The following is a 273,673-nucleotide window of genomic DNA, read 5'->3' as shown; positions in this document are numbered from 1 at the left end:
CAATCACACTCCTGGCCACTGGGATCAGGACTGATATCCAGGCTATAATGACACCTACAAAGTATTTCTCTTTATGTAACGATGAAATATTAACATTAAATTCAAGATGCACACTCAGACTCTTTATTATCATATCTGCACCCAGCTATAAGCCACTTTTGGCCCACCAAAATTAAGTAAGAATAGCTAGAATATAGCACATGCTAGATTTCTCATAGTTGCAAAAGATATGTTCTGTTATTTACAAGGTAAGTGATACATCAAAATAAGTAGTTTCTCCCAGTTTATTAAAAAGGCCACATTATGAAGTGTTTGTGTCATTTTCAACATGTCTATGCGTCTTTTTCACCACAGAAACGGGTTCAACCTGAACAACTAAAACGTGTGTGTTAGCAGCATTTTTGTCCATCATCTAAATGCAGCACGTTGTGAATTTATAGTAACATTGTTATTTTGCTAGATTTATTTTTTTCTATTAACACTAGGATGAGATTCACACAATAATGCAAGGCAGAATAGGGCAGGTAGATCCTTGTTGCTGCATACGGGTAGAGTCTCGCCATTTGGTTTAACCGGCGTCAGCGTTGTGTTACTTTTGCCACTGAATGTCAAATCCAACACCATTTGCAGGTATGATTTCCCCCCCAAAAATAAAGCTGCCAACGTGGTGCTTTGTTTTTAACTGGGGCGTGGGACGGGTGGGGGGTATTTATGACCAAAAGAGACATGTACGTGTTTTTGAAATTGTAATCTAGTACGACTCGGGGAAGAAGTGTTTCAATGTTCTTTACTGGAAGGATGTGTCAGCAGAAAGCTCGGTCTGCCTGCATTTGGCTGTTTTAAGGCCAAGGTTAAAAAGAAGATTATTATTTAAACTGTAATGATATTGTGCAGTGTGTTCATGTGAGCAACTTATTCACTATGATGACTTTGTTTTTGTTTCGTCAGACGCTGTGCCCTCATTCAACATGTGGCTGAACATGTAGTGTCATTTTTCTTTTTCATTTTGCATTAAATAAAATAAAGCATGACATCAGCATGTCTGTGGTGTTGATTGCAAATGAGGGTATTTTTAAAAGGATATGCAAAGAGGGGGTTGTTAATAGAAGCAAACTCTTTTCATGGAAGGATAATATTTAACCATGAAACAGTTTTGGAAATATTAGTCGTAGGGTTCTTTCTTTTTTATATATATATATTTCTAAGATATGGCACTGGACTATTGGTGTTTTCGAAGGGTTTCAAAGCCCAACCTGGTTAATTAGGGTCATTCCATCTGAAATCATCATGGGCCATTTGCATAAAATGTTATGGTCCAAATTCTTTGGTTTGTGTTTTCACACTTTGAAATATGAGGCAATGTTGGAACATGAATATTTCCAAACCTATTAAAGATAAAAGACTGAAATGTTCACTGGTCTTCCCTAACATAAACATGAATGTCTGTATTTTGGGACAAATACATTACAAAAAAGGCTCCACGTTTGAGCAGACATAAATACCAAACGTTTCCATTGCAAAACAGAACTGGTGACACTTTTGGAATGCTATAGTTGCATTTCACAGAAATGCAAAGTGAAACATGAAAAATACTTTTAAACAGAAAAATGAAGAATTCATGCTGTATTGAACAAATAGTCTAAATTGTGCCACGTAAACACAAATAGATCAATAGGTAGTCTAGTCCAGATTTGAAATCATAACATTTTCAAGAGGTGGTTCATCAGAAAATGTTCTACAATTATAATTAGATGGAGTACCTTAGATAACGGCAAAGTTAATGTGTTTAGATTAACTTGTTTCCAGTGAAAGCTATATATTTAGCTAAAGTAACAAGGCTGGATTTCTAGAAGCAACTTTATCTGACCCCGAGTACCTCGGGCCAAAGGCTCCACTGTAAATGGGAGCATAAAATAATTTTAACTTAGTTTATGAATCAGTCCAGTGTCGCTACTAAGGCTGTTAATAACACTGTGGTTATTTGACTAAAAAGAATACACATTGTTGTTTTGCTTAACAAATTATTTTAGCCATGGCCAATAAAATGTAGTTAATGACTACAGTAATGAAAATTTGCCATTAAACAAGGGAACTCAAAGAGTAATTTTAAAAGGGTTCAGCCACTTTTTTCATCATTTTGAGTGAATATATATATATAAACCATTTTCTATATTCTAATTAGATGCCCAACTTTCTGATAAAAAAAATGTATATATTAGCTTGACAGCAATTTAAAAACTCGTCTTAGAGATGTTCAAAGAAAATAGCATTTTTATTGTCTTTCTTTGTTATTTATCTTATTTCTTAAAATAAAATAAAATAAATCCTATCCTTTTTTATCTCCCTGAATTTCCTTTGAAAGTTGTCGCGTCCGTGCTGTAGGTGTGACCGCTGGGCGTCGTTGCTACAGTTGATTGGTGGTTTGCGGCTACGTCCGCATGGCAACCGCGAGCTGTGTACAAGAAACGAGGCAGGAGAAAGGAGCTTTCTGGCAACGCAGTAAAGCCTTTCAGCAGTCAAATACATCCCTGCCGTCTTCTTCGTGGACGTCGCTACATCTGGAGACCGCGGGCTTTAATGCGGCGGGCTGTAGGCGCAGACTGACTGACAGGTGAGATGCTGGCACTGTTTCAAGGCGGTGTTTAGCACTGCGCTGTAGTCTAGCACGGTGTGTCCCCAGTAAGGGAGACAATGATTGGCATGCTTATCATTTTTTGCCCTGCATTTGTGTCCAGTGGTGTTAATAGTCGTCACTGGCTGCCGTGCTCGAATAAACAAGGTGTGTCCGAGGACAGATAAAGTGCTGAGGCTGTCAGGTTTGGGCCGCAGACCTGCTCTCACATCCCGGCCCGGAGCTGGGTGGATGTTCTGTCTGTGTATGGAGGGAACAGGGCGGCGTCAGAAGCTGCTCTCCCAGCCTCTCTATGCGCTTCCTTAAACATACAGGGCAAGTGCACCATACATAATGAAGACCCCTCCATGTCTTTGCTGTAGCTGCCTGGGTGATGTTGCAGTGACTAACCATTTAAAGACCCAACCTTGGAACTGCATCTTTGATATGTTCCAGTATTTAAACTATGAGCCATTTAGGGACATTATGCATATGTGCAGAAACACCACAGATGCCCTTTGAAGCATAAAGCAAGCCTCCAGCAAAAGGGACATCACAGAAAAATACAGTTTAGTGACCGAGTTTAAAAGTGCAAAGGAGTACTACGAACTTACTTGAACCATCATAATAGACTAGAGTAAGAATTTAATTAAAGTGCAAAAATTAGCATTTTGCAAAATTAGACACCAGGATCATCAATGGGAAGGTTAATGTTCTCTAGGCGTTAAGAAAGAAAACACCTAATAACCTCGAACAGTATACTGATCTGGAAATTGGAGTGACACAAGGGAAAAGCATGTAGCATTATCTGTTAACCATAGTACAGACAGTGTGATGAGTCTCACAGAGTCCAGTGATGTGAGAGAGGACGTAAGCAGAGAGATGAATTCTGAAGTGTAGATAAGTTGCAATGTAGGGACAGTTTCATTGTGCTGACGGACAGTGGCCTAAATTATGCTGGAAAAGCTCCCAACAAGTTTTTGAAGGTAGAGAAGTAGAATATTCTACAGTGGCCAGTTTAACCAGCTGGTCTGTATTCTGTCAAGTATGAATTTCACTTGGTGTAAGCAAACCCAAAGGGAGAAAGACACATGAACAAACAACGGCTGCAGTAAAGCTTGTGAAAATAGAAATAATTTAAAACATGGTTTATGATTAAGTGATTGTTTTCCAGTTATATTTTCAATTGGATATGAAAACAATGTGTTGTGTTGGTGTACAGATCGAGAATTATAAAAAATTATAAAAACTGGAATTCACCTCCGTTTTTGTTTGTCATGTATTTTTTGCAAACAGGTGTGAAAAATTTGGGAATGCATAAACCAAAATGTCAAATATAAGGGTCAAAGGTTAGATTGGTTTTGGAAAATGTGAAAGATGAAATACATTTTGGACTTTTAACTGTATTTATATATGTTTTACAGCTTTTCTCACAGAAAAAGAACTCCTCCTTAGCCAATTACACTACAGCAAAGCAAATAAAGTAATAAGTTAACACTTGAATAAAGAAATGTCTTTCTTTAAATGGATCTACAGGAAAAACAGACATTTTCAAACAAAACAAACAAACAAAAACTTTGTTTTATAATTAGAGGACAGTTTGGGTTATGAGCCACCAGAATTTCTGTAATTTTACACATTTATTTCTTACAATTTAAGGCCAAAGAGTCATGCTGACAGATTATTTTTCCATTTCTTTTCACTTACTACAGTATTAATATTACAATTAGAATAATTTCCTTAACATTGGGAACATCAGCATAAGTCTTTCTTCTTTTGCTGTGACCTTTCCATTAACAGGCTTCTGCCTTGTCTCTCTGTTTTCTTTTTTGTTTTTTTTTTTGTTTTTTTTTTTGTACAGCCAGCTATAAGCTGCCCCCAAAAGATCTGCAACATGACAGCAGAGGAGACGATCAACATAAAGGAGGTTGAGGTGATCAAGCTGATCCTGGACTTTCTCAACTCCAGGAAGCTGCACATTAGCATGCTGGCTCTGGAGAAGGAAAGCGGTGTTATCAATGGACTATACTCTGATGATATGCTTTTCCTCAGGTACACACACTCATATGGCACAAGCGGGATAGAGAGAAGTTTTTCACAGGATTCTTAAATTGTTCATTTGTTGTTTTTAATCAGGCAACTCATTCTGGATGGCCAGTGGGAGGAGGTGATGCAGTTCATTCAACCGTTAGAAGGAATGGACAAGTTTGACAAGAAAAGGTGAGAGAAGCTATATGTGGCTGTTTCGTACCGGTCTTCACACAACAAAGAACATTTTTAAGCGTACTTGTTTGTTAGCACGTTTGCACTTGTGTTTCCAGGTTTCGCTACATCATATTTAAGCAGAAGTTTCTGGAAGCTTTGTGTGTTAATAATGCCATGTCGGCTGCTGAAGACCCTCTAAATGTATGTGTACTTTTATATTTATGTCTTTGAAATGTATTATGAACTAGATGCATGTTTCCTAGCAGCTGCTCGTTGCTCAGTATAGCAGCCTGTGGTTATAAAGCTACGTTAATGTAAATTCTCTGCAGTAAAGAGAATTTTAATCTTGACTAAAAAGAAATTACACATTATAGTACTTGTTAAAGTATAGCAAGTATAATCTCTGAGATACTAGTTTAGCAACAGTTTCTTTCTATGATTCGCATTATTTTTTTGGATGATGCCTACTTTTTTAGAGCGAACCAGTGTTAAAAAAACAGTCTGTTACGGGCCACATAAGCTCTCTCTTGAGCACAGGGAAGTAAAATTGACAGGTGGGTTGGTATCTCCTTAAGCTGGTAAAAAGCCAGTTTCACAGCAGGCTTTACTCACTCCCATCCTATTGTGTGATAATCTGTGCTTGTAAGGAACAGCTAATGTCATCCTTTATCTGTCAAAACACCAGTGGGCTTCTGTATTGAGCACCCCAAAATATAATCACTGTCTTGCCCGCCTGAATTTTTCTGCTTTTACAGCTAGAGATCACCATGCAAGTGGCAGTAAAGTGCCTGCACAGTCTGGAGGAGTTCTGCCCGACCAAGGAGGACTACAGCAAGCTGTGTCTTCTCCTCACACTGCCACGCCTCACCCATCACGCAGAGTTCAAAGACTGGAATCCGAGCACGGCACGAGTGCATTGCTTCGAAGAGGCCTGCGCGATGGTAGCTGAGTTCATCCCTGCAGACAGAAAGCTGAGTGAGGCGGGCTTCAGGGCTAGCGGGAACCGCCTCTTCCAGCTGCTAATCAAAGGGATCCTTTATGAGTGCTGTGTCGAGTTCTGTCAGGTAATCTGATGCGCTATTAGTGAAAAGGGTTACAGTTAGGCTTAAGTGGCTGATAAAAGGCTCAAACCTGCAGAGGTGTTCAAAACTACTAAAAAAGGGTTTTATTGCAAAGTAACCTATTACTTTTTTTTTGTTTAAAAAAACAAACTGTCTGGTTTTTGCACATTTGTGTCTCCGAAAAAATAGAATAGGTTTTAAGAAGCTTTTCTGTTTTGTAGAGTAAAGCAACAGGAGAGGAGATCACAGAGGGCGAGGTGCTGCTTGGCGTGGATTTGCTGTGTGGGAACGGCTGTGATGAGTTAGATTTGTCGCTGCTCTCCTGGCTGCAGAATCTTTCCCCGGGTGCCTTCACCTGCGCCTTCCAGCAGAAGACCCTCAACATCCACGTGGACCGGCTGGTGAAGCCCAGCAAAGCTGGCCACGCCGACCTCCTTACTCCATTAATCAACCGTCTGTCCCCGTGCCCTACCTCACCCTTTCATCAAAGACCTCATTCGGCCGACACCTACATGTCGAGATCCCTCAACCCAGCTCTGGACGGCCTGTCTCACGGTTTGGCGGCCCAGGACAAGAGAGGCCTGGAGACAAACATGAAGTTCGCTCTTAGCCGGAGCCTCGTGGAGAATAACGTGCATCAGCAGGACGATTCACCTGAGAGGTAAAGTCAAAGAAACTGGAAAGGGATATTTCGTACATCTTGTTGGGAGTAAATATAAATGTTATTTTGCAAAATAAACACTGAACTTTCCCTGGTGTCAGGAAAACAAATTGCACTCATTCAGCATTCTAATTAGAACTATGCAGTCGAATCAAACTTATAAACCCCAGAATAAAAATGCTGCTTGACCTGTCCATGCAAAGATTCATTATTTAAATCCTGCCTACAAACAACTAACCACGCAGGCTATGATGTAAAACCTTTTCTTTATTTAAAATTCCTCTAATGTATGTTATTATACTTTTTAAAAATATATATATATTTAGGATAGATGTCTGCCAGACTGTTGCTAGTTTGTTTTACAAGGTGACTGCAAATAAAATGTCACAATTCTAAGGTTGAGACAGGATGTTGGCCCCACCTGTTGGATGTAGTCAAGCTGTACAACTAGGCGCAAAAATGCATCAGTGTTGATGTGATATGCACATATATGAGATCATAGTTAATGGATTTTATGCAAAACAGCAGAAATATTATTGTAGCTGACACAAATCTAGACTAATCTTCAATCACAGGTTAATTAAGAGCTTTTTAATTTGACTTTGCTATTATTGTTTGCATAACCCTTATAGATAAAATGTTTTTGACTTGAGATATAAAATCAGATAAACTGATTGATACGTCTTCCTAACTATAGGAAGCACCCACAAGGGCTGGATGGACCAAACAGCACACGCACACCTCTGACTCCTGGAAAAGATGGTGGGCCACCGTGCAGCACAGAAACACATGAGGTATGAACTGCAGGCCGTAAGCAGCAGACTTATGTGCATGGTTTAAGCCTGAAATCAGCCAGTGTCATCTGTTGTTTAAAGGTGAAAGTGAATGAATGCCAGGCTTCACCTCCGGGTTCTCAGAACAAAGTTGTTTCTCGACTGTTACGAAGAAAAAGCAACAGTTAGCTGTCTGGTCACTTGAGTCAAAGTCAGTGAAAGATTTTCAGTCTGGAGTTAAAGACACAGAATGAATCCCCCCTGAACTGTGTGGTCTTAACGCCTTTATTGCATTATAAATCCTGCCTGAATTCTATACTACACGTCCACATAGGGCACTTGCACCTTGCTGCCCCCTGTCCCAGTGTAGCGAGGTGGAGCTCATGGACACTGGAAACACATAATCTGCTTTGATATGCAGCCACATCCAAAGATGGCCTCCTGCTTTCATCATCACTCATCTTTATACATTTCAGGTCCCATCTAGAAGAGCATAGTACTTTAAGATTATATCACCACGTGTGTGTGTGTGTGTGTGTGTGTGTGCATGAAAAGTGGTGAGAGGCCTGAAGGATAATATACTGTTGACTCAATGCAATGAGTTCCTTGAAAACTTTTTTATGGGGTGGATGATGGAGGACAAGGCCTTGGGAGTTGAAGAGTTGTCAGCAGTGGCTCTGGGAACGAGTTTGCCTTTTATAATCTGGTGTGTGTGTGTGTGTTTTGTGTGTGTCTGGACACTTCCAAGCTTTGAAGCACAGAACAGTGAAAGGCACTATGAATTATTCAGCCTACAGGGCCTGCTTTGGTAAAATAGAAAATACAGTTTCAGGGATTTCTACATTTTCTGCAGAAACAATTCAACTGTTTGGGTTTTTTTTTGGGGGGGGGGACTCATTTTGGTGGCTTGTGTCCTTGTCTGTGTCCAGCGTTGTGACTCCACTGAGCACATCCAGGAGTATTACAGACAGCGGCTCCGCGTGCAGCAACATCTGGAACAGAAGCAGCAGCAGAAGCAGCTTTACCAGCAGATGCTGCTGGAGGGGGGAGTGAAGCCCCAGGATGGAGCCCAGCACAACCTCACAGAAACCTTCCTCAGCAGGTGAGGATGTCATTCCTACAGGATTTGATGTCAGCGAGGAATGAAACGCAAGCCGGGTGCTACGACAGAGCTTGTCTTTGTCTAGATCCATCCAGAAGTTGGAAGAGATGAATGTGGGCATCGACCACCGTGGAGAGGACATGATGGCGCAGCTGGGCCAGCAGTGGAACGGGCTGACGGGGAACAACAGCACATCTAGCCCCAGGGTGCCTGACACCCGTCACACTCCAGATAAAGGACCGCCGAGGGACAAGCCAGGTGGGGTGAGCAGCAGCACGCCAGTAAGCACCGGGAGCCACAGCTTGCCGTTGCTCAGTGAGTCCCCAGTTCCTCCCAATAAAAGGTAAGAGCCTCCTGCTATTGGTCTCCACCGAAACATCTTAACTTGTTAGAAGTTAGGCTCACATTTTGCTGGTGTGTAGGGAATGCTTCTAGTGACTGTTCAGCTGCTAATTAATTGAAATAGAACATGTATCAAAAAGAAGAATCAGATTTCAAAAGGCTATGTTTGCTATGTGTAATGCAGCTTTCCTCATAGCCAGCATTTGCTAATTATTATCAAATATTTGAAACATGTCACTCCGAGCTCTTATTGATGGGAACCAAAAAAACCCAATGTTTATGACTTGTTTATGCATTGTTCTTTTTTGTGCTCAAAGAATCACTGGCTCTGGTCCTACAGTCCAGGATGACTCCACAAGCTCTGCAACACGTAGCACACACGAGGTATGTAAGCACGCTCTGTTGATATTTAACTTCCATACATTCCACATACAGTGGTATGCAAAAGTTTGGACACCGCTGATAATTTTCATGATTTCCCTTCATAAATTCATTGGTTGTTTGGATCAGCAATTTTATGTAAATATATCATATAGCAGATGAACACAATGATATTTGAAATGAAGTTTATAGGATTTACAGAAAGTGTGCAATAGTTACTTAAACTAAATTGGGCAGGTGCATAAATTTGGCCACCCCAACAGAAATCTTCCATCAATATTTAGAAGATCCTCCTTTTGCAGAAATAACAGCCTCCAAACCTGAACACTTCCTATAGCTTCCAATGAGAGTCTGGATTCTGGTTAAAGGTATTTTGGACCTTTCGTCTTTACAAAACATCTCCAGTTCAGTCAGGTATGATGGTTTCCGAGCATGGACAGCCCACTTTAAGTCACACCATAGATTTTTAATAATATTCAGGTCTGGGGACTGAGATGGCCAATCCAGTACCTTGTACTTGTTCCTCTGCATGAATGCCTTAGTGGATTTTGAGCAGTGTTTACGGTCGTTGTCTTGTTGAAGTATCCAGCCCCAGCGCAACTTCAACCTCAAGAGACACTGTTTGTGGCATCCTTCGCCTCGGCTTATCTAAGATTTTTCTTGACCTGTCACTTCCAGCCTTAACTTGAACTGTGCCTGTGGTCTTCCATTTCCTCACTATGTTGCTCAAAGCGGAAACTGACAGCTGAAATATCTGAGATAGCTTTTTGTATACTTCCCTAAACCATGATGTTGAACAATCTTTGTTTTCAGGTCATTTGAGAGTTGTTTTGAGGCTCCCATGTAGCCACTCTTGAAAGAAGATGCAAAGAGGAGAAAAACATGCAATTGGCCACCTTAAATGCCCTTTCTCATGACTGGATTCACCTGCGTATGTAGGTCAAGGGTCAATGAGCTTACCAAACAAATTTTATGTTCCAATAATTAGTGCTAAAGGTATTCAAATCAATAAAATGACAAGGGTTCCCAAATTTATGCAGCTGCCTAATTTAGTTTAAGTTACTATTGCACACTTTCTGTAAATCCTAAAAACTTCATTTCACTTCTCAAATATCATTGTGTTCGTCTGCTATATGATATATTTAAATGAAATTGCTGATCCGAACAACCAATGAATTTATGAAGGAAAATCATGAAAATTATCAGGGGTGCCCAAACGTTTGCATACCACTGTGAATGCTTAAACGCAGCTGCAAACTTCATGACAATGTTTGGTTTATTTTTTTTATCTTCCTGTGAAGCCCGCAAAGTGCAAAACACAGTTTGTTAAGGTGAGCCAGCTCGAGGACACACAGGCAGTGCGCGCAGTGGCCTTCCATCCCGCCGGTGCGCTTTATGCCGTCGGCTCCAACTCAAAAACCCTGAGAGTGTGTGCCTACCCGGAAACACTAACTGCCAGGTGAGAGCGGCTTACAGGGACCTACAAATCCACACTGTGAGATATTTAATTTGTAATTGAAAGCCACAGAGATACATGTAATTTTTGTATCTCTAGAGCAATTTTGATGACTTGAACAGCTTACTTCCTTTTCTTACTTTGAAAAAAGACAACGACCCAATATGAGCAAGCATTTGGCGACAGTGGGAAGGAAAAACTCCCTTTTAAGAGGAAGAAACCTCAGGGAAGAGCAGCCATCTGCTGCAACCGGTTTCATCAAAATGAAAAATAAAATTCACTCATGGAAAAAATCCAAAATAGGTGGATTCAAGGAACCTTTTTAATTTTTTTTCTTCATGCCTTCATCATTTTTTTTATCTGTCTGTGTCCATGTTTGTTTGCTTCTTTAGTGGTTCTGGTGGAGTGAAGCAGCCGGCTGTGCGCTTCAGGCGGAACAAACATCACAAGGGCTCAATCTACTGCGTCGCCTGGAGCCACTGTGGACAGCTTTTGGCCACTGGCTCCAATGATAAATATGTCAAAGTCTTGCCTTTCAATGCAGACACCTGCAATGCCACAGGTACACACAATAAGGAAAATATTAGAAAAATAAGTTTAAGCTGATGCAGAAACTCATGTTTCTTCTGTTGCTAAACTGCTTGGAAACATCTGTACTCTTGTGATTCAGGCCCAGACCTGGAGTTTAGCATGCATGACGGCACTATTAGAGATTTGGCTTTTATGGAAGGTCCTGAAAGTGGAGGATCTATTTTGATCAGTGCTGGAGCCGGGGACTGCAACATCTACACTACTGACTGTCAGAGAGGACAGGGCCTTCATGCCCTGAGCGGACACACTGGTATGTCCCCGTTTACCTGCAGCTGAGAGATTGGTCTAAGCAAACTCTGGATAGGGGTTTTCAAAGTGTGGTCCCCAGTAGTGTTTTATGGTATTGTCTGCTTCATTCATCCACTGTAGGTTCTTTGAAACACAAATTTAGCACGAGTACCAACATTTATCGCATTTATTGCAAAGTTGTTGAAAAGAGTTGTTGTGAACAGAGCTCAGATATTATGTGCTGTTTTGAACAGGTCACATTCTGACTCTGTACACATGGGGAGGATGGATGATTGCTTCAGGCTCACAGGACAAAACTGTCCGCTTCTGGGACCTGCGGGTGCCCAGCTGTGTTCGGGTGGTGGGCACAACTTTGCATGGCACAGGTGAGTCATACTGAAACTTGCTACTTTGTTTGATTGGAAATGGTTTTTACCACACTGCTACAGGTTAGAGTGGTTTTACAGGAAGACACTTACACTTTTATGAAGAGCACGACTTCCATAAATTAGAAAGGAAAAAAGAGAAATTAAAGACAGAAATCAACTGACGCTTCAGGGCAAGTCAAAAAATATTTGAAAGCTACAGTTAGTTATTTTCTGAGGTTATTTAATATAAAAAAATAATATACTAAGATATACATGATTTTGTATGTAATTACATCAGTATACATTTATTACATTCTCAGAAATTTAGAACTAATCCAGTAAAAATAGAAATATGGGGAGGAGGCACCAGTTTTTTTGAAATGTTGGCCATGTTGCCCAGCTATCTTGAACACAGTGGATGAGATGGACATTGTTGCTCTGCCTGGTCTTGGTTTTTTATGTATGTGGCTAGAGACCAACTATATATGTTGTTAATCGCAAATAGCTCTTTCACACTATATATTTGCTATTTCCACTTTATCCTCTTCCTCCTCATCTATGGCCTCGTCATGAACTGAAGTGAGAGCTCTAACACACGGAAACATGCATAAATGTGCATTCCCCTACAGCAGCCACTGTAGCTAGGATGATATTTTAAACGCTGTAACTTTTAAAAATATATTGAAATATGCATCCAGTACAGTTATATATTTATACAGTTTATATTTAAAAATAAATGTTTAAAAATGTTAGCTGCAGGTAGTGTTAAAGTTTTACCTTATTTGTAGTATTTTCAGCTGAGTCTGCATTCGTTTTGTAATATTTTGTTGTTTAAATCTAAGCAAAAAGATGACAAAGTTAGCCGCAAAGATGCATTATCGATGGCCCTTTACTCTTAAATGTGGCAAATCCAGTTATTGCTGTTATTTCCAGGCTGCGGCCCTCTCTTTGTCCTGATTGCTCTCCTAGCATTAGCATTACCTCAGCTATCTGTTCTACCCAGTTACAGCAAAAAATCATTTAGATGATGATTAACAGTTCAATAAAATCTTGTTTGCTGTCTGGGTTATTTGTGATAACATTAATCCACTGATATCGCATTATCAAACACCTACCTGTCTGATAGCGACATGAAGGACACCTAAAGTAGGAGCATATCTGCTGCCTGCATGTTTGTAGTTTGTCAGCAGCCTGTCTCTTATGAAACTCTTAATATGAACAGCTGATGAAACCATAATCAAGCGCTGCACTCCAGTAAATTGAAATAATAAAACAAGTGTTTATCACTGTGGTGTAGTATTCGCTGATGACAACTGTAAAACATTTTGTCACAGTTTCCCTTTGCAAATGCAAAATGCCTGGATAACGTTTAAGGCTTTGAGTGTCAGAAACTGCTCCTGTCAGCAAAATACTTTTTAAGCTGTATCCAACAACATGACGTTCTTCACACTGTACGTTACTCAGGAAGTGCAGTTGCTTCAGTGGCAGTGGATCCCAGCGGCCGCCTGCTCGCCACCGGTCAGGAGGACAGCACCTGCATGCTGTACGACATTAGAGGAGGCCGCATAGTGCAGACGTACCGCCCCCACAGCACTGACATACGCTCTGTGCGCTTCTCACCGGGAGCCCATCATCTCCTCACTGGTTCCTATGACAACAGGATCATAATCAGCGACCTTCAAGGTAGCTTGAAATAAGTCATTGTTTGAAGTGAAAAATCAAATTTTGAAGCACTTAAAATTGTGTTTGTAAGCTCCTCCTGTGTGATATTTCCCCCTTCTCTGACCCCAGGTGACCTAACCAAGCCCCTCCCTCAGACGGTGGCAGGGGAGCACTGGGACAAGGTGATCCAGTGTAGGTGGCACCCACACGATCGGACCTTTGTCTCCTCGTCTGCGGATCGAACCGTCATCCTCTGGGCTCCAGGCCCGTGAGATTTAGAGAAAGAGCACAAGAGCACAGTTTCCACATACACCCCAGCTCTGAGGTGTATTGGTGTGCAAAACATGCATATCGTAAACGTCAAGTTGTTTATATGTTTAAAGATAAGTGCACATGTGCGTACAGTAGGGTGACAGGTGCACTTTTGAGCCAGAAAAGCCAGTCACTTTAAGGAGGACACTTTCTACGTATGTGTGTATATGAATGTCCATATATGTCTTTGGGTATGTGCCAATGTGTGCTCAAGCAACCATGAATTTCTGGAAATCTGAGTGTATATGGCTTTGCAGTTTGAGTCAAATTTAAGGAAAAATGTGAGGTTGAATTTCTAAATATACATAGAACATGTCTGTGTTCGCTTGATACCTTTCAGCTTGTGACTTTTATAATTTCAGCAAAGATTAAATGGCAAATGTGATACAGAGTATAAAGATGGTCGCTAATGCCCATCTTAAAAAGCACTTTACTTTACTTTGACTGCGAGCATACTTATCTTATATTGTAGCTCATCTGTCACACTGCCCAAGCAAGTACACTCAAAACATGGAGGTAAACAAAGAAGTAGGGTTGGTGTAATGTGACATTTAGCATCTTAACACAGCAACTCTTTTGATAATTTCTGCAGGAAGGAGCGACAGAATTTAATGTTCTGGAGAGAAGCCACATTTGGTTATGCATATCATAACGTGCCTTTTTTGTAACTGTTGTGTAGTTTTTTGGATGTCTGGATTGATAGATTTGTTTTTTTAATTTGCAGCTTTATTTTAGTATTTTATCACATGCCTTTTGTCAGCTGCAAGTTCAAACAAGGTTAGTGCACCCATCAGCATCACTTATATGCATACAACAGTTTATTCACTTACATGAAAGCTCCAAAAAAAGAGTACCACTGGGTGTGAGTTACAGGCAGCACCCAAACAAGTCGAGTTAAGCTTTAGGAACCTCTTCTTGGGAACTCTGGTTCGAGCGCATGGAAGTGTTTACCTGCAGTCAGTCGATAAGTTTGACAAGAAAAAAAAGTCTTAAATGAGAGATGTGGATTCACGAGAACCCGTGTCCCAGAGAAGGTTTAGGGATTTATAGTGAACTTTACAATAGAGTCCACTAAATGCAGACAACCATGAGAGTCTCTGTATTTTGGATCAGCAGGCTAATGTCAAAACAGTGGTAATGATGCACTTTAAAGAGATGCTTCAGGACTGCACAGTGTGAAACACCAGTGTCATTGGCTTGTTTAACTTTTAGCTTCACTTTTTTGAGCAGCCTGGTGCAAGTGTGAGACAGAGACGAGGGTACAGGCTGAGAAAACGACTGACCTTTGTGGGATTATCGTATTGTGCTTTACATTTTACCTTATCTGTGACTCTTGATGGCATATTCCGTGTCACTGTCCACCTGTAATAGTTACATGCACAAATGTGTCACAAGTAAGACAAGTGCCAAGGGGTCATTAGGGTTCAAACTGTTAAAAAAATAAAGTAGTGGCTGTCTAACACACCTTCTTTTAAGGAATACTTTGAAACAAACTGACAAAATAAAGATATCGAGTGAAGTAATTGATGTGTTTCATCTTTTTTTTTTTTTTGTATCAATCACACACACCCACTGGCTGCTCGTTTAGCACAGCTTGTTAATACTGGGTTGGGTCCAGACATGTCAGCTTATACCTAATAAACTGACTGGTGAGTGTACATCACTGATTTAAATGATCTTAGAGCCTGTGCACACAGGTAGGTGCAAACATAGTTATGTGCAAGTGCAGGGCGCACATGGGTTCACCTTTTCCTCTGTGCAATTGCCAACATAAGTCTGCTACTGCCTATCCCAGCATACTCCCATTGCTACATGGCAGTAATACAGTTTTTGGCCTTTGATAGAAAAGCAATTTATACATTTTCACAGCTTGCCAAGTCTGAGCCAGTATTTTCTAGGAAAAAGTTTGAAAAAAAAATGATAGGAAGTCATACAGCACATAGAGAAAAATCAAGAGCAAGAGTTCAGAGATGCACTGGGGTGATAAAAGGATGGAGGTAACTGCAGAGAAGAGAGCAAGAGGGGGATTTAGCATCACTCACATGCTGCGCTCGATCATTCCCTCTTTTGTGCAGTGGACAATGAGGGCCAGAGGTACGGGGGCTTAAAAAGGATACGCGCACTGTCACAGCCAACAAACCTGGAGAGCGACCAGCCAAAACCAGAGGTATCAGTTTAAAAATGTACAAGTGTAAAAGAACGTAACTGAGTGTATTTGCCAGGAAAATATTAGTCTTTGAGGCCTTAAAGGGAAAAGGACAAAATTGCTTTTGAAGAGGAAAACCTACAAAGATATAGAAGACATGAGGTGTCAAGATTGGTGATTTTTATTTATATATTTATTTATTTTAACTGAGAAAGGATCTGTACAGCTTACAAACTGGACCTGTGACCCCAGTGTTGGTTCATGTTACTTAATAGAAATATATGGGACTCAGGTATAAAATTTCTTTGGATGTTTGGAAATTTTTTGGCGAGAAGTACGGGAAAAGTCAGTGCATGAAGTTGCTGGTTTACTGGCTGGCTGACAGAGCAGCAGTGCTGACGGTTCAGTTACTCAGTGGTGGAAGATTAGTTTGTGGAGCACGGAGGGGAATTAGTGATGAACAATGGCTCTGAACTGCCTGTTAGGCAAGCTTTTTGTCATACAGCAGTTTGAGTCAAGTGTTTTTCTGACTATATCCAATTCTAGAATTAAATTAAAAGCACATTTATCTGATGTGGTGATACGAAATGTAACTTTTCCATCAAAATGCATCAAGATAATGTCTCGAGATTTAAAAAGGAAAACGTGCTTTAAACAGAAAGAGGTAGCTCCTCAGACTCGCAACAAGTTTTGGATTGCCTTTATTGTAGTTATAAGAACTAAGCCACGTGCATGTGTGGCAGGGACTTGCTCTTTGCTGTCTTACTAGATGTAGATTTGGTAATGGATTTCTGTAATTAATGAGGAACTTAGCTTTGTGCATTTTTATGTGATCATCTAAAAGACTCGAGGGTCGACAGGAGAAAAAAACAAATCCAAAGACTGTGTGCAGCTGATCTTTCAGGAAATTAATATGTAAGTGTTGTGCACAAACTCTTAATTCTGTATTTTCCCCAACTCTGTCCTCTCTTCCCCGAGCAGCTGTTGAATGTTTAGGAGGACAGTCTCTTGCCAGGCGTCTCCACAATGCTGTATACTTTAGCAGGAGGAGGCACCCTCTGCGGCGTGGCCGCCCTCGTGCTTCTCATAGTTTCTACAGCGACGGACTTCTGGATGCAGTATCGATACTCTGGCAGCTCGGCCAATCAGGGGCTTTGGAGATTCTGCATCAACCACAAATGCCACGCCCACACCATCACTGTAGGTGAGTGGTCCACCTCAAGATTTTTTGTAACAAACTCATAAATTTAACTGTAACAAAAGTATCTGAATTCATGCAGACTATGTTGTGAGTAGAAAAATTTGTACAGCATAGAAAGCTAAAGCAAGTGCACATGGTTTATATGTAGGCTTAAAGACTGCAGTACCTCAGTTATTCAAAAAATAATGTTTAGCACGTTTAAAGGGCTACATACTGAACTTAGAGGATATTATGCTAGTATCGACCTAATATCAATATCAGTGTTGCTAGCGATACTGTCCACCTACCTCTACACTGCAACTGTGTGCTTTTTCTAAAAGTTAACTGGCTACAATTCTTATTTACAGTTAAATATTTTAAGCAGATGATTCTTAAGTGTTTTACACAAATAATCAAATTCATGGCAGGTTTTGTGACTTCTTGGTGAGGCAACACGAGCTGCACAATCAGTGCAAATGTAAGTGTATATTCAGCATGTGGACATGGTTCTGACCTTTTTGTTTCCAGCCTTCTGGGATGCCACACGGGCCTTCATGCTGCTGGCAGTGCTGAGCTGTTTTGCTGGCGTGGTGCTTGGACTGAGCGCTTTCACTAACGGCACCAAGAACAGGAGAGTGCGCACAGGTGGCATTGCCCTGGTCCTGTCAGGTAAACCAAGAGTGAGCAGATCAGAAAATACAAATTTCAATACAGTTTTATTTACACTCAATAATCACACCAACAGTCACACGACCAGTTGGGGGTGATAGGGGGCAGCCTGATGCCAGCCCTCTGTCTTGGGTTTTATTTTTGGAACTCTTCCCATCATGTAAAAGATTCCAGAAGCAATTATACATTCAAGTCCTGAATGCAAACTAATTAACTAAATGTCTTGTGTTGATTTTTTTCATATTTTGGGGGCAACATACAGGTCTCAAAGAAATATGTCTTCATGTTTTACCCAGTGGATTTTTTCTGTCTCCTCTGTTCTCAGGTTTTCTCGCTCTGCTGGCTTTGGCAATTTACACTGGTGTGACTGTTACCTTCTTTGGCAAACGCTTCTTGGACTGGCGCTTTTCCTGGTCCTACATCATAGGCTGGGTTGCCATTATTTTGGCCTTTGCAGCAGGTTTGAATTGTATTTATTTCTTATTGTAGGAGTCATGTTTAATGTGAGTGAATCACAAGCAACATGCTTTATTATTATTTTTTAAATATTTTATTATTTTTCTAATAAGTAATAAAACCAGAGCCTCAGTGTGAGGCTTTTGTCAAATATCAAACTTGATGATAAAATGACAAAAGGGCATTTTCTGGACACATTTAGGGACTAAGCAGCTTCTTGGCATTTCCTACCTTAGTAACAATTACTCATGGCTACTCTGTCCTTCTAATGAGCTTTCATTGTTTGAGAGCCATCGTTTTTAAGAAGGTATTTTAATACTTATCTACATATCATTTCCTTTTAGGCGTGTTCCAACTCTGTGCCTACCAGCGGACCACTGCAGAACCTGCTCCCCCCAATAACCCGGAGAGCTGAACAGCACTAACGCACTGCTCCGCTTGCAGACTGTTGCTGCTTTTGAGTACCTAGGATGGAATAAATGAATATAGATTCCTTTCTTTCTGGTTTCCCTGTAATACATATTTGACACCACGTGCTAGTACACCACTGCTTTTACTTTAATGTAGATACATAAACTGTAACTGTGTGAATTATTGATTTAAAACCAATTGAAAAATAATATTCCAGTTGGTTTTTAAACACTTTATTTAACCAGAAAGTCAAACTCTTAAAATGAATGTCGTTTAAAGGTTATGTGACGGATTGTCCACTAGATGGCGCTCTAATGCCACAAACAGGAGGTATGTAAGCGCTCTGCTCAAGAGGAGTCTTTTCCTTAAGTTATGCAACTCGGGCTTTAAATCATCTATGAGGTTTCATTAAGTCTTGATTCTGCCTGTTCATCTGACTATTAATATTTACCAACTATATAGATACAAGTCATCAACATATAAAGTAAGCGTTAATTGTTGATACTGCTGGGAATACCTTTATATCAGTATCAGATAATACCAAGAGACAATAATTATTGTAAGTCTTAGTGCACATTAAACGCTAAAGACTCAACCATGAAGTTCCTGCATACAACACTGAAGAATGTGTTTTTCCCATGACTTCCAGTTACAACTCATACCTGATTTTCAATGCCTGTGTGCGTGCTAGTAAATCCCAAGGAGGCGGCCGTGGGTTTAGAAATTTCTCAGCAAACACTGGCATGAATTGGAAATGGGTTTAAAAGGCGTGTAGTTATTTAGATTGGATAGTATCCAAGTTACCTGCCACTCCCAGACTTCATGTTTTCCATCTGTTTACCACGTCCAATTTATCAAAATAAAAAAGGAAAAATATAACAGAGCACAAGATATTATTTACTGAAACATTTGATTTATTTTGAACAATAGCAAAGTCATCTCACAGAGACTACTTTGAATTACACAGAATGCAAATAAATATGGGACAATAATAGAATTAAGGGCGTTAACAAATGATACAAAATTATTTACAACACTTGTAATAGTGCAAAACCTCACAACTACTACCTTCCTCACTGAATTAAAGGAGTCTTTTTGAGGACGGTACTTGCGTGTGTGTGCTGCCCCCAGGTGGGGGAGGGGGGGGTGTAAGAACTGACAGTACTGTATGTGGCATTATGAGAGTAACCTTAACTGAACATCACAAAAGGACTCTCCTGAGAGCTTCCATAAAGGTGATGCTAAATCACTGAGATGGATATGCATTGTTAGTTTAAACAGGTCGTACAAAAGGGGGGGGAAAAAACAAAAAAACAAACAAAAACAAACTAACAAAAAACCAACAGCCAGAAAGCAAACAGTTTTATCAATTGGTAAAGTTGAGTAAACTCAATGAAACAGTATTCTTTCTTTAAGGAACACTGGAGGAACCACAGGGGATAGAATGTGAACCCCACCATGAGAACAAGACTTTGAAATGAGCGGAAAAGTTGACAACCTAAAACCACATGGTGGGTAGTGCCCCACCACCCCTGAGTGAAATCTTTTTTGTTGTTTAAAATAAGGTCTAAGCACCTTTAGTTACCACAGAACACCACTTTTGCCATTTCTTCTCAATCCAAACAGCGTCTTGGATTGTGACAGGCACACCACAAGTTTTTAAAGTGCGCTTGCTCCCTCGAGACGATTCTTTCACTCAATTTCCACGAACCCACGAACATCAAGTTCCATTTAAAAGACAAAACAAACAAACTGCTCACAGAAATTACATTTTGTCATGCAAAACAATTCGTTGCATATTGAAATTTCTTTTTGGGACCACTTGTTTTACTTATGATAATCTCGGACCTTGCAGCAAGTGTGGTTATTTAAGAAGAAGAAAAAAAAAAAAAATCCTCTTCAGGTGACAAAGAGTACACAGAATCAGTCAAGTGCCCGTTTTTCCCCAGACACCTACATTAGAAATATGTTATTGGTGCTACTTTAAATGACCTGAAGAAATGCCACCTTGGTCCCCAACAGGCCTGTCATAGAGAGAGGTTTGCAGTTAACATCAAAAAGACAGGTTTGATTGCTACTCTTGAAGACCAAAGTCAGCGAAAAGCTGTACTCAAAAACATTTCTTTACCTAATACAGCTTCCTAATATTCTTGTGTATTTTGTGCATTGTTGATGCATTCATCCAGTAGAGACTGGGAGGGAAAAAAAAAATAAAAAATCACTTCTGAGCAATGATCATTAAACAGGTTTAAATCCTGCCAAACTCAAGAAGTAATACTGCAATCATTTCTGCTTGGACAGAGAGAGAGAGAGAAAGGACAAGACCATCAGGAAAGTATCGAGCCTCTGCGGGCTGATCTGAAGTTTGGATCTTAGCCATCATCATTTCAACCCACCGCCGATTCAGAATATAAGAACCATTTGAAGAGAAGTACCCGAAAGTGACTGGATTTAAAAGGCGTTTAGACACCACTGCTGATTGAGGGCTAAATAACAGACAAAAACATCATTCCATCATCACTCATGCAAAAGACGTGTGCATCTTTGGCTATGCATAGCACTACGTCGAGAGAGGTGAGGTGCAATCATCGGCACTACAGCAGGCTAATGCTTTAAGCCCTGTTCAAGAATGCATGCTCAGAAAGAAGAGGACAACGTAAATTCACAGATGTGGAACAGTTGCTGCCAGAAGCGTGCCTATCGACTTGACTAATGTGGCACCTCACTAAGAGTCATTTGGCTTTGGTTCAAACAGACACTGCAACCAGGCAGTGCGTGTACATGTTTTTGGCTCGGCTCTATGTGACTGGGTCGCAGCATGTCCTTTTGTTTTGCTGTGTTGTTTACTGCACTTGGAGGAAATATAGCCCTTCAAGTCAACAAGTTGTGTCTGAAATTGCACATGTTGGCCACTCTTCTTTTGTGCAGGCCACATCGAGACCAAAGTCTGAGTACGTTAAAGTTCCCTGGCTGGTTCTGCTGGGAAGAGGCAGAAATTATCTTCCGATCATGAGTCAACCAATCTCTCCTTAAGTTGCTGATTGTTATGTGTCTTGTTGGTACCTGTGAAAAGAAAGAGAAACAGTGCGTTAAGCTACACCTACTCCTGGAATTACATTTGTTTGCTCGGCTGCAATATTAACTTAGTCTTCCTTCGAGCAAACTCGTGATCAAAATGTAGATGACTGAATTCCCAACACTCCCTCTGCAAACAGTTTGGAATTATTAATAAATGTAAAGATGGGAGCATTATTGTCCTTCAAGCAGATCAGCAGCATGTTTCAGGGTAATTGAATGCAACTACTTTATACGGGTTCGGGTCCACTGGTCCCCTCAAAAGAAACAGTCAGTGGAAACCGCGCTTCTGAGTGATCACCTCTGATAAAACACCTATTCTGAGCTGATGTACTAAGGTTTTCAGTCATGATCTGTACTTTTGCAAACGCTTGGCTGAAGATCACACATAAATTTCTATACATAAAGACACTTACAACATCTGACTAAACAGGCAGTGGCCCAGGATAAGTCAGATTTTCCTAGATTATAATACATGTTTCCACCCTTTCTTCCTCTCGTCTACAGGATCGGAGCCAAATGAGCAGGAAAAAACTATGCAAATTTCTCTCTCTCTCATCTCCTGTGTCAAGCTGCAGCCCTCTTCTCTCTGCAAACATGCCAACACACAAGATTTTAAAAAATAAATAAATAAAAAAAAATCAAGGACATTTTACCTGCTCTGCAAGTTGAATTCAGGCAGAGCGCCCAGGGACGTCAGCTGTTCCTCCAGGGCCACGATACGTAAACCGATGTAGCCCGAAGACAGCAGCAGCAGCACCACCCTACAACATATACCGGTAATATAAGTCAGATTCACTGCCTGGGTGTCAAAGAATCAAATGCAGACCTTTCCATAGATTCAACCAACAGCTGCTCAAACAAAACAGACTAAATAGCCAATTCCAAAGTGATGCTAGAGCTAATGCATTTTTATAAAATATGTAATATTATTAAAAACAGACTGAAAATTTTGTTTCTTAACAATTGTCCCATTTAACAAACTAATAAATCACATAAATAGTTGACAAGTTACTTTTGTTGGTATATTCTACAAGATTATCTGCTTTAGAACCACTTTTTACTTTTTCGCCCCTCAAATTGAGAATTTGGGAGTGAAATGCAAGTTCAGATAAAGTCATGAGGATAAAGACAGCTGGGAGAGAAGGATCTACTCACAAAATCAAGTAAATGAAGAGCAGAGTGTTGAGGTTGCTGGCCTCTCTCTGAACCACCAAGGACTTGGCTTTTTCAGTCACATTCCACACCCATGATCCACCTAAAACATATAATAATTTAACACCAATAACAACACCAAGGTTTTAAGGTCCGTTGCAAGCAGTTGTGATATTATAATTTCAGGCCTTCGATATTTATGCAGTTTTCCATATCCTACCAGCATAGGCAAAACTAATGCCAGTAACTAGTGTTAACTGGCCATGTGTTGCTTACCTGACACAGACAGCTCTTCTGTAGATGAACTTTCACTCTGCTGCATATGTAGGCTCTTCAGAGAGGAACCATTTACATTAGGCACTGCCTCTGTAAGCAGGAGAAGCAAGAGAGGGGGGAAGTTAGACTTGTTTCTGATCGAGATGGTAAACGTGCAAAGTTCAAGGTCTGATAGGAGAAGAGTAGATAACGCTATCAACACGTAGCACTGTCAGCTGAGGTCTTGCAGCATTTTCAAGTTATCTTTTAAGAAACAAGTAACAACAATAATGCATTAAAAAAACAAACAAAAACAAAAGACAGCTCAACGCTTAGAGGTGGTGCTGAATTTTCACCTGTATGCAGTCTATGCAGAGGGTGGTCCTCTTGTAAAGTCTGAGACTTGGAGCCATTGAATTGGTCGAAGCTATCGTCCAGACTGGACTGGCTGGAGTTCTGTCAGTAAGATGAACACAGAACAAAAACCATCAGTACAAAAAAAAGAGCGGGAGAAAAAACAAAAAGAAACAATCATGGTTTTAAAATGCAGAAAAGAGTTACTCACCACAAGTTTGTTCTTATCAAAGCTGTTTTCAGCTGAGGAGAAGAGAGGGCTACTGTTTGCACTGACATCCTGAAACAGAGGCATTAAAAAACAAAAAAAGTATTAAGTTGTCATTCATGGAGTTTATATTCTGCACGCTCTGAAAAGGTTTATTTAAACTTGTAGATGCAACAGCATGGCTGGAAAAGCACATTCGTTGCAAGACTTCCAATAAGCCAACAGTGACATGGTATAGTTTTACAATATTGTGATCCATTGCAGAAATTTAGATTTCTTTTGTGACCTCAGCCACTCACCTCTAGCTGAGGACAGACTGAACGCAGCAGCTGAAAACACGACTCTCTATTCCTCAGAGCCACAAAGAGGTACTGCACAATGGGAGGGAATATAAAGAAAACAAAACGAACATTAGCCATCTGCCCAACATAAAAGGTCACCCAGCCACTGACTACATTACATATAAATCAGAGTTCAAAGCTTACGTTTGACTTTGACTGCACACGCTGTGTAGGCTCAATAAGTGTTAACTAAAGATTGTGTGAGGATAAAGGTGAGAAACTGACCTTATCTCCCTCTGTGGTGCGAATTGACAAGGCGTTGGGTACCAGCAAAGCTGTATTCTGCTTTTTCACTCTTTTAATGCAGGAAACTGGAACCACTACCTGCAAAGGCACACGAACACACACAAAGAAAAGGTCAGACTTGCGTCAGACAAATCCCACAACGAGCTAAAAAGAATGATGGGCGAGGTCTGAGCTGATAAATACCTTAGTATCCTTAAGCAAAACAGAGGAAAAGAAACAAGCATGCGTGTCAGTGATGTATAGCCGACCATGGTAGGGCACCTCCTTCTGCAGGGCGCAGATGTATGCTGGGAGAGGAGAGCAGAACCGTTCAGTTTTATGCAGCTTGTTCTTTTAAAAAAAAAAAAAAAAAAAAAAAAAAAAAAAAAACCTTTGATTCTTCATTTAATAATTTTTTTTTTAAAAACTTACCATGAATCAAGTCTTCACTCTCAGGAATGTCTGGAAACAACTTGTGAAATGTTTTGTTGTGCTTTTTAAAACTCTGAAATAATAAAATTGGATTGTTATTTAATTAAAGTGAAATACTTTCTTCATCAGTTTGCTTTTAAAGTTGAGGTGGACTTACACTTTGTGAGCCGGTGCCCTCGGTCTTCTTAAAGTCTTTGCTGTCGACGTCAAAAGTTTGCGCCCTGAGGAGAACATGAAATAAGAGTGATTAAGGCATGACTAAAAAGGAAATGAACACAACATTTTACCCGCATGAACCATATCATCTGACTTTTTCCTGGATTACAAGGCTCATGTGAAGCTGCCCTGATAGGTCCTGTGTCAAATGAGCAGGAAAAATATGCAAAACTCTCTCTGCCATGTTTATATTTCTTGAATTGCAGCCTGTCTTTGACTGCGACACACAAACACACACAGCACTACATAGCAGCGAAGCAGTGATGGAGTTAGAAAGAAAGTAAAAATGACGACAATTACTTTATTTAAATGTAAAACGTTAACAATTACTTTGTTAGGAAACCTGTTCAACAACCTTAAAAATGTTGACAAGTGATATTTTCACCTGCTCCCACGCACCCATGGTATGTTTTCCACAAGCACAGCACTCATATTTAAATTTGTCACATGCTTTTAATCTTTAGCTACGAGGTAAGGCAATGACTGAGATTTAACACTCCATCTGAACTACTAAAACGCTTATTTATAGCATTATCTATAAATGAGTAAAGCTGCCAATACGGTTATAAAAAAAACAAGTCAGCATTTGAATATCTTTGAATCTCTTCAGAGTGTTCACTATGCCCACACAACTAGACAAAAGAAATAATCAAGACTGAATCATCAGGAATCAAACTCATCCCCACGCTCATGCATTTGAATCATGTGAGAAACCAGCCTACATGGGGTGTGTGGTCATGTGTGCATGATGCCTGAGGGGGTCAGGTCTTGTGATATGTGTTCTCAATGAGAGAGTCCACATAACATCAGCTGTGTAACCGTAAGCACCTCCAGGCAGTGAAATACTGTTAATTTATTATGGAGTTTTATTTTTTCACCCATTTAAAATGTTCATCTCTTTATTAAAACAAATGTGAGATTAAAACAATTTCTTGCTCTACCAAATTTAACTGATCTGAATAACAGAGTACACACAAACGTGGCTCTTTGGGAAAGTTTTAATTTAACACATTAAGCCACCGTATTAAGAAGAATTAGACATTTATTTATTTATTTTTAAATAGTAAAGTAAATTTAAAGGTTCAAGTTCAATCTTCTACTCCTCCGTGGCGGTGTATAGAGACAAAATAACAAAACGAGTGTCACTTTCCAAAATTTGTATGAGGCTGTTATTAACCGTCACAGAATCCACGTTTTTGGCTTTTGTGTAATTAGAACTGTGTCCCCATGAAGCCCACCTGACAGGTGCTTGTCTGGTCAGGGTTTTGTGCTGTTGCTGGATCTCGAGCTGGGCCGCCTCTAAACTCAAAGCTTTCCTCGCGTCCACCTTCTTGATGCTGCCATTGCTTAAGGTGCTCCTGCTTTTCCTTACTTTGGCTGGCAGCCCACCACTGCTGCTCTCTACTGGGTAGCTGCAACAAATTAAGGGGGGGGAAAGGGGGAGAAAGAAAAAACAAAAAAAATTACAAAATGAGCCACTTTAGGTTTTAGAAAGACATTCACATGTACGCAAACAATTTAGAAAGTCTCCAAGTAGACGATGACTTTTCACAGTGCAAATACGAGTGATTCTGCTTTGTTGGACACAAAAAGTAAGTCCGAGCATCCACTGATAGCACCTAAACATGCATTTAAAAATAGTTGCACCAGTCTACCGCAGCCATTTAAAAAACAGAACATCTTACCACAGGATGGCAAATGAGAAAACCACTAAAAAAAAAAACAGCACAGGGAAACAACAAAACTCAAACATCTACCATCAAAACACAGGTCAGTTAAACACTGCCAATATGTTAACATGACATATTTTTGCTCTACATCAACTTTGAGTGTTTTAAGCCTCTCTTTTAAAAAAAAAAACAAAACTCCAAATCACTTATCCCTTTCCGCTGAAGTCATCTGTAATGCATAGATGTATCTGACATCTATGTCAAACGATGCCCATCTTTGATGTGCTGGCATCCGCTACCCAATCCAAAGAAAAGGTTTTATTGATAACATTGCATCAGAGCTCAGTTGACCAGAAGCACCTGACTGCTTTACAATCTGATCAACGTAGGTTCATGCTCTCAACCTGACAAGCCTCTGCAAATATACCATTTCAATAAAGAGTCTTGTAAAAAAGAAGATTACAAGTGTCTCTATAGTCCATATGCTCTGTAAGAAACAATGGCCTGTCCTTGACAAGGAACTAACAAAACAGATTCACAGGATAAGACAGTGGAATGATTACAACATCCTGAAATCCCTAAAACACATAGCCCACATTATATAAGACAGTGTAAAGCCTGCATTTCTTGTTCAAAGACAACAACACCACACAAATTAACTTTGAACTTCCACTCACCTGGTAAATTTAAATCGCTTTGATGAACGAAAAGTCATATACCTACTGACAGTAGGCATTTCCTATCCTAATAAATGAACACAATGAATAATTTAAAAAAAAAAAAAGTTTCTTTTTTCTAAAAAGCCTGCGTACAGGCCTCAAGGCAGAAAAGGTAACCAAGAACTAAACAAATATTAAGACTCCCTCCTCCCAGAAAAATCTTTAAAATCCTCTTGACATTATGCATGTAGTTCCAGTTAAGTTGTTGTACATAAGGCCTCTTTACCACATCCTTCTACAGGGGAAAAAAGAAAACACAAAAACCACCCTGTTGCTCACTTGCTGTATGAATGTGCTAGCAAAGAGGAAGCTGTTTCTATATGAGAATGGTGTGACACTCCGTAGCGTGTGACGTCAAACCCAACCACACCCCCAGAACAAAACAAATACAGGCAAGAGCACACACAGTCCCTCCTCTTTCTCGTGTACACACACACACACACACACACACACACACACACACACACACACACACACACACACACACACACACCTGATGTGAAACAAAACAAATCCACAGATCAAAAGCATCAAACTCTAAATCCGACAAGGAAAAAGATCAGCCAATAATTAACAGCCATGTGTATGACAGTGAAGGTGAAATTCTTGTGAAGTGAAAACACTAGCCCTTCTAGAAAGTGGTGCATTATCCATCTCCCCCTTCAGTCAGTGAATCTAACCACAGAGGAAATAACAAACCAAATAACAAAAGTTTACATTTTCTGTTAAAAGTAAGGAAATCACCCAACTGTACCGACAGTATAATATGCTGGCTTCTCTAACAGCGTCAGCCATTTCTGTGCTGTAATGATTTCTTTTCAGCATGACCTTTTAGTAGGGCAAACGTGAAGAAACAAAGAACATGAATGCAACTGCAGTTACCTGCCCTGTTATTTGGAAAGTATTCCGCTCTGTTATGCAATGCAATACAATCAAGCAAGAGTGGATAACATTTCAGCATCTATGTGAATGTCCAGTTTTTAATCATTGATGTAAAACCCATTTTCAGTCAATTGTAGTTGCACAAACTTTATTCTAGAAACTTATTTTTATTGCATATTTAAAACTATATAAAAAACCTCTTTAAAACATTTACCAAAGATTTGGAAACTGTGGGCAAGTAAGTTAATGTGGCTGTTACACTTGAAGGGTGCGTGCTGTCACAACAATTTCAGAATCGGGCCTGAACTGCTGGTCGGGTATTCAAATATGCTCACCTGACCCTTTCCTACTTGGCAGACATTAAAGCAGCAAAGCAATATAGGCATGATTGAAATACTACTAGCTTGTTTGACATTCTTACCTACTTCCTCTATTTAGAGCTAAGCAAAACCATTAAGGTTAAAGCCGTTTCCTCTAAGTCAGGAAGCCACAAACACCCGTACATTTCAACAGTGCAGCCTATCTGAAAATTAAACTCCTCTGTGATATTTTCATTGTCAAGCCTTTGCATTAGTTTGTTAACATATCTTCCAAAAACACTGATAACGTCAATGTGCTGGCAAATTAAGAGAGCAATTAAAAAATAATCATCTAAAAATAAAAATAATTCATGTTTGCGTGCCAGAAGTGTTATCTCAAGATTATCAATGAGGCCTCAGTAGAAGAAACTTGCTCAATGGTGTATAAAAACGGCAAGGCCAAAGCAATCAAGGCTAGTGAGTGAGTACCCAGTGTTTAAAAAAAAAAAAAAGTAATGAAATGAGCAATGTGGGGAAGAAATGATGAAACACCCATGTCCTGCACAGGTTGCAACAGAGGCATTTCTAAATTTCAAAGGCGGTGGTGTTGAGTTATGCGTATGTGTTGAATTAATTAGACTAAGGCGCTGACATCTGACCTACTTTCTTGTTCAAGTAACAAATTACAACTTTTTAGTCTAGTTTAAGTATCACTCGTAATATATCACTGCCAAAGATTTTCTTAAATCTGCTTTTTTTTTTTAGATAAAGTTATGGAGGTATGTTATTCATTAGAACTCACTGTAGAGTACAATATCTGAAAGAAAAGATTCTGTACAAAGAGAAATGTGATATACCTCAGCATAGAACAAAGATTGCCAACAGATATCTTTCTTTATCTGCATTTTTTCCTCTTCTCCCATCTTTAACCAGACAAAGAGCCAACATTAGAGGTCTCAGTGGTTACTAGCTAACAAATCTGAATCCACTGACAAAACAAAGTTAAAAACTGCTTCGGGAAAGTGGTTCATCAAAAAAATAATATAGAGTATGACAAAGATCTCTGCAATTTGACACTAAAAGAAAGTTGCGTATGGCTAGAGCAAGTTCTGCTTTACCTGACAGTCTGAAGATGACTGGCTGAGATCAGTAAGCAGACTCGATTGTTCGTCTTACCTTTTCACATCTTCCGAGCAATGAGAATCCACAGGACCCGGCTGGTTCAACAAGACTTTTGGTCTTTCCATGACCAACGAAATTCTCCGTACTAGTCTTCAACAGTCCCTGAAACCTTTGGCCAAGACAGGCGACTATAACAATGGTAATACCTTTTGAACTTGGACCTAGGTGAGTTAGGAGCCAAATCAGAAGCCAGGGACTAAAGGTCTTTTTAATGGCTTAAAGCACGTGTGCTAGTTCAGCATGAAGACAAAAACACCAGATCCAGAAACACGCAGCAGGACAGGAGATGGGAAACAGCAGAATGAACACAGTAAACTTAAAAAAAAAAAAAAAAAAAAAGGTCATTTGATTTCAAACCCCCAAATCTCCTCCCAAGCTCTCTCCTTTCTAATGCAGCTTTAGTATGCGTTGTCAGGGAAACAAGTAACAGTGGGAGGTAGTTGATAAAAATGTGGAGGCCGAGGGAAACAGTGCCGGGTTATTCTTAGTTTGCATAGGCAAACAACAAAATTCAATAGCCTGTTCTCAATAACAATGGGGCCGTGACTTCAGAAGCAGCCGACAATATGACATGCACGCATGACAATAGCCAACCCAGCCTTTGTAGACGATGTGAACAGGGCCATCAATGTAAGGACATTTGTGTTGAAGGGGGGGGGGGTCCCTCAAAAGCTGTTGACTAACACACAAATTAAAAAAAATTTAAAAAAAAATTTAAAAAAATCACCCCGTAGGTGGAGTGCTGTAAATGTAGTGGAGCCTAGGGTGTTTTTTCATCTATAGACTATTTCTATACCCATGACATCAACATCACTGAGAAAGATAACGTCCAGCTGGGCATGTGACTTCAGGCCTAATTTAGTCACAATACAAAAAAAAAAAAAAAAAAAAAAAAGGAAAAAAGGAAACCACTCCTTCCTTTCTAAATATTGGTTGCAACATTTTCAATAGGAGCTTCTCAGAGCAGAGCTATAGGATGACACATTGTAGAACAGCATGCATTTACCTAATGGAGGCAATTACGCTCCTACTTTACAGTACCAGTAATTCCCATTTCGTAATGACTTCTCTTCATTGTCACCTGGGAAAATGACTACTTTTAGCTGCTCCATCATTCACCACAGCAGGTGGATCATGTCTGATCTGGCAGATTTTTATGCTGGATGACCTTCTTGATGCCACCCCAAAGTGTTTTGTGTCTCATCCCAAGATCAAGATGGGCATTTTCTGCTTATTAGGCAAATGCATATCTCAATAAATTTCAGTTCCTTAGTAATATTCTTAGAGTTAATGTCCTTATTACTTTATCAACTGTCCCTTTTATATCAAAATGACAGAGGGTTGACTAAACATGCCTTGGATATAAACAGTACAAAGGCGTTCCACTGACATTCAGCTGGTCAGTGGGCCACCGTTTTCCCCCTTATCCCTGCTTTTTAAAACTCCTGATACACTGTACAACATCACACAACAAACCCCTTACACAACAACCTTAATCAAGTTATTTAAAAGCTACACAAAGCCAACACCTACACCCCCACAGCAGATCTGGCTGTTAATCCCCTGATGTGTCAATTTGTCCCAGTGACAAAAAAGGAAAAGACACTTTTATTACCTGGCCTGTTAGAATTTCACTGAACATGATGACAATAGAATGCATGTTTGCATCATAAGAATATTAAGAGAACCAAAAATCAAGAGTTGTGCCACTTTACTGCATTGTTCAGCCTAGGTTTCAGCAAAAGATCACCTTTCACACTGTTTGTAAGGTGGTGAACTGCCATTTATTCTCTCGCCTGTGAAAGAAATGCTTTTCAGTATAATAGTCATACAAATGTGATTACCAGTGAATTCTAGTGTGGTGAAGACCAATTTCTCCAGTACAGGACATTCCAGTCATTAAAAGTACTCCTTGGGGTATACACTGCTTTCATTCACTACCCTGAGATGATCCCGAGAGTTTAGCTTCAGACGTCAAGCCAGCGTCAGCTGGTCTGCAGTGACAGTTGCCTTAAGACAAAATTGCTTTAGTACAGAATGCATTTCCATAACCAACACGCAGCCCAAAGTTTACAAGTGAGGCTTGGGGAAGCATTACATGTGTGAATCTCTCAAAGATCAGAATAATTGAGAATATTGAGAACAATTAGAAACACAAAGTGTAAGAGCACCATCTTCTGGAGACCCATGGATCTGTTTTTGTTTGTTTTTTTAAATATAAATGTGACCTACTCTTTCTCCAGCAACCAACAGAACAAGTTCAATAAAAGCACAAGAGATTATTGCAACTGTGTTCGGTGAACCATGTCATTTGACAGCCATAATCTTTTATAATCCACCAAAGCTAGTATGCAACAAACAAATTCATCTCAACTACTTTATGACAACATAGTTAAATTTTTAACCAAAAAGGGAACAAAAAATGAAAAAAACAAAACAAAAACAAAAAAACAACAACTTTCAGACATAATGTCAAAGATGACCTTAATAATATTGTCGGCTGGACTGAAAAGCATAATGCGTCTGCTTGCATACGTGCATGTCTGTGAGCGTCAGTAGAGTACCCAGGAAGGGCAGGGAAGGAAGCCAATGGACATGGCAAAATTTCAGACTCTGTGGCACCCTGCCAGTACCCAGTCTGTTGAAAAAGTGTGTTTGTGTGTGTGTATGCACAAACTAGAACAGAGAGCATTACAGGATAAATGTGTGTTTCTCTGTGGGGAATCACGTGGCCCTGTGCACACAGCATCTCTCCCCACTTCCTCCTGTGCAAACCAGGCAAAGACAGAGAGGTTCTTTCTTCAAGGCAACAAACAGAGTGCTCACAGTGTCCCGGCAGGTGAGCCCTAGTAATGTGCTGGTTTTTTGTTTGTTTGTTTGTTTTTTTTAAAGTCCCACTCAACATTACGATTACAATAAGTGCAAACATATGAAGGATTGCAATAAATTAATTTAGATGTCACAATGCATAAACCCGTCCCTTTTCTACATTTCGTTTCAGACACATATCTCATTATCTGACAGCATCTGGAAGTTTTACAAATCTTCTCTCAAACTTTCCTAAGCTAGCTTTCTGTGTGACTATCACGGTGTGTGTGAATAAAGCCATAGGAAACATTCATGTAAAACATGTTTTTGCGTGAAGGATATAATCCATTTCACTGCAGAGCAGGAAGTGTAGTTGAGTGAAAACTTTCCCCACACATCCACTTCACTTGTGTGGGATGTTAATTTATGCTGATGGTTGCACAAGGACATGTTCCGTTTTAAAAATTCTTTAAACCACCTAGCCGGAAGAAGGCGCAGCAGCACCTCTTCTTTCTCAGGAGACTGAAAAGATTCGGCATGAGCCCCCGCATCCTCAGGACCTTCTATCGCTGTGCCATTGAGAGCATCCTCACTGGATGCATCACCACCTAGTATGGCAACAGCACCGCCTACAACTGCAAAGCTCTCCAGCGAGTAGTGCGGTGCTCTGAACGGATAATTGGAGGTGAGCTTCCCTCCCTCCAAGACATCTACAGGAAGCGGTGCCTGAGGAAAGCGGGGAGGATCATCAAGGACTCCAGTCACCCCAGCCATAAACTGTTCAGACTGCTTCCATCAGGAAGGAGGTTCTGCAGCATCCGGTCCCGTACCAGCAGACTGAGAGACAGCTTTTTCCATCAGGCCATCAGACTGCTGAACACGTCATAGACACCTCAGCTTCACTACTGGAACTTCAACATTATGCACTCCACACTGTATATAAATGCCACTTGTTTTGCACATATTCAACTCTGTATATTTTATATATTTTATTATTATTATTATTATATTTTTTTACTATTTAATTTGTAAAAATGTGTATACACACACACACACACACACACACAGGAAAATATTTAGTATACACATCCAGAAATGCATACACTATTATATATTGTACATATATTTATTAGTTTCAGGTTGGCCATTCTTGTATTTTGCTCGTTTGTGTTGTTGTGTTTGCACATCTCTGTTGCTTGTGGGGCTCGCACACAAGAATTTCACTCGCATGTGCTGTGCCAGTGTGCCTGCACATGTGATGTGACAATAAAAAGTGATTTGATTTGATTTGATTTAATGTTTGTCTAAAAGGCAGGTTGCTTTTGTGGCAGTCTTTGATGTAATTCACCTGTCTCGAGTTTCACACCCTACTCCACAACTTTACTAGCGCAAAAAACCCCCCATCCATTCATTTTACTTAAACAAGTAGCTGTTTTTATATGCATTAAAGCCATATAAACATTTAACAGTGCAAATGCAAATTCCTTGCTGAAAGTTTAACCAAAAGGCATTTCCAGTAGAAATGGGCTGACATATCCTGAGCATAACCATGTATAATATCCACTGAAGTTAAAAAGAGGTGCTTTGCAACATTAAACTGCAGTGTGCCAAATAAAAAAAGTCAAATAGGTATTTCTCGGACCATAAGGTGCACGAGATTATAAGGCACGTTAAGCGAAACAAAGCAGTGAGATAAATCAAACTTTATTCAACTCATTCTTCTTGATTCCTCCACTTCTGTACCATTGATTCATTAATGCTGTATTCTATCACAACTGATCTATTCCCATGTTGTTGCAGTATATTAATGACTAACCTTCTATTGTGGATGGATTATCTCAGTTGTTCTACTGACTGAAGTTTGGTCCGTTTACAGCATCCTGCCATGCGATTGCATTTGTCTCTAACCATCAGGAACCGTCACATTAACTTTTATCGAGTGGAAAAGTGTTAGCATTCATCCTTGAGCTTCACTGTTTATGTTATGCTAACACAGCTGTGTTGATAGCCTCATTATATACCAGCTAGCCCAACTTCAGTAACCCTACAAACGTCACTGCTGTGTCGCTTCCTGTCTTCATTTATGTTGGAAGTGATTTTTTCAGAAATCTCTCAGTCAGAACATGCTATATCATGTTTAGGTAAGCGAAACTAGCGAGCTAACTTCTAACTCCGTTAAATGTAATGAATTCTGTTTTCATGGATGCCTGGATGTTGAACTTCATAGTTACACCTGGTAAAGCAGCAATGCTGATCATTTCATTAGAGATGAAAGAATTTAGACCGTTTTACACTCTCAGCGATGTTCGTTTGACTTCGGGACTTTAAAGGACAGAGTTTAGGACCCAGATTATTCCCAGATTTACAAGCACCTTAGTCCGACAAATACGGCAATAACGACAGCCCGCTTGCATGTTCTACAAAAAAATAAATAAATAAAAAAAATTTAAAAAGTGCTTTGTTGTGTATCTGACGGACAAACACCAAACCAGTTAAGCTGCACCATTTTTACAAAACAATTCTGGCTCATCCGTTTCACTCAACAATCTACTTTCCCCATTCACATTTTCCATTACCGTGCATTCTCCGTGCCTTTTCGGCACTGCGCATGCGCGTTTTACCCATATTCTATTGCGATATGTCATTTTCTTATCGTTGCCTAGCTTTGTACCGGTATAGGGCTTTGGAGTTGACGTCACGCCGCAATGCATTGTGGGAGCGCAGCTCCATTTTCGGGGTCTACGAATCAAAAACACACTGTGTTGGAACGACGACGACAAGAAACACGCTTAAAAGCAGCTCAAAAGAAAACAGACGGTATAGAGACCGATTGCGTCCAGAGGCGAAGCAGCGGTACTTGGAAAAAAAATAGAGTGCATCGCAAATCTGGACCCATATGAAATACGGCAGTGGAGTAAAGACCCAGAAAACTTACCGCCACTGTCCTACCCCGATATCTTCACGTATCTTGTTTGTGGAGTAAGCGCTTACACAGCGAACCAGTTTCGTAATTACAAGTCACTGGAGGCGCACATCCAATTTACAAATGGCTGGGTGCAAGATTTGGCTATTTTCAAGCCGCCAAACTCCTAGTACGTCGTCATTCATACCAAAGTAAGTCAGCTGGAGTGCATCGAGTGAAATAGCCATTTTCCACCCCCCACCATAATTAATGTTATACATTTATCATTGAACTGCTAAAATATCGTTATCATATTATATGCCCATAATTGTAAAGTACATGTAAATTAACACATTGATAATCGGGTAAATTATTAACGCCAATTTGTGTCCTTCCTGTCTCATTTCATTTATTGCCTTTACATCAACCAATCAAGTCACTTCATTCTATGTTTGATCGCAATTTCTATAACTTCCGAGACCACCAACGATGATATTATTCAGCTATAAAGTGTGATGTGAACATATTTAGAACTTACCGGAATGAAAATGTCTTGAGCACATCAACTGATATCTGGAGACGTAACAGAACTGGATATCAGCTCGTCTCACGGCTGCTATCCAGGCTAGACGCCTTCGTTTGGTAATATCCGATACATGAGCTCCTTCATGTTACTTCCAGGTTGGGAAAGCATAAAAAGACAATCGAAACTTATTCCCGTGCCGGTCGTAAGATCGAACATTGCAGCCGACCACACAGCAAGTACGAACCATGGCTATGCTTTCGCTCCTTACTTAGACCCCCAAAATGGCGGATCGGGCCAAAATCCTTTCCATGCCCACCCCCGTGACATCACGCTCCAAAGCCCTATTACCGTGAATGGTATAATATGGCCCAGCCCTAGTAATTATAGCATTTTTGTAGTGAAAAACTGAACACAAAACACATTAACTGGCTCGTTAGGCCCCACAAATGCAGTCTAATACTCTGGAAAAATAGTTCCTCCTACAGCTTCCAATGAGCAGTTTTCACCTTGTCGAAAAGATAAGGTAGTCATAAAAATCAAGGTTTAAGTTCTTTATTGACTAGAGACAAGACATTCTGTCATTGAAAAGCTAAATCAGATGTTATTCTGCTGTTCAAAGTTGAGCCGAACGTAAACAGGCTTTAACTCGTGCATTCAGATAAGCCTGCATAAAGTCATCTCTCTAAAATGAGACTAACCAATGCAAAAACATTAGGTGAAATTCTCCAAGCCACTGCGAGCTCCAAAAAGGTTAAAAAAAAAAAAAAAAAAAGCTAAGAAAAATATAGCCTCTTTCTTGACTCTGTAACAAGGTGGCACTAGACTGATAGAAGCAACACGCAACTTCAAATGTGACCACCTAGTTGGCCTTCAACCTTTCATTTACTGACAAACAGTGGTGCAAATGTGGTTTTCATCTTCTAACTTCAGATTTCCCAATGCCTGCAGCATTATTTAAACCAGTCTTCTCTGCCTACAGTGGCAAGGAAGGTCTGCACTGGGAGCATCCTTCTGGAGTCATAGCTGCCCCACCCAGACTATACTAGGCTCCTACGCCCAGACATTGCAGCTAATCTGCACCAGGTTATTTTACATTGGAAGCAAAGACATCTGACAGTATGCAAAACAACTACAACTTGCAATGAGCTCTGAAGCATGTAATCTGTGTAAAGGCAGAGATTTCACTTAATTCCTGGCTTCAGTCACTTTTTTTGACAAAAATAAGCAGCACATTTATTAAATCTATCTGATACTTTCAACTTCATTCTGGAAATTAATCAATGCAGGGAATTGAATTACTCTGGCTTAATGTTGCAATCGCAAGGCAAAAGTTTTGGTTTTTCTTGAAGCCTTAACCCATCATAAAAAAAAGTGCGAGTTTTGGAAACATAATCATGGTACATGCCATACTGGACACACACAGTAGCTATCCTGATAACCGGCAGGACACTTCAGCTCGGTTGGCACTCGAGCAAATGGCCATGTAAGGGGAAGAACTTAAAGGCAGAGCTCAGAGGACGTGAGTACTCACAATGAAATGCTGAAAGCATTTATATAATACACCATGTACCACCCGTGGTCAACTCACAGGAGCTATAAATAGTTTTTTCTGAGAAGACAGACTTGGACATACTACATGTGACAAGTGTGTTTGTGCGTTTCCCTGAGAGGTTAGAGGGAAACACACCATACTGTAGGCTCGTGTGGGTGACTGTGATGGTGGTAAACGTGCCTCTGCCCACTGAAAAGACTGGATTATCAGTGAGGATGACTACAGAATCAATATGACGCCAATCTGACCCACATTGGTCAGCAGATGAAGTCATGATTTCTCAGAAATGGGCAAAGGCGAGATTAAGAGCCTACAAGTTCTGGACTAGCTTAGTTTACACCACTCTCCATCTGGTAATACTGTTTATTTACGCTTACTGGAAAAGATTAAGGAGCTAATACTGCTCACACAAACATCACAAGGCTAAAATGGGTCGACTACACTGTTCTAGAAAATTTGAAATAAACGATGAAAGACAACAGTTTAAAATTACACCACCCACCCTCCCACCCAGCGTGTAAACCCACACTTCACACATTGGTGTTAAGTTTTAAAGCACATATGTTTACTTCAGAGGACAACATTTCATACATCAGTGGCCAAGTAATTACATTTTAACACTGGAAAACACTTTTACCAAGACTAGCCAGGAAACATGAATGGGGTCAGATGCTCAGACTACCAGCCAAGTCAGTGGCTAAGCTAACAACATCCTTTAGGCTCTTATGCTTCAGTATATGCTGTGCTAATGCACACAAACCAATACTATAAAAGGTGCCAGCGGCTGCAATTATTTACTGGTGCCTAGTGAGCTTTAGCTCTTACCCTTTAACAGCTTTAATTTCGTAAAAATAAATAAATATATATATATATATATATATATATATATATGAATGTATCGTTAGCATTAGTTCATTTAAATATCAGCAGATCTTCGGCCTAGCGAGTGCTACCATGTTAGCAGTAAATCCCCAGTAACTGGCATCACGTCCATCTTAACCAAAATTGCTCCCTTAAACTTATTTAACACTGTTCGGTTAAACAGCACGTCAGCATGAACTCAAAATATAAAATCTTATCGAACAAGCTGCTGTCAAAGGGATAGTGTGCATCCGCCCAGTACTGATGCACACCCGGCAAATAACGGTTCAGCTAGCCGCACCGCATTAATACCGCTTACCTCTCTTTCATGAAGTGTTTTATTCTGACAATGGCCTTCTCGTCGATCTTCCTGAGGAAAGTTTTCAACCTCTCTCTTTTGTTTTCAAGCATTCTTCCCTCAGCCAGTGGTAGTCGATTCGTATAGAAACGACTCTCCACGCCAAACTCCAGCGTTCTTGTTTGGCTTCTGCTTTTTTCCCCCTGACCCCCCTCTTCTTCCCCACTTCAGCCACGGCTGATTATGATAATGAGCTTAAATCGGACCAAGTCGGAGGACCAATCACATTTGGCAAACAAGGTTGAAAAAACGGTCATGTCAGCCCGGTTGTCCAATCAGAATACGGTGGTTTGTCTTGCGTTGACCGCCCATTACCTTTTATGGAAATGGGGTCGTCCCTTTCTGAAGAGCGGTATAAAAACGGGGCCCTGTAACGTTGTTGTGCTGGCATGGCCTTTTCAGTCAATAATTTACACGGTTTTAACATCTCACGTGCGATCAACAGAGGGGTGTATGCCCTGTGGTTTAACAACAGTGTTTCTTGTGTCAAAATATACTGAAGTTAATTTGAAAAAGCTGCAGACAGTTGCCTACTTACTTTTTTCATTTAAGAACTGAAAGCTCAAGTTTTGTTGTGTGATAATGAAACCGGCCACATCAGCTCATATTAAAACAAACAAACATAAGCTACCAGGATCATCTGCGTTTTAAATAAACAATAGCACTTTCAGACAGAGCAGTTGTGTCACTGCAAGTCAACTAATTCCACTGGTGCTGGCATGCAGGGCACAGCAAAGCAAATTTACTTAAATATCACTGCTTATGATGAGCTAGAAGACAAACGAAAATTTGTGCCATTTTATTAGGGGAAATCCAACAACTCAGAAGGTTATAATTCCTCGCTTGGTGTCTTTTCTTGTGGTCCATACCACTTCATTTTAGCCCAGCACTGCCAGCATGCAGTTTCACCTCCCCCACCTCACTGGAAAATGGCACCAACTGCAGCAACAAATGGCTTTTTATACACCTACTCAGCAGACCAAGGTCATAAGGCCACAGTTTAGACTGTCAGCTAAGTCACATTGCAATCACAGTGGATGTCTACGTGTGCTACATGTGACTATGTATGTGTAGGAAAAAAACAGAATATGTTACAGAGATGTCGCGTATCGAAGTGACTCTGTTTGTGTGATAAGACATGAGCAACCTCGAAAAAGTTGTTTTAGGGTTTGACTTTCAGCCTCGTTGTTGAGGCCGCAAGGGTCCATTCTGTCTAAAAATATGAAAAAGTTAGAATAATATTTTCTTAATTACTTGTCACTGCGTTCCCAAGAGTTAAACTCTATTCATAGAGATCTTACACACACAAAACAGAACCATTATCTTATAGCATTTTTGAGAAATGTGGACGCAAATGCCAGAAGCCTTTTTTGGCCTCACTTGGCAGCTCAGGCGCTGCCACGCTACTGTGAACAGAAGACGCAGTGTACTGCCGCATGACACAGCAAACACACCACCCTCACAAAATCTGGCCTACACCAGTCAACCCCCGGTCTCCCCTTCCATCCCCTCTCCCAGGAAACAACACAGATAGAGGGGAGGAAATCATGTTTTGGGGGGTGTACGTGCAGTGTAGGCAGTAACTGGCGTTTCTCTGCTGGCTACTGAGTAAAATAAGATGGATTACAATTGACCAAATAGGAAACCACCCAAAGATTAAAAAAATAATAAAATCCCAGGGTCCCAGGGTATTTGTTAGCCTGGAAATATGCACAATATCTTCCTTCCTGACCTTAAATTCTTACTGAAACGCAGTGTTTACAGCAGGTCTTTGGAATAACCACAAGCAAAACATCAGGTATCATTATTAGAGAGAATATAAATTTAAAAGTAAGTAGCAAGGATTGGGAAATGTAACCTTTGACATAGCAGGGGAATTTCCTGAAAAATGAAAACTGCATAACAAAAAAAAAAAAAAAATTCACATACTGAAAAAAGAGAAAAACAGAATAAAAGCAATGGGTTTTTTTCACCACAGTAAAGGATTTTAGTCTTGTAAAACCACACCTTTTGCTATTACTAAATGTTTGAGTCACATACTTGCCCTTTATCCTTTCAATATTTGTAAAGGATTTTAACATGACTGAATAATAAAAAGAAACGTCATCTCTTAAAAGCTGACGGGCTGAATGGGAACATTTAATGTGCACCACTGCAAACATTTAAAAAAATACTTCCGTTAGCATTCATTTACCGGCTGTCCTTTAGTTTCATTTTTACTTCTGCATTATAGAATCTTATTTGCACGATTTTTGACTGCATGAAGTTACTGAAGTCTCAGTTTTACATGTAACAATGTGTATACGTTAGGCTGGGTGTTAAAGATAAAGATCCAGATTATCATGCAAGTCTGAGCAAGAGAAGAAAGTGAGCTGTCCTTTGCTTAGAGGACTATCTACTATCTGTTGCTAAATTAATGTGTTGCTAGAAAGATTTCTATTACCAAATTCTGGACTAAATACTCGAGAACACCGGAAAGGTTCGCAACATCTTGGAAGGAAGAAAAGGAATGAGCTATATGAAAAGAGTTTTGTCACTTTTAAGCATTGATAGCAAAGTATCAGCAAGTGCTTCCTCATTTATATAGCATTATTCATCCTTAGTATGACCTTTATAAACGTAGATAAATTACTATGACTATAATTTTAATTATGAATATTACTAGCAGTAATGCAGGAACAGTAATAGCTGTAAATGTTGTAATAGTAACAGATGGATAAATATATCTGTATTTAGAAATGACTCACATCCAGAGTCTCAATAAAGTTCTTGTAAAATCTTCTAACAAACACTGAAACTACGGATGTTTCCTTTACATTTTTTAGTTAGTTTTCCAAGTTCACAAAATAGTTTCTGTTGAAATTTTATTCATAAGTCTATTTTTAAATGTATTTAAGTAAAATGTTTTTTTCCACATCCAGTTTTAATTTTTAGTTTGAATTTAGCTATAATAAACTTGCTAAGTAGTATAAACATCTCAAACATTATTTTAGTATGCAAACATTTATGCAGACAGAAGAAAGAACATTGGAAAGAACCACTGTTTGGAGGAAGTCACATTGGCAGGGACATACTGAGTTGCCCATTTGGAATTTCCATATCTGAAAGACAGATATTTTATTGTGTCCAGAGAAGGCAAATTTTTTTAAAAAAAATCCCTGATTTGCATCAGTAGTGCATCACACGGGATGAAGTGAGACAAGTAAAACTATGAGAGGCAGCTGATCACATGGGCACAATGTCATGGAAATATATTGAGTCATTTCACATAAGGCTGTTTGTTGTTTGAACGTCACCTGCCATTCCCCATAAATAATTAGTAGAACATCTTTTACATATTGCCCTGCCTGTTTTTCTCAGATTCGAATGAAAAAAAAAAAAAAAAAGCCCTTTCCAAGCTCGCCCTGGCTTTTGTTTCAGTCTACCCCATGTGTGAAGGGTAAGTTTTCATCCAGTGTTTACTGTTACTAGCTGAGCTTTTCAAGCACTTGATGAAAATTTCCTTTTTATTATTAACTGCATTAATCACTAATACTACACTTCCATCTCTCATGGGTATTATTTGTCCATTTACATTGCCATGAACAATATATGACCAGTGCTTGGAGTTTGATAATAAGATATACTGTAATACTCTTTATTTTAGTGTTTTTTAGTCATGTGTCAACACTTTCTAAGACACTAATTTAGATTGAGTTAATGAGTTAAACATCTATCTTTTGGCTTTAAGTGTAATCTTGTGTTGGTGTAAGTTGTCTGTGGGGTCAGAAAGGTCACTGCATCACCAAGGATTTACCCCAGCAACAACCTCTTTCATTCAATAAGGCCAGCGAACGGGGGCATCTTACAATGATATCATCTTACTGGTAACACTGGGATATTGTCTGTGGCCAACTCCCAGTGGCCCACTTTGGTAGTTATACAGAATTGCAGGTATGCAGGAAATCTTCACACTTAAGAAGGAGGTTTACATATTCTAGGACGTGCTTGTGTGACTTCTCTGGACTGATATAAGGATTAGAATCATAACCATATCACATATATGAACAAAAAACCCTTTGCTTGATATGTTTTTTGTGTGTTCGATATGCGTGAGCTCCCCAAGGCTCAGGTGTAACAAATACAAGCCTCAACTCAAAAGGTATTGGGTTTCTACCTGGTAGAGTCTGGCTGGCTTTTTTCAGCTTCTGTTACCAAGCTGCTCTCATCACTAATTTATGTTTTCTTTGCTGCAAAGCTTTGAGTGGCTGGTTGGTTGGATGGTTGGTCAGCTAAACGGTCGGGGAGGACAGTGTTTTTCTCTCTTTCTGAGCAGTGCACCACCAGGGCTCCTAGGGGAGGACCCAGCTTAAGTTGGGGCTGATGCAGACCGGAGAGGCTATGAGCCCGCAGGACTCCAAGGCAGCAGGGGCCGAGGCCACGGAGGAGCAGAAGGCCCAGAACCAGAGCCAGAGTCAGGGGTGTCCGGAGCCCACAGCGCCTCCGCTCCCTCCCCCTTCACCGCCACCAGCAGGGCCACCAGAATACCCCAGACCTAAGCTCATCTTCCACACCCAGCTGGCTCATGGGAGTCCCACAGGCCGTATTCATGGATTCACTAATGTCAAGGAGCTGTATGCCAAGATCGCAGAAGTGTTCAACATCTCCCCCTCAGAGGTACAACTACACTTGGCTATGGATGCAATAAAATAATAAAGTGACATGTTCAGTTGTGGAAACACATTTTTAAAAACAACCATTTGGTTGTTTTTTTTTAACCAGTAGAAATTCAGGACTATCAGGCTAGTTGTGAACAGGTGTTAGGTTTCCATTCTCTGCTTCTTCTTTTTTTTCCATGAAGCGCAACGATCATTTACTACTTACTGTCAGCCAGCATGTGTATTGGTTTGCACCTTGACCAGGACCAATAGCGGAAAGAAATAACCATATAAGGACTTCTTATCAGTTAACAAACATCTAACGTGACAGGCTACAGTTATAGAGTCCTAAAAAAAACAAAACAACAACAACAGGAGGAAATAATTTTATTTTGAAAGGTGATTAACCCACAAAGTAGGGTAGACAAAAAGATATTGTGTGCTTAGTCACTCATAGGAATATAACACTGCGCCTGTTTTTATGAATAGAACTGAATACCTATTTTTTCTAACTGGAAAAGTAGTCATTCTCAGTAAATTCTAAAAGAAATATTTGACACATTAGATAGTTGTTAAAGCTCGTGTAGACTTAAAAACGTATTAGAGCACAGTCATGTAAAGTATCACAATTTGAGTAGATAATATAACTTACAGTATATATATTTTCTTTTCCCTCACAATAATTAATAGACAACTAAATAGCTCACTTGTAGCTTTGTAGATTACCAAATTGTTGCTTGCAATTAGGTTACAGAAGAATCTGCTCATAAAGCCTGTAATCCTTGAGTTGAGACCTTGACTGGGAACCTTTGGAAGGCCTGGATGGAGCAGTCTGTTACGGCCCTGAGTGCTAAACATGGTAAAAGGCAAATTATTTTAAGATGGCCATTTAGATTAAATTCAGCCAGAGCAGGTGTTAATAGACGCAACAAAGAAAGAGTAGGAGGAAACAGTAAAACAAAACAAAAAAACAACATAATTAATAAAGATATACACAAATGATTTGCACCAGTACACATATATAAACTGAAAAGACTTGAATGCAGCATTTGCTGCTATTTTTGCTTCATTCCATAGCTGATTGAACACACTTGGCAATAGAACATCACTCTTCAACTCTGGCCCTATCAGCTAGTTATCAGCTATAAAGGCCAACCATGAAGGCTTTCAGCATAACTGATAGATATAAACGTAAGATTAAGCCAAGGAGACCAAGTTACATTTCATAGTAAATGACCTTGACGTTCTTGTTGGGCACCCGCCAACCATGACTGTGACACATGCAATCACATGAAAAAACATGCTGCACGCAATGTTCAACCTTGTTAAAGTAACCTTTGACATGCAATATCTGTTTTAGAAGGAAACAATCAACTGATCCTCACTAACACAAAATATGCGATTACTTTAGATAAGTGTTAAAATCATTCCCTTAGTATAATTTTTACTTTATCTTTTTGTTCTATTTACATTGATTTACAATACTAATAATGTATAATGAAATACATTTACATAGTCTGATATTACAAACACAGCCCTGCAACTCAGAAGATCAAGCTGTAAAAAGTAACCTGTAGCTGTAGAATATATTGCAAACACTTCCCCATCTGAAGTTGTCAGCCATGTCATGTCACATCCAAGAATTCAGCAACAAATAAACATACAAACAACAACAAAAAGCTGCTTACTAAGTGAGGAAATAATACAGATTCATGAATTACCTTGCAACAAATACATCAACAAATACGTCTTTTTTTAATGTGAAATATATTTGGTCAGGGTAGACTGCAAAAGAACAAACACTCTCCCTGCTATACAGAGAGACTTTATGATTAAATGTTACTAGTTTATTTACTTTAACAACATGCACTGTATAACTGCCTAAAATCCAATTGCATGCAGACAGTGAAAAGTGTCCTTGAGCTCAGATGGAATCAATAGCAATAGCATAGAGTTATTGTAAAGCCAGGTATCAGAGAAGACTTTGGACGACAGTAAGACGTTTGCCAAGGCAGTTATTATGAAAAAAGAAAAAAGTCAACGCAAGTTATCTCGAATGTCTGTTTATGAAAGAAAACTGAACTTTGACATCTGCTCGCACAGTTTGCGAAAGCTCAAGTTCTCAAATAATCATGGACAAGATATTCTACATTCAAAGGTTCAGTCACACAGTTTTAAACATACTCGTTTAAAACACAATTGTTTCAATGCATGGGTGACGTTAAAAAGGCGATCTTGAGAGCTTTTTTTTTTTTTAGAAAAGGATTTGGATCTGTAGTGTGAATCAGCAACAAGTATGGTTGTGTGATCTTGTAAAGCAGAAGGAAAAAACGTGTATTACTACTCAACCTGCATGTATGTTGTGGCTTAATAGTTTTGTATGAAGTTGAAACTTTTAAATGAAGTTTCTTAATCATTCACCGCTGGATGTGCTGCAGATATCGCACTCATAGCTGAAAACAACATGACCACAAATTCAGCTAAGCTTATTATTTGGCTCTACTGCCCTCTGCTGTCTAATGTATGTACAGCACAGCTTGATAAATTTCGATGCGGTCCATTTGCTTTTGTAATAAAACAAGAGGAAGTTAATGAAAGAACAAGAGAGGCTGCAGGGTTACAGTTTTATGGTCATGCATTCAGTGGCAATTAGATTTTAATACCAACAAATGTGCTTAAATCAGTCCAGTATTAGAAATAATAGAAATAATACTATTAACACATGCTTAGAGATCAGTCCCATAGCTTATTAATTTTTGTGAGTCTTTATACTGGCTACAGGCCTTGCTTGACTCACTTTTTCACTTTACTTTACCTAATATATATATATATATATATATATATATATATATATATATATATATATATATATATATATATATATATATATATATATTCCTTCTCCTCAGATCCTGTTCTGCACTCTCAACTCTCATAAAGTGGACATGCAGAAACTACTGGGGGGACAGATTGGACTGGAGGACTTCATCTTTGCCCATGTAAGAGGGGAGACCAAAGAGGTGGAAGTGACAAAGACAGAAGATGCACTGGGTCTCACGATCACAGACAACGGGGCTGGCTATGCTTTCATCAAGGTGGATGAGAAGTTGTTGTTTTGTTTTGTTTTTTTACCAATTGCTGCAACATTTTGAGTTTTTTGTGATGATTAATAAGACAAACAGAGCAGAAACTCCACTCTTCAGCTGGTCATTGCTACCTTACAGTAAGAGGCCACAGAGGTGTTCGAAAAGATAAAACCAAGGACATTTTTAGGACGTCATTAAAGTTAGATAAATCCACTTTTCTGAGAAACTTTAACAATCTAACCAGAATAAAAGTCAAACAAATTAAAATCCAATTTCCTTTTTTTGGTCATATTGCAATAATAAAAATATGTCATTGTAAAATCTGTAATGATTACACTAGTTGTAATATGTCAATGCAATGTGCTTTCTCCCCCCCCAAAAAGCTGATAACTCACATCATAGTCATATACTGTATTTAGTCAAATCTTTGTCTTTCAGAGGATAAAGGAAGGCAGCACCATCGACCAGCTGAAGACAGTATGTGTTGGAGATCACATCGAGGCCATCAATGACCAGAGCATTGTAGGGTGTCGGCACTACGAGGTTGCAAAGATGCTAAAAGAGCAACCGAGAGGCGTACCCTTCACTCTTCGACTTGTGGGACCCAAGAAAGCCTTTGGTAAGTAGAACATGGTGGATATTTGTTTTAATTTAATTGTAAATTTAGACTTTAATATGGGTGTTTTGACTTGAACTCGCTTAGAGCCTTAGATGACACTGGGTCTGCACACAAAAACTATTAAAATTCAGTAGTTTTAAAAATATTCATACTAAAAGTGTCAGTACTATTACTTCCTGGCCTTTGCATTCACTCACTGACCTACATTAAAGTTTATGTATAGTTATGTGATTCAGTAAGAACCAGCAGGGTTCCTGGTGCTAAAACAATGGGAAAAAACTGTGATTTATAGCATGGCATGGCTATTTAATATTGTAAGCACACCAACTTCCCCTGGTACAACAGCCCACAGAAAGTGGACACTAATAGCTTATTGCCACCCTGCCTGACATTGTCCTCAGCTGTTGATGGGGTTAGTATTCCTCAGATGTTTTTCATAACTCATCAGCAAAAACAGAAAGAGGATGCAGGGATATTTCACTGGCAGTCTGCCAGTGGGCCTTGAACTCCCGTTAAACTTTCCAGCCACAGTTAATTGATCGGTGTTACAGTAGTCAGCTGCAATGACCATGTGTGAAATATAAATTAAGAATGCAGACAAATATAAATGAATTCACTTTGTGTTCATAGACTGAGCCTATAATACTGCAGACAAATATAAACTAATAATGTTTTGCCTTCTCAGTTTTTATTTCTCTTTGTAAAACAACTGTCGTCTCACTTACTGAGTAAAATTTAATGCACATATCTAATAAAAAAAAGGCTGTGAATGATTTTTACAGTTGTTGTTGTTAACCCTGGGGAACAATTAATCACAAATCTCAAAAAGGAATACTGGAAACACCATTTAGACAGGAACACGTGCATCACTTGCATGGAGGCAGACATTTATTTTTCTGTCCTTACGGTCTAATTCTCACTTTAAGCAGCACAACACTATCTGCAGTTATTGTAGTAGGGTCTCTACCTTACAAACTAAAGCACCTTGAGGTGACTACTGTTGTGCCTTGGTGATAAATGCATAACACTGAATTAATTGAATCCTTAATCTGTTAAAGGTCTAGAGTATATTTCACCAAAACCGGGTGTTAGGTTGAAATTGTTAAATGTTGTCATTGTGTTACTTAAATTTGTAAGTCTTGGTTCAAACTGTATAATCAAAGACATTCCTTTGTTTCTAACCCCCTCCCCAGCCTGTTGAATGGTGGGGGAGGCTGTAGTGTTTTATTATAGGCACATCCTAGGTGAAGGTTCTGTTTTCTTGTTTAGTAAACTTCCTGCCTTTATGACCCTTTGGTGAGCAGGTGGTCACACAAATGCACACACTCACGGGCACACACACACACACACACACACACACACACACACACACACACACACACACACACACACACACACACACACACACACACATTCTCGCACATGCATACACACAAATACAAGGGCCCGACACACCACGGGGTTGTTACAATGGGTGGTGCCTGTGTAAACTGTAACTGTATTCAATAAAAAGGCTGCAAGGAAGGCTGTTTATTTGAAGTTGGCTAGGAAACAGGTGAGGAGCGTTCAGCTCTAAGAGCCTGGTTCTGACCAGCCTCCCTTGCTAGCAAGTAAAATCGATTGATTGCTGTTCGTCTTACTTCGTTAAGTCTCTAAACCAGCGGGGCCTGTGGAAGCACAGACCCAACACCGGGCTCCATCCCTACCTAATCCTAAACCTAAAAGGGCTTCAGCTCTGTCCCAGGTCAGGGACAAGTTGCTGCTTCAAGTGGAGGACTAAGTATCTCAGGGTCTTGTTCACAAGTGAGGGGAGCGGGGAGGAGGAGATAGACAAGATAGACAAGCAACAGACAAACTGGTGCTGCAGCTGCAGTGATGGATGCTGTGCCAGTCTGTTGGTGAAAAGAAAACAGAGCATAAAAGCGAAACTCTTGATTTACCGGTCAATCTACGTCTGTACCCTCACCTAAGGTCATGAGTTTGGGTAGTGACTGAAAGAACAAGATCGCGGATACAAGTGGTGGAAATGAACTGGGTGGCCTGTCCCTTAGAGATTTGGTGGGGAGTTTGGTCATTCGGGAGGGGTTGAGAGTCAGGGGTGCTTCCAGAATTTTTTCATAGGGGTAGCAATATGGGGACCACTAAAAATATAACCCCCAAAACAGTTAATGTTTCAGTGCATAATGGGGTGTCTTCCTTTGTGTCGTGCTCATGTTTATTAAAATTATTACCACCATAGGACTATCTTACTAGGAGTGCCACTAGGGGGCCAGCAAATTTTGGGGGGTGGCCAGTGCCCCCTGGTTTCCCCTTAGTTGCACCCTTGTCCAGAAAGGAGCAAGTTGAGGTGGTTATAGCATCTGATAAGGATGCCTCCTGGGCGCCTCCTAGGTGAGGTGTTCTGGGCATGTCCCAACTGGAGGAGGTCCCAGCGGCACACCCAGGACATGCTGGACAGATTACATTACTTGGCTGGCCTGAGAAAACCTTGGTGTTCCCCGCACAAGCTGGAGGAGGTGGCCAGGGATAGGGAGGGCTGGGCTTCTCTGCTTAGACTGCTGCCCCCATGACCCGGCCTTGGATAAGCAGAAGAAAATGGATAGATGGATGGATGGCAGTGCGCTCATGAGAACAGCCTTCTGAGTTACATTCCTAACCCCCTTGTCTCAAAAATATATAGTCAGCTTGTCAACGTTATGTGGACTGAATTGTTGTGTGAGAATTGTTCTGTGGGATCTGTTGCAAAGTAACAGCAAAACGTTCGAGAAAAAATGGAAAAAAGGAGCAAATGTCTTCTAATAAAGAGAAACTGATAGCAGACTCACGGCACGGCAGACTGCCATCTGCCTGGATGGTCTGGGCTTGGAGATGGGAAGGGAGAAAAGAAGACATAAACCATGCTAACACAGCGATAAAGAGTGAAGGGCGGGAGAGAGAGAAAAGACATAGCAGCTCATTTTTCACACTCTTGCAGAGTCACTGCCAAAGAAATTAAGTAAAGTAAATGTTTGATCCAAATGTACATGTTGTGCTTTCACTGTTTTATAGAGCTCAAAAGGTACTTTTATTTACATTTCACTCAAATGTCTGCCAGGAAATAAAAAGAAGTGGTTAGCAGGTTCATCAGCTAATAGTGATTTGACAAGCCACCTTGTGCTGTATTTGCTTTTATGTCATGTTACAGTCTGACAAGCTTGTTTAAGCTGACATCAGCGGCACTGTGGTGCCTCTATGCTACACACATCAAATCTCTGTGCCTTTCAAACAGCAAAGGTCCTTAACAGCATGAAGTATCTCTTTATGAAAAATAGTTTACCTGTCAACAGTTCGGTGAGTTGTTGATTTATTGCATCCTCGTTACAATATATAGAGGAAACACCTTACTCTCCTTTCCTAAGTGAATCTGAGTGGTTTGGAGCCTCATTGTCCACCGCACGCTTATCAGACAGGAAACCAAATCCATGGTTAACTGGCTTACTTCCTGCAACAGATCGGTATCTCGTAACATGTTGTCACATCTCTGTTAACAGATATTCCAGTCATTTTGAGAATGCAATACACATCAAAATACTAGCATAGAATAAAGATGCATAATTATGATTGGAATGGATTACAACGTGGATTAGTTTGCTTTTGAAGCTGTCGTGTTATGTTGTTACTGTTTTGCAGCTATCTCTCATGGTCAATGAGGACATGACAATTTAGAACCCAAGCTGAGTGGCATCCCCATATCAAGCTCCTTTAATAAACCCGGCAACGTTCCAGTATATCACATTGTGCTTTCAGTCTCCACCTCTTTTGTATGTGTGTGTGAACTGTCACAGTGTGGTGTGACCCTCTGCATCACAGTGACAAGAGCAGAAACAAATCCCCTCATCTCACTGGGTAAATCTGTCAATCGGAAGTCTTTCTAGGTGTGTTGGCAACTAAATGACTTGATTTAAAAATGAAAACATGCTGCCAAATGGCATTTTGATGGATTCGATTGAAAGTAAGATGATAAAGTATACTCGAATCCTAAAATTGTAACACATGTTGGTTCTCATACTCACACACATAGAGTTTAAAGCTAAAGTTGTTTTTTGTTTTTGTGTGCATCATGAAGGTTTACTCAGTATTTGCAGAGTCTGTGGCTGGAGCTGCTGTATTACAAGGACAAAAAGTCACATAAAGTTCAGCTCCAATCAAGATGTGTCATATTTATCAATCATGTTTGACTCGCAGCAGGACAAAGATGCTACATACAGTAGTTGCTTCTGGAGTATCAGTTGTTTATACTGTTAGCATGACATAGCTGATGCTGATCTCTGACTTTACCCCTGAACTGTTATTTTCTCTTAGAAATTATTGAAATAACCAGATATGCATTTTAATGCAGACCTCAGGAGACATGGGCTCAAATGATTTCTCTGGGAAGTATTTAAGCATTGAGTTTAGTGTGTTAGTAGTGACCCTCAAGTGATCTGTTTTTCACATAGGGACAGGTAAGTTTGGATAGGTATTTTCCCCTATTACCTTCTAATAAGTAAAATAATAATTTAAAAGCACAATTTTGTAATTTTGATTGCGATCTGAAACATTTACAGTTTTTCTCAGTCGCTTTGGTGCTTTTCTCAGATCAAAATGAAAAATGAAAAGATCAAAATCTCAAAACCGTTAGTGCAACCTCCACAACATTTAGTAATTTGTGCACATCATAGTAGCAATTTCTCCTTCCTCTGAACAAATTGCAAATGCTCTTGGACACGTTTGAGTTGCTTTCATACAGTTTTCTGCCATCGACCACATTATCATTTGCTTATGTCATGTCAGTCAAAATAAACTATACTTTTGGATGCTAAATAGTCGTTCCCAATAAAACCAATAGTCTTTATTTCATTGCTTGAGTCATTACATTCAAAATTGGTGAATTAGTTTTCAAATGCTGTCAAAAAAATGTTATACCTTTTTTCCATTATTTTTTCCTGTCCCTGAAATTGAACAATTTCTCTCATGCCATAGTCCCTGAGAATGAGAGGGGTGGAGGTCAACTCAACAAGTATGTTGTTGTGTGGGATAATGTCCCTTTTCACTACTCACATCTGGTCAGACAGCGGTTTGCAGCACATGACAGAATGCCTGTTGAATATCTCCCTCCCTACTCCCCATTCCTTAATCCGATAGAGGAGTTTTTGTCTGCCTGGAGGTGGAAGGTTTGTGACCAGCATTCACAAATGGCCCTGCTAGCAGCCATGGATGCAGTATCTGTTGTGATGTAGATGGGAATATGTGGCCAGACAGACAGGAACGTCTGAATGTGCCAGAATGATTTACGTATGTTCATTTACAATATATACTGTTATATTGTTCACATTTGTGCACAGCTCTACCAAAAAGGGTGTTTCTCATGTTTATTCTAAATATGCGACTGTTGAGTATTTTTCTTTTGCACAATGTTGTAGAATTACAAACATCCTACACAGTAAAAATGTGAAACATACGTATTCAGTGTCTTGTACTCACTTACTTCCATAACTACAGGAATGTCTAACTCTACTGTAGATTTGATTGTACATGGCTGTGCAAAAAGTGTATAATGCTGTCTTGAGCATTTTCAGGTAGTGTCACCGAGTTCTGACCTTTTTTTTTGCATTGGAAGACAATGAGAGAATACTGTACACTGTCATAATGAAAACATGACAAAGCCATTTGATTATCTTGTTCATCAAGATGGTTCAAGACTTCTCATTTTGATGACACTGACAGTTTCATTGACATGAATACTTGTTTTTGAGGAATGGATTATTGATTTTGAGCAAGTGACCTGCTTTTGCAGGTTATCCACTAGGTTTTGCAGCTTGCACTAGTTGTTTTGAGAAATACACTAACTGCTGTGCAAATGTTAATAGTGATCAGAGATGGGCAGTAACGCGTTACTTGTAACGTGTTACTGTAATCCGATTACTTTTTTCAAGTAACGAGTAAAGTAAGGGATTACTATTGCAAAAACGGTAATTAGATTACTGTTACTTTCCCGTAGGAACGCTGCGTTACTGCGTTACTAAAACCGTGATTTTTTTGCGAGAACTCTCATGACAGTGACGTAAGCGAGTGCGACGTTCGTGACAACAGCTGTGTGCAGATCAACAATGGATCACATATCGACTGTGGGAGAGAGTATGAGCATGCAGCGTTTAAAGCGTGGAAGTACTGACCTTACTTTGAGTTTAATTCCATAAAAAGTGACAAAAACATTAGCGTCCATCGTGCGTGGGAAGAAAACTTCTTTTTGCAGCGAAAAAAACCCCTAAACTTCCAAGCAAGCACCGAGTGCGCAACGACGTAATGGGAAATTCACAGAGAAACTCGCGGATTCTACCACTGACCGCTGCGTCACACCTGCACCAGGGTAAACCTCCGTCTACGCCACTCCTGCTTTACAGGTGAAAATAGAGCAACAGGACCGCTAGTCTTTGATTTTATTTATTTTCTGCTGTGTTTTACTTGCATCTATTTGAAAGAGTGAGTGTAACAAAAAAAAATAAAAAATTATGTGCTGGAATGTGCAGAAAATAGGTTTAAATATTAAACAAATTTCTTCCAGTCAGAGAATGTTGCATATAATTAAATTTTTGCTTGATGCATAAAGTTAAAAGGTTAAAACTAATAAAACAAGTTTTAAAAGGGGACCTTTCCATTTGATTACATTTTGTATGATGGATTATGCAGAAAAAGTAGAATTGGGCTGAAAGATCTATTGCTTTATCACCTATTCAGGTTGTAAATCGTGTTTTAAAAAAGTAACTAAGTAACTAAGTAATTAATTACTTTGAAAATAAGTAATCAGTAAAGTAACGGGATTACTTTTTTGGGGAAGTAATCAGTAATTAGTTACTGACTACTTTTTTCAAGTAACTTGACCAACACTGATAGTGATGTGAGAAAAGCACCAAAGCGACTGAGAAAAACTGTAAGTATGAGAAATAAACAAAAAAGACTAAGAAATCAGGAAGGCAGGAAATTTAAAGTCCATGAATTTGTCTACTTCTCCAACAACTTTCCATAGTTGGAAATATTTGCAGAAAAACTCTTGTGTTTCAGCTCAGGTACCTTTTAATATTTTTAATCTTAAATCTCTTACTTTAGGAAAAGTCATTAAATTTCAGGCTAAAAAAAAATGAAAGAAATATTTTCTGCATTTTTAATGCTATCCAATGTCAAAATGGGTCAAATGTGACCTGAACAATATGTAAAGGTTAAATATGTTTAATTTTTTTTAAACAAAAGTATAAAAAAACACACTGACACTGACTTAATTCCAATTTTCTGTCAGTTATGGAGTCCCCAGTTCATCAACACTTTGCTATTAAAAAACAAACAAACTATATTCTGTAAAAATCAACAGACGAGGGTTATTTGAATGTAATTTTCTTTGTATGTGTGTTAGTGTTTCATTTATATTTCCATGAAATGATTGAAAACCATCATTAATCAGATCTGAACATTTTAGAATATCTCTCATAGGTTCAGGGCAGCATTTCGGTAAGATGAACACAGAATAATCAAGAATGTGTTGTTGTTTAAAATAAAATGGGGCTCAAAATTGCCCCACTGAGGGTTAAAGATATGCACAGCAATGCAGAGACAAATAAAAATACAAATCCATTTGAATTCACAGATGCCGGCAATGTTGCTTTTCAATTACTGTACAGTGCACAGATTATAATGATGCAGGTCTTAGCAAATGATTTGGGGTGAACGTTTTTAACACAAACACATTCATCAACTCAACAGCCAACAGTGACACTGGAAATACATTAGACAAGAACCTGCTAAAGATATCACACAAACAAGACTGACTCCAGCACAGTGGGCTAGAGTTCTTTTAGATTTTCACAGGATGCGATATCACTTCCAAATAAGGAATGGAAATCTTTAAGCATCGTTATAGTTGTCTTTCTTTTCCAAAAAACTGTGTTGACAGTGATGTGTTGGAAGGAACACATCAGCCTCTTGGGAAAAAAATCGAAGAATATATTCATAGTTTGCAAGAAGAAAAAAAATCAATGTTACACAATTAACATCATGCTACTTCTAACCAAATAAGCATTTGACGTTGATTAATGATTGTTGTTCTGCGTGTGTGATTAGACATGATTGGAATGAGGACTAGAGCGCCAAAGTCTAATGAGGGCAAGATGGTGAATGGGAAGGAAACCCTGCGACTAAGGTCCAAGGGTTCTGCTACAGTTCAGGAAGTGGTGAGTTTTACGTCCTGCCGGACAATGACTGATTACATTTTCAGATGTTCTCAGTGTGCGTTTACACACACACAGAGCTCATATAGAGCATTTTAAATAAGTAACTGAACTGTTTGACTCCACTCACACACAAACAAGCAAACGAAACTCTTTCACAGGAAGTGATCTTTATAAAAAAAATTATCATTTCCTCCCACACAAGTGTTTAATGGTTGAACCACCGATCATTTTGTTGACTGCCTTTTTCTAATTATGTCTCATGGTTTTCACACACTTGACACAGAGCTATAGCACCATATTAGTGCTTTTTAGTAATATTTTAAATATGTGGGCTTTAGAGTTTCAGTTTTTCATCAAATAAACCCTGTGGCAGTCATAAGAGACTAGAAAAAGAAGAGAGAACTAGTTGTGCATGTCTACACTTACGTACATGTCTTTCATCTGTAGAGCACGAAATAAACAAGACTGAGTGTGATCAGATTATTTGAGTGAGCAGAGTGCTTCTGCTCACTCATCTTGGAAATCTTGGAAATCATTTTCTTTATGCTGCATATTTTACATTATACTGATCTGGAATGAGATCAAACAGAATATATAAACATATTTACATGATTTCATAATAAGGATAATTACTCTATGGATTTTTAACATTAAGGACTTCATCATCCATAGATGCTCATATAGCTTTATAACAGTAAATTAAAAACAAAGTCCCTGACAAAGGAGCAATCCATGCTGTCTTAGATCCTCTGCCACCATGTTTATCATAGTATTGCACACTTTTGTTCATATGTTTTATGCCAGCAGAATGAATTTGAAGAACGAGCCACCAAAAAAGTGGATGACCTGTTGGAGAGCTACATGGGCATCAGAGACTTGGAGCTGGGTAAGACTTGCCAATTAACATTTTTGTCCTTAAAATAAATGTAATCTTCACTAGTTGATAGGAAAGAGCTGCTAGCAAGGGGTTTCTGTTCAGCATTATTTGGTGAAATCTGATGCAAAGAGGCTTCTGCATCACACTGTTCTGATCACTCCTATTAGTAATTAGACTTGGGAAAATATGATGCAAATTGGAACCATGCAACTTTTGTCTTACTGGTGAAACCAACACATTTCAAAGGGAGTGACTTTTACTTTGATAAGATAAGATAAGATAAGATAAGATAAGATAAGACCTTATTGATCCCACGATGGGGAAATTTTTGCGCCACCTCAGCTCAGGTACAGATATCAGAAGGAAATACAAAAATACAAATAAGTACAATCAATGAAAAAAGTAAGATAATACACTACATACAATGGTAGCATACACAGTATGTGATTATGGATATGGTTGGAAATATGCAAGACATAAACTATATAGCTTGACATAACTATTGTACCACTATTATTCCTATGTATAGACATATACACACACACATGTACACACTAAATATACATATGTATACATATACATACATATATACCTGCACGTCCATACACACCGGTGACCGTGGATGTTCACAGTGTCCAGTGACTTATGACATTGTGATTGAGGAGTATTAGAGTCTAACTGCTGTTGGGATGAATGATCTGCGAAAGCGCTCCTTCCTGCAGCGAGGGTGTTTCAGTCTCTGACTAAAGGAGCTGCTCAGCCCACTCACATACTCATGCAGTGGGTGATGTGGGTTGTTCACGATGGATGTCAGCTTTACTAACATCCTCCTCTCGCCAACCACCTCCACACTCCAGGGGACATCCCAGCACGGAGCTAGACCTCCGCACCAGTTTGTCAATCCTGCTCCTGTCCCTGTCCGTGCATCCACTCCCCCAGTTATATGATAGTCTCTGTTTCCAGTATGAATCCTTCTGATCACTACTTGTTGACTAGTTAGCAGACAAGTCAGCATCTTCCATGCAAATGTACTGGAAACAAAAGTAGCCACAGGTAAAGTTTTTGATGCTGGACCATGAGACTGCCAGCAACCACTTGGCAACCAGTTGTGGACTACAGGGAGTGCAGAATTATTAGGCAAGTTGTATTTTTGAGGAATAATTTTATTATTGAACAACAACCATGTTCTCAATGAACCCAAAAAACTCATTAATATCAAAGCTGAATGTTTTTGGAAGTAGTTTTTAGTTTGTTTTTAGTTTTAGCTATTTTAGGGGGATATCTGTGTGTGCAGGTGACTATTACTGTGCATAATTATTAGGCAACTTAACAAAAAACAAATATATACCCATTTCAATTATTTATTTTCACCAGTGACACCAATATAACATCTCCACATTCACAAATATACATTTCTGACATTCAAAAACAAAACAAAAACAAATCAGCGACCAATATAGCCACCTTTCTTTGCAAGGACACTCAAAAGCCTGCCATCCATGGATTCTGTCAGTGTTTTGATCTGTTCACCATCAACATTGCGTGCAGCAGCAACCACAGCCTCCCAGACACTGTTCAGAGAGGTGTACTTTTTCCCTCCTTGTAAATCTCACATTTGATGATGGACCACAGGTTCTCAATGGGGTTCAGATCAGGTGAACAAGGAGGCCATGTCATTAGTTTTTCTTCTTTTATACCCTTTCTTGCCAGCCACGCTGTGGAGTACTTGGACGCGTGTGATGGAGCATTGTCCTGCATGAAAATCATGTTTTTCTTGAAGGATGCAGACTTCTTCCTGTACCACTGCTTGAAGAAGGTGTCTTCCAGAAACTGGCAGTAGGACTGGGAGTTGAGCTTGACTCCATCCTTAACCCGAAAAGGCCCCACAAGCTCATCTTTGATGATACCAGCCCAAACCAGTACTCCACCTCCACCTTGCTGGCATCTGAGTCGGACTGGAGCTCTCTGCCCTTTACCAATCCAGCCACGGGCCCATCCATCTGGCCCATCAAGACTCACTCTCATTTCATCAGTCCATAAAACCTTAGAAAAACCAGTCTTGAGATATTTCTTGGCCCAGTCTTGACGTTTCAGCTTGTGTGTCTTGTTCAGTGGTGGTCGTCTTTCAGCCTTTCTTACCTTGGCCATGTCTCTGAATATTGCACACCTTGTGCTTTTGGGCACTCCAGTGATGTTGCAGCTCTGAAATATGGCCAAACTGGTGGCAAGTGGCATCGTGGCAGCTGCACGCTTGACTTTTCTCAGTTCATGGGCAGTTATTTTGCGCCTTGGTTTTTCCACACGCTTCTGGCCCTGTTGACTATTTTGAATGAAACGCTTGATTGTTCGATGATCACGCTTCAGAAGCTTTGCAATTTTGAGACTGCTGCATCCCTCTGCAAGATATCTCACTATTTTTGACTTTTCTGAGCCTGTCAAGTCCTTCTTTTGACCCATTTTGCCAAAGGAAAGGACGTTGCCTAATAATTATGCACACCTGATATAGGGTGTTGATGTCATTAGACCACACCCCTTCTCATTACAGAGATGCACATCACCTAATATGCTTAATTGGTAGTAGGCTTTCGAGCCTATACAGCTTGGAGTAAGACAACATGCATGAAGAGGATGATGTGGACAAAATACTCATTTGCCTAATAATTCTGTACACCCTGTATACAGTTTTATTTAGCAACCAAGGGGTCACTGACCGGTCAATAGGTCTGTGTGAATGGGAAATTTACAATTAATTTCACAATGATTGTTAGCAACTCCTAGCAACCACTCATAACCGGTCAGGGAATACACAGTTTTCCTTAATGAATGGATGGTTGCTAACTGGCCTCTAGCCCTGTATCTAGCCCTGTATTAATGGGGCATGGGCAGGGAAGGATCGAGTCCCTGACAAATGTAGAAACATAAAGGAACAAGCCATCAGGAGTTTGTTTTTACTCTTCCCAGTAACTCAATGTAAACAATGTTTAACCATATTTATTGTTTAATTTGACACAATTTTGAAGGATTTAGAATTTGGTGCTTTTATGGAGGAGAAGAAAAATGACAAAAATATCTTGTCTAGATGTGCACATGTTCTCAGCTGAAGGACTTTGCTCAGTTGTCAGGGAGAGTTAATACTTGTCATTTCATGCTCAGCTGAGCAACCTAGAGCTAGAGATGGCCATAAAGGCTAAAAGCTCCTGAAAAGAAAAACATTAAGTGGACCTTTTTATTTAGTCAGGGTTAATAATGGTAGAAATTGGCAACATCACTTGCTTTCATCCTTACTAAATATCACAAGAACTGCACAAGGATGAATAATGAGCAAGAATTGCGTTGAGAAGTTGAGAGTGATAGGAAATTGCCCTTTCCCAGACTCTCAAAGCCAGTGGCCTGATGTTGCATGAACCTCATCTAAAATAGGGCAATGATTTCTTACCCTGCTCTTCGCCCTGTTGTTTGCTTGGATCTCCTCCTAAAAAAATATGTTTAGTTTCTTTTTCTTTTCTTTTTTTGAGAAAACCTGCATTAAAAAAGGGATGATATTTCAACACACATCGACATTCATGAATACACATCATTCCAGAGACAAGCCAATACCCGTGTTACTGTCTGCTTTTGTAAAATTAAACAGAATTGCAGTCTGAGTGTTTCTTGAGAAAAATGCTTGCACATTTTGTTTTTTTTACTTGGTGCCCCACGGCTTAAAGATTACAAGGTTACACCAGAATAACTGTAGATAAGAATTAGTAAATTATATATGTACATTCCTGTGTCCCATTTTCTCTGCAGCAACCACCATTGTGGAAGCGGGCAAAGACAAGAAGAACCCCGATGACTTTGCCGAGGCACTGGATTCAGTTCTGGGGGATTTTGCATTCCCTGATGTTTTTTTGTTTGATGTATGGGGAGCTATTGGAGATGTCAAAAATGGCAGAATCTAGATGTTTGTTGTACACATATGAGAGAAGAAGAGCTCTGTTCTCTGGTATATCAAGCTGCAAAAAGGTAAAACGTAGAAGTGCGTAAATATTGCCTTCCAGTCCCTATATTCATTTTGAATCACTTGCAATCATGGCCGCACTGTGATATTGTTTGAGAAATGGAATATTGCTAATTTGTGCATAACAGATTCTTAATGTTCTACTAAACTGGACTGTCAAATCTTTACAAGAAATACAATGCACAGTAATCTGCAGAGTAGTTTTTAATGCATTTGGCTAAATGAATAATCAGAAATTACTAATTCATCATCATTAGAAAGCTGTGATTGAATGTTTAATTAAAAAGAGATGCATTTAATAGAGGTCTTGACGTCTGCCACCAGGGTGCAACGGTATGTTATGAAACTGCAAGAGTTGGAATCAGCTGAGGAATCCAGAAAAAGCAGTTAGCACCAGTAAGTCTGTTTCACTTTGAAAGGAATTGCTGCGAAAACAGGAAAGAAACATTTACAGGACATTCAATCTTTCTCTCAGTTAATAACAACTAATATAAGGTAAATAAAAATGTGTGTTTTGGATTTTACCAAGTGTTCCAGAAAAAGGCATTGCAGCTTTAAATATTCTCAGTCTTGCAGTAGGTGACTGACCTGACTTGAACTTACAAAAAAAAGTAAAATAAAATAAAATAAAAAATAATCAAAGCTGTCATCTAAAAACTGAATACCAGGGGAGCAATCTAAATGTTCCTGCTCTGCAATACCTGTAGATTCCCACATGTGGAAACTGCTGTCAAACTCCATATTCGAACCATAAGCACCCACAGTCAAAAAGAAATCAAAAAAATATTTTGGTGGATTCTTGTGCTTGTATGTAAACTCTTACTCTTAGTTTTCCTTAAAAAATGGAAAGAATTTCTTGTGGTTGTTGAGAAAAGGAAAATGTTACATATTCATTAACATTGTACCATGTTTCACTGAGGGAGCCTTCAGTCTGTTTAAAAAAAGAGAGAGAGCAAATATACTATAGCAGTTTGTTGCAGCATTTCATTATCACTGCTCTTAGTTTCAGTGTGTAGATCTCGCTTTGTGTTTCTGCATTGGTTAGTATATCCAGTAAAAAAAAGGAAGCATTAACTTAACACTGGAGTGGCATATTTTTTTCTGCCTTACCATTTTGCATACATAAGTAAAAAACCGAATGGCTAAATTTAAATGGTTTGACCTATTACATGGTTTGAGCAATATCAGTACTCTTCTTTGTGTTGCTACTTGACTGCATTTCTGTATGGGAAGTAAAATGGTTAAATATTTAACAGCAACAAATATTTCTGTTTTATTGAGCCTTTATTTACGTGAACAATCAACATTTACTCCTCACTGTCATGGGAGAACTTTTATGGGATAAAAAAAAACTGTTGTGGAAGACTGGTTGAGTTGATTGACATTACAGTGTGCATTACTTTATGTGCATGATGAGTGTAAAAATTGCTCTCTTCACAAAAAATATTCTCAGTCCACATCAACTTTAAAGCTTAGCCTTGAGATCTCAAAGAGGCAGAAGATTTTATAACAATCAAAATAAAATACAATAACGTTCTCCAAATTTAAACTCTAGACAGTGTACTTGTTTAGGTTATCTAATTGTAGTTTATCTAGATGTTTAGGATGCACTGTAATTCCTCCACTAACTGAGTCCTGCTTTTTAAAGGGTGAGTTCATTCAAATTATAAATCTTCACACATGCATTTTCATACTTACTCCCACTTACACTTAACCATACTTCGGCACAATACATCATTTTTAATTAACACCTTCCATTCAGTTGAGCAGCACTTGTGCATTTTAATGGATGGTATACCAAAATAAAACAAATTTATATCTAAGTGACTACATGCCAGTATTTGTTAGGGACAATAAAGAGATGATTTCTGGAGATCATGAGAACGACATACCAGTTATCAGTAAAATTTTCAACTTATAATGAAGTTACCATCTTTTGATCCCTCATTTCTTCACATTTTCCCAATACTAACGTTCAAACACATTGGAATTGCTAACACACTGTTTTCACTGCACATATTCTAGATAAATATACAGGAATGAAAGGTGGGTCAAGACTTTTGATATTTGTAATAATCCATCTTTTTTCGTCTTGTAAACATCCTTCAGCCCATATGTAACAGACAACCTTGAAACAGAATATCTCACTCAGTAAAAAAACTATGAAGTTAAATGCAAGAAACGGATCGTTTAACATTTTTCAATCTTTTATAGGTTTTCAGAGTTTGTGACATGTTCAGTCAGAGTAACTATTAGCAAATGTATGTGAATATAGTATAATATGATATTTCTTGTTAACAATAGGCACTTCTACAATATTACAGTTTCTATATTTCAGGTTCATGGGACTAGGCTGCCTGTGGGTTTCCTCCTAAAATGGTTAGCACAACATCAGGTCTAAGCATGCATCAAACAAAGAGAAAACAAGATAATTTATCCTATTTAATGGTACATTAAATACGGTTAACTTAATGCAGGAGTATCTAGGTAGCAGTGCATATAGTTAACTTCAGTGCGATGTATGGAGCTGAGAGTATATGTCTGATCCCTGTGATCACTCATTTCTGATCAGAGAAACAAACACACACTGTACCATGAGCCTTAGTCAGGTGACTTTAAGGTAGACGGAGAAGTGACATTTGACTTTGTTGTTTCTCCTGTTTCATCTGAGCCCAGGTTGCCCCCTAATGAAGATCGTGTGAATCTGCGTGCAGTCTCTTGAAAATATGGGTACAAAGTCATGATTGAGCTCCGGGACCAGTCAAAGCGGGGGTAGACTCTCTTAAAGACTGCCCTCCGGAACAGGATATAAACCCATGGGTCGAGGATCTGGTTGCAAGTGGCAAAGCGGAGGTACAGCAGCAGTTTCCTGACCCAGAGAGGATCGCTGGAGAACACTGTTTGAGCAATAAAGACCTGGATGTGGAGGAATAATATAGGGACAGACAGAGAAAAGCAGAAGTAAAGAGAAGCATGAAGGAGGAAGCAGTTGACGGGGGAGAAGATGGTAAAGAAAGGAAATAAGAAATAGCAAAAGGAAGAGATTGGAAAAAGCGAATAAGAGAAGGGAGATCAAATAGGTTAATATTGCAGATCTACACAAGCATTCACTATAAGTTATGTCTAGTTTAAAAAGAAAGGCTAGGCTAATTTTGTCATGGTGTCCCTGAGGCAGTGGCTGCTGTAACATAGCCTAATTACCCATTACCCAATTACCCACATTTCATGTGAGGCACAGCATTATTAGCATTACCCCAACTGTCTCCAGAAGGGGGAAAACATGCTAACAAGCTCCTGCAGGAATTAAAAACCAGCCTAGTGTAGCTTATAGTTTCTTTTCAAAATTTAGCTTGTGTCACAGTTCTGTTCTCCTGAGTTTTTGCATCCAAGCAATGCAAGAGACCATGCAAGATGAAGCGTTTTTGTGAGGCAAATGCCTCTCAGTGGTATTGGTACTCCATGGGCTCATGTTTTGCAGAGTGCCAGTTAACATTGGCTTATTTTCATTTTCAAAAACAAAGAAGAAAACTGACATTAAGAATAATAATTTCATATAGGCTCAACTGCAGATAACTGCTTGATTGCATTTGTCCAGTTCGCAGTACTTCCAGGATTTCTGCAGCTATACTCCAAAGGAAAAAAAATATTAGAAACTAAATGAAACGAAAATCTGCAAAACGAAAAGCTACCATGTTTCTGATGACAGAACATACGTGTGTTAATTTTTCCAAATTAAAGAACGTGCAAGGCCAAAAAACAAGCATGATGAAAAGTTTAATGGCTATTAACTGGAGAAAGAATGGAACGAAACTTTGAGCATATAAGTATTGGTTTGGAAGCGGCAGTGCGTGAAGTGGACTGATGAGTACAAATCTATCATTTGGAGATGTTTAGGGCACGTGACCAACTAATTGACAAAAATACGGTGCCATGGGGGTGAGCGGTGATGGCAGATGAGCAGAGTTAGATTTTCGTTTCACGTTTTACTCGCCTTAGTGGGGACACTTGAAACATGATGTAAATCCATGGGTCTAAAATCTGATTGCAGGTGGCCATTCGTATGCCGAACAAAACCACATTAGCATCAGGAACTTCAGAAGTCTTCATGCACACCAAAATGTATATCTGTACAAGGTATCACACAACTAATGTTAGACCAGACTGCAGAAAAATGTGTGCTCCACTCAGGGACTTTAGTCCTTATTATTTTGTTCTCTGGCAAACTCAGTTAAAAAAATGAAGTAGTTGATTTATTTTTTTTAACTATACATAGGAAAGCAAAAGTGTAAAGAACTGAATTATGCAATAAGTGATTCCTATTAGAAGTATAAAAATGATAGGTAGATAATGCAAGATAGGCTGAATGTAACTGAAATTGTCTAATTTTTATACAAATTAAAAATGCATCAGCATCTCATCAGTATCTATAAATAACACCTCCCATAGAAGGTCTGGGTTTTATTTTGAGTCTTGGTTGCCACACTGGAACTTTCTGGACTTTTTCAGTGCTGTTTGACATTGTACTAGATGTTTTCCTTTAAAGGCTCTGCTTCACTCTTGAGTTGAAATATGTCATCTCAAGTGGGGCATTAAGGGGCTCTTTGATCCAGTGTAAGTACAGACGGTTTTCAGATCAGCTAGTAAATAGGCTGCATCACTAAGAAGAATTGAAGCATACACAGAGGAGCAGAGAAAAGGAGCTTAGGACCTTGTGATGCCTCATTAAGGTTCAAACATTTTAAAAGAAGCGCTGGTAACAAAAAACTAGATAGTTAAGGTCATGGCGCGGTGCTTTCAAACATATGAAAACCATTTTCCACACAACAGCAGGTGGACACAGTAAAAGTAAGTGTGTCACCTTGCAGTATCTTGAAGATATTAATTTCCTATCACAACCTCATGATTAATGTTTAGTGAACAGTCTTTATAAATGTTTAGCCCGTCAGGCTACTTTTGTTTTTTATATATATATTCTGAGTATTTCTTTGATCATAAAAAAATAGAAAATTTATTGTCAAGAAACACAAACCTAGCCTAAAAGAAGGTAAAAACAAGAGAGATCTTCTCCTTCTGTCTACAAGAGAAGGCAGTGAAATCTTCCATTGGTCTTATGATCACACAACACACAAATAGACCAGACTGCAATTATGGAGTTCAACACACTGTTACACTGGTTGAAAAAGGGCCAGATGTTTCTGTGGAGGGCAGTGACTGTTGTACAAGACCAGAGTGCTCCATTTATCCTGCAACATCACATCAGTTCACTCTCTGGGTCATCAGATAAATTGTTTCTTTCATATGAGGATTAGATTTGAAAAAGCTGCTACAAATAAAACATTTCTTGACCAAAGACAGCTACTTTATAGAAAGTTAATATGAAGAGACAGGGGTGTACTAGTATTTGTTCAAATGTACACACAGTGTTATGTAACAACTCTTCCTATAACAGAAAGCTTACATAAATTAGTCAAAGAATCAGATGTTAGATTCATAAATAATTTGTCTGGCCCTTCAGTCTGATCTCCATTTCTGCTTGTCTGGAAATCTCCTTGGCTACATGTGCTTGACACTGAATTGCTCTACCTGAAAGTGTTATCTCTTTCTTTCCGGCTCTCTCTCTGACTCCCTCACCTCTTCTCTGGTGTTGTAGAATAAAACAGGAATTAGCCGACTGACTAGTCATTTCCAGTGTCATTTCCAAGCATGGAAATGACATTGCTCGTTAATTATTATTTGTAGACTAATTGAATGTTATTGTCCAGTAAAAGTGCTATAGAGTGCTATATAATTGAAAAAGATACAAAAAGTATTTTTTTTATTAACAGAACAATATAGTACCTTAAATAAAAATAGAAAATTACACCCCATTATATGAGGAATTACAGTGTACATTGTGAACAAGAAAACAGCAGCATTAATGTGACTTTAATTATCATCAGTTATATTTTTACATAGTTTGCTGTTCCAGAACATGAGGTTTACTAACTATTAATGTTATAGACTGGAAAAATGATATAATTCCTCATGCTGTTTGAATAGATAAACAAATAAATAAGAGAAGTGCTAAGTGCCTAGCTTTACATGTTTTTAACTCACCAATTTAAATGTTATCATGGCTAAAAAATGTATAATTTTGCATGTGACTGACAGTTGGGTGCTGACGTAGGTAGCTGTAGTGGGTAGCTGTGTGCTAGGCTTCACCTCAACTGAACTGAGATACGGAACTGGATCTCTCACCTGTTTCTAAGAAGTAAGAAAGTTTAAAATAATAATAATATTTTTTTTAAATAATTCTTAGTAATCAGTTTAATAACAGAAAATGTCCTTGTTTTCCTGTTTTCAAAATAGTTTTTGTTTATTTACGCAATACGAAACAAATTCAGTTTTTTTTAAATTATAGCATAAAATCCTTTGTGTTTTATACCAAAATTAAAAATCAAGATTAAAAACAAAAAAAAAATCAACAACAAACAATACAAAAAAAATATTTAGCCATTAATAATTTGTGTTCATGTAGGTTATTAGGCAATAAAGTAACTGGTGTGACACAAAAGATGAAAATTGGGGCTGTCTGTGTCATGACTTATTGCTTACTGTTATTTATGCTATTTAAGAGTGAAATTGCTAAATTCGGTTCTGTATTACTAGTGTATTACGCATTAGTTATATTAATTGTCATTTTTGCCTTTCTTTTTGTCTATATACAACAACCTACCCAAAACCAACCAACTAACCAAAGAAACAAATAAACAAGCAACCAACCAAACAAACAAACAAACTCACCAGGAGGGGGCACCAGCTGATAGAGGCAATAATCATGATCAAGATAAGTTGCACCATCATCTCGACTTCATGGTCTCGGCTCCGCTGTGTCCTGTCCTGTCCGCAGCACACCTTGATAAGCGTCACCACACTCACTGTGTTCAGTAAAAATGACACAACGATTGAAGTCAACCCCACGAAGGAGAAGAGCAGGGAGAAGACCATATCACTTCCTTTCGAACTGATGTTGAAAAAACACCAAGAACCAGGAGCCTGTATGTGGTAGCTCCCGATGCCTATTAAGGGCAGCAAAGCAATACAGCCAGCAGCCAACCATACCATCAGCACCATGTAGACTGTCCGGCTCTTGCTCATGTTGGTGGAGCGTGCAAATGGACGGTTAATGCCACAGAAGCGCTCCATGGCCATTGTGGCACTAAGCAGCAGTGGGCACAGTCCATAGAAGACCATAGACATACCCATGAAGTTGCAGAAGTGGCAGTTAGGATCTACTTGGCGCCAATTAAAACGTGTAAAATGGAAGGAGACCACAATGGAACCTGTGACCAAAAGACCCATAAAGTCAGTAACTACAAGACCGGCCAGGAAGATTAAGAAGAAAGACCGTGACCGATTCCGCATTCGTCGGAAAGATTTGACAAGAACAATGAAGGCAATGAGATTTGAGGTGATTCCCAAAGTGCTGAAGATGGTTGAGAAGTATGCTGAGCTGATGGGACGTGTGTAATTGAACGGAGGGCTTTTGAGGGAGTAACATTGTGGAGTGTTGTTGGCATCTGAGGTATTCATCGTGGCTAGCTGGTACACACTCGTTGACTTGAGGTGACTCTGAGATGAAAAGACAATACTAGTTAGAAGAGTACAAACAAAAAAATCAATCAATCAATCAAACAAACAAACAAGCAAACAAACAAACAAACAGAAAGTTAAAAAATTACATAAAAAATATAATACATTCATCCAAGCACCAAGATAATAGTAATTGGACAGCCACACAATACCCATTGCAGGGACACTACAATTATTACCAGAAGGATTTTATTTTTTTGACTACTACATATGTACATACATTTTGTGTCATTGTGTATTGCATGGTTAGCTTAGTTGTACCACCAGACAGTCAAATCCTATTGTTCTCGCATGCTGTGGCAGCACTACAACCTCATAGCACCAAGAGTTTGGCTTAAAATCCCTGAGTTTTCTAAGGAGTTTATATAGTGTGAGAAAGAACTGTCTCTGTATATTTTTATGAGTTTTTGCTGGTTGGGTCGACTCTTACAGTATAAACAAACTGAGCAAAGGTGACATAATCTGTCAGAAGAGGTGGACCGATGTTGTTGCACTTTCAGATGTGGTGACGTCCAAGATAAAAAATGTGTTTACTCTAACACAGTTCTAAATGGCACATTCCCAACTCTTTATTTACATCGAGCATACTGCAACACATCATATTTCTAATTAGAGCACCTTTAATGGCTGAAGCCTATCTTATCATGCAAAAAAGCAAAACACATTGAGGTGTCACAGTAGTTCAACAGTCAGTGGTTTAAAAAACCACTTCTGGTTAACGATCATTTCTTTGTTTTTATAATTTTTCATCATTTCATTGGTTGTTATGACATCAGTATTGTATTGCTACAACAGAGGCTGAAAATGCAATGAACAGTTCTATGGACGATTAAACACATAGCAAAGAAAGCTGACAGTGCGTCTGAATTATTAAAAACCCTTTATCTGGAGGTAAAATCATTGTTGCCAGATATCAGGGGATCCAATATTTTTAGTGTCGACAACACTGATTGCCTAAACTATGAAAATAAACCTTTAGAATGCAAAGTAACAGCTCAGACGCAGATGTACACAGCACCCACACAAACGCATGCAGACAGTGACAGTATGGGGCAGAGATGGAATGAGTGACAGAGAGACCGAAATAGACAGAGTGGGAGAGCTGGCATATCCTGCCAGGAAGTTCAGTTTGGTGGCACTAAAAGGAAATAAACATAGAATCAGACATAATCAGCTCTTGGTATTCTTTCCCCAGTAAAAAAAAAAGAAGTCTGAGGATGGTAATATGGAAACAAATATCCATAGCTTTCATTAATCTAAATATTTGTTTCACAGCACATCACCAAGATACTGATTTCATCCTGTGTTAACTAAAGAAACTACAGCAACTGTAGGTTATTGCTTTAAGAAACAAATTTATATACAAAAACCTATGCAGTATGATCTAAGAGAAAGACTTCAATGAGAAACATATGCCTGTACTATACTCTATAAAATTATGCCTGTTCAGTAATGTGTTGTTACCTTACTTACAAACACCCCCAAAATTGGGAAGTTGTAAAATGTAAATAAAAACAGAATCCAAAGATTTGCAAATCTAGTATACCAATATTTTATAGCAAATAGCAAACCTAAAACATACCAAATATTTAAACTGAGAACATTTAAAACTTTAGGGAAAAATATGAGCTGATTTTGAATCTAATGGCAGCAACATGTCTCAAAAGAAGTTGGGATGGGAAGAACAAAAAGTCGGAAAAGTAAGTGGACCTAAAAAAAGAACAGCCAAAGGAATGTTTTGCAGCTAATTAGGTTACTGGCAACAGATCAGTAACACGAATGGCTATAAAAAAACCCCACATTTTAGAGAGGCAGAGGTTCACCAATCTGCAAAAAAAAAAGAAGACAAAAGAAAAGAAGCAAGTATGGAGCAACTTCAGAATATTGTTGCTCAACATAATATTGCAAAGACTTTTTTTTGTCATGTCATGTTGCCATGTTGCATGTCCACAAATGCAGGCTAAAGCTCTGTTGTGCAAAAAAGAACCCATGTGTGAAGATGATAGAGAAATGTTCAAGGGTCAAAGGTAATTTAAAATGTACTAAACTGTTCTGTTGTCAGATTATTTGAAATTTGAAATTCTTTTTTGTAAACATGGCCAGCGATTTCTCCGGACATAAGAAGAAAGAGTAGTTCAAAAGCCTGGGGGTGAATTAGTGCCCATGAACTGAGAGATTACTGATCTGGAAAGGCACCTTCAGCAATGAAAGACTTTTATTCACTTCATATCAGAAGAGTCTGGGCGCTTAAATAGGCCTCCTGTAGCCCAGATCTCTCACCAACTGAAATCATTTGGAGCATCAAGACAGAAAAAATGCTCAAGTAGTCCCAAGACTATTGAGCAGCCACAATAATACATCAGACAAGAATGAGATAACATTCCTCTCCCAAAAGTCCAGCACCCGGTCCCCTCAGTTTTCAGATGTTTATGGACTGTTCTTAAAAGAATGCCAAACAGTGGTAAACATGGCCCAGTCCCATCTTCTTGGAGGTGCGTTGCTGCCATCAAAATCAAAATGAGCCAATACTTTTCTAAGAACTTGTAGATTTTCTCAGTTCAAGTCTTTGATGTGTTTTATATGTTCTATACTTTGCTTAGTTGCATTTGTACTTTGGATTGTCTTTGGCACTATTTACAAAACACATCAGTGAATCCAGTAAAAATTTCTATCACCATCAGAATTTTGTTTGTTTCACTATTTCACTGTTTGGTGTTATACTTGTGCAGTAGCTTTTAAGAAGACACATCATGGGAGGAGGATATACAGAAATGCAACAGAAAAAGACAAATAAAGACAATAAAGGACAAAACGGAGAATTATACAGGTTTTTAAAAGTGAAAAGCTTCTGATGCTGTTATTAATATGTACTGACACTAAAATGCAGCAGAATAAAACTAAAAGCTCTCTCAGACAGTTGTGTATTATTGGCAGCAGCGAATGATCATTGTCTTGACACTTCTAATTTCAATGACTAGAAATTGTGCAAACTAAAATCTGACTGCTGGATTTCCCCCCATAGGGAATTTTCTTCCACTTGTCCATTCTTTTTCCTGTAGTCTATTGATTTGCTTCTACATTTGAAATCATAACAATGCAGAGTGGAATGCACAGAACTTTTAACAGGCAGGAAGACAACTTTAGTAACTTGAAGAATTAGGCTAAGTGCTTCTGTATTGAAGTGAAACAATAAAACAATCCAAATTGTCTAAACTTTGGCCAAGTGGGCATAGACGACCTGTATTGTTTCACACGCCAACTGGGCACAGACTGGTAGCTCGTTAGGAATGAAAACAACTGAACCACTAAAACACCAAACAGGTGTCTGTTTTTAGCCTGCTTTCATGCAGTAATCTTGTAAAGCATCAAATTTATCCTTCAAACTAGTTTAGAAGAACTTAATGCCTAGTGCTGAAAATGCCACTGCCTAAAAGGAGATCATGAAATCAGGTTCGGTACACCAATTATTTGCTCAATCATCAAAAACAACTCAGATGAATATTTTGATGTTGCTTTGATGTTTGTGCGAGTGGTGGAAACCATTATAAATCAGCCATGAAACTAAGATATGAGCCCTTTTCCTTTACTACATCAGAATTTTATAATATTCGTTTAATCTCGTTAATAGAGTGGATACATATTAAGAACTGTAGAACCCAAAAAAACTGTGGCAATATGTTTTTGCCACAGAAAACTGAAGATACAGAAACTGAGACAAGTCATTGCACAGTTTACAAAAGGTAATGAAATCCTTCACGTCCTTAGGAAGTGCTATATGATGAACCTGCTCTCGTATGATCTACAAAACCTTTTTAAAGAACAATTAGCCAAAAGTGCCTGTTAGAATCCAAGATCAATATGTCATACTAAATACTGTTCCACTATGGCAGTAAAAATGCTTTACCAATGGGCCTAATGCAAAACCACAGAAATGCATTCATGAGTTTTCCACTTATCCTGAAATGTTGAGAATGGTGAATGCATGCAAAACAATATTAACCCACAAGGTTTTGCTGGTTTAAAGAAGATGAATAAGAATCATTAATTAACTGTCCTTATGATATACCATAACATACAATACAAATGATAAAAGTATATAAAAAAAATCTCTAGACCTGTGTAGTTTGCGCATATGCAGTAATATAAGAAAAAAAGCTTAGCACTTACAAATCACTGAGTATTAAAGAAGACTTCACAGAATTGTTTTCAAGGATCATTTGTCTTGCAGTTGTAAAGTTTTTACTTCTCCATCGTTAACATCTCTCTTAAAAGATCAAAAATTATGCAAATTATAACAACTAGAAGACATGGGATAGATACCTTACATCACAAGTTCAGCTTGATGACAAAAAGACCTTTAGTAGCAACCCTGGCTCATCTTTACTCCCTTCCCCCAGCTATGTCCTCTCCTCTACTCTTCCTACTCTGATACTCATCTCCCCCTCGTCCAGTCTTGCTTCCTTTTGCACAGTACACTCCTCTCAGGAAGTCAGAGGAGGGGAGGGCTTTAGGAAGGCACTCTTTCTTTTTCCATGCAGCAGAAGAGCATAGAAAGAAAAAGTATGACTGTAAAAATGTTTGCTTTTAAAGGCTGGCAAGTGATCTAAAAAGGTTAACAAGCAAAAAGTAAATGAAAAAAACACGACCCCAAAACACATGGACGGCAATCAGGTTGTTTTAATAAGGACAAAGTTGTCCCTCAAGCATTTTATCTCATGTTTTGGAAAACAGGCTGGAGGACAGATGTTTTGAACGCAAATAGATACCGCAAGGCCGTTAACATTCATTTTAAGACTCTGTTTACAGTCACAAAAACATGTTTTAATTATAAAGCTCTATGATAAAATGAAAACAAGAACTGAATTAGAAACAATGTTCAATTTCTATATTGTCACTTGTGAATACCACCAGAAATTGTTTTGCTGGATGTGAAGCGACACGAACGTAAAGGATTGCAGAGAGAAAAGTACTAGAATCTCAAATCATTATCCTTTATCCGCATCCAGGAAGCCGTGGCAAAGCACGAGTGGCAGACACAAAAGAAGAACAAAGGTCCAATGTAGTTATAATACTTTGTGGGTAGCAACACAGCATTTTTACAAGCGGTAAAATCAAATCAAAACGACAACTGTGTGGCATTGTTTGTAAATATCTCACTTTCTGCCCGTTATTGGCAAAAACCTGGGCCAGCCGCATGTCCAAAAGTCTGTTTTATGGGTCGTAACACACCAGACTCTTCTGTTAATGTAGTTAAAGTTATAGATTTTAAAGCCTAAAGATATCAGTCTGTGTGTAACCTATATAGCATTCGTGCATTGGAAAGGAATGACAAAAACATCTCTGAAAGGATCGTGGGAGTAAAAGCAAGCTTTCCAAAGTTATGATACAAAATTATGTCAGATGCTTGCATTTAATGCAGACACATGCAGGAAAGCATGCAAATAAATACTTGAATATAATCTTGTAGAAAAGCATAAACACTCCAAAGTGATGGAAGGTCCCGGGCCACCGAGTTCTTCCTTGCAGGACTATTGTTTACATGACTGGCCTTGTTTTAAATCTCAATGGCAAGCTGTCTCGTGTGCTTCCAATAGACTCCCTCCTTATTTGTACACCCTGTCTAAACCAGAAACAGAACCAGAGGTGTGATGCCAAAACATCTGGAACGTTCTACTTTATATAGTAACTTTTTAAACTTCTTTTAGATAAACAACATGACTTTCTGACACGACAGTGTATGTTTCTGCCGGAAAAAGAACATTTTTACAGACGTTTATGCAAAGTGTACGAAAACTATGTACACTTTATCACTCAGTAGCTTGTATGCAGCACTTTAAACATGTTGAGCATGTTGATCTGCTGCTGTGCCCTATTGCAATGATCAATGATGTTTAAGCTGTAGGACAGTTGGCCTCACATTTCACACCAGAAATATAAACAGGAGTCCATGGTGAATTACTGCAAGGTGCCCCACCAACATCATTCCCCATCTACCAGTCTGCTTGAAAGTTGGTGTGAGGTGTTTGTGCCGATATGCTGTGTTTGATTTTCACCATGATGCTGTGCATTTCAGTTAATTTTAGTTAATCTGTCTGTTAAGGGTTGTGCCACATTTTGTTTAACTGCTGCACCTGTACAGTATGTCCCATCTCATTCCCTCAGGTCAACAGACCAGATGCTTTTACTCATTCCTAGGTGACAAAGCTTTCGCACTTGTGGCTCCAAAACTGTGGAATCGTTTGCCATCGCTCCTTCACTTGCTGCACTTTTACAGCCTTCAACCCAGCGTGCAAACTGTGAGTTCAAGTGATTTTTTATGTATTCTTTATTCTTTTTTTTTTTTTTTTTGCCTGTCCCGTTTAGCTCTTTTGCCATCAGAATTGTTGTCTAAAGGCAAAGAAAGATGCCCAACGGATTTACTTTACCAAATTGACCATCCCAGCCTTGCCGTAATGGTCCATTTGATTCACCTTTTATTGTTTATTTTATTTTCACTTACTGAATACGGGACAGACTTGACTGGGGGAAAGAAGGGGAGAAAGAAAGAGGGAAAGAGAAACAGCTGAGAAGAGGGACGGGGAGAAGGGCAAAAGACAAAAACCAACAGAATGGGCAGCAAAAAAAAAAAAAAAAATGCATATATCAATCACCTGGATCACCGGGTTGAGCTCCTTGGGGGGCTCAACCCGGGGTAGCGGTCATGTCCGGTTAGGGGCTCTGTTGGCTCTCAGGTGACTGTTTCCTCGCGGCTGCGTGCAGCGGGGCTAGGGGAGGGTCTGTGCTGACGGACGTGGGTTACTGACCTGGTAGCCTGGCTGCCCCTGGGTGGGTCCGGGATGGGCGTGAGGTTCTGGGGGCGCTCCGTCTCTGGGCTGGGGCCCGGGCCGGGCCTCGGGGGCTTGGGTCCTGGTTGGTGTGTTGCCGGGGTTGTGGGCGGGTGGGTGCATGGGGGCCCAGTCCTGGAGCAGGGTGCCGCCGGTGCATCGAGCCACCTGGGGGGCTCTTCAACTGGTGGGGGAGATTGTCACATCTTGCAGGAGCTTTCCTCTCCTCAGGAGCTCCCTCTGCAGGAGGGGGAGATACAGGAGAGGTGGAGGAAGATCTCAGCCTGGGTGTTTATTGTCTTATGTAGTCTGGAAGATGAGTGGATGGTGGGGTGGGTGCAGTTTTCTCTGTGGTGGGTTTGGGTGGACTGTCCCGGGCTCTGTGGGGCCGGGAGGCGCTGCTGCACTGGGCCCCGGTCTGGATGGGCCTGGGCCCCCTTTCCCTGGCGGGTCGCGGAGTATGGGGGTGCCTACTGGGGTCAGCGGGGGAGCTGGCCCCAGGGAGGGGTCACTTGCCCCTCCCTTCCTTCCCTCCCCATCTCCAGCTGCCTCCCTCTTCCTGCTCCACCACAACCACCCACACATGCAGGACCTTGGAGTAGGGGTATGTCACCAGGGTGCAGAGGAGGCTAATCCCCCCCTCTGTCCCCTTCTGGCTGCCTCTGCCTCAATTTTATCCCACAACTTAGACATTCACATTACTCACACTCTCATTACACATACATATAGGATCTTGGGGGTGGGCACGATACACGGAATCCAAAGTACCATCAGGGTGTACACCTCACCCCTGGCGTCGTCGCCCACCTCTCAATTTTAAATACACGTAGACATTGAGGGCTAGCAGGAGGGACCATGCGTTTACCTGCTGCTCTCTGGCAGGTAGCTCCATGCCCTCCTGGGTTTTAAATGCACCTTAGAACACACATGCATCAACACTACAATGAACGGGTGGAGGGAGGTTTGGAGTCTTCTCTCACCCCCATTCTCTGTGGCCTGCTGGAGCGGGGGGGCTGGGAGGAGGAGTTGGCCGTCCGACTCCGGTCTGGAGTGTGGGGCCTCCCTGCTGCTGCGGAGTCGGGGTGGTCTGCCTCCCCCCACCGCAGGGAAAAGGGTAACACCACCTGGGTCTGGGTGCAGTTCCCCCCTCCAGGGGCAAGGGTACCTAGACCCGGTTTGTAGAGTACGCTTGGGGAGTGTGATCGTGTGTACAGCGTCTCTTTATGTCTGTCTCCACGTTGGTTGAGTGTGGAGTAAGTGCATATGAGAGCATGAGGGTGGGAATGGATGTTTGTATATGTGTGTGCCTGTATGTCTGTGTCTATATGTCAGGTTGGGTGTCAGGCGCCACCTCTCTGGGGACATCTCAGGCCCTCCAAGGTTTGGAGGCCTATCTCCCCCTACCACCACTTCCCCTGCCAGTGGCGGACTCCCTCAGACATCGGTGCGTTGGTGGTTCTTTGTGTCCGGGGATGGGTGCACACACCGGCTCACTCCTTGGCGGCCGCTTATCGGGGCCTGGAGCCTGGGGCTCGCTCGGGCCACTTCGGAGGTGGGGTGCCCCCGGCCTCTCGGCCTGGGGCTCGGTCACTCAGGCACAGCTGGCTGCCGGCGGAGCTCACGGGCGCGTCACTGCAACTCCCCCTGGCTTCTGCTCCGCGGCTGCTGAGTGAGCCCTCATCTGGGACTCTCCTCAGCTCTTTCTGGGACAGTGGCGCGGCTGCCCCTCTGTTGGTCTTCCTTGGTCTCTTGTGTTCTGGGGGCCTCTGGATGTCTGGAGTTTTGATCTCCTCCATACCTGCTTCATGCCCTGGAGGATGGGGCTGTGGCCCCCCCACACCCTCTAGCAGATCATTACATGAAGGAACCTTTTAAAAAAACAAGCGCGTCCATGCTCACAGGTGTACACACGGGTGATCACACCCACAAACTACACCCTTTTTGGCTCCTACCTCAAAGCACACTGTGTTCTGTTGATCTTATGTGCTGCACAATAATGTTTAATATTTAGTATTTACTGTCATATTCCCATATATCATTGTGATGTTGTTTTATTACTCTTGTTCTCTTCTGTATTCTTTATTCTTTAACTTCTACAGCTCTTTGACCCTTTGGCCTGTGTTCGTCTCGTATGTTTTGGAGATTCCGTATTGGAATTTCAGGAGCAAGACCACGCGTTCTTCATTTCTATTTAGTACATAGGGATCTGCCAGGCCCCTTCGAGGCCTTCCCCAAATTGCAACTCAATTCATGTCAAAGCATTACTTTTACCAACTGAAACACTGTCACAAATGAGGACGTGAGCCCATTGTATAGCTTACGTGGTTGCAGTGCTACCGGGATTTAAAAATAGTTACGCAAAATGGAGCGTGTCCGCTCCGACCGGCTCTAAAGGGTTAAAGGCAGACTACTTTAGGCCCGGAAGTAGGATTCGTCACGTCATCACTTAAAGACCGGATAGGCTTATAAGGCCTTGAAGGTAAAAAACTACATTTCCGCGAAAATGACGCCACTTCCGGTTTCGGGCAGGTAATGGCGGACATGGGATAGTTCGCGCTGATGTCTATTCCGACTAGGAAGTGTTACGAACAGCTGATCGGATCGGCAAAGCGTGTTTCTGGAATATTATGTTTCTGTTGCTGCAAGTGGTTTATATGCAATTTTTGCTAAGCTATATGTGGAAGGAAACCGTGACCTAGGACAAAGCTGATGGCATAAGATGTAAGTACAACTCCTCCGGTTTCATAGGCAAAAAAAAATTATTGCGCTAGCTTACGTGGTTGCAGTTCTACCGGGATTTAAAAATAGTTACGCAAAACGGAGCGTGCCTGCTCTGACCGGCTTTAAAGGGTTCAAATTGCTTTACAAATACAGTGCTATGGTATGGCATTATAGCCAAACATCTGCATTATATTCTTGTATATACAAAGGACGTCATCTATTGTGTTTGTTCAGATGCAGATTTGCAAAAATAAGTCATGCCACCATGTTTCTTTTGGAGAGAATAGGCTTCCTCTATTAAATGCTGCGACCAGACTATTATTAATTAACACATTCTAGTGAGCGAGCATACATCACTCCTGTTGTATATGTTTTACACTGGCTCTCAGTAGTTTTTAGGATTCAATTTAAAATTGCTGCATTAACATATGGAGTACTAAATGACCAGACTCCATGTTACATGTCTCAGCTCCTTACAGAGTATGCACTACTTGCTGTCTTCCTTCATAGCAGTCAAATTAAAGACCAGAGGGCACAGAGCCTTTCAGTCTGTGGATCAGTCTGCTTTTAAGCTACATGTTTGTTTTATTGTGTCTTATCATATCTTTATATTGGCTATAACACTTAATATTCATATTTATTTGACTTATTTTGTGTACAGGGCATTTTGACCGTCTGTGAAAAGCGCTTCATAAATAAATAAATAAACTTTACTTACAGCTATTCCAAGCAAGATAAACTTTTTCAGTCTTTTTTTAAATTATACCATTAAGAACAAGAACTACCGTCCTGTTGCACTGACATCCGTCATCATAAATGCCTGGAGCGGCTGGTCAAAGGTCACATCTGCTCCTCCCACACTGGACCCTCTTCAGTTTGCCTATCGGACAAATAGAGCCACAGAGGATGCCATCGCCCTCGCAACGCACACCACCCTCACTCACCTGGAGAAAGGGAATACATATGCAAGGATGCTCTTCATCAACTACAGCTCGGCATTTAACACCATCATCCCCTCAAAACTTGCCACGAAGCTCGTCGACCTTGGGCTGGAAACACCAATCTGCAGATGGATTCTAAACTTCCTCACAAACAGGCCCCATCCACATCAACGGTGTCAAGGTCGAAAGGGTCAGTATCTTCAAGTTCCTTGGAGTCAACATCACAGAGGACTTCTCCTGGACCCTTCACACAGACACTGCTATCAAGAAAGCTCATCAGCGGCTTTATTTCCTGAGGAAGTTTGGCATGAACGCCAGCATCACCTCAAATTTTTACAGGTGTGCAATTGAGAGCTTGCTGACAAGCTGCATCACAGTTTGGTACGGAAGCTGCTCTGCCAGCAGCCGTAAATCACTACAGAGGGTGGTGAAGGCAGCAGAGCACATCACTGGCACGAGGCTTCCTGCCATTCAGGACATTTATTTCCAGCGATGCCTCCGTAAAGCACACAGCATCATCAAGGACCACAGCCACCCAGCACATCAGCTGTTCTCCTTGTTACCATCTGGCAGACGTTACAGGAGTCTGTCTGCTCGGACTACAAGACTCAAAAACAGTTTTTACCACCAAGCCATACGACACCTCAACCACAACACTTAAACACACACAACACAGTCCACAGGACGCACCCAGAAGCTACCTGCAGCTTCACAAGTACTCTGTTTAATCTGCACTGGTCACTCCACTTTATTGTTATTGATATTTATATTTAAAAGTGCAATACTGTAATTTTCTGCTGCTCATTCCTGTGCAATATCCCATCTGCCCTCCGTCATATTTCTTTTCAAGATTTTCTTATTTAATCACTAGTGTACATATATTTATATTTATAGATACATATATATTTAGTCATCTTTTCTCTTTTACCACGTCTCTCTAATATTTTGCTCCTTACTATTTTTCTATTTTTTATTACTTTATTTTATTTTATTATATTTTATTATATTTTCTTCTACTGTATCATGCTGCTGAATGACTGCTGCTCGTCAAACACATTTCATTGCAATGTTGACCCTGTGCTAACTTGCATATGACAAATAAAACTGAAAACTGAAAACTGATTTAACATGCTAACAGAGGCCCTCTGAGCATTGCACAATCTGAAAATCTGATTCTGGGAGTGGACTGCTGGGATGTCCACTTTTTGGCGCTGTATTAACACATGTGACTGATTCTGAATACTTGCTGGTCATCAATTAGAACATTTGATTAGGACATTTATTCAACTAACTCCTTGCAGGTATGGTTTATAATTGGTCAGCCTCCAAATAAAGCAATGCTACAGCAACCAGACAGTAAACATAAAGTGTTTCTTTTGAAGCTAATTGAAACTAAATTGCCAACAAACAGTTAGTCCTGAAGAACATCCTTTATCACACTTGAAACTTTGGCATTCTGCTGAAGGGTTCAGACAATAAGCTACTACCTTTGTCAGTCTCAGTTTAAGCCAGCAATCACTCACCAAGCGACATGAGCAAAGTAATCTGGGGAGTTGCCTGAACTTCCCCAAGTATTACACTGTCCTGACCAGAGTCCTTGCTGTCAAGTGAAATAAGCTGCTTGGTGATGCTATGCCTAATGGGCTATACCATTGGTGAGAAAAATGGGAACATTTTTACAAACTCAGTAGGCTAAGTAATAAATCTCCTAGCTAAAGTGTAGAAAGATGCAAGAAACTGGAAACTAGGGAGCAATGACTAGTGGAAGAAAATATTAAATACTCACTGGGAACAAACTGTACGCTGCCTGTTCTAGTCTGCTTCCTCTTTCATGAAACGTTTTTTATTACCTATACATTAAAACACTGATGTGCAAATTTTGCTTTTAATGCTTTTGTGTAATGTTTTATAGGTCTATGTTTTTGATTCTGTCCACAGCAAATTCCTTACACACCAACTTTTTAAAGTGATCCTGATCAGCTATACTGCAGCACATTTTTGTAACTACACTGGATGACAGCGTTGGTTTTATTTATTCAATCATTATTTTGGCATATAGTGCATAATCAGTTTGCCTCTCCTATTTGCTGTTCTTGTCCCTTCAACTCAGTACAAATACACTACATTTCAATAAAGTCGTATTTGTACAGACTTCTTGCCTTGTTATTCTCAGAACAAACATACTCCCTCAGTCCACAGTATCATCATGCTGACTTCATCGCTCGCTCGTTTGTGCTGTTGTGCAACGTAGCATTTTCAAATGGTAAATAGTTGCAATGCAAGTTATTTGGTTAAACACTCGCACGAATACACTGTGGACTGGCCTTACTCTGGTTTTAAAATGCAATCCAACAGATTGGGCTGCATCTATTTCTGGTGTAGTCCATGCACTCAATGTTTTCTTTGGACTGGACTGGACTTTTTCTGAGGGGAAGCACAAACAGGCAGAGAGAAAGGAAAGAAATTCCGAAATCAGGCAAAAAGAATTGCTCCAGTAATGCGCTGCATAAGGAAAACAGAATGGTTTTTTTTTTAACATTGTGAACCTAGTCTAGCAAACTCCAAAATGCGTGATTCATATTAGATATACTGTTAAACTGCAAACAAGTTAAAAACTCCTCTTTACGTTATAATTGAGTCTGTGTGCATCAGTCCCCATCACTCTGCTTAAATTCTATACAATACACATTAGTTTCTACCTTGTAGTTTGCCTACATTGGCTCCGACTCTCTCTCTCTCTCTCTCTCTCTCTCTCTCTCTCTCTCTCTCTGTGTGTGTGTGAGTGCATAATTTTCCAGTAAATGATGTTATACTCCACTCTGGCTGACACCTTAAAAGGATTCTGTGCGATTCCCTCAACATTATGCAAGTGTGACCATAGTAGGAAAATTGGCACCGAGTCTTTTATCTCCCCTAACGCAATTTTTTTCCAACTCTCACAAAAACTTTTTCTCACTCTCTCCTGCATCTTTTATACTACTCACTCTCAAACATACACACAGAAATATGCTCACTTGCATTCACATATTCCTCCCACGGTGCTGATTTATTTACTTGAGACAAGCACATACTGCAAACAGCAATATGTAGACCTACATGAAATGCCTGCAAAGTATTTAACAATATTTTAAATTCTTTAATTCTTCAAATCACAATGATTAAATATTGATCAGCATATTCTTCAGCAAGATAATAATGTAAGTTTGATATTCAAGATTCATATTGCAAAAAAAAATCATAAATCACTGCTGTTGCTGAATTCATATGATAATGAATGTACAAATTCCGAGACCTAAAGACCAAATAAAGAGGATCTCTTAACTTTTGTTCCCACCAAGTTTCAGATATTGCATTTATGTTTATTCATTATATTTCTGGCAACTGAGAGAAATGTATATTCTGTGTAACGTGGGTAAACAGCACCTGTGTGAATTAAGTGATGCTGCATTGCAGTCACGCCATTCACTTTCATTTCACACCTCTTCTTTGGTTTCAGAGCTTATACCAGGATTAAAGGGCATTAGTATTTGTCATTATCTGTTTCTGCAAATAAACAAATGACAAAACTTTTGTACATTTCAAATTCAAATTCAAATTTTATTTTGCAACTACGACTCATGGTATGGTTTTTCTCATTTTTAATTTTTTAACAGTAAATATATTATTTAATATCTACTAAGATGAGCTAGACCACCAACTGCTTTGTATGTAGGTCAACTTAAGTGTATGTCTTAAGCTGCAAAAAAAGAGCCCTTTAACTATCAGAGGTAAATGAAACGAGTTTGTTAGCTCAGTGGAAAGCAACTAATGTTCAGTTTGTCTTTGGATGAACAATGTAAATCAAACTTACATGCGAGCACGCACACATATCCATTTCTTCGCTGACATGCATCCATCCCAGAACTCTAGCCCCCAAGCGTGTTGTTTTGCTTTTAGCCTAACAAGCTGAGTAGAGAAAACGATCCAGGGCATGAAAGCTACCCCAGAAAACAGCCAACTAAACTTTGCCTGAACTTAGCCAAAGGTCATACCTGTAGCAAATGTTTTCATGGATGCCGCAGAAATGACACAGTGAATTTGCTCTGTTCCTGAAATCCCAAGATGAAGCGACATTACATATGACAAGGCATTGTCCCCCAAAATGCCTGAGAGTTGCAAGTGGTTTCTTCTGATCTCCTTCATGTTACAAGCACAACTTGGAAAACATATTAAAAAACAAAGGTCTCCTCTAACTTCATTCCCATCATTCTGTGTAGGCATGTCTGAACAGAAGTGGATAATTCCTCAAGGTGAAAAGTGTGATTCATCCCGCTTGTACTGGGAAACTTCCAATACTAAGAAATAAAGTTATTATTCAAAAAGACAAAATATGTGACACATTTAATAAAATGTGTGATAATTAATACTCGGAGTAGATATTATACTGAATGGTGAGTGGATACATAGTGATACATACTTATGTAGCAAATTGGAAACGAGGTAGTTTATTTGGGTTATTTCCCAAAAACGAACTAATATACAAATGAGAAACAGCCTTGGAGTGAAGAAGATTTCACTGAATTGTTGCTGAATCAGTAAAATGCTGCTGATTGAACTCGATATCTGAACCTGAAGCCTTTCGTGACAATGCTCCAAGTAGTCCTTCCCTCTCAGGTTAATTTAGTTCTATGTCCTGAAACCAAACAACTGGCAGACAAAAACAATTAAGTTCGAAATGCCTTAAGTTGCTGTTGCACTTACTTTAAAATAATGGCTCAACTTCTCAGTTAAATAACATAATTTTATACAGTACTTCTATCTCTGTATGCAAGGAAAGCTGTTCATTATATTTCCCCAAACATAATCCCACGCTCTTATAGTTCAGTGGTATCATGCAGGCCACAGTTAAGCAGCTGATGTGTCACAGAAGTCCACATGGTCACTGGGGGAGGAAGTTGTGCTCGACTCTTTAGGAATGAGACCTCACATGATATATGGCCAATAGCACTCCACTCTGCTGAGTTATCAAGAATGTTGCAAATGCGCTTGGGTTTGTTTTTATTTGAAATACAATGAAAACTGGAACCTACAGCCTGTCTGACTCTTATTTGCACACTAGATCTGTTTTTAGGACTTTTACAGTGCAGTGCAGAAGTCTGGAGCCACCCTTCATGTCTTCTTCCAAGGAGCCAGACTCTTTTGCAATTTTTAAAGCAATTTTGTGTAATAGATCTCAATGCTTTGTTTTTTGGACATTTGCTGCTTTTTCATTCTTTTTCAAATCGGCCCTTGTACTTGACCATTTTCAGAGGAATGCATTTTTTAAAATTTGTTTTGTTAAGCCACTTCCCACTTCAATTTCAAGCTTAGAAAAAGGAGCAAATCAAGGGATGAAACTTTTGGGATGAAATGAAGCTCTTTGTAGATGAGGTGATTCCGAAAGAGCTATTAGCCAAAAACGTGTATTCTTTAAAAATTGAGGAAACTGGACAAGTGAAGTACAAAAGAAGAAGTGGCAGGCCAAAAACTATCCACAGCACAGGAACGGTCCCTAAAAGTCATGTCCTCCAAGTCTGAAAAAAAAAAAAATCCAGCAAAGAACTGACTCAGGCCCTGAGAGATGCATCTGACTCTTCAGTTGATTGCTCAGTGAAGTATCATCCAAAATGGCCTCAGTGGATGGGTGGCTGTCAAGAAGCCGTTCTTAAGGAAGAGAAAAAGCTGAGATATGACGAAAGCAGACAGAAAACTAGTGCCAACAAAGCTTATGGAGTATAAATCATCATCACTGTGTGCTGTATGGAGGAGGTCAGGAATGAAGTACAGCAGTGAGCGTCTACAGCCATCTGTAAAACACAGTGAAGCTCTGCCATGGTGTGGGGCTGATCCCAAACACACTGACAGTGCAGTTAAAGAATACCTGGATAGAAATAGACACAATTGAACACTATCAGTCTTGGTTTGGTCTCCCCGGAGCCTCGACCTTAACACTGAAGCAGTGTGAGATCGTCATCTATCAGAGGCAGCCAAATACAGAACAAGAGCTTTGAATGTCCTTCAAGAAGCCTGGGGAACTATTGAAGACTACTTAAAGAATTCAGCCCCAAACAGGAAGCACTTTCATGCAATGAAACCGTGCACCACCTTTTATGTTAATTACCACACTAGCAGGGTCAGAGGATGGACACCGAATTATATGAGACCTAAGCTTTTAGCATCAGCGGTAGCAAACATACCGACTTACTCTAAACCTATAATGATGACATAAAAGACACAGGCAGTGCGCCCTGTCATTATGTGGTGAACTTCAGTCGATGCAGTGGTTAGTGAACGCCCTCTTTTTATCGGTGCTCATATTTGTGGGCCAGACTGGGACGGCTGAGTGATTACGTTATGCAAATTTGAGATTCACTCGGATGAGAAGTCCAACTCGTAGAGCTCGGCTAGAAGTTCCCGCCTGTATTCCTCGAACTACAATTGTAACACATCTTCATTTTTCATCCTGAACTCATTTTCTCTGCCTCTCACTCTGCTGGAATGTAAGTTTATTATGTTCAGATGGACATGTTTACAAGGAAGCTTTAATGGTTCCATTGCAGACGGTTTCATGTGTCCTTAATCATTAATGGAAAATTCACTGTAGAGCACCGCAGAATGCTTGTTTTGTTTTTTTCTGGAAGCCATCATTCTTATGTTGTGTTTCCCATTACAGAACCATTATCTGTCTCCACAGTACTGAGCATATTTTGAACTGAGTGCTTTAGCTGACATTTGAGACCAGAGTCCAAATGATTTTTTAGAAACATTGTTAGGAAAGCAGACACGAGGCAAAGTTTGAAGATTCTCATTTTTACTGCTCTTGAAGTTTTCAAAGAAGTATTTCAAAGTCAGCACCAAATGATGACCTATCACAAATTTATACCAGAGACATTCCTTGTCCTTGTTTGGGTATATTTTGGAAAAAAAATCCAAGAAGAAATATGTGACTTTCTGTTTAGACGCTGTGCCAAAGCCACTTCCCATTGTGTACACTGGATTAAATGCCCCATTTAAGAATCATCCCAGATCCAAGAAGCAAAATTTGAAAGAGGATGTGCTGTTCTGTGTGCAATATTTATGAGAAAGTTTAGCTTTTTTGTTTGCTTTTCAAATATGTTTTGAAACCAGGCTTCTCAACCTTTTCCAGAACGCTGAATTAAGAAACAAGGTTTAAATCATACTTCTCTAACTGAGCAAACTGGGGATTCAAGCATGCCATCAAATGGATTCAAACTGCTATTTTGTGAAAACCAATCAGTCTTTTTGGAATCAAAAAAATGTCTTTTTTTTTATCGGCTAATTAAAATGGAAAACAAGCAATCCTATTGCTGCCAGTTTTTTTTTTAATTAGTCTCGTCTGGCGGGGTCCAATATAGTTATTATTTCTCTTTTTTGTGGGACTTCATCAACTGGAAACAAAATGTGATATTTTAAATGAGTTAGGACATTCACTAATGATCAACCTTGATATTTTATTCAAAGTTAAAAATCAAATAGCTTTCAAAGATAAAAGGTTCCCCCAACAAGCTTGGACAGGCCATTAGGCAAGGCCAGGGGCCACTGTTTTAAAATAAAATTGGAATAGCAGATGAATGTTGAGACCTAAGAGTGTAGCGAGATGACAAAATAGAACTGGTGGATGAGACTGAGAAATAAAACTGCAAAAGGAAGAAGGAAACCAAGACAGTATCCCCGCTGCTTGCTTTTTTAATAGCAGCAATCAGTCAGTGGAAGAGCCCTGCCTGCACACAGAGAGGCAGAAAGGAACCAGGGAACGTAAGACAGATTATAGGAAATAACAGCACGAGGCCATAAACACAGGAGTCATGTCGCACCACAATTTTGAAATGCCACCGTTTACTGCTGGCAGACGCTCAAACACACTTTTAACAGGAAGGGCGCCGAGTATGAGCGCTTGTGCACGGGGGTCCCTGCTCAATTCGCACTCCAGACTTTTTGTGTTTCAGGTGTATAACGATCTTGCTGCATGGTAGAATACTATATATGCAACTAAAACTGTTAGTATTTGTATGAATGCACGGATCCCACATGTAGATGCATTTAAAATAGAGAAAGTTATTTCTAAGCAGCAGCTCATAATGGTCTAGTTAGCATAGAGTCTATGCTAACTAGACCTTTCTAGGCTTTCTCTATGCCATAGAGAAAGCCTCTGGAGAGGACAATACATTCCAATCCACCATCTATCAATGTGGATCTCTGATTTAATTGAATGGAAACAGCTCTTTAGTGTTATCCAGATGGTGCCATCTTATATTATCCTGCAGATGGCAGCAAAGTCCTTTGACAAAAATACTGGTTTATTTAATACAATATTTGACGTGTGATGTTTTCGTATCTTTCCATGAAACTGGTGCCAGCTGTGTGCTGACATGTTTGAACAGGTTTAATGTTTATAACTCATCTATCTGCTCATCTTTGTCCATCAATGTCATGAAAGTGTTTCTTCATCCAGCACTCCAGTCATGGTCGTGGCATTCAGCGGTGATGATTTGACAGGTTGATGGAGCAGATCCATCTCTTGTGCTTACAATACAAGAAACGAAACAGAGTTAAGACGGGATCCTGCTGCTGCCTCATTTTTATTAATTATTTCTCCTTTTCTGCTCTTTTACATCCTTAACATCTGAAAGCAGCTCTGCCTTCGTCCTGTTGGTTCAGCAGGCATGTGGCATGGCAGCCCTCTGACACCTTTACTGCTCTGGCACGAGTTCAAATGTCACTAAATCTCCAGTTATAAAAGGTGGTCATAAACACCTAATGGCTGGCCATGAATTTTTTAGAGCCCTGAATATCACACAGAAATGACCTCTGGAAAACTACAACCTTAACAAGACGCATCTGACAGACAGATAACCTCCACAGCCGGTGCAACTCGAGGCCCTCCCTCCCGTTTTTGTGGTTCTTTAGCTTTTTTCGTGGCATGATTGGATTGATTTGTCATTTGCAACAGAAAGAGCTTGGCCACGGGGCTGTGGATAATCCAATTTATCGCTTTGCCATTTATTACAAATTTCTGTGGCTTTTGGGTCCACTGTCACATCGATTCGTTGATTGCTTGCTTAGCTGGGTCCTAATGAGCTGCTGTCTGAATCACTGCATAATCGCCACCCTAATTCACTTCCTTGCCTACCCTCACACTTGGTCTGCTGGCTCGCCACTATTAGAAAGGGATGGACTGCAGCAGCTCTTCCGGCGCACAATTAGTAACATCATCCTTGAAGCGGGTTGTCAATCTGCGTACATTACCATTTAATAAATGACAATGCTTTAGTGGCTGTCACAGGGTGAGATGATGATGCAGCGGCATCTAATTTACAGGTGAATCCAACATGGCGTGAAGAGCAAAGTCTTAGGAGAGGCAGATTTTTGCCAATTTGAAACACTCTGATAGCTCACAGTTGTAAACTCATTGAAGTTTAGATCTATAGCTCAGTGTAAAAAACCCAACAACCAACACATTTCTAGTTACAGGTGGACACAAAGGAATATATACAAGGCTTAAAATATAAAGTATAAAATTAAAATATAAATACAGTTTATGTATTCTAAATATTTACAGTATCGTTATCTTGAAAAAGTCATTAGAGATTGCTTTAATGCACAAAAAATGCAGATGACTATACACTGTGCATGCTACTGCTTCTGAAATTCATCATATATATAAAATAAAATACACACTACACATGGCATCCTGTAGAATTTGCAACTAATTCACTCCCATTACCTCTGAGATTCGTCATTCCTACTCCTCAGGGAAAAAAAAAGATTAAAAAACAAAAACAAAATGAGAAAAAATGTTGAAAAATGAATCCTAGCTACCCCCTCATTCCCCAACCTCTTTGTTCTTCCCTTTTTTGTCTCGCTAGAGTTATTGTTACAAATATTTTAGGGATACCGTGCAAATACCAAATAAGCACACGCTGCAATTTGCAGGTTGTAATCTAAAGCAATATCTTTAAGGCAAACACAGTCAGGTCTGGGACCAACACACCCTTTGATTTCCAGAAGCATCACTTCGAGGTTAGCCGATACCCAAAGAGGACAGATTAGAGAGTAAATACCACTAGGTAAGGGTTTACCTCTGCACCAATATCAGCCTGTCTGCATGGCATTTATCAAGCTTGAAGAGGAGCTTAAGGACACACTGGGATGTGTTTGCAGAGAGGCTGGTGGATAAATATAGGAGGAAGCTAATCAAGCCATCTATCAACAAACGATGCGCACCATCTGTGAGTTTCATCACTCGTCCTATAGAACAGATTTTTTTTTCAGTGCAAGTTCCAGTCTGATGTATGATGCGCAAAGTAAGTGCTGATGTACTTCAAGTATCATAGCTAAATAACTCTCACCAGAAATTTGCATATTAACAGATGGGGAAATACTGTAGGCAGACAATCAGACAGGAGGAGAGATATCCATGCTGTAACCAATCTTACCAGCAAGAAACACATGCAAAATGATTTTCAGACAACATTTCTTTAATACAAAGTCAACATATCTACATACACAGTGGCTTTAAACCAATTATTGTTTCAGTTAGAAGTAACAGTTTGAAAGTGATAGCACTTGGCCCTCATACAAAAAAAGTATTTTTCTGAATTTGGGTTGTTTTTTATTTTTTCCAATTTGTCGTACTGTATACGTTCTGTTATTTTGATTAATTGATTAAGTTAGGGTTCATCTTTTGTTATTTCCCCTCTTCCCCTGAAATATTCAACATACTCCTGCAAATTTGGCGGTTTGTTTTCAAAAGCCTAACATCTTCACATTAAGTCAAAAAAAAAACGTAACACATTGCACAAGCTTTGAAAGACTTCCATGGTTTCAGTTTTGGCCTGGGCCCTTTCTCATCAGCCTCACTGAATTCCAGAGTCTTTCATCTTAGGCTTTGAGTTCATTATGAAACATCTCAAGGTTCCCACTGTTCAGAAATGACATGCTGGAAATGTGAATTTGCAGCACGTTTTTGGTTGTCTCAGTCTTTCCTTGGTTGCATCACTCTGCTATCTTTCACTGAGTCCTGATTTCTTTCTGCATCCCAAAATGAAGCATGGTCAAAGACAAAAACAAAAACCAAAGAAAAAAACAGTATGGTTCTGTTCCAGGCTTAAAAAAAATGCACCGGGGAGACAATAAATCAACGTGTCATGTTGGAACTGAACCATGTCTGGCCTTTAGCAGAGCTGTATTTGCTCCTCAGCTAATGATATATTTATGGATTAACACCTTGGCATTTTAGGGAGTTAAACAGTTGCACATCTTCTGGGGGTTTTGTGGAAAGTGTTAAGGAATGAAGGATGCCTCCAGCGTTTTTACCGTAGCTGTGGCTTTAAGAATTTACACCTTTGTGATTAATCCTTTGTTTGAGAATTATTTTAAGACAATATTTCTTTTTCAAAAACACCCTTTAGTTGCTCCACTCTGTCTTACACCGAGAATAAGAATGTAACAGGTCCTTGAAATAATGATTTATTAGCAATTCAAATAGTTGACAGAAAGAACTAACCTCCCAGGCTTGGTCAAATTATACCAGCAGATCACTGGTGCTGATTTCGTGCTCTGTTTGAGGCTATAGGTATGAGAACAGAGGCTGGCATGTTTCCCATTTCAACTGCTAGCAGGGGAAATTAAAGTCAGAAGAAAAGTGAGTGGTAATTAAAGACCAGGGAGGAAGGACTGGAGAAGAGAGGTTTCAGAAAGCAGGCTCTACAACCACCAGGATGTGAGAAGGACTTTGATTTTTGTATTTCTGTCCCCACCTAAAGTATGAGATCTTGAAGGTCAAATGATACAAATACATATAATCTATATATTTGTTTATTTACAGGTATACTCTAGATCATAGTGGATATCTAACAAAATGAATGGCCACATTATGTCTGAAAAATTTAAAAAAGAAAAGAGAACTTGAAGAGGATTTTCTTAAACTGCGAGGGTCATAGCCTGACCATGATCATACAAGATACAGTTCGTCAAGTTGGTCCTATATAGGTAAGAAAAAAATCGTCAGTTTTGAAATATTTGATTGATATTTTGTAGATCACTTCATCAACAGTTGCTCAAAAGAAAAAGAAAAAACGACAAAAAAATAAAAAATAGAAATAAAAAATGGCATCTCCTCATCGGCACAGGTTCTACCCTCAGGTAGAAGAGCAATGGTGAGTGGAGGCAGAGGATTCAGGCATAGTGCTTCCCTCAGCTTCCATTAAGAAACACACAAGGTCTCTAAGATTATATATTTATATATATATATATGTATGTATATATTAAAAAAACCACACACACAAAGAAAAACAAAATGAAATAAAATCATATTTTCAAGCATGAGAACTGACATGTTTAAAAAACAAAAAAGATGATGAGGAGAAACATATAATTCATACTAAGGTTTGGATATATCTTCATATTCTGCATTTAAATATATATGAATGTGTGAGTGCGCAGTACACATGAATGCATACATATATGCGCACAAGCACACAGCCATGTTATACTTAACATTTCTACAGTGAAAAAATAGAATGTCTTTAAACATAATATGAACAGATAAGCTTTTCTCTTTTCCTGCTAATTTTAAAAAATGATACAACATCTGTTAGAAAACTAAACTGAAAAAAACAAAACAACCAAAAACATAATAAAAAGTCAACTATGTAGTGTAAAATAAGTCGTCATAATACAACATTAATGTTTTCGTAATGTTACAATAACAATAAGGCTTTTTTGGAAATAAGAAAAGATTACACACAGTTCTGTCCATCGCTCCGGCTTTTGTGCACACCCACCGGAAACCTGCGCGGGATCCGTAACGCTCGCGTATACCAAAGCGCTGTTCTCGAAATGAAAACCCGGTGATCTCAAAAGCTTGATTTTTCTTTTTAAATCACAACATACACTAGTGTGTCGACCTGCAGTTGTTCGGGGAGAGTAGGGAGGGGTTGGCGGGGGTAATACGTTTAAAGTTAATCTTTTTTTCGTTTGGGGATGTGCAAGTAACTTGTACTGGAGAGTTTCAGGAACGCGTCACAGCGTCGAGATCCATCATGGCTCCTTGGTCTGGCTGTGTCACCCACAGAGACATCACCTTGAAAACGGAGGGCAAATACCAAAGCATCTGTTTTTTTTTTTTTTTTTGTTTAAATGTATCCACCTGTCACCAAAACACACAAACAGTGGAACTAAAGGCCAATTTTTCAACCACATTAATGTGCAGCTTGGTAACTGCAGCAGGCCTTTGCCACTTGAGCGTCTTATACAATGATATAGATGATTATAGAGGAGGCTGGGCGAGAGGGAGGGGAAAAGGAGGCGTGGACGATGACATCAAGTGGTTGCGCTTTCAGTCATGCCAGTTATCAGAGATGGCATCTTTGATTCATCAGTTTCCTCTCCTTCCAAAGTCACACGTACAGCGTACACGAGATAAGCAGCATGTTTGGTTTTGACAGAAAATCATAATAATAAAAAAAAAACGAGAAAAACGAGATAATTCCTCATTAGACAAAGTTCTGGAGGATGACGATGAGCGTTGGTCACTGTACACAAAGAGAGCCCTCACTTTTGCGGCAATCCTTGTTTGGTTGTTCCATTTTTGTTCCAAAGCTTTCCCCCCCCACCAGGTTTATCTCTTGTTCAAAACCGTGGATGTTGAAACCGCAGCCCCACAATGTAGTGGTTCCAAAGACAGGAGCGATTGTTAAAAAACAGAAGAAAGAAAGAAAAATCACGGGACACGGCTGCCGCTTGTCTCACCTTGGCTGCACGCAAGACGACGCGGCGGAAGCTTCGTGCAGCAGGCGAGACTTTTATCCGGTGACTGATCTTTGCACTGTTAATATACTGGCGTGTTGCAACATTCCTGCGATTACCTGGCTGAGGATACTGATTTCACACGAATTCACAACTGATGCAATTAGCACATTTTAAGAAATGTGTCGCTGTTTTCATCCTCACAACTGTAAGAAAACCAAAAAGTGTCTTCTTTTAGCTCTTAGTGCTCGAGAAGAAGTCGCTTTAATAGTCGAGTGTTATCCCACACAAAATACTGTAAAAACTTTAGGTTTTCTTGAAGGATTTGGTGCCGAATGTGAGTGAACTTGTCCTTTTCTGTTTATTTTGTTTCACTTTTTTTGTACAGCTTGATAAATCTTTTATGCAGGCAACCAGTTTCTTCATTTCTCACAATATTACTCACACACTGTGTTGATGGAAATACTTGAACCCCTTTTACACCCGAGCATATCAAAAAACAAGATAGTCACCAAGTCTTGGCTACATCCATCTGCTTCTCAGTGTTTTTTAGATTTTTATTTGTATTTTTTTTGCCTTCCTTTTCCTTCGTCATCTGTCGCTTGTTACTGTTGTGTCACGAAGATATTTTTTGAGAAGAGAAACGTCCACGAATGTTTACAATGTCCTCCACATTGAAACACTTGAGGTAAGGTAAGCAGTCTGACACTTTGATCAAAACCCGCCCCACATCTTGAGCCACAGCATCTGGTTCCTCCCCTGCCGAGGATCTTCTTTTCTTGAGATGATGGACAATTTTCTTGTGTTTCCTTGTGGCATATTTGAAAAGTCAAATTGGACTCTGAACTGGTTGGACCGGGTGTTGTCTTAAAAAAAAAAAATCTAGGAGATCCTGGTTGATGTGGCTGAATTGGCGGTGGCGATGTGGTTGTTTGCTGTCGTTTTAAATTTTAGTTCCTATGGCTCAAGAGGCTGTTGAGGTGGGGGTGGGGGGGGCAACAGGATTCAGAGGAGGGGGAGGGGGGGAGATGGCTTTTTACGTTGCATAGTGATCAAAGCTTCCTAAGTACTCCAGAGCTGCGTGATAGCAGAATTGATACTCATCCTGTGGAGGGAAAAAAACAGACAGACGCATAACAAATTGCATTAGAACACCTCCCCAGGAGTTTAATGACATGAGAGATTACAATTTTCAGACAATTTCAACTTGCAGTAAATTTCGCAATTTGCTGAGGCAGCGCATGTCCTGACAAGATCATTCTATAGATCCTATACCTAAGTAGAAAGCCTAGATTGGCATGAGCAAAAATCTTTTGCTAAATACAAAAACTTGATTTCGCATTTACCCATTTTCACACAGGAAGACCAGAAAACCAATAATAGACCTTATGGGGGTGAAGACACCCACCCAAAAGTGGTTTAATAGAGCGTTGCTAACTTATTGGTGGTCTTTTAAAATTCCATAAGTCTATCCAAATAAGGAGCAGTGTATGTTATTGTGTGTGACTCTGTGATTTCTCACCTCAGTTTGGACCATAGCTGGCCTCTGTGTTCGGAGCATCTTCACCGTTTGGAAGATATCAACCACACCTTCATAACGCATCCTTTCCAGGACGATGCTAAGGGTGATAAAGACTCCGGTCCTGCCCACGCCAGCACTGCAAACACAAAAAGAGAAAAAAGTGTATTCAGAAAGATGTAAAGCACGCCCATTCACACAGCGAGTGAATGGTGCCTTTGTAAATTGCGCCTTTCTTTCGTGTCGCATGCAGCATTTTGTGGGGGACAGTGACTGCAAAGATCTAAAAATACTTTGCACACTGGAAGCTCTAACCACTTAGAGGAAGCAAACTTCCACAGCTGGACATTCTGCTCCACGGTAAAACACCAGTGACACTAGCAAAGGAGGCAATTTGCATGTGAGAACCTCGTGAATCCACTTACATATTGTGGCCACATTCTTGTCTAACACACACACACACACACACACACACACACACACACACACACACACACACACACACACACACACACACACACACAAGCCCAAGGACACATAGGCGCACATTTCAAGTCGCACACAAGCGACCAAGCAAACATTTTGTCTCATTAAGTCCCTCCTCCCATGTGTCGAAAAACTCAGCCTTCTGCTGCTCTCCAGAAATACAGCCCGAGTCTTAACTCAGATCCTGAAATACTTGAGAGCTGCCTCTCTAAGCTGCTTTGCTGTGAAATGACTTCCACTTCACCAATGGAACAATAATTGATATGACAACAGATTTATTTGGGCTTCTTCCAGCCTCTGATGCTATTTTGTCTGAATGGAGAGTGGAAGTGACGGCTGCTGGGAGACACTTTTTTGACTTGTGCGTGAGTTTGTTGACAAGTTTGCGTGTGTCTGCTGGAGGAAAACGGCGCACTTGAGACAAAAGATGACTTGGTATTGTTTGACGCCATTAAATGAAAAAAGAAACAGGAGCCTAATCACCCCCACACTGCAGTATCTCTCAGCCCACCCAAAGCCTCTTCATGGGAGTCAGTCACAGACTGTCACATGGGCTCTTAAACTCACTCAGAGCTCCCCCCTCTCTCTCTTTCTCTCTCACTCTCTTTCAACCTCTCCCACTCCCCAGGAAGATCGACTCTCCAAATCTGAAGGCTCGCCGAGCCACTGCAGACTGAGAGGATTTGGTGTCCCCATTCACAGGAAGTAATCAGGCAATTAATGACAAAAAGCATGTGGGTCTATTAGATAGACGCCGAGGAGGAAGGGAGAAGAATAAAAGAAAAGAGGTGCAGGAGAATGGATGGGCCGAGAGGAAGCGAGAGAGAGCGAGGATTAAGAAACAGACAGGCAGTTGACGAACGGGGTAGGCGGGTGACAGAAGACGAAAGAGTAAGAGAAAAGGAAGCTATAAGCTCTACTCTCGGAAACGATTAAGCCTGAAGGAGGAGGGATGGAGAAAGTTGAGAGGGCTACAATGATTAGATGGGAAAGGAGGTAGCTAGAGTCCCGACAGATAATGCAGCCAACAACTATTACTACTCAACTACTCGAGATACACATCGGTGCAAAATGATTCCCTGATTAATATCATCGAACTCTAATGACATAAAACACTTTGCTGTGTTTACTCGCGCGCACGCCTCAAAATCAGGACCGCATTTGATGAGATGCATCACTTATTTAGGCGCTAAATGCAGCCTCTGTCTGCTTTCTTGTGCATTACTCCAGTCCTGCAATAACCAGGCCTTTCACTTTAAGGACAGCACTCCCATAAAGGCTTCACAGAGGGGTAGAATAACTCAGTCTTAGTGGTGCTAGCCTGACACAAGTCCGAGACAACTCCCAGAGGGTCATTTGATGGCTGGTGACATCATTGCTTTTTAATCCAAAGGACGTTATGCTACATTCGATGATGTCATGGCGCCTCTGCAGTAGAAATGTGGCGCAAAAGTGACACCTATTCTGCTCCAAAGGTAAAGTATTTTTAAGAGACAGCAAGGGAATTATTAGTGTTCGCCCATTTGTATCCTTGGAGCTGAATGCCAATCAAACGTTTAAAAAAAGTGTGTCGGAGATCATATACGAGACATACATTCCGTCTTTGCTTGTCTCGCAGCGTATACAGAACCAAAGCCGTGAAGATTGTCCTCATTTGGCTACTGAGAATAACAAGTCATTCAGACGGATCCCACTCAGGGTTATGAATATTAATAATCTGACGTTCTGCTGGTGACCACTACCAAATATCAATTACTACCTGTAATACAGCATCTCGAGTTAATGGTGAAAGTTACCTTGGAAACTACACCGGAGGTGATAAAAATGCACCACGCAGTGATCGTAAAACCCCCAAAAGAATGGCTGTATCATTTCATATGTCTTCTCCTTGCAAATGCCAAGCCACATCTGAGGCTTATCAATTATGAAAGAGAAGGGCCCGTGGAGGTGCTGAGGTAGTGCACTGCGCTTGGCAAAGAGGAGAAGAGGGATGTTGTTAGAGCTGCGCCTTAGGAGGAGCTCTGCTGCAAAACAATAACCATCTTAAGAAGAGATTTAATCTCGTCTTGAGACTTATATCGCTTTCAAGAAGAGAAGAATGTCTTTAGAGACCGGTTTGAGGCAAAGCAGGCGACAAGTCATCTCCTTTTAGGAAAACAATTATTAATATAAAATAAAATATACAAGCCATATAATGCACATGACAACATTACCTGCAGTGGACAGAGATTGGGCCATCCTGCCCAAACTGCTCCTTGGTTTTATGCACCTGGCCAATAAAATCAATGAATCCTTCCCCCGATTTGGGCACGCCTTGCTCTGGCCAATCAGTAAACTGGAACTGCCTTACTGTTCTGGACTGGCCATCCTGCAAAACAGAGAGAAAATGAGGTGAGCAGCAAAGATACATTTAAGGTTATCTTAAATGGCGACAGTTCCCACCAACAATTCCACAGTATCAGTATCCTTCCACCAACTCTATGCAGAATAAATGCACTACTAATAGAAGGATCCCCTGTTGGTTGTATGCAAGCATGTTTCTGCTTTGTCTCTCCATCTGAATTGAGGGTCTAGACAAAGGTTGTCACTTGCTAGAGATTGAAATCGATTTGACTTGAATTTGTAAAGCCTTGTTTTTGTCGTTCTCTTGTCGCGTAGGTTCAATAAGAGATAAATGCAAGAACATTTGTTCACACGTGTGGCTGAGAAAAGTGATTCTGACAGAACTAAAAGTTTAAGACGGGCATCCATAATCAGTGTGACCAATCCAGCAGGGAACCAAATGTGAAATATGGTTACAATCTCCCCTTCTCTCTCTTTTTGAGTTATTGTGCTGAATAATGGCTAGAAAAGTGTTTTTGCAGAACATTTTGATACTGGAGTAAAATTGTGACCTTTTTGGATATAAAATGTCATCATTTTATCATTTTATTCTATTAGACAGCAGCTTGAAATGTTGTCATTATTAGCGTATGAATTCTTAAGCTATGGCTGAGAGAGGTCACAGTGACCTTGGGTCCTGGTGAACATTAAAGACAAACTTGAAGAAAATCCCTTAAGGCATTTCTGAGATATTGCATTCTTGAGAAAAAAGGACAAAGTTATGTACATCCACACAGAGGACAAACTGAAAGCAAAAAACGCCTTCGCACTAATTAAATATGCACTTTTTTTCTGTATAAGACTAAACCTGCTGATACAGTGACACACATACTGCTCACAACATAGGGACAGTGTGTCCTCTCTTACTCAAACCCAACTGTTTCCATTTTCTTCCCTATTGTGTTCACAGCGCGCAGTCGTGTGTGTGTGTCACAAAAAGGTCCTAGTTATAGCTAATCAATAGTGCATCTGCCATGACAAGCGTCTTCTCCTAGACACCAAGTTGAATAAGATAATCCTGAGATGCGATCAATAGAGCAACGTGATGGATGAGCACGGAGAGGGAGGGAGGAGGGATGTAAGAAGTAAGAAGGACTTATGGAAAAGAAGGCGGGATTGGAGGATGAAAATTGGAAACAAAAACCCTGACACAATGACGTGCATGTTCGAAAAATGTCAACCTTGACAACTCACCATTACAACCTTGTTGTAATGGTGAGGCAACTACATTTGCTTCAACTGCAGTGCAAACAAACGCATTTGAATAGTTTTTTTATCCAATGAAGTGGCATCGCAGGAGGAGAACGGACAGGATCTGCTTTATTATGAGAGAGCTGATTATCCACTCTGAGAATGCACAGTCGATAGTCGTGTCCTTGTAAAGAAACTTCTTTTGATGTTGTCTCAGAGACAGCACATTGCTCGAGAAAGCCGGCGAGCAGACGAGCATTTTCGCAGAGACAAGCTCTCCGCTTGATGCCACCAGTAATTAAGACAACCAGGTGTTCATTTCTCCAGTTGTTTCTCACTTCTCAGCACAGCAGACCTCAGCTTGGATATGAAGTGTCATTCTCGCACATTCTCTATAGATTTTTTCACACACATGGCGGAAGCACAACTGGTTGAGTACTCAGTTGGCAAGTAAACAATTTATTGTTTTTGAAAATCCTGCTATTAGCTGCTAACGATATTTGATTCTAAAATTTGTTTGGAGTAAATTTGAAGTTTGTTACAAATGTTAAAAGAGACAAATTCTCAATTATGTTATTGGGGAAAAGAATAACATTGCAATAACATCTTCATCTGAGTAAATTAAAAGTGTCAGTCAGTAGTTAGCTTCAAGCTAACAGTCAGTGCACATGTACAGTGTTTAACCAGTTTATTAGGTCACCACCCAGTGTAAGCTTTATACCACAGCTGCCCTAAATTAACCTTATTGGTAATTACAAAATCATTTGTATGTTTCTGTAATGGTTAATCCACCAGTAATCATTGTTTTTTTTATGCTAAAATCTAATTATCATTGTTATCCACCAATTTTAAATTTACTGATTAAAAAAAAAAAAAGCTGAAAAATAATAAAAAACATTATTATTTTTTGATAAAGATGGCAAATTATTTACTTGCAGAAAAATGCCTGATTAATTTCTGATGTCTCAGCAAAGTCCACTCAAATTTGGGGTATAAAAATGCTAATTCGGTTTATATATATATATATATATATATATATATATATATATATATATATATATATATATATATATATATATATATATATATATTAATGAAAATAGCATTTTTACTTTTAAAGACATTATTGAAATTTTCCCCAATATTGTTGAAGAAACTGCAGTATGGTGTATGTAAAGAACAAGATGCAATGAAGACATGCAACATGCTTCATGTCATAAATGACAAAAATCATACTGAGCAGAATTCATGGTAAATGTCAAATGTGTTGAAGTAAACAAGTACCTGAGGGTCTCTAACCATCATGGATGGGAGCTGTCTTACATTCTTACTGATTTATTCTGATTTTTTAACCATCCCCCCGTTCAGACGGTGACTCTATGCTGAACATATATACTTTACGTTGTTACTATATGTCAAAGGATTTAAATAATCTGCCTATTGTCACATGGGACTATACGTGCTGCTGATGTGAGTCTGCATCGCTGCTGCCAAGGGGTACTCTTGTACATTTATTGTGCTTGACAAATACAGTGATTTAGAATCTAATAAGTTAGGCCCCGTATACCAGCTCTCTTTGTAAAACACCTCATGTCTCTTTCCCTGTTTTATGACGCATTGCATGTTTTCTTTCTTGTGTTGCCTTTGTTTTTCCATCTCAAAAACATTTAGCCTCAGCAGGGGGATTAAAAATGAAAGAGGGGCAAAGACAACAACACAATAAACTAAGCACGCGAAAGAAAGAAGGGGGGGTGGGGGGGTGGGGGTGGGGAGCAAAATTTAACACACAACCTGAGGGCCCACGCGCCGTGTCAAATTGTGTGATTAAATACGTGACTGGCTCGCTAGATGTGAGTGTTGAAGCGTGGAGTCTATGCTATTACTGCGCAGAGGCATGCAAGAGAAACACACACAGCTGTGTGCACACACACACACAGTCATACATATACAAAACAGACAAACATGTACATGTGATCTGTGCAATAGCAGGGTAAGCCCAGGTCACAGACACTTTTAAGTGCATACACAATCAGCAAGATCGACGCACACGCGCGGCCTGAAAGCACAGACCGGACTATCACCTGCTCCATCTCTCCGCTTTGTTTTCTTAACTGTGTGATAAGCTTTGACTGCCTGTTTGCTAACACTGTTTGCTTTGATGATTGAGTCCCCTTGGACAATCCTCGAAAAGAAAAGCAGCACTGACCAGACCTCGGGGCATCGTGTTTGCATGCACGTTAGAGCAATCTCATACTTTATATGCATTCATATCTTCTTACTAAAACGATGGTAGCGCATGTATGCATATGTACAGTGTTGGGGAGTAACGGAATACATGAGTAACTGTATTCCGTTACAGTTACCGTTTAAAAAGGTGGTATTCAGAATACAGTTACTTTGTTGAAATAAATGGATTACACTGCGGTACTTTCCTGTTTCATTTTGTCACGGGTCAGGACTGTTTGGGTTTTTTTTGACAGCTACGTTCTGTTGTTCCAGGCGGCAGCGTTACGGTTGCCATGGTTAAAGGGCGACGCTCTCTCTCTCTTTCTGCGACTGTGTGTTTCCTGGGTGAGAGAGCGCCTTTTTGTTGTTGTTGTTGTGCTAAGCTAACAGGCAGAATGCTACAAGCATAGCTCTAAAGAATGTAGCATCATGGGCAGTATAGTCCGTGCTGCAGGGAGAATGCACTGCCATAGACGTTATGGGTCTGTGAGCGCGAGGAGGGAGAAAAAGGCGAGTGGAAAGGTACGAGTTGTCGTCGAGGAAAAACGGGAGCTGGAAACATGTAAATATAATAATAACCACTGCAGCCAAGAAGAGTGCCTGACGAGCCCAGTTGTAAGTAAGCTATTAAGACTCGACTGTACACCGTGTTCGTGTTTTCCTCCGAAAACAATAAGTTCCGTTGGAGCAGTCTTTCAACGCCTCTCTCTGTCTCTCGCAAGAAAAATTGACCCACACAACAAAGTAAAGCTATTTTTCGGCTATGAGCCGACAGGGACCCCGCCGTATTAGTCAGAGGTCCCTTTACTACAGTTCGGAGTCGCGGACCTTCAGTAATAGTAATAAATCACACAGCAATAGTACATTCACGTTGTTGTAAAAAGCACGATAATATATTAAGTAATCCAAAGTATTCAGAATACGTTACTCTCATTGAATAACGTAACGGAATACGTTACAGAATACATTTTGGGGCATGTATTCTGTATTCTGTAACGGAATACATTTTAAAAGTAACCTTCCCAACACTGCATATGTATCTGTGTGTATTCAAGCTACTCCGAAACGACTGGGTCAATCTTACCGAAACTGTGCACGAACATCGTCACACTCACAGCGATAACCTCTACAGTTTTGTTCCACTCACTAAATATGGGATGAAGAATTAGAAAAAGCAGGCCCGGCTAGTGTGTTTAATCTATCAGAGCCTTTGGAAGATGATATCTGAACTTATGCGCATGAACTAATAGAAATATACAGAGGAAAGGAGATCGGCATGAGCCTTTTCATGAGTGCATGTGTGCGCCTTAATTGCTTTAATACTAACAGGATGATGCCTGGGAAATCAGTGGGTATATCAGCCGAGACGGGAGATTTTCATCTCTCTGCTAGATTTCTACTGTTGCTCCTTTGAACTGTCTGACCTAATTTGACCAAAAAAGAAATGTTATCGGAGGTAAAGAGATAACTACAAAAGAGCAGAGTAGCTTCTTAACAGTTCAGGGTGAGAAAAGTCAGTTCAGTAGTGAAACACTGTATGGAAATCTATCTCACAATAGAAACAGAAAAAAACTCTTTTAAGGAAGGTTTTTGGGATAAATATGACGAGACTGCGATGTTTTTCTGTTTACGTGGCCTAGTTTTACTCAACTTGCTTAATCTTCGACATTTCCAACACCTCAGTGAGTTGTTGATGGCGCATCTGTCCAAATTATAACATCTTTTTTTTTTTTTTACTCTTATACTTTTAGTCTTTTGAGGAGGCTAAAAATGCGTCATTGGCGCACAACTTCTGATGAACAAAAGCATAAAGAAGAAGACTGGAAAAAGTCCCTCTTGCGCTTTGATACAAAGAAACTGCAGCTGAATATCTATTGAGTGCTGACAGCAATTTAGTACAAAGTTTTCTTTTAAGGTGTGATGGGCAGATTTCAGATTTACGCCCCAGCGTCAACAACAAAAGCCGCTGAACAGAAAAAATACAACATGTAGGCTACAGTGTGGAAACATGTACAGGCTCTGTGTTTATGTAGGCTTTTCAAGGGTGTAATGTATTGTATTTATATATTTTGCATTCATTGGAAAATTTCACATCTTGTGCCCTATTTAACCCTCCCAAACCGCCAAAGGACCCCCTCTTACCCTGGCGTCTGTGACCTTGAACTCTCGGAGGATGTACTGAGGCATGTTATACTCTGCCATGGGGTCTACCACAAAGTACTGATACCTGGCAGAGCGCTCTGCAGGCCAGTACTGGTGACATTTTTCCTGTTTGAAAAAAAATAGTGATGATTTTTAGTGGAATTTTTTATGGCGTTTTACATTTTGATTTTAAATTATTTTAATTTTTAAGCAAAAAGAGACAGATAAATAACATAAATCAGCGTCGTACCCGTCCCATCTCTCTAAGTTTGGTCAACATGACTACAATAGTGGAGTTGTTCTCCCAGAGCATTCTCCAGAAGTCTTCTGTAGTCTCCGCCAGAGGGCCCTGCGTGGCAATGTAGGCTTTCTGTTGCCTGTTTAAACAGTAAAGTCACACCATGTTTACTTGAGTAATTAACTGTAAACACCACTGATGCAAATTCAGAGGGGGAAAAACAAAATCAACCGTATGACACAAACTTGTGGACGATAAGTAAACTTGATGATTGCTTTTACATAATAATACACACGATTACATGACTGCTATGAGGAAAAAATACAAAAATAGAATGAATATTTCTCTCATTTTCTTTATTCCATGTAATATATGTCTCTGATCAATCAAGATGTTTCTTTGCAGTAGAAATAAACACATGAATAAATAAGCAGTTACTTCACTCATGCTGGCGTGCTTTTCTGCCATCTCAACTCTTCCTACCTGTATCCATCAATAAAGCTGGCATTGATGTAGTCAGATCCTTCCAGGCCTCTGATTGGCTGCAGGCAAACACGAGTGGTCTCATAGGGCATGATGTTAACCAGCCGATTTTTGAACTTGTTGCAGGGAAGGTTGGCACTGATGAAGCGCGACGTGTGGGCTTTGGAGTTGGCCAAACGCTGTTGGGGGAAGACAAAGGGATAGTTTAACATACCAGAAGATAAGCAATAACAATAACAGTACAGACTAAGGTAAAAATATAGTATAGTGTTAAAAAAAAAAGAGACATTTAGTAAGACTGCAATGAATGATGCAGAGGAGGAGAATAAAGATTAAAAGCAGAGAAATGTGAGAAGATAGCACTGCAGAGGAAAGAAGTAAAAGAAAAAGGAAGAGCAGGAGAGGATGAAGAAGACAGGTGCAAGATAGCTAGAAAGTGGAGAATATCAATTGCAGAAAGTAATAAAGAAGACCTAATCTAATCTGATCTGTCACCCACGATGCCACAGCTTCAAAGGACATTGTTTATCAGGAATATATTTATCAGAAAGCAATTCAAAACTTTATTCCCGTTTGCAACTTGTGAGGTCCTGGAGGGTCAGATAAAATGACGGAAAATACGTTACACACCCAGACTAACAAGCCTCTGGATCAAGCCTGTATGAAACAGAAAACTTGCCTAAAAGTGGGTCAGTCGCAGCTTTGATAATGGCAGTGTGCATAAAACATAGACTCACATAGGGATGCTCAGAAAGACAAACACACACGCACGCTGCATAATGATCAAAATGAAAATGCCGTACTGCTACATCATCACCGTCATAAGGATCTCAGCGCGAGTTTGTGGGTCAGCAAGTCCTATGATCTCCTCCTTTTGGCTTCGACGTCTCAATAAAGAATATGTGTGTGTGTGTTCTTGCTCGTTAGCAAGCAAATAGAAGATACCCTTGTCAGATGGTTTAGGACCCCTTTCAGACAGAACGCACGGCGCGCTGAAAACACCAGCAGCATCACAAGAAATGAGAACGAGACAAGAGATGAGCTGCAACTGACCCCGGTGAAAAAGAAGGCGGGATGTGAATATATTTTCTAGATTTTCCAGCTCCCAATACTTGTCAAAATACAAAAAGTCAGTGTGTTCATGCTTTTATGTGTGCGCAAACCAGGTCTAACTTTCCATTTTCTCTTCCAATTAGAGTATTCTCGGTCTCTCTTTCTCTTTCCCCCCTCGTATAGCACCAGCAGCTCTCTATCAGTGGCTTCTTGGAGTCCATCCAGTGTTTGCCTCCTCCTCCTCCCATGCCTTTATCCCTTGCTACTGTCTTGCTTTTGATCTGTGTTTCACAGAGGCACCTGGAAAGGCTTAAGGTGGCCTGGCAGTGCTAAAGAGGCCCTCAGCTACACCACAGAGGGTGAAGGGAACTGCGCCAGACCTGGCAGCCTCAATCTCTTCACCTCATACTAGCTCCTTCCCATTTATAGTACAGCATATCTGGTCAGTTTTCATTCCATTTGGCATGTTGCACCGAAACATATATTTGGTTATGTATCAGAAACTAGAGCTTAAAGAAGCACTGTGACCAAAAACGCAGTAGGACCATCCCCAGTAGGCTTCCCTGGACATAACCAAATCTAAGTGGGAAGTCAGAACCCTGTAATAGAAAATACAAGGGTCTGAGAATATTAAATACCATCTGGCATTTCTATAAATCTATAGTAAAGTATTCTGAATATCACTACAGATTTACACATATTTATTCTTTTTAGTACATTTACTATCTATTAGATCATAGGTTTTCGGTTTATTTCTAGTAAATACTATCTTTCCAATTGTGTACTTCTTTAATTATTAATTATGCATTGCCATGCAAAGCCTTGTGAGAGTTTTGTATATGTATAGAACTGTTTCTATATAACTCGAGAAGATTTTTGTATTTTTGTTTGGACTTGGATCCCAATTTAAACAGCTGAATCCCAACTCATACTTGCTTCTATTTAAATTGAAATTTATCCCAGCAGCTCAGTAGCATTTTGTTGTGTGTGTATGTTGTAATCCACATACTGTTGCAAAATACGTTCTACAAGCATGCTATGTGCATAAATCTCCATAAAAATGCACATACTGTGAGCAAGAAAGCATTTTTGTCTGACTACTTCATGACAAAATTATCTTCAGGGATTCCCAACAGTTATGGCTTAACTCTGCGTGACTATGTATCCTACCTGAGAATGACAGTGCCCTCCCACTCTCGCCTATAGTGCAGTATTCTGTCAAATCACTTCCTTACTGCCAACTTAGTATACACTCGTCCCTTTGTTCATTAGCCAAACGTTCCTCCCTCCGCTTGCCTCACCTTCCACCTCCATTTGTCATCATCAAGTATTAATTACTTAGCTCAACCACCCCTTTTCTCACACGCCTACCCCCTCTGTACTGACAGCAGGGTGGATGTTATTAATCCCCGTTCGACTCCTGATGCCAGCTCAGCATTATTTCCCGATACAGATGGCAGTGGAGTTTCCGTCACTGTTGTGCACCAGTGAGAAGACACCCCCCCAAAAAAGACTAATCGCACTGGCACTGTTGTTGTTTCTTGGTAGGGAGGCTGCGTTGATGAAAAGCGATGACGAATGATTCAAGAATCTGTGTGCGTAATCCAAGGTCAGCAGATGCTAACTGGTGTGCCAAAGTTGAGGTGACTTTACTTTATGGACGGGTGACAAATTATAGGATAAGCCCCCCAACTCAATTAACTGGCAGTGACTCTACAAGTAGCATTCTTCCAAAAGATATGTGATGTTTGATGGTGGTGATGGAGAGCACTTTCTAATATGCCACGATGTCTCATAGATGGTCAGCTAGATTGATGCCCGGTGGCTGTGACGAATTGCAACGGCTGTATAAAGGAAAAAGTACACGATGCCAGCTAATATCCCCCCGCTGTAGCAGTCGCCCAGTCTCCCCATCGCAGGATTCAAGGGTTTATGTTTTTCCTTTAATAAGTCACCCCTCTGTACGTAAACACTATGCTTTGCTGTCTTTCTCACCTACTGCTTTTTCATTAATTTTTTCTTTCTTAAAACCGAAAATCCGTGCTGCTCTGAGCCAAAAAATCCTTTGTCTTGCCCCTGCTAGATTAAACCCAATTTCTTAGCCTAAGCATATTATTGCAAAATCCTCAAAAATGAACAATGTGGCCCAACAGCAAAGGGCTTCTTATTTCTCTTTTCTAGCTCTGGAAAAAAAAATACTACACCTCAATAGCATTGTGTACCTAAATGATGAAACGTTTTTTAGTCACCTGTTACTTGGATAGCATCCGTAAAAAACTGACAAATAGCTGCCATTCAAATAAGGCAGTTTAAATATACCTTCTACAGTGATGCTACACTGTATAAACTGCATCTTCACTCAACTAAAATGTTATTCTTTCAGTCCCCCCACCCACCCAGGCAGTGACAGCAACCATCCAATTTGTCTCTTTCCTAGTCTCCTAATTTAGTTTCACAGCTTCTTGTCAGAAACACAGATGCTGATAGTTAAGAACCACTGAAAAAACACCAAAACAAAACAAAAAAACCCCAAATCAAAATACAAAGAAACGTATTATCACAAAGCAAAGAGCAATGACTGAAACCAAAAATTAAGCACACTGCAAATAATGATGAAGAAAAATATGAAAAGCAATGAAATTGGATTTGCATCCAGAATAACTGCTGGGAAGATAAAGCTGGCAGCTAGGCTTATTTAAAAGGCTTACAGTGGCTTAAAACAAGGTGTCAGAAAAACATACCGGTGCCGTCTTCATTATTTAGTTATGATAAGGACTACAGAGAGGAAAGTTAATGTAGACATTGATCTGTGGCTGCTCGTTATTTCCCACTGTCTTGGCAGGTGACTCTGAGGAAAAACTCCAAGCAGGCTCCCTGATAATTTGCATGTCTGACCCCAGCAGAAGTTAAAGTTGATCGGTATATGTAGTTAGGGCTCATTAATAAAGAAACAACAACAACAAAGCAAGGTGTAAAACCCTCTAATTCCAGTGCATAGTGCACTTAAAATGGTCAGAAGGTTATTAAGGTTTTATAGGTTTATTTCCTATACCTTGAACTCCAGCTCCATGCCAGTGACGTGCTCACCGCTCTCCACCTGTGCAAGCTTCTGGATGTAAGAATACAGGCTCCGGGCAGCCACCTCAGTGTTTCCGCAGGCCACCGCCTCCAGCAGTGCGTCATGAATGAAGCTGTACTGGTCTTCGGTCTGCACCATGTAATTCCGCTGCGATCGCATAAGTGTCACATGGCCGTAAATGTCGACCGTCTTCTCGTGCTTGATCCGCTCCAGCATGGCGTCGATGACGATGAAGCAGCCCGTCCGGCCTACGCCCGCACTGGAGTAAAAAAAAAAAAAAAAAGATACAAAATTACTTTGTGTTTTGGCATTGAATATTTTCAGTGTAATTCACTGTGCCATTATAATGTTTTATATACAGCAAGTCCTGTAAGCTCTGTTGTGAAGTCACACTTTGCATAATTGAATAGGAAGACGCAAAGAGAGAGATGTTATGAAAGCTAAGAGAGGAAATAAATAAACAATAAAGGAAAATGACAAATAGAACAACAGGAGGACAGTGATGGAGACTAGGTGAAGCAAGCCGTCAAATTTCAATTTTATTGTGTAGTGCTTTGGACTCACTGAAGTCTTTTTATCTTGACAAAAAGGAAGGTTTCAATTTGAATAAGCCATCTGAGAAATACCACACGTAAAAGGAGGAAGAGCTAAGGAGTGAAATGGGAGACGCAAAGGAGATGGGAAGGGATTACTTTTGAGGCTTTTTGACAGAAAGAGAAGAAAAGAAAAAGGTGGAGAGAATGGCAGCAGGGAAATAAAGCACAAATTAAAGAGAAGGCTGCTGTGACCAATTGAAAATAGAAGAGACAGAGGTCATTTGGGAAAGAGAGTATGCGGTGGTGTAAAGTGTTTTACGTAACCTATAATAGCAAGTACGCAGGTAAAGCCTGCCATTCTGTTGGCTCACGGACACACAATGACCTAATAACAACTGCATTACTGAAGCTGGGATTTTCCATATGCTGGGCTTGACTTCATTTTTGGGAGACCGGCTGGTGCAAGAACCACTCCTCGGTTCCTTTGAAGCACAAAAGTGAATCAAATTACAAACCGACCTGCAGTGAGCAATGATTGGTCCAGCGTCAGGCGGATTGCAAGTCTTCACCCTACGGAGGAAGGCCAGGAACGGGGTTGGGTACTCTGGTACGCCGTGGTCAGGCCAGGCGGTGAACTGGAACTGACGAACCTCCCGCTTCTCACTCGAACCATTCTGCATAACACACAGAGAGGCTGGTTGCACTGTGTTTGCACTGGGTCATTCAGTAGCTTTATTGTTGGTCTATAAACCCAAATGGTGTCTTGATAACGGTGCTGCTTTGTGCAACTTGGCTGTTACAGAGAGATGTTGTACAGTGAGACCACAAAACATTCAGAAAGCTGACATACTGACGTATTTAGTGGATACACCTGCTTACCACAAAGATGGGATTTCAGGTCAAATAAAAAGTTGCACTTTGTAGCCTTGATGAGTAAAATGCACTATAGTTTAGGTTAAAATCATCTATGATGAAATGCTTTCAACACATGCAGCTCATCAATGGCTTCAACAGTAAATCTAATAGAAAAGCTGGGGGACTGTGTAAATTGTATTGATTTGGAAATCATTTAAACCCTGTCCTTGCTGGACTGTCTCACCGAGTTAAAATTGTGGATGAAGCAAAGAAGTGGACCTCTTGAACCTCACTCGTCTTGGCCCTCCAAAACACGGGACGGATCACACATTTGATAAACAGATAAATGCTGTTGCTACAGTTAGTTTCTTCTACCCGAGGCAAAAGGCTAAGCCCTCTCTCTCTTTTGCTAAGAAGGCAAACCATGCTTGAAAAAGAAGGCACTGGACTTGTTCAAGTGTGTGAGGATGTTTCACCTTTCATACAAGAGGTTTCTTTAGTTCTAAAAGATTTTTCAAGCTCCTACGACTACCATGACCTGGATGACTGAGAGCCTAGACGGACTAGTTCATACCTTCATTTCACCCAGGCTTGCTTTTTGGAGTAGTTTTTATTTGAGAATCAGCCAGGCGCTGCGTTCTCCTCTGCAACCAAAATGCAGCAGCTCAAGTCCTGACAGGCACCTGCAAGCGAGCTCGTATTTCCCCTGTTTTTGGATGTTTTAACTACACATTCTCTGAAATGATCATTGAGATCAGCTGACCAGATGCTTCTGGTCTTACTGTGAAGCAGATTAAAGCATAGAGGAGACCTGGCCTTCTCTGTAGATGCCCCTGAACTTTGAAACAGCCCGCGCCCTTGAAATGAGCACCTCAGCAACACTCGACATCTTCAAGAGCCGCTTGAAAACTCATTTTTATTCCTAGGCATTTAAACCAGACCGAGGCTTGGCATCTGTTTTTCCTCTGTCTACTTTTCTGCACTATGCCAGTTTAGTTTAGTTTAGTTGTACAACACAGAGACAAAATATCAAAGACTGAAAGTGGAAAAAATTCAAAAAAAGTTGAAACAAGGGTCCTGAAAATGGTCATAAATATAACTGGGTTTAATAGAAGCATCCACTGGAGTTTGTGAGTAGGTTTTTTAGCAGTTTAATAACTCAGTAACACAAGACTAAGTGTCAGTGTAATTGCAGTGTAATACTGCAAAGAATGTGCCGCTTTCATAGTCTCCAGTACAAAATACATTAAAAAGGGACAAAGCTGAAAACCAGCTACAGTATAAACTTAGAAATTCTGATCACTTATCACTGATGTCCTTTAAAGGGGTTTGGGTGTTCATTAAAGCGCATGGACATTACGGACACAGGAAATGCAGTCCGTCCATCCATCCATCTTCTTCTGCTTATCCGGGCAGCAACCTAAGCAGAGAAGCCAAGACCTCCCTCTCCCCAGCCACCTCCTCCAGCTTATCCACCAAGGTGCTCCCAGGCCAGCCGAGAGATATAATCTCTCCAGCGTGTCCTGGGTCTGCCCCGTGGCCTCATCCCGGTGGGGCAAAACACCTCACCCAGGAGGCATCCTTGTCAGATGCCAGAACCACCTGAACTCGCTCCTTTCGATGTGGATGAGCCGCATGCGGCATGCTGTGAACATCTTATTATTGCAGAACATTTTGAGAGGCTCAAAACCCATCCTCTCAAGCAAGAATGGGAAAACATGTTTGTGTTTGGGGGCTGAGCTGCAGTTTTGAGAGCTCAGTGTTGTTAAAAAAAGAAAGAGGTGATGCAAACCAGTGGTAAACACGCCCCTGTCACGATTTTGTTTTGAAATGTGTCGCTGGCATCACATTAAATAAAATAAGCGTATATTTAAACATTTTACAGCTGTTTAAATCCGCTCTCATTTACAAAATGGGCTTTGCAGTTTTTGGGAAATCTTTTTCTTTCTTTTGATCATGATTTTACACAGTTTGAACTCGTTGTTGTAGTAGATATCATTTTCATGCTGATCAGCACTGATGTGCGTGTGCTCATGTACTCATTGTTGTTGCTGAGAACACTCGGGACATGAGACAAGCGGCAAACACTCATATTACACACCCGTTTGACAGCTCCTGTCATAAAATCCACTATTGAGGCATCAAAACTGGGATCCAGAGGAAGAATTTTGTGAAGGACAAGAAGAAAGAGACTGAGAGAAAGATCAGCCTCGCATCTTCCTGTCCGCTTCCCCCTCCTCACAGAAGATCCTCTAATGTAGGCACTGTTTGCATTTCAGTGAAGTGCTTCTACTTGCCTGACAGAGGGAATTTTTCCTTGCTGAATAAATGAATAAATGAGTGTGGTAATTAAAAGCAAACTGACCTACTTCTTGTTTTCCTTTTTTTTGGACATTCCCCATTTCTGGAGTTGGAAGACAGGATGAATACGACTGCTACCTGGCTGCTGGTTTTAAAGTCTTTTTTTTTTTGTCAAGAATTTATCAGCGGACACAATCCTGCGTCACTGTAGGATACACATACATATAGATATGTACCACAGCAGCTGCTTTGTGAATGTGCCGTGTGTTTGTCTGTGTGCCTCTGCCACCTGATTCTTCACACAAATTCAACAAAGTGAAAACAGCTCAGTGAGAAATCCCGGCAATGGCTTCAGGTATAAGCAAGAGGGAAGAGGGTGAGCAGAAAAAAGAAGAAAGCACCGGCGGGTGTGATAGAGGCTGAGAGCGGCAGAATGTAAATGGCCTGAATGTCAACCAGCTTTAAAGCGCCACGGCTGCTGATACGTTGCTATCTTTACTGTCACTGGTTTGCCTCAGCATCCATTGTTCCATTGACAATTCAGGTAAAAAAAAAAAAAGTCAACAGTGACTTAACACTGGTGTAATCTTGGCAAAAGGAAAATTCTGGAAATGTCTAATCCTTCCAGTGGCTGGTTCAGCTCCTATCACAGAACCTGTCTTTGCAGGTTCTGTGATAGGGCTGCGAGTGAGAACAGGGTGCATGTAATGTATGTGTGCTGGTGCGGTAATAATACACTGGTTTGTGTGTGGCATCATATTTATGCATGTAGCATTTCCGATATTTGTGCAAAAGCATGAATGCAAGCTTGGATGTGCAAAATCTGTCTTGAGAATGTGCTCATTCACATGGAGAAAGTGCACTGCAATACGTCATATGAAATATCTTAATTAGAGGGAATACACACTATGCCTCCCCTCTTATTTTAGAGCATTTTACTATTATAAAATTATAAAAACAAAAACGTGATTATAAAAACAGTTTCTTTAAGCATCCCTTTCACATATTGATATGAATGAAACAGTCGCGTGTTCCTGCCACTAACAGTACACAACAAACCTTTCTGCCTTTTAAAGTCAACGCAGATGATTACTGGAGTAATATCTTATTTGGGAAATTAATACACCGTTACATTGCTCTGTCATAATTGAATCACATATGAAGAGTCACATATCTAAATGGACTCTTCATGCCCCTTTAAGCAGGAGATTTGTGGTAAAAGCACATCTATTTTTAGTCAGGATTTGTTATTATAACAAGATCATAATGGTTAATGGATATTTGTTCAAATACTATCATTTTTTCTGTCAACCTCCCCAGTAGCTTTTCAGACGTATCGATAAAGATATTTAAAATTGCTTCTTTGTATCAAGGCACGGGTCCCGCAGCTTCTGATGTAGCTCTTCTGCTTTTAGCATATAAACATATAGTGTTATTTGAAGACAACTATGCTATTACTTACCAAATTTGATAAAAACAAAACAGTCTGTTCAATGCGATCATGTTTTTTTTTTTTTTACTTGTTTTTAAAAGCTAGGTAAGTAAGATTATCCTGTTATGATCATTTTTCATTTGAATAAATATTTTCCCCGCTTTTTTTTCCCTCGTTTTTGAGATTGCAGTCTTTGCAGTGAGCATAGCTCTGAATATCTGTGCAGGGCTGTGTGTGCGTGCACAGAAGCATGAGAGCAGTCTGCCAATTATGTATATTGAGTTTCTCTTCTGCTCACTTTACCTAAGTGCTCCAATTTGGCAGATGCACATAAACAGATGACCTATTGAGGAGAGCGAGAGAGCTGTGCAAGGTAAAAAGGGCTGGACTGGGAGGACAATAGAAACAAAGGGTTTTATTTGTACATATCTTCGCTTTAAGCAGAAAAATACCATGTGGTTTATACCAATATTTTCAATGTTTATGCAGACCTTGTGCTTGTATTTCTACAAGGCGTGTCCTCTGGACTATCACTCTCTTTGCTGAAAAGACATTTATGAGGACGCTGCTATTCATTTTTTGAACCATTTAAGATAATGGCTGTAATTCATTTGCTTGGACATGTTTGCACATCACTTTTGAATTGACAAGTACTGTTTATCAAACATAAGACAGGAGTACAAATAGTAGTGTGTAGGCGAACAATGTGAGGAACCATCTTACCTTGTGCAAAGAGAAAGTGCGCACGCAGAAAGTGGCCAATTCTATCGTGTCCAAAAGGGTCACTTGGGTCATACCGTAGGTCTCTGTACCTCGACTTGGCCAGTATTGATCACACTTAATCTGGGAGAGAAAGAGAGGCATTAGCTACAGCATGAAAAACCTCACGGACATAAAAAGGCACGGTTAGGACATTTTTTAAATCACATTTATTCGTATCATGGCGTGCTCTCGCAGCAAGCTCTCCTTTGGACTGAAACAGTGCAGTGGTGACAGAAACACCGGGGCAGCTTCTCTATAATTCACATCTGAGAAACAACATTATGCACACTGAACAGATGTGCCTGTCACAGCGACTCCAATCTCACTGCATAACTTTACCAACCTCACACAAATCCAGCCTGCTTCCTTCCTTGCCTTTTTCTTAAAACAAAACATATTCAACAGTAATGTGAAACACAAGGAATGTAATTGAAATCTCGGGAACTTGATGACTTTCCATAATCACAGCTGCTATAATTTCAAATCTTCATACGGAAACCTGGACACTTTTTAAAAGTTTATTAAGGAAAAAAACAAAACAAAACAAAACACTTTTTAGAGCAAACCCTTGATTTGTTGTGACTGTTAACATTTTTTCTAGTCCTGTGGCACTACACACAAGCACACAAACCACGTCAGTCCACCTAATAAAGATTCATTCAATATGGGGTGTGATGTGCCAGCGGACATCAGATCAGATGTGACAGCTTGTGAGGGAGACGCTGCTCTCCAGTTTTCTCTCCCATTTCCTGGTCGAGCTGACACTCGAGCTCCAGCACCCGCTAACCCTGATCACGTTTGACAGGAGTGGAATGCGCATGTCAGGATGGAAGGTAGGTAAACAATTCAAAAGAGGACGGAGAAAGGGAAAATGAGTGGAGACACCTGGGGTGAGTGAGCCTGATGTTGACACAGGTTTGACTCGACAGCACGAAACATCATGGTTGGCTTTTTGACATTTAGACAAGTCGACTCCTCGAGAGGACTAAATATTATCACGGCGGACTCACTTAAGTAAAAGTATCAATCCACTGTGAGAAAAAAAAATCCTTTACAGGAAAAGGTCCTGCACTGAAAATGGTAAGAATCACAGAAGCATGAGAACAAAATGTAAAAAAATTTATTAAAAGTATTCATCATGCAGCAGGATGATTTCTAGCTAAACTTCCAAGTGAATTATTATTACATTAGTGGATTATTATACATGCACCCACTGGTCACTTTAATAGGAACATCATGCTAGTATGGTGTTGGGCACCCTGCTGCCTGTATAACTGGCCCAATTTCTTAGGGCATGGATTCAACAAGGTGCTGGAAACATTCCTCAGAGATTGCGGGCCACACTGACATAACAGCATCATGCAGATCATCATGGCTGCACAGCCACCATGTGAATCTTTCATGCATCCCAAAGGTGATCTATTGATTTGTGAAGTGGTGACTGTGGAGAGCATTTGAGGACAGTGAACTGTCACGTTGAGATGATTTGAGCTTTATGACATTATTATGCGCGTTATCCTGCTGAAAGCACCATGATCACAAAGGGATGGGCGTGATCAGCAACAATGTAACAATGCAAAGAGCAACTGTTACATTACTATTCCAAACATGAAAAAAAAAACCACTACCAAACACCACACTCACCCCACTCCCATTTTAAGTGCAATGAAACATAATGGTGTTTTAGAGCTAATGGGATAAAGTTACATTTTATCAGCAAAATATATTGCCTGGGCAAGTTTATGCAACTTCACGTACTTAAATGTTAGTCTCCTCTCTTATTCTTAGAGATGCAGTGTCTCAACTGCTGATATCCCATAATGTGTACCAAATAAATGACAGGTGCAGTCTCATTTGCAGCAGTGATTATCATAAACTGCGTTGAACGCTATTCCCCCACCGCCAAATATTTAAGGTTTTCTTTAATGTAGTCTTATTTGTCATTTCTAAGCTAGGACCCAGTTCCTTCACACATTACAAAAACAGGATGCTGAGCTTCCTGAATCTAAGCCACTGTTCTCTCTGGATCGTTTTCTCTCTATATTCTACAATCAACAGATGGCTGTAGGAGAGACTGGTCGCAGGTACTGCAAATACTCTACAGCACTCTAGCACTCCCGTTCTTAAAATTTCATTTGAGCTTCCTGCACTAAGCAGTCTAAGTTCAACAACTCGCTATGCTCTCTGGGACATGCAACAGCTTGTGGTTTCTGCTGCAAATAAGGAGAGAAAACAGAGCTAAGCCTGTGAAGGTACTCCCAGTGGATACGCAGCCTTACTTATCAGATGTGCGCAGGTAGAGTGTCTTTGAGTTAGCTCTGCTTTATCAGCCTCCCCAGTTGCTTTAACCACCCCATTCAAATATCTACAGTTCTCTGAAAGCAATCTATCCCAAGAAAATGAAGTCTGATTGCCTACCAATGGAGTTCAGTTATGCAACTGGGAAATCAATGTAAAGCTGTGCCATTTTCAGCAGCTGGTTGTTGTACTTGGTTGTGTAATGCACTGATTTGATTCCAAGGCTTATTTAAAAGAAAACATCATTTTCAAGCGATTTGTAAGGTTGGGGGTTTAAAAAGAAGCGTACAGAAAAGCAGCCCAGATATGCCGAGTGGACCTACCCGCGACTTCTCTTCCAGCCGGGTCATCATGACAATAGTGGCTGCTCTCTGTTCCCACACCATCCTCCAGAAGTCTCCAAATGTCTCTGGTAAAGGTCCTTGGGTGGCAATGTAAGCATTCTGCTTCCTGTAGCCATCAATGTAGTTAGCGTTGATGTAATCGCTGCCTGTTATACCTACACGTAGGCAGATAGAGGAAAAAAAAAAACAGAGATTAAAAGATGGAACGTGTACCTTTGATGGCTTTTCCTTTATTATTCTTTTTCCAAACCTCATTTATCAGACTTTTTCATTAACACAATTATTATCACGCCATCTGCCTCAGTAAATCCCAGTTGTCACACGCACTGACACAGTTCCCAGCCAAGGAAGGAGTATGTGTAAATGTGAAGACCAGAATAAGACAAGTCAGGAGAATTTGGCTGAATTCCCGTAACATTTCCCAAACTGTCCAAACTACAGTGGCAATGTCTTTCAATATGCTGTCGACCACGTCAGCTTCTAAGAAACTTGTCAGGAAAGGGGTATTATCACCTGATGATAATAAAAGCCTTTACTCACTTGTAATTTATTATGTTACTAATACATATTTATTGAGTTTTAATAATTTACTTATTACACCACTGAAGTGTAAGCAGCTTTCTACACTGAGGTTCTCTTTTATTTTTTTGCATTACGAAGCTTAATTCATGCAGTATTGTGCATCTATTAGCAATTTACTATGTTTTTATTAACAGCTAATTATGCCTTTTGCAGTTCTCCCATCTGTAATGATCACAAACCAGATTTTTGTGCGCTTTTAAATTAATTCAACACATCTGTCACAATATTCTATCATTTTTCTTTTCTACGTTTGTGGCTCTTTCCAGGTTCCCGTAGATATCGTGTTTACCACCACAACAGACCAAAAAGATGATGGAAGATAGTGGAAAGTAAAACAGCTTTTCAGCCAACATAGCTACGAGGTAGATTTAGCTTCAGTCCCCCTGAGCCTGCTACCATGCTGTGATATACACCGGTCCTACTAAATCTAGCTAGAAGGAGGTCTTTTGCTGTGGAGAAAGATCTGAAATGTTTTTAATGCACAGGATTGTGTAAATGTGCTCACAAGTCAAGGTGCCCTTGAGTTTAAAAAGGAGTCACTAAAGGACAAAATGCTTTAAATGTTAACAGGATTATCTTGTGATTGGAGTGTCTTACATCGAGCGTCTGGCAGTGATAAGGCAGAGCATCACCCATCTTCATTTACCAACTTCTACAATCTCTCCATTTGAGAAGAGGCTTCGGCGTGACAGCATCTGTGTGTCGGAGACTCATGTCTCTTTGACATCTGACATCTCTTCGCTCAAGCAACAAACAATGAAAAACTCGACCGGACTCGTTTAAAAGAGGCGACTCGGTGAGGGCTACGGCCTGGGCGGAGAGGAAGGATGTAATATACAGAGGAAGGGAGAGACCGAGCGAGAGGCAGAAAGAGCAGGGAGGGTGAAAAGACGAAAAGAAAGAACAAAGAATCGAAGTAAAGAAGAGAAAAGAAAGTCAAATGTCATTAAAACGGATACCACGTTGCACAATTTGACTGGGCTGCCTTGGCTTTAGTCATAGCTAAGTGAACAGAGAATGGTGGCGTGCATGAATTGTTCTACTGCTGCGACTAATAGCAAAATCACTGCAGTGTAAAATAGAAATTTCAGACTTGATTAATTTATGTATTTATGGACGAGGCATTTTATTTCCCTGGGATAATTTTGTTATGCATGTTGCTGCACCCTAAAATTGGACTGACTACTGCAAGATACCGAAATCTAGCCCGAGCAGTTATTTCACACAAAAGGAGAGGACTCTGGAGCAGAGAGTTTGGCATTACTGTGAAGGAGTCGGCAGCTCTTCTGGTGATGCAAAGCCAGAACAATGTCAGCAGTGAAGGGTGACTACCTCTGACAATGTCCCTTGAGATTTAGGAGTCAGAGGAAGAATTTTTCTGGCTCTGAGATTCTCACCACCGTGTCTATAGGCAGCTAGAGGGAAGTCAAGACAGGGGCGTAGATGTGATGAGACAAATGGGACATTGAAAACACTGGTTTAACTTCCGACTCGGTTTGAGTGTGAGATCTAAGCGCTTGGCCTAAAGATGAGCTATAAAGAGTCCTTGCCTCACCCCCCCAATTTGCCTCTGTAAACTGCTTAGCTGGTCAGTAGCAAGCTGAGCTGGAAAAATGTCCAGAGTTTAAAAATCAGCACATTTCACTTTTCTTCCTTTTCTACATAGAAGTTATACAGTAAGCATATATGGTGCTTCACACGTTTATTAGATAAGTATTTCACAATACTTAGAAATCTGTAGAAAAAAAAAAGAACAGGTTTAAAGATAAAAATGACTGAATTCAACATTTTTTATACCCAAACTTGAGCCGGCACAGTGGACTTCTTTAAAATTCAGAATCAGAATATTTTATTAACCCCTAAGGATGTGATGTGTTTCAATCATTAAAACCAAATCTGCTGTTCAGTAAACAACTGGAGTTTGGCAAATCCATTGAAAAATATTAACTGTATTTGTATTTCAGCATTAAAGCACCTGTGCATACTGGTGGATAAACAATTATGTTTACAAACGTATGAGTTGAAAGCGAGAAAAAAGTCCTGACCCAAAAAATATCTCCCTCTATATTTTTCAGTGGCCCTAATCCCGTTCCATAATCTAGTCAAGTTTTGTCCCGACGGATTAAATTGCTAATCTATCCCATTTAAATCCACACTGCAATAAGAAACACCTTTCCACTCGGCTGATTATTTAACATATTCTGCTTTTTTACTGATAACTTACGCTGAATCTGTGTGAGCACTTATCAAACAGCAGCGATACGAGCTCATGTCAGAGGTGGCGAAGATGTGCGGAGCATGAGGCTGAAACTTACCCTCTATGGGAGCCAGGATGACACGTGAGTGGTCGTAGGCGATGACGTTGGCGTAACGATTCTTGGGCTTGTTCACCTCCAGGTTGGAGTGCTCCCAGGTGAACTGCTGGCCTGGATCAATAGACTGACGGGGGTGCAGAGACAGGCAGAACATGCACATGTAAGGAAGCAATCAAAAGGAGCCACGAGAGAAGCTGAGTAATAACAATACAACCTCCGTGCTATCACAGAAAGAAGAGCGGAAGATGGGGGAGGGAGAGATAGAAAGGTTGATTTCCCTGAGAGAAAGAAGAACACGGTATCATTACAATCTGCACGCCGACTGGTTCTGATACAGCAGCCGCACGCGGTACTTTATCAAGATCATTAATGCGCGGGGGTGCATAATGACAAATAACAATATTGATAAAGGCGACGGCTCTTCCCCCTTTGACAGGAGACTCGTGGAATGAGCCTCGACACTTGGGTGAAAGACAAATTCAGCCGTCTCTTTAAAAATACGAGAATTCTAGATAACTATTCCGCTCCCTCGCCAGGATAATTAAGTATTCCATTATGAGCCAATGTTTGCTCATAGGCGTCTGGTGCCGTGTTGGCATGGGGATGGAGGCTTGAATGATATTTGCAGTTGGGGCTGGAGAGAGCGAGAGAAAGAGAGACTGAAGCTGAAACTGAGTCCAATTGGAAACCTAATTTAACATGCAATCAGCACGCAATCATTACAGCAATGAGAGATTCCCTCTGTTTTAGCCTCATCTGGCTTTTCCCCCCCCTTCTCTAGCCTTTTTCGACATCCCCGTTTTCCTTATCAGCACGGCTCCATCTTCAAACTCTTCCACTTTTTATCTACTGTGTTCTCTCTGAAGTTTACTATTAAAGAGTCCTCCACCTCTCCCACTCCCTATATTTTTCCTTTCAGATCATCTTATGACCGACTAAGTGTGAGTATTCATGTCTGCATAAAAAGATTGGGGTCATTTCTCTCTTAAAAAAAACTCCCAACTCTCCCTCAGTGCAAAAACCTTCAAACAACATCCGTGTATTTCACATTTCAATATTTTTTTTCCACAAATGACATTTAAGAAATTTGTAAATTTAAAAAAAATCGGCAAAATATTTTCTCTTGTAAAACTAGAATTTCTCCCCGTTTCTCCTCCTTTTTACCGTGATGATGGCTGAAGATGAATGACAGCTCGTGTCCACGTGACAGGCTTGGCAGGACGACGCCTCCTGAGCGCCTGACAGCAGACAGATAAACTCTGCGGCTTCAGTGTCATCACGCAGAGCCGCGGTTTGCCTTCCTCGCTTCCGTTTGTACTTGAGATTATCTTCTCTTCATCTCCACTCTCCCGCTTTCTCTCCCCTCGCTGAATCCTCATCATTAACCAAAACTTCTCCACCTCATCTCTCTCTCCCTTCTCTCCTCTCTGCCCTCTTCCCCTCCATTTTTTCCTCCGCTCGCACATCCCGCCTGGCTAAAAACCAATCAGTCAAAGCCCTGTAGAGCTGTGCTTGGCAAGCCGGGGCGCCGGCACGAGCAGCCATTCATCAAGAAAATAACAAAATTAAAATTACACTTCTCTATTTAATTTGGTCATTTATTTTTCCTGGGGGGTGGTTGTGCGAAAGGGGCAGGCGGACCGAGGGAGAGAAGACAGAGATGAGCTGGTGGTTTAAGGCTCTCTCAAAACCAAGTAATTAGAAGTTGAAGTTGCATCAAAGCGTCAACTTTGGCGTCACGTTTCTCGTCTCTCTTCCCCCGCAGAACGGAACAAGCTTGTCCATTTGGTATATAGCCCGGATGTGGATTTATGAATAATAGATACCCAAGAAATACAGGATTGCTATTAAAAGTCGTTATCCGCCAACATCCACCAGCGGGCATGATGACGGCAATCTGTGCTGGTGTACCCGCTTCCCACCTTAGCCTGGTGTGCAGCGAGACGACAGGCACAGTGATTTAGGGATGGTGGGGAGGGGATATTGCTTGTATGCAAACGAGAGCTGATTCAGCGCTCCTGATTTCTAATCAACTCTGGTGTCATTTATAACCGCTGCGGTCTCAGAGCTCAGACAGCTCAGTTATCCCCTCTGCACACAAACATACACACACTCCCACACATACCATGTTAAAGCCTGAGTGCCAGTGTGCGCTTTTCCCAAAATCACATTAGCAGAGGTCTTTCTTTGCCATGTGGAGGCTGCTAATGTATGAGATACTTGTTGTAAACACTGTAATTGCTCATGTAACACCAGCTACAACACGCACATACGCAAAACAAGCAGAAAAGAAAGAATTCAAAAGAAGAAGCACGCGACACTAGAGCATACCAGATGAGACTGTCCTTTTTTCCCCCCAATGAAAACACAATTGGACAGAAATCAACACTGTAAGGCAACTTTCACGTTTGAATCGTTGGCCCACCCACCTCATATTCCTGGGAGAGTTTGAGGTTGTCGTTGGCCTTGAGAAGTTCTGTGTGTTCAGCCAGCTCTGAGATAGGGATAGGAGGATGATTCATCATACCTGCTCGCCAAAAACATAGAGAGACATTCCACACAAGGGAAGAAAGGAAAGAAAGTGTATCAGTACAGCACACGGGACACTGGTTCTAAACATTCACACATGCCATTTAAAGTACAGGTAACTTGTTTTTTGATCTTTGCTTAAATAACGAGGGACAATGGGTTTTAGTGATGAGGAAGCTTGAGCAGGACATCGTGAATGTTACACACAGTAAAAAAAAAAAGCAAAGAAAAATGTGCTGACTGGTGATGTTATACGCACTTGATTGGACCAGGCCAGAGCTCAAAAATAGCCAAGTTTATCTTGCGGGGCTGATTGATTATTTGCCAGAAAGGGTTGTGTTATACACCCGCAGACCAAATTGTAATTACTCCCACTGCAATCACGATGCTGACGGACAGGTGGACCAATAGGAACAAAAAGTTGCAGAGCGTAGCCAGTTATAGCTCAAACATTCAGAGGCATCAATAATTGTGATAGCTTGGGAAATTAGTTTAACGTGACATAAGAGGAACAACAAAAGGTTTTGATGGAGAGATCAGACGAAGGAGCCCCACAAATCATCACAAAGACCCCCATTTTGGTCTTTCAATCAACAGAATGCTCATGTTGACAAAATTGCCTTGAACTCCTCATTAGAGACAATCAAAAGTAACATTTGCTTTCAGCTCGACTGCGATCAACAAGAGATGATTTGAATAAAAACCTCACAACTCAATGGGAATACTGTTGAGTCGTTGAATGGTCTCGATCAAGTAGGACATTTCAAATTTAAGTTGACTTAGTTGTTTTTCACTAGCTGTACATGGAAAACACGGTGTTAGCGCAGCCTTAATCTGCGGTGCTCTGTTTGTGCAGCGTTGTTAGCACGGCGACCACTTTTCACTGCTGCCTCTATAAAAATCGTATTCTAGAATCGAGCCCTGACCTGGGGGGGCTTATAGGAAGGGAGGTGTGAGAGGGATCAGAAGGTTTAGGAGTGTGAATGATGCTGAGTGACACAGCGAGCTGCTCCATTTCAGCCTGCTAGTGCAAAGATAGCCTTTTCCTTCATCTGCCGCTTTGCTCGGCATTAGCCGAACACTATCTCAATGACGAATACCCCAACGGTACCTTCCAATACCAAAAACAGGCAGTCCAACATACACTTCCACCCCTCCCCAAAAATCCTACTGCTTTTTATCCCAAGGCATTCACTAAAAGTACAAGCTTTTTTAAATGGGTGGGGAAAATTGTGGTTTTTTTTTCCTCCTTGCTTCAATATCCACTGAATATTGTGTTGCAGCTACTATAATATTATCAGCACTGCTGTGCACTCCAGTCGCTAATCCATTTAGAAGCATAATGCTGAGGCCATGTAATGGAATATGGCGCAACTGTAGATTGTGGCTCTGTCCCTGCACGCCGACTGGCAATACTTAGCACTTCCATATTTTTAAACACAAGGCCTCTTTTCCTGCAGAGCATTGAGGTCAAAAGTCAACAAAATGTTGACACCACCTCAGAAAAATTCAGGGTTAATTGGGCATGCAAATCGGCATAATCACATTAACCATCCTTAACTTTCCCTTTTATACGATGCTTAATACCCCCCTCCAATGTTACGGGGGGTCACCCGTGTTTGTTGCGCTTGGGGGGGGGGGGGGGGGGGGGGACCCAACTCTCTGTGCTGACAGTATTCATTAGTGATGGTAATTTATTTTACACTGATATAACAATGTGGCAGTCTCAAGTACATAAAGATTACAATGTACACATGAGACAAATGGACGCCGTGGCATCTTCTGGGCACAGACACGGACATGCCGTATTAACAGTCTACTTTACAAAAAATGCAAACCACTTAAATGACAAACTTAATAGTTTCCCCCTATTCTTAAAGCCCATGTTGAGTTTGTGTTTCAATTAAGCATGTTAATTGCAAACCTTAAGGAAACCTTGTCGGGTAATAGCAGAACTGTTTGTTTATTCATACTTGAGTTTTCTCAGTGAGATAACAAAGCTCTGCGGCGGCGCTTTGGAATGAGCCGAGGTTATTAACGGCTTCTGCTGTAAGAATTCATTACGATGGATATCAAGGAAGGAGAAAAAAAAGGAAAAAGAAGATGAAAAATGAAATTTGGTTGTCAGTTTACTAGCCTCGCTTTCAAAGGAAAACCCTATCAGACGCTATGAGTGAAATAAGTAAATGTGTTCAAACGAGGGGCCCTTACTTCTCTTTGGGAAAACAAGAGCAAGAGGTTGTTTGAGGGGAGATCAAAGACTGTTTGTGTTGGGGTTTGTGCACGCGTGGTGTGTGTAGTTTTCTTTTCATGTGCACGTATCCCAATTTGTGTGTGTGTGTGTTATCCTTTTACAGTTTTTCTTAAAAAAAAAAAAGTGACCAGGGCATTTGTTTACCTCAACTGGAGGAGGTAAGAAGCACTTATTTGCAGAAGGCTTATATAAGAGCCTGATGTAAATATGCAATTCAATTTGTTTGATCAGCATAATTAGTACTGTTTGCTTTTTGGTGCCTCATTTTGCTATTAAATTTAATATAAACTACGTGCTTTATGCTCCAAACAAATGAATCTACCACACCTGAAGGCGCGCTGCAATGTTATTTCCCAGAAAATATTTAGCTTCTAAGCTAAACTTGACTGTTAAGCTTACCCAAGCAAAGTCAATCAAGGGCGAATTGCTGTTCTTTCTTAACCTAACTCTGAAGCAGTCAGCCCCCTCTCTCCCACAACGCTCAATCCCAAAGCTTTTTCCCCCCCCTATCTATCTACTATCCTATTTTTCTCCCGCTGTAATCAACATAGTGATTAGTAAACACACGTCACAAAAAAACATCTAATTACACACTTCCAGTCTCCTGATCTGCAGTCGATATGCCTGAGAAATATAATCATTCTTTTCGAAAAGCCAAGCCGGTCTTTCCAAAAGCCTATTTATGATGTCGCGTATTTCCATTTTAAAGAGTCGACGTCTGCCTGTGGATAAGCAAAGAAAATAAAGAGGGAAAACTGGGGGAAGAGTAAAAACCAGAAACTCCTTTTTTTTCTTTCGGGTGATTCTTTTGTGGTGAGCAGGAGAGGGGGTGATCAAATGTCGAGCCATTGTTTGCCACTGCTTTAATTAATTCTGCTTGTTATCTCTGAGCACAGAAAAAGACCCCGTTGGTTCAGAATGGAAATGGAGCAGTGGTGGTGAAGGAGGAGGGAGACGGGAGAACAACAGCTTGGAGGTAAGGATTGGGAGGAAGAGAAAAAGGAATAACACAAGTTGTATTTGGGAAAAAAACCTCCACTTATTAACCAGCTATACATGAGCGGAAGTGATCGCACAGCTTATTTATGCATGGTAGATTAATGCACAGCCAACAGCCTGAGTGAATATTGTGATCCAATTAAAGGGAAAAAAAAGAAAAAGAAAAAACACACCCTAGTGGACCAATAGAAACAAACATAAAATTAATTAGTGCTCAAATTTTGCTGCATCATGTGAAAAAACAAACAAATGCAAATGATGTATTTGGAAATTGAGGCAAGCGGTGCTCAAATACCTAAAACAAAATAAAACACACACACACACAAAAACCATACGTATATAAAGAAAGCTGGTACGCAAACTCTGAGAGCATAGTGACTAACTTTCATAGTCAAAATCTGCTTCACTCTGAGGACTGCTTAGACCAGAATCTGTGAAGGACAGCAGACATAAAGGAAATGGTTTCAAAAAGGCTGTAATGCAACACAAAATGCCATGTTAACAGAAAATATGAAATGTGCAACATAACACAAGGGCATGAAGTAAAACACAAGGGTAATATTACCTCATTTCATCCCACAGGGTGGCCTAAATTATGTTATTTCAGTTTTCAGGCCAAACTGACACACAGACGTGATAAAGTAGGGCAAACATTTCCAAATCTTAACACAACTTCCCGTCCACCACCAATTAGCAGTCAGTGCCAGATTCCCACTTGGGGGCCGACTGGTTGGCTGAGGGTGTCAGCCTCTGTGGGCCCGTGGAAAAATTTCGTCTGCCAACCCCCATACCAGCGGCTATAGAGATCAGCGATAAGAAAATTGATTTGCTATATTTAAGCCTTTATAAACAGCAGTTGGAAAGGCCCCATCCGGAGGACTGTGAGGAAGACAGAGAAGGGAAAAACAGCTTATGTTTGCTGGTGAAAACTAACTCTGAAAGGTTCCTTTGTTTGTGGCTTCATGCCAAAGCACCAGGAGTGAAAGGTGTGGAAAAGTGTCCGCATTCTTGGCTGACAGCTGTGGAGCCGGAGCTGATGGGAGTCAGAGCTCCGAGGAGGGTGGTGACGGTTCAAAATCTTATCTGCTCCAGAGTAGAAATCCTCCGGGGCTCCAGCCGGCCGATATTACGTCCGTGTAGACACAGGTGTCCCCGACCGTTCAAGCAGAAAGGAGCCATCTGTGACAGTATTAACAGGACATGTGGCCAAGAGATGGCATGTGATGGGATGTGTCCAACCTGCCCATCAAGCAAAGAAAAATAGATTTTGCACAGGCTGAAAGCTGTCATCAGAGTGACAGGGTCGATCGCGTAATACAAAGATGGCAAGTTTTATCCAACTGAATCGAGATATTATGTTCAGCTTCACGTGTAAGAAGTGAGAAATTAATGGAACGGAAACAAGATTAGAAGACTTACAGGCTAAAGCGGGATTTTATTAACGAAAACAAAAACAAACAGTTACGCTTGAGTCTCCAAAATATAGCTGCAAAAACAAGCATTCATGGCTTTACATTGACGTCTATAGGAGACAAGACGTCACTGCAGTGATGCAAAAGGAGCGCAGTGAGATGAAGACATTGAACATCCCCCTCTCCCTAATTGATTTGTGACAATGACTAATTAAACCTAGTGGGTGGTGCTCTGAACCGCTGTCTCTAAACGTCATTCATCACAGCATGAAGAAAGTACAGGCATGTCTGATTATGTTCATACGGAAGTGTGTGTTATGTGTGTGTTTCCACAGAACTGTGAACGGGAGGACTTGGCCGTTCAAGTTGTTGTGACGTGTAGATAAATATAGTGAAGAACATATGTATTATTTTATATGCTGTATGCAGAGGTTTTCTTTTGTTACATATTTGTCACACTCGCACGTTCTAGATAACCAAATGACTTTCAATATTAGACAAATATGTAAGAAAGGAATTGCACCCCCACAAAAACCTTGATAGATCATAAATTTACTGTGAATAACAACAGTTTTTGGAAAGCTGATTTCAGTTTTAACAGCCACAACAAGACTTGATTACTGCTAGACATGCTGAATCAATAAATCCCTTAAAAAGAATTTGTCTGACAAAGTGAGGTAGGCTAAAAGATCTGAAAAAGCAACACATCGTGCCAGGGTTTAAAGAAACAACTGAGAAACAAAGCCATTGGCATCTATCAGTCTGGAAAGGGTTACGAAGCTATTTCTAAGGCTTCGTGACTCCAGTGAACCACAATGAGAGCCATTATCCACAAATGGAGAAAACAGAATGAAGTGTCCCAGAAGCGACTGGCTCACCAAAATTACTCTAAGAGCACAGTGACGACTCATCCAGGAAGTCACAAAAGAACTCAACATCTAATTTGCACCTCACTTGCCCAAATTAAGGACAGTGTTCATTATTCAACATTATAAAAGAGACTGGGCAAAAGTAGCATCCATAATGAACAAAAAGAACACAGGCCTGTCTCGCATTTGTCAAAAAAAAATCTTGATGAAGACTTTTGGGAAAATATTCTGCGGACTAACGAGACAAAACGTGAACTTTTTGGGAAGTCTGAGTCGCGTAATGTCTGGTGTAAAGCTAGCACAGCGTTTCATAAAAAGAACACAACACCTACAGTGAAACATGGTAGTGGTAGTGTGATGGTCTGGGGCTGCGTTTGCTGCAAGATTGTTTTTGATTTTTCATTAAATGGAAAAGTTCCATCGCTGCTGACATCAAGAGCATGGCACGGTCATGTCGATGCAAGAGGTGCCAAGTCCAATCAGCACGGGGTGCCCGGTACAAGCCTTTTCGGCCACTTTTTAGCACCTTCACGTTAAAGTTGTGATCATTTTCATCAGCAACCTAATGACTAAACAGGAGTTTTAAAAAGAGAAGAGTCCACAGTTTCCAAGACCCAAGAGGGAATACAAGTTTAGGATCACGACCAGGAGGAGGGTTGCTGTTTATTTTTTCCAAAATTTACTGGGTTGTGTGCTGAGTTCAACTTCTACTCATGATGGGTCTAATGGAAGACATTGAGTGCAAAGGTCCTGAAATGTGGTGCAATTACAATTGAGTGCTACATCAGGACATCAGGGCTGCAGCAGCAGAACAGTGTGATGCACTGAAGAATGCGTTCAGAAAGTGTTCCAAGCATGGCAGCTGCATTGGAGGCAGTGTGTCACAGCCAAAGGACTTCAGATAACGCTGAGGGATGGTGGTCAAATTCAAATCATGTTGCCGCAGTCACAGAACATTTTGATCATACCCCATATGACCCTCGGGAAATCAAACTCATCACATGAAAATGTTTATTATAAGTACATTTAATTATTTCTTTATTGCTAGTTGGAGCGTTGTGATAATCATTAACTATTGTAGGAAAAAAGCTTTAACTTTAATATAAAGAAGAGTAGACAAAGAATAAAATGATGAAGAAAAAAAAGCGAGCACTCTGGGCGAAAGGGAGGGCTTAGCTGCAGATAGACAGTAGATATCCACCGAGTCGTGATGCTTCATTACTTTGGCCCCATTTGCCAATTAAACCCTAGGCACAATGGAAGTTAATGACAAAACAAGTCACTCTGTGCCCCAAGGAGTTATGGGATGTCATTGTGAGGCTGTCATATCACCTACAGGCTTTTAAGCATACATGGACAGGCGTGCACAAACACACAAGATGTGCGCACTCTCTCTGAAACATGATGCCTGTTGGAAGGCTAATCAAAAACATATTTTATGTTCCTCAGCACTAGGGGTCAGCGAGCACACATTGCCGACACGGCATATGCTCGGCTGGATTGGAGAGGCCTTGGATAACTGCACGGGGAGTATGCTCATTTGAACAATGGTCGCTATTAGCTGATGGGGATGTTCACAAATGCTCACCGGCCCACTTAATTGGGCTAAAATGTCCATTTAAATTAAATTCCTCGGGTGCGGAGATAACGACAGCGTCCAATTCTGCGGAACAACGGCGAGGCTGTGGAATGAGAATGCTCGTCGAGTATAAAGACAAGTCTTAACATATACTGGTGACTGTTGTATAAAAGAGGGCAAGCATTTGTAATGAGAGTGACTGTTATTTAAGGAAGGCTGAAGGACAGCGGTAAGCACAGGAGAAAATCTCAAAACGTAAGAGCGGCCACTATAACATTGTGGTTACAGAAACCTCTGATAGGACTCTGAATGCCAAGCAAGATAAAGATGGGAACAGTAGCATTTCTCTGTAAGTGTCTCTGTGAGTCTCCTTGCTTCTCTGTCCTCTGATGTAAAGAAATCTCTCTTTCCTTCGAAGATACAAACTCAAGGCGGCATGTCCGGGCTGAAGAGAAATGCTTTATTTTGAAATCTGAGCCTTTTGATGGAGCAGAGACTGGCCATGGATGACAGATGGATTTCCAAAAAAACATCCCGGCTCGAAGACAGAAAGACGGCAGGCAAAAAAAATAAACGAAGAAATAAAAGAAAAGAAACAAGCAGAAACTAGGTTGGGTGTGTTTATTCTACTTATGGAGAATTGTCTCCCTTATTAGCTGTTTGTTTGGACCAATCTGTACAAAGGCTACTTAGATACATAGCGAGCTTTTATGCTACAATACATTTGGAAGGTAACTGGCCGACAGATGTGCCAACTGCATTTTTTTTTCTTTGCACACCACAGCTTGTAACTGGACACTGAAACTTAACTGAAACAAGAAGACAGCATAAGAAAAACACTTCCACTGCGGCTAAGACCAGAGTCAACAAACCGTAGATGTCAGTGTGGTCAAATTACAGGAGGCTTGATGATAAAAAAAAAAGGCAAACAAACAGAAAATCAATCTGAATGAAAGCCAGGGGAAAGATGTCAGAAAGCTATGGCTGGAGAAACCAGACTTTAGCGCAGATGATCATCAGAAATAAGGCAAGGCAAGTTAATTTATATAGCACAATTCAACAGCAAGGTGATTCAAAGTGCTTTACAGAAACATTAAAAAACAAAAACAAATAAAAAGCATGATTTAAAATGAAAAAAAAAGGAACAGTAGATAAAATCAGTAGTTAGAATGTAAGTTTGGAAATTTAAGCTTAAAGTAAAACAGTGCGGATTTGGTGCTTTATTCAAATGCAGCTGAGAACAGGTGAGTCTTCAACCTGGATTTAAATAAACTGAGTGTTTTAGCTGATCTGAGGCTTTCTGGGAGTTTGTTCCAGATATATGGAGCACAAAAGCTGAATGCAGCTTCTCCATGTCTGGTTCTGACTCTGGGAATTGATAAAAAACAGGATCCAGGTGACCTGAGGGATCTGGAAGGTTCATACTGGGTCAGGAGGTCACTGATGTATTTTGGTCCTAAACCATTCAGAGCTTTATAGACCAGCATCAGAACTTTAAAGTCTATCCTCTGACGGACAGGCAGCCAGTGTAAAGACCTCAGTGCTGGACTGATGTGGTCCACTTTTTTGGTCTTAGTGAGGACTCGAGCAGCAGAGTTCTGAATGAGCTGTAGTTGTCTGACTGATCTTTTAGGTAGACCTGTAAAGATGCTGTTACACTAATCAAGCCTACTAAAGATGAATGCATGGACTAGTTTTTCCAGGTCCTGTTGAGACATCAGATCTTTTATCCTTGAAATATTCTTGAGGTGATAGTAAGCTGATTTTGTTATTGTCTTAATGTGTTTTTCTAAGTTTAGGTCTGCATCCATCACTACACCCAAATTTCTCGCCTGGTTTGTGGTTTTTAGATGTATGGATTGAAGTTCTCTGGTGACCTGTAATCGTTTTTCTTTGGCGCCAAAGACTATTACTTCAGTTTTGTTTTTGTTTAGCTGGAGAAAATTGTGGCACAACCAGTCATTGATTTCCTCAATGCATTTACCAAGAGCCTGTACAGGGCCTCGGTCTCCTAGTGACATTGTGATATATATTTGTGTGTCATCTGCATAGCTATGATAGTTTATTTTGTTGTTCTTTATAATCTGTGCCAGTGGGAGCATGTAAATGTTAAACAGAGGGGGTCCCAAGATGGAACCTTGGGGAACTCCACATGTGATACTTGTCTGCTCAGATGTGAAGTTACCTATTGATACAAAGTATTTCCTGTTTTCTAAGTATGTTTTGAACCAGTTTAGTACAGTTCCTGAAAGACCTGCCCAGTTCTCCAGTCGTTTGAGTAATATGTTGTGGTCAACTGTATCAAATGCTGCACTGAGATCCAGTAAAACTAAGACTGACATTGTTCCACTGTCTGTGTTCAGACATATGTCATTAAACACTTTGGTCAGAGCGGTTTCAGTGCTGTGGTTCAGTCTAAAACCTGACTGGAAGGCATCATAGCAGTTATTCTGTTTTAAGAAGTAACTGAGCTGTTGAGAAACTGCTTTTCAAATGATCTTACTTAAAAATGGGAGATTCGAGATTGGCCGGCAGTTGTTCATTTGTGTCTTGTCAAGATTGTCCTTTTTTAGTATAGGTTTAATTACAGCAGTTTTTAGTGGTTCTGGAAACACACCTGACATTAAAGAAAAGTTGACGATATGTAACAGGTCTGACTCCAAAGTCTTTGAGACGTTTTTGAAAAAAAGATAAAACCACGTAGAAAGCCAGGGTATAAAAAAGACAGGCCTGACAATGCACAAAATTTCAAACTCTTTCTTATTCATCAGCGGTTAATGGGGATATGGCAAACACATGCTTATAGCCTACAGGCTGTTATGATGGCAAATTATGTCAAACACAATGATATGGGGGGACTCAGACAGGGTGTACGCAAAAGCACATATGCAATCATTTTGGAGTAGCACATGTGGGTGTAAGTGTAACAATCTGCTGTCACGACACACGTAAAGTGTATTAATGCATAACCATATATTTATATTCTGCTTTCATGAAAGGTTTTCTCTCTGAATTGTAATTGTGCAACAATATGAAAGGTCTTCTCCAGATTCACACATGTATGCAGCCCGTGAGATCTTTTTTGGATTAAACCTCCTTTACAGCCTCCATTAATTTTATTTGAAAAAGAAACTTCTTCCAATCCTTTGTTGCTCTACAATTTTAGAATGAGATGAATGAGCTTCCTGTTCTTCATTCAGAGTGTAATGCACCTTTTGCCTTACCTGGAGTTTGGAAGTTGATGCGCCTCACCTCCACGGGGTCTGTGGGGTGATGGGGTGTAATGTCTGCGTTGTTCAGCAGACATTTTGTGCGTGGCTCCGACTCTTTTCTTTTGTGGCTGGACAGTAAGTCAAACATAAAGAAGGAAGAGGGGAAGACGTACAAAAAAAGACAAAAGAAAAAGAAAAACTTTAATGCACACTTGATCCAGCACAAGAGATCCCATCCTCACTATCTACTCAGTAACTCTGACTGATTGGTAGCTCAGTCGGTCAGAAAAGCTAAGAGTGAAGCAAAATCACGGACTGTGAAGCTGGTAACATGTATCGCGTATGAACAAGTCTCCTTCACTCTCACTAATTAAGGCCATTTTGTGCTGAGACAAGCTATTTTGTCTTGAAAAATGCATTAAATCTAAGTAAGACTAAGCCTTACCTGTCGGGTTTGCTGTTTCCAGAGAAAGCAATAGGAGTCAAATAAATATATAAAGATGGTGAAAACACAACACACAAGGAGAAAGGGAGACGGGGAGGCAAGAAGAGAGATAAATCAATAGAGAGCAGTTTAAAATTCACAGGGGTCGCTGCTGGGCTCGCAAAAAAGCGAGATAAAGCTCATCAGCATTGGAAGAAGGTGTGTGCATGAGTGCAAGTGTGTGCACGTGTCAATGAGTTGGAATGAGTGCGTATTCAATGAAATGTGTAAGTAAGCGCATACATTCGAGAGCCCTGCATTTGCGTGTCTGTGGATGTGTGCGTGCATGCGTGTGTGTGTACGTGTGTGTGCGAAGGGTGCAGATACAGATAGGAAAGGGGAATGTCAGGGCCAAGGGCAGTCCTGGGAAACACTATTCACCATGGAGAGATGGGGGAGATGGGAGAGTGAGGTGGAGTGAAAGAGAAGAGAAAAAAGAGAGAGATTCAAGGAGAGATGTTACTCTCCCTCTAACCATTCAAGATGGAGGTAAACCAAGGTCAGATAGTCACGGATCATCTGACAGTAGCGAGCCCTGCTCATGCTTCTCACACCAGTCCTACCCCCTTCTAGATAATTCAGGGATCTTTCCTGGTATGTAGGGCAACCTCTTGCAACATTGTTCTGTTTGGATTTGCAGCCCCCGAGGCAAATATGTGCAGCTAACAGTAAAAAAGGGCGATATACTGACTGCATGTGCATCTTCCAAAGCTCGAAGCTACAGAGAGTTCACTTAGTCTTGACTCAGAGGAGCAGAGGTGTTGGGCTTTAAAGGCAAGTTTGATCTCCACTACAGTAAAAAAAAAAAAAAAGATCACCCAGTTTTTAATCTAGTAGTTTAGTCATTACTAACATTATTATTGGGTAACTTAGGCAACACTGGAAAAAGTGCTTGAACACTAGAATTCGCAGTTCTAATTTCACATCCAGACTCTGACAATATGTAGGAAAAACCTTTAGTTATGATACCGTAACATGATAGCTGCACTCCTCTATAATGCATATGGTTTTTATGTGGTAGAGATCATACTGGTTTCATGGTTTGTGTCTATTTAGAGGGAGGGCAGTGGCACGCTTACTAGACTCACTCCAGTCCTGTGATAGAACATTTCTATCCTGTCCCTTTCATGATGACAACAGCCCTGTCCACGTTCTATTAACCAACATCAACAACAAACGAAGCAACACATTTTGGATGAATGCTTTACCAAGGTCTACTTTTGGCACCACATCTTTATTTTATTGTTCCCTTGAATTTATCACCCTTCCTATACTCGCTGTGAATAAACACTTTTGACATCTACTGACTGACAAATTCTTTCTACTAGTCGAGCACCATCTCAAAGAATCTCCTCCTCTCTTCTTTCTCCAACCAGCTCACATCCCACGACCATCTTTTTTTTTCCACAAAAAAAAAAGTTTCATATTTACATGCAACTGTGTTTTTGGGACTTTGAATATCATGCTGCCATGAAAACATAATAAGACCCTCGTTCAACATGCCGCCTAGCATGCAATCATTTAAGATAGCCCAATTCCCCAGTTTGACTACAAATAAGGGGTTTGGCATGAAATGACAAGAAAAACCAAACTCCAAACTTCACATCTATTTGAGGTTCTGACATCTTTACACACAAGTATCACCACAAACAGAAATTCCCAAGCCCACTCACTTTTTATACAGAAGAATGGCGATGACGATGCAGATAATGAAGACAACAGCCAGGACGGGGCCCAACACCCATATGAGACCATCTCCAGCGTCTACTGGCAAAGGGTCCACGACCAGCTCAGGAGTCACCACCGTGTCGGTATATGGGCTTGCTGCAAACATTTTCTGAACAGAAACAATTTTTCGCAAAACTTAGTACAGTGCATAAAACCCAAAGATACAAATTGAACAAACTGAATTGAATACCACAAGAAGCATAAATGTGTTAGGTTTAGATAAATCAGCATTAAGAGATCCACTATTAACTGAAGAAAACCGCATAATTAAATCCACTCTGACAAAAATTCGACTGAACTGTCTTACCCCGCTAGTGGCATTGAGTTCAACCAGCAGGAAGAAGACATACTCCTGGCCAGGTTCGAGAGGCTTGTTCTCACAGTTACTGTGGCGGTTTTCAGATCCTACTGTGAAGCTAGCGGGCAGTTGCCTGAAGCAGGCTATGATGTAGGGCTTCTTCTGGTCCAGCTGACGGCGTGAACGGCGCTTTGGATTCACCTCCCTCAACAGCTGATTGACGTAAAAAGGTTTTATTGTACTTCTTTATGTGTGAGAGCGTGAGTGTATTTTTAAAATTTTGGCAGATCAAAGACTAAATATAGAGAACATTCAAGTCAGACCTAATGAGAGTTTCTGAGTGCAGAAAGTGTTTATAATGTTAATGTTTTTTAAATAAAAATTTAAACAAAACAAGAGCTATTATTTAAGCACAAAAAATGACATCAATTCAATAAACTGGAAATAAGAAACTGTAATATGGCAGTAGTACAAATTTTCAAATACATAAGCAGTAGGTCTCTTGAATAAGTAGCTGTTTTGTAGAAGGTCTTGAACTCTTCCTGAGATCAAAGAAAACAATCTGTAGGTGTAACTGCACACTTAAGATTCTAAAAGCTTCAACATTTCTGGCAATGCTCCATGCAACCATGCAACCCTTTCCCCTACATCAATCCTCTCTCATTCAGTTTAGACTGCAGACAGAGGCGGGCCCTAAGCAGAGGGAATGTGTGTAATCCCAAATCCAATAGGGATGGCTGCTGTTGATCTGGTGCTCAAGGTGACCCCGAGCTATGGTTATGAGTAGGAGAAGACTGTGTAATTCTCTCTTCTGCATGCTTTTGGGGGGGGGGGGGGGGGGGGGGGGGGGTGTCAAATTAGCATAGCTGAGATTTACTTATGTCTGTGTTCTGTGTGCCTTGCCTACATGGGTACATGATGTGCACAATATGGACAGAACATGAAAACTACTGTTTATGTATAATGATGCAATTTTTGCAATTTTGCCTCTGTATGTCATCACAGTTTATTTAAAATCAGGTAGTCAAGAAGTAACTGAAATGACTTTCAGCTTTAACAGTGAGAAGCCACCAAATCCAAGTTTAACACTTGGAATCGACTGCAGATCTCGTATTTGCTTAATTTTTCTTGGAATAAGAATGTAAAAATCTGACCAGCCCATTAAACTGCTTGTCAGTCCATTGTCCATTTACGTTTGAGCCTCTAAAATGAGGGAAAATGTGTATATATGCCTTTAATTTGTAAACAGACACATTGTTGTTAAATCCCTTCAATTATAGCTGAAAGTCTCCAGTTTAATCATATGTTGGCTGGTTGTACAATCCACTGTGGTGGTGTACAGAGCCAAAATGACAAACAAACAAACAAACAAACAAACAAACAAAAAAACAGCTTGAAAGCTTATTGTGTGCGCTACCTCTTCTATGTCTATCTCATCAGGGTTTTTCAAGTCTTTAACAGTTCCTGGGGTCTTCTTAAGCGGCACCACTACTACATAGAAGTTCCTGTGAACACAGCATGAAAGCACAATAAAGATTTGATTTTAATAAACAATCCTTTAAGATTGTAACAGAATTTACATTAAAAATAGCCTCACACTCAACACTAAATTGACGTGACAATTCGGTTCTCTCAAAGGGCCTAGCAATTACCAGCAGTCCACGTCACATACTCATTACCTAGTGATCTCAACAGATGTCACGTCAGATTTTAAGTATGTCAACATTTAAACTTTTTCAATTAATTCAATTAAATTTTATTTATACAGTGCCAAATCACAACAACAGTTGTGTTGTGTTGTGTCAAGGCGCTTTATATTGTAAGGTAGACCCTACAATAATGCGTACAGAGAAAAACCCAACAATCATATGGCCCCCTACGAGCAAGCACTTTGGCGACAGTGGGAAGGAAAAACTCCCTTTTAGCAGGAAGAAACCGCCGGCAGAACCAGGCTCAGGAAGGGGCAGGGCCATCTGCTGCAACCGGTTGGGGAGAGAGAAGGAAGACAGCAACCCCTAACCCTTCAAGACAATTCAGACAGAGCTCACAGATGCTTTTAGCCCTCAAAACTCACTTGACATCCTTGCTGTCAAATGATGGAAAGGACATGGTGAGCGCGGTATCCGAGTTACTGTAGATGTCCAACTTGGGTTTCCTGATCAGCATGAGCGGCGCTGTCCTGGCTATTACCCGATGTCTTTGCCCACCATTTATGCTTTCTTGACAGATCACTGTGAACTCATAGGTGGTGTTAGGTCTTAGTCCAGTGACGAACACCTTCAGCTGCCTGGCATCCACATCCATCTTCTGGCGGTTATACTCAATCTAGGATTAGAGTGATAGTCAATCAGCAAATTGGTGAGGGAATAGAGAGTAAAAGAGGAAGATTGTTTAGTGGTAACTCATGTCACTGAAATATGACAAACTGAATGACAGTTTTCAATTGAATTCAACTTCAAGGATGCTAAATTACACAGTGGGAATGCTTTACAACATTATACTCACAGTGCATTTATACGGGGACCTGCTTTCAGAAAACTTCCAAGCAATGACCACTGTGGACTTGGTGGCCCACTTTACAGTGAAGTTCTTTGGAACATCTGTTGAGTGCACAAACGCAAGAAGAAGAAAAAAAGAAAGAGGGTGTATCATAAGTGAATGGACCATCTTTACATCAGAAAGAAAGGGAAACAAATAAAGAAACCTGATTTTGCTTTTTTGCTTTTTTTAAAAAAAAAAGAAAAAAAAAGCTGTTCTTCCCCTGCAACGCTCCTCTGGGTAGGAAAGTGAGTGTAACAGTGAGCTGTGATTGGCTGTGAGAAGGGCAACGCGATTGGTTAGGACACACAGCACGTAAGACTCATGGACAACAAACCCATGGAGCACAAGGGTGTACCTACTGGCTAGCCATCGTGGGTAGTGCCAACCCAGCTCATCATTATCTTTGAACCACGAGCATTTGATGATTAACAACTGACCCATGCGGTCCCAATGCCAACTGATCCTACACCTCTACTAAGTCTGGGTTGGCACTGCCAACGTGATGCTGTGTAGGCAAAGAGACAAACCCAAAACATAGCATGCTAACAGTCCTTAGCGGTGCATCTGTGGGATGCCATGCCACAAGCTGTCCTGTCGAAGGACAGGGGGACGGAGAATGAGGTTCTGGGAGAGGAAGGGAGTTAGGAAGGGCAGAATATCTTAAACCAAAAATAAAATAAAGAACCAAAATGAGGGTTTTGCAATTTTAGAGGTCCACACTTACTCTCAAAGTGACTAGATCTGATTGAGATCCTACCTTGTTTGTAAACTGGGGATGTGAGATGACATTAGCTGAGTGACTGTGCTTGGCAACAGGCTGCAAGAATGACTGAGAAGAGTGTCTGACCAAATTGCACTTACCTTGAAATTCTAGGCTTCTTTCCTCTTTCTCAAAATGACTGACTATAACTTACTGACTTATCTTTTACCTGATTTGGGTTATTGAAGTAAGTATCCCACGGCAAGCAATTTAAATATCAATGTTTCCTCTTTCTTGAGGAGAGGTGGAGGTGGTTGAAGGAGGGGGTGGGCAGTTTTTGTGTTGCTGCAGATTAATTTTAGCCAATTTCCAACCCCCCGCCAACTGGGTTGGATAACATAGACAAACAGGCAAGCCCTACCTGCTGGATCAAAGGCCACGGTCCGATACTGGATAGGTGGGCTGTAGGGCCCTGGACCTACACTGGTGTGTGCACGTATTTTCACGTCATATGCCGAGTTCGGTTTGAGGCTGTTGAGCACATAGCTGAAGAGGCTGGGGGGTAAGTGGAGTTCCCGTGGAGCTTCTCTGGTGCCAGCTTCTTTATAGGCCAAAGTGTACTCTGTGATTACCCCATTCCTCTCTGCCAGGACTGGTGGAGACCAGGACAGCTGCACTGAGCAGCAAGTCACATTGGAGCCCTCGTTAATTTGTGGGTATCCCCCTGGCGTATTCTCAGGCACATTGACTTCTACCACAGCCTCTTCCCCAAAGCCACCCCTGCTCTTGGCAGAGATCTTAAAGAGATAAATTGCCCCCCGGTGAATGTTGCCCACAGAGTATTGCCGCTCTTGGGGAGCAAATTCCAGTGTGGCCAAAGGAGAGACATCTTTTCTGCCAAACTGGAGCCGGTAACCCTGCAGGTCCATGCCATTGGTTAGATCTGGAGGATCCCAGCGAGCCACGGCTGATGTCTCTGAGTCCTGAGCCACTGACAGATAGGGCGGACCAGGTACTGCAGAAACAAAGAAATAAAAAGCGTGATGTCTTTGCATTACAGTTTTATTAGAATGCACGTTTTTAAATAAGAGACATGAAAATGGTACATATGGGTGAGCGTTGAAAGTCATTCATGACATATAACCATCGTTTATGTTCTATTTTTCCTTCCGATTTAGGAGTTATGGTTTGTGTTATAGAAAGTGCACTGAGTTTTTGTACTGTGTAGCAAAATCATCAACACTGTTACTATTGATACAAATAGTATACGACGGAAGCATTTACAAAGGATGGTAAAAACATAGCTGGATCAGATACCGCACATAAAACGATGTCTATGTGTCCAAGGTAAAGATCAAGATGAACAAAACTCGGGGAAATTGTTTGAACTTACAGTCAATAAGCTAACAAAGTGAGTCAGAAATGCAGAAGATCCCCAAAATGCTTTAATTCCTAAGTGATCGCTGTACCCATTACCATTTCATGATACATAGAAGCTGAAGCCAAAAATCATTGCATTACAGCAAAGCACCACTAAAACTTTAAGCGAAGAACAGCGCCTTGTTTGTCTCTTGTTGTAAAATGGATGATCTACTCTTGGGGTCCAGACACTATTCTTCAGAGTGGCCCAGTTTTGCTGCTGTTATGGATGACACACGTCTCATCCTAACCCTCCTTTTAAGGTCCCATCACCAAGACAGCGGCAGCAGCAGTTATGTGAAGCCTTTAGTTCTCAAGCTGCTGTCAAAGCTTTGTGAGAGATGAGCGTGGCTGATTTGCACTTGAGCCCCATGTAAATAGATTCTAGCTTCCTCGCTCATCTTCTGATCTATGTACTTCCCTCCTTTTTCTGAGAAACAACAAATTTTCTCAGAAAAGGTGGGGACGGGACAAACAACTGGCAAATGTTATAAGTATTCTATTATAGATACACATTGTTTTATGAATTTAAATCCAAATGCATTACTTTAGTATTAATAAAGAAAACAGGTAATGAGACACGTCAGCTATGAAATTAATTACATGTATCTACAGTAGTCAGACAGAATGATGAGTGACAGTCTCCTGCATACTGAAGATTCACAAAGCTTGCCAATTTGTTTGGCAAAGTTGGCCTGCGAAACTGTTTGATCCTGCATAAATTTATTAACAACTAAATAAACTGAATGCAAATTATTAACTGTGGTTGCAGGTGTTATGTACTTTTCATCATTATCTTATGCAGACATAATTATGCCTTCATTTGCTTTCTTTGGCTAACGCTTGTTGATGCTAATGCTAGATGAATTCAAGCTGAATTCACCCCTGCACCCACCCCTTAATCATTGCATCCTGTATCTTTGTGCTTGATGGACAGTCTGAATTTTCTTTGCTGATGTGTGTCAGCCTATTGGCCCTGGTCTCCAGCCAGCTTCATCTCCTATATCGCCATTCCAGCTGCACATAGAGCTATTTGGCTTGTTGCCCAGTGTGAACTTAAAGTAATTTGGAGAAGCCAACATTAGTCTGAGGCAACAGTACTGCCTCTCAGTGGAACAGTATCATCGTGCAAATGTGTCCGTGTATACTGTATGTGTCTACATATAGTTTATTGTGATAAGATGTAAGTTTTGTGCACACAGTAAACGCACAGACACACACACAGAGCCTGGAAAGAGAAGAAAGAGAGAGCAAGAGGGACAGAGAGAGAGAGAAATCCACTCCACATACTCTCCTTCCTCTGCGCTTATTATTCATTTCTGTTTGCCAATGATTTTCTTTCTGAAGACTGTTGCTAGAGGAAGATGGAGGTGAGTGGGTAGATGGCGGCTAGTCAGCTGAGCATTTGCCGGTAATGGAAAGGTGGGGGCAGCGAGTGTTGGGTGAGACAAATGCTTCTAATACTCCCTGGCTACATACTGTAGCTCAGCTTGGTGTCATTTGGAAACCCACTCTCCCTTCATGATCACTGCTAATCAAGAAAATAGAATCAGGGAGAATGATCCTGCAAAGGCGCAGCACGTGTCTTCGATTCTGTTTTTGTGCTTCGCTTCGGAATTCAACAGGCTGCCATATGTATCCATTGCAGCCTGTGTACCCCCAAAACGGTTTTATTATTTGTACATTTTAAACTGGGGCCTAGTGCACACTGGGGAGAGGGATCACGGGTACTGAGCCAGCAGATTGGTGTAGAGAGGGGGAGGAGGGGTGGGGGGACTGCTCATGGTGTGGGCTGAGTGTGTGTGTGTGTGTGAGGTGCTACAAGGAGATGATAAAGTCAACAAGGCCATAGTGAGGGGTTGAAAAATGAGTGAATGAGAGATGATGAAGGTGACTGGGGACAAGGTGCAATCAGCTGCAAAGAGGGCCCAACAGGGATATGAGGAGGCAGAAACGTGTGTGTGTGTGTGTGTGTGTGTGTGTACATGAGCGATTCTGGGCTTCCAGGACACTTTGATTGTCCCTCTCCACCTCTCCTCTGTGTCACCCTCCTTTTACCCACAGTCCCTTTTTTCTTCCCAATTTCTTTACTTTACTTCTCCCTTCGCACGATGTCCAATTCCCACTCTCATTTCCTAACTTCCTCCTCTTTCCACTCTTTGACCATTTCAGGGTCGAGCCTGATTCAGTCCCTCCTTGTGGGCCTCCCTGCACATTTCCCATTAGGCCACCATATTAACAGAATACTGTTGATACTTACTCAGTCTGACTCAGAAGGGGACGATCAGGTTTCTTTCTCATTTCCTACCTCTCTTGTGCACGTCAGTCACGCATACGCAACTTTGCAAATGCTGAAAGGTCGTGTAAAATCTGTCTCTCTGATCTTTATTTTCCCTTTGCTTCTTTGAATCCTATCTGCCTATATTTCAGGGATTCATGGAGAGTAGTCATTTGTAGGGTGGGAAATGTAATGGAGAAAGAAAAGCAATAAATTTCACTTGGCCCATTCGGAGAGAAGGAGCCATTAAAGAAGCAAGGAGAAAAAGAGCTCAGCAACCTTTTGCATGATGCATCAAGTATTGTGAGGTTGGCCTAAGGGAGTTTTAACCAGTTAAGATGTTACAAGTGGAGGATACCCAGCAATCTTTAAAGCTGTAAATAACAGTGTTGTGGCTGATTTGATCTGAATCAATATCCATCCATACTTGCAATGCAATTTATAAATAATTAAAATGAAACCTAATATGATTTAATCCATCCATTTGTGTGGATCACACCAACGGGCCTTATGTTTGGTACCTGGTGATGCAAAATAACAGTTTTTCCCCTTGCTCTATAGCCTCTTGGGATCCCAAGCTGATATTTTGAGCAACTTGGCGCACAGCCTACCAATAAATAACTGTGCCTTTGTAGCATTATGTTTTGACTTTGTTCGACTTATAATGAAGTCTTGACTATTTTTTTTCCATTAGCATGTGAGCAAGAACGAAAGATTTAAAGGACGCAGACATTGATTGTTGGCCGTGGTTCAGTGTATTCCTCAAAGGAAGAGTTTTAAAAATATGACTCATGAAAAGCCACTTTTCAAACCTAGCTTTCACTCAGCAAACAAAGAGAGATTCAGCCACAGAATAAATGTTGTTCATCTATGACTCACAAATAGGTATGGAACTCCAGTTTTATCCAAGTCAGACAAAATCCTGCATAGATCTTTTTCAGATCCTTTTTGATACACCAAACTACCAGAGAGGCTGGTTGGAAAGTCTGGAAGATAAAAAGCCTTGGCCATTGATGTTACAATTTTTAGTGGCAAGAAAAAACATGCCATCGTTGTCATGACGCACTGTATCGAAGCCTTATTGTTACATAAAAAAAGACCAAGGCTATGACATCTTCTGTAGGCAACTGCTCTCCTCAAGTGCATGCTTTAGAAAAAAAAAAGATTTTAGAAGAAATTGCATAAGTTACATGTTTTTTAAAAAATATATATTTTTAGAGGACGTACAATGTGGGAGAATGTTAAATTGATTTACAATACGCATTTGAAGTGTGCCAATTTATGAGTGAGTTCACACAAGTGCAAACCACACGAAGGAGTGGTTGTCTCAACAAAGAACATCTGTTTTTCATGGTGAAGAAGAAGAAAACATCTTATATTTGGGTTTATAAGTTCCTACAAGTTGGGATCCATTTTTAGTGTGGTTTTTGATGAAAAGTTTCTATGAAAGTTTGTGTTTTGTTTAGTTTTGTAGTTGAAGAATGTACAATGTTACAGTTACAGTGTTGTGCAAAAGTCTCGAGACACCTGCAAATTTCTTAATATTTAAAAAAAAAAAAGGCAAATCAGTGATGAAGATATAGTATATGGGGCAAAAACAGAATTCTAAAGATGCTAAAAAAAAAGTCAGTTGCTTTTCTGCGTTCATAATTCCACCACTGGTACCATGACAGAGCCTCCGCCATGTTTTACAGATGCCTGTAGACGCTCATTGTTGTAGCTCTGGCATGACCTCCTTCATTACATATTGATGTCGATTTGAACCAAGTTGCTCAGCTGTCTGTGTAAACACAACACTGTTTCATCCCTTGAGATAGGTGTCTGCTTTATGCTTCAATGATTTATAGGTCAGTGTAAAGTGTCTTACCGAACAACAACAAAAACATCTTCTAGAAAATGGTCAGGTAATGAGTGAAATGAGTGAAAAAGCAGACCTTAGGAAAGCCTGAGGAAGTATTGCTTAAAAACACTTTAAAAATGAAAAGGAAGTCTGGGTACATGGAAACAAAATCTCAAAAGCCTAAACAGGGCTTCTTGATTAGTCCACTAATACCATAATATAATCATATGAGACCATCCTCTGTAATTGAATGTACAGACACTATGAACTGTGTATAATCTGATGATTCTGTCACCTGTTCTCATGTTGTCTGAATTTTTTGCAATTCAAAGATGTAACTATTCAATTAGTTCATTAGTTCAACTTGCTCTGGAGGAAAAAACAACAAAAGAAAATTGCCTTGAAAATTGCCAATGTCCCAATCATCCTAACGGTGCTTGGGACAAGAAGGACATCTGCTTTACCTCCAAGAAAACCTGTTTTTACTTCTTTCCCCCAACACCTCAATCTCTCACCTCTTACCCTATTCTATTTATCTTGGCCCCTGGCATAAACTAGTTCTTTAATTCAATCATAATAAAAAGGAGAAGCTCTCCCTTCGAGGGACAAACAGAATTGCTGTGGAATGGCGCATCAGTCAGCCAGTCCTGACAGAAGGATGGAGAGTGACAGCACTCGCTCAGGCCCCTTGGGCAGCGCCATGCTCCCTGACACCTGTAACACACACTTGTCACGAGATGGGACATTTGTGTGTACACACATTAGGTTGTGAAAATGTGCTGTCTGTACAGGAACGTATGACATACCACTCTACAGGTCTGCACATATCGTTACAGACGAAATAATCAAACCCTGATAAAGATTCAGCAAAGCAGAAATACTGCGTTTTTAAAATATCTATGTGAAGAACTTCTGAAATAGAAGATAGATGGGTGGATGGATTTAAAGTTATTTGCTTTTGGGGGGAATGGAAGGGAATGAGAGCATGGACTGAAAGACACCAGCTTTATCAAGATATAAGCATTTTTTTGAACATTACTCGACCATTACACCACCTTGTCCTTTGTCTTTTTGAGTCTTCTGACTGTTTTGTAAGGTAATTCTGAATGTAACCCCAAGATCAGAATTTAGTGCCTGCACTTTTTTTTTTACATCCTGCATGCCAGCCTAACTGCTCTTCCTTCATTCTGCCTTCTGTTGTTACTGATTGGACAGTGCCCCAATCCTGTGCTCTCATCAAGCTGCAGCAGTAATTCTTCCACCTGCTTCAAAAGTACAGCCAATCTGTTCTTCCAGCCAGCCCTGATTTAGGGTTTTTTTTGTGTCCCTGTATATATCCAGTGTTTTTGTTACTTGTAGCTTAGAACACATTTTGAGCATTGAATGTATTCAACAAGCTTAGTTTTCTGCATGTCAGCTAGTCTAGTGGTTGCTAGAGGCTCTGTAACCTACTTCATTGTTGTTTGCAGCCACTGTCTATTTCCTGGAGACCAGACCAGGTAGTAAAGTCCCATATCACACACTGAACCAAAATTCAGGAAGTATTTTAGTTTAGTAGTGCTACTGCTTTGTTGTAATTTTGGTTTGGTTAGACAGTGAATGTAGGTAATGGCGGGTTTCTTTCTTTCTTTACTTTAAAAAAACAAAAACAAAAACACAGAAACAACAAATGAACATATATTAAATCCTTGCATCCCAATCCCTCACTATTTTAAAATAATAATAGCGTAAAAAAAAAAGTATGTGCTGTATGTATACAGTTGTGCACATATTGGCACTTTGAGGCCTTCTCAAGTACATGCATACACAATCTTAGTTTAATGGCCTAAAACCACTCACAGAAAGCTTTCAAACTCATAGCAAGTCAACCTGAGGTTCACAGTGAATATAAAAAGTCTTCACACCATTGTCAAAATGCTAGTTTACTTTATGATGTAAAAAAAAAATTAGACCAGGCAAAATAATTTTTGAACTTTTTCAACCTCTAACATGACCTACAGACCCTGCAACTCAACTGCAAAAGGATTGAAATAAAAAACTTACAATAACCTTCTGCATAAATATGCACTCTCAAACTAACACTTTGTTGAAGCACCTTTTGACGTTGTAACATAATTCATTCTTATGGTGTTGGTGCTTATAAGCGCAGTGCATCGTGACTTTCTAATATTTGCCGAGTCTTCCTTGCAAAAGTGCTCCAAATCTGTCCAATTGCATCATCTGCTTTCTTCAGGTCACCTCACAATATTTCATTTGGATTCAGTTCTGGGCTCTGGCTTGGCTTGGCCATTTCAAAACTTTAATCTTCTTCTAATTAAGCCATTCTTTTTTTGATCTGGATGCTTTCGGTTTTTGGCACACTAAACGTTAAAATGCTTTCTAGCATAAACTTCACTGTTTTGCCAAAACACAATGGTGTTTGAAACTGCTCAGAATTCCCTCCACCTTAACTAAGGCTCTAGCTCAACCTGAAGAAAACGCCCCCAAAGCATGATGCTGCCACCACCATGCTTCACCGCGGGTATGCCATTGTTTTGGTGGTATGCATTGCTTTGGTTGTAATAAAAAGCTTTGGGATTTTACCCTTGGTTTCATCAGACCAGAAACATTTCTCCACATCCTTTTGGGAGACTTGATAGATGTTGCTGCAAAATTTTGCTAATTTTCTTTGTAAGAAAATCCGGCTCCCTGACTTCTTGTTTTTTCATCAACTTTGTTCAGGTATAGTTATTGTCACTTTTACATCATTTCATTTGTTATTTATTGTCCTCACTGTTTTCTTGCTGTTTGTTTTGGTATACATTGGCTTGGAAACGAACTGACTGAATGTACCTACAATTAAACTAAACCCAAAACATAAGCTTGTTGATATGGAACTACATTATTTTTATTTATTTATTTTTATTTTACCCCCTAACAGATCTGGTTTTGAACCACATTGTTCAGGTTATAGGTCACATTTTAGGTAGAACATTTCTAAATAATTTATATATATATTTTTCTATTTTTGCATTACAAAAATGTGGCATTTTAGCAGGGGTATGCAAGCTTTTTACATCCTCTGCAGATCATGCTCATTCTAAACAAACTACCAGCTTTTAGGCAGGCATAGAGAGTCTAGACAAACTGGTATGCTCAGCGGTGAAAAAAAAAAGGAGAAATGTGAAGAAAACAATGCTTTGTAGAGTGCAGGCTCTAATATACAGCTAAAACCAAAGAGCAACATGTGTTTTCATGCTCTCCTAATCTGTCTTAGGGAAAAAAAAAAAACCTCACACCATGCCCTGGTCTCTAAAAGATCCGTGGCCTTGATCTCTAAAAATCTGTGGCTAGCCTTCAGGACATGACTCAAATGATAAACGCAGCACTGATAAAAGCAAACACTGCCTTAGACTTAGATGTGCCCTGAATAACAGCCCTGAGTAGCTGAACACACTGTTAATATCATAGCCTATGGTGCTGTCGATAAAGAGTCCTAATTACACTTAGTTAACTGTCAGAAATTCTTGAAATTATTCATTATTGCATTTGTTCGTGTCTACTAAACAGATCCGAATCAGTTAATCACACTATATTGTGGCTCTCTGCGAGGGTTCTTTGAGTATTGTTAAATAAATGCAAACAAGCAATCATAGCACAATCATAGCGGAGACAGCTGGATGGGAGCGAACAGGAGTCCCTGAGCGAAAAACCCTTCAGTCAGAGGCAGAAAAACAAGTTAGCTTTACTGCTGCACGAACAAAGGTTCTATGACAACAAACAAATCAATTATTTATCATTGTACTAACCTGCGCCTTTGGTCACCACCAGTTTGGGTTTGCTCCGAGCACCATCCCCCTTGGTGGTGTATGCTGCCACTGTGATGGAGTAAGTGGTTTCTGGCTTGAGTCCTCCAATGACCATTTCCTATGGGACACACGGAAGAAGCAGAGACAGGAAAATGTCAAAATACGTGTTGAATTTTTCATGATTTGACCCCACTTCGTGCAGCTCAAACTGCCTTATGCAGAATGTTAATCTAAGCCAAGTGTCTCCTGCTCCTCTTTATTAATTTTCACGAGGCATGCATTAAATGTAATGTTTCCCCCTGTGTAATGGAAGACATTTCCATTACATAAATTATTAGATCTGCCAAGGTGGAGGAGTGACATTATGCATGTAAATGGAAAGTAGTTCCACTTAGTCCTTTAGCAATATTCCAATCAACAACTTAACTTTGATAAATGCATGCTGAATACATCCTGGCCATTCCCTGGCAGTTTTTTACCTCAGCCATTAAGTTTCCTTGAGTCCTCTTCAAAGAGAGGCTTCCGATCAATTCTAATGAATCTTTCAAGAGAGAAGGTTTGAACGAATGCAGAATTAGGTTTTTAACAGGCACTAGTTTGGCAGAAGGATGGGAGAAATCAATAAAGGTAAATGAGCTATAAGTAGTGTGTTGCACTTGACATGGTACTCGTGTAATGTAGATGGACTCTGGTTCAAAGGTAGAGAACATTCTGTGCAAAGTAAAAAATATGAATGATCACAATGTGGGTCGTACAGAGATATTCTTTAAACTACCATCTCAATATACAAAACTCAAGGAAGCACAGTACTTCTAAAGCACCACATTAAAAAAGAATATATATCTATGGAGCACAGATCACACAAACACAAAACAGAAGGGGGAAAAAATCATACAAACACCACCAGAGCACAAGACACAACACACTGTCAGCACACAGTATGATACGAATAGCGTTAGCATTCCAGGCACAGTGGTCAGTGGGTATTGCATCAGCCATCAAGTGTACGAACTAAATGATGACAGACGTAAGCCCCCTTTTTCTTGGTTATGCACAGATATAGTGTTTAGACCGAGTCACCAGAGAGCTAAGCCCCTGAGCCAAACTGTTGCCCAGACTTAATGAACAAGGATTGGATGGGCTGTGTAACCTGTGAATCTAACCGGGCTGATGCAATACCCTCTGTTTACACTCTTTCAGGCACACAAAGCACCCAGGTGAAGCTTCGTACTCACATATTCAGCTGTATCGTCTGTTTCCCACTAACCCCCCCCCCGCCAAAGAGCGCAGGAGAGAGAGCAATATTTTTTTCAAAGAAAGAGAAAAAAAAGAAAGGGAAGAAATAGGATTGTGAGAGACGGGGGCATAAGAGGTTTGGGAGCAGAGGATGGGTATCAGAAATAGGTCACTGGTTTTAGGAGGTCAAGAGAGAAAGAAACTGTTTGAAGTTTATGTTGTGAGGAGAGCTGTACAGGTCTGCTAGTTTAATTACGTTACTGTTCAGCTGACAAAAAGGCACAATAGTGTTATATATTGATAACTACAAGCAGCAATGGCATGAAAATGTAGCATTACATGGATTAATGATGATACAAACTAAGATAAATAGATATAAAAAAGAGGTTTTTGCCTGTGCGTGTGGTGCTTGGCCTGAATGCACTAAACTTTTTTTGTGTTTTGTTTTCCCAATTGTTCAAAATCTCCATTTGAAACGCCGGTACTACACACAGTCATCACTAGAACTGTGTTGACAGAAAAAAAAAACCCAACAAAGACAAACAAACCCCCAAAAAGCATCGTTTCCAGTTCTGCCAGTCAAAGTCTAAATTGTGGTGAAATAGTTCCGTGCCCATTTTCTCCAAGTCTTTGCACTGAATACAAGCACACATAAATATTTCATTGCATATGTTGCCATGAAGCAGGGGTCTTGACATTCCTAATAAAAGCCATTGAGGTAGAAGAAGGAGGACAAGATGAGTGAAGCTTTGATTATAGTTCTTATTGTGTGTCGACGGGCTGAGGGAGAAAGAAATGAAATGAAATCTACAAGGCAAGAGCCCTATCGCTCCCCATACTCCTGCTGCAACAGCGTGGATTAACTAGACAATTCGCGATTTGCATGAGAAGAAAAAAAAAGCCAATAGCTTACACATATGTTTTCAATTTTTAATGCGATTGGTGCACGATAAACGCATGCTGCGTGGCGGGATTTGCATTTTTCTGACAGCTAATTTGTAGAAGGAAAACTACGAGATGGTCATACCTGGGCATCAGCCAGCATGACATCCTTGATGAGAGGCAGGCCTCGAGACTCGCCATTTTCCACACGCACGTAATGAACCTGGTAGCCACGGATCTGTCCGTGCTGCTTGCCTGGCGTAAGAGAACGCCACATCACCTTAATTGCTGTGGAGTTGATAACCTCCACCTCCACCCGTCTTGGAGGAGCCCCAGGAACTACAAGAAATTAAAGAAATAATCAAATCCTCGCATGAGACCATCACACACCTGTGAGTCTGATTCACCGCCCTGCATCGTAAAAGTGCCTCACATCATGTCGTGACATAAATAACTCCCTGAATCCAAATTCATGTACGCACAGAGAAAACTATTGACAGCTAGCAAGAATGATGGACAAAAACATTTAGAAACAACAAACACACTCCAGTGTCAGTCAAATTCAACACGCACACATGCACACGCATTCATCACTTCCCCATGTCTCTTCCACGGACCGTCCCTTTGTGAGATGGATGTTCTGTTGATAAAATTCTTCCACTCAACCTGATTCCATTTGCTCCTTTACAAAACACTTTGACTCCCTGTTTTTGCCTCTAAATCACAACCCCATCATCTTTCCCGTCATCATGGTAAAATTGTGTTCATTAACAAGGCGCATTCTACTGTTCAGCCCTGGATCTCATTTCCTTAAAGATACTTATTATCATAATGACAGGCTTTCGATAGATACTGTCACTGTGTTGTGACTCTTTATTTGTGGAAATGCTTGAATAGATAAGGCCTTGTACCCATATGCATAAATGCATATGGCCCTCAATTGAGCAATAGGACAGTAGTTGTTTATGTTGCAATAGCAAAAATGCTTGATTTCCCGTGTGTATATTTCATTTTGAGTCTTTCCATTTGCACAGTTTATAAAGCAGTATGCTGCTATAACATTTTTGGTATGCATTTGATACCATGTGATCTTAGTTTCTTTTATGCATGCATGTGCAGCACATTTCCATCATATAGGACATATGCACAAAATGTTTAAACAAACCTTATTAACACATTTACATGAATATACATATTAGGCCCCTAGCTTAATTCTGACAATTAAGGACACTGGAATGTACTTAATACGTATTTGGCTCACTACCGACTTTGTGGCTTTAAATATATCATGTCTCCCTGCTGGTAATGCAATTTCTGCATACGTGTCCACTTTGTGTTTTGGAGAAGCAAAGTGTGAAATGGAAACCGCGCACTGGCGTGTCTATTACACATTTTGCTGTAATACTGGGTTGCACATACACATACAACAGAAAAACAATGTTTACCGGTGGTATACTCACCACTAAACTAAAGTGCTATTGAACCATAATAAAAAGTCAATACAAGAGCTTCTGCACAGGCTAGGTTCACCTACCATCTTCGTCGGTCCGACAGACGAGGGGCTCACTCTCGGGGCCAGGTCCAATCACAGTGGAGGCAGACACCGTGACACGGTACTGGGTCCACTTCTCTAATCGCTGAAGCAACACCTGCTCCTCAGTGGCAGGCACCATGGGCTCCTCCAGCGGTTCCTCGTTGTCACCGGCCCCTTCTGACTGGCCCACCACCTGGTAGCGCACCCTATACCCCACCAGGGCACCATTCTGACTCTCCAAAGGTGGGGGGCGCCAACTTACCAACAGGGTGGTAGAGCTGGTGCTGCTGCACTTAACTTCTTGAGGGGGAGCTGAGGGCTCTGGTGAAGTGGAGAGGACAGGAAGGAAGGAGGAGGGGTGGGTTGGGAGGAAGGAGGAGGACGAGGAGGTTGGGGAAGGAGGGAGGAGGGGTGAAAAACAAAAAAATAAAAAAGATGGGAGAGATAAAGAAAATGAAAAAAGAAAGGGAAATTCAAAACTTAAATAAAAAACAAGAAGAATCCAAAGAAAATTGTAAAACAAAGACAGATGCAAAACAAATTTCAAATAAAAAATAAAACTCAAGCAAATGTCAACTTAAGATGCAATAAATGGATAAATGGCACAAGCAAGTGTAATAATGAATCCAGATAGCTATTGTTTTGGGATATGAGCACTGGATATGCATATACTATGTTGTGTCAGTGTAGAGCTGGGATGTCAAACTCATTTTACACAGTGGGCCATATACAGCGCACTTTGATCTCACTCAGCTTTCTGTCAGCATAAAGAAGTTTAACTACACATTTAGAAAAAGAATAAGAAAGGTAATTTCAACAGTATTTCTTAGCTTTATACATAAAGACAGCAGCAATTCATAAAGAAACACTGCAGCAATAAGTGACATGTGTCAGCTTGATTTAAACTGTAAGAAATAAAAGTACACAAAAAGTTCAAAAATATATATTTTTTAAACTGTAGAACCATTGTAAAAAAAAAAACCCCCAGAAATTTCTATAGTAGATCATAGAAAAATGAATTTTTGTGTCATTTAATCGTTACTTTGGTGAAGTGTGAATAACCAATGGAGAGGTCTAAGCTGTTAATTTGCAAATGTTATGCCCTCCTTCTTGTTCTGGTCCCCGGGCCTTATGTTGAACACCCCTGTTGTAGTGTTTTATTGCAAACGAGGCACTTTAGTCAGACAACTGAGGAGAGTACCGCGGATCGCCCCGCTTGTGGGGATGCACGGCGTCAACGCGTTAACGAGCTACCATGCTAACGCGTTGACGCCATGCAGCCCCACACACGGGGCGATCCACGGTAACTCGTTGACGGAGATTTGCTGCGTTAATGTAGTTATGGCGTTAATGAGATTAACGCCTACAGCACTAATACATATATTGCAATAGATATTCAAGATTTCGTATAAAGAGATTTTGTATCTGTCCTTTATTTCTTTACAGTATTAAATCAGTCCAACATGGTGTCTATTATTTGTGTCTGAAGTGGTCTTTGAAAAGTTTCTAGACCAAACTCAGTGCCTTTCTTTCTGATCTGAGCCAAGTTCTCAGACAGCTTGAGCTTGTCCAGAAAATGTGCCGTGTAGGGGGCGATAACCCTTCTCATCCAGGCTTTGGTACTGTATGGAAGAATTGGATGAAAATGTTTCTATCCAATGGCCCTGTGCAAGTTTAATCTGAAAATATGCACGGTCCCTGCCGATGTGACAAACCCAGTTCATTATTACATCTTTTGTCTATTATGTAGGTAAACAAACCACAACAATCAAAATAAATAAAATAATAAAGCATTCCACATAAAGCAGAAAAGAAATAAAAACATTGGAAAAAACAAAGTCTGAAAAACTAAATTATGAACAAAAGGAGGGCACTGAAACAAATTTCTCTGTAACCCAGGTGACTCAAAAAGAAACTACAACAACAGTTAAAGTTCAAGATGACAACTCATGAGTAAACATGGAAAAGGAACTCTGCATGAACACAAAATAAGAACATTCAAATTCTGAAAAGCAAACAAACATAAAGAAAACACAAGCGCTGTCTGCATAATACGTACCTGACTCCCAAAAACACACAATTTTAAAGACTTTCTTACCACCAGCACCTGACTACAGAATGAGCCAACTTTGCTGTGCGACAACGCTTTCCTCGCCAGAAAGCATGCCGCAAATTCTGAGAGAAATCAGCGAGCCACCTTTTAATTTTGAGAGTTTGTTTTTAACCCCCTTTTTTGGGTTTACTCTGAGAGAAAGAGTTGGCTCTATGCTGTAGCCAGGGCTGTCTGATACTGTACTGTCGGTTGGGAAGGTCCACAAGACTGTGAGCGGTGGAAGCGTTGGTGGAAAAATACTCCCTCCCAAGATATTCCATTCTAGTACATTTGGCCAACTACACAAACATCCTTTTTTATTTGCAATTTGCAAAAATAAATCCCATTTCATAGCCCTGTGCCTATGTCTCTTTGTAAAGCTTAGTGCCATTACGAGAATGCCAGGGCACCATAATAGAAGAAGCAACATGGAAAGCTTGTGTTGTGGAATTCATAAAAGTTTAATGACAGTGTTCTGCCTGTAATGTCACTTTGGGTAGAACAGCTTTAAAAGGAAATAAAAAACAGGAGTTCTGAGAATAAGACAGGCCTCCTCCCAGCGAAGACTGAATGTTCTAGTGCACAACAAATAAAACAGGACCTCAGCCACAGTTTCCAAACCCTTCTGTGTCCAATGGGCTTATTTACTTAAGGTCTTACTGGATTTTGAGCCTTTCAGCTTCTTTCCTTTCGCTCATATTGTATTTGCAAACCTTCCACGTCAAGAACGATTGCTCAGTTCTCAATCTTTGTAGGCAGAAAATGGCTATGAAACTGACAGTGGCCAGGCTATCACAGTGCACAGGCATCCTCATGCCTGATAACAGTTTAAGAGTGGCTGGGGCACAGCTTTAATAAAGTGCATATCCCAGGAAGTCCAGTGGCAGGATTACGGATACTAGAACTATACGAGCACAAAAGAAGAAACTCAGCTAATGCTTCACTTGAGGTTCTTTTGAAGCTTCGCTGAAAGACTTGCCCAAAATGCTCTTTGACAAATAATTAGTCATGTCTGCTTTTATATCTTCTGACTCTTAAGTCTGTTGTGATGTGACCGGGTGCTTTGGATATAAAATCAATAATGTCAAGTGCAGGTAGCATACCTAATTATTATGACTACATTCAGATTAAAATTGCCTCGGGAGCCAAGCAACTTACATACATTAATGCTTGCAATTTTAGTTACACAAGCTATTACTGAGTGCCTGTTGTGAAATGAACCCTGCACATGACAGATTGCCCGTGCTTTTGCTATCAGATTTTAAGCACATGTCTATATCTGCACTGTATTTTCATCAGATGACAGGATGTTCGAATTTGTAGATCATTATGGAATTAATCTCTCCACTGATGCCAAATGGCCGTGGTGTGGCTTACACAAATATTCCAATATATCTAAAAACCCACTTCAATTACAGTAAGTGTGTTTGTGCGCATTGAGGGGGGGTCGGGGGTTGGCGGCTGACTGCTTGTTTGGTTAAATACAGAGGATTTAGAATCTGCCACTTTAATTTGAGAGATAGCTCTTGAGTGGCTACTGGCAGGTTCTAGGTATAATCTAAATGTGTAACAAAGCCTGACAATCCAGGGCCTTGGCTCATAGCTCATCGCAAAGCATGAAATTAATTCTGACGCTATGAAATGGGATTCTTATCTGCGACTCTGGGGCCCTGCAGTCCCTTAACACCCACTCCCAGGGTCTGTCTCAGGTCCTGTTACCCTGCCTTGTGCGTGGATAACAGCTAGAGGAATGCTGGGAGCACCTCCTGGCTCTCAGGTTGTGGACCCACTCCGGCCACGTCTGACAGGTTTCACAAAAGTTATCGCATCCTGGTTTGACTATGGCAGCATACCCCATGAGGCCTTGCTTCTGAATGGGGGCCACTGTTGCCAATAACATTTGCTGTATTTAATCCGGCCTATTAAAACACTGGCCGAGAGCACCAAATGAAATGATTTTGGTGCTCTTTAGTTTGATAAGTTACTTGGCATCAATCGCAGTAGCACAATTAAAGGTCGTGAGAGAATTCCAAGAAAATTGTTATTCTCTGAAGTGACTTTTTCTGAGTTCTTGACAGAATGGTCCCCATGACAATAGCCTCGGGTAATGCTACTTGGACTGAGCACAAACTTCAACAATATGTGAACATTTTTACCACAGATACTAGACAACAAAGCAAACTGGAAAATCATGTTGTCTGTCTTTCTTTTCACTTTGTGGCAAAGTGTTTCAGTCTGCCAGACATCGCGGTGGATTCAAACCCAGTTGAAGTGGGTCTCGTGGGGGGGATTGTATGCTGTTGCTCTGCAATGTGTTTGGACAGAACAGGCAAAGGCGATATTAATTCATTTTATTATTTACTCTAGTTTTTGACCTAATGACGCTGATTCCTCCTGAGCAAGTTATTCATCTTTAAAATTAACTGCAGTAAGTTCAGTCAAGCAACCACTTAATCTTCATTATACTGTAAAGTAGGAGTATTATATGCGCATGTGTAGCAGTTTTTAGTGTCTGTGTACTCAGTAGATAAAACTAGCTATTAAACCGCTGGTAGATCTGCTTCTTTGCATCTATATGTCAATAATGACCTTAACACATTCAGCTTTTTCAGATGTACAGAGTGACAATTTTAGCTCAATTATGAAGCCACTTAATAAAACTTATACCGTATATGTCTACAGATTTAGAGACATCCTGTGCTGTATAAGCATCCGAACTGCAGCTATTAAATATTTTTAAGCATAAAAAGGCTTAAGGTAGCTTTCCAATTGCTGTTGATATGTTTAATGAAAAAAACTCAAAAAACTATAAACTGGATGGTCTTTGATTAATGTTATGGCAGACTGAATCTCTAAACCACACAACCACTTACCTCAGAGCATCGAAAAAGCTTACATTATTTAATGTGTAGTGTTGGGAAATATTTTGCATTGTCTGACTTATTCTTTGGTTTTTCTGGTGCCTGCGGTGATAAACCTTAAAATTAAAACTAGAATAATATTTAATATCAACTCTATTATGGAAAGCAGAACTTATATCTGACACAATATTTACAGAAAACGGAGTTTGATAAAAATATCTAGGAGAGTAGTATTAAATTTTAAGATGGGCAGCTAGATATCGTTATCATCCAATGAAAATGCATAGATGAAGCAACTCAGAGGAAGAATTAAGCCTGTTATGCCCCATATTTACTTAAAAGGCAAATATGCCGTGTGTTGCTTCGTCTCTTGTGTTGTACTTGCTTTGTCAGCGGTGGACTACGGTTCATACGAGAACCACCACCCCACCCACCCCTCAAAACAAAGCCAAAAAGAGTAGCAAGCTACTGTTTGGAATGATGCCAAACCAATACTCTTTCAGAGAACCCAGAAATAAATACAAATTGATAAATAAATAAAACATCTAACAGAAAACCTTTTCCAAAAGAGTCAACATAAAAGGGAGAGGACACAAAGTGAGCAAAGTGATGTCAAGCCATTCAAAGGAGGAGGACCTTTTGTTCCAATGCACAGGGGAACAAGTGGCAAAAAAGGGGAAACAGAGCTGAAATAGGGATGTGATAGGAAGATAGAGGCGTATCCAATCCAATCAGCTTGTGGTTTACCGGGCAAGGAAATCACAAAGACACAATGATAGGTGAAAATGTGCACAGACACTCAAAAGACACCAAGACAAAAGAGGGATGAACACAGAGTATTATCATGCCAAGACTGCTTAAAGATCAGCGGTGCAGTGTTAGGTTTAAAACAGCACCCCAAGTGGGCAGGAGTGAGTATGGCATGCAGGTGGCGCCCTCCTCAGTGACTATGCACTGCTTGTGTAGCTCTGCTGCCTAGCAGTAACAAAAAGAACTGTGACGTGGTTGTTTCAAAGCTGCCCCCCCACACACATCCAGATGTGGGGATACAGCCAACAAGTTGCACTGGTAGAAACAGAAAATGTGTTAAAAGAAGTCTCTCTCCCGCCATGGCTCTCCTTTGTTGGTGTACAATTTCTCTAAATCTACACAATGCAGTTTATTGAGAATAACAATAGCCACTCCAACAAAGCATGCGTTTTTGACTTCTCTATTATTACAAAGACTGGCTCAGATCCACCAGTAATCCCTTAAATCCAGCTCTATTTTCAAGGTTCTTCACCATTAATGCATTACATCTTAATACACATCACTCTTGTGCTTTTTATTTATAATAAACCCAAAAGACAATGAATTTAATACATTGTTTTTCTTGTACCTACTACTGCATTTGACTGGATAAGCTGTGGGTATTTTCTTTCCCCACAGACTCCACCACTGTGCACTATGATATCACTGCTGTTATTTTTAGCTGGATGGTTTGAATAATTCAGTTGTGTTTCTACCATCAGTAAAATGAAATAATCAGTGCAGAACAGACTGCTATAAATTTAGAGGGTGGGCATTTTAGTAATTTAGGCGACTACTACTTTCTTTTTTTTTGGTCTTTCGTGACTAAATTCACATTGCTACTAGACATACAGCTCATATAAGAGCCTTGGCGGTTTCAGAGGAGAACTGACATTTTTTGTGTCTCTGTCACGTGGGAAGTGCACTTGCTGTTGACAAAGGAGAAGCAAATATGAACAAAATTGAGAAGGGAAAGAAAGAAAACTGCCAAAATTGTCAGTCCACAAAGACTCAATATGTTTGACAGAGTACACTCACATTTTGGCACCACAGCTAATTTAGAAGATAAAATAATTCTCAAATTAAAAATAAAAATGCAAAACACTCAGTTTGAAAAGTCTTTACCCCTTTGTAGCTTCTTTTTAACCACCTTGCCACCAAGGTAGAACATACTGCCGTTGTTTTGGTTCATTAAGGTTAACAATACGAAGGTCAAATACAGAAATATGAATCCACAATAAACGGCAAGAATTCAACAACACAACAGTTAAATCAGTTTGCTATGTGGTGTTAATCAGCTTTAAACTGTGATTAGGAAGTCATTATTAAGGAATAAGTGATGATACCGCTGACATCAGAGAAAAGGGGAAAAAACACAAAACTCCATTAGAAATTCAGTTTAGTATTCAGTGTAGCAATGGTCCACAAAGGCGTACAGTCATGATGTTTTTTTAACTGTGGCATAGATAGGAAAACCTCTTTGTTAGCGAAAAGAAAGTTAGACGGGAGACTGAATAAAGGGCTACATACTCGCTTGCAAGGTCTTCTGCGTAATGTCATTTGTGAAGGCTCCGATGCCTTTGTTAGAGATGGCTGCCAGGGAGAAGCGATACTCTGTGTTGGGACGGAGACCTTCCACAACATATGATGTTGTGGGTCCAAATGTTTTCTTCATCTGTTGATTAAAAATATGCCTTTTGACAAGTCTGAATTTAAATGACGTGCAACGTCCGATAAGCGTTTCTTGAATGTAAAAACCAGCAAACACTAAGATTCTTACCTGGCCTCCAAAAGTGCTTTCCATATAACGAAGTTCATAACTTATAATTCCCTCTTTCTCATAGGCGGGTTCCCAGGTTAGTTGAATGCTGGTATCGGACACAGCACCAACCTGGAATTTAGATGGTTGACCTGGAACTGAAGAACACAGCAGAGGACTTTGTAGTGCGATAGGTTACTAGAAATTAGTTACAAGTTTCCTCCAAATACCAATGCAATAATATATTTAGGCTAATGAGAATTTACTTATTTTGCGGTGTCTAAAAGTGGATGTGCCCTGACGCTCATCCTTCTTTCTCAAATCGGGTTTTTTTTTTATTCAGACTATAATGATCAAACATATTGTAACATCATTTGGAGATGTGAAGTTTGCACAGCAGGAAAGAAAACAATGTCTCTTAGGCACCGAGCACAGTCTGCTCAAAGTTTCAGAAAATATAGGATGCAACAGATTCATAAAAAACAACTGTTTATTTTCCATTTTCGCAGCATTCGTCTAAAGCCTTCTGCTTTAGGGGCCATATCGTTTGAAGAATTTCTGTATGACTTACTTTAAAGTTACCTAACAATGTGCTTTCAACATTTTCTGAACACTGAACAGATGCTCATCATACATAGTTTCAACACCAGCAGCCGAGCTGACCCAGTTAGGAAAATTCAGTCGGTATAGAGTCCTTACCTCCTTGCAGTACTTTGACATGGATGGGTTCTGAAAAAGGTCCATCCCCTACAGAGGTGAATGCTAAAACTTTGATTGTGTAGGTCTCTTGAGGAACTAGGCTCTGGATAGTGGTGATGAGGCTGTCCTGGACATTATGGATCTGCCAGAGGCTCATGGGCTGGGAGTTATCCATGGTGTAATAAACACGGTAGCCCTTAATCTGCCCATTGGGCTCCTCTGGCTCTTCCCACTGAACCATCATGGTATTTTGGGGAAGAATCTGGGCCTTAATGTTTCTTGGTGGACTGGCCGGGGCTTGTTCACCAGTCCGAGTTTCTACCGGCTCACTAGGAGGACCCTGGCCAATTGTGTTGACAGCTGAGACACGGATTTCATACTCTGTGTTGGGATAAAGGCCGCCAATGCTGTAACGTGTAGTGGTGATGTCGTCCATAGTTTCATATTTGCTGTCTGGAGACTTGGCCCTATATTGGATGATATAGTATGTCACTGGATCTGGGTTTCCTGAGTCCCAGGTGATGGTCACACTGGTGGCAGTGGTCTCCGTAACTACGGGGGTACCTGGGGGCTTTGGGAGAGCTGTTATGGTAAAAAAAAAAAAAACAGAAATTAAAGCAGTTAAAAAAAAAACAAAAAAACGTAACACACTTGAGGCTTGGGCATTTTTTCCAGAGACAGGAATATTTTGGCAATTCAGCAATTTTCTGTATGTTTAAAACTTAACTGAACATAATGTCGATAGGTAGTCTATGTTAACTAAACTTATGAAGTCTATCTAGGTCATTGGCACCGGTCTTCACAAGCACAGTTTTCTCTTACATTTGACAGTGATCTGTGCCATAGATTCAATAATCCCAAGGCTGCTCATGGCGACACAGGTGTAGTTGGCTGACTCACGAACGTTGCTCAGTTCAAGAACGTTTCTACCCACTGGCATCTCATCCTCTGGCGTCAAATCCTCAGCGTTCAGCATCCATTTGACATAAGGCATGGGCGACCCCACTGCCACGCACGTTATGTTGACGCTACCACCGGGCATGATTTCCTGACTTGCTGGTGGAATGGAGAAGCGAGGAGGCACCCGCCGGACTGGGAGAAGGTATGAGGAAGGGGGAGAGGATGACAACAGAGGGCAAGGGCGTCAAAAAAGAGAGAGAGAGAAAGAGAGAGAGAGAGAGGTAACAAGAGAGGCCGATGAAAATGGACCTTTCTCCAGAAAATACTTAACACAAAAGGTTCAACATGGTAAATGTGAACTGAAACACAAAATAAAACTAGACTTTTTAAAGCATAAACAAAAAAAATACAAATAATGAGAAGGAACTAAACTAACAGAATTGCTTCAACAACAATATAGATTAACAATTAAGCAACGATTCATAGCAACAAGGTTCCATTGACCAATATTTGACCCATCACAGCACAATTAAAGACACAAAAATCTATTACGAGTTTCTCATCTTTGGGACTGAACTTCTGACAAATATACAACTACAGCGTAAACTATCCCCGAAGTATGAGAGTGTGTAGTAAAGGCCATGTGATAATGTTATCACATAAGACCAACATGGCAACCTGGAACTTCCTGTCCTATCAGGCACTCATGCCAAACAAGAAGTTAGCCATTACAGGCCTCTCCCACAGCACAGGAAGTGTAGGGTTACTGACTATTGACCATCTCCATGAGGTCACTAAACACATTCTAGCATATGTTTGCCACTTGACACCTGCCTCTACTTCCTGGTTAGCTTAAAGATGAGAAACTTTAATCAGATTTTTGTGGTTTAGGGTAGATCCACTGGACAAAGCCTTATTAAGATCTGACACGGTTCCATTGATAGATGCAGCTATCAGTTTCACAGACAGCATGCATAAATAGATCGAGGTAAATTAAGGAGTAAATGATAACAAAATCAGATATAAAAATTGAGATAAAATGCATAGAGGAATATAACTGAAGGGTCGCTAGCATGCCCAGACAAAAGACGATTGGAGAGGAAAGTAGAAGTACAAGATAGAGGATTTGACATCCGAGGGAAGTATAGAAAGAAAGGCAACAGAGTAGCAAAGAGTGACAGAGGAAGAAAAATAGAGGGAAGGTTGGAGGAGGGTAAAAGGGGGGGGGGAAGGGAATAACCCGCTTCAGTGCTGTGTAAACTTTGTTTCTCTTTAGCTAATGTGACAAAATGTGATGGTGGCACATTGTCACATCGCAGTCCCAGTTAACACAAAATAAGTATTGAGGAACAAGTTGTGTGCCTAGAAATACACAGAAAAAGAATTATAGTAATTGTAGCCAGAGAGTCGACTATCACAGAGTGTTGAAGAAAGGAAACAGAACTGGATCAACAGGGAGCAGAAATCCAGGGGATAAGACAGAGAAGAGGTAAAAGGAGAAACAGAGGTAACTGAATTAGGACAGAATGAAAGCTAAGAGAGAAAAACAGGGAGAACCTCAAAACTCATGGATAGGACTGGAGATCTGAGTGGAAGGAGGTTGATAATGAGCCTAAAGTGCACGGAAAGGTGTAAACGGTACTGTGTACTTACATGTGTATATATAGATATAGTATGTGTGCAGTTTTTTTGTTTGTTTTTTGCATTGGTATAGGAATGATTGTGCAGAGTATGCAAAAGTTGGAGAGTGAAAGAGCATGATTTAGCAAAAGACACCATGTTTATGAGAGGCATCTCAGCAAACACTTGATAGGAGATCGTAACATGCAAGAGGATGGCTAGCTTAATGCTAACACAAATTAGCACACAGTTGTTGTAAACTGATAAAATGTTGGGTTTTCCTTTCCTATCTTAATCTAGGGTGGGTGACAATAGCTGGAGCACTGCTCTAATTATAGCATGCACAATTTCTTTGTATTTATCTGAACAAAAACTTTGGTTTAATTTAAACAAAAAAAGGCACAGACTGTTACAGGGTTCTATAATTTCTATGTATGAACTTTAACAAAATCTACATCTAAGTCAAGATGTCTGTTGGGATGGAGAGGTTAAAGAGACAGAAGGAAAGTAAAAAAAAAAAAGGCATAGAAGGAAAAAAATTATGAACTAAATGGAAGAGATGACTTCAGAGATAGACAAGACGGAAAAGACAGGGACGAGAGACAAACACAAGGCAGAACCAAACAGACCCAAGCAGCAAGACAGTAGACAAGACAGACAGAGGAAGACGGGCAGACATACAGTGACGCAGAGTATGGGCACGCAGACAAATTATACAATACGCAAAGGGGAAGAGGAGGGGTTTGGGGTTCTTGGAGAAAGGGGGAAGGAGGAGGAGGATATAAGTGGGGATAGAATAAGTAAACTGTGATTCTGGAAAAAGAAAAAAAAAGAAAAAAAATGACTGAAAGTGGGTTTAGAAGTCTCACACACTGGGGCTTAAAATCAAGACTCAACTTCATGTCCCCCTCTCCCCACCTTAAACTTTGCACAAGAATGCAAATGTGACTTCGGAAGTCTTGGGATGGGTAGGTGTGATGTGTGTGGAGGTGGTACGCAGAGACTGAAGGGGAGATTTGGGAGGGGGGAGACTGAGAGTGGCGTCAAGGATAGGTAGCATTCCAAAAGCACACCGTGTCGATCCAAATGGGATTCATATGATCGTTGCATGAGACAGTTGAACTTTTCCAACAAAGTAAGGCACAAATATCACCTACACACACTATGGGGATTTTTACCTGGGAGCTTACATGATCTCTAACATGTAGCAGTCTTAGAAACCAATGCATCTTGCTCTCATGTAACAAACACTTTGGACAGTCCTTCCAGTTGCAGACTATGAACCTTCTGCATCCCGTGTTGTGTTTTCTGTCATCTGAGATATTCTGTGTACATCCTAACAATAGTTTATTGTGACCGGCCACAACTCTACAACCAAGACAAGGCCTAACCTTGAGGGCAAAAATGTAATTACTGATTTTTGAGAAAAAGGAAAAAGAAAAAAAAAAGCTCTCTTGTGGAGCACAAAATTATCAACGGTAAAAATAGACCACAAAGGTCTGTTCTTAAAAATATCAAATCTCTGAATTTTTACAATTGAACAAAATTTTTTTAATTAGAAGCAACTGTGGCTCTATAAAAGCCTGTTCTACCCTGATCCAGTTGAGATACACTTTGTTTTTTAAATGACAGACTCAAAAAAGTCAGTGGGGTAGATTATTCGAAAAACATGTTGAATTGGATAAAAGGAAAAAATATATATCTGCGTTTATTTTTCAAAAATGTCCTAACTGAACAACAAAGGTGAAAGGGCAGCCCATTCCTCACACGGACATGCATGGGTGTGGCTACGGCATGAGTGACATGTACAGGTGCGCCCCCATCCATTTGGGCAGACACCAGATAACCAATACAATCGAAAAAAATGTCACCCAAGCCCGTCCAAGCATGCCATCCATTCCCAAATATAGCATTGTTCCAGACACACACACACACGAAATCAAATTAAAGTAAACAAATGAAACTGAACAAATCCACAAAAAGAACTACGTCCGAACAGCATAGACAGTACCAGAGTGCAGCTGTGTTCAACAAATAGGTATGCATCAATACTATTAGATGTTTTTTTGTTTGTTTTGCTTGGTTTTTTATCTTGAATTTTGGTCTCCAATCCAAAATAATGGTGAAAACTCAATAGGGGAAACAAGGTTATCTGGGGGAAACTTCCAATCAAAGAGTGTCTGAGGGAGCGCTTCTCTCCCTGGGGCTCAGGTCAGCCAATGGACCGGGAGCTGTAGTGGCTGAGTGAATGAGGTTTCCCCACATAAACATGTCTTTGTTTACCTTTGAGTACCTATAGTGTCAGGCATCTAACACCAGTCACCTGCCAAATGTTGGTAACTTTTGGCTGTGGCTGGTGTGTGACGTAATGTTCAATTCACGGAGCCAATAAGCAAAAACATCCTTGCTTAAAGGCTTCCTGGTACTGGGCAATCTACTGATAAATGATATGCAGGTGAGTCTACCTGTCAACAGCGTCACCGTGTGTAAGACAGGTAAGTGAATTTGGTCTTTAGGTACTACAGGAGATCAAGAGCTGAAGATCCCTTCAGTTCTAACTCCAGATTGGCAGAAAAATGTTTAAATCTTAAGGAAAACACAACATTAATTCTACATCTAAATGTCAATGTCACATGCATATGGGTCACTGATATTACTGACCGGACACAGGCCTGGTGCGATACGACTTAATGTTCTGAGTAATGCTATGATAAGCTTAGATAAGATGTCTGCATGTGTGTGAAACCTTCTCCTACACTACCTCACAAATGTATTGAAACATAGGAAAAAAAGCAGAAAGAATCCCAATTGCATGGACAGGCTCCTCATTCACAGAGACCAGGAGCCCAGCCGGCCCATTTGGAATTAAGAGAAAACAAACCAAACGTAGTGTACTAACAACATGTAATCTTGTTTCAAGCCCCAATGTGGAGAGAAAGACAAGAAGCCTTACACTGGACGAGGTGAAAAGCAGTCGAGAGAGAATGCCAGAGTACTGCACTAACTCTAATAGTGGGCAGTGTTGTGGAGGGATTTGTGCCAAAAAACAGAGGTCAGAAGGTGGACATTATCGGCCATTTTGGTGAGGCAGGTTTTGCTGCCCCAAAATGAGGGGGGAAGCCAAAATAATGTGCAGCCTTTAGTGTCACCTTGAAGCTGAGATTACACCCTCTTGCTGCCTGAGGACACAGGTGCAGTATAGAGATCCTTTAGTCACACTTGCCTGGGAAAGGCCTTGGGCATTTACATATAAGCCACAGGGGTCGGTCTGTATTAACATACCTTGGCTGCGCCAGTGCTAAACACTCACTATGGGTGGCTCATCAGAATGGAAATTATTACCTAAAGGAACCTGACAAGAATCGTGGCAGGGGTATCTAATAATAGCAAGCAGTAGATTGAGGGGATTTCAAAGCAAATCACTCTTTTTCTATTGTCCTACAAGTAGATGACAAGCAGCCAAATGATACTGCAAGTATGTCCCCTCACTGTAAAGATACCTACAATGATTGTTATTACTCTGATTTTGAAAGAAAGTATGTTTGTATATATAGCATAAGGAGGTTATACAACATTTGCTTTGTCTGAAAAATGAAGATTTCTGAAAACAACATGTTTTTTTTTAAAGTGGGTATTATCTCGGGGGACTCCTTGAGACAAACATCTAATAGAGATGGCAGGATTTTTGCTTTGGCCAGTGAGAACGTAAGGTGTAATCTAGCTTTCTTTCCCAACAGTACACACAAATGCATAGCAGGACATGCAAGCACATTCAAAACCAAGCAGATACCACCGTAGGAGGGTAAACATGCACATGCGTACAGAACAGCGCAGTCTTTCTGCATCACTGTTATTTTTAGCACTTCAAGTAAGAGCTACAGACTTAATATAGACACAGCCAGGTTTATTCTGTTTCTTTTGCGTGGTTTTAGCATACTTTGTGAACACTTTCATAGACCATACTGCTACAGTCTCTTTGACAGCCAACTGGTAAATAGAGGTAATGGAAGGGAAAACCTCCACTTTGTCCATAATAACTAGTAGATCTGAGATAATTGCCTATATTAGTCCTATGACTTTACTTAAGGACAAAGGATGGGTTTGTGCATTTCAGAGGAATGGAATAGGTGTTGTAGCTTGGGATTGAAACCTACGTCCACTAAATTCTAAATCTTTGAGGGGTTATTTTTGATATTTGGGCTTACTGTAGTTCATACTTCCATAAAATCTTGAGGAACAAAAGAGGCTAATTAAAATAATCTGGCTATTTGGTAGATAGACAGATAAAACACAACGTTTCTGGATAATTTGGTATATGGTGTTGCCTGAGAAAATCATATATACACTCGGGACTGACTGATACCAAAGCATGTAATCTGGTAATGAGTTTGCTGTTGCGGTAGTAGTCATTTTTATGACTTTCAGATATGTTGGTTTAGTCCCTGGTGACTGATACACATGAAAACCACAAAAAGAGACTGGTACTAAGAATGTGCATCATCTCTTCTAGTTGAAAGAATGGTATTCCTGATCTGACTCTCTTAACTCCATGTAACACCTCTAACATAAAGCCATTGCTCCATTAAAAAACCCAGTAGATCTATCTCAAATATTCTCGAGACTAGCGGAGCTATGAAATGCACATGTATATACGAGTTCCCAAAATTGCGTGACACGGAGTTCAGTAAAGATCTGATTATTGCACAAAGCCAATCAAATCTACAGTTAAGCAGAAAACAACGTTTGCATTGATCTCCAATTCATTTAGCACTTTCTTCTTTTTGTGCCAGGACAATAACACGAATGAAAGATACAAATACGGCGCATTTTCTTGCGCTTTTTAGAAGCTTCATCAACCTGGATATCAATATTCCATGAGGAAAAGAGAGGGAGTGTGTGTGTGCGTGTGTGTACAAAGGAAGGAGGGCTTTTGAATAATAGATTATAATTTGATGGAGTGTCATGACTGCGAGGGAACACAAACAGCAGTCATTCAACAAAACCAATCACATTCTAGCTGCCGCCATTTGAAAATAAAAGTATCTCTGAGCACCCGCTAAGCAACAGCAAATTTGATGTCAAACTCATTATATTGTTATTGATCCACACGACACTGTAAATGGCATCCCTTAATGGCTGTCTAAAATCACCATGGAAGCCAATCAGGCCCAATCAGGTCTAATTTTTCCAGTAATGGATCGCTATAAACAAGATGACAGGAACACTGGCTGTATACACACTTATTATTTCATTCGACATTTGCATTTGCACTCCGAGACCCAAGAAGCAGAGCAGCGTCATTTTTGAAAAAAAAAATCTCACCGACAAATAAACCACAAAAAGAGACTGATGTTTTAACAGAAAAAAGGGTCACCAATAGATAAGGAACTAAAGGAAAACGCACAACACAACACTATAATCACAACACAAAAATAAAGAAATAAAGGGAAAAACAAAAAAAAAGTAAGCCAAAAAGGGGTGTGTTAGGGAAAATACAACCAAAACCAAAGAAAGAGAACTGAAGAAAAAAAAGGAATGCAGAAACAATAAGAGCACTGCGGCCAAACGGCTTTTGAAGAGGCATGCAAGCGCAGTTACATTCTCCCATCATGCAACAGGTCCTGTTATTTCCACACGCTGCATTTCCACTCAGCACATGCAAGAAAGCCTTTAGATGCAGAAGCAATACCAAAGGATGCAAAACGAGAAAAGGCCCCACAATGCAAACATAAAAGTAAATTAACAAGACCCGAGCTAATCGGGTTTGCTTTCATCATTTCTTCCTTTGAAAAGAAATCAAAATTTCTTTCATAATCATTTAGCAGTTTGGATCAGCTGATTAGTATCTCTTCAAATTAGTAATCAATTGAGCTCTGAAATAGGCAAATACAGCTAAAAATTTTTCTTTCCAACATGTTGAATTTATTATTTGTTAACGTGGGTTAAAAAAAGTAAAAAAGAAAAAACACACCAACCTTCTCGAAGCTCTGAGGGATGTAAAGGGGTTGATGCAGAACACAATGACATGAGGAGAAGAGAAAAATAGGGGAAACACAGAGAGAGTAAAAAAAGCCACCTCAAGGTGTTTAGCTGCAGCTACATTTCCCTTTTCTTTCATCTTTTTTCCACTCCTTTTCCCTTTCCCCGCTATCAGTGAAACCCGTCTTGAAAGTACACTTGCCTGCCCCACCCCCGTAAATAAACTTGAACCAAAACAATCAGATTCACCCCAGTGGCCGCACTGTCGCCTGGTAAGAAAAAAAAAGGAAGTGAGGCGCCACTGGAGTCACATCAAGCTTTCCATTCTCATAATTCAGAATTTCATAAGCTTCTTATAGCCACGAGGAGAAGCTCCTGCTGCGGCCGTACTTGCTTTTATTAGAGAAGGAAACAAAATCAAGAGAAAACAAAAAAGGAGAAAAAAAAACAAATGAGAGATTGAAAAGAAGAAAAAAAAAGACACAGTTTGGGATGAAATTAGCAGCTGCAGTTTAAGGCAGTCCCACTAAAAATGTCATTGGAAGCCAATCAGAAGCACCGTTGTTGGGCCTTCAGTCGGGTTGCAGTCTTAATTTAGGATTTTTATATATGTATATATTTCCTGCTCTTAATTGGTCCCTACCGCAGCTGCTAATCTCAAGTGCATTTTGCTTTGTGAACAAAACATAGTCAACATCAAGTATCAAGAATCGATTGACAAAAGTTAACTGAAAACAGACAAAGGTCGACACCATCAAAGCATAACAAGTGTGTTACATAGCGTGAAAGTACTTAAGTATTTATGACCCTTGTGTACTCTTTTAAAGGCATGCTGATGGAGCCAGTGTTCATGGAGACTGCATGAATTGTTGGAAATGATATCACGGAATATATATATTTATGTATATATATGTTTTGACCAAAGGAGCTGCTGAACATCCCAGTGCTGTGTCAACAAAGTGTTCCCATAATTATTCATCAGTATTTAATGATGCCTGTAGAGTACTTGACTAGAATTTTCAATGACCCTTTTAACACCTACTATGCTACGTATTAGCAAGGTGGATAGCTACTTGACATTGCCCGCATCACAGAAGAGACAGCATGCGCCTCCAGGATAAACACTGGCAAGAACAGAAACTAATCTTGATGAACCCTTTTTTTTACCTTCAGCTCTTCACAGTGGAATTTTTCCCTTTCCTATGCTGCTACTTCACAGGGTATGATAATAGCAATAATAATGAAAAAGCAGCTCCCTGACCCATTTTATAATGTCAGAGTAGTGAATTATTTATTGGGAACAAAGTTATTTGGTACACAGCAGAGGGAACAAACTGAGTAGATACGGAGGCATTTTTATTTAATATGCACAGTATAAATAAACCATGTCCGAAATGCATCTGCTTCAATTTATTAAAGCTCCCTCAACAGGGATCCATTGTCATTTAGCATTAGTGGTGGAGAGTACGCTTTTGTCTTCATTGTCTGTTTCCTATGAAACTCTATGTTCCCTGTGACTGATCGTTTTTTATATCTTCGCTTTGCTCGAACATTCCAGCCAAAATTACTACTGACTGTAAAAGCCTTTATAGATAATACACCAAAGAAGAAACATGGGAATACTATGGATTTATGCTCCAGAGCAGCATGACAAAGAAATAGAGGATGTATACTATTTATAATCTTTTTTTCTTTTTAAACAGAGCAGCCTACTCAGTTCTCCTCCTCCAAATCTAGAGAAGGCTGAGGGGTTGAGGTTTTGATTGGCGGGCGATAATACCTCGCCACTCAATCAAGACAGACTTACCGTTGTGCTCCTTTACCTGTAAAAAACTAATCAAAAAGACGTCCTTCCGGACTCTTTTTGGGTTCCAACTTTGACAGCGCGGGAAACATTTGATCGGGCACACAGTTACAGGTAAAAGGTGTCTTACAACCGATAAAGTAAAGACATACGGCTTGTTGTGCTACACATTTCCTTCCGAGTGAGTAGGGGAGGGCATTAAAAGAAAAAATGGAGCATAACATCATAACAGAGAAGAACATTAGTTGGTCAATTATAGTTTTACATCTGGAAGTTTCAGTGCATATGAAATTACATTTACGGGCAGGCAATACTATCAGTGCTAAAATATTGACACTACTTGGGTAATACTATTTTGCAAAATACATTTGGTGCAAATACAACTAGGCTAGAATGGAAGCAGTTATCATTTGTTAAGCTCAACAGTAATGCCATTTATGGCTGAGCTGCACTGTCAAGTTATTTTAGTTAGAATGGGTAGATGTTTTATTTCTTTATTATTCTTCCTGTTTTGTTTTGTTTTCTTGGCCTGATTCTTTGACCGGGTTGCTCCCTACCTCGCACATAAAGGTTAGCAGGGGACGAGTAGCGCACGCCTTCCACGTTAGACGCCACACACTCGTACTTCCCCTGGTCCGTCTCCTCGCTGTTCTCGATCTGCAAGGCACCTGGAAAACGACGACATTGAACAAAGACGAGACGGGGAGGGAAAGAGGCAGGAAAAAAAAGAAGGAAAAAGACAGAGAGACAGGAAGCAGAGAGGAAATGATTAGTCAATCTGTCTGTGACAGTGCATGAAGAAGTCAGACAATCTTCTTAATGGTGGGTATCTTGAATTTCTCAGGACCACTTTGTCAAGATCTGCTTCTCTCCGCAATGCTTATGCAGATTGGCATGACAAACTGGCTTCCACTCCAGACTCAGCCATCCACAGATTAAAAAGAAGGGGGGAAATAAATGAATAAAAATGTGGACTGAATCAGTCACACTGGATTTGTAGCTACAGTAGGCTGGTTTATGCAACTCGTGTAAGATGTGAGATCGCTTACAAAGAAAGTGCAATAAAGTAATGATGTAAGGATGCTGAAAGGTAATGGAGAAAGGGTGTTGAGATGGTCTTGTAAACCCCATGAGATTAGTAAATCACCCTTTGCATAACGCTCACCAGAGGAGAGTGTGTGTGTTAGTGTGTGTGTGTGTGTGTGCGCTGGTGCAGGGGGAGAGTTTATGAGAAAATGTCCACACATCCACAGCGTTCCAGCCCATCTGCTATCATGTGATAACTACTCATCAAAATTGTGACAAGTGCTCAAACAACCTTGCAAACGAATACATACAATAAAGCATTATTATTATTAATATTCAGGTTTTAATATTGCTGTTCAGTTATTTGAATTCCTAAGCATTTTAATCGCTTATACATTTACTCTATTTTGTGTGCCACTCTCTTTGACCCCCATTCTTTTCTCGCTTATTGTCATTATTATGCGTTCGAAAACAGACGCCTTTGAGCTACTTTCAGACATTATTTCTCACCGGCAGTGCTTCTTATATACTATGCGCAAATACAGTAAACCGAAATGCCTGGCGACACTGAAGAAAAAGGTGCAAGGGACAAAGGAGGGAGGTGAAACAACAGGCGTCAGATCATTCCTCATTAGAGCGCTGTTGACGGCACTTCCTGATGATATCATTAGGGCTTCTGGCTGGCTCAGCAGACAGATTGCAGCCGAGGCCTCTCTGACAAACACAGCACCATTGCTCGTTAACGTTTAGCCAGGAAGCATCAATATGCCAGCAGCTTCCCTGGATGCTTTGTAATATACCATAACCTACTCCATCACATCAGCAAAGTAGATTGAACACAGTGTTGAACAAGGCTACTATTCTGGAACGTTGGCCTAATAAGGTGCTTCAGCTGTGCCACAAATGAGATCATTGATCCTGCTTAATTATAAAGATAACTCACTTTCCCTCATGACTATTTTATACCTTTGGGTCAGTTTTTGCTTTTCAAAACAATAATAAAGACACGAAGCCACAGCAATCTATGGCGCTCTATTTTTTGTTTTTTCTTTTTAGCATCTCTTCATTTCAATCTAAAACTCAGATCATCCTCATCCCTCACGGGGAAACTGTTCCTGGCACACAGCTCGTGAACCAAATGAAAAAAAATCTACCTGCAGAGTGCAGGTGGCACAGTCTTCGCCATGGGTTTATGCAAGCATCTGATTTGGATTTGTTTGATGTGCACTTGGAACAGCAAATGCCAGCGCGGTGGCAGGTGGGTTGGAATGTGCTCAGAAGCTGAGTGCCTCGGCACAAGGGAGACCACAAAGTAAGGACTGTGTGAAGTTCAACTCCAGGTGGACGCTTCCAGAAAGCTCTGCCAGCGGCTTGTCACCCTCACTCACTGCGCTGAATTATAAAATCGCTGGAAGCCCCTCGTTGTTGACTGTTACCACACGGTTGAATAACAAGTGATGTTCTATGTCACGTGCTGTCGGCGGCTACTGATCATTTTCCTCTAGTAAAAAATAAATATCAATCTATCACGTGTAATTTGACAGTAAACAAAATATGACCACCGATATCTCAATGATGCACTGAGAGCCAACTATTAACAACATTTGGTGTTGTTTGCAACTTTCTGGCAAAGAGGGGAGTGCAAAGAGAGAAAAAATACACTTTGAGAAAAGATGGGGAGTTTCATTTGCTCCAAGACACCATGCTAGGTAGGATTATCTATTGTTTCCAAGCCCCTACTGGCTTCATTACACATTCGAGCTATTATTTCAATATGAAGCTCTGAAGAACACACAAAAGAGTCTTTCTAGTTGCAGAACATGGGAGAAAAAGTTCGGGAGGAGAGAAAGGCAAGCACAAGATGCTTGAAAGCAGAGAAGCAAATGAAGGAAAGGAAGCGAAAGAAAAAAAATGTACAGGGACAATGTCAGAGAAGGGGGAATATACACTATTTATTAGCTTCTGTCTTAAAGTTGTCATAACTTGCTCTATTACAGCTGGGATAGCCTCCAGGCCTCCCATGATTCTGAGAAAATGTATTTCTTAAAAATTCTAGGAAGAAAACACTAAAAACCCCGTTTGACTCTGTGACTTTGCCTTTTGAAAATCGGGGCTAAATACAGTTTTTCGTGTTCGTTTTGCTATACATTTTCCTTGAGCTATGGCTTGCTCTTTTGTAAATGATTTAGTTCATTTAAATTATCTCACCACATAAAGAGGAAGCAAAAAATAATAATATTACTTTTTTGCAATGGCCAGTGACAAGGCAGGCAGTCTAAGACCAGATAATATTAAGGTATAAAGACAACAAATGTTTTTGATGACCTATCTGGAGCTGCAGCATGCATGTGTGCACACAAGAAACCAAGACCCACGTGTCTTTTTGTTCCTATCACTTCTCTTTTTGTGTGTTGTTTCTTTAAATGGCTGCGCTCTGTGTTTTGCATAATGCGCTCTGTCTGCTCTGCCAGCCTGTTGTGCAAGTGGCCAGTGGCACAAGAAATGAAATAAATGCTGAAAATTATCTTTCGCAAACATAACACAAAGAAAAACACGCACCGGGTCTGTTCAAACACTTGGTGTTTACTGATAAACACAACAATTTATAGTGTTGCTCACATGCTTATTAAATTTATCCTATATGGGGTCTTAATGCCACGGCTTCCTTGTCTCCAGCTATTAATCCTTATCACAAATAAAAACTGCTGTAACTACACAGATCACAGGGTTTTTTTCAGAAAAGAAAATACTCGTGTTAGTGCTAATCTGCTCTTAATCATGTCTGCATGAACAAAAACCATGGGTACTTTTACTTTATATATTATCTGCAAACAAAAACCGTACTTTACTCCAGTTACAAAATCAGTTTTTGCAGGTTTATCACTGCTGCGGTTCCAGTTACTACAGAAAAAAATGTTGTTTTTAATGTTTTGTCCTGTCCTGAATACAGATTAACCATTTGAGTGATGCCACTTTTCATAGCAATAGATAAATAAATAGATATTGTAAGTGCACAACTTTAACTCCAGCCCAGCATAATACAGAACTACTGTGTGGTTACCACTTTATTTCTTTGCTCTCTAATTTAAGGACATTTAAAAAGGACACTTGACTTTTCAAGGACACTATGTGAGCTGTACTGGGAATGGATCAGAGCTCCGGCTGTCCGCTCAACAGCTACAATAATCATTAGTAAACTGCCTCTGCTGAGTTATAATTCATGTTTTACTAGGTCAGAGCAGTAAAAGATACCCTTCTGTCTGTTACTCAGTGATTAATGCATGGCACACTATTAAGGTCAGCATTAAGGAGAAAAAAGTGGCTAAGTCTCCTAATGACATCAGTTATCCAGGTTGATCGATCTTCTAAGTCTGAGTGACCACAAAGACCCACAACCTCCAACCTCCCCTGCTGCTCACTCTGACTGTCTTGCAGCAAGTTTACTGCCTTCATTCATTTGATAAAGAAGGCTGTAATGGAGCATTCGTCCCAGCTGTGACGGCTGCCCTGGTTAAAAGTGCCACATGCTGCAGGCTGACCTGAAGAAGAGGACTGAGGTGCCAAGGTGCGATAACAAAGAAGACTGCCTAGACGAGGTTCATCAAACACATGTTTTTGATTCAGGGACAAACACTCTTGCTGAGAAACTGTTAAAAGCAGATATATTTTGCTGTCCTATTCAGTTTATGCCAATTTTGATCATTTTAGAACGATAACTTAAAAGCAGACTAGATTTGTCTAGAAGTCAAGGTTAGAGAGCTATCTTATTCACAGACAGGGACCATTCAGATGTTTCACAGACTTCATTGTACTTTTTTGTAGCTAACAAGCACAGAACATACCAAATGGCAAGGTCTGATGGTAAAAAATATGAAGACTGGGTGGAAAAAAAAAAATCACAAACTGAGATGTGGAAAAGAAGAGAAAATGAGTGGAACAAAATTCTCCTTTATGAGAGGTGAAGTGAAAAAAAAGAGCCCCCAAAAACCCCATAAAAATAAAAGAAGGGTGGGAGGAAGAGTTAAAAAGACAGACAGGCATAGAAAAACAAAAAGACAGATGAGGGGATAAAAGGAGGGCGAGGAGGAGCCAGCATGGTTGATTAATTTCAGAAAGTGCCTAAAGCTGTGGTCTGCCCACCCCAGTCGCTGCTTTGTAGCAGCTTTGCCATGTGTGCCCCCCCCCCCCCCCAAAGTCCCATTTGTGTAATTCAATTAGTGTGCTCCAGCAGGATTTGATAGATTTGTTTAGGCGGTGAACAAAACGGCTGGCCAGCTCTCACTAACACCCCAAATTAGCACCTTACTGTATGAACGGACACACAAACACAATAACCTCACTAGTACATGCATTAAACTCATCTGAATGCACAGAAGAGTGCAGACTGCAATCCCAATAAAACTTTAATGCCTCAGTTTCTACTGACAGCTTTTTCAAATGTTGTATGCTTACCATATAAAAGTGCAAACACATAAAGACATGTGTTTAATAACTGAGAAAGGTATTCAGGCCACACCTGAAAAAAAAATTCTAAGGGTAGCCAGTGCTACCCCTCAAGTAGATGCACCTATGGTTTAAATGTGAAAAACCTAGGTGCTTTTCAGAAATGCTGTCCTCTGACCTGACCCTGAGTTCAAAATCTTTTGAGATTTTCAGTAGCTGTACCTATTGTTATCACATTCACAACCTTGGGTGTCCACACTATTCGCCTGGCCACCCGACGATAATTCCCCATCAACCTTTTGCGGCTGAGGTGTATAAAGCAAAAAAAACCAAACCAAAGCAAACCAAAATTTTGTTTTTCATTTTCACAAACTGCTGGTTAATTTAAGTTTTGTAACAGCTGTTTCAGAAAACAGAACTGCACAATTAACAAAGAACTGCTGAGTTATGGGACATCAATTCTGTTTGCAGCTATAAATGACAACACGCTGGAAGTTACAGACTTCAGCTGTGTACCCGCAGCTTTAATAACTGCATAAATGAAGAAGCCAGTAGCGCTACATGGCAGCCAAGTCTGGACTTGCCATTTTCTCACTGTCTCTCCCCTCTGTCTGTGTCCTGGCTGTCACTCCGCAACGCTCTGCCACCACCCAAAGGTCATTATGCTGTGATCGCACCAGCATGAGGCTCCACGTGTGATGCCACTGTTGTCAGAGCCCATCTGGTGGCTTGTAACGCTCCCGTGAAATTAGTAATGAAGCAGGTAGGGAGTAGAGCTACCTATACAGCGATCGCTTACCTCAAGGCTGGCACCTGCACGGCTTCGTATGGAACTAAAATTAATTGAAATTGTAAATTATGGGAATCAACTCTATCACAGAGTGAAATAGAAACGACTCGGCAGTGAGACAACAATGCTTTCCCTAAAGATCTGTACACAGAACACCTGCATGTTCATAGGTCCATATGAACATGTCATTCTCAAACGCCTCAGTCTTCTATTATAATTTTAGTCCACCTCCAACTCCTACCCAATTTGTTTTGTAATTACATATGCGGCATACACTCCTGACAGCAGGTCAGTATTGGCAATGGGTGAAAAATCGTCTTTTTCAAGCTGCTTAAGTCATTATGCAAATGCAGAGTTCACAAGTTACATTTGTCACAATATGATTTATGAGGCCTTCTTAATTAACCGAGAAGATGCAGGGAGGGCTTGGATTGGCTGTGTTGGACTGCCGACTCTTGTGATGTGCTTTAATATGTGTGACAACATGGTACCGTTTAAAATATTTCCATGCACTGGTTGTGTGAAACGATTGAGGATGGAGGACCTCTGGACCTACTGTGGGGTTTTCCCCTTATTTATCATAACATCTAAATCCATCCATACATCCATCCATGCTCTTCCACTTATCTTCATCAGGGAACTCAGGGGAATAAATAAATATATAAATCAAAAACACGAGCTGAATTCATCCCCTTGCTTACATGGACAACCATGGGAAACTGAGATATTCACTCACCTGCTCAGCCTGTGGAACAAAAGCGTTTAACAACAACCCCGCTGAATCAACCGAGACTGAATGTTTCAGTTATAAAGTGGGATAGATAATTACAAAGGAAAGTTAAAATGTCCGGGGGAAAAAATGAGGGGAGAAGAAGAATTATTTGAACAAAGCCTTTGTGTAATTCACAGGAGTCACACCGCTTCACACCTGTGTCCTTCCATTCTTACCTTGATATCCTTCCATTCGTCTATTCATCCTCTGAAGTTATAAAAGCAGTTCTTTTGTATGTTAAAAGGATGCCCATGCTGGCATTTTCTCAGCAGCCTTCCTAAATTTGCAGTTATAGGTTTATATCCCGTAGAGTAACATGAGGGAATTAAAGCAACTTTTGTAACTTTTGCTGCCCCTGATATCTTATCTTTTTCAGGGAGGTGCATTCAAATATAAGATGAGGTTAGCGTCCTTGCGGTTTATGCACAAATGAGGAGGATATCAAAGCAGGGCTGGAGGAAAAAACTGTTTTTAACAACCATTCTGCCATGAACTTGTTGATGACCTAAAACTTTATTGTCAGAGGTAAAAAAAACTAAAGGAAAACCAATACAACTCCTAGCAGAGCTCACAGGCCTCACCATTCATCTGTTTGCTCTTTTAATCTAAAGTTTCCTGATTTTTAATATTAACAGGAAGATACAAACACAGAACACACTGACACACACACACAGGTGGAAGAATAGCACATCAGTGTTGACATTAAACATGGGAGTATCAAACATACATGACGAATGTGACACAGAACACGAACACAAATGGGGTCTTAATGACAGCGGGAAGAGAAAACGGTTGTAATTTTTTTAAAACCAGGAAAGCCCTGATTATTTCCCATATTTATTCACTTTGGCGGAATTAGAAGTGGTTATATTTGATTATGTGTCAGTTAAAGTCTTTTATTTTTCTCCTGTTTTTATCGTGATGGTTAAGCATCTTACCTCGAATCGGGGTACCCACTGGAGGAGACACAAAAATGAAGACACAACATCAGTGAAGTTCAAGGTTAATATTAGTAATAGTTAGAGGAGGTGTTTGGGTTAGATGGGTCACTCAAACTTGGCGATTAAACCATTGGGTAATCTTGTACATATAAGGGGGCTAAAAGAAAAAGAACAATCTAACTGCCGGTATCACAAAACAATGGGGAGTTTTATCGCGCTAACCTACTGCTGTCTTTTTGGCCTTCGGTCGTGGCTGTAACTTAGGGTGATGAGGCAAGCACGAGAGGTTTGGTTTCTTAGGTTGACAAGTTATGCTCCTGCGGCGTTTTTCCAGCCAGCTGAACTTGAACAAGGTGTCCGTAAAAACTGCAACTATTCAGTACTGAGCATCCACATTAGCATTGAACCTTAACATGTTAAAAGCGGAGGAAGAATCTCCACTGAGCAAGAATTTCAGGTTGTGCCTTCAGGCAACCGCAAGTTAAATCACACAGGCTGAAGTTCTTATTTATCCTACAAGTCATAAACCTGTTTAACTGTGACAGATAGGCTCTTTACCTCAAGTTTCATCCCATATCCCCAGTCATTCAATCTCCCTGCTTTTTCCAATTGTTTCATTTCACTGCGAGTTGTATGTTTCTCTATCTTTGTTTATTGTGAGGCTGTATTGTGTTACGTGGCTGACTGCAAGCCAAATGTCCCATTAGGGACAATAAAATATTGAGCTTATCCAGTCACTGGCCGGTGGGCTTTTTAAGTGTAGTTTGAAATGTTGCATTGTAAAATGCTTCCCTTACAGGCACAGCTTTGGGTGTGGGAAGGGGAGCCAGCTTAACTTAAACCCCTTCAAATTCAAATTAAACTGTCCTTCCACTCTTGACTGTTTTTTATAATTCCTTTTTGTTTTCTTGCTTTAGCGGCTCTATTAATTTTCTCTCTTTCACCCAGTTTTAGAGTTTGTTTGCTTTTGTGTGTGTATCCGCAGTATTGCTTCTCTCTTAGTCTGCATTTTTAAAATCAAAGGATGACTCATGGCAACAATGTGCCCTTGGTTATTCCTACTTGGCATAGACTGCCTGCACCCACAGGGCTAAGGATCAAGGGTTCTCACTATCCACTGAGCCTAACATTTGAGGTTTGGCCCATGTATAGGCATGCAGTCATGCATACTGCCCAGAGAAAATACAGAGGATCTGTTTAAGTAAGTTTTGATGATATTTTCCCGAGTGTGACATTTTTCCTCGGCAGTGTTACGGACACTTGTTCTGCTTTTGGACTGTTATATGTTGACATCATGAGGGTCTGTTTAACTACACCTTGTTTTTCCCACCACTGTTACTGACAGGTCTAATGAGTAGTGGAAGAAGCTTGATTACAAAGTGATGGTTGTGGGGCTGCACAATGACTAAGGCATATAAAACAGAATCAGGCATATTTATAGCTTTATTAAGCTGACAGTGAAACTGCAGTGAAACTGGAACTGTTTCTGTTGATTTTGAAATGCACACATAGTTTTATAAATCTGTTGGATTTTTTAAAAATATAATCTCAGCCCTGCATTTTCCATACTTTTTACAGTGCAACGAGGGGTGTGAAAATGTTCAGCACCTTCCGGTCAGATTATTACATTTTTGTGCCATCTTTCGTGATACCAGCAATTAGGATTCAGTCACTGAGTTTGAAGTTCTGCCTGGTTTACAATGCTCCTTTTTGCTCTATTGGACTATGTTATATATTTCTACATCAAAAAGTTTACATTTATGTTTTTAACATAAGCATTTGTTGACATTTACTGTACTGGAGTTTAATTTATTGCTACATTTATTCACATTGTGATTAAAGTGGAAAATCAGGGTATCTCTTATGTTCTAGATTTGCCTAGTCTGTAAAGACTCAACGTTTTGTAGCCACAAACAGTGTTACTGTGCCACGGTGATCACTTAAGAGTCATTGAAAAACCAGGCAAAATCAAAGTGACAATTTATTCATTTCTGCAATAACTCTGGAGACCATATAAATATAGGTGATCACAAGACAAAGGAAAATGGGGCTGGGAAGGTTACGTTGTTATAAAGTTAGAGTTTGATTAGAGGCTGCAGGAAGCTGGTTTATCTTGCTTTAGCTCAGATGGATTTTAGTCGGGAGTTAAGAGGTTACTAGTTGAAGGTTAGAGGTTAAGGTCAAAGTTAGGTTAAGGTTAGAGTAAGGTTAAGGTTAATAAAGCAGGTTTAAAAAGGGGAGGATCTTATGAAGGCCAGTGTGACAAAAAACTGAGAAGGAGATGAAAACAATAAGTTAAATGAGGAGGATGGTGGATAAAGGAGAAACAAATACACACAGAGTGAAAACAAATGCGATTCTTTGGTTTGTAGTGGTTTGCAATTTCTAATTTGTGAATATAAAAAGGCATGAGAATGAAAATCTAAAACTTTGTTGAGGAAGGCCAGGCAGGCTGGGTCCACAAGGCCAGCCAATATTCAATTACAACGGCAAATCCACCTGTATTACGGGCATGCAACCTAATGGCCATAAGCTTCCCATCTAAGCTTTGGTCAGCCAGGGGTTGATCAGATTAGGGTGACAATGACCTAAATATATCTCAACATGCCGCTGTCTTCCTCATATTATCAAATGTGGCATTATTTTTTTCCACAGAACACCCCAGCTGTTTTGTTAAACAATCCTCTGAATATCTTTTTCAAAAATTATTAAAGTCTGTAACCAGATGGCCAGATTGTCTCTGGCCAGAGATGTTACACATCTGTGTGGGGGGGCAAATAGGGTTGCGTGATTCGGCAGAGTGTCAGAGTCTGGCCACCCTCAAGAGGGCGTCTGGCTGACCTTCTCGTCACCACAGACACTAGCCTCGGATCCTGGTGGTGTCACAGCAGGCCGGAGGGAAAACCTAGCTGTTGTTACGACCCCTGCAGAGGTTCGAGCCACTCTCTTCACAGCAGCTTTGATGACACTGGATTTGAGTGTTTACCTGTTACATGCAACTCTAACTAAGCTCAATATATGCTTAAAAGTGCCATCTAATGTCACGGTCCTGATTTTGAGCCTTTATTATAGGAAGGACATAAATCTTTAGAACACTTTTGCCCATCCTCTTACTGTCATTGTGCCCCGCAGTTAATCTGTTCTGGCTGACAAGGCTAGGGAGGGCCTGAGGTCTGGAGACATAGGAAGATAAGAAGAAATGTCAAGCTCCCTACACACCTCTGTAGGAGGTCCTCTGGAAACCCTGATGCAAATATCGCTTCTGACAGCAAAGCAGGGACTGGAACATAAGGAACCAGTCTGTCAGCTAATCAGCTATGTTGGAAACAACGGTAATACATCCAAGTGGTGATGCTATTTCCGTCTTTCCGTATCTTTTCCTTTTTTTGGGAGCGCAAACACTTTAAATCAACATTCACATTTCATGATTTAAAGATGAAGGCCAAATAGAAGGAAATATAGATTCTTTGCAGAAGCTGGAAGCTGGGAAAGTTTTTGAAATGATGGACTTTGGCTCACTTTCCATGGTCTCCTTTCTCCTGCTTCTCTCCCCTTCCTTTTCCCCTTTAACCACCGTTTATGGCAGAGGGCCCACCAGAGTTACACCCCCCCCCCCAAGGCTTGAGAGTGTGCCTGATGCAAACAGAGAGGCCCCAGAAACTGTCAACAGTGATCAGCACATCAGAAGAAGTTGGAGGGGAGGCTGAGGCTGTCACATGTTTTCTGTTTTGGGGATTTCTTAAGTGCATTTATAAATGCAAAAAAGAAAAAGTTATTAGGGACCAAAGATGGCTACTAGAAGAGCTAAGGGGATGAGAAGATGGCAGCCTAGGGGGCTCAAGCCATAAATCACCATAAATCCTGTCTGACTGCTGAGCTTTCCAGCAGAAGAGCTATAGAATAAAAGCAAGCCCCCAAAGCTAACATAACCTTATAAGAGCTATGGTACTGAAAAAAGGGAAAGTAATTTCCTTGTCTCCCCTCCTTTTTGCACGTATAGTTTGAAATTTCTGTAAAACACATCCAGCTTGAAGTGACTGGGTATATCTTTTGCAAATATTTCGTAAGTCAGGAGGCTATCAGTTGGCCTCTAGTCTGGGCAATAAAGTCTGAGCAAGACATTTGTTAAGTAGTGAAGCAGAGGGCCAATCTGGCAAGAGAAGAAGAATGCTCTCCTGACAAAATATTTGGCCAAGACCAGAGGGTTTACGCAGCACCAGTTAGGGTTGGAATACGCATTCCAGAAGTTCTGCACTGATGTTTAAGAATTCAAGCCCCTGACAGTACTCGCTGCACCTTCAAGGAATGCTTTTGAAGCAATGCTTTATTGTAAGCACAGAGGTTCAAGTAAAACAGGTTAGATAAATCAGTAAGCAATGTGCATTGCTGGAGAAACGTGCCTGCTATATATCCCTTTAAGAAGCCCAGAAATGCTTCAGGCTGCAAAGAAATGACTGCGTTGGATTCCAGTTATTTACTTAGGGCCTCTTGTCTTGCTGTAAATGGGATAAATCTTAAAGGTAACTTCATATACCGTTACTTCTGAGGTAATCTTGGAATCCCATGGATACATGTACTAAAATAATGTGGACAGGGTCCAAATTGGACTGTTTATACGACCTACCATGCATGTTACCTTTATCATGAAGTATGACGCTACCTCAAAAGACTTGCTGCTTAAGAAAATATGCTGCTAGGTGAATCATGATGCTTCCTCAACACATTCTGTGTCTTTCTACTATAAATCCAGTTGTAGTATTGAGGTGAAAGAATATATAGTTGAAACCAAGAGGAGTAGGGTAAAGAAAAATGAAGGCTATACAGAAAGAAAAAATAGGGAACGTGGAATTGGAGGGAAAGGGTGGAGGAGGAGCAGCGAAATCATGCATTCTGGACAGTAGTATAAATATGCCATGTGCTTCAAGGACAGTGGGCTGGTTTGCTGAGCTTTGCAAGACACTTACCAAAGGTTTCTGAAAATAGCAAAGAAAGAACAGATAAATAGGAAAAGAAAAAAACATAGTTTATTTAAGATAAGGTTCAATGTGACTTTCCAAGGGCTAAAGTTTGGTTTGGTGTTTTGTCCCACCACAGCATTGTTAGCAGTTTTTATTACAGTGAGATGTAATCACAGTGCATTTTATTTATAATTTATGAACACATTTAGAGGATTTCTTTTTTATTATGAAAAAGTTATGTTATTTTATTTTTAGTTGTAAAATATCACAATTAGTGCAATTTTCCATTTTTTAATTGGCTTGTGATTTTGTTTCTCGTTGGGGCTTTTTAATTGTGTTAAAGGTCAAAATGACATAAAACGTGTTGAAGACTCTGCGATGTGGACAGACGCACATCTGAGTTTCAGACACAAATATGGACAAAACATTCAGAAAAACAATGACGAGTAAACAGCTCTGTTTCAGTTAAACAGGACAAACAAAGACAATTGAAAAATCATGAAACAAATAAAGACAGATGGTACAGAGATTAGACAATAGACGCCAAGCTGAATTTCTCTGTGGATTATCCAGAGAGGCACAAAACTCAAAAAGCCATGTTAACAAGGTTACTAGGTAATTGAATTTTTTTTTTGAGAGAAGCTGGCCCTCGACATGAGTATAATACAGTATGACTAAAGAAAATACTGGTGGAGAGAAAAAAAAACCCTACCCTTGCCGGATACTCGTGAGAAACAAACAACAATAATTCAAAATGTGATCGTAACTGTGCAATTAAATCTTTCAGTGCACATTTCTATTTGTTACTGCTTAATTTGAATATCTGGAATGTAAAAAAAAAAATAGCAACTCATGGCATGAAATTTAACTTACATATTTAAAAAGAATTTCATGACATAAATACATCATCATAAAAATTTGGCTTTTATGCAGCAGGAGGGGCAGTGCTTGTACCAATACTTGGTACTAAATATAGCCCATGTTTCACATGATTTATATCCTTGTCAACAGTTGCACAGGAGTCTAGTGAGTGACCAATAAGAAAAAATAAAAAACCCTGCAAGAATGTAATGAAATTACAAGACAAGGCATGGACTCAATTTGAAATTTAAAAAATTCTAAAATTCAATCTGCTTCAAAATTGAAGACACTAATAATTTAAAGAGGAACCAATAAAAAATACAGAACTGTGAACTTGCTCTGTAAGGTACAGCATGAATAGCTAGTTGACCAATTGATTACTTTGTGTACATAGCTCTCGAGGACCACAACTAGGACAGGAAGTGAATGACAACACACTCTTTATTTAGTGTCGTCTACCCAGATATACATTCGCAACAACAACACAAACAAGTCATTGGATTTTTCGAATGGTGACAAATCATCGACCTAAAATATCTACCCCTTGTTGCCCTGAGCCACCTGCGGGCCTGCACTTAATTAGCTACATAATTAGACTTTGCTTTACTGGGCCTCTCAGTGGGGTTTAATCAATGGGAACAAGACAACATATCCACCACTGAGTGTGTAGAAGATGGACCTTGCTCTTATTGTGTCCTGACACAGTTGTTGTGAATCCTTTGACCTCATTCTACATTGTTACACTCTAAAACATCATCTCCCTCACCAGCTACTGGATGATGACCAACAGTTATATTAACATGTACAAGAGCTTGTGTGCTTTACTTTAAAACTTTGTGCCTCTTCTCCATTTATTAGACCAACATCCAACACATTTAAAAAACCTTTTTGGGTGATTTTCATTTGTTTAGCATAACATTTAGCACAATGTAATGATTATACATTTAGAGCTGAATGAATTCTCGAGTCACAGATTAAAGTAAAGGCTGTTGAAATAATTAGCATTCCCAAACTAGAGAAATGAACATGTGTTCTCAGTGGCACTTTGAGAAAATAATTGACTTCAGAAAAGGAAATACTGGGCATTACACATACATTAGCTTACACAAAACAGCAAAAACATCAATGTTACGTGCCGTCGAAAATGTTCTGGGAAATTAAACGAGGGCTCACATTAGTAAGAAGGAACCAGAGCAGCAATACAATGCTTTAGCTTTCCTTACCTGAGCGTAACTGTTTGATTCGCCCATTACTTGCAGTGGGGTCAATCGGCAGGAAGTCTTTGTACCAAGTGATTTCCGGGTCAGGGTTGCCACTGGCGGCGCAGAGCATGGTGGCTGTTCGAGTGCGCTCCACTACTTTGAGCTGAGGCCCCATGTCAATGTTAGGGAAGCCTGGTGGAAGAAGGTCCTCTGTAAAAAAAGAGCAGGAGAGTGCACGTGAGTCCTCTGAGGTTATTTCATTCGCTTATTAATAGATTTCATTTTTACGTTTAGGTTTCAAGTTTAAGTAAAGATTTGGCTCACTCTTTGGCTAGGTTAAGGCCACAAGATTTAAGAATATTTTGTGTTTATCTTTAGAACTCTCTGAATGTGCTACCCACTAGGTTGCCATGGTTACAAGTCCTCCTTTTACTATAGACTTTCTATAGTTTTTTTTTAACCATTGTGGACCAATTTCATATTATTTAAGCAGAAAATCTTAGACATTTGTTCATCTGAGCCACACTATCAACCCAAATGCCCACACTTGACACCAACAGACGCTTTTCATGGCTGACATTTTGACATGTCACAGTAGGGAACTACTGTGACGCAGTTCCACGAAGAATGCCAGTAAGCAAATACAGCGAACCAGCATCTGCAAAAGTAGAGCCTCTCCCCTCAGCCATCATTAATGCACCAGTGCTTTCCCTACTGTGACAAGTCAAAATGGCCACTGTGGAATTAAAAAAGTCTGCAGAGAGATGTAACTGATCAGATTTGACAGATCTGCATTAAATGTGCATGAGTTCGGCAGTTACAGTTGAACATATTTGCCGTTATTATCACGATAATTTAAGTGCCATCACACTAATCAGTGACTGTTATTCAGACACACGAACGCTGTGGTATCCTTACAGCTAATAATCACGCACCATTGAGTAATTATTTCACTTTAAACACATGACAGTCTAGTGTTCTTCATTGTCATCGTCGTTCTGATGCAGGCTCCATGCTCTCTTAGGGCAATTAGTCTCATGGGTCAAATCCCCTGACCTCTACCCGGACTCGAGCAGGGTAGTGAGTAATTCTCTTTTGATGAGAGCTGAGGGGGAAGTACCCTAAGCTGTAATATGATTCAGAAGAGTAAAGCCACATCCCAAATTGGAGAAGATTGACTGACTTAGCTCGCTTTTCATTCGGCAAGCCGATGACCTCATGTTCACTTTGCAGACACTGTGGTGGTCTCATGGATTTTTTTGCGAGCACTAAATCAAGGGAAATTAGGGGAGCAGCTTGAGTCACAGACTCTGACTATCTGCCTTTAAAGGACAGTCATAAAAAGCTATTATTTATTTTCCATTTGCAAGTGATATCATGGTGGGACTCCCTTAAAAACCTTAACAGGACCGAGGCATATTTCATTTTCACAACCACTACTGTCACATTTTTAAGTCATCACAGTTAAGCATTTCAAATCAAAAGGCAGCAGGAATTTCAAGATAATGAATATTATTGATTCACGTAGCTTTCATAATGAATTGTTTTAGCTTTAATTGGTAAAATTGCCACATAAAAGAAACCGAAATACATACGCTTATTTTATGGATTTATATGACACACTATGTAGGGAGATATGGAGAGTAGAGTAGTGGTTTTATGTGCATTCACATTTAGAAATGAAATATTGAATCTTCAGACAATCTGAAAAAACAAAAAGAAGAACTAGAGGGTCCCAAATCAAAGCCGGTTAAACTAAGGCTGACGTCGGTCAAGCAAAATAAATATTTCAGTGATCGGTTTAAAAAAATGCGGGCATTTACATCCTTTCATGCTTTCACAGTCTCTCCATCAGTTATTGATGATCACCCCATATAATCTCTAGAGCTCAAAAAGCAAGCCACATCACTTAGCAAAGACATAGGAACGTGTTCTCACATGCAGCATCTTCTGTGTGTCAATGATCCATGTATACCATAAAATGTGCTGCACTTCAGCATTTCTCCAGCTTGTTCTGCCTCTTGGACAATGATATCTGTAAAGAGCAGGTCTACCTTGCTCTCTGCGTGTTACATCTGATGCCTTTGACGTTGCCGGATCTTTACGGCACATTGCGTTAACTACGTCTTTACAGTGTGAAAAGTGTCGAATGAAACCTAGACAGACAGCATTTATGAAACTGAAAACATGCACTATTAGACAAGAGTGAATGTGCACAGAGAAGCGAGGGAGGACAGAAAACAGCAGTAAACAAGAAGCAGGGATAGCGGATTCTCTGAGAGATCGTGCTATCGTTCTAGCTGCTCTGACCTGATACAGCATCGGCAGCCTTTCCTGGAGAAAAAAAAGGCTTGTATTTTGGTTGCTCGCTTCCCCTGGAATAGAGTCTGATAACATCTTTTCCCCTGAAGCTTACGGACTCTGTTGATAAAGGCGGCCATGCAAAAATAAATAGATCACTCATCGAGGGAGTGTTACTTTAGGGTTAGCCAGCCTGACTGTGAAGGGTAGAAGGAAACCAATGACACGGGATGATAGTATCCTAGAATTCCCAAAGGGCTAGTCCTCCATAATGGCACAGCAATTACTCTTCTATGACGTATGCCGTCTGAAATGACAGCTCTTCTCAAGCCAAATGGAATCAACACACATGCATTATTCAACGATAATGTTGCTGTTTTCTTTTTCCTTCTTTTTCTTTTCTTGTTTTGCTGAAAGCAACCTTTGTCAGTTAGGCCAGTAATCACCTTACAGCCTCGCAGAGTGCTACGAGACACACTTTGCTGTTACACCCCGCATTTTGGCAAGAATTTTCAAATATAAATTCAGTCTTTTACTACACAAGCACAACTTCAGAACACTTTATATTAACTCAATCATTTCCTGGAGACGTACTTTAACCATCGCTCCAACTGCAAAGCATCTTCTTTACGACAGCACAATGCTTGCCTGAAAGAACTACAGTGCAAACATTCCATGCTGCTTGTGTTCATTAGTTTAATCTATAGTTATAAAAGGACAATGTATATGGTTTGTGCAGCTTGGCTCTCATAATGAGCTGGGCAGGGATAGGTAGCCTGTCTGTGGTTTGCTTTTTTTTTTTGAATGCCATCATTATCCATAATTGTCTTTAATTTTGCTTCACCACTTAATATCATTATGCAAGTGACAGGTGCAAAGCCTTTAATCAGCCTCTGGTTAGCTTAGCCACCGCCCGGCTGTTAATCTGCAGACTCACGCCTGCTGTTGCGTTCTGCTTTCCACCATGCTAACTGCAGCCTTCTAAAAGGTCTGTCCTTTAGACTCACATAAGTCCCCCGACTAATCTCATTTCCACTGACTGCTCACTGCTACCAAACCATCTCTTAAACTAAATATATAAATAAATACCGAACCAGGTAACTGCACTAGACGCAGAAATGTGATTTGATGGCCATTTGGTTTGGCTTTCACTATTTTTAGGGCAAAGGGAACATATAATAGACTGATAAATGAGCAGTCTTGCTGAAAAGGTAATGTATAACCTTAGAACTCACTCTGCCATTTTGTAGGCAGTGCAAAGTACAGCTGTGTTATCCATGCAGTGTAATACACATTTATAATTTTCAGGACCTTAACCAAACCTAAACCAAACAGGCACCTGGCAGCTCAAAAGCTGGCTGGAGGTCAGCATATTGATATGCATATGGATGCTGACATATTACATTACATATGACTTTTTAACTGATGTCAACATCGGTGGTTTGAAAGCTCCCTTTTTTTCTCCGAGCCATCGGTTATCTTCCACCGATGGCTCGCTACAGCAAGAGAGAGAGAGAGAGAAAGAGAGAGGTAAATCTTGACTGGCTGGGACTGCAGCAAATGCCATGGGGTGTTCCACCATACCCCGCACCTATTACTCATATTATTATTTTCACTTACTGCAATGATTTAATTTCATCAGCAGCATAATGAGGTTAACTGATTACCCACCGCCACAGCATAGAGACACAGGCTTTAAGCAGCCCCGTGCATTGATACCACAGAGGGAGCAAGGCAGAGTGAGAGGAAAGGAAGGGAGGAGCGAGAGAATGGGAGAGAAAGGGACATGTGTGTGTCGAAGAAGTCGCAAAGAAATGGGATAATAAAGACAGCGGAAGTGGATGAAAGTGGATGTGGATGGAAAAACATTGGCGCACTCTTTGAAAGCCACACACTGGAGTCTGAAAAATTAGATCTTTAACTAATAGGCAGACCCAGCTGCTCAGACTCTCAACAATGCAGTTTCATTTGCTCTGCACCTGTTTTGCAGCCACAACTGTTCACATTAACAAGGGGCCTGTGCTGAGAGGGTGTTTATAAAATACAGATGCGGTACAAATGGAGTAAAGTCCATTTGGTCAACAGAGCAATTTGTTTATTGGGTTTTGAACAACACGCAGAGTAAAGGATGTGAAAAACAGCTGTTGAATTCTGTCATCTGGAATTGACAGTTGGTAAATTTTGATAATAGAACATTTCCAAAGACACAGCTTCTGACCAAAGCAAATTAAACTTTGAAAGAAACCTGAACTCTCATCTCTTCAATACATCTTTCTGTGACATGCCATCAGTTCTATGACCAGTAAGATTCTTGTTGAACTGTTTGAGTAATATACAAAAGGAGAACAGTGGCACAGAAAGATCAAGGGACAGAAGAAGAATAGCAACACGGGGGAAATCTAATCACAGTGTCTCTGGCCCCAGCACTGATAGCCCTCTCCAGATAGCCATCTCAGCTGAATAATGGTTATTATACAGCCAGCATTCAACCTCTACACCCCCCTCCTCCTACAGACACTCAGTTCCCAGAAAGATGTCTGAAGTCTTGTTGATATTCTCCACAGCTAGCACATCGAGCTACAGAGGGCAACATTTGCAGCCAAATCTCCCAAAATATAACCCAACGACTCAAAGACGGGCGATAAAAGATTGCAGAACAAGAAAAAATTCAGAAATGCAAAATACTAAAATAAGAAAGATGTTTACAGCATTGCTTACTGCACTGCAAAGTTGGTTTGTGTGGTCAAATTTCTGGCCGTGAATATCCAGAGCACAATCAGGCTTTTTAATCAGGCCTAAAATATGACAGAAAACACTCAGTTGACAAAAAGAGTTTGAATTACTCCTCGTAGGTTTTCAGGAGTTAAAGGGTTAAAAAGAACAAATTGGTTTTAGACAGTTTTCATTGACGCTGCTAAAAAGCAAACTGTTGACTCATTTGTCCGTGTGCTGTGTATGGAGAGAGGAAATACTGTAACCTAAGAATGTCACAGAGTGTCACTGAATCCTACAGCGGCTCTATATCCCATTAAATTGGCAGTGTGAGTTGTGCCGATTGCTTCTAAATTGTAAGTGGACAAAGGTTGGTGGCGGCTTGCGTGCATCTCCCAAACACATCCTAGACTAAACTATAAAACTATCATTACCACTGAGCTAAACACCAGGTTGACATCATTTTTGCCAAAGAAAGACAAGAAGTGGAACAATATGCAGCAGCTACCACAGGTAGCAGCTATGGTTGACTCACAAAAAAAAGCCAAAATAAGAAAGGGAGAGGAAATTTACAATGTCAAGTAAAGGAAAGTGTATCACTGAAAAGGAAACAATTTCTACCATCAGGCTGAACAGTTTAACACTGTTAGCACTGGGGCCTCATTTCCTGCACATTACAGGCAAAGTAGAGACGTTTTTGTCCATTTAACATTGTGGGTTGTTTTTTGATGTCTTTAAATAACACCAAACCAAGTTTCTCTCATGGTAAATGCAGTTTTAGTGCAGAATACTTTTACTGCATTTACAACTACTTACAATAAGTGCTAAAGTTAAAGATTTCAGCTTAAATTGTTGCACTGAATTCAGCAGAAGTTCAAAATTAAGAAGACAACCTCCGCCCCAAATTCTTCTTTTGTACATTTTTTGTTAAATCAAAGCTGATATCACACATTTTCACTAATTTAACATAGATGAAATATATATATGCATTTATTATTGTTGCAGAGACATAAAGAATGCCATCTAAGCAGGGTGTCGGCTGATTTTTGTATTTTAACAATGTAAGCTAACGCGTCATCTTTTCCTCACCAGCAATTTTAAAAACCTGGAAACCAGAGTCCAGCCTATAAAAAGATGTCATACAGGTGATGTGCTGAACAACCGTGATAGACGCTCCAATGATCCCTTTCCTACACAGCAGAGAGGTGGAGTGAAAATGTAAAAAAAAAAAAAAACATGAAAAAGGCAAAATTGTGTTTACCTTCCTCAGCAAGTGGAAGTTTATCAAACAACCCACAAAACACCCCCCACCCCCGCAACCCCACCTCCTCCTTTCTGTCCTGTCAGGCTCCTGAAGAGTCTGGGTAAGACAGGCGAACTCCAGGGGAGACAGGAGATGGGACCCGGGCCATTAAAGGAAGTGCCTCTCCGTAGAGAGACGTCAACCAGTCAGGTTTAGTTTAGTTTGTGTGCATATATGGGAAGGAAGGACCGTGTGTGGAGGTGTAGTGGGCACGCTGAACCTTGACGTCAGTTTACTACATCAGGTCGGCAGTGCTGCTTTGTAAGACTTGCACATTCCAGACTAGCCTTGTTTAACTGTTAAAAGTAGTTTTCAGTTCTAAGGAATGTTGTGATGCTATCTCGTAGTTTTATTCGTTAGAAACACAGGCAAAGATGCCTGGTTACACACATTAAAGGAAATTTTCTCAACTCATTTTTTTCACTTTGTTTTTTTTTTTTAACTGACCACTTGAGGAACACTGTATAATACACTTGATAAGTTTAGCAATCATGTTTTAGTCATAATCAGTATTTGTAAACTATTTAAAGAGCGTCTGTGATGACTGAGAATGCTCATTTTCCCTTGTAAGGTCAGATAACCTTGCCATCATTCTTCAGTAGTACCTACTCTGTGGCCTTAAAATATGTATTGTCATTGGTGAACCTAGTCATTGTGGATTTGGTTGGATACGTGGAAAGGCTGCTCCTTTAGACAGATATTTGTAGGTTCAGGGCTGGTGCGTGTGAGGGGAATCAAGACATGGTGCTCCTGACATGTGAAACAAAGGTTCTTTAAGCTGGCCAAGCAACTCTGGGCCAAAACAACAACAGATGGAGAGGGCTGAGCTGCAGCGTTGCACCATTCCTGCCAAAGCAATGAATCAAACCCAAACAAATACCAAAACTTCAAAGCAAAGACCGACACTAAGAAGTGCTGGACGACTGCATGGGCTGTCGGTGATGGGCCAGTCACTGGCTAGGGCAATTCTTTTTTTTTTTTTTTGCCTGGCTTTTATGCTATTTTGAAAATTTTGTAGGCTGTCACCTTGATAACTGAACTTCGTAAAGTAAAACTCAAAATGTTTGCTACCTGGGAATGAGAGTTGTGTATTACACAAATTGTTATGGCACTGATGTATGTCTTCATACGGCAGTGATTTTCCAGAGAGGTGAATTTATATTCTTTATCACAAGTCAGGATTAATTAATTAATTCAATCATTCCATGACGATGATGATGATGATTTTTGAAAATGGTGCATGGAAATGGTGAATCATGTTTCCCATTTCCAACAAACCATAATAACCATAATGGACAGCCGGTAAATTTTCAACATACATGACTCAACCATAACACTGTGATGGCATCAGCCACACAGGGGTAAATTAGTCCATTTTTTACTTTATTAGTTTGCTTTGCAGTTTTTTTCATTAATCATTTGGTTAAACCTAACACTGGTATTATGAGGCGTGCACATAGTAACATTGTGTGGTTTTTCTAAAATGTTTTGTTATATTAATTATGTTTCTCTTTCTTTGAGTTACCTGGGTTTGGGCGGTGGCTGTTTCCTGTCTGGGCAAAAGGCGTGGCTGAGGACTGAGCAGGACCAACCATGGGCTTACCGGGAGCAGGGGTGTTTTAGGTTTAGTTAGGTTATTCTGTGCTTAGTTAATATTAGTGTGTGTTTTCGTTTTCCCCCCTATTGTGTGTAAATGGTTTGGCCAAATCATTATAAAAGCTACCCTCATGTGTCTTTGTAATTAGGCAAGGCAAGGCAAATTTATTTGTATAGCACAATTCAACAACAAGGTGATTTAGGTCAGTTTGTAAGTTAAGTTGTGTCTCACTTTGTTTTGTTTAAGTTTCTGTAAATTCCTTTTTGTAGAGTTATATTTAGTTGACCTCTTTTATGGGCCTGGGCCCTGTTTCAGGAAGCCGGTTTAGTGGAAAAACTGAGTAAGTATACCCTGAGTTAACGAAAACTCTGGGTTTTTGGTTTCACAAAGCGAGTTCAGCTGCAGCCTGAGTGAGTCACTATGACGACACACTCCGTGAAGCTAACCTGCCCCCTAGCAGGTTTACTACAACTAACCCTGACTGTCTCCGCCCCTTTGTCGGAAACCTGACTGTAGGAAGTGTCGGACATGGCGTGCCACTTCCTTGAAGAGCCAGTAGATCGTGAAGCCCAAATTCTCTGCAGAGCTCTCCGCCGGGAGAGAGTGATCAGAGCGCGTTTGGACATTTTATCATTTCCTGATGATTTTCTGTGCGAACGTTACCGTTTCTCAGCACAATCTATAATTTATTTGGATAACATCCTCAGGCCATATATTACGCATGTGACACATCGCGGACATGCTCTCAGTTCATTGCATATTATTTGTATTGCACTTCGGTTTCTTGCAAACGGGAGCTTTCTGTATAATATTGGTGACGCTGAGCACGTTTCCAAGGCTACCGTCTGTCGGGCAGTCAGGAATGTTACAGTTGCACTGAAACGTCTCCTGTACTCGTCTGTGGTGTTCCCCGGTCATAGACCCACAAGATTTATCAAAGAGGGATGCCACAAAATTGCAGGTATCAGGATGACCGAAACTTAATGTATGATGTGGTGATACTTGGACTACTACTTAAATTGCACATTTATTTTCAGGGTTCCCAGGCGTGATTGGCTGTACAGATGGCACTCACATTCCAATCATTGCTCCTTCAGTAAATGAAGGAGACTATGTGAACAGGAAGTCTTTCCACAGCATTAATGTACAGGTACATAGTTCCCTGTAGCATGTCAAACTAACAAATTATTTCATTATAGTAATGGATGCTAATTTGTGTTCTCTGCACTGTGAAGATCATATGTGATGCTGCCAACATTATCACAAATGTAGAAGCCAAGTGGCCAGGCTCTGTCCATGACTCACAAATATTCCGTGAATGTACACTGAGCACAAAATTTGGACATGGTGAGTTGAGAATACTTTAAAATATATAAAGACCAATTGCTTCAGGGACATTTGAACTGAAGTGCATCCTTCTGTCTTAGGAGAGTTCACTGGCTACTTGCTTGGTGATAGGGGGTATCCATGTTTACCCTATTTGCTTACCCCTTACCCTGACCCTGAACCGGGCCCACAGCAGCGATATAATCTGGCTAATTGCAGGACAAGAGCCAGAATTGAAATGACTATCGGAATGCTTAAGGCCCGGTTCCAGTGCCTGCAAAGACTCAGGGTCACCCCAGAAAGGGCATGTGACATTATTGTGGCATGTGTGATTCTTCACAACATTGCCACAATTAGAGGAGAACACTGTCCTTCTGAACCAAACATCAGCAGTGATCCAAACCATGAACATCCTGACCCTCCCACGGACATACAAGATGGAAGCGCAGTCAGAGACACCATATGTCACAATCATTTCCTTTGACCCATCACCTCAACATGTTGAAAGAAGAATAAACAGATTTTTTGTTCAACTGGCTTTATTGGTCGCCTGTATTTCCTGTACACAAAGTATTAAAAGATGTACACCTCATAAAGTGTCTCTGTTGCTTCCTCCTCTGTAACAGCTGTCAATGTTTCTTCATTATTTTCCTGTAGTAAAGAAATAAACAACATTGCTGTTCTACTGTAAACTCATATAATCTGTGGAGTATTACTCACAACTGCATGTTGGTCTGGCTCAACAGGAGGCTGCACCAGATGCAGTACACCACCACCATCAACTGATAGAATATGAGGTTCATACAGGTCACTTATAACTTACAAGGGACCAAATGGCAATTAACAAACATACCAATCACCTTACACTTCATTGTCATTATGCTCTCAAAGACAACCAAGACTGAGGGAAGGCAAAATCAGTAGGAAAATAACTTCACTACAAAATAATTCATTATGGTAAAGAGTTTATCAAATGAATGAGTAGCACTGCAAAGGTGACTGTGAAGAAAGGATGTATGCACATCATGTATTATTTTGAATTTACCCCTTATGTAGGCACTTGTGTCTTGCGGGGTTATTGACTCAGAGGATGTCCCCGCAGAGATGCCTTCGGCCACAGGGCGCCCACTGTTTTGGCTGAGGGCCAACTGCTCAGCCTCTGTGAGTGGTGGTGGTGGAGGACCCCCACCTGTTTTTCGGGCCTCCGCTTTTTTTCTGTTGGCTATAACGGGTCACATTTGAGCATACAGAGTAAGCAAATATGTACTTGTAATGTGCTCAGATAATTTCAATAAGTGCTTACAGAGGGGAAATTAATGTAGCCTCTAACTGCAATTGATTTACATCGGACAAACAGACCAAGCACTGTGGCTCATAATACAATTACACCTCACCTGTTTGGACTATATTTTTCTATTTCATTTTTACTTGCTGCCAGGCACGTTTGGGGCCTGTTGGGTTGCACCTGCGCTCACATCACATCACAAAATAAAATGTATAAAATAACAAATAAAATAACATATGATAAAATAACGTGTTAAATGGGTGGAAATCCCTCGATCAATGTTTATATTAACACTCACGCATTGACTCTGTCGGCTATGTTTTGCCATGCATGCTCCCTTTCTTTTGCAGCTGTGGCTGTGTTACTTTTTTCCGCGGAATTTGCATGTTATCGGCATATGCTGCCATCAGAATTTCGGCCTCAAGCGCTGTGAAATACATTGACCGCGCCTTCTTTCCCTCCGTCTCCATGGTGACTCGCTTAATCTGTGCTCCGCTTATCAGGGCTTTATGTATCCTCGTCCGCGCGCTTCACTTGGGGTTAAAGCAACTCCGCGTTGACTGAACTAATTGTTATCAGCCTTTCTGAAACCGAATATTCCGAGTTGGACAGTTCGGGGTTACTCAACCCTGCGTATCATTTTTAACTCTGAGTTTTCCAAACCGGCTTCCTGAAACAGGGCCCTGCTAAGTATGTTTTTGAATTTTGTTAATTTTGGACTTTTTGAGGGTTAAAATAAAGAAAACCCTTTTTGAAGATACTTTTTTGCCTGTGTCCTCTTTGCTTTGGTTGCTTGGTCCCTCACAAACATTCAGCACATGAGTATGGGAGTGAGGTTTATTGTCTTAGTGGCCCATTAGCTTAGTGCAATCAAGTCATAAATCACTGGTTTGGGGACACCTTTGGTGAGCAGAAGAACAATTACGAACATGTAGTGGTTTGAAATGAGCAGAGGACCAGTAAGATGAGTGCTTAGTAATCACTTAATGTGTCAATGGAAAATTGTATTTAGTAGTCAGTATAATCTTTTAGTGATATAAGTTTGCATATGGTAGAATACTGCATGTAGTTATTTGTATTAGGAAATGTTTAACCATGTATGCTTAGAGGCATATAATCAATTGTGTAGTGACAGGATGTGTGATTTTCAGCAGGCTTGGTTCACCCCCACATCCTGGGAGCATGGGAAAGAGCTCGTACCTTGTTTTATTGTTTTACGGTAGGATTAACGTAGCTATGTCTGTTTTAGTTTAAGTGCTTCTTTACATTTAGATGAACTGCAGGACTTCCTCACTGTGTTATCCAGGGTGAGGGGGGGGTCACCCTTCTCCTGACCAAGGATGTACCTTTTGTGCTTTATGACCCTTTGATCAGCAACACACACACACACACACACATATACACACACACACACACACACACACACACACACACACACACACACACACACACACACACACACACATTGGAACTATAAAATAAAGACCGGGGCAGTCTCTGAGCGCGAGTCCCTGAGCCCTCACTCTCGTGCGAGAGCTCAGAGCTGCCCTTGCTAAGCAACAGGTAAAACGGTTGGTGTTTCTCTTCTCTGAAGTCTTTACTGAAGAAGTGTTTTATAATATTTTCCCTAACATCTATTTGGTCCTTCGTAGCCGGATCAGAAAATATCAGAACTGTTATCTGTGACTCTGTTCCAGGATCCAGCACTGATTCCTGACGCCGTGGGGAGCCAGCACCGAAGCCTGTGCACAGCCCTCTTGGACGAGGAGAGAGCCCCAGGACGTTAAATTCGGGTCTGGGCCGGTGTTATAATCTGGTCCACGGCGGTGGGATTCAGTCCAATGATCTTAATCACCAGTGAGACGTCGGAGAGTGAGAAACACTATTTTGGTATATAAGACGGTCGCAAAGATTTAAAGTAACGTGATAAATTAGGTCTAAGTTCGCCAAAAGGAACTGTGTTTTGACTAGTTTTAGAGGTAGCTGAAATTACTTCGTGACAAATTAAAAATACGTTTAGCAAATGAAAACACGTTGAGTATATAAAACGGCCGCAAAGGTTTAAAGAAATGTGATAAAATAGGTTTAAGTTCGCCAGAAGGAACTGTGTTTTGACTAGTTTTAGAGGTAGCTGAAATTATCTCGTGACAAATTAGGTTTAAGTTCGCCAAAAGGAACTGTGTTTTGACTAGTTTTAGAGGTAGCTGAAATTACTTCATGACAAATTAAAAATACGTTTAGCAAATGAAAACACGTTGAGTATATAAAACGGCCGCAAAGGTTTAAAGAAATGTGATAAAATAGGTTTAAGTTCGCCAGAAGGAACTGTGTTTTGACTAGTTTTAGAGGTAGCTGAAATTATCTCGTGACAAATTAGGTTTAAGTTCGCCAAAAGGAACTGTGTTTTGACTAGTTTTAGAGGTAGCTGAAATTATCTCGTGACAAATTAGCGTGCAAATGTCTATGTGTGTATGTGTCTGGAAGTAAGTTGATTTTACAGCACAATACGCTGCTGAACTACTTCTATTTTTGTTTTCTTTGCTGAGGCTCACGTATTGGTGACAAAGGAGAACGGTTGAGTTTCATCTCATAAAACTGATACCGCTTCACCGTTAGGGTGAAGTCGAAGGCCGTATCAGTAAACCACTCTGAAGTCAAGCGTGCCAGTGACGGCCCAGCAAAAAATCTTTGAAAATGGGGAATAAACAAGTAAAATTAACACCTGATGAGAAATGTCTAGAAAAACAGCAAGCCGGAGCAGAACTAATCCAAAAGAAAGAGAGAGGAATGCATAGTGGAAGAGCAAGAGGTAGAGGCTACACACACACACACACACACACACACACCAAACAGTGACTTTAACACTACATGCTGGAGGTGTGGAAAAGAGGGACATTTTGTGCGTGACTGTAAGAAACAAAGAAGACAGTAACTCAGAATAGGATAGCAGCTCAGGTGAAGAGAGCAGTTCAGACTAGGAAGAACATAATAATCCCTCACCCAGTGAAAATTAGAGATCACAGTAGTTTGAAGTAGTTTAAAAAAGGGTTGGAAACAGACCTGACTGAATAGATATAAATGCAAGAGGAATAAAGTAAAATAAACAAAAGGCTAAATTACAACTTAATTTTAATGCATTCAAACTAATAATAAAAAGGATAACAACCTATAAACTGGTATTAATAATGAAAGCAGATAATTCACACAAACAGAACTATGATAACTGTGAAAACTGGAGTGTGCAGCGTTTCATTATGCTTTTGTTTATTTGTTTTGTTGGGTTAAAAATAATTAAATAAACTTGTGATCATGCCTATGGATCACCATGGCACATATCACCAGCCATATGATTTATTTATGCAGATGACAAAGTGAGTGTGAATGTGTCTGACGTCACAGTGTTTTTGTGCGCTGTGTAAAAGTAATTGCCTCTGATTGTGAGTAAGAGCGGTGATTCTGCAGGTCACCAGCTATTGTAACGAAAAGAAAAAAAAAAGAGTGTAAAAGAGAAAGAATTTATATTGTAGATGGAAAAGAAAAATCATAGGAAAAAGGTTTTGTGTTAATTAGTGAAAAACAACTACAATTTCATTTTCTGCTTTTAAGAAAGGACGGCTCACAAACACAGAGAGAGAGAGAGAGATGTGTGTTGATTAAGCAGCGATGATAATAATGAAAATGTCTTAGTTTGTCACTTTCAGGTGAAAAGCAGACCTGAATCAATTTTCCACATGCAGCAGTCGGAAGAAAGTTATAATTTAACATCATTGGAAACATGCAGGCCAAGTTTCTGGCTGACTTATTTACAGTGCCATGTGTTTCTCAACCTCACAAGCAAGCTCTCACTCCTCCCTGAAGACAAGGAATGCAGCAATAACATGGCAGATAAAGAGACAGCAGCAAGTCCTGAGCACAAAAAGTCCCAGCAAAGCAGCAGCAATGTGGACAAACAGCATCAGAGAAGAGCAAACCCATCATCCTGACTGATCGGATGAATGGCACTGTGTTTCCAACAAGCTGCAACTTCACTATGCATGTGAAGAAAACTTTTGAGGAGAACTGAGGAGACTGTTGGAGTTTGACATTTGCCACCTTTGGAGTAAAATGGCAAGAAGAGACAGTGGAACACAGGACAAAGCTGAAGGAGAACTGCCGGCTGTGGACTGTTGAAAGTGGGAGAGGACAACAGAGTGAGATGACAACAGAGTGAGAGTAAGTGGAAACACAGAGGAATGCTGTTATTAAATGTGGGAAATCAAAATTTGGGTTAGCAAACCTGGGGAAAAGAAAACTGACTGCTTAAGTTGGAAAATTGAGACGGAGTCTGAAATATTGCGAAAATAGAAACATACAAAATCACACAAACAAGCAGAACATGAATTAACCCTACTAACACTTCCAAACACAAAATAACTCATGAAGATTAGACAACATCTTAAGCGTGAGTCTGTTTATCATCTTGTCCAAGTCACTCCGTGTGATGCAAAGACCAGTGGACTCACAGCACATTAGTTAAGAAATGATCAAATCTTTCATCAGTGTTAAAATAGCGTCAATTTAGCAGACACTTGTTATTAAATACTGAATTTATCCAATGCAAAAAAATTGACTCTCCAGGTTGCAGGACAACAGTTTAACCTTTGATTCTGGTTTGACCACCAACCAGTGATCAGACAATAAATTTAGTTGTTGATATAGTAAATTGGGAGAAGCTTCCTGCTTGATTAATGCAGCACAAGTAATTTACTATGAGGGAAATTGTCTTTTGTGATAATATTTTGAACATGCTTTTCTGTTGTTCTGTCAACTTAGTGGGTTAATAGCTGATATGCAAATTAGTTGATCGGTTTTAGATTAATGAAAGGTGACTGAATTCTAGCACGAGTGAATGAGATGTGTTGGAGTTTGTTGTGTGTTGAGTGGAAACTCTAAAACACTGAGTTTCCTGCTTCGATGTGCGAGTGAATCCTGTATCTAGATACACAACTTTGAATACGTCAGAACAAACTTTTTTGTGAAGTGCATGACAACATGTCACATGTTTTATGATGAAGGAAAAAAGGAAAGTTGAATAAAATAGATCGGTGACCTAAATGAGTGAAGAGCACAGACCTGGTGATTAAACTTATAGTTAATATGACATTAGGGTTATGTTGTGAGTTGTGCAGCTGATGGTTGGTTTGGAGTGAATCTAGCTGATGATTCTTCTCCTGTTGTGTTTTTGATGAGGAGTTTGTGTCATGACTTAAAGGCCTTTTTATTTTGATACTTTCACAGTGCACTGAAAGTTTTTTGTTTGATAATCTCTGTTATTTTTCATTTTTTATCTTTTGAACAGGCACTGATTTTGTTTGTCTATTTCTTGTCTTTAAGCAGATCTGCACGTCGGGAATCGAAAGTGCTACACGTCGTCGAGAAAATTGTGTCAAGTGAGTTTTCTCCACATTGAAATTGACTCAGGAGAAAGCTACTTATTGGGACAATATTAAATGAGAGTCCCTGTCCTAAAAAAGGATTCAGCGATGTAATCCTATCTCAAGTTCTTTTTCTTTTTGAAATGACGTCATTTTGCTGGAAGTGGAAACTAAATGCGACGACAGGATCCACTATCAGCAAAGAAAGAAAGAAAGAATGAATGAATGTATGAATGGAAATAAAATAAAAACAAACTGACTGACTGGTAAAAGCTGACAAGACTTGATCACGACTCAAAGTTAATCTCCACCTAGATAGGACAAAAGGGTGGATGAATCTATATGTGTTTTTTGTTACAGGAGCAGTAAGATGACAGCAACATTCGAGGGTGCATGATGATTTAACCTGTGAAATGCCACTTTCTGTGTCTGTGCATTTACCAAGGGTGCTATTCCCTATTTTGTGTTGCTCACAGAAGTTACTGTGAGAAAGTGTGTACACACTGCGCAGCGCTAATATTTGTATTTTCTTTTCTACAGCATTACAGTTTTTCATGTGTTTGATCATGTGGTTTATAAGAGGATTAGTTAATGTTTTTCCTACTACAGGATTTCTGGGTTTACATGTGACTGACATTCATTCCACAGCTAGGGTTTGATGGTTGACTTTATGGTCTTTTTATGGCACCTCTGGAATGTGGATGGCCGACGCCTGCCCACCAGGATAGTCAATGTATATTGCTAATGTTTGTTTTTCTGAGACTGCATTTAGAAGATTCAGCTGAAGCGGACAAGTGACATGAGTAAAACAAATAAGAGATTACGGTGTTTATGGGATAGTTTATTATGGGCTCATTTGCTGGCCACTTTTGAGCTCATAGTAATATATGAGTGGAGTGACTTTGCTTAAGAGAAGTCACTGATTACATTAATGTTAACTGAGTACATGGGATGATCCATGTTTGAGGCGAATTATGGTAATAATAGTGATTTAATGATTTGAGAAAACCTGCACATGACACTTGTCTTGCTGATGCTGAATGCTTGTTACTCTTATGATATAATTGTTTATAGGTGTGAAGTTTGATTTCATTTCCAGATCTTGTTTACCAGGCCATGATGGTGTGTATGTAGGCTCCTGGCGGAGCCAGTTTTTATTATGCAAATTTAATATACAAAACACACTAACATCTTTTATTGCAGGATTATAAGTCCAGGGTGGTGCTGCTCCAGAGGAGCAGATGCCCTGATGTTACCTGGGATATGATCTATTTAACTTTTTCTTTAAGACAGGAATCTGGTTTTGGTGAGTTGACTCATGGGAGTGTCCATGAGTCAAGAGGAGGGATCCAGGATTAATATGAAACAATGAATTAACATTAAAATTTGTTTTATATGATTTTCGCAGCGATCTGTGTGATTAACAATTCATTTACAGGTATTAAACCTATGCAAGCAGTGCATCCATGTTCAGATGAGGCTTTGATGGCCTATAAGTGAAGTTCACTGAACACAAAATGTAGTTTGATGATTGTTGACATGCTCTCCAAATAGAAGTTTTTCCTCCTAGCAAGGAAATACAGGTGCAGCAGTAATCTCCTGGGAAATCTTCAGAGGCCCAATGAGAAGTGAGAACCATTCCAGGCATAACTGACAGACCAGGCAGTGGTTGAGGTCAAAGGTCGAGCTGGTTGGGGCCCATCATGAGATCAGACTTTGGAGCCACAGCAAGGACCATGAAGCTGCGTTGGAATGAGAGCTGTGCCAAAGGGGATTTCCAGAGGCCAACAGAGGAGATTGTGGACAACAGATGGGCACCTGAAGGATGAGGGGAGCGTGCCAAGCTCCATCGACAGCGCAGAGGGAGTCTAAGGATGACATCATGATTCTGGGAAAAGCACAGGAACCAGAAGCTATGGTGGTGATGACAGCAGTTTCCTATGAACATCACCTAATGCTGTGTCACTATACTGAGCATACGATGGCACACTGAAGACTGCTGGGATCATAACAGCAGTAAGATAACTGGACCCAGCACCCCCAAGACAGCACATTAGAGAAATCTCACACTTGGTTGTTTCAGTGGTGAGGGGGGAGTGCTGATTGAGCCCCCGTAGGGTAAGCTCGCACTTCAACCTCCAGCCTCTGATCAACTCTAGGGCAACCAAGTGCAAGGCGTGACGGACCTGTGTGCAACCATGGGAAGGTGGACCCTCTTGGTTACCTTGACTACGACGCTCACTTTTACAGGACCCCAGCTGGTGCCGGAAACAGCTGAACCAGGAGGAAGGCAGAGAAGATGGACACATGACAACTCTCACCTAAGAGATATGACGCAAGATCATATTCATCCGTGGATGAATAATGCCTGGTACCGTTATATCCACGACAGAACAAAGGCAGAATCGGCAAATACAGACTGTTATGTCTGTTCCCATATGCCCAGCACGTCGACACACCCCACATTATATGGCGAATATATGAACAACACCCAAGCAAAGTGTGTAGCCAGCTTTGCTGGCATTGGATTCCAACACAGCCGAATCATCATCGACGATAAAATCTCACACGCTGTTGGACTTAGTAATGGAACATGTGATCAACTCTTTTGGATCGACTTCAATGTGATAAATCGGAATATCTCTATCCATTTCCCAGTGTTCCTGGACCAAGTGCCAGGAAAGAACCACTCCATGTGTTACCAGCAAGAGAAGGGTAACAGACCCCTTGGAGACACCACAAACTGTGTCCAAACTGCAGGCCACGGAGAGGGCGCACCTGTGAACATGAGTGGACCCTCTAACGGCACGTACTGGGTGCAAGGAATGGCCTGGTTATGTGGACAACGGGCATATTTCATACTGCCCTAGACTGGACAGGGACATGTGCTCCTATATTCCTGTCAGACCACACCTTCAGGATGACTGCAGTGAACACCTCTTCTACAGTACACCGGAAAAGAAGATTAGCGATTCCTAAACTTCAAGCACATGACCCGATATGGGGAGGCGACGTGCCTAAGGAGTTTAAATTATGGACTACTGGACAGGAAGTACTCCATTCATTGTTCCCCTGGGTGGGAGCTGGGAAAAAATATGCTGAGAATTGAAACTCTGGATTACCGGTTTGGACTTTTCCTGAACGCTTCATGTAAGATCAACGAACAGCAGAACCAGGAAATCGATGCGTTACGGATTACAGCAATGCAACATCAAATAGAATCTGGACATGATATTAGCAGAAAGAGGGGGACTCTGCGTCCTCTTCAACAACACATGCTGCACTTACATACTGGACGATGTACACTCATTAAACATGACTGACGCCTTGAATGTTTTGAGACAGATCCAGCAGGCCCAAAATCAGGACTATGTAAGTGATACAAGTGACTGGTTTTCTTGGCTTTACACTGGCTCCTGGTTACAGGTGCTAAAAAGACTACTCATCGGAGTTGGGATATTTTTATTTTTATGTTGTGTCTTTGTAACGTGTATATTGCCATGCCTAAGACTCATGATTAACCGCATAATATTTTTCTACTGTTGCTGTATACATAGCCATGACAAGTGATGATGATGACCCCGACCTGTTGGAACATGAAGACTTTGTGTGATTAATGATGATGTGACAGAAAATGTACAACAAGATGTTACAAACTGGTATCTCACTTTAAGTTTTACTGACAACAGGAGGGAATGTCAATGGAAAATTGTATTTAGTAGTCAGTATAATCTTTTAGTGATATAAGTTTGCATATGGTAGAATACTGCATGTAGTTATTTGTATTAGGAAATGTTTAACCATGTATGCTTAGAGGCATATAATCAATTGTGTAGTGACAGGATGTGTGATTTTCAGCAGGCTTGGTTCACCCCCACATCCTGGGAGCATGGGAAAGAGCTCGTACCTTGTTTTATTGTTTTACGGTAGGATTAACGTAGCTATGTCTGTTTTAGTTTAAGTGCTTCTTTACATTTAGATGAACTGCAGGACTTCCTCACTGTGTTATCCAGGGTGAGGGGGGGGTCACCCTTCTCCTGACCAAGGATGTACCTTTTGTGCTTTATGACCCTTTGATCAGCAACACACACACACACACACACACACACACACACACACACATTGGAACTATAAAATAAAGACCGGGGCAGTCTCTGAGCGCGAGTCCCTGAGCCCTCACTCTCGTGCGAGAGCTCAGAGCTGCCCTTGCTAAGCAACAAGTAAAACTGTCTGTGTTTCTCTTCTCTGAAGTCTTTACTGAAGAAGTGTTTTATAATATTTTCCCTAACATAATGTCACTTTGGGATGTGAAAAAAAGGATGTGCCGCTTACTGTGAGAGCAGCTGGAATGTTGGGTAAATACGTCACTTAGAAGATGACAATGTCAGGAGGTCATGGGTAGAATGCAGATAATCTGGCTGTCAAGAAAGAGCTCTGAGGCCCTCAGCATCAATTTCATTCAGTATCATTTCCCTCTGTAAAGCAGCCTTCTGTAGAATGCATGAGTGGCGAGTAAAATATACCTGCTACTGAGGAAAAACAAATATGCTATGCCTTAAAATGTGACAACTCGGTGACCAATCCATCTACACCGTTATGTGATGCTTAAATGAAAGTAAATGTGGAAGGATGTGACAGAAAATGTGAGTGTATCCATTAAAGGGCAGAAGTGAAAGCGACACATGTTGGATGTGCTGTTAACCTTCAACGGCCAAAGAGCACAATGTTGTGTAAATATGAACAGTTGCCATTAAATCCAATAGGATCTGGGCTGCTTCCAGAACAAAAGCTTTTTAATCATTAAGTCCTGCACAGCCTCTTTCACAGACTTTGGTTGCCTTCGTGCTCCTGTTCTATACTTTTCCAATAAGTGCACCTTTCCCTTAATTGCAAACCGAAATGCTCTAACAATTTTCATAAAGTCCCAGGTTTTTCAAGTTAAAATATTTGCTACGATTGTGCATTGGTATGTCTCTTGCTTGTGATGCATTACTTATTTTGAACCATGAAAGTCTTCTCTTTGCTTTACTCAGTCTTAGATGAGGCCTATCCTCCTGCCGTGGTAAATATACTACTAGCCACACTGCGAGGCTTCCCATCCAACTTTTGCCACAGGAAGTCTAAGCACGACACTGGTGAGGCATGCAAAACTTCAGGTCTTATCAACTCTGCCAGTCCTGCAGGGCCCGCAGCACGACCTCTGTGTTGTACGACCGCAGTCACCTGGGTTGGTGGCTGATGTATATGGATTAAGCTGGTGGTTCGGGTCATATCCTGTTGCTTGTCTTTATGCATGAACTGGGACACTCCAAAAGTCCTCTCCTCATTCTGTTTCCACAGGAATGACCTTGTCCTCCCCTCTTATTCCCTGTTTAGCTATGGAGGAATCTTAGTAGAGTTTGGGTCATTAGACGCTTTTGGAACGAAAAGTGCCAGAGACTACCTGAGGTTAAGTGTCCACTTGGGGGGGGGGTCCACCGTGAAAATTCCAAGTGGACTCCTCCAAGCCTTTTTTGTTCCCACAGTAACAGCTTGTACACTCATTTTTTATACAATGCTTCAGTATGTGGTTGATATCTGGCTGCAAGATAAGACGAAACGGTAGAGAACGTTTTTGTATTTCACTTTATTGAGATAAAATCTTGCTTTTTTCACTGCTTATAAGCTTAGTAAAGCCTAGAATACAATTTTGTCTTATTAAGAAACAGATTATGAAATTGCCTATGGGAGGAAAGAAGTCAACGGCCGCAGGTTTAATCACCAGGGCAATCGTATGCTTACAGTTGTAAAAGCCTCCCAGAAGACTGATCTTTCAGTGTAGTCTCCTGCCCCACTCATTGCCGCGAAATGAGATCCATTTATCTGAAATTCCTATCCAGTAATAAACCAATCAGCCAGACAGTAACTCCCTGTCTGCTTACCCGTCTTCATCTCTATCACCCAGTGTTTTATTATGGCTGTGCCCAGATGTCTTGGGTGGCTACAGTCACTCTACTTGAACAGAAATTATGTGAAATGGATGGGACTGCTCAGGAGCCATCCACCCCAGACTAGAGGCGAGCTCTTTCCTCTTATCCCACTCTATCACACCAGCTATTTTGTCTTTCCTTCTTTCTCCTTTATCTGTCTTGCTACCACTTAGCTTGTGTTCTGTTTCTTTATCCTCCAATCACACCTGATTACCAGATCACAGGTTCAGGGGATCAAAGGATTCAGTGTCCATAAACTCATATGTCAGTGATTTTTTTCTCCCCTGGAGGGATTTTTCTGGAACAAGAGAGAAAAATAGAGAGAGACTAACAAAGAAGGCTGATAATAGGCATAGAAATGCCAGTGTGGAGTGTGAAAGGGGGAGTACGGTGAAACTTGGGTAGAGACAAATCTTCCAAGACGTGAAAGAAAGTGGTGGAGTCACTGAAGGACAGCAAAGGGGGATATTGGTGAGGAAACAACATGGAACTTCTTAAGCCTCCAATAAGAGAGGGGCGTGAGGGCCATCCACGTGGTCAACAACCACCTATTGATTTGTTGTTTGTGCCAAGCCTGCCCTCTGCTCAAGAATACCAGCAGAGAAAGGAGGAGGTCTGTACATCCATTTATCCTAAAAAAGAGCTGAATAACAACAACATAAAGAACAAAGAAACTATACCAAAATGCATTTTTATGAGTTAAATAATTCAGGCAACTAAGGCATATCTTTTATTTATGCAGGTAAAAAAATCTCACTGAGAGAGACCTGACCAGGAGGGCAGCATAGATAACAAAGAAACAAACACACCTGACATTCAGCACAGGAACTGAACACAAACATGTGGCTCGTATGAAACATCTTATGTTATCAAAATACTTTTTTTGGCAATCATTCTAGTCAGTAAGTGTTGGGGACTAGCAGAAGAGGGTAAAGGTCATTTTAGACACAGGCAGAAAGGAAGAGGAAGAACAAACAGATCTTTTACTGATACTGACAAACAAATTCTGGGTGGCCACTGCCTGCCTGCTAAATTGTTGCCTTTCTTTGTTTCTCTCTATACTGTGCACGCATACAAGAAACAGAGCGAAACATATCACCAGTGTCCCATGCACCAATCTGTACCATGCATTCTTGCAGAGACTTCCGGAAACAGACTATTCCCTTTTCTCTTGTTCACAATTGCTCTGGTTTCAGTGCTTTAATGAATGTTTCATCAAGAGTGCCCAATGCCTTGAAATCCTCCTGTAAAATACATTAATTCAACCATTAAACACAAACATTATTCTGCACTCGCAGACAGTCTTTATTTTCCTTCTTTGTAACAACACTGGTTGAAAGAAAAAGTCAACCCACGGGACCTTAACTTCATCGAAGCCACACAGTCTGGCTAGTGTCGCACAAACAGTTACACTCCAACCTTCATTAATGCTTTCTGTAGCGGCCTGTGAGATTTAAACAACAATGTGGAAACTTCTGGGATAAAACCTCCCTAGAAACTTGTTCATCAAAAAGTTTTGGGATGTTTGCAGGACTACCTGCTGTGACGGAGAGCAGTTGTGAATTCCGTTTGTACATACTTTGTCTTACTGTACACTAATAACCAAGACACAAAGTCTCTAGAAAACACTATGTAGATTTTTGCACTTTCATGCATCGCCTTCATGTCTCTTCTAAGGGAATGTGAAAGTTGTCATGATGAGGGAACCAGACTTTGTAGACCCTTACTCACAACAAGACAAGTCTACAAGCCGGAACAAGTAGCCAAGCAACTGATTTGTGCATTACTAGCTTTGTCGGATTATGTTTGTTTGTAATTGTGACTTAGATGATGCTCACACCCCGTTTTACACATAATCCATTTAGAAATCCTCCTAAAACCAATACAACACCAACTTTTTCTCGCAATTGTATGCAACTGTAACTGTATATATTAGTAAGAAGATGTAAACGTCATTTCAGGATGTTACAAAAACCCGACGGGACATAAAAATGAAGTTATGGGTAATATTTCACAACTCTAAATGCGGGTTTGCGCTTGTTAGGTGCGTACAGGGAATACTGATGAAATGAAAAGCAAGGAGGAGAATTTTTTTGTTTTCTCTCTTATCGCCTCCCCTTCTGTTGCAGCCTTGGTTGAAAAAAAAAACTGAATTAGATTGCGTCACACATTTCATACCATAAACTTAACATCAGCCTAACCTTCAGTCGTTCATTCCTCCTTTTTTAGCCTTTTCCACTGTTTTATTCTTTTCTTTACTTTTTTTCTGCTATCATAGCCAAGATCCAACCCCTGTATGAGACATCCACACCCTCTATTTGCTGCTGCCCACTATGACAGGATGCACTTTCTCACATTTTCTTTTTCAGTTACAAAAGAAAACAACAAGAGTGAGAGGAAGAGTGAGAGGAAAAAGCAGAGAGCATATTGTTAGAAAAATTACGTGAAAGGGCCAAAAATGTGTCTATGGTAAACAGACAGCAAAGGTGAAGTTGAGATTGTTCCTTTTTCTATTGGTCGTCTCTGTGGTCAGTAAAGCTAAACACCCAGCACCACTACAACCCACCAAATCTAATTACTGCACCTCCCAAGCACATATTTCACAGTTCTCTACTCTTCTCAAATAACAAGATGTTCAGAAATCGCAGCGCTTGATTGGTGCACTGACTGTGTGTGCACCAATCATCAGGACACCGAATCCCATTAAAATTTGCCATTACCTGCTCCTGCATGAGAGTGGCCAATTTGCAGACACCCCAATCAAACAGTAGTCTCACTATGCCCCATTCCTCTTTGGGTAATAGTGGGTGCGCCCTGAACGTGAACCACATAGTGCAGGTTTGTGGCGAACAGGCAGAGTTTTTAGTCTTGAAATGGTGCGTGCAACTTTTGCTGACCTAAATCCATTATGTGGAAAAATTTTGGCCCATTCATCTTTACAATGTTGCTTTAGTTCGTTGATGTTACATATGCACAGTCCTCTTAAGGTGCCATCACAGCATTTCTGGACTTTGACCAAGCTATTACAACACCTCGAGTCTTTTGTTTTTGCAGCCATTCGGTTGTACGTTTGCTCGTGTGCTTGGGATCATTGTGCTGTTGCATGACCCACCCACACATGACCTCACATTTGACTGAAACAAAGCGCCCAGGTTTTGTGACTCTAAAACAAACCCATGTCATAGTTCATATGAGATGTGTGTCCTGGTACGCTTTGGTTTTGTCTGTCTTGTGGTTTGTTTGGATGCAACTTTGCAAACAAGTTGGAAGCAGCTGGTTGCTATGGAAGGAGTAAGCATGTACTAAGAGGCCATGGCGAATCGCTCATACCTTATCAGCTTATCAGTCACCAGTCATGAGCTAATGAGCATGCTGGGTTCCTTGGTCAACAATCTAAGATGCCCCCCCCCCCCCCCCCCCCCCCCCCCCACACACACACACACACACACACACTTGAGAGTGGGAAAAGACAATAAGGCTGTGAATGCGACTGGTGAAAAAAGCAGCAAATATAAAGGTCCAGGTCAGTTCTTGTGTGTTGCAGCAAGTGTGTGTGTATTAAGGTAAGGTTTTGGTGCTCACTTATTAAAAGCGCTCAGCAGTTGTGCCTTTTTCTCATCTGTTTGAGGGTACTTCAAACTCAAAGATAGGCACATATTTTTCTTTTTTTCTAACATTAAAAAAATTGAATATCAGACCCAATTTCATCAATCACAGTTTTTGCTACTTGGGTTGCCTCATGGGAGACTTCATTTGCAGCAGTAATCACAGGGCAAAAGACTGCAGAGAGAGATAAAAAGACGAACACACAAAGAGGGATAACTCCTCATGATCTCCTCACAGCAGCATGAGCTGACGGTATCCCAGTGGCAATGTTGCCTTCCCCCCACCCTTTGTGCCCACACACAAAAAAGACGAATCTTAAAATCTATGAAAAGAAAGTAAAACATGACAAAAAGCCCACAACAAGCTGCAACTTGTGTCAAGTCTCAAGAGTTTGCTTCATACGGCGGTCCCTCACCAAGGACTCCCAGAGGACTGTAAGCAAGTCTTACTAGAGCCAGATGGCCCTGATCTTAGGTATTCAGCTGCTGCAGTAACAGCCAAGGAGGTGTCACAGTCAGTGCAAAACACAACCTGCCATTGCCGCCAATAAACACATGCACACACAAACAGTGGAGACAACAGATGAGAACGCAGGGTACTGTCATTGTCACGGTATAGTGAAAAAAGACATGGATTAAAGCTAGACTGCACATATCTTTAGATAAAAAAAGAGAAATGCTGTATCGTGAATTCCTGCATGCGCAGATACAATGGTAGATGAATGAACTATAAGCACAGGGTGTGGTCAGCTGCAGCTATTTAGCTGGTACCATTTTAGACAAGCATTGAATTGTGAGTTTGGTGGACACTGTGCTGTTGCTAATTTCATTTTAAACTCTGAGCGAATCCCATGTGCTCTCATGGCAGATGAGTTTTCAGTATGGCAGAGAAAGCTATATTGCAGTCTTTTGGTCTGTGTGCTTATCAGTTACACCGCATACTGTCCAAATAAACTATATGGTCTTACTGTGAGAGAATATTTCTTGCCCTCTGCATATATATATATATATATATATATATATATATATATATATATATATATATATATATATATATATATATATATATATATATATATATATATATATATGTATGTGTGTGTGTGTGTGTGTGTGTATATCTGTGTGTGTGTATATATCTGTGTGTGTGTGTGTGTGTGTGTGCATTACATTTATGTGTGAGCCATGTAAATTTATTCAAATGTGGGTATGTGGATGCCTCTGTGCATGCAGCTGTACAGTCTCACAAATATGCACTGTGGCTTTTTCTAGCCAAGTCACCCATCACGGCGACCCATTTTCAATCTCCCTAGATCCCAGACCACATCCCTATGTTTACTGCGAATGTGTCCCTTGTGCCTTGTGCCATATCCCATAATCCTTTGCCCCAGTGCCAAGAACCAGTGTTGGGCTATTGTCCTCCTCACCTGTTCTGTATTGCCAGTCGCCCGCAACACTTCCTGTTTTCCTTCATCTTTGGCCAACTGTTCTCCATTTTTCACCCCCCTCACTTTTTCCTCTGGCTTTTCTCCACTTCCACCTTTACCTTCATACTTTTGCTTTCATTTACATTCCTTATTTTTTTCTCCATCACTTTGTTTTCAGTTAACTGAACACCTGAATGAAATTATAATAACCTAAAATCCAAAATATTCCAGTTTCCTAATTTGTCTTTCCTTTTTCCATTCTCAACCCTTGATAGATGGATGCAGGGCCCCCCAGAACTCATTACAGATGGAAAACAAAGAGATTGCACTGCTCTGCTCCTCTGACACTTACTCACATTCACTCCCATCATCACATTCTCATCCCTCCTTAAGTGCTGGGTCTTGCCTGGGCAGGAGAGCTGCTGTCTTCCTCTGGGCTCAAGAGGAAGCCTCGTTGAGCTGATTCCAATAACTTTTCATTTTCCTTCTGCTCCTGTGGACTGCCCTGAGTTTGCTCTGTGCTCTTTCACACAGCCACAAACACACACTAGTACACACACTCATATGCACATGCCAGGACTTGTAGTTCAAAATTTGGTGTGCTTGTTCCTATTTTTTTCAATCTCTTGTTTAAAATCGGTATGTGTGCCTACACTTTGCATGCCCTGCGCTTCGGCACAGTTAATTTGCCTTAAAATAATTAATAATGTATCAAACTAAGAATTATTGTTCCTGCAAACTGCAACATGTTCTGGTTTTAAGACTTACCAGAGGGTTGCATTTTGCTTTTGACAGTTCAAAAGCAAATTGCAACCCAAACATATTTAATTGTGTAATGAGCAAAGTACCTAAATGTGGAAAATGCTGGCATTTCTGCTTGCATAATCACTTAAATTATTAATCGCTTCTTGAAAAATAACTTTTTCAAATCGAATGGACATTTGCAGCTCTATACCTAGAAGACTCCCAGTCATCTGCTTTTGGGGTTGTTTCTAACAATAACTGACTGAAAATTCTGGGCCAGGCCTCTAAAATACCCCCACCGCATGTGGATGTGACAGCCAAGGAGGCCTAGCTTGTGCACTGTCGGCCAGCAATTGCTCATCCAGGCCTGGAAACATGGCAGATGGCAGTAGGAGTGAACAGAGGAGGAAAAAGACACCATGCGTGTGTCCATGAATGCGAGGCAAACAGAGACAGGTAGAATGACTGAGAAAAAGGTGTAAACATGTGACCACATGTGCTTGACTGTCTATGATACCTTCATTCATCACCTCTAAATCGCTGCAAAAAAATGGTGTAATATCTTTACTGAAACTAAAGTACCAACCTTTAGCAACAAATCAATAAAATGCATGTTAGGTATGGCTTTACCACACATTCTTTAACCATCACTTCAGGAAAACCATTTTACACGGCAAAAGAATTTGTATCAAATCAAAGCATCTACAGCTGAAGACATCGTTTTTTATCCCCAAAAAGTAAACAAATAAGTAATAAATAATAAACTAAAAAGAGTAGGGCACTATCTACAGCTGTTCCAAACAGGCTTCACGAGTTAACAGATGTCATCTTTTGAGCTCATGGACGTACGTGTTCATGATTTATTTTGTAGTTACGCCTCTGCACACTGTTACATAATTCCAGATTTACCTCGGATGATGGACAGCTTGGCGCTGGTGACAATCTCGCCTTCGCTGTTCTCAGCCACGCATTCGTAGACGTTCTCGTCACGTGGCGCTCGGAGAGGCTGGATTCTCAGAACTGCACCGGCACCCTCGTCAAACTCTATGGTCTGTGGAGTTGAAGTGTAGGGAACACGGTTAAGTCAGACAAATGTGTGATTTGGACTGAAAAACTACTACTTTAACCTGAAGCAACAGGTAGGCAAGAATGGCAAACCTGAGGAAAATAAGATTCTCACATTTCCTAAGGAGATACAAGGACGAGTGTGTCATCGGTGCTCCCAAAATGTGAGAAATCGTTTTCAATTCCACCAAGATATCATTGCTTGGAAAGGTACCGTGTTGGTAATGTTTTATAGCCTGAGGCCATCAGAAATGTAAAAAAAAAAAAAATCATAAGGAAGCATACTCTCTCTACAAACAGTGTTTGTGCTTTTATCTGTTGATTTGATCTTTAATTATGCCCTTTGTTCTCTATAAAGCCTTTTGTTTTGAACCTCAATAAAGGAGCCTCTTCAAAACAAAAAATATCAGACAACGGTCAGAATACTGGTTTGGTTATGATAAAAATATATTATTTGCTATTATTACTATTATTCTATAAGAAGAGCAATGTAAACAAAAACTTACTGAAAATGTAACAATGCGTGTGACTGACAACTGGACAGTTTTACAACAGTAGTCGCAGAAATTGGCCCCTGGCTAGTATTTAAATAGCCTTGTTTGATCTCCCTGAACACCAGCATATCAACAGGCATGTATCCTGAAGCAATGAGCTGAACTTCAAGACTTGGGTAAAAGACTAGAATTTAAATTATGGAAAATCTCGGTTAATTAGCCCTTGATTTGAATATTTCCCATGCCTTTCTCTTTTGCCCTCATTCTGGACGTGTGAAGTGTCAGTGTAGATGGTCAAGACTGCCATTCTCACAGCAAACCTACTCCTCCAGTATCTGTCCTTCCCCGCAAAAGTTAACACCGTCTCAGCCAAGGACTCACTGCTGTGAACTCTGAGCAAAGCATGACTATAAGATGCAAGTACAAGTCTTCAGCAGCCCTGCTGCTCCACTGTTGCACATCTCAGGGCTGAGCCGCTAATTAGGCTAAAAACACTGCAGAGCACGGCATCATGATTGATATCAAAGCAGCTGTCTAGAGGGTGGAAAAGGGAAAAAAAACCCAGCTACTTCAAAACCCCTTTATAAATTTTTTTTATTTAATTTTATGATAAATGGAGAAAAAGAAGCGTCCCTTCTGGCGGGCTCCTTCACGCCCTTGGCTTTGTTTCCTACTTAGCATGCAGACGAGGCAAACGCACAAACACAACTTGTCTTTTAATTTTGTCCTCAGTGGAAATGCTGATCTCCCCTTGTCGATGGTGCCATTTTTTGCTTTTTTAGCCCCTCCCCCTGTGGCTACCTTCATGCCGCACTGTGCATGTCCGTGTGTGTGCGTACATGTGTGCGCATCCCTGCACTGTCACTGTCATCGTTGTTAACGAAAGCAACTTTTTAATTAAGAGACACTGAGCATCAATCAAGACTTTTAAAGATGCCATCTGGGATGCCTGCCGAGAAGTGAACAACAAACATCATGAATAACGTGCAGAAACATTCACACAGACAGGGCTGTGTGCTGAAAAAAGACAGGAGGGAAAAAATGTGACAACAGCAGAGTCATTCAAATGCAAAAGAAAAAAAAATGGCTTTAGACGAATGAGAGGGTTCTGTATTTCATTACTGACCAGTTGCTACTGGTAGACTAGCACACTGCTTAAAGATTAGAGAAGCAAGCCAACAAAGATGCTATCAGCAATAATTTCAAGGCTAATTAAAATGTTGCTTTTGATAAGGTGGTGGAGTGCCCCCAGCTGCAAGAGAAGACTTGGAATTTTGTACTGCTGAGAAGAAAATATGTGGTAAAACGTGTAATGTGGTATTAAACTGTAGGATTGTTATTTGTCACAACAGTAAATATCACAATATATAAAGTAACAAATGGTAAAGAACATTTGTTTATTACACAACTTTCTATTTATCTAAATTTTTAGCAGCCCCCCCCCCCCCCCCCCCCCCCAATTTACTCCCATGATACTCCAAAATGTTTCAATGTAATGTTCGCTGACATGAAGATACAACATTTTTTTAGGTCAATACATTTTTCGACAGTGACATTTTTTAATATGATGCATAAAAATATTACTGAGTATTTCACCCAAAGCTCATTAAGGTAAAGTAAAGTGGGACAATTCCAAAAAAACGATCCCACAAAGAACAACAAAGAACATTTAGAATAAAGGCTGCACCAATGGACAGCAGGTTTCACTTACCTCTATACGCTGGGAGTTCACCTTCTTTCCTTTTTTGTTCCAACTAACCTTTGGCTTGGGGTCACCTGTTGCCTGGCAGACAAAGGAGACCACACCCCCCGAGACACCAATCTGGTCAACGGGAACTTTTGTGAAGCGTGGTAGTGCTGAGGAGCAAGACAACAGAGAAAGAGGGAGAGGACAAGAAGAGAGGGAGATACATTAGTAGACGAAAGGCAAATGCAGCACCACCAGAGCTAATGCCATTCTTACCATAATTACATTTCTGAAAATACAGACGGTTTAAGTGCACGCATCCATAGAGAGAGACGCTAGTACAGAACGTCTCATCAACCTCCACTTGGCTCTTCCCTTTCAGTCTCTTACTCTTGTCTCCATAGCACAGTGCTGCATCTTAGTGTTACAACTTCAGAGCTCTGCTGGGCTGGGTAGAGAGCATTGTGGTGTGAATTTATATGTAGAGTCTTTGCTAAGGCGTAGACGATTATTAGCTTAAAATGATTACCCACAGAGCAATAGAGTACAGCCTAGCATACTACCGGCGTTGCTGGGAATACATTAGCGAAGGCAATTAAGAATATGAGACAGTAAAAATGAGTTTTTGTTTTAATTTGACGCTATTTTTTTTCCAAGTGCTTAACATGACTTTTCCTGCTGGACAAAGTATAGCACTGACTAAGCCACTGCAGCAGTTCAATTCTCACTTGCACTAAAACATACTAAAAATTGATCTGCCCGGGAAAATTGATGCTTTTGCCCGTCAAAAGTTTGTAATTTTGGTGCTTTTGGAGCTGGAATTTTCCCCTCCTGCTTGGGTTGCAGCAAGTTCAAGACAACAAGTCTGATAGAAAGAGAGAAACAGAGAGAAAACAGACTCCTGGGGAACTCGTTAAAATGGAATCATACAGATATGTGGGGATGATCAAACGGCCAGCGCATAACGTCAAATTAATAATTAAGGGACCATGGGCCAACACCAGTCTCCAGGCACTGCTAAACACATATGAAGGAGAGTTCCTGCATTCATTATCTGGTAAAGAGATATACGCAATTGGAGAATGAGGTAAGGGGGAATAGCGTTAGACAAGGGGAAGGAAAAGAAGAAGGGCGAGAAGAGGCACTACACAATCCAAATGTTTCTGATGCAAATATCACAGCAACACACACATACTAACTTTAGCCTGCTGCACATTGTATTTTTTTAAAGTGTAAATGGTATTGCAAGACTGTGAGATTTTAAAGCGCTAATTTGATAGTAAATTTTGTTTTCATATATAACAAAATCTCTTCCTGCAGTCTGTGAGAGATGGATATTGTCCACACTGAACTAAATAAATATTATTACAATAACATTACTAACTTCAGAAGCTTATTCTATGTTTATGATACATGCAGAGTATGTATGTTACAAACCAGTTCCTTCTGAATACAAACCTGATGTTACTTAATGAACTAATTTAGGATTTAAACATAAAGAAATTTAAATTTGTCAAACAATGTTCTCCAGCTCACAGAAACCATATAACATGCACGATAAAAACAATGAATTTACAAAAGAAAACAAAACAAATAACACTCTGTTGTTTATTTCACTAGAGTATACTTCCTATATCTACGGTTAAAGGTTGTGGTACAATATAGGTACGGCATCCTTTCATCGTCATCAAGGACCAGGCCTGCTTTATTTGTGCGTTGCATACTATGACCCCTTTTGGCATTTTACACTTTCAATTTCCATTCTGAAACTGCACAACACAGCTTTACACAACACAGCTCCTCTGCATTTGACCTCCCCCTTACAATGCGCTCTCTGTTGAGACAGAAGAGGGATTTACACAGATCAAGCCTGTGGCGGTGGTTCTGCTGAAGGACAGCATTCTTTGATTAGTTTTTCCCCTGGACCATTTGACATTTCCACCCAGTCGCCTTCTCCACCTCTCCCTGTCTCGCTTCATAGGATGTGAGAAATGTACAATAAATGCGATTGTTTGCATGTGCGTCTGAGTTGAACTCGTGAAACGTGCAGAATTTTCAGAACTAAATAGTTTTCAATATTATCTCAGCAAGGTTTAAATAAAGCGAGACAGCTGGGGAGCTGAGAGGAGAACGAAAAAGAGTGTGACCGCTGGGAAGGACGGAAGGACAAGTGTAGCAGGAGGTGGAGAGGTCAGTGGTAAAGAGAACACTGGAAGAGAAGAGTAGAGAAGGTGACGGGAGGTCCAGAGAATCGAGGAGAGGCTGTGAAGAGAGAGTGCTGCATATTTCTAAAGCTTTTATAACTTTCAGTACCTATTGCTTTTTTTTTGTTTGTTTTTTTGGTTATTTGCATTTTTCTTTTTCTTTTAAATGCATGAGATCAAACGGCCAGTTAATACCTTTTGGAAACAGTAATATCTGCTGTACGTGCTGCAACATCTTAAACTCCTTGGCGTCTGGTGTCCATGTACCCCTTATCAGCGAGGCATTTACGACAGTATTCACTGATCACGCCACTAACAATAAGTCTGATTTCTAAGACCTAGATTTACATTAACTCTCATCTAAAGCGACATTCAATAACGACGAAAGGAAGGGTGACCAGGGTTTTGTACATTTTCTGAAAGCCGTCCTAGAGTCTTCTGAATAGAAGACATCCATTGCCTGGGGACGAAATAAAAATGTAAAACGCAGCTAAGAACGTCTATCACGGCCACCAGCTCAGCTGTAAGGCGGCACTCACAGCTCGACAAAAGCTAATGCTAGTGCTAGAAAATGGAAAGGTAGTTGTGCAAATGTAAGACACAATATCTCTCTCACGATGAGGACATCAGTCTACGGCCTACAGATGTCACTGCTGTCATAGGTTAATCCCTGGGCGTCACTGTTCACAGAGACATGCATCTCAAATTCAACCTCTACAGAGATTACTGCAAGGCATAAAATTGCACATAATTATATCGCACTGCCTGAAAGTTTTGTCACATAAGGACTGGCAAAAGTTTTAACTCTAGCTCTGCTCTCCTTCCTTGTATTTTTAAGGGCATATTTTTAGACTTTAGTCATCTCACAAAGTGAGTTTAATGTTCTTGGAAGTCAGTAGCTTTAATTAACTTCCAGTCAATTCGGATTAGGTAAAGTTGTCTGCACAATTAATTTAGATGGACTCCCAGTTTAACTGAATGTAGTTCTTGTTTTCAATAAAAACACTAAAAAAGTGTGTTTAAGACATTAAAGGAATAAAATGAATGGTGGGCAAACGTATTCTGCTGAGGTGTTTCTGTGTACCTGTCTGCATATGTTTGACTGGCACTGGCTGTTGAATGTCTATAAAGGTGCAGTTACTGCAGGTATGCCGTGTGTGATTGTGTGAACTCTGATGAGCATAATTAACCTTTTGTTCTGTTTTTCCCAGCTGTGATCCTCTGGGCTTTTGCTGCCAGTTACCACTGACTCCAAGTTCAATTTGAACTTTGCTAACACCAGTAATTGCAGGGTAAGAAAGGTTGAACGGAGCCTGGATTTAAAGTGCTTTGCAATAATGAATAATGGCACAGAGGGTCCTATATCAACAGATAAAATTGTTCATAGTGTTTCCTGCATTGAATGGCCCATGTGATGACGATATGCACTGACACCAGTATCAAATTATATCAAATGTAAGTACAAAAACTGCAAGTCTCTGGCACCTTCTTGCTCATTAAGGCTACATTTAGCACCAAATCCTCCAGGCTTCCTTTGGTCCAGTGGGTAAAAATAGCTTTCAGTTCATTTTCATGAAGGCAAAACATTTAGAAGGTTCTCTTTGAACTAGTAGGCAGGTTATATTCCCACTAGTGCCACCTTTTCTGAAAATATATGCAACTCGCATGTCAGTCTCCACGTACTGTTGTTCGTTATGTTACCAGAGATGACATTGAAAGGACACTGCACCCACAGTGGCCATTTGTCCCTTCTACTAAAGTCTCCCTCTATTCACTAAGCTTCCCACAGACAGACTGAGGTACAGCCTTGCCTAGATAAGCACACAGAACCTGTCTTTATCTGCCTGGCAGGGGGACGTGGCCTAAGCTAAAATAACCAGCAATAGGGGCCCAGCTATCTTCACAAGGCCCCGAGAATAGAACAGATCCACGCAAACAAGAGTGAATAGAAGAAGGAGGAAAAACTCACACTGTGCACACAGACGCTTGTTTAGCTAATACAGCAACCACCTGCTACTGGCCGCTACCTCTGTTGGACCCGATAACACAGAATACACCAGCACTGTGATTATAAAGTGGCAGAGAGTGGGAGGTGGGAATGTGAATATGAGACGGCTCCATTTACAGTACTTTACTGTTGTCGTTTGGTGGGGGAGGAGGGGTGTGAGAGGAGGGAGGGGACTGGCTTTATGACTAATACGGTAATTGATGGAGAAAAGCTTCTCGGGTCATAAATAGGAGCCATTATCCTCTGAATTAGCAAAGTGGGAGACAAAATGATGCACAACCATTCAGTGATTTGCAGAGAATTGGTAAAGGGCACTTGTTATCCATCTTGCTACAAATAGGTATCTTTCACAGCACACGGGACATTTACCAGCAATGTCTAAAAAGTACATTTGGTACTATGAGAGGTATTACAACCAGCAAATCAATTTCACTTACTCCAGGCTGCTGCAGGATCCTGAGAATAGGGTGGTCAGGATGGAGATGCAGATTAGTATAACATTAATTTTGCTTTTTTCTCTTCTTCTTCCTCTTCTTTTTTAAATGCCAATTTACTCATAATGACTTAAAAGTGCATATATGCAACTTAATGCATATCCCACTCACGGCCCTTTTATCTAAGCAGACACTCTAAAAGCCTGTCTGGCAGGGATAATCTTAAGTCTACTTTGTTCTGCTTACACAGTGCATGCGAGAAAATAGAAACCACAGTGTGTCACAAATTTAAACAAGTCAATTTAGTGACGCTAAACTAAGATTAAACTTAATTTCTGTGTTACCCAAACAGCAGACACATGATCTACAGGGTGCAGTCAATATACTTCAGGGTGGAAATTCCTCATCTCAACATTAACTTTGATTTTTGTAAGGCCTAAAAAACCCCATCTTACTAGGTCAACTGCTGGTCTCGCTTCAGTGTGGGATGTTTCCAGGTGCAGACGGGGGCTAAGAGAATTCAAGGCATCGCAGACTTGCGTGACTTAGCCACAGCAGCCACAGGGTGAGTAAAAGGGAGTGGAAGCTGACGGACTAAGTGAGTGACCTGAGACAAGGGCAACTGGAAGCAACCTTTATTAATCCTTACACAGGTTCCTCAGCCTTGTGAGTTTTACTTTTTCTAAATACAGCTTGTTGATTGAAACCTCCCTTTTAGTCATGTTGTCTAGAGCTGTTGAAAACAATGACTGAATTTAAGCTTTTAGGAGGAAGCAAAAGGTCAGCGCTGTAAAAGAACTGAAAGCACTTGATTCACACACATATAAATAGAAAAGCTTCTCTGCAACTTTGTAACTTGTACGGTGTAACTATATGCATCATAAATCTATAAAGCTAGCAATCCTGGACCTGATCAAAAGCCTTGAACCTTATCAACACATGTGTAAGGATGGAGGGATAGAAAAGAAAAACAGGTAGGCAGATAGACCTTTTAGCCAAATGCACATTCAATTGAACGAGTGGATAGACCCACACATGCAACCCCCCACCCAGGCTTAAACAACCAAGCCCCATCAATCAGGACCGATTCTCACAGGCTGCCTGGGCAGGGGCCATCACCATGGAAACCAAGCCTTTACTTGAAAACCGCTTTGCTTTGTCTTGTCTAGAGGTTTTCGCACACAATCACTGCCAAGCAAGCCCAGCGGGCCAAGGCAAAAAACTTGACCCAGACAAGAAAACAGAAAACAAGACAGAAAAAGTGTCTGCTGCTTGTAGTTAGAAAACTGTAAGTTAACTGTTATTAGACAACATTTTCATCTCCAGCCAGTGTCGGTGCATGACATGGGTTATTTTAACTTCTTCATTTATTCCTTGTTTCCCTTTTTTCTCTCTTTCCAGTCATAAATGATAAAATGTTAGCTAAATTGTGAAAATCTTCTGCATCCATTATTTACTTAAAGTGTGTATTGAGTATATAATGATGTATTATGCATATAATTCTCCTTCATCAGTTGCCAAGGTGCTTTTGAGAAGTATACTTATCTTATAATAGTGTTTCTGGTGGAGAAACGTGTTCTGCCTGGATGTGGGTTTGAAAAAGAAGTTATATATGTATGTATATAGTCTAAAGTCAGCTGCATATGTTTGGGTTGTACTCGATTCCTAGGAAGAAGGCGACAGAAGAAAGGCTTATTGAATTTCTGTGTTGGGGCGGTTGCCTTGATTGAACAGACAGTGAAAATTATATCTCAAATTCTTCCTTTTAGAAAAAAAAACAAACTAAGGACACATGACGTTGCCTCTGGGGAATTTCTGTCACTTATTTAATAAACTAATACATTTACAGCCAACAGGGCACGAGGCATCTAAAAGTGATGTGCTTGCATGCAAACTACTGAATGTGTGCCATATTGTTTAACTTTACTTGTTGACCACTTCACTTCTTAAAAGTCCACGGGGCATTGCTCAGGATGTGGGAACCCAGGGTTTAAAAGATAATAAATGTGTGTTGGTATCCAGAGGTGAAAAACAGCCTGACCGCACTGCTGTCACAGGGAAGCTGCATTTCTTAAAAGAATGGCACACTTGTAAAATGCAAATTGGTCCCACTGAAACCATTGTTGAAGGCTAAAGTAAAAAGCTAAAGTCACTAAGTATCCTTCAGCCCATTGGAAATAAGTAGGTGTGATTCCTCAGAGAGAGGACGGAAATTAAGCTTAAGTATGTGCCTGATTTCAAAATGGCCACAGAGCGCACACGGATGAGGCGAATTGAGAACAATTTTGTGTCATTTAGAGACTCACTTGAGGCAATTGACACTTGTTGGCTCATTAAATGAAGAAGACACCTCAAATTGCCAAAGGTGTTATAGGTCTGATCAAAACAAAAGACAAAACACAAAAGAGGAGAAAGAAAATGGAGCGGGGAACAGGGTCTAGCATTTCAATGAAAACAAAACAGCAAATGCTTACTGCATCTTTCTCTGTGTTTAAAGTCACATACAAAGAAAAACACCCACCTTTGCAATCTTAGAAATAAGTGTTTTAAATAGATATTTCTTATTTGGAGATTCTTTTGGGACCATTTCTGCAGCAGACACGAGTCCATATAAACAGAACAGTGCAATATTCTCACAATTAACTTAAATTAAGCATTACAGCATTAGCAGTGCATTTTTTCTTTTTTGTTTAATTCTTTGCACTCTTGTCACTGAGGAACAACACATGAATATATGACATGACAGGTGTAGAAATCCAGATTAAATGTGTAGTTAAAACATTAAGATTAGAAAACAAGATGCAGGTGAGTGGGTCGGAGCATTTCTGTCTACTACTTGTAAATGTACAGCTCGGAGATTTCAACCTCTACTCCGCAGCAGCAGGCTTCTTGAAGCAGTAGATTCAAGTCTGTAACTCAATTAAAAATTAACTTGTTTTCTTCTCATTTGAGAGCGGGAAAAAAGTGCATAGAGTAAACACAAGGACCCAGCATGCAACAGCAGGGTGTACATCAAGTTGAACTGACAGAACTAAATCGAGAGCCTCAAACACAATTTGACTGGAAAAAGATAAGGAGGGAGTTGAAGCAGGCAGAAAGAAAAAGAAAAACTGAGAGAAACAAGAAGCGAGAAACCAAGAGGTGAAGATATTGGAAACAGGAACAAGAAAATGTTCTCCACTAAGGGGCTTCATTTTCTTTTCTTTTTCAATTGGCAGCTTCAAAGGAATATAAATAATTGAACACCCTCACCCCATCACTGAGAGTTCTGGCCAATTACTATTAGAAGTCCTTTGCCAAGAAAGCAACACTTGAGAACTCTTAACAGGCAAAGAGAAAGGAGGAGGAAAAAGTGAGGAGGAGGTGAAATGCCTTAAAAAAAAGATGACAAATACTCTGGTTTACCTGTTAAAAAAATATTAGCAGAGAGTAAGAAAAAGTTTGGGGTTTCTATATACAAAAGAACAAAATAAAAGAATTCAAACTTTGAACTTGAGCGTAAAACAGTGTGCTTCTCAACAGGAAGTAACAAAAACAAAACTTATTTCTCCAAACGAAAGGAGAAAAAAATCCTCATGAATTCTATCTGATGTTTTCACACCTGCAATTGTATTGCAATATCAATACAATTGATAAAGACATAGTCACAAAAAATATAATATGGCATCACTTCTACAGCTGAAGTTTAAACATGAAAATTTTTTTATTTATATAGGGGTACCCAGGTAGCATGTTTGATTTAGCCATTTCCCCCCCCTTTTTGAACACCGGATACTCTTCCTGACGTGGCTCCAAAGGGATCTGTATCTCCTCCAGGTACTGAACCAGGATCCCTTTGCTTGTTAGCTGAATCTGTAACCCACTGCACTACAGAGCCAACCAGAGGTTTACAAAATTGTAAACACTTCTCATTAGAGCCCAACTCACAAGTAATGTGTATGTATATAAATTATTTGTGACAATCAATTTCAGCAAGTTAATAAACAATGACCCCATTATGTCCCCTTTTAATCATGTCATTCATGCTTCTAAAGAGTCCAATACGCTGACAGTGTTGTTCGTTTTTTTAAACCCTTATATCGGTAAAGTAGGCCTCTATTTTGGGTATCAACAGAGACTCTTTCTAAAGGAAAACAGCCTGCCCTTTTAACCAGAACTGTCTGATATAGTTAAAGCTTTATATTCTTTGTGCTGGATGCTTTTCTACCTTTAATCGTGACTTTAAAGCATTCTATAAAGATATGAAAAATTACTCAATCGTTAACTACATTTCTTTTGTTACTGGTGTGGTCTTTGTATCATCAGTGTCTGAGAATTAATTGGCTTGATTAAATGAACTAAAAAAATACCCAAGAGCTCAAACAAATTAAAAATAAAGAAAATCACATGTAAGCAAAAGTATTGTTGTTGGATGATACTGGCCTAATACAAATGTTATACTTCTATAGTTTATCATTATCTTACAGCTACCTGTGAAAAGGCTCAGGTGTAACTCTACGCATAAGCATATTTCAAACTTTGCACACACACACAGACATTTACATTTGTGTACCTGAACATAAATGTATGCAAATATAGACATTCACACAAGCCAAGCATTATTATGGTTGGGGTGGCAGGATTTATTGAGCCATATTTCTTTCTCTTTTGATTAAAAATGTCTCCTTCTCACCGTGATTTATGAGTGTAAATAAAAGGAATGGAGGGCAAGGGGAGATGGAGAGAGAGAGAGACAGAGAGAGAGAGAGAGACGCAGAGAGAGAGGGGAGGGACGTGAGAGGTGGGGATGACATCATGCTTTCAGTTGGGCTTTTCTGCAAAACGGTGGCATCCTTTCAGTCCAGCAAGTGGGAGTGAAAATAATTGGACAACTGCACTACTGGGCTGTGTGTGTCTGGCCATGAATGTGGGGGTGAAAGCCATTCAAAGGGAGGAGAGGAAGGTAGCCTGTGCTTTTGTGCATATATTTCCAAGCATAATAGTGCGGCCCCCAAAAGAGATGAGAAAAAGGAGTAGGACAGCATGCATATATGTGCCTGTGTGTGACTGTGTGTGTCTTTTTTACCCCCAAAAAGGGAGAACAACAACAACAACAAAAGTACAAGCTTGTGAGTGAAACAACAGGACAGGGCGAGGAAGTCTGACAAAAAACAGCAATCTCATCTACAGACGGCATCGACAAAGATGGGCAGAGAGCCCTACTGTTTTGAGACAGTGAGAGGGTGGGTGATGGCAGTGGGGTACGGGGGGCTAATCTCCATCAAAGATGAAGCAGATTGCACTGATTGTTATTTAAACCAGGGCGAGCAAACAGAGGCTGCGCGAGGGAGAAACGCAGTCGTAATAAACAGTCGGCGAGTGGACAGAAGACAAGAACATTCTAATGAGCCACATATTAAGTTCAGGGGCTCTAAGACGTTTACTTTCGCTCCGCATTCGTCTGTGGCCTCACTGTCAGTGAGAACAAAGACATCTGTTTGACATCTGTCGGAGTGCAGTTTTAGATATTTTTTGCCAGCTGAGCTGAAAGACACTCCAATTATGTTACCAGACAGTCAAACCACTGTGCAATCAAAGGTTCGCCTCTGTTGGAACATGAGGAAAATCAAGCAATCGTGTCATCATGAACCACTAAAAACAAATTCATTGAATGTCAAATTGGAGATAAAAGAAAATGCGGAGCAAACAGAGTGGAAAATACAATATCCCTCTTAAATTGTTCAAGGTAGACAACAAAAGTCAGCAATGACTGTGAAATAATGTGTCTAATCTGTTACTTCCCATTTTAAGGACTTATCACTGACATATTCCAGGGCTAATACACAAACATTTAGCTCATAGAAATCTCGCTATGTACTCTGTTACTAACTATGGAGGACACTGCATACAGACAAATACAATGCCTAAATTAGGCAATTATTATGTGATATTAATCTTTTTATATGAAAATAAGTGCATTGTCAGAACATTATCCAAATATCGAATACCCACACAATGACTTACAGCCTATCCAAACAGGAAGCATCTTAGCCAAGTTATTCTATCATGACAATGCTATCTAACATCATACTTTCTGGTGGATATTGGGTAGGTTGTTTATAAAGTCAGCGGTTTGATCCCTGCCTCTTCCAGTCTGCACGTAGAACTATCCTTGGGCATGACACTGAACCCCAAGTTAACCCTGGTGTATCCATGAGTGTGCACATGAATTTTAGAATTGGTTAATGTGGCCATATACAAGGAGAAGTCCATGTATCACTTAAACAACACCTCTGTCTGTATAAGCCGTGTTTTACACGTGGCTCCAGTGATGTAAACATACAAGTGCCCTGTAATTCCAGTAGTGGAATTTACTGCCTAGTCCACGTTTGCATAGACACAAAAACACAGGCCAAAGGATTACCGCTACAGCTAAATGAATATGGCTTTGGTTTTACAAATAAGCTTTTTCTTTCCTCTGGCTACTCTAAAGCAGTCCCACCTAGATAAGATGTAAACAGTCATTAGCATGCAATCTTTAAATACAAATGTGCAGTCGCAAAATGCAACAAAAGCATCTTGGAAGTGCTCAAAGTAAAAAAAAAGGTTCACCAAAGCTTATATAATGTCCCTCTCTCCCCCCTTTTTTGTGATTACTCCACTTTTTAATAAGTTTGCAGATATGAGTGATGAACCTGTTAAAGGCACCAAAATTGAGAAGATCTTGGTACTTACTGGCGTTGGAGCCGGTGAGCAGCAGTGATAGCAGCAGAGTGATCACAGGCAGCAGGACTTGCAAGGAGATGGGCAGGGCACCACTGGTGGCCATCTTGGCTCTGGTAGGGAAGGGGGAGGGGGAGGGTAGGGTCGGAGTGACCTTTGACCTGGCCGGAGAGCCGAGGCCCCAACTGCACGAGGACGTGTGGGGTCTTCAAGCAGGACAGCTTGACGCTCTGCAAAACACAGAATAGGAAATAAATATGAATAAATAAAAGTGATGAACCCAAAAACACTTGTTACCTATATTACTTTGTAACAATCAGATTTTGTCACAGTACATTAATCATCATACTTCTTAGCATTTATATTCTATGAAACTAAAGTGTCATAACAATTTCACTGTTGCAACAATTCCATATAAAACCTCCAGTTCCACAATGGTGGTTTTGCCCACAGCAAAAGAACACAGGTCACGACAGTCTGCTGCATTTTCTACAATCCCTCATTGGCGGTAACGCATAAATGGAAGAAGGTAACAGGTTATCAGTGGCACAGCTGGGAGTAAAGGCGCCACATCCCCAAACCTTTAACATTCCGATCTCACAACCACTGTTTTCTCACATCCCTCAATTAGCAGGGCAGGGCTGCCGCTGCTTTCTTTCTTCTTCGCCTCCTAATCGCCTGATCTTGTCGTTATTTGCTTATCTCACCGCCTTGTAATTATACAGGCACCTGACGATATCCCAGGCATCGTCTCTTTGTTTTACTCAAATTGCCATTAATCCCCCAAGCTGCACAGAGAGACCAAGGAACCCAGGATGACACCCACTACACTCCCACCCACACAGGCACTCCTCTTCTCATTGATATGGCTGGTGCTGCGCACAGACACCACCAAGTGGTAATACATACTCTTTAATTAACAAGATATGCATAAAGAGACACACAAAGACAGAACTAGGAGCAATCACGACATGAATGTGATGAATATGTGCTGACATACTTTTACCACTTACAGAGAGATATTCAGTGTCATGCTCAAGGACGCTTAAACGCAAAGCTCTGTCTGTCTCAGCAATCAAGCTGTGAACATGAAAACCCAAAACCGTGCGCTCTCAGAGGACCCAGATCAGAGGACAAAGTGTCAGCCAGCATCTGCCCTGCTTTGGTGTCCTTGTGCAAGACGGTGAACTCCCCCAAGCTCCAGGGATTCTGCTTAGCTGAGGTGACACAAGGGGTGGCAGCGATTTACTAGAAGGGAGATTAACTACCTTGCACTGTAGGTGGTTAACAAGGGTACAACTGAACTAATTGTGTAGACGACGTACAATTTATCACTGTTTTTGTTTTGTTTTTTGGCAACACGTTGATCTTTGATATATTTGAACAATAATTTTCTAAATGTCCCTGAAAAAAGCATTTTTACCTGCTTCACAGCTCAGGTTTTAATGAAAGAGGTATTATTCAACTACAGAGGCCAAATAAGGGAACGAATATACTTAAAAAAAAAACATTCAGATGGATTCAGGGTCAAAAGCACATTGGCACACAAGCCATCATGGAAGTTCAGGGATGCATCATTTCAACGCGTACTACACTTCATCACTTAACCTCATTGTATCATGTCTCAGTTATCTTGGTGACCTTTTATTGGGAGTAGAAGACTGAGATACAAAAGCTTCCATTACCTTAATTCAATGAAATAAAACGAATAAGTAAAAACTAAAATAAATAACTTAAACAGATTAAAATGAAATTAGACAACCCTACCTACAGGTTTGCGATTTAGGTCAAACAGTTAAATTCTCAGGAGAGTTAAAAAGGTTAATATAATGCAGCTGTTTTGCTGGGCTCCATTTTTTGACTGTGGCCTTGTGAGAGGCAGAAAACCAGGGCTAATTGCAGTGTAACCGAGCACCCCAGACAGCAGGCATTTAAGAGTGCCCCACCCTTCACAACTCCTGGACCAGGCTCACATAGCAGACACATGCTGCTGCAGGCGCACTGAAAATTAAGCCCCAAACACATAGAGCCAAATCCATATATAACACAAAATCTATTCACCTCTAAACCCCCCAGTCCTCCCTATATGTAATGAGCAAGAATGTGGAAAATATGTAAGAAAAACATGCCGCAGGCACACTTACAAAAACACAAAAGGCGCGATTAACAATAGGCCTTTTGTGGCAACACCATACCAAGAAAGAGTGGGTGTTTTTCAGAAGCTCAGCTCATCTTTCAACACAATACTACACGCACACGACCAACATGTGTCCTCGCTTTTTTTTCTTCTTCTTTGCCAGGAGGGCCAGTGATGTCATTGGTAAGAACCGAGTAAAATACACATAAACAGAGAGAATAGAGGGGGAGTAAAAAACAGTCTAGAAGTTATGAATGATGGCTTTATTGTTCTGACTTTAAACACTGGGGTTGACAGAGAGAATCTCGTGTATCTGTAGGGAATAACTCTCTGTTCACAACATGCCTAACTTGTGATTTATGGGTCTCCCCTTAGGACATGGCTTACTATCATCACCTCTGGTTGCCATATAAACTTCACAACACAACTACATCAGCTATTGTTGTTGAACAGCCTCACCAAACATAGCCTAAAACCATATGGGTGCTGGAGATTAACCATGGACGCTGGGTATAGTGCTTCATTCTGCCTTCGTTTTAGTAAATGGAAGACAGAGATTACACAGACAAGTGTGCATGGAAAGATGAAAGTTGACTAAAAAGAGGGGATAAAAAAGTCAAAGTAAAATATTTGGGCTAGCATGCACCACCAGAAATGAACTTTAGCATGTCTTAGTAAACTAACAGGGCGATAGGAAAAAGGTATTTCCTTCATATCTCCCATAGGTGTTCATATGAGTAGGGACTAAAAAGCATAAAATTCACACCATTTTAATACTCATCAAAGAGTGACCACCCATGCCCTGTAGATGGGAGTGTGGTCAATGTGCAAGAGACCACTCAGGTAATCACACAAAATACACCTGTACTGATGTTTACCACGGCCATTAACTCCAAGCTGGCAAATATCTGTAACTTTACTCACAATCTGAAGGTAACACAGCAAATGTTAGTTAGCGTGCTCCAGTGTAGTTACTGTTTATGTTAATTCTAATTTTTATTTCTAAAATGTGTTGATCTGTGAATCTAGATGTAAAAAGCGACTGAATAAGGAATCTATTGTATCTAAGTATTTGCAAGTAGATAAGACACAAACAGAGAGTAGAATATCACAAGACTGTCTGACACACATGTATCATGTATCAGTGAAAATCCCCTTTGAAGTAAACTAAATTAAAAAGTGCTGCACACTTTTTGATTAAAACCCATACAGAGACAAAGTCTATTCATTACTTTGGGCTATTCCCACTGATGGGCAATGAATATATTTTGAAGCTAGAACTTTTATCCCATGTGAAAACTGCCCATCACTCGAGATATTAACCCAGAGCCAAGCTTCAGTAATTACAGCCAAAATGGCAGCACAATTTCCACTGAGTGGTGGCAGTCACTGGCTATTAGGGACTCTCACTTTGACATGGTCAAGCTTTAAATTCGGCTCGTTTCCCCATGCAATATTGATACTAATGCATTTGTTTACTAAGATTGAGAAAGGCACTGAGGGGAAGGGAAGATGGGAATCCACGCCATAAGCATGAAATGAGAGTATGACAAGTTAATATAAAAAGTGCGCATATGCACACACGCACATAACCACACTGCACTGCAAAAAGTAAAAAAAAATAAACAAAAAGCAGAAATGAATCCTTAAAAAAAATAAAGTTACAGGTATGTAAGCATATGGAGACCACGAGAGTCACAACTTCAATACAAGATGTTTTTATCCACTCATGCACTGTACTGTTACAAAGATAGTAACTGTAATAAACACACAGATACACACACACACACACTGAAGATGTGAAGTTGCATTTACACTGAGAAAAACTACTTATAACCTGAGGGACCACATTAATAATCCCTTTTATGTGATGAACAGTAAGCTCACTTCAGACACACGGTTAAAAAGACCACAGTTTGGTTGGGCTTCGCAATCAAAACCGAGTGTTTGATGTCTAGACTCTCAAAAAGAATAATATTTTCAGTGTTTGTACTCCAAAAAGTAACTCTGGGGGCTTTAGAAAGAGTGAGTTTTTCATAGATTGCCAGGTTTCCAGAACGCCTGTAACACAGTCTAATTTTGCCAGGCTGTAGAACACTGGCAGCTCACCATCCGTCCAAAGACAACGATCAATCTACTGCAAAACAGCCTATACATATATATTTAACTCAGTCATTGCTGACATAACATCAACAACACATAACAACACAAGCGTGATCAAAACTTTTCTAATTCCTGCAACAAATTACTAGTAATTTTAATATGTCAGTTTTTAACTATTAAAAAAAAAACAACTGAGGGAGATATGTTAAAGAAGAAGGAAATGCTGGATTTAAATGAACACGACAGGGCAGATGCCAGCCCCTCCCGTAGGATGATGATAACAGAAACAACAGCAGCAAAAAGAATCCTTTTCCATCACTCTCATGCTCAAACTGTGCTAGTTGCTCTTTATGCTTAGCCTTCAAGCTGCTGTCTCTCTCTCTGCAGTCTTTCACCTTAGATGAAGTTTTTATGCGTCAGCCTCGTGTTACAGGCTTTTACTTCAGCCACTTTACTGCTTTTCATCGATTCACACCTTATAGAGGAGCAACAACACAAGGATGCAAGACGCTGGACATTCAGCTGATCAGGAGCCTGTACTTGTGTATGAATGCGATTGAGCGTTGTATGAGTGACACTATGTTTGCAAGCCCGAAGGACTTTATTTAATCAAACTAAGATCTGCATATTCTGCTGTTTCTTTGTATGCGTTTGTGGAATGATTTAAGTATGAATGCCCATATAGTTCTTCCTTCTGTGAGTTACTCTATATGTCTGTCTCTGTAAGAAGCACAGCTACACAAGACACTCGCCCAGGCCTGAGCTATAAAACAAGTCTATAGAGACCATCTGTTTTTTACCACGCTGAAGTCCTAACTGTATTGATTCCATATGTCACTGGTAAGGAACACCACCAACCAGCTACACACACACACAGACACGTACTCATCCCCTGTATCTTATTAGTTTTCTGCATCAGAATTTTATGCATATTAAGGGAAAATCTGAGATGAGGGTGTGAAGAAAGGTATGTTTGTCTTCTAAATATTTCCTGATCAGACAAGTCATCATCCCAATCTTCTACAGCGTCTCTGTTTTATTTTTCTTGCCCATTCCCCTCCAATCCCTCATTTCCTCTCTCTGCTTCCCTTCCCCCTTGAACTCATGCATACTAAACTATGCTTGCATTGCAGATGTTTGGTAGGAAATCACATGAATTTGCATGGAACTGCAGGACTATTATGTAAATGCCCCAGTGTGTATCTACCTCCCAGCCTCACTCTTTCGTTGCCATCCGCTCCGTGCAGAGAGATCAATGTCAAAGAAATTTGGAAAAAATGGTATACCTGTCATTCAGCACATGTAGAGAAGCCCCGGTGGAACAAGAAATGCTCACATAAGGAAAGCATATTAGATATGCAAGACAGTGTTGGCATTTCCATTAAATGCAAAAGGCAAACAGAAATATGAAAACAAATGTGATAACCCTACATGTCTTATACATTCAGAGCAGGAATCCGAGCCAGTAGAAATGACAGAGATGTAAACAGATACATTAGAGACAGGTTCCCAGTTTATGAGCGGTTCTAAAGTTGCCAGTTTCCACAAGTCTTTGCTGCCCAGCGACACCAGAGCATCCCGGGAACAGCCTGAAAACAACCTCCACTGACATTTATGCACAGCATATTATATTGTTACAGTGATGGATGAGCAAAATGTTTGCCCAAAGTGAAGACTGTTTGCATAGGTAGGGAGAACTGCACTGCCTTGACCTCATTAAGGGACTGTAGAACGCCCTCCCCTGGCAACCTCTCCATGGAGTAGCTTTCCCATGAGCCTTTGCCCTTAACTGTTCCCAGTCTCCCAGTTCCACAAATGATGCTTGACACTTCAGAGACACCTTGTGTCGGCCATCTGCTGTCCCCCTGAGAGCACCATAACCTTTCTTTGGGATCTTTGGGAGATGCCATTTGAGCCACAGTTTGCCTGCTAAAATAGATTTTTCTGCAATGCTACACTAAAAATAACTTTAACTGTATATTCCCGGTATTAGAAGGTAACTTCCCCTTTTGAAAAAGCACTCTAAGACATTATATACAGTTTTTAAAGCTCAGCGTTTTGTAAATTTGTCTTACTGGTGTTTGGACAACCTTCACACCCCAACATTCGCTGTCGGGTCTAAGTTCTTCAAAAAGGAAGTGCAGATTTACAAAAAGATTTGAGACCAAATTACCACAAGCCCACTGAATCTTCAACTATTTGTTTTTCTCGCAGCGTTGCTCTGAGTTCGATCAGCAGGAAATGGGTTTACTCTGAACATTATGAGCCACTGCTGTCCTTCCAATAAACACCCAGGGCTGTGAGGCTTTTAGCTGAAATCCACCTCTGTTGAGGTTGAGTGCACAGCAGTAAGCATCGGGCCTGTGCAGTCGAGACGAACGGATTGGCAGCTGGGAGGCTTGGGCACCAAGCTGACCACTGAAACCCAGACTTTATTGCACAGCCGTTTTGTTTGTCACCGAGGGGTGACACACTATCTGTCACCCATGTAACCTCGCCATACTGTGACATTACAAGTTGGCACATGAAATTCACACACATGTACACTTTTGTCTGCCTCTCCTCGTCTGTCGCCCTGGCAGCCAGCGATGACAAAGGCCTAAATTTACAGGTGGCAGTGTCTGGGATAACCCTGGTAGGACGAAAGGGTATAACTAAACAGTATAAAAAGTAAAATAGAGGTATTTAATTATAGGACAGAGTAAAAATCACAATTTTAAGTTGGAGAAAGGAGGTGCAGCAGTTCTTTATATAAAGAGGCAGTTGTTCAGGAGTGTCTGTGGTGGGAGAAGAGGTGGGGGAAGGAGGGTCTGAAGAAGTGACATCAGTTTTTGGCCTGCTGCCCACAGATTCAGACAAGCATCGCACCAACTAGCCAGCAGCTTGAATGCCCTTTAGAAATTGCCACAGGAGAGGGAGAGAAGTTTCTGAAGGGCGGCTGGGACAGCTCGGGAAGCACGCTTCATATTCATTCTGGAAATGGGATGCGGGTTGGGGGGGTGAATGAGATTATTCTAAGTGATCAAGTAGGAGGCAGAGGAGGGAAAGACTGGCAGTCCAGGGTGTTTAGAAAGATTCCTCTCTGCAATTGGCAGGGCTTACTGTGTAACATTTGCTGTGTGGTTTGAGAAGTTTCATTTCCAAAATGAGACATATACCATTTGAAAAACTGTCACACCTACACAACAAAATGGCTACTGGCACGTTAATAAAATTCACAACCGAGCTAAATTGGCGCCATCCTTGGCTCCTCGCTCCGAAAAGTTGAAATTTAAGACATGCAATCTATTTTTCTATACTTCTTTATCCGTTTCCGAAAAGAGTGTGCCATTCCATTTGCATTGCAGTTTCACTGCTCTACAAATTCAACATGACAGATTAGAAAAGAAACAAAACTGTCGTGGCCAAGTTAGCCTTCTTTTTCTGCTTCACATAACGGAAATCTAAAAACCTTACTGCATGGCACAGATCATCTAATAAAAATCCTAACTAACTTGTGCAAGTAGGATGATACAGTATTTCGGAACCTGATAATCATGCCTTTGACTCTTTTCAATTCATTTATTTGTCTATAAACATAAATAGGCCTCTTTTCCAGCAGCATCCATCTGCAGCAAATTGGGTCCATTATGTGATCTCGCAACTTCAGGTTTCAAAAAATATGATTTTCATGTGCACTGATCAGTTACATATAAAACAGGGGTGCTCTTTAGGGTTCATATCTGAGGCTCCTTTTGTCCTGACAGCTTTTTAATGAATTCTGTACTTCTCAAATGTGGAAAAAAAAGATGGGATAGATTTGTGTATTAATATACAAAGATACACTAATACAGAGACATATACAAATGGAACAAAGTCATTTAGTTTAAAAAAAAAACCTTCAGCCACTGTGGTCATCTTTTCAGCCTCTTTTTTTAAGTATTTAATTGAAAATTAAGTTAATCCTGGTAATTTCAGAAACTGGGCCAAAGCTCATCAGCAGGCTAAACAGTATTTAATAACCTCACTGGGGGAGCAAGAATTAGGATTAAACTTATTTTGTGTGTGTGTCATTAGGGAAGGTGCATTTTAATTTGCACTTCTCTGCCATTATCTGATTAATGACAAAAAGGACTGAACATGAAAATGCATCGCCACGAGAAATTCACATTCCCACAACAATTTAGAGAGGAAAACATAACACACGACACTGGACATCATTAAGCGTACTTCAGGAAGTCCCATTGAAGCCACTGCTCGGATTTAAGTTTTATTACCCCCCCCCCCCCAAAAAAAAAAAAAAAAAAACTACAAAAAAACAAAACACGAAATTTTTTTTTACATTTTCACTGCTTGTTACACCATCTGTAACAAGCTTCTATTACATTTTCTTCATTTCCACAGTGAACAGTCAGACAATAGTGATGGCAACAGCAAAGGCATTTGACTATCCTCTCATGACATGTAGTTCAGACTTTGGGGGATCAGACTGAACATGACTAGCCAAATGGTTTGTTGCGCAGTCCCATCTGGGAAGTTGCACTTGGAAACTCGTTGGCAAGGTCTAGGCATATCAACCAGGTAAGCTGCCATTAAATGCAAAGAAAAAATATGCCAGTGTAGACAGCTAGTTAGTTAGGCCAGTCCACATGGAAAGTAACTGGCACAGATATTGTGACCAGAGAAGTCAAAGACTTTCAGTAACTTCAAGAGATGACAAGCAACGTAACTGCAAAGAGGATCAGGGTGTTGAGTAATACTTTTCTCCACTTTGAGGCCAACAATTAAAAGGATTATGAAAGAGAGAGGTTAGAGTTTATCTAGGCAACGAAAGCCTTGAATGTCTGCTTACAACAACCTATTTTTGTTGACAAGGCAATGCATGAAAAGCGAATCTCTTGCTGTGTAGCAAGTAATGACATTTTAAACATGTCATCTCACCTAAACCATGCTCGTAGCAGTAACCTTATGGTCAGAAGTTTCTCACATGACACTAATTGGTCCTAACTAAGTTCTAACCTACAAGCTCAAAGCTAGAAGCTTTGGCAATTGAAATTCCCTTGTGATACGGATCAGTGCAAATCTCTCATTGAAACGGACACAAAGGTGTACCCGATTCGTTAACACGTAAAGTCAAGGACTCCTTACAAGCACTAGGTACTAGCAGTTAGGAGTCTCTCTGTGTCAAATAAAACCAATCCCTGGCATGTTATTCTGAATTGATTTGGCAACTTTTCTCCACATTCTTATGGCCAAAGTAAGCGTAAAACTGTTTTTGAAACCTCCCTCTCAGTTCTCAAAAAAACAGAAGATGAACAACATCCTCTGTCTGACTGAAGCAGCAGCAACTGCTCTGTGCTGATGTGCAAAATGACTGTCTTTTGGGTTTGTTTGGTTTAAACGACACTGGATCTGATTATATGTTACAAATATACAAGAAAGACAATAAACATGGTATCATAGCAATTAGCGTTGTGCAACACTATGTGGAGCAGGCTGTGTGTTACCAGAGTGTCTGTATCCCTGTCAATCTACTGCACTGCAGAGACCCAAAACAGATGGCAAGGCTGACCCACACTCTGCCTCTCTGCCTGTTTGTGCACCCGTCACAGTCATACCACCAGCGTTCCCACTATAGCGGTACAGACAACTGTTTTTTTACAGTCACTTTAAAAAAGATCTGAGAAACAGACAGGAACAAATGTGATGCTTAGACTTGGGAATTCAAATGCTACAAATAACCAAAGACAAAAAGAGGGGAAAAAATTGTACACTTACTTTACAAAGAACGTGAAAACGTAAAAGTAAAAGATCCAATTTTTAATTCAAATAAGGGTTATAAAATTAACACCTCCTAAATTTTCTGTCTACATTGTATTTTAACAAGAAAAAAGTTATTCAAGGAGTAACTTGCCAATTCAGGCAATGTAAGTTTTCAACAACTAGCTGCAAAGAAGACTTACATATTGAGTGATTAAATGCCAACTTAACTGCCAACTATTTTATTCCCTCGAGTGTTCCTAGATAACCATCAGAAAGCCCAGCGTGAGATGGCATGTCTTTTAGCCAAAAACTGAGGCTCAAGCCACCTCATGTGACATTCATTTATCCAGTAATTTGTGGTAATAATGCAGCATGATCCATATTAATGTATTCCTCCACAATAACCTACTGAAACAGAGAGTCAATTGTGAATTTGTCTTACTTTCCTACAAACCGCTGGAATAAAGAGTTTGCTTGTGTGGCAGACAGAGGATTATTGTGGACGACGGGCATGCACGTGGGCAAACAACAGAAGAAAGGCAGCTCTGATAGCACAATGGAGCCTCTAAGCCTCCAAGAAAGTGACATGCTCGCACACGCACACGCACACACACACACACACACACATATATATATATATATATATATACTGTATGTATAAAAAAACCAAAGACACCCAGCACGCCCCTGTGGGCGGTCAATCCTTCAAGCTCGGTCCTCTACCAGAGGCCTGGGAGCTTGAGGGTCCTGCGCAGTATCTTAGCTGTTCCCAGGACTGCGCTCTTCTGGACAGAGATCTCCGATGTTATTCCCGGGATCTGCTGGAGCCACTCGCCTAGCTTGGGAGTCACCGCACCTAGTGCTCCGATTACCACGGGGACCACCGTTACCTTCACCCTCCACATCCTCTCGAGCTCTTCTCTGAGCCCTTGGTATTTCTCCAGCTTCTCGTGTTCCTTCTTCCTGATATTGCTGTCATTCGGAACCGCTACATCGATCACTACGGCCGTCTTCTTCTGTTTGTCTACCACCACTATATCCGGTTGGTTAGCCACCACCATTTTGTCCGTCTGTATCTGGAAGTCCCACAGGATCTTAGCTCGGTCATTCTCCACCACCCTTGGGGGCATCTCCCATTTTGACCTCGGGACTTCCAGGTTATACTCGGCACAGATGTTCCTGTACACTATGCCGGCCACTTGGTTATGGCGTTCCATGTATGCCTTGCCTGCTAGCATCTTGCACCCTGCTGTTATGTGCTGGATTGTCTCTGGGGCATCTTTACACAGCCTGCACCTGGGGTCTTGCCTGGTGCGATAGACCCCAGCCTCTATGGATCTTGTACTCAGAGCTTGTTCTTGTGCTGCCATGATTATATATATATATATATATATATATATATATATATATATATATATATATATATATATATATATATATATATATATATATATAGTAGTAACATGTTGCCTCTCAGAGGTGTACATGTACACTGGTTCTCTTACACAATCACTCATGCGCACAGTCTTTCTACAAGCCATCACTCCTCTGAGCATGTGTCTACCCTCTGACCCTTTCACTCCGACAAATGACGCTTCAGCACCACCATACTATTAAACCCCCACAGTGCCACAGCACGTCACGCGCCTTTGACTTTAGAGCGAATTTCAGCGCGCCGAGGGCGCCGTGGGAGTAAAGGTTGGGGGTGGTGGTGGTGTTGCTGGTGTGTGGGGGTCAAAGGTGGGAGGTCAGACAGCTGGTAAACATCTTTAAATACTCCTTTATAACACCATACATTCCTTCACAGCAGGGAATGGTTAGCAAGACATCCATCCCTGCCTGATTTAGCTCTGTTTTTGTGTGTGTGAAGGATAACCTCAAGTTTTTGTATACTACATACTTTTGTGAGTCAGACCAAGCTATGGCATGCAAATAAAATATATTTTTAGAAGATGGCAAAAAACAAGACTAAATTTATTCTGCAATATTCAAAACAGCAACACCCCGGCAGAAATCGTGTGGGTGGGGGTTGTTGCTGGGCTTGTTTGTTTTCCTGCCTGCAGTATCCACGCTGATTTTAAGTGATGGTAGAGTGGGTGGGGTGGTGGGCCTTTTAAGTCCTGCAACTAATGCATAAACAAGACCGCTTTCTCTCTGTCTTGCTGTCTTTTATTCTCTTGGTGTGTGCGTTTGTCATTTTACCACTTTGCACACCCATGCTGTGTATTGCGAGTTTTGAAGGAGACGGAAAGACTGAGACAAAAACAGCAAAAGGACGGAAAGCTCTACTGTTCTGCTATGACTTAAAAGCAATGTGATAGACTTACCGACCCATACGTACAATTACTGGGTCTGGAAAAGACAAAGAAGAAGGCAGACAAAAGAAATACTGAAAGCTGTTTTGCATAGAGAATTACAACATAAGGACAGAACACGCCAGTGAGAGCAAAGACACACCCCCTGCACTTTAAACACAATCAAACACACAAGTGGGAGGATATGGGGGTCTCTGATGGGGGCTTACTGGAGGTAGATGGTTGTATCACACTGGTCCCAGACAGGCTTTGGAGCCAGCCCCAGTGACATGGAGAACATTGGCAGTTTTCTACTGCAAGGAATCTGTTGGCGTTTAAAACAGCCCAGGAATCTTTCAGGCCTGTTTTCAGGGAAGAAATAAAAACTACCAGAAAAGGCTCAACTCAAACTGTTTAAGATTGGCATAACGTAACCAATGTCCAACTTTTTTGCCATGCTCAGAATCAACAAGGCACTCGTAAATGATATCGTAAAATCATAACATCATCACGTTATTCTGGTGGGTCCATACTAGAAGCAGAATGACTAAAAGAGCTTATAGGGAGTCTATTCCTGTTATTTCTTTGCAATATTACTGCATGTCCAGAGTTCATTGCAATAAAAAAATGGCTAATGCATACACAGAGTTAGATTACTGGAAAAGAGAAGTGAGAGAGGAAAGTTAAGCTGTGTTCACACCAGAGGTAATGTGGTGACCAAAAACCAAAAGGACAACTTCAAGCAACTATGGCCAAAAAAAGCTGCTGGTAACTCAAAATTGGGACCCAAGATGCAGGCAAGGAGGAGGCTGTTGATTAACATATAACTTGGTAGTAAATATGGCAGTATGTTACCTAGGCAACCAGAGCCTGACATGTCTGCAAGCGACCACCAGTCAGCTTCAAAGATAGGGGGACTTTGAATAGGGATGCATCTTTAGCAGAGCTCTGACTGCAAAGTTGGTCATCAGTTTGGTTATCAAGAGTGGGTAGAGACAACTAGAATGAAAGAAGCCTTAAACTAAATAAAAGTGTGTTCTGCCCTAACCTGGTTAAGGATTACAGTATTTACATCGATAACCAGGGTCAATCCTGGTCCCAGTCTCAAGTCAAGTCTTGAGGCAGATTTTCAATATTTCACATTTGTCTGGCAGGGGTTAGTCTTTGCAATAGTGCTTCAGTTTGAATGCGTCTGTCCTTTTTGTCTATGTGAGTGCCTGAGTTTGTGTGACTACAATTGTCAATGTGTGATTTCACATGTGTGTGACAAGACTACAGAAATGTGAGTGTATGAGACGTGTCAGCCTATCTGCATGGATACTATATGTATGTGCTCATTAAATGCGACTATAGCTTGGTCTGTGTTCGTGGCCCGACACTTCGGTACACCTCAAGCTGCTCAACGGTCGTCAAGCTCGCTCAGCAAGAAGCAGGCAGTTCCATCTGGTCAAGCCATCCCTGTGTATTTTAAGTGTGTGCTGTCTGCATGCGTGTGCGCGTGAACACCACCATGCAAAAATGTCCCTACATCCTTGCATACATATACAAAAAGCATGTCTTCCATTGGTCTTCCAGACCTAATTTTGACGCTCCGTTTGCTGGCATGACGGCAAGAAAGCCTCTGAAGTAAATTAAAGGCGATGACAACAAAATGAGAGGATGGAGAGTCGAAGAGGCAAAGCCACCTGGCTTGGCCCCAGCTCACTGCAGCACATTTGCTTGATAAACTAAAAAAAAATTTCTGAGAGCACTTAAAATTACAGCTACTAAGTTACAAATACACAGAACAATTTTCATTTAGCAACAGAATGCTTTTTCAACGATTTACGCCTAAGATATTGGCTGTAGGAGTAAACCAAGGATGTGGCGCCTCTCTCTGTGTGGCTGTGTGTGTATTTGTCACTAACAAGGTCCCACAAGGCTGCCTCGGTCACCTGGGTATTGCAGTACGCTCGTAGCCAGGTCCACTCATGAATGAACCCAGAGCAACAACAGTAATTCCCAAGCATTTTCCACCAGAGCTACTGTATGGGTGCGTATGTGTGAGGGGCAGGCTACAGTAGAGCTACGGTGCAGCTGGCTGCTACGAAGAGGTGAACCAGCTGCCCCTTTTTACCCTCATTATCCATGACATATAGCACGGAGACTATCGTACACACACAAAAAACCCCTACAAATTTCTCAACTTGGGGAGCAAAACACCGTTACAACACGCTGAACAAAATCCACTGAGCCGGAGCACAGGTTTGCCAATTTTCTCTTTCAAGCTACAAATATTTATATCCCCTCCTGAATGAAGAAAAGAAAAACAAAGATATGGAAAGAAAGTGGAAGTTAGAGGTAGTTCAATCACTAAAAGTCCCTGGCAGGGCTCATTTATGACTATGTGGAGAATCTCCTTGCAGAAGGGTTTTTGCCAATGGGTGATGACCTCAGGAATCAACGATGGCTACATTTCACTGTGTGTTATACTTGTATAACTATGCATGTGACAAATAAAGAACCTTGAACCTTGAATGGCAATTGCTGATGTTTTGATTTGAGCCTAATGTCATTGTGCGTTTAAAAATACCATTTTTATCTTCTTCTGGAAACTTTTTTCCACCAGAAATTCTCTCTCTCACTCTTTTTTTTTTAACTCCTCAATGTGGGAGTGTTAAAAAAACACTGATTAGCCCAAACTCCAGCTTAAAAGTGTGTGAATACAGATTTGGATGTAAACAGCAGAGACACTCTACCACAAAACAACTGGGAATGCAACCAATCATGTGACATTTTAAATAAATTATATTCATACTTTAATCAGGCACGGGTGGTAATGTTCTTGATTTTCCGCACAAACAAGTTGCTTTGTTTGATCTCCCAAAGCAGTGAGTCCACCTCAGGCTTTTTGATTTTACGTTTTCATGTTTTTGTTTTTTTCCAGTTTTCTATAAATGCCTTCACCCAGGCTCCTTCCCTGCTCTGCATGCCCTCCCTTAATTCCTTTGACGATCGCTTGTTTTCTTTAGTTTTTACAAACTTCCCCTGCTGCTTTCCACCCTCATCCATCTCTCTCCTCTGTCTCTCATCTTAACATCACTCGGCTGCCGATTTTTTTCTCTTGTTTGTTTTACTCCTTTCCCTCGGTCCACCCCCTGCCTGCCTAACTTTCACTCCTCCATGAGTAAAGGAAGAGAAGAAAAATCGCAACATGGTGGCTGGTCGTCACAAGGTAATGTTAGGACTGCTGGGCCGAGACTGACGCACACATACATGTGCAGCTGCATTTTGCTGGGCTTAGTGAGCACGACTGCGCGTTTAAAATTTAGAGTAAAATCCACATCACAAGAACAAAGACTCCCACACTGAGACAGCAAGCATTTGAAACAATTAGATCAGTTAAGATCAAACAGCAGTCCTTTCAATAAACACGTTTCAGTGACAGGGAGGCATCCTCCTTGTAATTAAAAGAGAGGAAAGCCTGTTGTTTGGCCCAGCGGAGTAATAAGGAGGCGGGGAGATTTGTAGGGTTGGGGGGTGGAGGAGTGGGAAGTGATCAAATGACACCCTGACATTTGAGCCCGAAACAAACTAATCGATCGTGATTAAATTATTCATCTGTCTGTTTACCGTGGAAATGGAGGGGTTTGAAGGAAATAGGAGGGAGAAGGGAAAGAAGTGGGGAGCCAGTGACAGCTGTGATGTGAATTTCCCATACTAATCTTAACATAATGATTTTCTGTGCGTGCTAGAAATGCTGCAGAGGCCATACCTACTTTTAGGTACTTTGTATCTGCTTTGGTTTCAGCGCTATTCGATAATAAATTTATAGAATCTACTATGAGGCTGTTTTGCAAAGACAAACACCCATGGCTATGTTAGTCCTGTGCTAATAGCCATGTTCTGTGTTATTCATGTGGACATGTGTGGTCTTGTGATTTAAAACCATTCATTTGTATAACTGCAGTGTAATCTGACAAAATTACCAGTTAACTGAAAGGAAACAGTGAGCAGGGTAAATGCAGAGAGAGATGTGCTTGTGGGGAAGAATAAACCAAACAAACAAACAAACAAAAACAGCTGCACTAAAGGCTAAAGGGTACAGGAAGTCACTAAATCTAGCCACAAATCACCAAGATGGTAACACGACCTGATTCCACAGATTGAAAGTTCTACCTATGTCTATCTGTCTGAGGCTGATCTGGGCTTGGGTCGTGGGGGTAGAAGTCCAAGCAGAGACCCTCTCTCCAGCCACAGACATTCTCAGATCAATAATTTCTCAAATATGTCCTGGGTCTACCCCACAGCCTCCTCCCAGTTGGACATGCCCGAAACAGTCACTTGGCTCCTTTCAATGTGGAGGAGTACCGGCTCTCCTCTGTGCCGCTCCAAACTGATTGAACCAGATATCATTTGGAGGAAGCTCATTTCTACTGCTTGTTACTCAATGCCGTTCTCTCAGTCACCGCTCACAGCTCGTGATCATAGGTGAAGGTTAAAACGTAGATCAACCAATAAATCTACTTCACTTTCACACTCAGGTCTCTTCTCCATGAGAAACTGTACACGATCCTCATTACTATAGCCATTTCACCAATCCATCTGTCGATCTCTTGTCTCTCTCCTTCGCTCACTCTTGAAGAAGGCCACGAGGTACTTGAGCTCCTCCATGTTGGGCAAAAACTTATTTCCAATCCAGGCACGTCACTGTTTTTCTGACTAAGAACCATGGCCTCAGACTTGGAGGTGCTAATTCTCTGCAGCCCACCTCAAACTGCAGTTGAAGAACTGCATCAGCAGAAGTGGAAGCTTGTGTTAGATTAAGCTAACAGAGCCACACCAAACGTAAACAGCAGAGATGAGACCCTGAGACACTCTCAACTCCTTGGCTGTACCTAGAAATTCTATCCACAAAAACTGTGAACAGAATCAGGCAGTCCTAACTGAGTCCATCACCCACTGAGAACTAGTCCCCAACGATGGGCCTCATACTCTATCTACATGGGCAGTAGGAAAGAACAGTAAAACATGCTTCACTACAAAAATATGACAAAATTTAAACTGTAATTGAAAACTTAAACTGCCCTGTCAAAAAGGACCACAAATACACTTGGACACACATACATGCAGAGAAAATCTACATAAACGCTCTGTAACCTCACAGTCCAGTTTTTCCAGAAACTCAATATGGCTCCTGCGCTCTCCCTCCCAGCCTACTGCATTCCAGAGACAGAATAGATGACCCTGCTTAGGATGACATTTTAATGAGTGTGTGTGGGAGAGAGGCTCTAAGAGGGTGACGATAAAAGGGCATACACATGCACTGGCTCATGCACACAAAGCCTGATGTATACTGATACAAAGAGCTACTGAGCACAAGTGTCACGCACATACACAAAAAGACAAACACACATGAATACAAAGTACCATATACATACAAACATGCACATTAGCAGGCACACACATAATCATCTGAGCCCCCTGTTCTTAACGTTTAGGAAATAGCTCTGTCCTTGGTATTATAGCTCTGCGTCACATAGCAATCCTTTAATAATCACCACACTACTGGCCAATGCCCACAGGCTGCACCTTTATATTGACAAGCCAACAGTTAACAGCGCAAAAGCTGAAAAACAAATTGACTGCCATATTTTGATACTGAAGTACACTGCCATTTCCCTGGAAAGATTTTCACTCCTGCAGGCAGGAAGTCAATATGTTTGTCCAAAAGACTTAAAATTGAGATTTATCTTGTTTTGACATTTACACGTAAGTAGATGAGGACGCCACTACAAAGCTGGCGTCCTATAGCTCACAGGTATTCAATATTTAAATTAATATCACTCAGTATAACATTAAGAGGACGTTCAATCGGTTTCAGCGAATAAGGAAAACAACACCTTTTAATAGTTTAGTCTGACTTCATAAGGGGCATTTGGCCCAGCTTGTTCTCATATCTTAAAAAAACAAACAAACAAAACTTTAAGAAATAAGAGCTAAACAAAAACCTATATGGACAAAAGTACTGTGCCACTTGTTTAATGTACCTACAGGAGCTGCTCAGCCATGGAAACTCATGCCATGAAGCTCCCGGTGCTGTTTTTGTGCTGATATTAATGCCAGACAAGGTTTGGAGCTCTGCAGTTACTGAGTCACCAGTGTGTTGGTGATTTGTACACACTATGCACCTCAGCACTCACCACCTCTGTTCTGTAACTGAACATGCAGTGGTTTTGAAATGCTTCCACAATGCTTACCACTTACAGTCGATTGAAGAGATTTCACAAACTGACTTGCTGCAGCGGGGGTATTTTGGTGATGCAGTACAACACTCAAAATCAGTAAAGAGCCCATTTATTTACAAATGTTTGTAAAAGCAGACTGCACAGCTAAGTGTTTATACTTGTGGCAATAGGACTGAAATCCCTGAATTCAAGTAGCTAAATTTTTAAGGACTTAACAAGTCATTTCAAGTAAAAAAAAAAAAAAAGGGAAACCTACTGCACATGGCCTTCATTAGCACATTGCTTAAATTCAAATCATTTTACTAACTAAAATTTCCTCCTCTTCTTTTAATGTCACTTTTTTGAAAAAAATACAAAAAGAGAGATGTGTCGACACATCACTTTAGAGTGCATGCACAGATAGTTAACCTCAGCAGTGGCAGATTATATTAACCTTTTAGAGGAAGTGTTTGCATATGGAAGAAGAACAGAAGGAGAGAGAAAGAGCACTGCGGTATAGCCGATGGGTTGAATTAATGAGATTGTAGGTATCTGCATGGCTGCACATTTTGACTGGGCTTTGGATGGAGGACAGAGAGAGAGAGCGAGAGAGAGAGGAGAAAAGGGGGGGGGGGGGGGGGGTCAGAGAGAGCAAAGGAGGTGAAACACACACACACACACACACACACACACATTACCGCTGAAAGCCTCTCGTCTTCAGCTCCTCAGTTATAACCTTCAATTAACCTTCCTCCTGAATACAGGGGTGCATGAGTAGTCTGGGTGAGTGTGAGTGTCTGTGATTGTGCACATGTGCTGGCTTATTCTTCCTGACATATGTGTGTGTGTGTGTGTGTGTGTGTGTGTGTGTGTGTGTGTGTGCTGACTGGCTCACTTGCATCTGTTTTTGCTCAGCTAGAAATCAATTTTACCTACCCCCCCCCTTTTCCGATCAGTAAGCATCTGAGGTTCATTGAAATTCCAAACACTGCAAACCCATATTTCTTTATTAGTTTAATGCTGCTGAGCTCTGGACATCTAACTAAATAACTGGACATATATGGAAATACTAAAACACAAGCAGCATGTCAATTCGTAGTGAGCTAACATATCATATTCTATCTTTTGCTTTCCAAATAAGTGAGGTGTTTCCGTTGCATTTTTAAGTCTTCCTTAGCCACCGTTGGGTGTGATCTATATAGAGACTGAATTCTTTCATCTCACAGACAGCTGGTCTGAACAATGAATAGGACAGTTGCAGTTAAAGTCAGCGGCAGATATTTTCACAGACCGTGTGGTGTAAGAGAATGCGGATGTGAAATTTTTCTCTGGTGCCTGTTTTATCTAAAGCAGGTGAGTTGAAGCGCTTAGGCCTTATTTTGGGAACCTCCTCTGCTATCACTTTACAGAACATACAGTATATCAGCTCAGGTCACATAGAGGAGGGACAGAAAGGTGCAAGATTTACAGAAAAAACACTAGAAAAAATGTTTCTTTCACCTATATTATGCCTGTTAATATAGTCTTAATTTCTTCACCACCTAAGGCCAGGAATTTGCTAAAAATAGAAAATTCCTGGCTGCGAGGAACACACACACACACATACACTTCATGCAGCTGCTCAGAGGGAGTGCTGAATCAAAGCTGATGAGGGCTGAATAAACAGTGAACATCTGTGTGTGAGCTTATTCATAATGTGAGCTATAGTGAGGTGTAAAAGGTGCATGTGTGTCCGTGAATGCAGAGAACCACTCTCACTCACTAACCTTCTCTGTCAGACTAAAAAGCTGTTCACCCACCCACCCCCCACTCTGCATTCCACCACCAGACTTGAGGGGCCCGTCTCCCTTTCACACATATACAAACAAAGTCCAGCTGACCTGTGCAAATTCAGTTATTTAAAGAAAGGTACAGCAGGGAAATGGGCATTTGAGTATTCAGAAGGACTCAAACGAATGTGGACACACTGTGTGTATCCATGTATGTTTGTGCGGGAATTAGGTTTTATGTATGTTAACAGACTTGGCAACATCACATCACAGTTGTCCTGGCATTTAAGATGTAAGATGCAAATATTGGGATAAAGGAAGGGGAAATAACAAGAGTCTGCGTGTACATCTCTACTTATAGGCACCTGAATGACTTGTGGTCCGCCCTCCAGAGGGTACACAATGCAACAAGGTTGTTAAGTGTTGGTTGTCCTGCATGCCACTATTCACATTAAACCTGTGTTAACATCCTGCCAGCTCTAATTAGAAATATAGCAACCCTGCTAAAAATTTCGTTTATAAGGGAATGTAGCAGTGCAGCCATATTGTAACCTGCAATAGTTATGCAAGAATACAATTTCCAAGCACACCTGAAAATGACTGTCCTGAGAGATTTGAGGCAACTTTAATTAGGAAACTTCCATACCTTCAATCGGAAACGGCAACAAACCCACATCCTCTCCTCACAGTTTCAAACCCTTAACCATTCTTCGATTTCAAATCATTTCTGTAAGGAAGTCGTTCACTTGTAATGCAGCTATCATCCCAACCCAGCTTTTTCCCCCCAATAATGTCTTATTTTATTCTTTTAAGCTTTAACAGATCTTTAAATTCTGATATTATTCTCACTTGCTTTATAAATGCAATCAGTCCCAATACAAAAAGAGCTTTTGGATCCCCAATTAGTTAACAATTGTAGTCTAGTTTCTAAGCTATCATTCTTATCTAAGGTTATGGAGTTCAGCCATTTTAACTCAATTATCGAATGAATAGTAAAATATTGGTAATATTTCCTAGTCAGATTTTGGAGCTCACTAAAGCACAGAGACTGCCCTTGTTAAACGTTCACAAGGTTACAAGGTTTACATCTCATAGAGATGACTCCTCAGTTTGAATGCTTTTGTAAGCACAACCTTTGATGCAGTTCAGCACTCTTGTACCTACCAGAAACCTAGGCTGGGATTAAGGAATCTGTTTGAAATTTTCTGCATTCCTACAACTTTAACAGAACCTTTTCTGTGGCCACAGTTGACGCTTACTCTTCTGTTGCCCATTTTCATTTTGATATTGGTCCACCACTCCAACAACCCCAGCACCCATGAAAATCTGTTCAGCTGCATGGCCACTACTGAGTGTCTCGAAACCTTCTTAAACTCAAACAATGGCTACAATCTTAGTCACTGACAAAAACATCCCCCACAAAACATTTCCGGTCAGGGAACCTGTTTCATAATCTAGCAGTGTGTGTGTGAGTATATCTCTGTTATTGCAGTTAGATGTTATTGTGCGAAGTAAGTCTTAAACAGACATCTGACCACAAGCAAGGTGAATAAAAGAGAAAAAACAACAACAAGAATTGCTCAGTACATAGTGGATTTTTGGTTAACTTTATATATTTGATATCATATTTAAATCAAATAACTCAGCAATTCATAAATGTTATGGACATGTTCATGTTTTTTTATTTTTTTGTTCTAAATGTGAAAGCACTATATTGATATTACAGGCCCATGGGTAAATGTCTTTTCCCACTTCTCAGTGTCAGGCTGAGATTAGAGGAAGCTGACAGCTGAAGGCAAAAGCAGACCAAGGCTAAGTTTACATATATTTTGACATACATTTCTTCTGGCTTGTTTATGAAATACAGCAGATTGGATTAGGTATAAAATTCTTAGTGGAACAGAGAGACAAAGATGAAAATTGAAGCAGAGACACCATAACAAAAAAGACCACAAGCACAGGCACTATAACACAGCCATTTTAAATGCACTAACATCCCCTCTCTTTACCCCAATCTTGCTCTGTGTGAATAAAAAATTCATGAGAAGCTGACAATTTACACAGAAAGACTACAACTAATATTCAACCTCTACTGGTACCACTCAACCTCCACTTAACATCCAAGAGGTAAGGGAATGAGGTGCACTACGGAAATAAGTACGGAGGACATACACTACTCACTACAGGTAACCTTTCCCTTCAGCCCCGGAAGGCGTATTGGACGATTTCAAACATTGAGAATCAAAATAGAAAAGCAGGAACTGCCTTGTGGTCCTCAGACTAGTTGTAACAGTGGTTTTTCATTTGAAGTTGAAGCTGCATGGGAGATAATCAGACTGCTTCACATTTGAGAAGTTATCCGTTTGGCAAAATGTATTGCATCAACTGGGGTTTTCATATGCAAAAGCAAAAAAAGAGACTTTTGCATTAACTTCCACAATAAGCTGACATCCTGTGATCACTCAAACACACAAAAATGTATTACTCCTCTCTACTTCTTAATAGTTTCTAAAAAATCTTTTTAAAAGTAAGTTCAGGAAATGTTTCTGAACTATAGAAATGTGTAAAGACCATGTTACCCAGGGTGGAAACGGTACCGATGTGTACATTTCTTATGAAGAAGAGGGAGAGAACGCGTTCGAAAGCTTTCAAACTCAAGCTGGAAAAAGATTTTGAGATGAGACGCGGATGGAAACGGACACCGAGCCTCTGCTCTTCGATCAGTGTAAAAATGTCCATGATGTTCTGGGCCCTGCCGTGGCTTGTAAATTAAAGAGTGGAGGAAGTTACCAGAGGGGGGGAAAATGTTCGATTTAATTATGTTTCATTGTAGATAAATCATCACACTACTGTCCTAACTACGGTGGCCCCTAGAGACAAAGCACGTACAAACTCCAAAACACTTGCAAACTCCAAAACACTTGCAAATTCCAAAACACATGCAAACTCCAAAACACTTGCAAACTAAAAAACACATGCAAACTCCAAAACACGTACAAACTCCAAAACACATGCAAAATCCAAAACACTTGCAAACTAAAAAACACATGCAAACTCCAAAACACGTACAGACTCCAAAACACTTGCAAAATCCAAAACACTTGCAAACTAAAAAACACATGCAAATTCCAAAACACGTACAAATTCCAAAACACTTGCAAAATCCAAAACACGTACAAATTCCAAAACACTTGCAAAATCCAAAACACTTGCAAACTAAAAAACACATGCAAATTCCAAAACACGTACAAATTCCAAAACACTTGCAAAATCCAAAACACGTACAAATTCCAAAACACTTGCAAAATCCAAAACACGTACAAATTCCAAAACACTTGCAAATTCCAAAACACGTACAAATTCCAAAACACTTGCAAAATCCAAAACACGTACAAATTCCAAAACACTTGCAAAATCCAAAACACGTACAAATTCCAAAACACTTGCAAAATCCAAAACACTTGCAAACTAAAAAACACATGCAAATTCCAAAACACGTACAAATTCCAAAACACTTGCAAAATCCAAAACACGTACAAAACACAACGGAAGTGCTCCAGGACGCTAGGGGCAGTGTTGAGCTTTTGTTACCTAGTAACTACACAAGCCAGGAAGTACCAATGACCGGATTTGGGGTTTGCAGCCTTAAAGGCCGCATTTTAAGGCCGATTACGTCACAGTAAATGATGAGCGTTCTCTCTCTAGCTGGTATAAAGAAGGCTTTCCCAATTCAAAGGCTGCTCGAAATGCGGCCCTCAAATGCGTCCATAATTTCCCTGAATTTTAAGGATGGGTCGGTGTAGCCTTCATGGCCCAACATATCCCAGACTTCATAGTGCGGTGGTGGTGTGGATAATTTTGCCGAAAAAAAACGGTGGAAGCGGAGCGGAGGAAGTGTAAACTTTCAGAAGTAAGTACTGAATATTATGTCACTTATTTATGCGCAAATATTTTTTTAATGAAGAACATTAAACCATTATTGTTGGCCACATGTCGGGAAAGTTATGTGACATTAGTCATGTCTGTACTTTCAGAATTAACTTGGTTTTAAAGCCTTTACTTTAAAAAAATATATATAGTCGACCTTAATCTTACAGAGATTGTGATGATTTTGTGGATAATTAAAGTCAGTCATATATCCACAAACACAACAAGCTGAAAGTCAGTGATGCTGCTCGGTTTGCAGTCCTGAATATCACGGCACAAGCAGGATTCACTGCACTGTTAATGTTAGCTATGTTATATTGCTGCCTCTGTTCGGTGGTGTCGAGCCAAACGGACTTTAACGTGTGTTTGAACGAGCTGACGGTTCACTCGTTAAGCTGAAAGAAAGATGCTTTAATCACAGGAGTCACACATGTGTGTCCACTGTACCATCTGGGAACTCCTCTTGTTTCGTAATAACACAAACACTAAATCCTCCTTCTTTTGTGCTGTTTTGTAGCAGTGTATACACCTGAGACTGTCACCTGTCTGTCTGTCCTGCACTCTCTCTCTGTTTCTTTCTCTCTGATTGTGTAATAAAAATATGAACATGTGTTTATAAGTCACACTTGTGTTTGAATCCTGCAGCTTATCACACATTTGATTTCCATGTGTGACAACTGCAAGTGTCCAGAGTGAGGACAGACTGAGGGACCCACTGCTGCACATCATCTGTGAGGCTTTGCACCCCTGATGATCCACCAGGACAAACTCAACAGTGTGTGAGGAAGAGGAGGAGGAAGAGCCAGCAGCAGCTGACAGATGGAGAGAATAGACAGTGCAGGTATGCTAGAAAAGTTTAAAATAACTAATTGTCTGTCCTGAATCAGTCTTATTAGGTAATGTTCAAATAATTTTATCATTCCAGTGTTTTCAGTGTGGGAGAAAGTACTCAGGGCCTTCAAGTTACACACTATGAAAGGCAGCAACAAGTGTAATATTCAGAAACCTAAAGTATGTATCAGCAGCAGAATGGAGCTAAAAACAAATGTTTGTTTCAGTTCTATGAAGCTTTGAGTATTTTGGATCAGTAGCACTGCTGTGTTTGTTGCATCATATTGCTGTAATTGTTTATATGCTTTATATATTCTGAGGTAAGTTGATCTATAGTGTTACATCATATTCTGTAAGGATGTTATGTGTTTGTAGACTTTCTGCCCAGTTTGACCCATTTAGCAGAAGCCAGCCTGTTTAAGGCTCTGATATCTATTCTGTATGACTTAAAGCAGTTATGACATGGTCTGATTTTCTCACCCAATAAAGGAATATTTCATATATCAGTCTACTCTTCATTTTATCAGAAACAGTTATCACAGCTTGTACATTTTCTTTTAATAAATATATGTAAGCAATGAGCCAAATTTAGTAATGCCAACATACTGAAGGAACAACATTTGTCTCTTATATATGATACACCTATATATGCACTGTCAAAGATACTTGTCTTTGAGTGAAGATTTAAGGTGATAAGACATATAAATAACTGCAACTTGAATCTGTACTGAAGCTCAGTATTTGACACAGAGTTCATGTTCACTGCTGTAATAGCTAATAATGATTAATATAATAACTAGAATATTGGCCATATTATATTTACATTACCAAAGTGATATGACTTTAGTCTCATGAACAACATCAGCTAATTCTTATTTACTAATTAATCTTGAAATGACTGTTCAGTACAGAAATGAAGCCCAAAAATCATGTTTTACTGTCCTGTGGTCTCAGCCTCAGATACTTATCAAATCACACAAAGCTCATGTAGAAACAAACAAACAAATGAACAAAATATGTTCTCCCTCATTTCTGTCAAACCAAGTTGTATGACACGTTTCCAGCGGTTAGTATCACGGTTGCTAGGCAACCTGGGAAGCGCGACGGAGACTAGACCGTCCCATACAGACAAACTTGCCGTTTATTTTGCAAATCGAGCTCAACACTGCCCCTAGCGTCCTGGAGCACTTCCGTTGTGTTTTGGAATTTGCATGTGTTTTTGAGTTTGCAAGTGTTTTGGAATTTGTACGTGTTTTGGATTTTGCAAGTGTTTTGGAGTTTGTACGTGTTTTGGAGTTTGTACGTGTTTTGGAATTTGCATGTGTTTTTTAGTTTGCAAGTGTTTTGGATTTTGTACGTGTTTTGGAATTTGCATGTGTTTTTTAGTTTGCAAGTGTTTTGGATTTTGCAAGTGTTTTGGAATTTGTACGTGTTTTGGAATTTGCATGTGTTTTTTAGTTTGCAAGTGTTTTGGGTTTTGCAAGTGTTTTGGAGTTTGTACGTGTTTTGGGTTTTGCAAGTGTTTTGGATTTTGCAAGTGTTTTGGAGTTTGTACGTGTTTTGGAGTTTGCATGTGTTCTTTAGTTTGCAAGTGTTTTGGAGTTTGCATGTGTTTTGGAATTTGCATGTGTTTTGGAGTTTGTACGTGCTTTGTCTCTAGGGGCCACCGTACCTAACAGACCTACTGTCTGTTCAAAAGTTTGCATATACGTGCGTCACGCTCTGCAGGACTCCAAACACCTCCATTGCACTCATCTCCAATTTCACAGAGGAAGCCGTCTGCAAGATTCCTCCCACATGCTGCAAAGCTGCTGTTGTGCCCTTTAACAAATCAACGCTGCAAATCACAGCTGCAAGTGCTTCTTTTTTCTTTTTTTCTTTTGAGCACAGCACTTGATTGCAACTTTAACGCAGAACTAAGATGGGCCAGTAGGCAACAGGCTTTCAGGGTCAATAAGGTGAGCATTATTTGGCAACTGTAATCGAATTGCATTCTTGTTACTATTTTTCCACTTGAGCGCCATCCAGGGCAGGAGAGACAGGGAGGGTGTAGAGAAGCTGAAGGATCGAGCGCTCTGGCTGAGGAATGCAAAAGGGAAAATAAAGCTGAGGAGAACAAAAACAACGAGCGGAGTGGGAAAGAGACAGAGGGACAGAGAAAATCAATACCTTGCCTTGAAGAGAGGCCTACACCAAAGGTGCAATTATGCTAAATGTGTTTTGTTTACGCGGCGGCAGGCCACAGAAATTTCACAACTGGGAGGAGGGGGGTTATGGGGGCTGAGCCAAATTAAAACATTATGTTTGTTTTCTATCCTATCTTTACATTTTTGGCATTTTGTCAGGAATGCAAGATAGCACTAAGGGCGAAGGCATCTTTATATTATAGTTTGTTTGTTTTTGTTTTTTTTACCCTTTAAGCTGTTATTGGCCTGAAAATATACATTTAGGTCTCTGTAGCAATAGGTCCTTTGATCCACATGGCCTTTTTCACTAGGAAACTTGTGAGTACTGTGTTGGTGGTTGTTTCCCAGTTGTCACATGATTTTTTTTCCAAAGTTAATGTACCAGTATGCACGCCAAGTCTAACTGCATAGACATGTCAGTCTTGATGTTAAGTGGATTATGTCTCAGAAAAAGCCCTTTCTGGTCAGGTTTCTGGCACAAACCCAATACTCATGACAAACTGTTCTACCACCCCTGCAGCTCACATGCTTCTGAGCAAGAGAATCAACTCCATCTGTATACCTGTATAACACTGGTAAACAGACAGGTTCTTATATAGCACTTTTTTACTCTGAGCGCTTTTATACAACTTGCGTCATTCACCCATTCATACCTGCACTTTTTTCATGCAGACTGGAGCAGATGGGGGTCGAACCACCAACTTTCTGATTAGTAGGTGACCTGCTTTACTTTCCACAGCCAACCACTGGTGCGCTGTAAGCTGTTAATTTACAGTTTTTGTCTTTTTCGACACAGTATTTTTGTTTACCATATTCTCATGTAGCTTTTCTGTCCCATGAGAAAAAGTTTGGAACTGTGTAAACGTGAAAGCAGCCTGTTTGAAAACAGTTTGCATCCTTCCTGAAAATCCTCCCAGAAAAACAAGAAAATAAAGAAATGTAGCCCAAACCCTTTCACCGTGTTGGAATAGTCCACTGGGGCTAAGTATAGCAAAAGCTGTCAGACTAAATGTAGCTCCGAAACAACTGTGGGACTGGATCGTGCACAGGTTCAGTCACCCTCAGCTTTGAACAAAGGTGAGTTCCTACACGACATAACTTTGACTGCAATTATTCACATCTAAATATCATGTGATAGCATTTATAGTGTCAATCGGTGGAGTACTTCAGGTAATCATGGATGCACGAAGGTGTTTAGTGGCAAAGGAGATAGTTCTCCTTAAATGCAGTGCTGCAGGGAACCACAACACACCTGAGGTGTAACAACTCGAAAGGAGTAAGGAAATGAATATAGCAAGGTTTCTGTCAGAAGATGCTACCATGCTGCAAAAAAACCATTTCAGTCCCAAGCACAACTTAAATTGTCAACAGCTGTTCCATCTACTTCCTAAAAATGCCATGGCAATGTCTTGATGCTAATCCAATCAACAGTCTTCTCCAAGGGGCTGACTTGTTTGACAGTGTAAAGTCCCCGTTTGTCAAAACTGCGGTGTGCTGTGAAATTTGAGTCGGCGTGTGAAGGACAAGATGATAGCATCAGGTGACAACAACTGCCAGTGTACCATAATAGAGGGCCAATGCTGAAGGAAAGGTGAGCACTGAGGATCTGCAAACTAAATTTCGTAGCATGCTTAACTGAGCTGGTAACCATCACAGTCACTAGTTTGAGAGGGGAGAGAGGGCGGAAGGGAAGCTTGGTGGCGGTACTTTATGCTGACTGAATGCTGGGTTGATATTTGCTGGGAGGAATGCTGCAACCAAAGTTAACTTCAAGAGGTGTCATCTGATTTCTTGTGGAGTGCCAGGTGATAAGTCGGATGCTGCTAGATGAAAGCAGAGGGGAACATAATTCACCTTGTGTCAACAGCACTACAACAAGCATGACATCAGCCCAGAAAGCCAAATGGTACTGCACCATGGTGCCATGTTTACTCATGAGAAGAGTTCAAATAGAATTAAACAGGACCGTAATAGTCAGTAGGAAACCTTTGAATTCAGTGCAAGCGAGAAATCAAATCTTGCCTCAAGTGCATATAGCACTCCAAATCACCTGCTGCCTTTATCAGCTGATACTATTTCGATCTGCAGCTTTTAGCCCATTTTCCTCCACCGCAGAGGTCATCCAAAGACACCAACTCCAGTTGAGGCAGAGTAAGCGAGGAAGGAGGTGCCGAGTTAGAAATGGATGACCTGAAATAAGGGGGAAAGTTTTGTAACCGAATGCATCAAAGCTGAAGATTACAGCTAAAACACATTTCCCTTCTTCTTTTTTCTTCTTAATAATGGGGGAGGGGAAAGAAGTAAGAAAGTAGGGATAAAGAAAGGAGAGCATTTCTGTTATAGAGTAGTCAGCCATGTCCTTCCAGTGCCTTCTGTTCCATACCCTACAATGCACTGACATGCTAAACTGTAAGCGTACTGACACTTGCTTGTTGGTTTCTCCTTTTCCCTTTCTGGATTTTTAAAATTTGCGTTCACAATCTGTCTTCCTCACTTCCTGCCCTCTTGTTTTCATGCAATCCTTTCTTCCCTCTCCAGTATTCTCCTTGATAGGGCTGGAAGCTTTGGTCTCAAAGAAATCACTGTATCTACCTTCCTCCTCCTTCAAATCTACCTCCTACTCTTTGCCTCCGTCTCTCTTCTTCCTTCCTAATAAAATAAGATCCTGCTTATAAAACACACATACACACACCTCAACATTCTTCTTTCTTCCGCCCTCTTTTCTCAGCGCCCAGTGCTGTGTGCCTATGCTACCCGGGGCCAACAGGTCAAGTGCATGCAATCGCCTCAGCTAACGACCTGCACCGACTCAGATCAAGTGAGACCATGGACTCTGGGTAAAAATAGCTTGCACATTTGGCTGCTATTCAAAGCTCAAGTGCAAATTGGCTTCATGGAGGAGGGAGTTCTTTGGAATGCTTTGGATGCTGGTGGGCAAGGATTTGAACTCTTGCAAACATCTTAAGCACATCAAATCGAATTTGCAGCATAAAAACATAGCAAAAGAATATTTTAAATTGCAACATGTCTTGTGTGACTTTTAGACGGCAAGGTGTCCTCCTGTTTGTTCTTCAAGACTAGATTACACTGTTGTTGGGCCAGGAGATAAATTGAAGTCATAAGGGCAGGAGCCAAAGTCACATGATGATGAGGACGAAGGGATGACTGACCACCACCGAGTAACCCTGTTTGCACTCACTTAAGGGTGAAAATGGAGCGAGGTGATAAGCTCTGAGGGAATCATATGATAGGCCAAGCAGGAGGCAGACACATTCCTTAACCCAAAACTGGTTACAGTTAAATGCTACAATATTCTCCACATACCTACTGAGGTTTGCAGATGTGAAATGCGAGCACAACCTTCATGTGCACAGATGGTTGTTGTTGTTAAATTATGTTAGGATCACACACTAATACAGACACACAGGTACGGTTGAGCAGTAACAATATGTGTGAGCGCTCACGTACATAACTCTATTTTGGATAGGACAGCCTTATCTGTTTGCATGCGAGCGCTGGCTTCAGCTATTAAAAGTGAAAGCCATCAAGTAGAGGTTTCAATTACAAACCTGGTATAAAAAAAATTAAAGGTGCTTGAACGGGCTAATAGCCACTGAATCCTCTCCGCACAAAAGCGATATGCACACAAGCAAAAGCTCATTTGCAGTGGTATGCCAGCCATTTCACTCCATGGGTACCTTTTATCTCATTGACATCAAAGTCATTAGTACACTGGAATTGTGTTACAGTTGTTGCATATGTCATTTGAAAGACTCTGAGAATTTTAATTTCTGCTTTTTTCAGCACAGCTGCCGACTTCAACAAGTGAAAAGGCTTACTCACCAATCCCTCTTTTTAACCGTAAAACCACAGGGGTCAGACCTATCTAGCCATGACTCCACACATAGTTGGCACTCTCTGGATTCCATCTCATTAACAAAAGTCAGACCACCACTTCAGGCAACTGCAGGCCTCTATGGATATGCGCAACACACAGACGTGCACGTCTACATAGGGCCCTACAAGCTGCCCAAAAACACACTCACACACATACATGCAGAGTCATCTTAGGTTACTGATACCTTCTGACAAAGTCTCCCCAGACCCATTTTATGTGCCGTAAATTCGACACAAAGCAGAGGAGGGGGTAAAAACCAGAACATTTTGTGTGAAATTCCCACTTTGAAGTGTAGGACACGCTTGAAATGAAGAAAAATAACCGGCCCAGGTTCCTCAAGGTTCCTCTTGGCTCCTTTCTCTAAACTTACTATGTTCAACTCCAGCCTGCCTGATAGGCGTAAGCTTGGCTGTCAGCATGCAAGGGGCAATTTAACAAAAATATCACACTTTCACTGCTTACTGCATAGAGGGGAAAAAAATCACTTTCCCACCTTTCTCGAAAGTTTGCATGTCTTTACTTTGTACACAATTAATTTACATATTAGCCCCAAGGCCATGCAAATGTATTTATTTTGTTAGTGCTATGAAGATGTGACTCTTGATTTTGTCGGTTTTTTTAAAGTTACAAAGAGTGGGAAGGAAGAACTATGTTTTAAGAGGAGGAAACATCTGGTAGGACTAGAGAAGGCAGCCATCGGCCACCACCAGTATACTCTTGTTTACAACAAAACCAGCATCAGCTAACCATTCACATCTCTCTGCTTAGCATTGGGTTCAGTGTGGGTCAAATACTGCCCTGCTTTGATTACTCAGCACTGGGAAGCAATCAATGACACCTAAAATTATTTATTTGCCTTGCTGGGAAATAAGCAGGAGAACAAAAAAGAGCAAAGAGAGAGACAGAGAAAGAGATATTATGCACACTTGTGTGATTAAGAGGAGAAGCGTGCATATGGACCGATGATAAAGTAAAGCTTAAAATTGTAATTATTCAATGCAATCTCATGTAATTTAGAGTGATTCTGAGGTTTATAACCAAGGTTTTCAAATCCATCAACACTGAGATACAGGGTGTCTATATCTCATGGGTCCAATGCAAAATGAGCATAGAGTAAATTGAGTAGCTCTGCATCACACATGTATCTGCTGGCTCAAAGCGCTAAATGTTTTTCACCCAAGCCTTATATTGAATGAAAATACCAGTATCCCACAGGGATAAAACAGAGACCGATTCAGACTGCACACAGATATGACAGAACATTTCAAGTCTCAGTTCTTCAGTTTCTCTTTTGATGGGGACCTATTCTGCTTTTTTGATTTTTTCTGCTGTGTGAAAGTAATTGTTATGTGCTTTCAAGAGCTCTGTTTCAAACACGCTGCCATCAGCGCAGCACGGTTTTCCAGTGGTTGTGTCTTCAAGGCACCTCCACAGTTTATTCCAAGGAAACAGCCCGTCTTTAAAAGCACTTTAAAGGTATAATAATACTTGAGTATAATAACAATAATAATACTCATTTATAATAAATGACAATAATGCATACTAAGACTGTCATGTTCCACAGTGTGCCAGTCTAATATTTATCAGTCAGAGATATCCTGCTGTAATTTTAGCTTCTCTGTACATTTGTGCTGTCCACTTTTGCATTGTATACAGTTGCATTTAATCTTCATTGCTTACTTAGAAGGTTAACCTTTCTTAAAAGGTTTAAACTTTGTTTTCTGGGGAAAACATAGCAAGAGGAAAGGCGGTGCTAAGAAACACTGGGCTCTGCAGATATTCAGAAAAGAAAAAATGCGCCCTTTTGGGAGAAAGGCTTAAAAGAAGCTAAAACAATTTCATACAGGATAAAGTGAGGGAGCCAGTTTAAGATAAACGAGGATTGAACTGTGAATACTAAAGAAATGCAGAAAAATCAAAATTCAGCTAAAATGACCATAATAGGGAACCCTTAAATATTACGATCCCACCATCCATCACGTTCAAAGCTGCTTTCCTTCTTTCCCTGATCGTCTGCCTGCACTGAGCAGAGACTGCCATTCATAACATAATGCTACTCATAAGCAATGCTCCCAAAGGCACCAGCCAAACAAGTTCCCTCTGTGATTTACAATAGAGGGGCCCACTTCATTATTAACCGGCTAGCCTCACGGCCTGGGGGCAAGACCATTACCTCTACATGGGGGTAGATGCCACAGGCAGCAGTTGGTCTCTTCGTGTGGTAAAACAACACGTTGTAAAAATGATAGATAAGGTATGTAAGTGCAGACTCCAGGCAAACTCAGAGTCCTTTGAGTACTAAAACCTTTGTTAAATGTCGGCTCCATGGATAACCAAGACTTCTAACATTGTTCAGATGAAAAACTGATGATTAAATGTGGGGTTTGGTGTAAACTGCTCATATATTATGGTCCAAAAGTATCAGAAAGTACTACAGTGAAATTTAAGTCAATGCGTCATTTAAATGCGGATGTTCAGCTTTAACTCAAGTGGGTAGCAAACTCATTGCACCAGCAGTTTAGGAATGTATTAATACACGGTTCCGCATTTTTAAAGACTAAATATGAGGACTGTTTTTATACTTGGATGAAAATCATTTGCATTTGCATGACATCACCAAATGCTTTATTTCCTCCCTTGAAATGCTCTACCAGGCCGGTCCTGCAGCCACATTCAGTTCCTGATATTTGTGGGTCTCTCTGCCTTCACTTTGTCTTTACTAACTTCAGTAACTTGTCTTCAGTAAAAGTATGCTCTGTTGGGTTGGAGTAGTCAGGTAACTGATTTGGCAACTGAAGAATATACTATTTTTGATAAAGGTTTGAGAAACTCTTGGGTTGCTTTGCAGAATGCTTTGGGTCATTATCCATTTGCATTGTGAAGCAGTTTTGCGGCATTTGTCAGAATCTGAGCACAGAGTATAGTCTTGTACACAACAGAATTCATCCTGCTACTTCTATCAGCAGCCACAGCATCAATAAACACTAGTGACCCGGTTCCAGTGGCAGCCAAAAATGCTCATAACAGGCCATATCATTGCCTCCATCCTGTTTGACAGATGATGTGGTATGCTTTGGACCATAAGGTGTTTCCTTCTAAATACCTTTCTTTTTCCATCATTCTGATACAAATGAATCTTGATTACATCTCAGTTAGACAGGTGCATTTGCTTTCTTACAAAAAATAAACCAAGAACTTCCTGATCTTGAGTTGTTTGTAACCCATTTTAAACCTGTCTATATTTACATTCATAACACTGCCTTTTGATTGTAGATGTATAAAAAGGATCATATTTGCTGAAAACTTAATGGAATACTGTACCCCTTTGAATTAAAGCTGAAATCAGATCATTTACATCTTGATTTTGAATCCACTATGGTGGTTTACAGGACAGTGACACAAAAACTGTGTCACTGTCCAAATACTCATGGACCTGTCACTGAATGCAATTTAAACTTAACACCCTCTGGGCTACTACAAAGGGAAAGCTATCCCTTAATCAACATTTGCAGCTACTACTATATTATACTACAAAATAGGCCCACTGTACCACATACTGTTACACAGCAATGTGTCAAAACAAACACGCACAATGCTGCACAAACGAGGTAAATAAAACTGAGCTAGATAGGTGTTGGCTGAGGGAGGTAATGTAGTCTGCCCAGTTAGGCACATCTCCTTTGGCACCAAATCCTCTCTGGGTCCTGGCACGGGCCTATCCCACGGCAGTTGGCAAGTGGGGTGGCGGCCATCTTAGTGATTGCAGAATTGGGTGCACCCCTGTGTGCTAAAAGACAGTTTGGCTGTAGTTTAAAAAGCTCCTAAACCCCAATCTGCTTCTTCCTATTTTTGCCCTTATGGTATATCCCTGGAGGGCACTCGTTCAAATTCATTAGTGCTCCTTTATTTCCATGAAAATGGGAGACCCACTGCTCTCCATCTACCTCCTGTTTCTAAACTGCTGTCTCCATTTCCCTTCAGCCCGCAGTCTTGCTGCCTGTCTCTCTTTCACTCTCACACACACCAAACTCACTGTCATTTGCTTTTATTGTTTCAGTCTCTCCCTGGTTTTCCACTACACTAACCCAAGGGCGACTATGATGGGACTGCGAACAGCAACCCCTATTTCCATGCCAAACCCACTTCTGTCTTCCCTTTCATGCTTTCAGGCCTATCCTGCACCCTGTTGAGACTACAGATTAGGGTATAATGACAAATGTCACAGGGGCTGCCCTAAGGGGTGGGGACAGGGACTGGATTTATCACCAAATAACTCCCATCTATCCCTTTGGCTGAAAGACAGAATGAGAGGAGTGGACAAGAAGCATCATTGCTGCAGATGAGGGACATCACTCAGATACAACATGAAATATGGTTTTGTAAATCTCACTTCAGATTTTCCTGAAAAAACGTGATCATTTCACTGATGTATGGTGAGATTTCAGTTGGATGACAATGGTCCTGATATCGTCATGTAGGAATATATGATGTCTCCCTGTCTCTGAAGTGTATTTCTCTTCCAGTTCCCACTTGGTGGCATCAGGCTGCAAGCTGAATCTGAGCAGTGCTGGCTCTGCTTCCCCCTCACTATCTTCTCACATCGACGACAAATAGACTCTGATAACAGCTTTATTTGTTTCCCCCTAAAAAGAAAATCCATAAGCATTCCTCCTACTCTGATTCCGTCTTTCACCAGATAACCTAACAGGTGTTTAAATTTTACACCTTAAACTGGATAGATTTAAACAGCCTTCTTAGACTACACATGCAACGACATTGAGAGACACTCAAGAGGAAAAATACTTCAGTCTATTCCAGAGTAACTGAAGTGCTTTATTTGAATTTCTGTCTCAAAATCAACTTTATGATCACTGATTTTAGACCACAGGTGTCAGATGTGTTTATACCAACCAGGAAATCCCAGAGAAACACCTTCACCTCAATTAAATTCTGCTCCCGAAAACATGCCTAAGATGCCAAATTAGCTGTCTCATTTATATAGCTATATAGCCTAAGCAAATGACAGAGCAAGGTCTGCAATAAACACTACTTAAATTGCAATCATTAAAGCTTTTTTTTTCCGTTTAATTTAGCGATAGAAAATACGTTTTCATATAATAAGTAACTAGCTACTCTGTATTGCTCTGTATTGTCAAAACTACAACGAAGAAAAGCACAAAAATTATAAGACAGTTTGGTGTCTTAGACAATCTTCCCTGTGGTACAAAAATCAGAAGTAAAAAAAAATAAATCTGTTATTCTGCCCTGGATTTGATCCACAAACAAAAGGGCGACAGCAGCAAGGGGGTAACCCCCCTCCCCACCACCACCCTGGTGCTAATCTCCCCAGCCATGACTGGTATCTCTGATTGGGCTGCTGTCATTCTTCCTCCAATCTCAATCACTTTTTAATCAGGATTATCTTCTCCGACACCGAGACTCGAGAGTTAATTAGGAGGCCAGCCACTGCAGGTGCTACAGCCCAATTGGGATTGCTTGGTTTATTCTTCATTCTTTTCCAGCCCTAATTTATTTTGATCTCTGAATCTATAAAACCTGCATCAACCAAAGAAAGCAGCCTGTGATAAAAACCAGGCAACAACTTCTATTAATCTGCCAATGCTTGGACCTTAGACCATAAAAACACAAAGAAACCTACCTGTATGTAGATTAAAGGAACAGTTGAAAACTGAGTCTTTGCCTGTGTGTTCGTGTGTGTGTACACATGTGTATCTGTGAGACAGCTGCACAAGAGCATTTCCTTATAAACACAACCACGCTGTGTAAAGCATTTTTTTTTATTCATCTTTGAAGCAGAAAACAAATGTCAGAGAAACAACAAAATCTTCAACTTTTCAAAAAAGAAAAGAAAACACCAGGTTGCCCACTCTGTTTCCTGTCAGCTGGAATACAGTGGAGAGTGTCTGTCTCCATTTACATACAAATGTCACCTTCTATCTTCCCAGGGGCTGGGGAAGGTTTTACTCTCTCCACCGTGATGCGCTTGACAAACTTTTCTTCCCCGTCTGGGAGACAAGCTTGTGTTACACTGTGAGAAAGTGAGAGGAAACTCAATGCATTTTGCTTCTGGTGCCTTCGCTGTCTTCTTTCTCTTTGACATGCCACTGGTACGCTGTAATTTGTGTATCAAGACTGGAGCACATAGGCTTTGTTTCCATTTCACTGAAATATGAGGCAGTGTGCCGTTTGAAAAGGCGCCCGGGCTGCAGAAGTTGTAATTATTGAGGAGGCCTGATGATCGGGCTTTTGGATGGAAGGGGTTTGTTGTGGTAGGGGGATTATTAATACAAAACAAATGATTCCAGTGAGCCAGACTGCAAACAGAGTGCGTAAAATGAGAATATCTAATAACGGCCTCCTTGTACTAAGGGAAGCGATAGCATCATCTGCATCTATAGCAATCATCACCACTGAAGAATGCCCAAACTGCCAGCGCTGCTTGTATTCCCAGTGATGCACATGCAGCCATTTTCTGTGGTTAAGTGGCCCACATAGTGAATCTGCACCATTTCTCATAAACCAGGACGTGTATCCCCTGATGCATAGGGATGAACAATCAGCCTGACAGGCAGGTAGTTACTCCTTCTTAACCCCAGCTCACACTGCATGATGCAATGGAACAGCAGCCCCCTCCCTTTTTCTGCTTTTCCTGCTTCCCTCTCTTCAAGCATGCTCCCTCTATTCATTTTCTCATTCTCTCCCTATCTCTCTCCCTAGCCTCCTAATTTTTGCACACTGCCTCTCTTCATTATTCCCTTTCCTCTCTTTAACACCCCCCCAACTGCAATTCACTAGCTTCCTCTCTTTCTCCCTCTCAATCTCTCTTTTTCCCAGAGGCCCATGTTTCGTTGCTTGCATTACACACAATTACTTCCATCCATCAATTATCTGCCTACTCCTCTTTAGCTACCCCACTCCCCTTTCTCTACTCTATGACAACCCCCACTACCCTGATTACACGTGTTTCTCTGCAACCTCCATCCCTCACCCGCCACCCCTTAGCTAAGAGTACCTCCTTGCGCTCTCCTCCTCCCTCCCTTTCCGCTCCTTTTCTCTTTTCCCCTTGTAACAGATGTCCCCTAAAGTTTGGGTGAGGTTGTGCATGTGGTGGAGAGGGCAGGAACAAAAGGATGGGGTGGTGGTGGTGGTAGTGGTGGGGACACAGATGGGGTGTGGTGGTGATGGGGGGTGAGTCATCTGAATGGTGCCAAGCCATCTTGCCTTGAGCTTTCTGTGTCTGCACAATAAGCAGCAGCGGATTAACAGCTTTTTAGCACACACATGCACACACAAACCCACTCACATCTCATTACAACACCACACTGGAGCAACAACCTGGGATAAGCCCATGTTTGGCATGAATTAGTTAAAGCTGTGACCCTTAGAATAAAAAAAAAAAGGTTCAACAATGCTCTGCTAATGTATGAATACACTAACACGGTTTCAATTAGCAATAAATGCAACAATAACTGCATACTGTTTGGATTTTGTGTGTGCATTGTGCAGCCTTTTCAACATCAAATCCAGGTTGTTTTCAGAAGAAAGATGCTGCAGCATTATTCTCAAGCTAAAGCTTGATCCAAATGCAAAAAAGTTCGATTTTGGCACATTTATATAAAAGCTGGTCTCATCATGCTGGTTGCTTACTCTATCAATTGTATATGTAATTGGAGGAGTTTGTAAGAAATGGAGGGACGATGCAGAACATTAACAAATCAATCAGTCTTTGTCAGTGAAGCACAAGTTAGACTGTCCATTCAGCAAAGCACCAGTAGCGAAATTAAATGTGGTTATGAATGCTGAGTGCAACAAGACATTAAGTATGTTAAGTTAAAACATTCTTAAATGGACAGACAAGATGGTAGACACATTCCTGGTGAAGTGTTAGAAAAGTTTTTACCTTACAAAGCACAAACTGACTCAAACTACATTGTTTCTTAAAACTAGTTCTCAGATGTTTTGTGCAGACAGTCAAATGTGCCCCATCGAATGGCCTACAAGAGCAGGGTTTAAATGAGCTAACTGCAACCTGTTTGAATCCGTCAGGTTTAACCTCCCCAAACACACACAAACATAAACAGACTACCACCCCTGTGTAAAACCTCACAGGGGTCAAACTGCCAGGGCACAGGACAGCCTTTCCTGCCAGACTTATTTTGCAAAGACGAGAAGGAGGCAGACACCCCAAGGGGAACCTCAGTGCATCAATCTGGGAGAAGCCAGCTGGTAATCACACTTAACATAGGAACAGCCCAACAGCAAGCATCAGGAGACCCCCATAGGGGATGCAGGCAGAGAGACAGGACCAGACACACCCATTTGTAGGCTGTCACAGACTGTTAATTACTTCTCACCATGAGGCAGGAGTTCACATTAACTCTATAACTATAAAAGGGGATGGGTTCAGGGCCATAGGGAAATGAGAGTAAACTGGTGTTTGTGTAAAAACTCTGTCTAGTACAGTTTTCTCTCTCAGGCGCTTTGCTTGTTCAAGGGTGTTACATCTTACACGAGACTGAACTGTATGAGAAAGTAGCAGGCATCAACAGAAGGTCTGCTCCTGCTTGTAGTCAAAAGCAGATTACTGTCACTTCATCAGAAGGAGCTGAAGCGAATCATTTTTCTAAAACCTGGTGGAACCAAACGGGATGGGCAGGAAGCTGGGGAGGTTGCAGTGTGCTTATGTATTCTCAAAAGCTTTAGCAGATAGTCTGGCAGAGATTAGTACGTTCATGACGGTCTACCTTCACCTCTGCATACAACACAATAATATGACTGCACATTCTCCAACTAAGGCATATCTCTAGGAAATATAATATTCAGGTATAAATGTGCCAATGATATGATAAATTTAAAAAAAGCAATGCAATCAGGAAAAAAGTAAAGGCGTGACATACAGATTCAAATATGCACGAGTGACACATAGAGAAAAAGAAGAGTTTTGAATCTTATCTTAATCCCTGGTATTTTACACCTGGACAGTTTGGAGTTGTGTCAAAAGCCAGAAAACTAAATAGGAAAATGGGGAATGATTTCTGAGGGAAAGAAACAAATTAAGTGAAGAAGACAGAGGCATGAAGAAAACCAAGGATGAGAAAACACCAGAGGAGCCCAAGAGACAACCAAGATGCAAAGGGGACTTAAAGTCAGCCAGAAACAGATCAATGCTGCTGAGTTCACACACGTTATCACAGCCTTGTCTTATCTGGCCCCATGCCTCTCAACCCGTGTCATCGCTGTTCAAATCCATTGATGGCTTTCTTTGGAGTGGTAACCTTTAGACTTCAGTTGGTGGGTAAACTGTGACTTTTGGGGGTTCCCCGCCAGTTCAGAACAAAATTCTAAAGGGAATTGAGCTACAAACTTTAGACCTAAGGCATCCAAACAATGGTGTCTGAGCGAATAGTCAAACATTCTCTGCAAGTCACAAGTCTCGCGTGTCTCCACCTGTGGACAAGTCGAAAACAGGAGGATCCAGTGAATTGAAGAGATCTTCTAGAAAACTTCCAACCTGCAGTTTGCACTTATCTTTTTATCTTGTTTTTTTTCTCTCTCTCTCTCTCTCAGGAAAGCAGAAGGTGTTTCTTGGTAACTGGGCCTGCACAAACAGAGGTCTGATCTGACTTGTTTCAAAACTCAAAAACAGGTACATGGTATGTAATGCAGTGCACCACACATTGCAGAAAAAGCGATATGCTGTGGGGTTTTTGCAAACATTCATCATGCAACAAAACAACAAAGAGTGCCAAAAACATAAAGAGCTGTTTGCCTTTACACAGCCACCATGTATTATCTTGCCCTACAGTCTGCTTTGTCTTACAGTTGTATACGAACATAGACTTATAGGCATATATCGCTGTTTCAGGCTAAGAGGGTTCAGTAATAACTTTTTATTATTGGTGAAACCATACAACTAATAGGCTACAGTTCAATGCCCAAATGTGACCCCTTTACTTTGAAATACAGAAGCCCAACACTTTACCTGCAAAACAAGTACTTTAATGCATTAAAATTTCCTTAAACTGTACATCTCCTTAATATATGACCCATCAAAAACTTGGCAAAAAACCTCAATGACACCTCTTTTTTTTCTAAAAACAAATTGAATTTTAGTTTTGCGACAAGTTATGTAATCTTCCCACTGCTTGCACGGTGACGCTCACATTATGAAGCGGTTAGATGCTACTTTTATCGAGTGCGTTTCCAGCCTGGTTAAGTAGGAAGAAATGTGAAGGACAAAGGATGGATAATACACAAATCAAAGAGGAGAGGAGGGGACACTTTAGAAGACACACTGCCTCCTGTTTTCACAGTCGAGCTAATTGCACCTCGTGTCGCTAGAAGAGCACTGATTTAGCACTCGGAGCAAATTAAAATGAATAAACACAATTAGCTGTGAGTGCAACAGCGCCTCTGCATAACGTGCCGCATTTCTCTCTTTCTCTCTACCGCAACAGTCACTTTAGAGCAGCTGTTATTAACTGTGTTGTTGCGTCAAGTGCAATGTGAATAATTTCAAAGCACTCGATGCCACCAAAACTCTGCTAATTTGGATTTGAATAAAATAAACAGGGCACAGGCTAGTAAGAAAGTGGTCCTAAAAGCCTAAAAAAAATAGACAAATTAAGTGTGTGATATCGTTGTGTCCTCTTGAGTAAAATAAATGTGTTGATTGATGCTTTGGTTTTGTCATAACTGCTAAATATTTTACAACCTTGCAAATGAAGTAAAGTAAATAAAGTCCAACCAACCAACTTTAATTCAAGGTGATTAAATGTGAGGAATTAGAGCCATTTTTTGCACACTGTCTGTGTTTTAATAGGTTCTTGAACATGTGTGGACAGTTTCCTTGTTTCATCATGACAAATGGTGTGGGATAGTTCTAACTGTGTTTAGAAGCTGTTCAATTAAACTAAATACGGTGGTAATGCACAAAGTCCAAAGAGGTGTTGACAAAAGTAAGTCTATCAAAGTGAGAGCCTAACAAAGCTCTCTCTCTGATAAGTCTGCTTTATTTTACAGCCTAAAACAGAGACAAATGAATAACAAGCAAAGTATTTTTTTCAGGTTCTGCTGTTTGATTTTTATTTAAAAAATAAAAATAAAGCCTTAGCAAGACCATAAGATGAAAGAAGCCTCTTACGGAGGTAGGCATATCAAAAGGTATATCATAAGGTCAAAGTTCTTAGAGAACCTAAAATAAACTTATCTGAATGTTAAGAAGAGAAGGGAAGGAAGGATTCATAATCTAAACATGTCCAACATCATTTGTCAAACATGGTGGAGGGAGTATTAAGGCATGAGCTTGTGTGGCTGCCAGTGGAACTGGGTCACAGTTTTTATTACCTCTACCATAGGGGTTATGTTTTTGTACCAGCTTGTCTATTTGTCTGTGAGAAGGATTATGCAAATGCTGCTAGGCCGATTTTCATTAAACTGACTAGAGAGGTGGCACATGGGCAAAGAAACAGCTTAATGCATTTTGGTGTATATCCTGGAAATTTAGTCACATCAGCACCAGCTTGAGAGGTTGTGTAGCAGACAGCTGCATAACAGACGATCTTTAGGGGGCGTCCCAGTAGCTAACAAATGTTACCATGCCTCCTTAGTCAACCAATGGACGACTTACATTGGTTTCTCAGTAGAAATACTTCATTAATGAGCCCCACTTATGGTAGTGTGCGAGTAACATCGGTTGCTTCAGGATGTAAGCGTGTTGCAGGGTTGTAATGAGCATAATTGTGGGCTGATGTATAATGCTACTCAATGTGTCCGCGCAATATTTTTAAATAAATGATGATGTTTAATTTGAGTACTGGCCTTGGCTGAGGTTAGTGATCTCTGGCCTCCAGATGATGTACCTGCTTTTCATATACTTTCATATACCCCGATGCATCGGGGGTGACAAACTTCAAGCACTCATCGACTGCACCCCAGGATCAAAAATAAACATTGTATTTGCAAGTAACAGATAGACTCTTTTTTTTAAAAGAAGAAAAAAAAACCTTGAAAAGATGTTGATGGTTGTGAGTTTCAATTTCAGCACCACATTTGGAAAGTCAAACAATAAAAGTGTCTTAAGGCATCAAGAGTGTTGCTTGTGCTATGGAAATTGATTACCACAGTGTTTAAGCCGGTCGTGTGTCAAAAATGTAAAAAATATTAAAGAAAGACGATTAAAAAGTTCAATTACCTCAAGTAAAATACACGGCTGAATAACTCATCACATGTAACGCCTGTAGCTATCTTGGATCTCTCTCTCTTCTCCACTTTGATGCTTTCAAAAATGGAGAGAATACACCCTACTGTTGAGGTAGGGGAAATAAAGAAAAACAGCTCAGAAAGTAATAAATTGCAAAGGAAATGAATTTCAAAACCCTGAGGAGGACACTTCTGCAAGACCTCCATACTTGGGGGAGGGAAAAAAAAAGCATCATATCCGGGGCACAATTCAATTAGCTTTTCTTCCAAGTGTAGGGAAAGGAGCTCCGGGGAGAAATCAAAAGTTTGGTCCAATAAAAGAAGTTTTTCAAGGATGTAATGTTCTCGTGGCCCCTTCCTTCCCCCGCTATGCGTTGCCACTTCTTAGGAGAGTGCCACTCAAGCAGGCACTGACTTGTGATTTCTATATACAAAAAATAAATAAATCGGCTAAATTAAATAAAACAGCACATTGCAGATGCTGCTGTGACAGACACACTGGTCACGCTTAATCCTTGGCATTTTCATTGCCTGTTGTCTTTCTTGCCCAGTTATTTGACAGTGATCAGCGGTGATAAATTGTTCAATTAAAGCCACATTAAGAATCCAGAACACACTTGACATGCAGCGTCTTGGTTTACGTGTTGTCCAATTACTCTAAAGGACAAGACTCCTTCTTGCTACTGACAATAGACATGTGACTCTCATCATAAGACAAATGGGTTTATTTATTTGAGTTAGCAGGCTGATTGAATGCTGGAATGCAGGACTGATGAGTTTGATTTACAAAAAAGGGGGGTTTTATCATGTGTTTTCTTTCTTTCTTTCTTTTTTTTTTGCTTGACTAAACAGAGCTTATTAATTATGCATCAGATTGGAAAATTGTCTTAAGTGAAGCGAGAAGTGAAATGGGATAAAACATTCTGTAAGTAGCAATAACAGGTCCACATGACTGAATTCGTTCCCTCAGAGCAAAGGCGCATCTCACCTCTGAACTTTGAAAACTTCCCACATAGTTCACTGCCTCAATAACCACTAACATCAAGAATCAAAACCTCTCTATTTGAGCTCATATTTTCCACACAATCCATTTGAAAAAGCAGCAGAGGTACTAATCTTTTGTTTTTTTGCTTTTAGAGTGGGAGCACTGGGGGTGAGGAGGGTGACATTGTTCTCTGCTGAAGGTCGTTGCCTTGGAAAAGGTTTAGCCTCAAATGTTATAAAAATTAAGATGACCTGGGAATCATCTTGAACAAATAATATTAATGGTGATGATTAGGAGGATGATAAGAGGAACAAGAACAACATCAAAGGTCTTGCCTGGAAATGTATCCAAACCATGATTCCACTATCCATACGTTTTCACACTGCCATAGTGTTGGAGGGGTATTAAAAGGCACCTGGTACTTTTTAATGTAAATCCTACAGTAACCATTTAACACACTCTAACCTTTCAATAGGAAAGTTACTTAAACATTTAAGTACTATCAAAATACTTATATATTCCGTTACTTTGACTATACTGCCAAGCATTACACTTACTGATTAACGGTTACCCTCTACAGGCGAGCGAGTAACAGAAGCATTTTTATCTTCAGATGCTACAGAAGCAGAGCCCCATCGTTAGAAAGCTCACTAAAAAACAAACATGTTAAAGTTTTGTTTTTCAGTTTGAACGTTAAAACAAAATTATTCACGGAAGATTTATTTATAAAAGCATGTTGAAAGAGAAAAAACGGACTAAAATTAGCATCTCTTCTTGGTTACTCCAGCGAGCTGAGATACAAAATCACAGCAAAGCTGAAAATATATAAACATACAGATATAGACGGAGCCCACTCTTAGGTCTCGCACCTTTCACCTGAACTGATTTCAAGCATTAAGAAGAATTAAGAAGGAGAAAAAAGTTGCACTCACTTCAGCGGCGTGAGAAAAGTACTTTTGAGACTATCCCCCCCACCCCTGGGGACAGGTTTTAAATCCGTATGCTTGGGGTAAGCGGTCAGTTCCCTCAGAGCAAATAAAAACAGTTACGTTGAATCTCCTGCGGCAGAAAAAAAACACTATATTCCACTTTCTCCAGCGGCAGTCACTTGTTAGCGAAGAGAGCATGTATGAAATACTCCTTTTATTCTCCGTACATTTGTATTCCTTCCCCCCAAGATCAGACGCTCCAAACCAGAATCTCCTCAGTGAAAGAAAAATAAAATGCCCTATAATAATCCGTGCGCGACACCGCCGCGCGCGGATCTCCAAACGTGTATCTCTTTATTGGTGTGTGTCTCGTTATCTCCGAGTTGCAGGTTTGGATTCTTTTCTTCCTAAAGCCACTCCGTACGGGCTGGGGGTGGGGAGACAGGAGTCAAACAGCCCCCCACATTCTCCCTCCCCCTATGAAGCGGAGGGGGAAAAAACGTAGGGAGTCCTGTGCTGCGTTCAATGCCGCCTCATAAACTTCGTCTCTTGACTTCTCCTACATCGTAAATCGCACCATGTGGTGCGTTCATGCACGTTAGTAGGAAATCATAACACAAAGTGGCCTGTAACGAAACGAGTTACTGCTGCTGATCTTTGGGTTTACAAATCTGGGCTGCAGTGGCAGGACTAAGAAGAGGCAAACACATGCATTTACATGGAACGCTTTTAACAACATGAAGAGCATAGGTTATTGTAAAACCGTTCTTAGTCTAACTGTAGATCAAATTAACCTTTTCTCCATATGTGTGGATGTTCAGTGTAGATCAGCCCACATAACCTGCAAAAACGATCAGCATAGTTATTTTAAACTGTATTAGCGGGTTGGTATTAGAGTGACCAGTGAAAAAGTCGAAATAAGTGTTGCCATTGTGATAAAGTGTGACACACACACACACACACACACACACACACACACAACGTAGAAACAAGGTGTCACCCAATCACATTGGCTTTTAGTTGAAAAGGCAATCCTGATTGGCTTGTAGGATTTGAATTTGAACAGTGCCAGCTGGTGTCCACTATATCCAGCAGGGAGCCTAGACACACACTGGAGGCACATCAATCAGCTGACTCCATACTCACCTACCTTTGCAAACTGAAAATTGTTGCTCCGTCCTTGGCTAAAACCAGTTACATTTTGCTTTGTTTCAGACTGTCATATGTTACGCTGTGGGTTTAAAAAAATGCTTTATCCCAGCAAAGTGCAGCTAATTATGGCAAAGCACCTTCCTGGAGCTTTAAGGACTAAAGAAAAGGCTGGAAATTTGAAGAACATGAGACTGAATTTAAAGGGTTTTTTTTGGGAAGTGTTACAATATGTGAAGCGCGTTGCATCAAATAAGAGTCCTCTTCTTCCCAAATAAAAAGAGAGGAATAATATTTTTTTTCGTGGGTGAACTTTTCAAGGTATGCAGGCAGTAATAAATGGGAACAAGCCCTTTTGAGAAGACACATCTTTTCTGTGTACTGGCAGAAAGCCACCCTGAGCCACAAGCAATCCTCCACTGCCCCCTTTCTGTTCTTTGTTTAAAACCCAGTGTGACATGTAGCACACCATAAAGAGGTGTAAAAGTCTGTGTGTGTGTTTGTGTAAGGATGGGGTCTAATCAATTTACTGTTGAGTATAAAACATGTGTTTATGTTACGAAGATTTCTCCCTCAGCCTCTTATTCACACCAGAGCCCTTTATTTAATCAAGGCGGTAAATCTTAACAGCGACCCAGAGCTCTCACCACCATTCCCCTGGTGGCGTGAGCCTTAACATGGTAAATTTCACTCGGGTAGGGAAATGCGCTCAGTGGCCGAGGCTAGTGCTTTGGAAGGATAAAAAGAGCACTTACTGCCTGACATGTGCAATCCATAACAGAATAATGAGACTCCTCCACTCCCGGAGTCCTCTTCCCCAGCTATCCCACTCCCGCTTTTTCTGTTTTCCTTGTGAGTGTTCATAAATGCCATGTAAATTCAAAGAGCGGAAGATGTGGCAAGTGCTCGGGGGAGAGCGTTTAATCGTTTGCGTCTTGTTTCCGAATCACATAGCAGCATGTACTGTTTGAAGATCCTCGAAACAAGCGGTGAACCTTGTTGAAACTGCTGCCCTCCTTCTGTCAGCTGCTGTGCTTCCAAGTGAAGGAAGGTGATCCTCATCACAATTGCTGCTTAGCAATGTTGTCAAACAGATAATGCTTGCATGCAAAAAAAAAAAGGCAGAAGAATGGTTATTCCTGAATTTATATTCATAATAAAGATTGTGTGTCTTTATTGTGAACTGGTTGGTACATTAACCTCCTAAGATCCGAACTCTTCCACGGCATGCATTTTTAATTTCTCTTTGATATTTGGGCATATTGGGGCCCGATGAATGTAAAAACAAAGAATTACCAGATTTTTTGCCAGGTCCTAGGAGGTTAATAAGGTTAAGGTTTGGCTAAGATGGCATTTGTTGTGCAGAAACATGAACTTTCACTTCTTAGATGTGAAGCTGGATTGGAGCTTGAAGGTAGACCCTTCTTAACCAAAAAAGCACAATGAGGCTAAATGGTTCCTGGAGTGTTTTTGAACATCCTAAACAATTTCCCCTCATCTAAGGATGACAGTCTTCTTCTAGACGTTCTGAATTACGCATACCTACAGTATGTACACTATGACTATGCTTAAAAGCTGCCAAACCAAACCAACTAATTTAAATGTGCTCTACCAACACTGCCAAGAGGAGTGGTCAAATATGCAAGGATGCCAAGAGTTTGTTGGTGTGATACCAATAGGGCCTAATCAAGGTGTGCCTTGCTAAGAGGCATTTAA

The 273,673-nt window shown here is 40.5% G+C and overlaps 6 protein-coding genes across 13 annotated transcripts; 3 read left to right on the top strand and 3 right to left on the bottom strand.

Annotated features, from left to right (window-relative positions):
- Positions 1 to 4,505: 4,505 nt before the first annotated feature.
- On the top strand, positions 4,506 to 13,713 carry LOC146617939 (WD repeat-containing protein 47-like). 2 transcript variants are annotated; one of them, XM_085372475.1, is made up of 15 exons: positions 4,506 to 4,663; positions 4,748 to 4,831; positions 4,933 to 5,017; positions 5,572 to 5,880; positions 6,099 to 6,538; positions 7,236 to 7,332; positions 8,241 to 8,413; positions 8,499 to 8,755; positions 9,063 to 9,139; positions 10,438 to 10,595; positions 10,985 to 11,154; positions 11,263 to 11,433; positions 11,666 to 11,797; positions 13,244 to 13,462; positions 13,571 to 13,713. In XM_085372475.1, exons 1-15 carry the CDS (start codon positions 4,506 to 4,508, stop codon positions 13,711 to 13,713), a joined length of 2,673 nt encoding a protein of 890 aa, XP_085228601.1. The 2 variants fall into 2 exon arrangements, with proteins under 2 accessions (XP_085228601.1, XP_085228602.1); XM_085372476.1 differs by having other exon boundaries at positions 8,499 to 8,756; positions 9,073 to 9,139.
- A 3,212-nt stretch (positions 13,714 to 16,925) lies between these two features.
- lim2.2 (lens intrinsic membrane protein 2.2) lies at positions 16,926 to 18,619 on the top strand. The gene is made up of 4 exons (XM_085372595.1): positions 16,926 to 17,103; positions 17,608 to 17,748; positions 18,074 to 18,208; positions 18,549 to 18,619. Exons 1-4 carry the CDS (start codon positions 16,926 to 16,928, stop codon positions 18,617 to 18,619), a joined length of 525 nt encoding a protein of 174 aa, XP_085228721.1.
- Positions 18,620 to 19,583: 964 nt separating this feature from the next.
- LOC146617937 (GRAM domain-containing protein 2B) lies at positions 19,584 to 38,763 on the bottom strand. 2 transcript variants are annotated; one of them, XM_085372617.1, is made up of 13 exons: positions 38,597 to 38,763; positions 26,115 to 26,288; positions 24,818 to 24,881; positions 24,661 to 24,733; positions 24,433 to 24,536; positions 24,229 to 24,327; positions 23,962 to 24,033; positions 23,666 to 23,734; positions 23,457 to 23,556; positions 23,122 to 23,211; positions 22,849 to 22,948; positions 22,347 to 22,454; positions 19,584 to 21,678 (listed from the first exon to the last, which is right to left on the bottom strand). In XM_085372617.1, exons 1-13 carry the CDS (start codon positions 38,686 to 38,688, stop codon positions 21,660 to 21,662), a joined length of 1,164 nt encoding a protein of 387 aa, XP_085228743.1. In that variant the 5' UTR covers positions 38,689 to 38,763; the 3' UTR covers positions 19,584 to 21,659. The 2 variants fall into 2 exon arrangements, with proteins under 2 accessions (XP_085228743.1, XP_085228744.1); XM_085372618.1 differs by lacking the exon at positions 38,597 to 38,763 and adding an exon at positions 27,224 to 27,686.
- Positions 38,764 to 42,997: 4,234 nt separating this feature from the next.
- gipc3 (GIPC PDZ domain containing family, member 3) lies at positions 42,998 to 60,035 on the top strand. Of its 2 annotated transcripts, none has more exons than XM_085372629.1 (6): positions 42,998 to 43,291; positions 46,182 to 46,367; positions 46,797 to 46,977; positions 55,108 to 55,217; positions 56,025 to 56,103; positions 59,884 to 60,035. In XM_085372629.1, the coding sequence occupies exons 1-6, from the start codon at positions 42,998 to 43,000 to the stop codon at positions 60,033 to 60,035; spliced, it is 1,002 nt and encodes a 333-aa protein (XP_085228755.1). The 2 variants fall into 2 exon arrangements, with proteins under 2 accessions (XP_085228755.1, XP_085228754.1); XM_085372628.1 differs by having other exon boundaries at positions 56,022 to 56,103.
- Positions 60,036 to 62,327: 2,292 nt separating this feature from the next.
- tbxa2r (thromboxane A2 receptor) lies at positions 62,328 to 72,140 on the bottom strand. Its single transcript, XM_085373058.1, has 3 exons — positions 72,047 to 72,140; positions 66,878 to 67,705; positions 62,328 to 63,010 (listed from the first exon to the last, which is right to left on the bottom strand). Exons 2-3 carry the CDS (start codon positions 67,664 to 67,666, stop codon positions 62,696 to 62,698), a joined length of 1,104 nt encoding a protein of 367 aa, XP_085229184.1. The 5' UTR covers positions 67,667 to 67,705; positions 72,047 to 72,140; the 3' UTR covers positions 62,328 to 62,695.
- An 18,775-nt stretch (positions 72,141 to 90,915) lies between these two features.
- Positions 90,916 to 271,241, bottom strand: ptprsa (protein tyrosine phosphatase receptor type Sa). 5 transcript variants are annotated; one of them, XM_085371935.1, is made up of 35 exons: positions 270,812 to 271,241; positions 237,889 to 237,913; positions 225,592 to 225,809; positions 214,256 to 214,401; positions 211,895 to 212,036; positions 183,324 to 183,512; positions 168,867 to 168,977; positions 158,829 to 159,098; positions 158,007 to 158,588; positions 157,329 to 157,465; positions 157,079 to 157,223; positions 149,807 to 150,127; positions 148,418 to 148,611; positions 147,390 to 147,416; positions 146,155 to 146,272; positions 137,251 to 137,844; positions 136,094 to 136,188; positions 135,663 to 135,913; positions 135,006 to 135,093; positions 133,598 to 133,801; positions 133,236 to 133,399; positions 131,091 to 131,206; positions 124,390 to 124,437; positions 120,654 to 120,751; positions 118,225 to 118,348; positions 115,307 to 115,482; positions 112,647 to 112,766; positions 107,855 to 108,009; positions 106,773 to 107,058; positions 102,668 to 102,846; positions 102,197 to 102,323; positions 101,947 to 102,072; positions 96,219 to 96,373; positions 93,523 to 93,658; positions 90,916 to 93,105 (listed from the first exon to the last, which is right to left on the bottom strand). In XM_085371935.1, the coding sequence occupies exons 3-35, from the start codon at positions 225,683 to 225,685 to the stop codon at positions 93,037 to 93,039; spliced, it is 5,787 nt and encodes a 1,928-aa protein (XP_085228061.1). In that variant the 5' UTR covers positions 225,686 to 225,809; positions 237,889 to 237,913; positions 270,812 to 271,241; the 3' UTR covers positions 90,916 to 93,036. The 5 variants fall into 5 exon arrangements, with proteins under 5 accessions (XP_085228061.1, XP_085228060.1, XP_085228063.1 ...); XM_085371934.1 differs by lacking the exon at positions 237,889 to 237,913; XM_085371937.1 differs by lacking the exons at positions 124,390 to 124,437; positions 237,889 to 237,913.
- Positions 271,242 to 273,673: the final 2,432 nt, after the last annotated feature.

Source organism: Diplotaxodon limnothrissa, linkage group LG15 (assembly GCF_057381915.1).
Source record: "Diplotaxodon limnothrissa isolate DT_005_m linkage group LG15, D_limnothrissa_male_GT1.1, whole genome shotgun sequence".
Classification (NCBI taxonomy): domain Eukaryota; kingdom Metazoa; phylum Chordata; class Actinopteri; order Cichliformes; family Cichlidae; genus Diplotaxodon; species Diplotaxodon limnothrissa.
Note: the sequence above shows the minus strand (reverse complement) of the source record. Positions and strands in the feature narration are given on the sequence as shown.

Coding starts and splice junctions, on each gene's coding strand:
- LOC146617939 (XM_085372475.1), top strand. CDS start 4,506: ATGACAGCAGAGGAGACGATCAACATAAAGGAGGTTGAGGTGATCAAG. Junction 5,881..6,098: donor GCTGTGTCGAGTTCTGTCAG/GTAATCTGATGC, acceptor TCTGTTTTGTAG/AGTAAAGCAACAGGAGAGGA. Junction 11,798..13,243: donor CACAACTTTGCATGGCACAG/GTGAGTCATACT, acceptor TACGTTACTCAG/GAAGTGCAGTTGCTTCAGTG.
- lim2.2 (XM_085372595.1), top strand. CDS start 16,926: ATGCTGTATACTTTAGCAGGAGGAGGCACCCTCTGCGGCGTGGCCGCC. Junction 17,104..17,607: donor CGCCCACACCATCACTGTAG/GTGAGTGGTCCA, acceptor TTTTGTTTCCAG/CCTTCTGGGATGCCACACGG. Junction 17,749..18,073: donor CATTGCCCTGGTCCTGTCAG/GTAAACCAAGAG, acceptor CTCTGTTCTCAG/GTTTTCTCGCTCTGCTGGCT.
- LOC146617937 (XM_085372617.1), bottom strand. CDS start 38,688: ATGCTTGAAAACAAAAGAGAGAGGTTGAAAACTTTCCTCAGGAAGATC. Junction 24,882..26,114: donor ACCAGACAAGCACCTGTCAG/GTGGGCTTCATG, acceptor TGTTCTCCTCAG/GGCGCAAACTTTTGACGTCG. Junction 24,034..24,228: donor GCACCACAGAGGGAGATAAG/GTCAGTTTCTCA, acceptor CCCATTGTGCAG/TACCTCTTTGTGGCTCTGAG.
- gipc3 (XM_085372628.1), top strand. CDS start 42,998: ATGCAGACCGGAGAGGCTATGAGCCCGCAGGACTCCAAGGCAGCAGGG. Junction 46,978..55,107: donor GGGACCCAAGAAAGCCTTTG/GTAAGTAGAACA, acceptor GTGTGTGATTAG/ACATGATTGGAATGAGGACT. Junction 55,218..56,021: donor CTGCTACAGTTCAGGAAGTG/GTGAGTTTTACG, acceptor GTTTTATGCCAG/CAGAATGAATTTGAAGAACG.
- tbxa2r (XM_085373058.1), bottom strand. CDS start 67,666: ATGAATACCTCAGATGCCAACAACACTCCACAATGTTACTCCCTCAAA. Junction 63,011..66,877: donor TCAGCTGGTGCCCCCTCCTG/GTGAGTTTGTTT, acceptor CTCCACATCCAG/GTCTTTATTGCTCAAACAGT.
- ptprsa (XM_085371935.1), bottom strand. CDS start 225,685: ATGGCCACCAGTGGTGCCCTGCCCATCTCCTTGCAAGTCCTGCTGCCT. Junction 183,513..211,894: donor CAAGCTGTCCATCATCCGAG/GTAAATCTGGAA, acceptor CTTTTTTTACAG/AGGACCTTCTTCCACCAGGC. Junction 159,099..168,866: donor TGCTAACCTTTATGTGCGAG/GTAGGGAGCAAC, acceptor ACCTTCTCCCAG/TCCGGCGGGTGCCTCCTCGC.